The sequence below is a fragment of the Tachypleus tridentatus genome, chromosome 9 (assembly GCF_004210375.1).
Source record: "Tachypleus tridentatus isolate NWPU-2018 chromosome 9, ASM421037v1, whole genome shotgun sequence".
Taxonomy (NCBI): domain Eukaryota; kingdom Metazoa; phylum Arthropoda; class Merostomata; order Xiphosura; family Limulidae; genus Tachypleus; species Tachypleus tridentatus.
The window spans coordinates 86,938,735-87,227,092 of record NC_134833.1 but is presented as its reverse complement, the minus strand read 5'-3'; the positions used below and the strand labels follow the sequence as shown (position 1 = coordinate 87,227,092).

The 288,358-nt window shown below is 34.0% G+C and overlaps 5 protein-coding genes, 1 long non-coding RNA gene and 1 pseudogene across 23 annotated transcripts; 4 read left to right on the top strand and 3 right to left on the bottom strand.

Moving 5' to 3' along the window:
* Positions 1-8,894: 8,894 nt before the first annotated feature.
* On the bottom strand, positions 8,895-11,923 carry LOC143225688 (ocellar opsin pseudogene; annotated as a pseudogene). The gene has a single exon (XR_013013985.1). The product of XR_013013985.1 is annotated as an ocellar opsin pseudogene (transcript).
* A 4,687-nt stretch (positions 11,924-16,610) lies between these two features.
* On the top strand, positions 16,611-20,106 carry LOC143225691 (lateral eye opsin-like). Of its 3 annotated transcripts, none has more exons than XM_076455553.1 (3): positions 16,611-16,699; positions 18,524-18,720; positions 19,176-20,106. In XM_076455553.1, exons 2-3 carry the CDS (start codon positions 18,533-18,535, stop codon positions 19,606-19,608), a joined length of 621 nt encoding a protein of 206 aa, XP_076311668.1. In that variant the 5' UTR covers positions 16,611-16,699; positions 18,524-18,532; the 3' UTR covers positions 19,609-20,106. The 3 variants fall into 3 exon arrangements, with proteins under 3 accessions (XP_076311668.1, XP_076311666.1, XP_076311667.1); XM_076455551.1 differs by having other exon boundaries at positions 19,029-20,106; XM_076455552.1 differs by lacking the exon at positions 16,611-16,699 and having other exon boundaries at positions 18,263-18,720; positions 19,029-20,106.
* A 133-nt stretch (positions 20,107-20,239) lies between these two features.
* Positions 20,240-72,722, bottom strand: LOC143225690 (cAMP-dependent protein kinase catalytic subunit 3-like). 3 transcript variants are annotated; one of them, XM_076455549.1, is made up of 8 exons: positions 72,223-72,722; positions 41,341-41,509; positions 39,586-39,849; positions 38,431-38,550; positions 35,738-35,833; positions 35,482-35,539; positions 30,645-30,722; positions 20,240-20,964 (listed from the first exon to the last, which is right to left on the bottom strand). In XM_076455549.1, the coding sequence occupies exons 1-8, from the start codon at positions 72,293-72,295 to the stop codon at positions 20,938-20,940; spliced, it is 885 nt and encodes a 294-aa protein (XP_076311664.1). In that variant the 5' UTR covers positions 72,296-72,722; the 3' UTR covers positions 20,240-20,937. The 3 variants fall into 3 exon arrangements, with proteins under 3 accessions (XP_076311664.1, XP_076311665.1, XP_076311663.1); XM_076455548.1 differs by lacking the exon at positions 20,240-20,964 and adding an exon at positions 28,545-29,040; XM_076455550.1 differs by lacking the exon at positions 30,645-30,722.
* Positions 72,723-93,061: 20,339 nt separating this feature from the next.
* LOC143225687 (uncharacterized) lies at positions 93,062-145,984 on the top strand. The gene is made up of 3 exons (XR_013013984.1): positions 93,062-93,457; positions 133,081-133,200; positions 145,907-145,984. It is a non-coding gene; the product is annotated as an uncharacterized LOC143225687 (long non-coding RNA).
* Positions 145,985-158,178: 12,194 nt separating this feature from the next.
* On the top strand, positions 158,179-261,098 carry LOC143225684 (uncharacterized). 10 transcript variants are annotated; one of them, XR_013013982.1, is made up of 10 exons: positions 158,924-159,623; positions 198,629-198,693; positions 204,158-205,958; positions 220,275-220,547; positions 221,795-222,082; positions 228,507-228,618; positions 231,776-231,875; positions 232,397-232,578; positions 255,545-255,635; positions 260,988-261,098. XR_013013982.1 is itself a non-coding variant. In XM_076455536.1 (9 exons), exons 2-9 carry the CDS (start codon positions 159,576-159,578, stop codon positions 232,470-232,472), a joined length of 2,763 nt encoding a protein of 920 aa, XP_076311651.1. In that variant the 5' UTR covers positions 158,179-158,526; positions 159,482-159,575; the 3' UTR covers positions 232,473-235,919. The 10 variants fall into 10 exon arrangements, 8 of the variants coding, with proteins under 8 accessions (XP_076311651.1, XP_076311650.1, XP_076311657.1 ...); XR_013013983.1 differs by lacking the exon at positions 260,988-261,098 and adding an exon at positions 258,299-259,051; XM_076455536.1 differs by lacking the exons at positions 255,545-255,635; positions 260,988-261,098 and adding an exon at positions 158,179-158,526 and having other exon boundaries at positions 159,482-159,623; positions 232,397-235,919.
* Positions 237,742-267,168, bottom strand: LOC143225685 (retinal dehydrogenase 2-like). Of its 3 annotated transcripts, none has more exons than XM_076455544.1 (12): positions 266,440-267,168; positions 264,275-264,379; positions 263,300-263,440; positions 262,987-263,113; positions 262,184-262,245; positions 261,259-261,501; positions 260,581-260,683; positions 256,826-257,010; positions 256,281-256,603; positions 255,042-255,116; positions 243,774-243,813; positions 237,742-238,161 (listed from the first exon to the last, which is right to left on the bottom strand). In XM_076455544.1, exons 1-12 carry the CDS (start codon positions 266,443-266,445, stop codon positions 238,129-238,131), a joined length of 1,443 nt encoding a protein of 480 aa, XP_076311659.1. In that variant the 5' UTR covers positions 266,446-267,168; the 3' UTR covers positions 237,742-238,128. The 3 variants fall into 3 exon arrangements, with proteins under 3 accessions (XP_076311659.1, XP_076311658.1, XP_076311660.1); XM_076455543.1 differs by lacking the exon at positions 266,440-267,168 and adding an exon at positions 266,055-266,327; XM_076455545.1 differs by lacking the exon at positions 266,440-267,168 and adding an exon at positions 266,244-266,266.
* A 661-nt stretch (positions 267,169-267,829) lies between these two features.
* Positions 267,830-279,104, top strand: LOC143225686 (uncharacterized). 2 transcript variants are annotated; one of them, XM_076455547.1, is made up of 5 exons: positions 267,830-267,962; positions 276,661-276,749; positions 276,918-277,071; positions 277,186-277,285; positions 277,903-279,104. In XM_076455547.1, the coding sequence occupies exons 1-5, from the start codon at positions 267,880-267,882 to the stop codon at positions 277,909-277,911; spliced, it is 435 nt and encodes a 144-aa protein (XP_076311662.1). In that variant the 5' UTR covers positions 267,830-267,879; the 3' UTR covers positions 277,912-279,104. The 2 variants fall into 2 exon arrangements, with proteins under 2 accessions (XP_076311662.1, XP_076311661.1); XM_076455546.1 differs by lacking the exon at positions 267,830-267,962 and adding an exon at positions 272,968-273,217.
* Positions 279,105-288,358: the final 9,254 nt, after the last annotated feature.

The window sequence follows — 288,358 nt, the reverse complement described above, 5'->3', positions numbered from 1 at the left end:
GTAGAATTATTTTAACAGTATCATCCGTATGAAATAAGTTTAAATACATATATATATTTGTGAATGTTTTAGAATAATTACTTCTAAATATTAATCTGAAAAAAGACAAAAATCAAATGAAGCTTTCAAACTGAAAATTAAAAAACAAAACAAAAACACAAGACTCGCGATTATAGATTTATCCCAGATTCTGGGCACAGGACCAGTTATTACTGTAGCAAACACAAGCAAAAACTAAGTAATAGGAAATAATTGTGAACATTGTGTTCTATGAGACACCGCCATTTCGTATTTTTAATGAATTATTACGTAGAATTAGTATGTTTCTTCGCGTCAACGATAAATTATGCACACAGTGGGCTAAACGGTCAGATTAGAGACTGCTCTAAATCAGACATAATTATACATTATTTTGAACTGCGAATTATAGGAAACGTAATCAGTTGGTGACATCTAATAGCAGACTTAATTATCATCTTTCTGATGCATCTACAGCTAAAACTCTGGAGCGTATCTGGTAGTATCCTGTCAGGAATTTGAAATCCTCTGATATGTTAATTTTTAGGCCACGCTGGTGTAAAGAGTAACTTAATCCAAATAAACAACTTATTCAAGAGTTAAGGCTAGTAAATTATAATGGAAACAAATAAGTTTTCGGAGTTAAGTGACTAACCAAAGATTAATTAACATGCACCGGATCAAACAGAATTCCCCCCTACTAAGCATCATAACTCGGATTTCTTTGTTTGGAATCAAGCAGAAAGCAACACAATGGGCTATCTATACTATGTTCATCAAGGGTATCGAAACCAGGTTTCTAGTGGTGTGAGTCCGAAGACATACTGATGTGCCCTAGGACGACCTCAACGTCCTCAACTGGATAGATATTACCTCAACTTAGGTAATATCCTTTTTTTCGAAACTCAACGAGAAGAAAACTAAAAGCTATTGAACGAATTTCAAAATTAAATTTCTTCCTCAGTTCTAGTCGCTGCTGTAAAATTTTCAGTTTCTACTAAAACATTACACTCGATCACCACGTAGGCCTAGCATGTCCAGGTGGCTAGAGCACTCTACTAGTAATCTAAGAGTCGAAGGTTCGAATTCCTATCACATCAAACATGCTCGCCCTTTCAGCAGTAGGGACGTTATAATGTGAAAGTCAGTCTCACAATTCTTTGGTAAAAGAGTAGCCCAAGAGTTGGCAGTGGGAGGTGATGACTAGCCTTAGACTGCTAAATTGGAGATGGCTAGCGCAGATAGCCCTCGTGCAGCTTTGCACGAAATTCAAAAAACTAATAAACGATCAGTATGCAAAAATCTGTTGTTGATGTATTTAGTAGTTCCATTAATATGCCTTATTTTATATATTCTGCATATGAGAGCAGACAATTTTTATTATAAATATAAAATTGTGGCGCTGTGAGATATATGTATATACATACATATGTGGTAAGAATAGGTATTCTTGTGTTATGTGGTGGAGGGGAATGACAAACTGTAAGGTTTCTAGGGGAAGAAATTGTAAACTGCAAGATTTCAAAGAAGACATTTTGTTTAAGTTTTCATGATCTGTTTTTAACAATAAAGACGAATAAAAATTCGTTTATTATAATACTTTTTTAAAACCTCACAATGTAAATGAATGTGAATTCTCACAATTTTCTTTGCCAAGTTAATGAAAACTACAACACGTATATTTTTAAAAGGAACTGTTTATTAAAACATATGTTTTATTATGCAAATAAATTGAGTTTCCGTTTTTCTCCCTTACATATGTTAAACGTGGGCTTCGCTCAAGTAAAGGTATTTCTCCACAGTTTTAGATATTCAAGCCACTTTCTTAAACTGGATGGAAAACTACAAAAATGTAATTCTACTCAATACAAATTCATATCAAACTAAGTGATTTTTAAGTTTACTACCAATGTTTCTAACAGATGTAGAAAGTATATATTTCAACATTTGATTTGTTATTATTAAACACAAAGCTACACAATGTGCTATCTGTGCTCTGCTTACTACAGATACTGAAACTCGCTTCACAGAGCTATAATTCCATAGACATTCCTCTTTATTACTGGGGTGCATTCAGTTTTTGACTCACTATATATAAATCAATAAACTGAAAGAAATATAATTACTCCCCCAAATAATCCGAGGGTCGCGGGTTCGAATCCCCGTCGCAAGAAACACGTTCGCTCTTTCAGCCGTGGTGGCTTTACAACGTGACAGTCAATCCCACTATTCGTTGGTAAAAGAGTAGCCCAAGTGTTGGCGGTGGGTGGAGATGACTAGTTGCTTTCCATCTTGTCTTACACTGCAAAATTAGGAACGGCTAACACTGATAGCCCTCGTGTTGCTTTGCGCGAAATTCAAAAACAAACAAACAGGTACTCTAAGAATGTAGTGTCTGTCCTGTAGTGTATCCTAGCCAAATCACATAACAAATAATTCCTCACCATCAAAAGTCTAGGTCTATACTAGATATGCCTTTGAATCCTAATTTACTCACGAGTCTGTCTGTAAACTCACAATTTACTATCATTGTAGCAAAAGTGGTTGTACTCCACTTTGACCTGTAAGCTGTGGTAAAACTCAACTTTTGTACGACAGTTTGTGTAAAATCAGATAAAACTCATAGAGTTCACACGTATAGATACACAGGAAATCGCTATCTAAGAAAAATTGGTAGCACAGTTAAAGGGTGTAGAATCAAAACCCTTTTAACAATCTCCAAAGCATACTTTCGCCCCACAATAAAATGCAGCAACGTGGTATGTACTAACTCATCTCGTAAACAGTACAAGGCAATACAACAAGCCTCAAATCTCGCATTTGGAATCGTTTACTGACTCCCAATTTACACAACTATCATTTACCTAGAAAAAAACAAATAACTTTTCCACCCTCCAAAAAAGATTCACGTTCCTAGCAACCCGGTATTAAGACAAAGCACGTGACCACACTGTACTGACGTGTGATTTGTTTGTTTTTTGAATTTCGCACAAAGCTACTCGAGGGCTATAAGTGCTAGCCGTCCCTAATTTAGCAGTGTAAGTCTAGAGGGAAGGCAGCTAGTCATCACCACCCATCGCCAACTGTTGGGCTACTCTTTTACCAACGAATAGTGGGATTGACCGTAACATGGTAACGCCCCGACGGCTGAAAGGGCGAGAATGTTTGGTGCGACCGGGATTCGAACCCGCGACTCTCAGATTACGAGTCGAACGCCTTAACCCACCTGGCCATGCCGGGTCTGACGTGTGATTTCTGACGTCCTGAATGAAAGTTTAATTATAAATACCATGATCTTCTTTCAGCCACGAGCATTGGTAAGGTAGAATATTTGGTGTTCTACCAGTGAAAGCGGATTTTCTTAGGGTACTCCCTCCCCACCCCCCGAGCTAGTTTTCATTCCCATTTCGATCTGTTGATTCCAGCCTTGAAAAGGCCCGTCTCTTTTGTTCCTTTAATTCTTAAACATTTTAAAAAACAATAAATTTAAAGGACATAAATAAATATTCAGACATGCTTAAGGAACTATAACTGTAAATACACTTATATATTTGTACTAGTAAATAATTCCCACTTTCCTTCATGTATGAGACTAGTTAGACCTGATAGACTAGTTTAATAATGGTTATGCAAATCACATTAAATAAAAGAAAAAGGTTCTGGACTGTTAAGGTAGAAGTTGCAATGCAGAAAAGAAGTAGAAATTGAAAATATCGTGATAACAATTTGTTTATTTATTTAATTGTATCATGACAACATCAGCAGCGTAATCGCATAGCGAGATCTATGGAAGTCATACCACAATATTATACGACATTTGGTCATGTCTGATAAAAACAAGCAAACAAGTAACAATTGTTTAATTAGAAAATGAAGGAGAACAACCGTATAAGGTTACAAATGAAAAAACAAAGATCAAAATTGCAATCGATAGGCCAGTTGAATTCCCTTGTGCTAAAGTACTAGAAAAATAGTCACAAATTTTATCGTGGGAGCACATGATGAGCTAGAAAGTACAGAGAACAAATAAATATAAAGAAGAAAGTAGACATTTAGAGATATTCTCTAATTTAGTGAATTAGTGTAGTTTTTTCAAGCTCAAAACTTACAATGAGTTTTTTCCAATGCAGAAAATCGACCCGTGGTGTTTAACATTTTTAGTTTATAAAGTTACCTCTGACTCAGCAGGTTGGCGAGGCCTTTGTTTGTTCTTAACCATAAAACACATAAGAGACTATTTTTTTGTGTCCCCATAATATGTATCAAAACCCGATTTCTTGACTCTCCTCAGGCTTATAGCTGTTAGTAACTAGCAGATGAAAAGCATAATTTGGAAGTTTTCTCCAAGAAAAAAATGTAAGTTTTGTACGGTTTATGTGATGTTATCACGATTTCATCAATAACAAATGTGTACTAAGTTTTAGTAGAACAGAAAGATTGAGTTAAAATGATAATAAAAAATACTTCGAAAAACCAATGTAGAGCTGTTGTCATGTCCCGAAAGTTTATCTTGTAGAATAGATATATATCAGTATGATATAACAAAAGAGAGCGTAAAAACAGAAACCATTATGATCTTCAACGTGGCAGTACAGTGGCAAAAGCAAGGTATCCGAGATTATTACCTGTCAGTCTTAAACAAAGCTGGCATACAATATATCGGCAAGAATAAAAGATACGAACATAGCTTTGTGAAGAGTGTGAAAAAAAGGTCAATAAAGGTGTGATAAACCCATACAGTAGGTCTAAAAACTGCATGTATGCTTCAATGTTTTGACAATGACAACGTAAAGCAATAGAAAATTATAATTTTAACACTATATCCCAGTCTCCCGCTAGTACAGCGTTAAGTCTATAGATTTACAACGCTAAAATCAGGAGGTTCAATTTCCCTTGGTTTTGCCATGAGAAAAGCAGCACACCACATCCCACGTATGAAAGAAACGAAATATATTAAACTACAGACATTGACAAGAAGGAATGGAGTTCAGAATGATTAATATTGTTCTTGAATATGTGAACTTATTTGTTTTGAATTTCGCGTAAAGCTACTCGAGGGCTATCTGCGCTAGCCGTCCCTAATTTAGCAGTGTGATACTAGAGGGAAGGCAGCTAGTCATCACAACCCACCGCTAACTCTTAGGCTACTCTTTTACCAACCAATAGTGTGATTAACCATCACATTATAACACCCCCACGGCTGAAAGGGCGAGCATGTTTGGTACTGCCGGGATTCGAACCCGCGACCCTAGGATTAGGAGTCGAACGCCTTAACGCACTTGGCCACGCCGGGCCCAATATGTAAGCTAATTTTTCATAACTAGAGAAAGAAATAATTGAATCCTTAGAATCCAAGCATTAACAGTCAGGCAGTTATATTTTACAACTTAGGGGGAGCTAGGAAGAAGAGGAATGGAGAATATATCGTTTCAATAATTTGTTGAGATGTAATAAAAGTCAATATAAATTTTAAGATAAATTAGCCATTTTAGATTTAATTTAATAATTAATTCTTAAATTGTAGAACCCAAGGCGGTTGTTTAAAACTGTTGTGTACTTTGAAGTTACACAAATATCAACAGCCTGGTTGTTCTGATTACTCTGGCCTGAAACTTCCAGTTATAATTAATAGTTTAAGTTGTCCGTGATTGGAACTTCTCATTTCAAACTGTTAATACGACTGAATTATCATAAGTAAATATAAAATAATTATTAAATGTTTTAGGTTCAAATCATAATTTGTTATTATAGAATTCATAATTACAAGCGTATTTCGCTGATTTTCCTCACGCCATTTCCATGAAATAAACTAAGAATCAATATAAACAATAAGTTTTAAACGGAAATGACGGAATTGTCATTTTCTAAAGAAAATGTTGTTTAGAAGCTCCAATTCACCCCTCATAACTAATGTAATGAATTTGTTTGTTTAGAATTAAGCACAAAGCTGTCTGTGCTCTGCCCACCATGGATATCAAAAGCCAGATTTTTGGCGTGTGAGTTTATAGACATCTCGCTGCACCACTGGGAGACGTATGTAGTGGAATAAAAGTTGGTTTAATAGAACAATTCATTAAACCAAATAAAAACATAGAATTATTGTTGCTCCTTTCTGAATGAAAAGCAATTTGAATTCTGTCTACGATGGAGAATCGGACTCCGAATTTCAGTGTTGTAAGTCCGTAAATTTACCGCTAACACCTGAAAGAAATCCAAAAACCGAGAAACAATTCTATGAAATTCTATAATGTAAATTTTATCATAAATGATTTTTTAAAATAATCTCTCGTTCACAAATTAAAAAATATAACGTTTTATGTGTTTTTATCAGCAGATATGCTTTATTTAACGGAGAAAGATAAAGTACTTCAAATGTTTTTTTATTTATTTTCGTCATTTCTCCTATAATGTGTCATCCCAATGTACAGTGTTAGATATAAAGGTCACAGTCAATATCTTAGCGTTGTTGGAACGTTACTGTCGTCTGGCTTCTTCCTTCTTGGCTAGTCACTAAATAAGAATTACAGATGGTAGCAAATAGTCTTAGTAACTATGCTATAAATACAGATACAAATTCCTGTCTTGGAAATAGTAAATAGAATTGACTATTTGGCTAAAATGCTGTTTGTATAGAGAAAGTAAAATACGCTAAAGTGAATACGAAATCCTCCACTGTTCAGATATTAAATTTATAAGATTTCATAAGAATCAATAAATAATTACAACATATATTGTTTGTTTGTTTTATGAATTTCGCGCAAAACTACTCGAGGGCTATCTGCGCTAGCCGTCTCTAATTTAGCAGTGTAAGACTAGAGGGAAGGCAGCTAGTCATCACCACCCACCGCCAACTCTTAGGCTACTCTTTTACCAACGAATAGTGGGATTGACCGTTACATTATAACGCCTCTATGGCTGAAAGAGCGAGCATGTTTTGGTGTGACCGGAATTCGAACCCGCGACCCTCGGATTACGAGTCGCACGCCTTAACATGCTTGGCCATGCCGGGCCATAGTTTCAGGATCAAATAGATTATTACCATATGTGTACGAATGTGATATATATCTAGCGATTGAATGTTTGCACAAAAAATAGTAAAAAATATGTATCGACACGTACTCTGTATTACAATGTCACTGACTCGTTATAAATTCAGTTTTTATTTTCAAATACAAAATGGTTAGAATATTTATTTTAAACAGGAAAAACATTAACTACATCTCAATCTTACAAAAACTTCAAACACTCACGTGAATTTTGTGATTATAGAATAAACATACACAAAAATCTTGATATAATTATAACAAATATTACTAATTTCCTTGGAATTTTAATTATTACGTCGCATCTAGTATAAATAAGTTCATTCGCTTACGTTTTCCTTTCCGTCAAGATTCAGTCATGCTGAACCCTGTCGTAAATTATTTTAACTATCAACATTTGTTATATATGTTATAGTGCCAGTTGTTGAAACAATCGATTATCTTAGTTTATGTTTAGTTAAAGAGAATTTAAACTTTAAACTTGTCTATCTAAATTATGTACGACAAATAAAATTTTCCATTTCAGTTTTATGTGGTATGTAGAAAAGAAATTACTGCATATCTCGTCAAGCCTTGTAGTTTGAACTATGTCAAATGGCTTGTAAGTGTTAATATTTATTTTTACAAAGAAATATGAATAAAAATATTTAAGTAAATGAAATGTTACTCTGTTTTTGTTTGTTTTTGAATTTCACCATAACCTACCTGGCCATGCGGGTCCCGAATTTTGCTCCACAAGTGTTACGATGTTAGAGAAAATTTCCATATAGAATTTAATAATTTTTGAGTAAAATTAGACGTAAGAATAAAAACAGCACTGTATCATTATTTACATGTAGATTAATAATGTAGAAATATATTCTAATTGTAAAGTCAAAATGTACTACACTGCGATTAGCGGAACATGCGTTGTATATGTCGGGTCTGAAAATTTATGTATTTAATAACATGAAACGTTTTCGTTGTTTACACGATTATGTAGGATTAACTGATATAATTGTAAAATGTACTTTATGCAAATTAGATGAAATATTAACTCTAAATATTTTAGTATTATTGGAATAAAATTATAAAGTTGATGACGCAATCATTTGGTGAGACACGTTGATCTACAACACTCTGGTGATTCGCTCACGAACCACCTGCGCATTTATCATAAATAGCCCCTTCGTCCTAGAGTTTCATTTCTATCTTTTCATACCCTAGTAACACGTTATGTGGTGACTCATACTCGAAATATTTGTCCTCTAATGATACAACTTGGAACTATTTCATCACGTGATCTCCTGATCTCAAACCAGATCGCCTGATGGGTGTCACCCTTTGATCGCTGCTAACCTTTCACAAGCCTGATAAACGATATGTAACCCTTTTGCATTAAAAATTTCGTTTTAATTATATTCGAAAGTATAGCCCATAGGTACACGATAGGCTATCTGTGCTCTGCCTATTGAAGCTCGATTTTTAGCGTTATAAGTCTGCAGACATAACATTGCGCCACCAGGAGGCACTTTTTACAGATATTTCAGATTGATTATAAAAGCTCCAATCAACAAGGTTTATTTGAATACTGCATCTTCCTTTTCACGCTTTGAATTCAATATTTAACCGACAGGTTTGGTTTCACTGATCATGTATTATTTTTGTTTTGTTTTTTACAACAGGATCAAAAAGCAAATCAACTGTTTTATTTAGTGTATCTGTATAACTTTTATACACCGCTCAAAAGTTATACAGAGATCTCGACGTTATACATGTTCTCTGTTTTTTAATAAAAGTTTAGCATAACTGACACAAATGTTGGGATATATATATAATTAGACGTAATTATTTGTTAATATGTACATTTTCCAAATTTATTATGTCACATATTATACACTCAAAAATTCAGTTTTAATACATGATAAATAATATAGTTATAGTATCAGCACAATATAAATACATTTGTTTGGTTTGGTATGAATTTCGGGCAAATCTACACGAAAGCTATCTGAGCTAGGCGTCCCTAATTTAGTATTTACATAATTTATTATGTGACATATTATACACTAAAAACAAATCAGTTTTAATGCATGATAAATAATATATATCAGCACAATATAAATACATTTGGTTTGGTTTGAATTTTGCGCAAAGTTACACGAAAACTATCTGCGCTAGCCGTCCCTAATTTCGCAGTGTAAGACTAGAGGGAAGGTAGCTAGTCATCACCACCCAAAGCAAACTTTTGGGTCGCTCTTTTACTAACGAATAGTAGGATTGATCGTAACATTATAACGCCCCCACGGCTATAAAAACGAGAATATTTGGTGTGACGGGAATGCGAACCCGCGACCCTCAGATTACAAGTCGAGTGCCTTAACCACCTAGATATACCGGGCCTATATATATATATACATAGATATTAAAATATATACCTGCAATAGTTGAAACAATTTTAAAATAATGTCATGAACATTTTAATTATTATTGCAAACATACTTGTTGTTTTGAATTAAGCGCAAAGCTACACAATGGACTATCTGTGCTCTGCCCACCACGGGTATCAAAGCCAGGTTTTAATTGTTGTAAGTCCACAGACATACCGCTGAGCCACTGGGGAGCTATTATAAACAACAAACAAAAACATACAATGCTCAACCGTATGATAAACCAAGAGAACTATGTTGACAAAGTAACCAAGAGTCTAACATCAGTAAAACAAAGAAAATGACATTAACACCAGTTTGAATAGCAAAACTACTCAAACTAAAAGGATCAAACTAGACAACAAACAGATGTCATAATAGAACAAAGTAAAGAAACAGAAACGTTGTATTTGTTTTAGTACAACGTTCCACGATGGACCATCTGTGCATGGTCTACAGCGTGGTAATCGAAACCTGGATTTCAGTGTTGTATGTCCCCAAACTTACCACTAACCCATAGGCGGTCGAAGAGAAATAAACAAAAGAAAAAGAGAAAAATTAATACTTGTGATATGTACATATTATTTGAAATGTCGATATTTGGGTTTTCGAGCAACTTATATTGTATTTATGAAATGAAACATACTTTATAGAAAAAAATTCATACTCACATACATTTATAAATAAATTTTAAATCTACATATTTGTTTTAATCCTTTAAATAAAAATAAGTTATTCTTGTAATTTATGCACAATGTTACTTAAGAAGGTCAACCTTATTAGACTAATATTAACACCTTCATTATAAAAATTATGAACTTTTAAGACCAATATTAACACTTTTATTACAAAACATTTTGAACTTTTAAGTCGATAGAAATTTATATTAACTTCCCTGGCCGGCTTTTTCCCAGACAGGCACATTTTTTCTCTCTCATGTTTCTTCAGAAACAAAATTCTATTGTCTAAGATAAAGCGATCCGCATAGGCCTTTTCTCCAAAGTTTCATAACTGAATTGTTGTCCATAAAATACCAGGAAAGTAATGATAAACCTGGTAAAAGATACCGGAAGATTAATTCTTTAGTTTTTTTATTAATTTTGCTTACTTCGTTGATATATAGTGCACACTATTGATCTCTACTAAGCCTAACCCTCTATGATGAATTTGAACAGAGCTGTTCAGGGAGAAGATTCCGATAAAATTATTTTCTCAATCGTTGTTGAATCGTGTTGATTTTCCTGATGTCCATCTTTATCTGAAGACTTGCAAAACGTACAAGAGAAAAAGTCGTACAGTCTAGGTAGTCTTTCACGAAACGCTTCTTGGTATTTAGGGTGACTAATTGCATACACTATAGGGTTGTAACAGGAACCAGCTTTCGCAAAGACTGCTCCCCAGATGCTTATTAACGGAGTGACCAGTTTTCCATTTGTGAGAGATCCTAGAAAGGCTAAGGCAGCATATGGTGTCCAAGCAACAAACCACAGAACAACTGTCATAAGGGCCACTAAGGATATTTTAGCTTCTACTGATATTCCAGGTTGTTTTGGTTTGAGTCGGTCAACATTCATGCGACGAGCTTGCTTTCGAAGCAGATATTCGTGCTCTACAACTGTCTTCACAATGTAGAAATAAGTATAACTAAGGAACAACAAAGGTAATAAATACACACACGTGCCATAGGCAATCACATAAGACCGAGAACTCCAGTCGTGGCTCACCATGTCAATGGAACAACTTGTAAGATTCCCTTCTGGAACGTAAGAGTTCCAACCGAAGAAAGGAGCTGCCGTCCAGAGACCAACAAATATCCAAATTAAACAAATCCATAGAAATGCTTCTCTATACGTGAGTCTCTCCCCTGACAGTCCTTTCACGATAACTCGGTAACGATCTATTGCAATGGCCATCATGCTTATGATGGATATCGAACCAAACCCAGAGCCAAAGGCTCCATATACCCCACAGGCTAATGGTCCCAAAATCCAGCTCTGAGAAAAACAGCAAATACTCATCATTGGCATCATGGTAAACATCATCATGAAGTCTGAAAAAGCCAAATTAACAACAAGCAAATTGGACGGTGTTCGTAATGATTTCGTCGTAATAAATATGTAAATCACCACAGAATTTCCTGTTAAAGAAATCAGTCCTAGGACTATTATGCAAACGCCTAATGCAAAAAACCATTCTGGACTTAACACTGGAAACTGTGTCCAGTATTCTCTCATTAAAGGTTCCATATCATCCGGCAGTATGTCAGTGGTTGATACGTTGACTCCATAACGTCGCATCCATAGAAAATGCTCATTATCTGAGACCCACCAAAGAGTATGTCCAAAAGATTGTGAGGAGTTCCAGTCAGTCATTTCAAATATTCCTAAGATAAAGTTTGGGAAGAAATAAAATATATTGTTTCAGAAAAATAAGCAAAGTGAATAACTGGCATATTCCGAAAACACATCATTTGAACCATATATTAGTCGGTATGTCAGTTCAATACGCGCTTTAAGTTCACTGTAATAAACTAATTACTTTAGTAAGGGTGAACACGCGTTTATTGAGAACCCAAACTATATCTATTTCACTTCTAATTCACTTGTTTATATATTTACTTTTTCTCCTTATCTTAACACTCACACTCTTGTTTTTGACTGGTTTATAATCCTCCGAACATAAGAAATAAGAAAACTTTTCAACTCTTCATATGATTACTTTGACATTATTATACGTAATTAAATACTAACATTGAATTAAAGCTTGTCTTCGTGATACTACTAAAACAACGTGATTATTACCTTAACAATACTTAAGTGCTAAAAGTTTTCTAAAACTTTATAATCATTTAACTTCGAGACCTCAACTTTAAATATTTTACTAAAATGTTTTCTAAAAACTGATTTAAATTTCTTTGAGCTATTCCAAGAGCTCCTATCTATATGGCTGAATAAAATAAACACAGTACAATCAAGATCCTTCAGCTCTGAAATGAAACACTGGAAATAAATTCAGTTTATGTTTAATACTCTCTATGTTTGATTTTACTTTATTTTATGTTTAAGAGGTGAATACTCTCTATGTTTGATTTTACTTTATTTTTTATTTCATTCGAACAATGTATTCCCATTAATATTAAAATTTATTTTTCTTCTTTCATTCCAGCCTAAGGAGCTGACGAGTCATCATGCGTTGCGTCCTCTCTTTGGTTAAGAGACGTAAAGAAACTGTCAATAGATAGTGTATAATGGACGTGTAAATGTACCAATAAATACGCGAAGATAAGCATGTGGATGATATTATAATTTGGAAGTACCCCAAACGCTTTTATCAACACGCGATCTTCGATCATTTTTACGGTGTGAACGCCTTTTCTAAACTTAAATATGCTCATTATCAACTTAATCTGTCCTAGCCATTATTCCTATCCAAAATCGTGCGCTATTAATATTAGGCCTACTTCTTTACTTGTCATAAGATATAAGTATTGAACCTGTTACATTATTAAACATACACTCTTTATCTAGTTCATCAGGGATTTTCAAGAATTAGGAAAGCGAACAACAATCGTATTCCAGCCACACTATATTTCTTATAACCATTGCCGACAACGCGTTCTGCTCACTCTATAGCTCTTCAGGTCAGCTGGAATACCATAAACATGGTAATGGTTGGAACGCAATTTATATAAGCCATGTGTTTGCTTGTTTGTTTGAGACTTCGTGCAAAGTTACGCCAGGGCTATCTGCGCTAGCCTTCCCTAATTTAGCAGTGTAAGGCTAGAGAGAAGGCAGCTAGTCAGCACCACCATCCGCAGCTCTTGGGCTACTCTTTTAACAACAAATAGTAGGATTGATTATCACATTATAATCTCAGAAAGGGAGAGTAAGTTTAGTGTGACGAGTATTCGAATATGCGACCCTCAAATTGCATAAGGCACCTTATATACCAACAGTTGTTATGGCGTGTGTGCCCACCATCATTGTGTTTGTTATATATTGAAGAATTCTATCAATAGATATGACAACTACAGTGTGGTGGGAATAATATCTTTATACACGTTTTAATTCTTGAAAAACAATAAGAGACTAAATAAAATAATACAGTGTTAAATATATGATAGGCCTAATACTAATACAAAAAATAATAATATATTATCATTTCCAACAAGAAAACAACCACTAACCAATATTTTTATTTTTAGATTTGAGCTTGTTTTACAAACGCTTGAAAAACATTTGTATTTTTTTTTACTCAGAAATCTTGATTAGACTTGCATTTGCCGTACTCCGTTAATTTCTTTGCCAGAGTCGCAAACTAAAACTTTAAGAGTGATACTTATTTTTTCCAATTTCTTATGAGCTTCTAGTTAGCTCTGTTAATAGTTTATATATCAAATATTAAGAAAGAAAACCTTTTAACGAAACCTTGCATTACACAACTTACCTAAACCCTGGTCTTCTAATACATTTAGGTATTTAAAATTTTCGCAGTTTTATAGCTTTTATAGAATTCAGCGCCACCATTTATGTTATCATGAAACTAATAAGGCGCGAAATAAGCTGAGATTTTTTAAATCAGATTTACTCTGCCATACTAATGATCTCTTCACTTGGAAAGGCTTCTGGAGTCCTGAAGGGCACACTTATAGGTCACTGCTACTGTATAAAGGTTATCTAATATCAATTTCAGTTTCCGCTTGAATGCTTAAGGAATACCTAGCGGTTTAACTGTCACTACTGAAAGACGAAAATTAAAGTGTCATATGGCACCAAAGCTTAGATCCTCACAAGGTTTCTTTTGCTCATCTTTTATCTTTTCACTTTAATTGGATAATGCTTGTTCTTTAGATGTGTTAGAATTCATTAGCTTCTTTCAAACCAGAAGAAATGTTTGGATAAATTTTGAAAAAAGAATGTAACTTAAGCATAGGTTTGTTAATTCATCTTTTCATTAATTAATATAATGTAAAACTAGACGCTTTTTTATTATCTGCTTTTGTTTTTGATTTTGCCGTGGACATCAGTTTCGATTTAACATCGAATCCTTCTCTATGTCATTAGAAATATCTCTGTATCAAAAAGTAAAATACCTGGAATATCTAAGCCGCTAAGACATCTATGCAGTGAAAGTAGAAGTTCAATGTTAGATCTTCAATGTACTTTGCTAAACTTAATGGCGATTTTACCTAGAATATTTTAATCACTATTATTTTCAATATATAAATATATATTTCTACATTAAATGTTCTTATGAAACTCAAAATACTTAAATTAGGTGTATGATCCAGTAAAAACTGTTTGTTCCAGCTTAGTTATAAAAGTCTGATTAACGTATGGTAAATCTGGTTAGTAAATTTGTAGCTTTAATACAAAATAAACAGAGATATATCTGCGGGCTTACAACACTAGAAATTGGGTTTTGATACCCAAGGTGAGCAGAGCACAGATAGTCCACGGCGTAACTTTGTTTTTGATTTCAAAACAAATTCACCGTCAGACTAATTCTTACTATTAGATTCTAATAGGGTTAAATTCCGTAACGTTCTAGAACAGCACTATTGAAGGGGTTGATATGAAATCGTCATTAGAAGAATTTTTTCTACACTGAGGCTACACATTTTATACTCACGAAAATAAAAAAATCATCATTGATTATAGAAGGTTGTTGTCACAAAAAATGTTAATCTTTTATACCGAGTTTTACATACAAATTAGATTTACATTATGTAAAGAATATTCATAAAGAAAGATAAATGCTATTTTTTTTTTCCATACAGCAACACAAAAATGCTGTTGATAGCGAACCGGACAAAAGGAGAACCAGGTTTTATATTTAGATTTTTAAGATTCTACGTTTGGTCTGAAAATATTTAGTTTAAAGTAGCTACGTGACGAAAAACTTATGAGATAGATTAAACTTAGCTGGTGCTATAAGAGTGAAAAATGAGTCCTAGGAAATACTTTTGCAACTCTAGGTGTATTTAATACATATATATATATGTATGCATATGTATGCGTGTGTGAGCATTTTGTTCTATGTACTTTTGAAAGCATTCAAAGTCGATTTATTTTTCATTTCATTTCTGTTTTTTGAGGGTTTTTTAAGTCGCTAGATAAATTCCCCCCGTAGTTATAATTACAATACTGTTTAAAAGAATCATTTTGATTACTAACAACAACTGTTAATTTCTAGGCTCGTAACGAATTAAATTATAAACGTAGATGCCTTAAACTTTGAATTGATTGGAAGTAAGAATCATATAAACACATTACGTTTTACCAGATTGACCTGGCATTTACTTGAATTACTTCAGTTATATCTGATCGTAACGAATTGATTTGATTATCGTTAATTCTACAATTGTTTCTCAGGTCATTTACTTGAAAAAGGCCTCTGGTAGTTTCATGGTAAGTTTCTGAATCTATAACACTAAACTCTGAGGTTCAATTCCCCGCAGTGGACAGCGTTCATTTACTTCATTTATGTAATTTTACGCTAAAAACAAAAATAACAAGTAAAGTAAGTAAAATATACTACTTACTGAAATATTTTCATGTGTGGATTAATTAATTATACCATATAGATTGCCACGTGATTTTTAATTGCTATGTTCCTGAGTTAGATTAAGAAATATAACCTTTTTAAATGTTATTCTGTGATTCGTTTTAATATGTAACCATGCGGTGTACACCGTACAAAAACATCGTAACAAATGTTATGGTAGTGTTTAACAATGTACGTTTAGACACACTCAAATAGCTGCAGCTGTCGAAAATTTGAAAAAGATTTGCCATGTGTTTTGAACACCACATATTTCACTGAATCTACTTTTTTTTTTTTCTCTTTCAGAATATTTAGAGCACTGATTGGCTTATAACTTTTTGATTCAACTTCTGATTGGTCGTTATTATAATTCTTTGCACTAATTAACTGACGTGGTTTTATAATCTTGTTAGATAAATATAACTTCCTCCAAAGTCTTCAGAAAGCCATATTAATAAAATAGTTTCGTTTAATTTTGCTTTCTTTAGAAATACGTGACGTAATACATAAGACTATTTTCATTGGTTTTTAGAACGACACAGTAATATTTAAAAAGGATGAATCGAATTTTTTTCATTGACCACGAAAGAGTGCACCTCTGTAAGTAGCAAAGAAGGCACAAAATCTGCTTCGAGTGAAAGGTGTCTGCAAAGAAGCTAAACTTTGACAGCTTAACGTATAATTGTAAGTTTGTTTACAGTTATTCCTTTTCCAAACAACATGACCTGAAATGACTTATAAAAACTGATACCTTACTCATGTACATTTACGTAGTATGATGTAAAGACATTTCTAGGTTTCATTATCAGCCATGATGAAAGAGTTAGCAAAAAAGGATAACGTCTTTTACTTCTGAAAAATAGTCAACTGTAAGAAGGAGTTTGGGTTTCTGGATCTTTTGAAGTGTACTCCAGCTATTATTTATGACATTTTAGATACACAAAGCCTAAAACGTTGTCACATTAGCCAATTACTTAGCTTGCATCATTTTTAAAATCCCAAAATGAAAGCCAAATCAAGCACAAACATTTATAAAACATGTAATTAGAGGAGAATCTCGAGAAACAAAATATTCTATAATGTTTGTAACCAAATACGTTTCGCTGCCCGATTTTTTATAGATTAAAAATTTAATCATTTAACCATTTATCAATCTACAAACGTCGAATGATTTCGAATTGTGGTATTATAACTTTAATTAAAGTCTTATTTTTGATGTGTTTTTCCAGAAACTTCCTTCAAACATGTTAGAAATTATCCCATCCTCTTCTCCCTTATGGTGGCGTTTTTCTTACAATGCCAGTATGGTTAACATGGTTCCAAAAGAAATGCTACACATGGTGCATGCGCACTGGTATCGTTTTCCACCATTAAACCCTCTCTGGTTCCAAATTTTGGGTGTTGCTATGGTTCTTCTGGGAATACTTTGCATCTGCGGAAATGGTGTAGTCATTTACATCTTCTTAACAACCAAGTCGATGCGGACAGCGTCTAATATATTAATTGTTAACCTAGCTTTCTCTGACTTCATGATGATGGGAAAGATGTTTGTTTGTAAATAAACAAATATTTATTTACAATAAAAACGTAGAAAACAAATCGCAGTTTGGGGCTCATAACATCTGTTAAATCTTATTAAAAATAAAGCCATCCTTAGCCACTGAATTTGGAACTGATAAGATGAAAAAGTTGATGTTTTGGGTTTATTAAAAATAATTTTCAATTTTTATACACCTGGATCGTCAAGGTTAGACAGAGTTGACATTATTAATAGAGATATTATAGAAATGAAAAAGAACTGAGTCATGTCGACACTTCTAATTTAAGTAGTTTTGACGAAAACACTTTTTAATTTTCGTGAACTAAAGATTTGTTTAAATCATGCGACTGTTAATTTTTGGGTTTTTTTTCGTCAGATCACAATTTTTCAAATATAATTTCTGCGTACATTAAATTAGCTAACTCTGAGGACATTAATATCTGTATAATGTAGTATATCGTAATATCAAATTACGATAAACATTTTAAGAATAATAATCTCACCCGTTTATTAATCTTATTTTATATGTTGTATACTTGAATATTCAGCCAACAAATGCGTGCATTCATAACACACTGGCCCCCCAGTGGCTCAGTGGTATGTCTGCGAATTTACAACGCTAAAAAGCGGGTTTTAATACCCGTGATGAGCAGAGTACAGATAGCCCATTGTGTAGCTTTGTGCTTAATTCAAAACAGCAACATAACACCCTAATTAATTATTTAGACATATATTTATTAATCTCGTACATGAATATGATGTTTTGATTCAATTATATGTTTACATATGTAAAACCAATACGAGTCTTCATATTTTCAAATTATACTTAAGCCTAAAAATGTTTTAATACGCTGTTATTTGAAATATTTCACAGGTATAATTTTAGCAGCGCAAAACACTCGAATAATGTAAAATAGCTACAAGATTGTTTTGAGTCAAATAACACTCTGAAGTGTTTTTGTTTATAGATTTACGGAATGTTCAGTTTCTTATTTGGATGTGCCTCTATCTGGTCTATGGTCATGATCACCTATGATCGCTACCGCATCATCAGTAAAGGTTTCAGTGTTTCTACAATGACACACAATAAAGCGGCTTTGATGAGTATCTTTGTTTGGGCATGGTCTATAGGCTGGACTTTAGCGCCGTTGTTTGACTGGAATCGGTGTGTATATTTCTTCTTTTTTGAGGTGTAATAATACTATACGACTATACGTAAGCCTTCAACCATTATAATGTTCATAAGTCTAATTATTTTTAATCTGCCTATTTTGAAATGACTAAAAAAGTACAAAAAAGAGCAGTTTTCTTCCAAATCTGTTATAATTTCGTTGACAATAATTCTAAACTTCAGATCTGTTTCATAATTATACGTTGCTTTTAAAAAGTATTACATGCCTATTGATTTTTTTTAATATTATAATGATCTATTGTTAAATTATGGATAATTATCTTTAAACAACTACTTTCCAGTTATGTTCCAGAGGGTAACATGACCAGTTGCACTTTTGATTATCTCACCATGGATATATATTCACAGTCTCACATAGTCATTTACGCAACTGCTGTTTATTTTCTGCCTCTGTTTATTACAATCTACTGTTATTTCTTCGTTGTAAGAGCTGTTGCTGACCACGAAAGAAGTCTTCGAGAACAGGCTAAGAAAATGAATGCAACATCCTTGCGAGCCAACGCTGACCAACAAGATACACGTGCTGAGATTCGACTGGCTAAGATTGCGATGTTTAACGTAGGTCTCTGGTTCGTTGCATGGACACCATACCTCATTATTTCCTTTAATGGGATTTTCTCAGATGGAGCTAAACTAACACCACTAGCAACGATCTGGGGCTCAGTTTTTGCAAAAGCCAATTCCGTCTATAATCCCATCGTTTATGGAATCAGCCATCCAAAATATCGGGTAGTTCTGAAGGCGAAACTGCCTTGGCTTTTCTGTAACACTGACAATGACGAAAATTTCAGTACTGATAACAATGATACCTCTACTTTTATAACGGAGAAAGTTCAACTTCCCTTGAATATTTCTACTTAGAGTGCTCCCTAGTGAAATTTCTGGATTTGTGTAGTTTCCATTGATTGTAGTTATGTGATATTTATCATGCGAAACCTTAAATTAGGCGATAAAATTTAACAACGATGCAAAAGATACAGTGAAATAAAATACTCGATCATTGTGGACTTACACATCAGTTATTTGCAAAAGAAATGTTGAGTATACTGTGTGATCCTTTGTCAGAAAATTAAATTATATACGAGCAACTGAAATGGGTGAATAGCATGAGAAAGCGATTTTCCCAAAAAAATGCAAGAACGAATTTTTTTAGATGCGTGACAGAATATGTGGAGTATACGTGATTTTATTAAAATTAATCATTAACGTGTCCAAAAACCTGTTTTTAAAACTTTTTGTCATAGTCACCATCTCTGTTCTTGTCATACTTTAAAGATGAATGATTAATCTTTGATTTTTGTTAAACACAAAGTTACATGATGGACTATTTTTTCTGTGCCTCCACGGGTATCAAAACCCAACTTAGAGTGTCTTAAGTCCAGAGATTTACCGTTGAGCCATTGCCAATAAAAAATTCTATCAAGAAAGAGATGGTTACATAGAAAAAAATTGAAGCATGTCCTCCTTCACATCACCAGTCTATAGCATAAAGTGAAATCAATGTAACATAAGTTTAGTAAATATAACAAAATGGGTACAATACATTAACATTTATAACGTCTTTCCAAAATCCGGACAAAATAAAAATACGTAAAATAAATCAGAAGTAATATCTTTTGTTTTAAACTCTGAAAGCTGATTGTTATAAACGTGCTATTATCACACTTTGCTTTCCCTAATTTTGCCTACAAAACTTTATTTTCGTTATTCTTATCCCTATCAGAAATTGACTCATATCAATCTAAACATAACTCATTACTGTGTATTATGGTAATCGATAACACATACAATTAGAAATAGATTTGTTTCGTAATATTACTTTCTTGGTTTATCAGTTCTCTTTCTCTCAGATCTCCCGACATTCTTCTCTTTTGTTGAATTCCTGTCTGTTTTTTTCTTCTCAAAACCACGCTAGACAGAACACTTTCTTCCTGTTTTGCGTACATCAAATTGAAACTTTCCACAACAAAAGTGCGTCTTGTAATATCCAATCCTGCTGAACCTAGAGAAAAGGTCCGATTACATGAAGACTAACCAAAAGCAGGCCGCTTTCTCATCTCCCTCAGTTTCAAACGATATTTTTCTGAAGACATTCACCGATATTGATTGTATTCAATGTCAGTCGTGTTTCCTTCTAATCCATATTTTATATCAGACTCCGAAACTCCGGCGTATTATCACACTCTTCTTTCACAATTCATAGTCTTTTGTGGAGCGCTGATAAAAACAACAATAGTTTCATTGTCTTTACATGTACTATATCCTAGTTCACAACCTTTTGTTGAGCACTGATAATAATAACAATAACAATAGTTTCATTGTCTTTACATATACTACATCATAATTCACAATATTTTATATCCGTATACAATTAGTTGGGAAATACCATTCGTCTTCTCCAGTCCATCTTTACTACTCAGGATTGTTTTACCATAACATTAGTGGTTATGTTTATAGTGTGCTTAACCAACAAAGTCTGCCCTGGTACTTCAACACAAATACGCCTTCATAATCTCTTACAATCTCATGCACTTCCTGTTAGTTAGGAATTAATCCTTCAAATATTCTAACATGCTTTACCTATTCATAAGGATATAAGAGAGTTTCATGTTCACTTTCGTTACTATTACTACTAGCATCTAAACGTGTCATTCCACAAGTCTTAGGTGCGACTTTAATATACTATGGCATATTTACATGATACGTTGGTTCCAATACTTTTCCATCTTCTACACCTATCTTATAATATGTCACTTTGCCTACACGATTAATTACAGAGAAGAGGTCTGTCCTCCTCGCTATTATTCTATTTTCAGGTGCTATAGCCAATAGTGCAACTGACTGATTCACCTTAGGTTTTCGTTCTCTGGTATGGATCATTAATATCTCAACCATATAATACCTCTAAAAGTGGAAATCCTGTCGTAACTTGAGGGACTTCTCGATATTCAAATAGCACAAAAGGAAATATCATATTCCTCCAATCAAAAGAATTCTCTTGAACCATTACTCTTAGTATGGCCTTAATTGACCCATTATCTCTCTCCTACATCCCACCCATGGTCTTAATTGTCATATTATCTCTCTTACACATTCCATGGCCTTACTTGTCTCATTATCTCTCACACACATTCCATGGCCTTACTTGTCCCATTATATCTCTCACACACATTCCATGGTCATAATTTTTCCATTATCTCTCTCATATATTTCATGATCTTAAATGGTCAGTTATCTTTTTCACATATCCTTTGTCCTAAATTATCTCATTTTCTCTCTCACACATCCCATGGCCTTAATTGACCCACTATCTTTCTCACACATCCAATGACGTTAAAAGTCCCATTATGTCTCTCATACATCTCATTTGTTTAGGTTCTACTAGTGTGCTTCATTTTTACACTTGTCAACTTCCATAATTCTTCTATTATCTTCAGTCAAAAATTGCTACCTAAATCAGATAAGAATTTTTCATAAATCTGACCTATGAAATTAACATTAAACATGGTGAAACAGTAGCACTAGTGACAAAATAAACTTTTGTCAGAATATATAATTATTCCATTTCTCTGTTACTAAGAATTGTCCCATAATAGTGGCACTAACGGAACAAAAGGGTTTACTAATAATTGATAAACCAACCACCAATGGGTGTTTTACTTTCATGCCTCCGTAACCGGCTATCTGATATGCTGGACAGCTCTTAACATATTTCTCCAACTATACCAGCCCCCCAGTGGCTCAGCGGTATGTCTGCGAACTTACAATGCTAAAAACCGGGTTACGATACCCGTGGTGGGCAGAGCACAGATAGCCCATTGTGTAGCTTTGTGCTTAATTCAAAACAACAACAAACAACAACCAAATATACCCGTCTAGTAGTAGTTTTACTGATCCCTTCTTTTTTGTTTTATCTTGGAAAAGGATAAGTGAATCCATTTATTCATGTGAATTTCTATCACATATACATGAGTGTATTTGTATGAAGTTTGAATATCTTTACATATGTTGATAGAATCTATGCTGTTTATAGAATGATTTATCTTTTGTTATTGGCAGTTAATGTAATGCTCTGTCTTGGATTAACTTATTGTATACTGGTAAATTTATAGACAACGATTCTATCCACAAATAATTTTACGTTATGAATCGCTAACCATGCATTAACCAAAGTCATAATCTCTTTACATTCGAGTGTTACATTCCTGTTTTTACTGTAACCGACTGTTTTGCCCGAAAATGACTACGAAGATTTGGTTGAAGAATTAACAGGGTTTTTTCTTTACATCATGTACGTTTTTGTTTGTTTGTGCTTAAATACAAATATTCACACAGGACCATCTGTGCTATGTCCACCACTGCTATCGAAACTTGGGTGTAGCGTTATAAGTCCGAAGACTTACTGTTGTGTCATTGAAGGGTTTTACTTTGTGGGTGGGTGAATATTAATATGTTTGCCACAGGTTTTTGCTGTTAGTAGACTCTTCTATTAGTTTGTGCTGCATTTTAGATTAAATTTTAGAAGCAAGTTTGAAATATTTTTTGTAAGTTTTCTTTATTTTGGGTCCAATTTTAGGAAGGGTATATAATTTTATGTACTTATGGTTTAGTGAGTAATTTGTAACTTAGTATCTCTTTTCTGATTTTTTTATAAAATGTAAATTCACATTTCTGAAACTGGTGGAATTTTTCTCTAAATGTATTAACTGATTAAATTCAGGAGAGAGTTATTTCATTGGATAAGTTTGATATTTATAGTTTACTTTATAAATACTAATATTTCATCTTCTAAATGTTGCTTTCCTTTTCTTGGAAAAATGATAAAACCTAAAAATTCTAAAAGTAAATGTATTGGAGAATGTATTAAGAAGAATATTCCCATTAAATCATTCATTTTTTTAGTCTCGCTAAATATAATTAATTAGAAGTTCATAGAAACTGCTTTTGAATTTAACATTCTATAAGAAATGTAGCACTATCAAATAGTTGTGTTTTTTTACATTACAATTTTCGTGACACTTCACAAGTTACATTTTTGGAATTGAAGTTATTATTATTTTCTGTATCCTACGAAACGTTCCCCTGGTAGATCAGTGGTACGTTTATAGACTCACAGTGCTGGATTCCAGGATGCGATTATTTGCAAAGATAACACAGTGTAATTCTGTGTTAAAAAGAAAAACATAACAACAATAATTCTCCGGAAAGTTAAAAATTCGATTATGTGCCTAGATTTCAAATACTTTTTTGAATATATTTAAACCACAGCAAACTATTCCGTTTGAAACTCATTAAACTTAGTTAAAAACACTAAACAATGGGTAACAACAACAATACTGTAATGTTTTTATTATTAAATTTTCATTTGTTTATTAAAGCGTATATCCACAATTACTTCATTAACAAACATTTAGGCCTGGCATGGCCAAGCGTGTTAAGGCTTGCGACTCGTACTCTGAGGGTCGCGGGTTCGCATCCCCATTGCGTCAAACATGCTCGCCCTTTCAGCCGTGGGGGCGCTATAATGTTACGGTAAATCCCACTATTCATTGGTAAAAGAGTAGCCCAAGAGTTGGCGGTGCGTGGTGATGACTAGCTGCCTTCCCTCTAGTCTTACACTGCTAAATTAGGGACGGCTAGCACAGATAGTCCTCGAGTAGCTTTGTGCGAAATTCAAAAACAAACAAACATTTAATTGTCGTGCATAAATTCTGCATGTTAAATTTTAAAATAAAAGTATAAACATTCTTCAAAATTATTGTTTAAAATTCCAAGCGTGCATAAAATTTAATTTTTCCTCACTGTAGCAAATGTATAAATCTTTAATTTCCCCCATAGAGTACTCATCAATTCTTATTTTATCAATGTTTATTTCAACGTTACATTTCTTTTGGGCCCGGCATGGCCAAGCGTGTTAAGGCGTGCGACTCGTAATCTGAGGGTCGCGGGTTTGCATTCCCGTCGCGCCAAACATGCTCGCCCTCCCAACCGTGGGGGCGTTATAATGTGACGATCAATCCCACTATTCGTTGGTAAAAGAGTAGCCCAAGAGTTGGCGGTGGGTGGTGATGACTAGCTGCCTTCCCTCTAGTCTTACACTGCTAAATTAGGGACGGCTAGCACAGATAGCCCTCAAGTAGCTTTGTGCGAAATTAAAAAAAACAAATACATTTTTTTTAAAGACTAAACAGAGTTTCTTGTTAAGCCTTCCGTCTTTGCCTTTACAATCTCTATTCCTTTCTTAACTACAGTTCGAAATTAGCCTTAATTTCGGAACAATTTCGTTCCTTAGCCCTATAATATTTTTCAACAGGATCAAATTCTATGATGAATTTACTCGAATCTTCAAGTTTCGTTTTCACACATCCCGGATAAAAAAAACAACTCTGAACAACAAATCTCACTTAAAAAACAAATACGTGTTCTTCTCATCACTTTTAACGTCATGTTTCTGAATTAGCTTAAAGTGTTTTGACTACCAGACATCCATCATAGTTTAAAATATATTCTCCTATGTAACATTCATAAGTTCCTTTTGTAATTTACCTCATTATTTTATCCATGACATCAATCCTTCATTCTTATCAGGGAACTTAATGTTTCATTTTAATTCCTCGTTATTCACATGGGCAAAAAATATGTCGATATAAACTGTTCTGCCCTTCTGTCGTGTTTAATTTGCCAATAATTGTTATGTTAAGCAAGTCTGGTATTTGTCTTGGAAAAACTCTTATGTTTTAATATCGTTAGAGTTCTTGTTCTTTCCTATTTATAAAATTATTTTATAAATGAATTAGTCATATATCAACCGCCTTTACAGTAAGTATTGTCATTTTGTTCCATCCAATAACAACTATAGAATACTGAACAATGCTAACAATGAAAGAACATCTTATTTGATGAAAACTCGTTCATCACTAATCAACTACAGCTTACATTTAAAATATAGTCTTTCATCTATAATAGTTAACAAGTATATCTATAAGGTATTCAGTTATTTATGTTTTCTAGTTTATGGTAAACATACTATTGAAATTTTTGTTTGTGGTAGGTGATGAAGTCATCTTTGGTTAAAACCAAGCCTACTTCCTCTTCTTTATTTACACCTATTACAAAACTATTCCACCATTTGTTCGTAAAAGAGTAACCCAAGAGTTGGCGGTTGGTGGCGATGACTAGCTGCCTATACTCTAATCTAACACTGATAAATTAGGGATGGCTGGCGCAAATAGCAGTCGTGTAGCTTTGCGCGAAATTCAAAAACAAACGCTGTGAATCGTACGTGCTGCTATTCTCAATTATACTGGTATAATCTAACAATTATCTGTTTTCGCTTTTTTATAACTCATACCTCATTGCCAATTTTAGAAACACAAATTATCATTAGAGTTTTTATTAAAGAGTTGTTTTAAAACATTTTCATTTATGTTTCCACAGCGCGAACTGGCAGAAATAAGAAAGGCTATAAACGGTGGTTGAAAAACTTGCTAATCAATTGGTCCACTGTTTGGTCCACTGCTGAGAATGATATGGGATTTGATGTTGTAATTCTATAAAATGACATCAAAACCACGAAGACACACATACACATATTTATAAACGATAAAAGTTATTAAACATATTAGACGCATATGTAAACTCTATCAAATGAAAACACTTGTGGTTATTATATTGAATTCGATTAGAAAGACCAGAGAAAATTATTTCGATCATCATTTTCAGTTGGAGATGATGGATGATATGAATTTAATTTTAGTTTGAGGAATTAAGTTTATTTACTTAACAAAAAGAATTAAACATAAACAAACATCTGGATTTCGTTAGTTTCAGTCTTCTATATACAATCGAATATTAAAACTTTAACAGGTTTTCAGTCAGCTTTTTGACTTATAAATCATCTAATGTTAACAAACTAGAACACATATGCTACTTGCGCATATCCCGTCAAATATAACTGGCAAGTACAACCACCCCAACTCCACAGTATACCTTAACCTCACATTCATAGATAACTGAAACAAATAAATTTTGTGAAATCTGTGTTGTTTTATATATCCGCATTACTCGTGCAGTCGAACGTCGGTAAATTCCTTTGTCAGCCAATCAAAATCAACATTATTCATGAAATGAATTCGTGACGTATTCTTAGGATACTTATTGGTACAAATCAATAGATTAACTTCTAATACATAGGAAACCCAGTGAGTTTTGGTAATACGTATTTGGTTCCAACAATGGCTTTTAAGTCATGCCCTTAGCAACAAAAGTATAACCTAATATTGCTATTAGCTCAAGCAGTGAAGCAACTACGTAGGCGAGGAAATAACAAAATGAAAACTATAATATAAAGTAATGGTGAAAAACTTACCAAATTAAAAAATGTTATCAACCAAACAAGAAAACTACGTTTTGGACAACAGCCCTTCATCGAATTACCAGTGGCGATGAAACTATTAATATAATGGTCAGGTTGAAAAACAAAACCTAATATTGTTGTTAGTCTGTGTACTGAAAGTATAAAATAAAATATATAAACAACAAAACTGGAAAAAATATTCACAGATTTCTTAATTTAGAGCCTTGTTTTTATCAAAAGCGTTAGTGACGTAACAGAAAATAGTTAATTCAGAAACGATTTAAGTTTAAATTCAATCGATATTTTTACTTTTATGAAAATGTCTATGCCTTTAGCTCTAAGCTAGCTGATCCCACAATACGTCTTTACATTTATTATTCCAAAATTCATTGTACTTACACGGTTTCACGACGCCCCTCTCCTCACTGCTCCTTTTGCATTCCTATCACTAAAATCTTAATAGGTAGACAGTAACCAAACTATTCTATCTGCTTTATTTGTAAAAGTGCTAATATACCCATACCAGCCATCCTGATATACATTTTTACTTCAAGTGGGTTTCTCGTCATAACGAATCTTCAGAAATTATTTCACCCAATTACAAAGCTTTAAAAATCCAGTTTAAAAGTTTTCTACCCCACATTTTATTTTTAAAAATTAAGAAACTTAAAATATCACTCACAACGTTTAATCAATGATTTTTAGCTCATTTTATTTACTAAACACACACAACACACATGTAATAATAATACCACCTTAATTTTCCTTTACTAAACATTTATTTACCTAACCGGATTTGTAGCTTCATTGATTACTATTCAATATAAAAATGTGAAAATAATAACTTTAATCTTTAGAAGTACCCGCACTGTAATTCGAGTGTATCTAAAAAAATACATTGTCTTTAAACTGATAATATCACTATTTGGTTATTATACTGGGAAAATTTCTTCTAATCTTTACAAACATAATTATTTTTTCGAAACGCAAGTTATAAGTCTGTTATTTACATTAATGAGATAGGAAAATAATACTTTCAACTAAAAATTTTTTTATCAATGATCTAGGCTGTGCTTGCTTGCTTTGAATCTTGCGCAAAGCTATACAAGGGCTATCTACGCTAACAGTCCCTAATTTAGCAGTTCAAGACCAGAGAGATGGCAGCTAATCATCACCACCCACTGCCGGCTCTTGGATTATTCTTTCAATGAACAGTGTAACTGACTGTCACATTATAAGACCTCCACAGCTGAAATGGGAACATGTTTGAACCCACAATCCTCATATTGCGAATCAAACGCCCTAACCACCACTAGACAGTGTATCCATAATGAATAAACTGTGCTACAATGGGCAGCAGTTGGCTTGGAAACGGTTTCTCACACGACGTTTCGTAAGTCTTCTGAAGAAAGAAACTCTTTCCCGAATCAGTTACAACCTATAGTAATTAATTAATTTTATTTAATTTTTTGCGTTAAATAAATTATTAGCATTTGAGAAAATTTAAAGCTATATTATATTTAATACTATATTTTATGATCTTACATAAATTGTTCAATACTGACCATACACCATTCTTAGTTGACATCAATGTTTTTAAATATTTCGATCAATAGAAATCAAACTATAACCACAGCGCTGAGGAAAAAATAAATATTATAAGTGTATTACATCCAATGTGTTCTACTTACAACATGCATAAATGCATCACAAAATAACCAAAAACTACAATATTTCTCTTATGTTTTCATATTCTGATATGATCCACATAAAATATATAGCTACACGTTACACCTTAAACCTATCACCTAAAAGTCTTTGAACATTTCCATTTCCTTTTTACTAAGAGATGAAGAGATTTTGTGTTTGTCCTTTTCTGGATAGTTGTCAAAATTACTTGAGTCTCCTTCAGACTTCACCTCAGGGACAATGGGTGGCTGAAGAGGAGTTGGTGTAGAAACAGAAGATTAAACAAAAACAGCTGTTGTAAGATCGCCACTAACTGCTTAAACAGACATTAATCAATGCAATGGATATTGAAAATTTGCTCCTATGTGTATATATAGATTGATACATATATAGAAATCACTAATACCAACATTTAACTGTTGTCTTCTCAAACATTTCTATGTAGAAGCCACTGATCGATAATAATTACTTCACATCATACACTGAAAAATGAAAACCAGATCAAGGAACAGAAGGAAGGAAAAAAAAAACAAGAGCAAGGAGAAAGAAGAAGGCTTATATATACTGAGCTAAAAAGACGCATGCGTGGTGAGAAATATAATCTTAAAACCAGTTTAAACTAAATATTATTCCGCATGATTCTCAAAAGTTTTCTGTTTCAAAAGTAATTAAAACAAAATTAAGAGTAAAAAATATTTTTATTTCTTGTTTGTTCTCGTGATTCATGGCATGATCACGTTTAAGTGGCGTCACGACGGTACAAAATGTAACGTTAAGCGTCTCTTATGTAACGCCATTTAAGTGTCAACTGACTGACTGACAGACAACGCACTACTACAAAGTGAATCAAGTTGTTAAAACTGGTGAACTTTCCAGTCAACCCTCGGCTCCACTTTTTGGGGAAATTAATTATATTTAGTTCGGAAAGACGCATATGTGGTGGGAGATATAAGTTTAAAACCAGCTTACATTTAGATATTATTAAATATATTTCTCAACTGAAATGGAATTATAATAAAAATAACTTGCTGGTTCGTCAGCTCTTTTAAAGATGGAGTAGCACTAATTGAAGTAAAACTAAATAAATGATAATAAATTAAATAAATAACATTGTATTATTAGTCCTTACTCTAATTGTGATTTATTAATGATTCGTTAATTTTTTAGTTGAAAAAAATTACACTTCACGACCTTAATCTACTACTTCACACCGTAATTGTTGTTTGTGCAATTCGATAGTTTCATTAGCCTCTCAACCATGCACTGTGAGTTTGTCATTTCACAACTGGCCTGATAAGCTGTGATATTGAACGAAAGGCCTTATCGGTACCGGATGTAGCAAATATGGTATTATTGTACATTCTTTTTTAGTTTCACTAATAAGTTTTTATAATTATAAGACTTACGAAGTTGCTTTCAACGTTTTTTCTAGGAAAACAAAGAATAAGGAAGCAAAGTTAATTACACGAAATGAAAATTTGGAGTCATTTTCATGTTTCTGAATCATTACTAAACTGATGTTCAAATAACATTAAAATATTTAACGTTTAAACATTCTTGAAGTAAGACAATTTGATATTTCAACTTGATAGATATATTTAATTTGGTGTCATTTAGCGCACACAATAAAGCTTGCAAGACTGATCACTGAGTTTAAAAGATGAATATTCATCATAATACTACATATATATATGTGATACAAGCAAGTTGCAGGAATTGATATAATGATTAATCGATTTAATTGAATTATCAATGAAATATCCTTCTTATAACTCCAGTGTTTCTCTATCTATAAAATGATTGAAACTTCTAAAATCTCTATTTTGGGCTAATAAGTAAACATTTTTACTACCTTAACTCTTTTGTTTAAAACATCCTCCCAGCTTATTCCTTTGAACAATCGGTGTCTTTTGATGTCATCAGCCCCATTCTGAAATAAATTAACCATTAGTTCCACTTCTATACACCGCAAACATTTCCCCATTAAATGTCAGATACGAAAGACTTTAATTTTATAACAGTCATTTCAAACAGTAAGGTATAAATTATCTTCAGTGAACTCAATTTAGCAAGAAAACAGACACATGTTGTCTGTTGGGCATATAATACGTTTTAAAACAACAAAACCTCTTGATTTAATATGAACGTAAGTCCAGCATAGTATTATTTAGTTTATGAACCTTAGTGTTATACACATACTAATTATTTCCATTGCCGAAATTTCATCTCTTCACAGAAGTTTTGGTATAAAGGGTTTCGTGAAGTCAGCTTTGGCAGAAAAATACATCGTTTACGAAAGAAAATCGTGTATTTTTCTTCTAACATATAATTCAAACTCCACAGCGCGACAAACCTATAAATTAACACCACAATTGGTAAAGCCAGAGAAGTGATGTAATATTTCTATCATAACAATAGTAAAGAAAGTACGTCTTAAGGTTTATTCGTACTACAAGTTTTTTAAAAACGTTTAGATGCCCTTCTAGTTCACCTAGTTATTCTATCCAATGTTTTGTTCTTGTTTTGTTTTTCATAATTTCGCACAAAGCTACACAAAGGCTATCTACGTTAACTGTCCCTAATTTAGCAGTGACAGACTAGAGGGAAGGCAGCTAGTCAACACCACTCACTGCCAACGCTTGGACTATTCTTTTATCAATGAATAGTGGGATTGAACGTCGAGTTATAACGCCTAACTGTTGAAAGGGCAAACATGTTCAGTGATGAAGATAGAGCCGCGAGTACCCTAACCATCTGCATATGCCATGCCTGTATAGAATGAAGAGTCCTTAAAGTGCTCGAAGGCATGTAGTTTAATAAACCTGTGTGTGTACTTGTAAATCTCAGTTTATACTTAAGAAATTAGTCTCAAAATCTCTTTTTACATAAGAATTCTTACGCTTGAATTGATATAAAATGCAGTGCTAAAGATGCGTTCTGTTTCCGTATTTTTTCAGACCTCTTAAGACAGAATTATCGATCATTTTCAAGACTTCTTTAGCACTGTATTTTTAATATTAATTCAAGCGTAAGAATTTTTATGTAAAAAGAGATTTTGAGACTAAATTTTATGAAAAGCAGGTAGAAACGCATCAACAATGAAATTAAAATTGTAATAAATAGCACATGAAGTTAACAAAAAACAAATTAATCTAGTGCCATAAAAAGTATAGAATAAATAGGACTGTTCAATCACAATAGCGGTGAATACTGTATGGGTCAAATACAGCATCTCTACCCCGTAAAAGATGAAAACAAATGGGGCTAAGACTAGGTAATTAGACATAATCCAGTATTAATGGTATTGAATAACACATGGCATCAATTCGATAACTACAACAAGCTATCTAAAGTAAACAGTTTGTTTATACATGGTATTCGCACTGTAATATATCTGAAGAACATATGGAATAGAAATGGAAAAATAAGGAAAGTATTGTAGCGTTGAATATCGTATCAAATAAATAGCACCGAAAAATATATTATACCATGTTCTTATTACAATGTTACTGGATAATATAAGAAACAAACTAGTGTTGAAAAATGTAGAATTAACACAGCAGTTAGAACAGACTAGTGCTGAGGAAATTATGAAATCTGCAAAAACTGATCAATTTGGGGCTATCTTCAAAACATTATGTAAGCAGTAATAATAGATGCAAGACAGGTGAATCATTGTACTCTTATACAAACCTAATTACTAAGCTGTAGTCCTAGCTCACCTTTCTTATTTATAAAAACTGTATATTTCAACACCACTGTGTGACTGCTATTTTCCGTCTGAAAGTTTACAGATACATATATGTGTTCTTATGATTTGTTTATATTAAGTCCTCTAGTGGATCAGAGTTGATAACTTTAGAGACTCACAATACTAAAATCGGGAGTAGATACCTCGTGATGGACAAAACTTCAGGCAGTTTATTGTGTATCTTTTCGTTAAAACAAATACAGTACAAAAGCTTATCATGAACAACGATAATGGTTCATAATAGGTATCGCACAGGAATTTGCTCAAAGCTCTAATAGAACGTTCGGGCATAAACCACCTTACAAAGTAGACTTATTATTGAAACAACATTTAAGATATTCCTTTTCAATAGTTGAGACCATTAAAACATTGATAACAAGCAAAATAAATGATTTCACGATTTAAAATAAAATCACAGTTTGCCCATTTGTTCGAATTACTATTATTATTGTTTTACAAGCTCACAGCAAAATCGGCAGGGTATTTTGCACCAAATTCTAAACAAATATACTATATAAAATTCTGCGTATGTCCATTACCTATTTTAAAAGTTAAATATTCACTGAAATTTGGTTTAGTAGTTATAGCTAGGTAACAGATACGATATTGTTCTGAGCAGTTTCTTTTGTACTCGGCACGTGTTAAACATGTGTTCAGGAAACTTTAGGCATAAAGTCATCTGGATCAGTAAACAATGAGCTTAAAAGACGCCAAGCTGTATTAAAAGCAAGGTTTTGAATGTATTTGTTTTATTTGAAAATGCTTCTTTTCTACTTGTGAAATTCTCTATGAACTTAGTGAGGATTGTGTCTTACTTTAAACATATATGTGCCCATTATATAAATTGAGAATTTAAAATCTAAAAATAGAGACTGCAAAAAAGTAAGCAAACAAGAGAGACCAATTACTGACAATTTGCTCAAAATAAAATAAAAAAAAAACCTATCATGATTCAACTATAAAGTTATTATACACTGTAGTGTAGGAACCCACACGAATTTCGCAAAACTAATAGAGTGGTTTTAAATGTAAATGGACCTCCGTAATTTTGTCTTCCTGCAGTATTTTCGAAATCGTTCACTTTTCGCTATAAAAAAAATAGGGTGTTTTCTTAGTATGAGCATTAATTGGGAACTACAACTCGTACATTTTCTTGCCTGTCTTATGACATATTCCCGATTATAATGTTACTCGATTCTCCATTGTTCATCGTTACTTGAGTATGCTGTCTTTACAAGAATATCCGTGACAATATTTCAGTAAGATTTTAAGAGAGGAGAATCACCAGAGTAGATTTTCCTAATCAGACAATAGTGATGATTCTTTCTACTGTTTCTTATACTTAACTTAAATCATAGGTGCATATTCAGTATTTAATATCACTGCATATAGGACTATTACATATTACTATTGCTATTTTTAAGTAGTTGATATTAAGGTGGCTGTTGTAAGTGCTGTCGATAATTAGCGACATACGCTAAGTATGTCTATGGTGTATATTTTGCATGGAATATTTATATTGCCTTATTCTAACAAACACAAACTGTTGAAGACCTCTCAAGGTAAGCATGTTAGTGCGTCTCTCTACATTGCATTATTATGTGTTGTATTAACTTAGAAGAAACATTATTCCATTTTTATGAGACTGCTTTGTTACTGTTCGTCTTTTGTTATATTAGAATGCAACATTGTTGAGAAACAACCACTAAATCTGTGATGAAACAAGCTTTGTCTTCAAAATTGTCCATTGAGAACAGATTTACATTTTGTTTGTTGTAGTTGCATACAAGTAGATGTGTTATTTATTTTGAATAAGTACAATCTGGTGATTTGATAGGGGCAGGGAGAGAGCCAATGCAACTGTAAACTGTTGAAAAAATGTAACATTCAACTGAACGCATATGCACTTTTGTAGCTTACAATTTATTCTTCATAAATGGATATTAAAAATAGATGAGATTTGTAAAAATATTATATTTTCAAACTAATAACCGGAGACTCTAAGAAAAGAAAGACAAACAAGATTTGAAATAGTGTCTACTCTATTTTCTAAAGAACTATATTTTCACTTCAGTAAAACTGATAAACATGAAGTCAAAATAGGGAATTATAGCTTAAGAAAATAATGTTAATAGTCTCCAGTCATTAGTTTGAAAATATAATTTTTGCATTTTGACTCAACTTGTATCTCTACTTTTTTAACAATCTCTATTCTCTTTTTTTAAATTAACAATTTTTTACTAATCTTGAATTAATGTTCTGCATAGAAATTTCTCAAAAAATTTGTTATTTTGAATTTCGCGCAAAGCTACTCAAGGGCTATCTGCGCTAGCCGTCCCTAATTTAGTAGTGAAAGACTATAGGGAAGGCAGCTAGTTATCCCCAACTAACCGCCAACTCTTGGGCTACTCTTTTACCAACGAATAGTGGGATTGACCGTCACATTATAACGCTCCCCGGCTGAAATGGCGAGCATGTTTGGTGCGGCCGGGATTCGAACCCGTGACCCTGGGATTACGAGTCAAAGAAATTTCTTAAAGCAAAACTAGTTTTATGTGTTTCCTCCAGATAACATATATGTGTAAACGAAGTTATTACACCCCGAAATCTTTATTTAGTTCCAGCACTAGAATTTGTACGAATCAAAATCGCTCTCCCTGGACTATTGCTGAACTTTCATGTCTTGAATTACTAATAAAAGTAACTACCAACTCAAATTTCACACTCTAAAATAATGTTGAAAGTTACTTACATCTTTCATACCCTTGATAATTTTCAGATTTTAACAAAAAATTATCTCACACAACGTGGAATATTTTATAAAAACATAATAACACCACATCAACATAAAAATCCGCAGAAAATTAAATAACTAACAAAACATAAGAAAAATCTTCAATGATAAGTTTTGTATCTTTAAACCGTAATAGAACTTTACCTTCATGCATCCTAGACGCTTCGTGCGATCTGGAACAAGTAATTTCTTTATTAGGTCCCTGAAAGCAAGAAGTAGTTTAAAACTGGTAAATGAAACAGTGAAATAACTAATAAATCACATATCGTTTAATACCCTCTAATTCATGAATTTGTTGTTACGATAATCTGTAGTAAGTATGATATTATAGTTTTACAACCTAATCTATATAGTTACTACTAAAGGTTGCTATAACAATTTTGAAATCAACAGGCCTTACTTCGCCACTGGGTCTATGTACCGTGGCCATTCTATTTTTCCAGCTAGAATCTTTTCGTAGATAGCAACTGGGTTGTCATCGAAGAAAGGCGGATACCTGCAAAAAACAATTCGAATTAATGTTGTCTGTCTTTCAACTTTGGAATACAGCCTTCTTGGCTGAATAATCAAAACTTAAAGTGTTTCAGACAAAAAAAAAACAAAATACTAAGTTAGTAACATAATAATGATTTTACTGGAAAACAGTCTTTTTTTTTTCTCCTCCAGGATTCTTACTCGGCATTTACCTTCTCTTTTAATAAATTATTTGCTGCGTTTACTTTTTATGTCATTTTTAGATACCCAAGCATGTGTGCCATTGTTTATAACGCTGTCGTTTACTTGGGGATATGAACACATTTTCAAACCTGACGCCCCCAAAATACTGAGAGACGCTATTAATACACAATTCAATGACACATTCGGACTCAGTGCTTCTGAAAATATACTCCTATATTCTCATCATTCCTAAGCAACTTTTCGGGTGTGTTTTATCCCTTTTTGGAGCCTCTTAGTGGAGGCTTACTTCATATAGATAAGAACAGCCCCGAGAGACCCTGAGTTTTGCTACCTCTAATAATGTGGGAAGGATTAGCCAAGAAATAAATTCATAAACATTGAACTTGAATTAAAATAGAATGATTACACAATTTACAATGCTAATTGTACAATACCTTCAAATACAGAATACTTATTTATACAGCTATTTTCTTGAAATTATTGTAATTGTACGAATTTTGAGCAAGAGCGCATTTTGATATGTTCTGAAACAACTTTATTTCTAACTCTTAGTGGTATAAACCACTGTCCAGTCAAAATCTCAAAAGAGACGAATATATAGGCCTTATGCAGTTTACAAAAAAATTATATGAAGACTTAAGTTAATTGATTTATCATGATGGTATATTAGAAAGTTTGATTACGTAATAAGTTATGGTACTAAGTGATTTGGCCCAACATGGTCAGGTGGGTTAAGGTGTTCGATTCGTAATCCCAGGATCGCGGGTTCGAATCCCCGTCGTACCAAAAATGCTCGCCTTTACAGCCGTAAGGACAATATAATGTGACGATTAATCCCACTATTCGTTAGTAAAAGAGTAGCCCAAGAGTTGACGGTGGGTGGTGATGACTAGCAAATAGCCCTCGTGTAGCTTTGCGCGACATTCAACAAAACAAACAAACACTAAATGAGTTAGGTGAATTAATAGTGTAATTCTAATGGTAAAAAAGCAGAAGTTTTATTTGCTTATTAATTATGAAGGTAGTTTTTATTCATTATTACGGCTATAAAAATTGCATTAAAACTTATCTTCACTAATTTAATTCTGATTAACAATAAAGTATCAAAAATTGGTTTTAGTTAATTATGGTAACACATTACTATCATGATGATGGTTGAGTTTATTTCCGCAGTATCTGAGAAATCTTGAATACTATAATTAAAATTTTAGATAGTTGTAGAGCCCAGCATGGCCAGATTGGTAGGTAGCTTGACGCACACACGTGCTGGCCCTTTCAGCTGCAAAGCATTATAATATGAGGGTCAATCCCACTACTCATTGATAAAAGAGTATCCCAAGAGTTGGCAGTGATGACTAGCCAATATATAGACAAATGAATAAATAAATACTGCATGTGATGAAAAAAATATTCATTTAATATAATTTTTATCCTAATAAAGTTGCCCACACTACGATGTTGAAACAGTTTCATTGATCGATTGGAAGTAAGCACAATGCTACACAATGGGCTATTTGTGCTCCGCCCACCACGGGTATCGAAAAACCGGTTTCTAGTAGTATAAGTCCATAGACATTCAGCTGTGCCATTGGGAGATGTTAAAACATACGACTTGGTAATTTCCTGTTAAGATTCACTAGGGACGTACTAAAAACAATATATATTTGCTCCTTGTATCTGGTCCCCCAGTGGAACAGCGGTGCGTCTGAGGACATATACTTCTAGAAACCGGGTTTTCGATACCCACAGTGGAAAGAGCACAGATAGCCCATTGTGTAGGTTTATGCTTAATGACAAACAACGACATGTTTACCTATGTACGTCGAAAGATAAAGAGAACTACATTGAGTAGAGAAAGCTAGCAGTGATTGAAAAGACTGTTAATATATTATATATAATTATTAATATATATATTAATATATATTAACTTATAAATGAATCATTGCTGTATAACTTATTGTTTGTGAGAATATATTTTAGTTTTAGTAACTTTAGTTAAATTAATTGTAACTTCTGAAACTTGAGTTTCATTTAATTTTGGATGTGTTTATTGCTACGACATTTTTCTTTTAAACCAACAATAAATGGGTGTATATATTAAAAGATAAACCGAGAAGGCTTTTTGTCCTTTTAATCAAAACTGCATAATGTGATGATAAAGTTTACATTTCCTACTGATGTTGGGGGAAGGGTTAAAAGAAAAGGAATGGTAAAAGTTTATAAAAATAAATAAAACTAAAAAATAAAATGTGACTATGAAGGAAGAATTAGTGTGCCTAAGTCTCTTACTTTGTCATTGAGATCATTCCTAGTGAAATGTCAATAATTTCAAAAATATTAAAAACGAATACATAAGTGTTTAACAAATGTATATCAGTATTACTTTCTGACAACACAGATTGAATATCCACTTACCCAGCTAGCATTTCGTAGATTAATATTCCCAGAGCCCACCAGTCGACTGCTTTGTTGTAACCTTTATTCATTATGGTTTCCGGAGCTAAGTATTCAGGTGTTCCACATAAGGTCCATGTTCTATAACAATTAACCACAAATCAAGTATATTTAATAGTAATCTTGAACGAAATACATACAGTAAGCAAGACAGAAAGAATAAGTTACCGAATGTAACTTATGTATAAAACTAGCCCTGGAGTAATCAGAAAATAGTAGTGATATTGAACTCGAGAGGAAACAAAGTTGACAAAATATGATATATGTGTAGTATAAATCCTGAATAACATATGAAATTAAGTACATATTAAATCCAACCGTAGATGAAAAAAAAGTTACCAAAAATAGCTTATGTGTAGTTGTATGTATAAAACCTTGGATAAAGTCTCGGGTTTAACTTTTAGTCTTAAATATTATCTAATCAAATGAAAAATGGAGAGAATTGCTTATTACTTGTATGCCTTGATATTTCCTTCGAATTTAATAAATGAAGCAATGAAATATTTAAAAAAATTGTAATATTGTGAAATCATGTTCGAATGTTTGTTTATTTTCTATAAAGCACAAAGTTATACAATTGACTAGCTGTGATGTCTACATTACGGGTATCGAAACCCAGTTTTCAGCATTATAAACCTCCACAATTTCCGCTGCGCTACTGCGTGTAGCATACCAATGAAAATCTAAATTTGAAGTTATTTTACTTTACACTTTATACTTAAATTTATTGGTACAAATTTGAAAGCTCAAGGTCCTTATAAATATGAGAACAAAATTAACACCATTAGAACTGAAAATGAAATAATAAACTGTGTAGTTTCTCTCAGTAGTATATTCGTATAAACTATAAAGTGTCTAGTTTCACGATAATTGCTCCAAGTGCCCTTTAGCAGTCCTAGTTATATAATTAGCGTTGCATCTAATAAAACATACCATGAGTAAATTACTTTTTCGATAGCTGTTCTAAAACTTTAAAATATTTTTATAACTTTCATGAGTCCATTCACAAAATGTCAACATTGCACATTGAATTAATTCTTTTAAATTTTTACTTAATACAAAAAATATAAGGTCCACGCTACAAAATATTTATACATATTTTTACCGTATTTTTACCTGTCTGTTAATTTTTTAGCGAAACCAAAGTCTGTGATCTTGAGATTACCATCTCTATCTAATAGCAGATTCTCGGGTTTCAAGTCTCTGTATACGATTTGGTACTTGTGAAGATATTCCAGAGCTAAAACTATTTCTGCTGCATAAAATGTTCCCATTGTACTATTGAATCTGCCAGCATTTCGCAGGTAAGAGAACAACTCTCCACCACAGACATACTCAAAGAGCATGTAGAGGGAGCTATCGTCATGTGTTGACCAAATCCTTGAACAAAGAAAGAATTTCCTTTAATAATATTTGGAATATTTGGGAGCTAATAACGTTAGAAGTAAGGTTTCGATTACTATGGTGGACAGAATTTAAGTGGGTCATTGTATTTAATTAACAAACGTGTCAAAAGATTGAAATTAAAACTTCCGTTTTTAAGAATAGTCCTCTTATAATTGTGTGATCACCATAACTCAAGTACCACGTTTTTAAATCATATAACAACACTAAAATTAAAGAAGAAACTAAAAATTACCAATTCTTCTGAATGACGAGTAATGTTAATTCATGTGAAATAAATGAATGCTATTAAAATACACAATATGCTATTAAATATAAACAATGTACTATTAAATATACACAACATACTGTTAAAGATAAATAATATACTTTTAAAGATAAACAATATGCTATTGAAATAAATAATTTGATGTTAATAAAACTACTACAGCTAATTCTTGTGTGTAGTGAGTTAAATATAACTGACAGAAATAATTCTTCATACCGAAACAGTTACTGTTTAAGTAATTACTGATATAAGTTGCGTTTTAAACTTTAATAATTCCTCCCTTAAACCAACATATTACACACAACTACATCCTCTACGAGTTTGATCTCTTATCCAAATGGAAGGCGTAACCTTCTGCTGGCCAGTAAGTTCTTTCCAATGATTGGAATGAAATAACATTTGAAAGGAAACAAAAATATTAATATTTTTTCGTATTCAGCCATCTTGATGGGCCCTGGTTGATAGTGGATATAGCAGATATTTTGTAGTTGACATATTATTAGGTTTTTGTTTCCTTTAAGTTCTCATAATTTAGTGGGATTCATTAACAAGATAAAAACACTTATAATCTCACAAAGTACGTGAAATATAATCCGACACCACAATCATTGGTCAGAATTTATAAAAGCCAAATTATCATAAAAGTAATTTATGATCAATAAAATAAACTTTGAAAGTTTCCAAACCGTATTTAAACTTTACATACGGATGGCATAGTCTGTTGGTTAGAGCACTCTACTCACAATTCCATCACCGAACACGCTCGCCATTTTATCCTTGAGAGCGTAATAATGTTACGATCAATCTCCCTATTCTTTGCTAAAGGGCAGTCTAAGAATTGGTGGTGGATGATGTTGACTAGCTGCCTTCTTTATAGTCCACCATTTCAACATTTGAGATGACTAGCGCCCTTATCTCTCGAGTAGCTTTGCGTGACATTAAAACAATAAACAAACTTTGCCATGAACGTTTAAGACACATAAAATTCATTTTTAAATCTTAAAATATATCAACAACAGAAGAACGAAATGGTGTTTAATACGCGACGTATGCAATTAACGAGGAAACGTGTCTTTTGAAAACTTATGTTAAAAGTCAATTCAATATAACCATATAACATGTACGAAAAGTACTAGTGAGTTAAATATTATGTTTTATTATATTTAAAGACAATGCACAATACGTTAGATCTAACTTACATATCAATAATAAAAGGGTGTGTAACTTGTTGAAGTATAGTCTTTTCATTCTTGACGTGCTCCACTTGTTTTAAACGAATGACATCAGCTTTCTCTAGAATCTTCAAGGCATAGTAGCCACCAGTAACTTTATCTCGACACAAACATACTCTTCCAAATGTTCCTGTGCCTAAGATCAAATATTAAATAAACATATTTTGTTAAGCGAACGCTAATAAATTATGTTAAATAATTTCATGCTTGTCTCAACAATACTTTATTTATTTAGGTTATTTTTTAAAGTATTTATTCCAGGACTTATTAATAATTTGAATTTGATTGTGCAAAACTAGGTGGGCCTGTAACTCGTTAACAACAACGTTTTATAGATTAAATATGGCGTTAATCTTATTTTTTAATCATTTATGTAATGTGAAAAAAAGAAAGAATGTTTAGTTTCTAAATGTTTCGCACCTGAAGATTTTGTACATTCAAAAGACTGTGTTTCTGATGAGCTACAAACTGATATGATGTCGTCTCGCGTTGAATATCTATTTTAACAAATTCTGTATTCAACCTTGCTTTAATTTACCTATTTGGTTTGCTGGCATGAAACTGTAAAACCAGATAAAGTTCTCTATTATTGTTGGAATATTATTGTTGGAATATTATTGTAGGCTATGTTCTCAGTCCAGAAATTTATATTACTGTTTGACCGAGGAGGATTTAGTGTTATTTGATAAGCCTATTTTAATTACTAGAATCCTCTTTAAAGTTTAAGCAATGATTTGAGCATTGTAAGACGCAAGTTAAGCTTCAATAACTGATATTTGATTACTAAGTCTAATAGTAAGTTTGTAAGTATACATCGACTATGAAGTAATAATATATCTTTTGATTAGGTTTGTTACTTAGTTTAGTGTTGTGATTATTAATTTTATGTTTCGAGAAAGTAATAATAGATACGCCGTAAGTTTTACAGTACAAGGGAACTAACAATGAGGTAAAATTGTTGTATTAGCGCCTACTGTAAACTCAGGTTTCTCAGTAAATACTAATAGAAAGAACATAAAGAACTTGTTGTCAAAGAAATAAAATGCTTTTATTATTTTTAAGCAGACTAGACTTTGCAATCAATTTTTTAACTATATATTCCAAAATAACTCATTAAATAATGGAACAAAATAAACTTTTACAACAATACTTAAAATTGTATAAGTATCTTTATAAAAATATCTTCTGATAAAAAATAAGTATGTTTAAAAACTTCATTTAAAAATAAACCACTACTTACAAAAACTTTTTAGGTAACATCAGTTATAAATAGAATAATCCAACAGTTCAAACTGTCAGATGTTAAAATATCAGTAGTGATGTTACGATGTTAAAAATAATGTAATAGAAATCAAATTTGTATAAATAATTTAGTTCTATGTGTGAAATATTAGTATTGTTATCATGGTTAACATTTTACAGTGTGAACTTTATAAACACATTTGAGATTAATTAGTTCGAAATGTGTGAAAAATATTGAAGCACATATATATTAAACAAATAATTGTTTTTTATTATTTTCTAAAATAAGTAGTTTTATTTCTAGATAACCAATGAAAACATTTTATATTAATATATTAGCCAATTATAGATTTCACAACTTCTATTACTTTAACACTCGTTTTTAAGTTTAATCTATAGTTTTGTAATGGCGTTTGAATGGCTACAACACAAGATCCAGTTAAAAGCAACACAATCATTTTGATTTAATAAAACAAATAAATGTGTTGGTGAATGTTCATTCTATCTATTCAGATTTCTACAAACTAACTTCACAGCACAGTAACGTAAATAAATAAACACAGTTTTGAACTAAAATACGCCTTTTGTGATTTAAAAAACACAAATATAGAGTTTTGTATTGCTACGACAATCAAATATATTATAGTTCACAAAAGCCTGTGTCAGGGAACACAGCTTCTGTCGTGTTATTTTTAAACACATTATTAGGATTTTCAACATCGTTAGGATGTTGATTTACACTATAACGTTTTTTTATAGTGTGAATACTCAGTTATATAATATAAAATACTGAAAACTGGGACTAAATTATAAAAATATTTAATGTATTATGTCGAAAATTTTAAATGTAAAGAGCATTTAATGTATCTAATAATATTTCTTTATTATATATGTATTTAATTAATAAGTAATTTAATACTTAATAATATTTCTTTATTATATATGTATTTAATTAATAAGTAATTTAATACTTAATAATATTTCTTTATTATATATGTATTTAATTAATAAGTAATTTAATACTTAATAATATTTCTTTATTATACATGTATTTAATTAATACGTAATTTAATATTTAATAATATGTATTTATTATATATGTATTTCATTAATTAGTAATTTAATATTTAATAAAATTTAATTAAATGTTTAATGTATTATACAGAAAATTTTAAATGCCAAAAACAGATAATAAAAGCTTCAGCGCGTATATTCAGTATTATACTTTTAAAATAAACTTCGATTTTCTCTTCAAAAGAAAGTCCTCTAGTTTGTAAATGTAAACTTCACAGAATACGAAAAATTAAGTTTCCCTCTCTTAGAGCTTGGTCCATATGATAAAGATTTACGGTTAAGGCTTTCTTTTTTAACTTTTTTTGAGTAAAACCGTATTGGGCTATCTGCTGTGTCAATCGCGATGAATCAAACCCCGGATTCTAGCGTTGTAAGTCAGTAAATATACCTCCGTCCCATTGAGAATCGTTTGTTTGTTTTTGAATTTCGCGCAAAGCTACACGAGGTCTATCTGCTATCCCTAATTTAGCAGTGTAAGTCTAGAGGGAAGGCAGCTAGTCATCACCACCCACCGCCAACTCTTGGGCTACTCTTTTACCAACGAATAGTGGGATTGACCGTCACATTATAACGCCCCCACGCCTGGGAGAGCGAGCATGTTAGGCGCGACGCGGATGCGAACCCGCGACCCTCAGATTACGAGTCACACGCCTTAATGCGCTTCGCCATGCCGGGCCTCTGAGTAAAGAGCTCAATAGGCTGGCTGGGATACAACAAACACAATAACGAATTAATATATTATTTTTTTATGAAAGATTTAAAGCAGTTTAGATTAGTGGTGATTGATGGATTATATATCAAAACTAAACACAGCACAAGTCGGAACACTTTATTATACCAACAACAGTTATGATATGAACGTCTTTTCTAAGATGACGAAAGAATCGTCTTAGAGAAACCAACAAAATAAACTTAAGGGAAAAAATAAAGAACATAGTGTTAAGTGATATCAGGCCAAACGCTAATGTCTTATTTGTTTTTTTAATTTCGCACAAAGCTATTCGAAGGCTATCTGAGTTCGCCGTCCCTAATTTAGCAGTGAAAGACCAAAGGGAAGGCAGCTAGTTATCACCAACTAACCGCCAACTGTTAGGCTACTCTTTTATGAACAAATAGTGGGATTAACCGTGACATTATAACGTCCCCACGGTTGGGAGGACGAGTATGTTTGATGCGACCGGGATTCGAATTTGCGACCCTCAGATTACAAGTCAAACGCCTTAACACGCGTGGCCATCCCGGCCCGCACTTGTGTCTTAAGAGAAGTATAATTACAATAATCGTTATGGTGTGAATACAATTTTCAAGCCGACTATACATGATTGTAATTAATTTAATTATCATTAGAGATTAGTATTAGGCCTATTATATTTCCTAACACTACATTTTATAACTAGTCCCTTAGGGATTTTCAATAATTAGAAAAGTGTATTATAATAATATTACTACACTATATTTACCGAGTACCAGTTCTAATTGTTGTTGTAACAAATGGCTTATTCAAATACTGTTCCAATCAGTACTACGTTGCGTTCCACCCGGACTGATGAGCTCAGAAAACGACCGAAATATGTTGCCGGCCTTATATTGGTCGAAATATTTTGTTTCCACTGTACACGGCAAAAATATATAGTATTGTTTATTTATTGTTAAGTTCTGTACTTTCGATCATAATTCTTATAATTACGAAAGAAGAATTATTATATTGACTCTGAAGTCACTTGATCAACTCTGGGATAAAAAAACAACAACAACTAGCTTCCTGGTTTTTCTAAATGTTGAGTGAAAAGTAAATTACATTAAAATAAAAAAATAATTAATACTGATAATAAACAAGTTGGTGTTAAGTAACTGAATAATTTGAACTTAATAAAATGAATAATTCTTATATGTAAGGACTTAATTAAAATTTTGAAAAAAAAAATATGGCTCTCTATATTAATCTAATTCACAACTAAACAGTTATGATTTAAGTAATTTTTCATATAAATAGTATCGTATCCCATGTGGCCAAGATGAGCCCTGGTATTAGTGGAAAGTCCTTACATGACTGAAGTAAAGGTTTCTTTGTTTTTGAATTTCGCGCAAAGCAACGCGAGGGATATCTGTACTAACTGTTTCTAATTTAGCAGTGTAAGACTAAAGGGAAGGCAGCTAGTCATCACCACCCGTCGCCAACAATGGGGCTACTCTTTTATCAACGAATAGCGGGGTTGATCTAAACTTTATAACTCTCTCAACTAGTTCCCTGCTAAGATTTACCTAAATGAACTTGAAATTAACTTTATTATCGTGAACCATCTGTAAGATATCAACGAAGTTACAGACCAGAAAGAAGATTCGATATTGTATCGTAAGTGTGTAAAAGTTTTGTACATAGACCATTAACAGTAATAACCGTTATTGTAAACTGTGTTATTGTTTGTATATTAAAATATATTTATGTTACAAAAGAAAACAATATCTATCAATCTTTTTAGCAAGTATCGTAAATTTAATGTATATCGACATTTATTTGACTATAAATTCAAATATCCATACCAGCCCTCTTCAGAAAACATTTTTACTTCAAGTAGGTTTCTCGTCATCACGAATGATCAGTCTTAACTATTTCTGTATTTTATCTAACAAGAAAAAACTCACTGATGGCAATTTTGAATAAACTTATACAAACAGAAACAACAGCTGAGAAGAATAAGGTAAGTTTTTATAGTTGTTTCACATACAGAGTTGAACCTTTAATATTTTGATATTTCTTAGCACGAAGCTATACAATAATAGACTATCTGCGTTCTTTCCACAGTGTGGAATCGAATTTCGGATGCTACAGATGTTACTCTGTAAACTAACAGCTGACTTCCCCAGGATATCTTAGTAAAATACTCAAAATTTAAAAAGAAATCATACAATTTTAGGCTTACTGATTAATACATATATTTTTAGGTTTCACATTTTTTATTTTAAAACAAATTTATATGATACGACCGTAACTGCATATTATCAGAAAGAAAAACAAATCTTATTGTTGTTGATTCATTTCAAACTATTTGTATGTATTTTGTGTGTACTAAAGTCACTAACTTAACAAAACATTCTAAATAAACGAAGCCTTCTAGATGCTCAACAAAGTTTGACAAAATTGTTTTTTCATGTCTGGTTAACTCAGCTCTTAGTGGTCTCATCCCCTTAAAAAGAAGAGCTATTATACCGACAGATGTGATCACTTAACATTTAAAAATCTCGAACACTGTCTTGGTTTTAAAGTAAGAAGTGATTTTATTTTCTCACTCTAACATTGAATAGTTTATGCCAAAAATAACTTCATATATATATATATATACAGCATATAGCAACACCAATTTTTAGAACACCATTTAAACAAATAGCTTTTCTCACTTTAAGCCAACAGTCAGAAAACATCTGTTTTTACTAATCAACTTTAAATTTCAAAAGCACACCCCTGTGTTCTATCTTGTCATGTTTGATGAAAATATTTTTAAAAGTTTCACAAAAGCGTATTGTTTGACAAGTTGTGAAAACGTGCCAGCCGACAGATAATTAAAGTCAAAGAACCTAGAACCTATAGGATGGCAGCCTAAGTTACATTAAAGCCAAAGAATCCAGGACTTAAGGGATGGCAGTATAGGTTACATTAAAGCCTAAGAATGCAGGACCTATAAGTAAACAGTATAGATTACGTAAAATGAATATTTTCATCTATCGACGGTATAAGACATAACTAAATAACATCATGGTTATGTTTTTTTAATATAGTGTTATGATTATTAGTAAAATCTCGGTAGTGCGTATAAATACTATCTGTAAGAATTAATTCAGAAGCAATTCAACGCATTGAAATATTACTATCCTATTTTAGTAATTTTGAGATGTGCAAAGCTCTAAACAAAAGGCCTAGCGTGGCCTTGTATTTAAGGGGATCGACTCAAACTGAAGGTCGAGGGATCGAATCCCCGTCATTGAACATGGTCGCCCTTGAGGGTTTCTATCAGGGCAAGCAATCCTAGTGTTAAAATTCTTGGTTAATATGAAATATTCGAGCAGCCAACTCTAGAACAAGGTGGAATTAAGGTCGAATAAAGTAAGTAATCAATCCTGGTTAACGCAGACTCAAACGTATGGAGTACATATAGTCTCTGGTGAGTCAGAGGCAAGATTACAGACTTACAACGCTAAAATCAGATGCTCGACTTCCTTCGATGGAGTCCGATATGACCAGGTGGTTAGGGCGCTCGACTCCTAATCTGAAGGTGACGGGTTCGAATCTCCGTCACAACGAAAATGTTTGCCCTTTCAGCCGTGGGGACATTATCATGTTCGGTCACTCCTACTATTCATTAGTAAAAAAGAATAACTAAAACCAGGAAGATAGTTCAAAGAGAAGACCTCAAAATTTATAAATTTCTTTACCATCACAGTTAATAATTTGTAGGGTCATACAGTTGCCCAAGTAGGTATATGTCCTTGAAAATCAGTTTAATCGCATGGTTTAATCTGTAAGGATTCATCAAGAATAAAATGTTAGCATAACTTTATAAAATGCACAGACTTGTGTTTTCGTTATAGCAAAGCCACATCGGACTATCTGTTTAGTCTACCAAGGTGAATCGAGCCCCTGATCTTAGTGTTGTAAATTCGTTGACTTATCGCTGTTCCAGGGAAGGGAATATGCGAAAGTCAAAATGCTAATCAAACAATATTTGAAGATGACCAAACATACATAAAAATGTTTTTGTAAAATACTCGAAAGAAAATAGTCATTCCATACCGAAATTGTTAACAGATTATAATTAATATTTAGAAAATATGTTCCTAAAACGTTTATTTACATATTATTTTAAAAAGTAAAAGTAATCATTATTTCCCATCATATGAAGGGCAATCAACTTGTCCTATTATGATTGGTTTGTTTGTTTTGTTTTTTGAATTTCGCACAAAGCTACTCGAGGGCTATCTGTGCTAGCCGTCCCTAATTTAGCAGTGTAAGACTAGAGAGAAGGCAGCTAGTCATCACCACCCACCGCCAACTCTTGGGCTACTCTTTTACCAACGAATAGTGGGATTGACCGTAACATTATAGCGCCCCCACGGCTGAAAGGGCGAGCATGTTTGGCGCGATGGGGATGTGAACCCGCGACCTTCACATTACGAGTCGCACGCCTTAACGCGCTTGGCCATGCCGGGCCTAAGTAAACGTTGCGACAGCCGGGATATTATGATTGGTATTGTTGGTTTATTACCAACGTAATATCCTTGAACTGTGAATATGCATGGTGGATTTCTTTTAATGTTGAAAACAGATGTTCAAAGTGGTGTTAAATCAGTTTCAATGCAGAACTTAGGTATCGCTCTCAAAACATTAACAAAACGCTCCTGTTTTATAATGAAAGTTTCAAACTTTAGATATCAGTTTCGAGGACGAGCTAATTGTCATTTGAGTAGATACGTAATGATAACATTTTATGTTCGTTGTCAACACTTTAGTGAAATTATTAGAAACTGTTGCCATGTTCACCCTTCAACAAACGAAAACTATAGCATACAAAATGGAATACAGTAAGAACAATTTATTGAGTAACCCATTTTTTCATCTCATCCATTTCTGAAACAAGGAATTAAATTAGAACAGAAACAGACAATATATCCTCTGTTTAGCTTCCAATGTCGTTCACTGTGTGTCCATTAAAGAAGGGACATAACAAACGGTCAAACATGGAGCACAGATAGACACAAAAAATGTGACGGGTTGTATGTTTGTCAATGGCTGTTTGCTAATCTTGCAGAAATTTAAATCTATACCATCAATTTGAACTTGTCTCAACAGCACTTGAAAAATCAATTCTTTGAAACGAAAAGATAGCTCTTTAATGTAAACCAAGAAAATCACCAGATAGAATAATTTTGACACCATTTTTAAATACTTTAAATACTTGTTTATAAATTTAGTGAAAAAGTTTTAGTGCACATTTAAAGTTGTCAAATGTAAAAAATTTAAAAAAAACCACGTTGTGCTTTAACTGTAAGTTGAAAGAATTATACTCTGAAAACCAAGTTCCGATATCATGGTAGGCGAAGTACATGCGTGAAGTTTGTTCTTAATATAAAACAAACAAACTATTAGTGCTAGTGTTGAGAAGCGTGTGTATTCAATTCCTGTATGTATAGAACTAGACGGATGTAATTGTCGTATGCCAGCAGAAAACTGTAAGACTGATTAATCAACGATGGTTTATCAGTCCTAGTATATCTAACGATCCTGGATCAGTTGTCATTGTTGTGACACGGGTTCTGGTTTTGTTTTACATGTTGTTTATCAGTAATACTTATCTTTAACAAGATTGGACTAAGATGAAGACATAAACACAAATTAACGTTTGTTTGTTGTTGAGTACAAAGCTACAAAATAAGTTATCTACGCTGTACCCACCATGGGTACTGAAACCAAATTTTTGGAATCCTAAAGCCCCAGATTTGTAAATGAGTCAATGGAAAAACACACTACTTGACGAAAAGAAAGAGCGAAATTTGTGAAAACTGAAACTTTAAAAAAACGTGAACGAATGTGTAGCAAAATGCACATGAGAAAGGAAATATATTCAATGCTCAATTATCTACAACCAAATAAACACAGGTACCTCTTTTTACAGAATAATTATTTAGTTTTTCCTTCCATGATGTTAGAAGTAGAAGTTACTTTTTGCAATTTACACATGACTAAGTAACTATAGCTGTTTTATTGAGCACTTTAAACTTTAATAATGGATCATCATATATTTGTAATAAAAGTGTTTTTGTTTTTTCTTTGCTGTAGAAATTTCGCTCGAGCCTACACAAGAAGTAATAGACACAGAGCTGTTATTAATTAGGAGTTGATAAACAAGAGAAAATACAGCTAGTCAAGAGTATTCACTGCCAACTCTTATGAGGTAATTAAAGTAAAAGTACTTTAATTTTCTAAAAATAATTAATCAACTTGTGCAGATTTTTACAACGTTTAGGGCATGTAGCTTCAACAGCCAATCAGGGCCTGGTTCTTGTGTCTTTACGTAATCATTATTATACACTCTGCAAATATTTACTGTTAAATAACTGAGTAAATTTTTACATTGGAAAGGGAAGGAATGTATAATAATAAATGGACACGCCTATGTGTATGTGACCGCCATAAATCTAAGAAGAAATTACCTAGAAATCAGAAATTTTGCACCCATATTAAGTGAACCATGGGGGTTGGCACCTGGATATTATTTCTTGTCTAGATAGTGTGCGCATGCGCATCCGTTTATGAAAAAAAAACGTATAAACCTGAAATTTTGCACCGATGCTAAGTAAACTCTGACGATCTGGTTCAGGGTATTATTACTTATTTTATCCACGTGCGAAAAAGCCATATAGAAAATAAAGAGTTCCTTATATAACAACTTCCCATGTATAGAAAAGCCAGTGTCTTTTGGTAACAATGCGTTCCAAAAGTGGCTTTTATTACATCTTACTTAACAGCAAAAGTATTACCAAAGATTGTTGTTAAGAGGCCATGTGTTGAAAGTGTAAAGTGGAATGTATGAACCATAAAACTGAAAAAAATAAATATATATGTGGTTTTCTAATTTAGAAGCTCCGTTATTTAAAGAAGTTTTTTTATTATTTAAGTTTAAACTCGAGGACAAGTCAGAAGAGAAGGTTATCTTTACAAGCAGCCACATCCTGTAAAGGAGCGACAAAAGTACATAAGCTATACCTTTATGCTAAAATTGGTTCATAACACATACACTGATATAGTCATTTAAAATAAATGAACCTCATAATAACCCAAGCAAAGCCGGGTACTTTTGCCAGTTTTTAAATAAAAGTAATTTTGTTTGTTTTTGAATTTCGCGCATAGCTACACGAGGGCAATCTGCACTAGTCGTTCCTAATTTTGCAGAGTAAGACTAGAGAGAAGGTAGCAAGTCATCACCACCCACCGCCAACTCATAAGCTACTCTTTTACCAACGAATAGTGGGATTGACTGTAACGTTGTAAAGCCACCACGGCTGAAAGGGCGAACATGTTTGGTGTGACGGGAATTTGAACCCGCGACCCTCCCATTACCAGTCGAATGCCTTAGCCACCTGGCCATGCCGGGAAAGTAATCTTGTTTCAGAAACTAAAAGAAATGTGTTCTCATTAGTGAAACATCCGTTACCAAATCATGTCCTCATTTCTTAATAAGTTGTAATTTAAACTCCATTAATCGAAAAACAAAGTATTTCCTTATAATACCGAGAATTGTTTTGTACATAAACGAAGAAAAAATAGATTTAACTGATGTAAAAAAAAACTAGATGTTATAATTTTCATTATGTACATGCCAGTCTATGCTTGATTAGAACAACTGGCAGATAGTTTTACTCCAAAGTAACTGTAAGTTTAAAATAATAGTTTTGTTTTGATAATTGTTAACTTGTATGGTTAAAAAGCATTCTTATTTGTTGAGTACTGTAAACCCACGTTAATTACTGATTAAAGGGCAGACGTTTTTCCTTCCTAATCTTTAAATTCATGTTCATTACTAGTTAATGATTGGATGCTCTTTTGTAGTATTTAAATTCATGTTAACTGTTCTGGTTAATTGATTATAACGAGAATTGGAAAGCCAACTTCAGGTTCAAGATTTTCCTTGTCACAGTCAGTGTTTCGTTTGTACATGGAAAGTTGAAGGTCACAGTCATCACACCTTGATAACATATTCTCCATAATATTCTATTTATTTACTTAAGTGATATTTTTCGCTAATATCTCTGTTAATAGAAAAAAAACAAGGTGTATTTTCTGTTTGAATGTTAAATAACGGTGTATTAAAATTTATAAGTAGTACCTACCTCAGGAAATACCGATGAAAAACGAAAAAAGTTTTAGTTTTTGTTGTCAATAGCCTAATTCATATTTTTTTTTATTTTGTCATTTATTAGTGTCATCTAGACTTTTCATAGTGTTTTCATCCTCTTCAATGATGATTATTAACCCTTTTCTGAAATACTACAAGGATATTTTTATTACGCTTTCCCTATTATTAATATAATAAATGTTTGCATAAGTGGTCTTCCTTTAAATACCTATGTGTGTGCGCGTTAATATAATAATATAATCAAACGTACAAGATTTCAGCTATTTTTATATTTGTTTTGGTGGATATTTAAATTATAAAGTTAAAACACAATTATTTAATAGATGTAATAAGCACAAGATATGAATATTTAAATTTCACATAATAACTGTACCTTTAAGCTCTCACATGATTTTTAACATGTCCACCAGAAAGCTTATTTGATTTTGTTATTGTTTTGTTTGTTTTTTGAATTTCGCACAAAGCTACATGAGGGCTATCTATGCTAGCCGTCCCTAATTTAGCAGCGTAAGACTAGAGGGAAGGCAGCTAGTCATCACCACCCACCGCCAACTCTGGGGCTACTCTTTACCAACGAATAGTGGGATTGACCGTCACATTATAACGCCCCCACGGCTAGGAGGGTGAGCATGTTTGGCGCGACGGGGATGCGAACCCGCTACCCTCAGATTACGAGTCGCACGCCTTAACACGCTTGGCCATGCCAGGCCTGATTTTGTTATTAAAACACAAAGCTACGCAAACGGTTTTTTGTCCTCTGCCCACACTATAAATTCGCAGACAAACCACTATGCCACTAGAGGGCCCACTGGAAAGGTTAAAGAGCAAAAAAATGTGATAAAAAGATAACTTGGTTCACTAAATTATTAAATATGCAGTTAATTTAGTATTAGTACCACGAATTTTCTGTACAATTGTCGATACAAAAACGACTTTTATCTCATATCTCACCATTTCAAGCTCAAAATTAACTAAGTAACAGTCACAAGAATGCCTAATCAGCAAAGCAAAATAACATTTTCTAATAAACCCACACATATATATATATATAATAAACTTGTAACATAAACTTACAATTTTCGTAGTGTTATACGCTTTAAAGTAGGCAATTCGTTCAGTTATCTCAAAGTTTTTCACGTTTTATAAAGTTATTTATTTTAAAGGAAATACAAGTAGATGACATCTAAAATACTTAACACAAGTTCTTCCTCTCAACCAGTGATGAAATAGTGTTCTAAGGTGTAAGGGCTAGAAATAAGAAATTGTGATAATTATTTCTTAGACTATTGGATACACCGTTAAAACTTATGGAAGCTGCTGTATCTGAATATGTAAACCATGTGATGGTAGTGTATTTGAACCAGAATCTTTCTAAATTCGACGGGACTGGAAATTACAAGACCCATATGGTTATGAAACGTTGTTATCCGACAAATGTTAAATAAGTGTAATTTCAAAAGAAAGGGGCCTATTCGGTGTGCATTTGAGAAAGGAATACAAAACAAAATTTACAGAAAGGTTGTAAAACTATATGTCTTTTAGAACACACTTGACAAGATCTTTTCAAATATGATATCAAATCATAATTTTAACATTAGGTTTCGTAAATACTTGAACTTTTCATGGCTTTAGTTACACTTTCTCATAAAATGTTAGGCACATGACGTAGTTTCTTAAATCTTTTTATTCCAATTAGCCTACAGAGTAATCAACCAAGTTTCTCTGCAATAATGAACAATAAAAATAAAATTAAAAATAATACAAACCAGTTTCATAAGTTGATATTTAGTCGGCGTTCCCTTGGATCTCAGTTCTGCTTCACATCGACATGGCATGATTTCAATGCGTTTGCCCAAATATTCCTAAATGATTGGTTGTCTACTTTGAGTACTTCAAAACATTCTTTTTCCATGTTTTGCTTGAGATCCTTTGTCAATCGTTTTAACCCAGTCAATAAATTTTCAATCGGATTTATATCAGGTGATGAAAGTGGCCATTTCATAGCATCAGTTCTCCTATTTCTGAGATATCTTTTAGCTACTCCAAGACTGTGCTCATTTACAAATCTTGTACATGCAATGTTCTTCTAGGGCTCGGCATGACCAGATGGTTAAGGCTCTCGACTAGTAATATGAGGGTCGCGGGTTCGAATCTTCATCACACCAAACATACTCGCCCTATCAGCCAGGGAGGTCGTTATAATGTGACGATCAATCCCACTATTCGTTGGTAAAAGAATTTGCGGTGGGTGGTAATTGACTAGCTGCCTTTCCTCTAGTCTTACACTGCCAAATTAGGGAAGACTAGCGTAGATAGTTCCCGTGTAGCTTTGCTCGAAATTCAAAAACAAATAAACAAAACGTTCTTCTAATGGTAAACGTCCTTACTAACATCAGTTAGAACAATGTATTTAACATTACCAGAACTTTATTTACTCCTAAAAACTAATAAATGAAATAGAAATTTTTACTAGATGGCGTAGTAGTCAACCACAATAATACATACTTCATAAAAACTGTGCAATTGCGAACGTAAAGAATGATTGATTATTTAGAATTAAGCACAAAACTACACAAAGGGATTTCTGTGATCTGCCCACCACGCGTATCGAAACCCTGTTTCTAGCGGCGTGAGTCGACAGACCCCCCCTGCTATGCCAGTGGGGGACGTAAAGAATGATTCATACGTTTTTAATAGTGCACATATTTAGAATCACAACATATACGGTTGTATTTTGCTACAGTCTAGTTAATTCACCTTTTTTACGGAATTTCCAAATAAATATAATTGTGTATTACCTTAATTTCGATAAAAAAACTTTTATTTTAATTCCTCTTTATATAAACATTTTATTCATTTTGCTGATGGATGAAGTACTGGAGGTATCAGAAGAATGTATTCCACTCAACTTTAAGACCGTGAAACCTGAGAAATTTGCAAATGTGGATAAGAGAAGTTATACATACATTTAGATATATAGTAGAAAGTGGGATTTAGGTTGAAGCTAAATGTCTTGAAATCATAAATAATGGTATTGTCACATATGCCAAAGTAAGTACTTGGTGGGACGAATGGAACACTATTGAATGGAACACAGACAGACAGCTTCAAGTACCTACGAGTCCCATTTAACCATGAGGTAGATAAAGAGCATGCAATAAAAAATAATAAGCCAGTTCAGCAAAAAAGTAGACATGTTTTACCCGATGTTGAAGAACAAGTGCACACCATAGAGAGCTAAATTTACCACATATACCACTATGCCACCACCTCTACTGTTGTAGGGACATGGGCCATGGATCTTAATTGCTAAAATGAAAAATAAGGCCCAAACAGTCTAGATTAGAGTCCTCATCTAATTAGAGTGATCACAATCACAGATGGAATAAGAAATTATAATATTAGATCAGACTTGGGTGTGAAGAACATGCTGATGGTCACCGAGATGGTATGGCCACCTGAGGTGAATGGAGGAAAGTGCTAGTAAGATGGTTTCTGTAGAAGCCAAAAGAAAGGATATTACCAGGAAGCCCTAGAAAATGGTGGATATAGAACATAGAAGAGGTAATGGTGTGTAGAAAAATCATGCCTTGTGAGATAGGTCAACTGAGTGGCGATTATGTTCACTACAGTCTTTCCAAGTAACCTAACTTTATTATAATCATCAAAGGTAAGTTATTTTCATTACAATGATTAGAAATAACTCATCACCATAAAAAGTAAATAATATTCAAGATAACCTTTAGTTACTTAAATAACTGACCAAAAGAAGTCCTTTATTAACTGATTACACCTTAAGGAAATAATATCAAAATGTCATGGAATCCACTATGGGCGCCCTTATTAAATTAACTTCTTATGAAGTTCATTTTATAGCTATTTCGTGTTATTCTACTAAACTAAAAATATAATAAATGAAATTTTTCGGTTTTAGAAGCTCTGCACTTAAATAGTTTAACAAGTTTGAATTCACATATTAAATTTATGTTGAAAATTCTAGACTTAAGAAACTTTCGATATAATAACCAGTGGGTTATAAAATTAATAAACTCGTGTGATCTTTTAAGAGAGTTAGAAGTACTCCGTAAGAATGATGTTAAAGACACTACACTTTTCGGAACTACTTCTTCCATTATGAATAACGTAATTTTGTTGACCAGGACTTTGCACTATTGCCCCAAACCAGCAATTTCCATTGTACAAGCTTCTACGAACAACAGAGAAGTTGTAACTCTATCAATGCCGAGATTACAATCTGTGAAATGTTTGGAAATTTCTCATGAACCAAACATGTGTACAGAACCTCTACCTTAATGTTGTTCTTATTAAGTGTGATTAATTGTATATATATATATATTAAAAATTCAGCAACTGAAAGTGAATCTACAAAACAAATAATGTTTCTGGAACATTTTACAAATTAATTCAAAATGTTTAAAGTTACTTACTATACAATAATGTCTCTACAAAAGAAAAATTGTAAAATAATTGTATTATTTTTGAAAATTATGGATTTCAGAACAAGACCATGTTTCATACTTTCCTGTCAACATTGTATATATGATGAAATGGTTTTAACATTCGAGTAAGACAAACAAGTCGATCTGAATGATATCATTAGACATTAAATCATTCACGTTATTGTTTAAAAGACGGTTAAAATCAAGACGCCCCCAGTGGCACAGTGGTAGGCCTGTGGATTTATACTACGAGAAACCGGGTTTCGATCTCCTTGATGGGCAGAGCCTATTGTCTAGTTTTCTTCTTAATTGCAAACACACAAACAAACAAACAAAATAGAGACATAAAGCAAGACCAAATAATGATTTCGGAAATCCGACATATATGCTAATGTTGGTTCTGGCGCACTATTCATAATCTCGGGTTTGAATCCCCGTCGAACCAAACATGTTCGCTCTTTCAATCGTGTGACCGTTGTAAATTGACGGTCAATCCCACTATTCGTTGGTAAAAGAGTAGCCTAAGCGTTCGCGGTGGGTGGTGATAACTAGTTGTCTTCCCTCTAATCTTACACTGCTAATTGGAGAAGGCAAGCACAGATGGCCCTCGTGTAGCTTTGCGCGAAAATTCAAACATACAAACAAACACACTGATGAAGGTCTATAACAGAGATATTGGTACTGGTTTTAATGAATGATTAAACGGTTCAACTGCACAGGCTCAAAACGTTAATATTCTCCGACTCTGACATGGTTCATGAGTATATGATATTTCTGGAATCTGTAGATTACCATGAACGTATGATACTGTTGGGTTCTTTCCAGGGTAAGAAGAACAAAATATTCACAGTAGTTGAATAATATTACAAAATCTTAAGATAATAAAAGATGTTTGTTACTTATACATATATATGGTGTTGAGCATTAGAATGTATGACACGAGTTTTGTAGAAAGACTACAAGACGTGTATCATCTCCATGTTCTGACTAGCGCTAGAAGAATACGATATCCACAACGTCCCTACAGTAGACAAGATAATTTGATGTTCTCATGTACTGTGATGAACATTAGTAGAGTATGGTAAAAACAGGTCTGAAAAATACAAATTTTCATGTTACACCAATCTTGCAGTAATTTATTTTGTGTTATATATAGCTGTATTTTATTTAAACATTTTTCTGTGATTATTTTCACACACACACATATGGATGCCAGATAAATCCAAATTTATACAGTTAACCAAAGATAAACTTTACAAGTATTTCATGTCATTTCTTTTGATAAACAACAAACGCACTGTGCATGCTTGGTGAAAAGAAACATTCTATATTCAGTTAATGAGGCTGGTGTATACCAAAACAGCAACGTATCTGTTCACAATACGAAACTCATAAAATCAAGAGCACTAGGAAACTGCTGCCTTACACTTTGATGAAAACGCTTTTAAACCCTGTTATTTTTAACCACATCAAGTAGTTACATGAGAAGATAACTATTATTACACGAACAAGGGTTATAACATTTCCTGAGTGTCATATGTTACAAGCAACAGATAAGTTTTAATTCCTCTAGAAAGATGACAGCAATATATTGTTCCTACGTATTTTCAGATACTAAGTATCTATGTGAAATACATAGACAATTAATTATTGTTATCCAGAGAGGGCGTCCGTAATTTATTGGGACACTTCTACGAATAATACAAATATATTGCCTCTTTCAGAAGCAAGTTATATTTCTTTTTACTACTAAATAAACTTTATTTTATGTAGTGTAGATCGATTTGTTTTGTTTTGTTTTGCATTTCTCGCTAAACTATATGAGGGTTATCTACACTAGTCATCCGTAATTTAGCAGAGTTAGACTAAAGGGGAGGTAGACAGTCAACATCATCCACCATCAACTCTTGGGTTATTCTTTTACCAACAAATAGAGTAATTGGCCGTCACATTATTATACCCACTCGATGACGGAGATTCTAACCCGTGACCTACAGATTGTGAGTCGAGAGCCCTAATCACCAGTCCATGCCAGACCTGTAACATGGAATAACCGTGACCTACAGATTGTGAGTCGAGAGCCCTAATCACCAGTCCATGCCAGACCTGTAACATGGAATACCCGTGACCTACAGATTGTGAGTCTAGAGCCCTAATCACCAGTCCATGCCAGACCTGTAACATGGAATAGGTCATTCTGTTGTATTAACAGTTCTGGATCATTATTATTCTTCCATGGAAGGCACATGAGCGTTTATAGTGGGCCCGGCATGGCCACGTGGTTAAAGCACTCGACTCGTAATCCGAAGTTCGCGTGGTCGAAACCCCGTCACACCAAACATGTTTGCTCTTTCAGCCGTGGGTGCTTTATAATGTGATAGTCAACCTCACTATTCGTTGGTAAAAGATTAGTCCAAGAGTTGGTGGTAAGTGGTGATGAGTAACTGCTTTCCCTCTAGTCTTACACTGATAAATTAGGGACAGCTAGCGCAGATAGCCCTCGTGAAGCTTTGCGCGAAAGTAAAAGCAAAACAAATCCTTATTATTCAAGTTCAAATAGCGGAGATTTGTACGAATCACATAAAGCATACAGTATGTTTTTTTACTGGGAGAGGTGTAAAATTGAATTTGATATTGTATATTTACAAGTTAAAAAATAAATATTCTCATAGCTTCTAAGTGTGCTAGACTTCGTATTTCCTTATAGCACGTAAATGTTGACAGCAATATATATAAAATAACGTAAAAGCAATGGTTATAATTTGATAAAGCTTCCATTTTATTCTATTTTTTAATTTAACGTTTTACCGACATTTTTAACACTGATGTAAAAGTAGAAACATTATAAGGCCAAGATAGGCCTTCTGGTAATGCTTTTAAATGATTTCTATTGTTAGATATCTGTAATGAAGCAATTACTAAAACAAGCTGAGTATTAATTATGATACATAGTTCACGGCTCAATTCACATCGCCCAAATGACATTTGTAAATTCTTTTATAAGTTTTGAACTAACTACAGAAAAAAAAAAAAACAACTTATTAATGATCTTTAGCTTTCTGGTTTGGTTCGGTTTTTGTTAAACAAAGAGCAATACCAAGGACTATCTGTGTTCTGCATACCACTGGTATCGAAACCCGAATTTTAGCGGCTTTAGCCTGCAATCTCATCGCTATTCCACTGCGGGTGTGAACTTAGTTTTCTGGAGAACATAGTTTCAATCTAATTTATTACATTCATTCAAATAGGTTGTTTTGATGTCTATTTTTTAAGCTGCCCCAATAACCTAAAATAATTTGGATGTTTGTATAACATACGACCTGCTCTCCCAATTGACTATCTATTATTATCCAGCGGACTAACTAGTTATTTGTTTATAGGTTATTTTGTAAGTTTCTGTTTTCAAAACACTATAGCAAATTCGAGTCATCTATTTACAGATACGTGCATGAAAATCATAACAACCAAATACATAAATAACTGGATAGCTTCACTTGAACCTGTTAAACATAGTACATAAACATGATATTTTAAATACTGAACTTTTCTCTGAATATGATGAATTGGATAGAATTTACATGGGCAAGCGAACTGAACATCTGTACCTGAGTTCAGTGGATATCTAAGTGTTTTCGCACTTATAATGGACTAGCTCTTTTATTGCAAATGTTCCGAAGAGTAATGGCTTACGATAAACTTCGTCGCTTTACCACCAGAATGTACTGCAGTTTGACTTGAGCTAGCCGTCTCTAATTTAGCAGTGAAAGACTAGAGGGAAGGCAGCTAGTCATCACCACCTACCACCAACTTTTGGGCTATTCTTTTGTCAAAGAATAGTGGGGTTGACCGTACATTATAACACTTTCACAACTGAAAGGGCAGTATGTGTGGTGTGACGGGGATTCTAACCCGTGACCTTCAGATTGCGAGTCAAGAGCCATAACCACAGAGACCACAGAAAAGTAGTATATATTACGTCTATGCATCCTTTGTAGCTTAACAAAAGATTGCAGCCTGTGTACATTAAAATCTTGTTTTGTGCCAAACTTGTGTTTTAAAGATTGTAACTATACTGAGAGCAGAATGTACGTAAAAAAAAGAAATACAAAAAATGTGGCAGAATATTTATAAATAGATACAAAGAAGCATTTGACGTTTCCTAATTTATTTTAGTTAAATATACTTCGTAAGGCTTGAGTGTAAAACACAAATGTTCATTTATTTGATATTTCTATCAAACGGAGAGAATTCCCCTTTAACGAGAAAAATGAACAAATACAATTGGAAATATGTCTCCGAATACCTTGTATATATACATTGTGTATTTCCAGCCTGAATGGCACCTTATGAGATTCATGAACTAAATCCAGGTCAGATATCCAGGACTAAGGCTTGACCATCCATACTTTGGAACTGCTCACCAGATAGAGGGCAACCACTCTGCAGTACTAACCACCTAACTATTACTTTTAACAGAAGAGTGTTAGAAGAACCTAGTTATGAAGATCAACCATCTGTTTATCTCATTACAGTGCTAAAGTAAAGTAGTGATTCTGAGGTCATGAAATTCTAAAACGCTCAATTCTCTGAGTTTAATATGATGGTCTATCTTATTACAGTGCTATAGTTTTACACTGTATAGTAGTGGCACCAAGATCGTGAAATTCACACACGTGCAACCATGTGAGTTTCCTATGATGGCATCTTGAGTTTTTCAAATACATGAAATGAACTACATAACATAACTGGAGAAAAGTAAATACCCTCTCATCAAAAAAGAGAAGTTTAAAATCCTTGATGGTCTTGGAATTACTTTTTCCGTCGTAGATCAAGCTCAGTCTGATATCAAATTATTACGTATTTCCTCACGTCGTTAAAATTTCATTGTAATAAACTTCTAAAATGGACAGGGAGATCAGTCACAGCGTCTTGACAAACCTTCCACTAATTCTCCACTACATTGACGTCGGCTTCCAAGCCTAATTTTAAACAAACCGAAGGCACAAAAAGCCATGGAAACTGCACCTGAGAACTGGACAAGTGGTATTGTTGTGGTTCGAGATTCCCCGGTTATCGTCTTCATGAAAACAAACAATTGTTGAGCTCGAGGTGTAGCTGAAAGCTAGTTTGTTTGTCTTAGAACGAAGCCCAATGGCGATCTACTATGTCCACTGTGGGAAACTGAACTCTAGATTTTAGCATTGTAAGTCGTCAAACCTACCGCCAGGGTAATTGTCTAGGAAACCTGAACATTTCTCTAAACTTCTGAGGAGCTTCAGCTTCTCTCGAGCCACAGAAAATGTTCTACATCAAGATGTTCTATCTTTTAGTGGAGCTGTTCAGTGGTTAAAGAAGAAACGGTAAAACGTGCGATGGCTTTTAACGTTGTGTAAACAGAGGTCACGTGTGATTAAAGATACAGACTTATGTTAAGTGTCTGTAGTTTATTAATAGTTCTTCGTTAATTATGCCCCCCAGTGGCTCAACGGTATGTCTGCGAACTTACAACGCTAAAAACCGGATTTCGATACCCGTGGTAGGCAGAGCACAGATAACCCATTGTGTAGCTTTGTGCAACAACAACAAACAACAATAATCCTTAATTATTATTTTATATACATGCTTTATTTTACCCAATATCTTTGTGATTTCATAATTTAATATAAGATTGATTTTATCATATCTTATTTACACCTAATGGTCCTTTTAAGCTTTTATAAAGTCTTGTTTCTATTATTTCTACTAAGCATATAATATATGAATAGATTCACAGTTTAGTTTTCACAGATAATTTGATAAACATATTTATTTAATAAATTATCTCACTACACATTTTTAAGATATTTTTTACCAGTATTTGTGTTGTGTGTTTTGTAAGTTTGTTGCGTATTCTTATAAGCTGTTTTCTTTTTTTTATAATGTATGGAATAATTCTTATGATTTAGTTTATTTTTAATTATTATCTCGCATATCTTGTATGTTGTTGGTGAATGATATTTTTGTCTTACTTCTTTTAGTGATTTATCAACGTCTATTTCGAGATAAAGTGTTTATTTATGTTGTGCACAAAGCTGTTAGATGGGCTATATGTGCTTTGCCCACAGAGATGGTCCAAACCTAGTTATTAGCATTATAAACCTTTGGACTTACCGTTGTGCAACAGGGGCTTCTGGAAAGCAAGATAAACTTTTAAGTAAATATAAATATGATCTGTTTCGTCTTCTATTTGTTTAAGTAATCAAAGGTAAAACTTAATTTTGCATAAACCTTCAAAAGTATCTATGTTGTGATTCATGTCGTATGTTGACTGTCAGTTGATGAATGTTTCTTTGACTGTATTTTTTCTATGTATTGTGAAGTCATGTGATATTTAAATGTATGTAATTTAATGTTACTTTTTTCCCTATACAGTTGTAAATTGTGTGTTAGGATGAATGTAGATAATACTTTTAAGGTTGTTTTGTTAATTTTGGTTATTATTTATGACGGAATAAGGCTGTTTCTATTGGTTTTCTTTGTATACAAATCATGAATAACTGCTACAGTGAAAGATATATGGTTAAGACTATTTTTGGATTTAGAAGCGTTCTAACGATTGATTACTACAAAATCAATTAAAAGTTTAACTCTCTCTCTGTTTCATGGCTCTCATTTAGATTTTCTACAACTAATTGCTTCAGAGCATGGTATTAGCGGAAACATTGGAATAACATTAAACCACGTAAATATTTTAGTGTCAATTTCTTGTGGTCTTTTGTTGATTTCATAGGGATTTTAAATAGTTGTTTCTGAGATGGTTATCAAGTCTGACAACAAACAGGAAGAATATTGTCTGGGTTATAGTTAAATTACGCATATATAAAGATGACTCGTCTTATGCTAATCAGGTTTATGTTTTGTATACTTTTTAAACTTTCAAACATTCATAGTGTTTTTAGATTCGCGTTTCTGAGTCGAGCCCTATAACACTTTATTTAGGGATTTTATTGTTCATCTTGGTTTAATATGTTTTGTTCAGGTTTTCTTTATAATTTTGTAAATTCTTCTTTGTTATTGATTTATGATGACAAATATAGTTGTGTTTGTTTTTATTACGTATTGGTTCATCTATGATTGCATTTGTGTTGATTTTGCCATCATTGGTTATCAATATATCTTTACGTTTCTTTAATCTTTTCCGTGCAGAGATTTCATGTTTTATTAGGGTATTTTTTTAAGATTTAGTTGATTTTAAGGAATGGAATTTGTTCCTTTATAACTTCTTCTAAACGTATTTCAAAGGTAAAATGTGAAGGTTTTTCTAATATAGTTTGATTTATTTTATGTTATTTACATTTTATTAGAGGGTTTGATGTTAGTGTTTTAGTTTTTGTATTTGTTTTTTTAAACTTTCCAGCTAGATCTTCAAAACCTACTCTAAGTTCCAGGATTGACGTTTTGGTATTGAGGATATTATCTTGTACGTTTGTTGAAGTTAGACTTTGCGTGTATATATTTTGTTTGTTTTTGTTGATCTGCAAAGCATTGGTTTAATAGCATTTTTACTCTAAATCTATAGTCAGCCTTTCTAACTAGACAGCAAACATCATCGCAACTATAAAAACCACAGTATCCCTATACAAAACACTATATCTTTTTCAAAGAATCAAACATTAACAAACAAACGCAATCTAAAGGAAGCTATCTATGTTAATTGAGCGAAACAGCTCTACTCGAAATCAATACTCCAGAGTTCCAATATATATCTATATATAATTTGTTATAATGTTGTTTTTGTTTTTGAATTTCGTGCAAAGCTACTCAAAGGCTATCTGCGCTAGCCATCCTTCGTTCTTAATTTAGCAGTGTAAGACTAGAGGGAAGGCAGTTAATCATCACCACCCACAGCCAACTCTTGAGCTACTCTTTTACCAACAAATAGTGGAATGGACTGTCACAGTATAACGCCTCCACAGCTGAAAGGGCGAGCATGTTTGGCGCGACGGGGATTCGAACCCGCGACCCTCAGATTACGATTCAAACGCCTTAATCCACCTGGTCATGTCTGCCCTAGTTTGTTATAAACAAAAAACAAGCCGAAACAAAAATAAAAAACGCTGCATCAATTAGAGTGAAAATATAACTTTGAGAACTGGTTTATCGAAAACTATAAAACTCAGATATTTTTGCTTTAACTTACAGATATATAAATGATTTAATTAGTATAAATAATTTTGCAATAAATAATGTTATTAACACTATTTATTCAGTAGAATTAGAAAGTAAAAATACTTCAATATTTAATACAGAAGGGCATTATTTAGATTTATAAAATTAAAATAATTGGTAAAGATATTATTATGGATATTTTTGATAAAAAAAACATTTTGCGTTTTCAATATATGGTTTCTCTTTTTAATAGCAATATATGAAACCCTTCTGTAATAAGCATTATAGCTTCACAATTATTTAGATTTTGTAAAATTTGTAATAAATTATAACATTTTATTATTAATGTTCAAATAATGATATAAAAATTAATATTTAATGGTTTAATAAAGAAACTTTAAATACAATTATTAAAACATTCTGTGATAAATATTTTAAAAAATTTAATAAAAATTTCTGATAACTATTTTTCGTTGTGAATAAAATCATTAAAGAACTTAGTACTACTTTATGCGAATGAACACCTTAACACATATAAAGGCTTGTTTAGTGTATGAAAATTGGTAGTCACAGTAGACTTAATGGGTGGAAGTTGGGAGTATACTAGTTAGTTCAAATAACTGGTTGATACCATACACACTAGTATAATTCGTCTACTGGGCTACTAATTCATGCCTTATCACCATAATGGGAGCTGGAATGCTAACTTCAGGAGGTAACTTTATTTAACTTTCTTACTCCCAAATGATGGTACATTATTTTGTTTTTTAGGTATTTTTATTTTATTTTTCTTCTTTTTTGAAGAGCAGTCATATTCCCACATATGTCTGTAGGCAGTGAAGGGTGATATAGATGTGGGATGTTGTGGACTTGATCACCCACATCTCGTTCTCCTAATTTCTACTTTTATTATTTCAATTTCTTTATGTGAGACTGATAGACAGTGTATCTCCACCGCAATGAGGGCCCTACTTCCATAGTCACCTCCGAAGCCTAGGATACGTTTAATATTCCACATTATAACTTGTACCCTAGGGATCCATTTAATTAATGCAGCGACGAACTTACAACGCTAAAATCAAGGATTCGATTCCCCTCGGTGGGCTCAGCAGATAGTCCGATGTGGCTTTGCTATAAGAAAACACAATCAAACACACATAACAAACTAACATCAGTCAGAGGTTTGGATTTGCTGTTTTTAATGCAGTCCTTCCTTTTGATTTTTTTTATTTTACTTAACTCTTTAGTATTAATATCCTGTATATATATATATTTGTATCTGATGATAGCATAAGGTTGTCGGAACTTGTACATTTATAATAAACTTATCTTCGTTACCCATTCAAGTCTTCCTCAAACTTTTATTTTCGTTTGTTTGTTGGTAAACACAAAGCCACACATTGGGTTATCTGCGCTATACCCATGATGGATATTAAAAGTCAGGTTTTAATGTTATAAACCTTCAGACAACCATTGAACAAGTGAGGAGTCGGTCTTAGGACAATCGTCGTAGCTTTCTGATTAATGCCAATTAAAACCCTCTCTAACTTTTCCCTGGTATTTACTTATCAGCAAGTGGGACCTTGGTATATGGTCTATAGTCAGGTTCTTGTTTATGAAAGATTATAACGTGTGATATTGCAATATTATGCTTAAATATCAGATAGTAAGGTTTTCACTAATATGAGCTCAGATAAACAGCTTCAAAAAACTTTTTGTTAACATATTGAACAGAACAGCTTCGTCTGAATCAGATTTTTTGTTCATCTCCAATATCAGTTCTGTCTCCAGTAAACATCAATAAAGAATGTGATATGTTATTTCGTCACTGTAAATCTAACTTCCCTTAATCTTTTTTCCCTAAGTATTTTGTTTTTGTTTCTAATTATTTTTGGCATGTCTGCATCATCTTTGCAGTTCAAGTTTCAAGTATTTGGTTATTTTTAAAGTTTTTATTTTCCTTCCTGTTGAAAACTTGTTGTTATTTTATACCCTTATAACATTTTTGTGACGTTTACTTGTTAGACTTTACGAGTGGAAGATTGTTTGTTTGTTTGTTTGTTTGTTTAGAATTTTGCGTAAAGCTATACAAGGACTATCTGCGCTAGCCATCCCTAATCTAGCAGTGTAAGACTAGAGGAAAGGCAGCTTGTCATCACCACCTACCGCCAACTCTTGGGTTACTATTTTACCAACGAATAGTGGGATTGACCGTAACATTATAATGCTCTCACGTCTGAAAGGGCGATCATGTTTGGTGTGACGGGTATTCTAACCCGCAACTATCTGGCCATCCCGGGCCTGACTGGGAGATAAACTACTTCTTCTAATACGTTTAAAAGATTCACACATATTCATGTATGTATGTATAAATATTAGCATTATACGTAAAATACTCTTATATACCTTGACTTTTCATTAAAAGGCTAATAGACTGCCGATGAAATACAAGCAACAAAGAAGTTTTGAGTATTTGATTAATGAGATGTAAACAGCTTGAATAAAATTAATGCTAAAATCCAGAAATGAAGAAAACAACCTAAGATATAAATTTATATATGTGTTCATTCTGCCAAGTTATTGTTAAAATAAACTTAGAATGGAATAATTCCATTTCCCATGACAAAACTCCCCTATTGTCTATCGCTGTTTTTACTTCCAGTACATACATATATTTAAATAATGATAACATAGGGTGATGACATCTACGTTCACTACTCGAAAGAATATACGCGACAAAATTCTTATGGTCAAAGGAGTCACGAACTCATCACGGCGCATGTTAATGATTTGTATTTACCCTTCACATGTCTACTATGTATTCTTGACTGCATGATGATGTACACTTACTGCTACATGATTTCTTAGGTAACTTCCATATAACGTAACATGAGAAGTAAAAAAGTATTTATTTCCGATTTATTGTCTTCGCACTCTATTGACGTTTTCTGAGTAAGCATCTTTGCTTTATAGCTGTAAAAGCTATAAAAAACTTTATAACTATTTTTAAAATTAAATCTTTTTTTCTGCTTCTTCTTAGGTTTAATCAGATATGTCTCGCAATTTCACGATTTTTATTTTTCATATTAAACAATTTTGTATTGCAGTAAATAAGGTTTTGTTTCTGTTTTGTTTGTTTGTTGCATCTGAATATGGAAGTTCATTAGCGCATAACCAGCATGGATGAAGTAGAGATCTCTTGTTCTTTGAAAAATAAACCAATTAGCGGGAAATCTAAGGAGTCTTGAATACAAAAAAAAAAAAATAATAATATGTTGCGTGCTTGGCTAAGTTCGTTATTTTACCCTTTCCTTAGAACAAGGACTTTTAATATGTCATGCGCTGTTGAGTATACTTGAGCTTTAGAGCAAACGAGGGTATATATAATTCAACATTAAACAAAAACAAAGAACAAATGAGAACGTCTTTACATATTCGTTTTCATGTGGTTCTATACATTAAAGGTATACACCGTTCTTCACATACAGTATATGTACTGGCTTTATGTATCTGGTGCACTTTTGATACATACTTTACACAAGGACATTAAGTTACTAGAGTAAGTATCCTCTCGTATAAACTGTAACAAACTGATTGTTAATTTGATGTTACCGACTAGCAACGTGCTTTTCAAATTAATGTCAGAAAGAATGTTGTGCTAATACAGTTTACCAACATGTGTCTAACAGTAACACTATTTAGTAATATGATGAAACGTATTGTGGTAACATTAATACAGTTGACTAAATATAAAAAAAGATACAGAACTAACAGTGAGACGAATTTCAAACGTTACATCTTAGTAGCAATTGAAATGAGCAAATCATTATTACATATGCTTTTGTTTCTTTGGTTTGTCTTTTTTCAAACACGATTTCTTGGTAAAGCATTTACACTGGGATTTGGATGATGTTAGTAAGACTGATGTCGCTCATTTTTACATGTTAACAAAACCATAGAACGTTTTTACTTGTGTATCTCCTCAGAATAGGCTAACATTACACAATGTAAACTTTATAGACAACGTGACTGAGTAAAAAAAAAAAAAAAAAGAGTCCGAATCTTGATCCTTATTCTTCACTCATGTCGTTAATGCCAGGCTAAACTACAGATACTGATTGGTGTTAGGCTTAAATAAATCAAATAGGATTAAGGTAAACAGAAAGAAAGAAAAGTTGTTGTTTTTTTTTTGGAAACTTCATTAGGCATGTGTGAAAGAAAATTCCTACAAACCTTTTGTTCGATTATTTGTTTGTTTGTATCTAAGCGCAAACCTACACAGTTAACTGATGAGTTGTGAAAAGAGAAGGTTTTAAATATGTGACACACTCACACACACACATATATATACGTACATAAGTAAACACATCGCAAATATTTAATTATAATATGTTTTGTTTTTTAAATTAAACAAAAAGCTATACAACGGGCTACCTGTACTCTACCCACCACAGGTGTCGTAACCCGGATTCTAGCGTTGTAGTTCAGCAGATATATTGTTGGAAATGGAAAACAAACAAAAAACCGTGAAATTACTTAGTCTTTGTGTATGTGTCTGTTTTATATATGTGTTCGTGTGGTTTTCGTTATGTATGGATAGAAGATATTTGTATGTTGTGGCTATAATAACACTACAATATACGTGTTATATAACTCGTTGTGATTATGGTTATATTGACTGCAACATTTGAAAGTGTAATACATTGTGATAAAAGATATACCAGTTACTGTCATTCAATCAGTTAGGCAGCACTACACTAGATAATGACTTTAAAAGTACAGACAGTCATATCATTCTAACAATAGTGTGATAAGTGCAGTCGTAGCTCAAAGAACAGAAGTGATACAGGAGAAACGTGTAGAAATGATTATTTTTAGTTGGTAAAGGTTACTCCATACGACACACTGAAGCAGTTTTCAGTTCTCTAGTAGGAAATGTAAAAGAACTTTTGAGAAACTACGTAAAACTAGTCGTGTTCATACTATATGTCATATAATTAGGAAATCACAGCTGTTCTAAAGTAATGTCAAGTAGATCCAGGTATATTCTTTATTTGATATACGTCTGTTCAGTAAATATTTTAAAATGGCCTAACTGTAAGTAAAGGTGGAAATATTTCTTCCTGAACAGTATGATGCACATTAGCACGAAATAGCCTCAGTGGACGTTTAGCTCTTTAAGGTAACATCAGATTTCAAACAATAGGATGAGCAAAACTGGAGAAGGGGTGACTTCTATAGGTTAATTCAAATTTAAACTTTATGTTAGCAATCACTGATAGTTTGATCGATGGCAGAGAGGAGAAAAATAACACGGTCATGTGAGGTATGAACAGAAGTGGTGGCACTATGACAGGAACAATTTTCCCCCCACCTCTAATTCTCTGGCTCGTTCGGTTTATCCTAGCCAAGACCTTGGATTTATTGATCACTGCCACCAAGTGGCCCTGGCGAAGGTCCGTCAATCGTCTGAATTAATGATTCGTCAAAATCCTGTCGTCTTGTTTCTTTTTTTTACAACTCAGTCGACATCTTTAAAGTAACCACCTCCGTCACTGAAGGCATTTGCCTTCGATGGCCTCGACGCCCTCCAGACGTTTACTAAATCTTACCAAATCTCGCAATAGGTATTAACTGAACTTTCTACCGACTCCAAAAGAAGACATTTCTTGACTTTTTAAAAACGTATTCGTGAACAGGGCGAAGAGGGATAATATATATGCCTGAACACCCAAGTTGGGAAAGTGGAATACCTTTCCTCAAAACTAAATACCTACCACAGTTTTTGTTTTTTTAGGTACAAATAAATAATTATTCATCATGTCATTCTCTCCGGATTATTACATCTAATGCAGGTATTCATCTTCCTAAGAATACAATAAATGTTGAAAATGGTGGAACAAAATTTGGATGTGTAACCAGACTAATAGCACAGTAACAACCTTGGCTTGGTATGCACAAAGTATGATATAAATATTTTGTAGATTGTATGAGCTAATATGGAAACTGGGAAGATGAATCAGCAATAAACGATTTAACAGTATTTAACAGTTATACATCGATCAATTTATGATAAATACAAAACGTGGTGTACAGCTACATGTACAGCAAATACAAAATATTAATACATTGTACAACTTCTTCACTTTTATTTTGTATTTTCTGTAATGGTGTGTTGTATTAATGATAAATTGACCATTTAATTCTAGTTACCCTGTGTTTACAACTCCTCTCTTTCAGTAGCACAGTGGTAAGTCTACGGACTTATGATGCTAAAAAAAAACCTTCCTTCAATACCCCTGTTGGGTATACTTATTTCCATATTTTTTTTTTATATATTATATGAAATGTTCTAAGATTGATTTTAAAAATGACTATATAATTCAATGTCGTATAAGTTATATTTCTTGTTATTTTCTGTTTAGAATTACCACCCAACAGGCAGAGAAGATGTACCTAAGCTGTTAAAACCGCAAATCTTGGCTAAGTTTCAAAAGGATAGTATTTGTAAAAGTACTTAAAAGTCAGTGAGTTACTAATGGTGACAAACCTCAGATCAGAACTAATGTTTATCAAAAAACTGTGACCAGATCCACAGAGTAGAAAAATGTATAAAAAAAGAACATACATATATGTCTGAAGTATTAAGATTGCATTCGTTTGTCCATGTATGCAGACATATTTTAGAATAAAAAACTTTGTGTTTCTGTGTGTTAGGGATAGAGCAATTGTGTTAAAGATGCGTGTGAATTAAGAAATTCTGTGTTTGTGTGTGTGTCTGTTTGGACATGCGTTTAGGATATACTTAAATTATAGTTTCTGTGCAACCAATAGCTTAACACAATTTGTAAAAAGAAAGACTACTGCTCTGGTTATGTGAACTTAGAAACAGCATAATGCATAGTAACTAAGCTTACCATTGGATGTTTTAGTCACGTCTGGTTATTGAAAATATGTATATGATAAAACGTTTACTAGAATAGTACAAAATCAAGAATAACATGAAAAAGTTCCCAAACCTATTGTCTTCTTCACTTCAAAATCTTTGAAGCTGTAATCCCTGTCTCCATTGGTTTTCGTAATTACTTTCATTTTGAACGTCGCTGTTATCTGTGCTGTTTGTATCCCAAATAGATTGTCACATAAAATCACACTTTTGTTTTTCTTTACCAGTCACTTGTTTGAAAGGGTTTCAGCGGGCTCATCTCTAACAGTTATATCGTATTGAAATCTCATGAAACACAAGAAGGTTAATGTCTCATACAAACATGAGACAGAAAGCAGTAGAACCTCTGGCAGAACAAATGTTCTTTCATCAACTTTGAAACGTAAAAAATTTTCATGTATGATGTTATTCAATGCAAGTTGGAACGACAACTATATGCAGTTTTAATTTAGCTAGCGAGAAAGAACTTGGAAGAGGAGTTCTTACCCAACCGACATGTTACTAAAGAGTAACTAAGGTAATTACGGCAGTGGTCTTCGTGGACCAGTGTCTTCACGTATCGTAACAGATGCAATAGAGCCACTGTTAATACGCTTAATATTAATGGTGGCGCCATCTTGTGTCAGTCTCTACATTATATTCCTCCGTGGTATTTTACAAGAATGGCAGAACGCGAGTAGAAAACGTGCTAAGAAGCGTGGGTGCTCTAACTATAGCAACTTAACTAGCCTAATTTGCTGAAAGCCTGTCATGTATTTTTGGAGGTACAAACTGAGCCAAAGAAAAATAAATAGGTCGCAGCAAACCATCTTATACACGCTTGGCGGAAGCTCTTCTGTATTGAAAAGTTTTATAAACAAAAAACATTAACGTGCATTGCATTGTCCCATGTAACGTGTTATTACGGGTTCTGGAGCGCTATTCACAATTTTCTACAAAAGAAAATGCTTAATAAAGTTTGAATCTCTGTTTTCTGACCTTTTACATTTATAATCTTACAGTATTAGATATATCCATAGTTTTCTTACAGTTTCTCATATCTCTTATAGTTTTAACTGTATAGTCACTATAGTAAATGTTTATTCAACACCGTCCACAAGTCTATGGCGCATTTGCTTATGGTTTTAACCTTTATTCCTATATTTAGCTTCATTCTGTAAGCTTACAAAATGTTATTCGTTTCTATCTACTTTCAACGTAAACTCATATTATACCAGACTTAATTAATTCACTAAGTCCGTTTAATGTTTTTGTTTCACTAACTATAGCTTGATAATTGCTTTTCCTATTAAAAACTTTCCCAAGATACAGATTAGTTGATTAATTGCACTTGCGATAAATATTCTGGCTCAAACTTCTGACATATGCATGTATATGTATAACTCTATGTATATACATAAAAATGGGAGAAGTAATATTGCATAACAATTCATATCCGTATCTTTAGAAACATTAGAGAGGACTTGATGCTGATTTTTATCCAAACATCTTTGATAAATATAGGTAAACAATAAAATAACATAATGTAGTAATTTAAACAACTACTGTTAGAAAAAAATGCAACTGCTTCCTTGCAATTTGACAATGCTGATTCTAGACAACATGGTGAAAATTATTGACCGTTCCTAGTTTTCGAGTCACATTACATTTATTCTAAATATTCTTATATATCGTAAAATAACTTTTATTTAATAACTTTATTTATTGAAAACTGTATTTAAGAATGTTCAAAAACAACACATAATAGCAATACATTTTTGAGAAACAACGAGTGTACTACGATTACGTAGTAAAAACACATTGAGGCTACGTTCAAAACTTTCATCATAGTATTACATTTTATTTTTTTGTCATCAAATTTCTGCTTGATTTGTTGTGCCTTTTATGTATGTTCTAAGTTTCGCACTGTAAAAACCAAAAATATCCTACCATCATCGTAGGATTTCATCACCCTTAATATCACTGTTCCATTGTGGAAATATCTTGGTGGAAGCGTGCATCATGCTCATTGCACGCTGCACCTAGATCATTTAGACAGAAATCTAATTCTAACTGTAAGAAATGTATCTTTATTGACATCACATATCCCATTTCCATGTAGTTTTTCCCGAATTTTTGGCTGAACAAAGATACCTCCTGTGATTTTTGCTTTATTGATTTCTGGAAACTTATCAGACAGATATCTGACCCCGTCGCGCCAAACATGCTCGCTCTTTCAGCCGTGGGGGCGTTCTAATGTGACGGTCAATCCCACTATTCGTTGGTAAAAGAGTAGCCCAAGAGTTGGCGGTGGGTGGTGATGACTAGCTGCTTTCCCTCTAGTCTTACACTGCTAAATTAGGGACGGCTAGCACAGATCGCCCTCGAATAGCTTTGTGCAAATTTAAAACAAACAAACAGATATCTGAAACCATTAGCATCAGAAACTGTTTGAGTAATTTTGCACTTTCATACTTTACTTGAACTGGAAGTAGCCGCATTTCAAATAATTTTCTAAGAACATGTGAAAGAATTTGTGTTCACAGAACTAGAGTTTTGAAGAATTTGATTGTATCGCGGTATGATGTGAATAAAAAGATTAGACTTTGTTTTGACCATGCAAAAACAAAGCGAAGTGACCAACTGAGTGATTTAGGCAACTAAAAGAGAGTCAGCTCTACCCCTTTTATGCTCAGTCTAAAAACTTCTTCTGAATGAAGCAAAAGTGACGAAAATCGCTACAATTATATCGAGAACAAATAGCATATATATACAATATATTTAGAAAGTTAACACCATTAAAATTCAGTCAGTGTTTGAAATTATCAAAAAGGTATGCATTTTACACACTTAAACTGCCAAAGTAAACTTAATTTCACAGAATAAATCTAATATATTGTGTTGATTGCATGGTATGTCAAATAGTGTTCATAAAATATCGAGGTATTACAGTAACTCAAATTCTAGAACAGATTGACAAATTCTGACTGCGTTTTAGATACCAGCACCATCAAATTACCATAAATCACTGCCGTTTTCTCAAATACCAAATTTTCTGTTTTTCATAGATATAGAAAACATTTCCTTTTGAACAGAGTCTGCGACAGCCACACTTTGACGTTTGTAAGTGGTGTGGTGCCATCGAACAATGATTATTTAAAGAAAGGTTTATAACAGGCTTTCCGACGCAAAATATTTATACACTCTAAATCATAAAGATGTGTTTATACCTGGAACTTATCATTTCCAAGACTGAGATAGATCTTTTAATTAACGATACTGGAATATTGCTAAATTTGTAACACAGGACCATCCAGAAAGAGACTTGCGACAAGTATTCCAACCTTGGTAAGTAAAGAGGTCTTGAAAGAGGTACGAGCCCACAAACACAAAGGTCAGTAGGTAAAGTTGTCTATTTTATTTGAATTTCGCGCAAAGCTACTCGAGGGCTATCTGCGCTAGCCGTCCCTAATTTAGCAGTGTAAGACTAGAGGGAAGGCAGCTAATCATCACCACCCATCGCCAACTCTTGGGCTACTCTTTTACCAACGAATAGTGGGATTGACCGTAACATTATAACACCCCCACGGCTGAAAGGGCGAGCATGTTTGGCGCGACCGGGATGCGAACCCGCGACCCTCAGATTACGAGTCGCACGCCTTAACACGCTTGGCTATGCCGGGCCCGGTAAAGTTGTCAACGAGACCTAGGTAACAGTATGCAAACTAATAAAGAAGGATCGCCGTTTATAAAAGCCACACAAGTTACTTCCACCAAGGGCCCGGCATGGCCAAGCGTGTTAAGGCGTGCGACTCGTAATCTGAGGGTCGTGGGTTCGCATCCCTGTCGCGCCAAACATGCTCGCCCTTTCAGCCGTGGGTGTGATATAATGTAACGGTCAATCTCATTATTCGTTGGTAAAAGAGTAGCCCAAGAGTTGACGGTAGGTGGTGATGACTAGCTGCCTTCCCTCTTGTCTTACACTGGTAAATTAGGGACGGCTAGCACAGATAGCCCTCGAGTAGTTTTGTGCGAAATTCAAAAACAAACATACTTCCACCAAATATCCATTAAACTGTTGCATCCTTCAAGCAGCTGGAAAAGGCACAGGTATTTATATGATTTCCTAAGAAATCATACCGGTGAAGTCGCCGGACGCATCACCTGTGAATTTAAGGGTGGAAACATGCACGAGGAAACCATTCTAAAGTAGACAGATACTGAAAAGCACAGGGATGTGTTTGAGACATGACAGCCTTGCGACGTAGTCTTTACAGTAAAAACTATGCTACAGGGGTATTTTTAAGATGCACAGTCGTCAGACAGAACAAAACTAGACGTGACAACATGAATTTAAAGGATACAGCGATGCTCCCAAATAGTTTTAATACAACGTACTCAACCTATGTACACTATGAACTAATTTCACTATTATGATATGGGTTTATCTAAGGGTTTTGAAGGGTTTATCTATTTCAGTCACGAGTTAGTTTGATAGATATTAGTATATTGATAGATATTAGATAGATTGTATATTGATACCACTACTGTTTTATGAACTGATATTTTTGTTGTATTGTGGGCATAACATACTTTTGTAGTGTGTATTGTTTCAATGGCAGAGCAAGGGCTATTTAACTATAATACAATTAAATCCTTCTATATGGTAAACTACTGGTTGTTTTTTTTTTTATAACACAATCTGTCTGTACTGTACTAGTGTTGTATGATTACACTTACTTGCTAGGTTATGGGTTGGTTTTACCATTATATTTTATTGGTGTACATATAGATTAACTTCATTGGTATAGCGATGGTCGAGTTAACTGATAAACTTCTATATACCGTGAACCAATATATAAAGTAATAAGTAACTTCACTTGAATACACTAAAATATCTCCACTCGTGTGGCAAAAATCGAATCCTAACGAGCAAAGTAGAGAGCAAATTTTAACAAGACATCATTCTTAACCATGAAGTTTCATGAACGAACGTCTGGAGGATATTAACTTGAAGATATTTATACACATTAATTTCAATTCATTTCTTTCTAGCATAAGTAATATCAGTGATAAAATATGTTTACAAAGTCGTTGTACCTCGTTTTCACACTTTTTTGTAACTAGAATATAAACATAAGTATATAAACGCAAAATAGCTTAAAATTCCGCTAATAACAGTGACAATTTTAAAGTATAACATTAAATTCACAACGATGTTAAAAAACGCAGCGTGCTAGACACTATATTGCTAGTTATGCAAATATATTTAGAAGAGTGGCGCCATCTGTGGCAGTAGGTAACATTACGGACATACTTCATGTTTCCTAATAATTATGTATATGTATAATCTGGCAAATATGGTAAATCATATTAACTACTGGATCTCCATACTTTAATAAGTATATCCTCAACACAAGGTACAAAAAATATCTGACTACGTGTTTTGTGAAATATATACTCAAAGTTAAAAAAATTACTCATAAATATATTGTATTAAAATTACAAAAAGAGTCGCTCGTTCTGATTAAAAGTGATATTACTTTAACTTGAAATCGTTATATTTAGTAAAATAAAGCTTCGCAAAGTTTATAGATCAGCTAATAATGAAAGTGTTTGTTTAAATCTTAAAATTATTCCTTCACATATTTAGCGCTCCTACAATCAACCAAATCGTAGGCTTACATGTAATGTAGTGCATAAATAATTTAGAAAACTGTGTTTACGAACACAAAGAAATATAAATAGTAATTCTAGGGTTTAGCTATTTGATCTTTTATCAGATGTATTAATGAGTAAGTAATATGGTGTCGATAAAAGTGTGTATTTTGTGAGTAAGACAAGAATATCAAACACTCTGTATTAGAATTTATTTTCTGAAACTTTTATAGGTGAAAAAAACTTTCTTTCGAACAGAAAATCTGATTTTTTGGCACTTCTACCAATACTTATATTCTAGTCCCCAGTAGTACAGAGGATGCGTCTGCGGGCTCACACCGCTAGAAACTGGCTTTCAATACCCATGGTGGGCAGAACACAAATAGCCCACTATGTAGCCTTGTATTTACTTTCAAAAACAAAACATACTTTAACGAAATATTTGCGATGTATTTATTTATGTCTATATGTAAACAATGTTCAGAGTCACATATTTAAAACCTTCTATTTTCACAACTATCCAGTAAGCGCTTACTAGACATTCTGACGCTTCTACCTATTATCACATTCCGGATTTTAAAATCGTTTCATTCGGGACAAGCCTATGCTCTGAGGAGTAATTAAGAAAAATCCTAATAAGACATAATTTGTGTGTATTACAATGCAACAAGAAGACATTTTGAAGTTAGCTTAGAGGAAAGTTTAAAACAAATGGGCTTTTTTCTTGGGGAGGGTACATATCTTTTTTTTTCTAGTGTGGGAATAAAAAATATGATAATATTTTTCACACGTAAATATGTCACACAATTAAATAATCACTAGAATTATGCATGCTTGGACCTAAAACCACCCGTTAAGTTAGAGACAAGTGTAAACAATCTAAATTAAGATAACTATTTATTTACAGAAAGTATCTTCCGTTGTAAAACTTAAACTCGGTATATAGAGCACAGTATATATGGTTACAAGTTTCATCATGTTAACCTGGCATCATCATGTACAACAACAGAAATTATACCTGATAAAACATTGTAACCGTAGATATTATACTCTGTGTAGCAGACGATAATTAAGTTTCAAATCTAAGTGAAAGTATATCTGAATTCACAGTCATCAATCTTTCCTTCTTTGATCTTTCTTATATCTTCTCTGTATAAAACCACAGTGTACGCACAAGAATTAAGAAAATATGTTCTCAGGGTTGGTAATACAATTTGTAGTGTACAGTGAAGATGGCGTCATTAATATCAATCAAAAAGTGTTCGAAGAGTGTTATAAGCCTCGTTTCCTTCTCTGTAATGGAGCGAACCTAATGAGCACCACCTTTCTGGCGCCATAGAATTAGCTTGGGATACGTTAACGAACATACGAACCTCGCCTAGAGCAATTATATAGCCAACAACCATTAATTGAACTTTCGAATTTAAATGAAGCATGTCAAAGTAGGAAAATCCTATTTACCGCGTAACTTTACCGAGTATTCATGATTGTTTTGTTTTACTCGTGTCTATAATACGCTATAATGTATATGAAGATATTAACTTCAAAGCCTAATTATTTCAACCAAAAAACACATTCTTTAAATCAGTATTGTAATAAATCCTTTCACTTTCTTTATGTACAGAATTAACAGAAACAGTGTAAAACTACGTATTTTAATTCTATGATAGTTCTCTGGAACAGTCAGAGTAATAATCAGAAGTTTACATAGTCAAAATAAAATACTTTAAACTGTTAATAAACTTTTATACCTATATCCAAATGTCGTCACTAAATCATTACAAACAAAAATACAAATTATACCCACAGATAACTAGGGCATTATTTTAAGCTACACTTCACATGTAATTTGCTCTTTTTTTAAAACTTAACATGTGGCTGCATCTTCCTTTTATATCATACAAATAAAATAAAAATCACTCCTACTATACAATTTTACTCTATATAATACGGCCCGGCATGGCCAGGTGGGTTAAGGCGTTCGATTCGTAATCCCCGTCGCACCAAACATGCTCCCCCTTTCAGCCGTAGGGGCGTTATAAACATTTTCCAGTTGCTTGAAGGATGCAACAGTTGAATGGATATTTGGTGGAAGTATGTTTGTTTTTGAATTTCGCACAAAACTACTCGAGGGCTATCTGTGCTAGCCGTCCCTAATTTAGCAGTGTAAGACAAGAGGGAAGGCAGCTAGTCATCACCACCTACCGCCAACTCTTGGGCTACTCTTTTACCAACGAATAGTGGGATTGACTGTCACATTATAACGCCCCCACGGCTGAAAGTGCGAGCATGTTTGGCGCTACCGGGATTCGAACCCGCGAATTACGAGTAGAGCGCCTTAGCACACTTGGCCATCCCGGGCCCATATGAATATAAATAAAAATCATATTTTGATATTATATACATATATGACAGTAGACATTTATATTGTTTTTATATTAATTTGCCCCCCAGTGGCTCAGAGGAATGTCTGAGGACTTATAACGCTAAAATCCGGGTTTCGATACCCGTGGTGGGCAGAGCACAGATAGCCCATTGTTTAGCTTTGTGCTTAATTCAAAACAACAACTTATATTAATTTAAATGTAGGATGCCTCTCGATGGGTCACCGGTACGTTTACTAACTTATTGATGATGCTTAAATTCAAAGCTCTATTCTCCTCGGTGAACAATACATAAATAAGATTCGAGACATCCGTCGCATCATCCAGTTATTATTTGAATAATTACTGTATATACTCGTGTAATAGTGGAATGTTTGTACCCAGGTTTTCAGGCTATAATTTAGGGGTCAACTTTAAATGAGCAATACATTAGAAAGGTTGAAATGCATGCTTTGTAAGAGTCCACAAAATATGAAAGAAAACCAAATTCGATATAAAATACAATAAACAACAAAAGAGCAAATTTAATTTTTTATTTACAAAAATAAAAATGGAAACTGACATATTATCTCAATAATGACATAATTGTTTGTTTTTTGTTGTTGTTTTTTCGGGTAAACATATTACAAATCTGTCATGATTGATCCCTGGGACAGAGTACAGTATTTTAAGATTAGTATTGTGTTGAATTGACCATTCCTTTGCTTATTTAAATTGATAACCTCTGCACAAACGTTGAGTCCACCAGTATAATAATAACTAACTTCTACCATCTCTCATAAAATAAGTAGGATTAGAACTGATGGCTGTTGGTGCAAAACCGAAACCTATGTCGTTACTTTCAAACAGACGTCAATAGATGACGCTAACATCGTTGATAAAAACAATAGAGGGTATGTCTATCAAAAGAATATATTTGGCCTCTATATCTTAAATTCTCTCCTCAAGTTCACCTCTGTTGAAAAATCAATAAATTATTAATAAATAAACAGTTGGTCCGCTGTATAATATATAATAATGAATTCAACAAAATGTTATTGCATTATTCACATATGTAAATGTATTTAGGTTAATACAGTAAAACGAACTCAAACCCACACAAGTATTCTATTCTGTTTCAAGCTTCCTACAAAATATATAAGGATAATATATATGTAAACATACATATACAAATATGACTCAATGCTTAATACTATTGTAGATGCACCAAGACTAGTTTTGCATAGCTACATAATAAATACTATATACACTACATGGCCAAAAATATGTGGACACCCGACCATCACACCTCTAAGTGCTTGTTGAACATCTCATTCCAAACTCATGGGCATTAACATGGAGCTAGTCCTCCTATAACAGCCTCCATCTTCTGGAAAGGCTTTTCACTAGATTTTGAAACATGATTGCGGGGATTCGCTCCTATTCAGCTACAAGAGCATTAGTAAGATCAGGGCACTGATGGCGGGCAAGAAGGCCTGGCTCGCAGTCGGCGTTCCAATTCATCCCAAAGGTGTTCAATGGGGTTGAGATCAGGGCTCTGTGTAGGCCAGTCAAGTTCTTCCACACCAACCTCGTCAAACCATGTCTTTATAGACCTCGCTTTGTGCACTGGGGAATTCTCATGCTGAAACAAAAAAGGGTCTTCCACAAACTGTTGCCACAAATTTAGGAGCGCACAATTCTCTGGAACGTCATTATATGCTGTAGAATTAAGATTTCTCTTCACTAGAACTAAAACGCCTAGCCCAAACCATGAAAAACAGCCCCAGACCATTATTCCTCCTCCACAAAACTTTACAGTTGGCACTATGCATTCAGACAAGTGGCATTCTGACATCCGCCAAACCCATATATGTCCGTCAGACTGCTGGATAGTGAAGCAGATTTATCACTCCAGGGGACGCATTTCTAATGCTCCAGAGTCCAATGGCAGTGTGTTTTTTACAACTCCAGCCGACGCCTGGCATTGCACATGGTGATCTTAGGCTTGTGTGCGACTGCTCGGCCATGGAAACCCATTTTATTGTGCTCCTGACGAACAGTTATTGTACCTACGTTGCTTCCAGAGGTAGTTTGGAACTCAGTAGTGAGTGTTGCAACTGTGGACAGACGATTTTTTACCCGTTTCAGCACTCGAGGGTCCTGTTCTGTGAACTTGTGTGGCCTACCGCTTCGTGGCTGAGCTGTTGTTGCTCCTCGACGTTTTCACTTCACAATAAATAACAGCACTTACAGTCGATTGGAGCAGCTCTAGCAGGGTAGAAATTTGACGAACGAACTTGTTTGAAAAGTGGTATTCTATGAGAGTGCCACATTGAAAGTCACTAAGCTCTTCAGTACGACCCATTCTACTGCCAGTATTTGTTTATGGAGAATGCATGACTGTATGATCGAGTTTATACACCTGTTAGCGATTGGTGTGGCTGAAATAGCCGAACTCACTAATTAGAAAGAGAGTCCACAGACTTTTGACTATTTAGTGTATATCTACCCCCTAACGCTTAACTAATATACCCGAAGATAAGCAGTTAATTAATAACATCCATGACTAGTTCTGGGGCTACTTTTCTTTAACTAAACAGTGAGATTCGAAAGTAATTTCTTATTTGCAGCGACACACAATAGTTTGTTTTTCTTGTTGAAATCACACCTTTCTTTGTTTTGCCAATACGTTTCAGCACTAAAGATATACTGTCTTCAAAATACTAAAATGTGATTCTTTAGATATGCAGCTTTTTACCATAGATCATCTGCATTCATCAAAAAATATAATAGGTTTAAAATATACCAAACTGTTATGTTAGAGTAAAACCCTTGTGTGGTATACCATAATCCTTGATTACCTGTATCAATAATTATCCTCATTATAAATATTCGAGCTCTTCCTATCCCAGCTTATTCTAACTTTTTAAACCTCTGTACTATTTTTCTACTTAGCTTGTTACTACGTGTGGAATTTTTGAGAGATATACACTGTATAGAACATTTTCACATTCAACTACCGGTTGGAGGCCGTACCATATAAGTAAACCAGAAGTTGGTTAATTTTAGTACTTTTTTATTGTAATTATTTTAATGTCATATTGTTTTTCTGCTAAAGCAGCACATTTTTGTTATTGAATCCATATATGCTATTCTTTATTATTCAGTATTTATTAACTCTGACGTAAGATAACGTTAAATAAATTCATAGATTGCACTACATCCTTACCGCTCTCAAAAAAAAAAAAAAAAATTCAATACGATTTTTATAATATGATGTACAAACATTGTAGGAAAGGACCCACAAATGTGGTGTATATAATCATAAAGTGTTAGAGAGTGCTAACTCTATGGAGTAGTGCAAATGGGGGAAAAACGGCTATCACAACTGCAACGATACATTAACTCAGGTTTCTACGCTAACAACCTACATAAAATAAATATGGTTGATATAAAGATTCGGTCTGTAGTTACACCCACTTCCTACTTTGACCCGTGATCTTACAACTTTGGCTCGTAAGACTGTTTTTGTGGCTAATGACCATCAATTAAATAATGACGTAAAACAACGTGGAAGGGAATTAAAGGTCTAGCAATGAAATGCCCTTGACCTTATGATTTGTATGATATATTTAAGAATGCCTTTGAAAGTTCCAAGTTACAAAAAGCTTCGATAAAAGGTATAGAATATAAAACATATATAGACGATATCTTCATGGTATGATGATACAACAATAGAACCCTTAAGTAATTTTAATGTTTATGAGTTACATTTACTATGGAGTCCAATAATGTTCCCCTTAAAAATTATAACACTAAGTTAAATTCAGTATATTTCATGAAACATTTGCTGTAAAAATGCCACCACATTGAAACTATAGTCAATCTCTAAGTCAGAAATGCAGTATATCTTACGCATATGCTTCGCGTGATATTAATAAATGTTCTGATATCATACATGTAAATAACAACAAATATGGCCTAGATGGCCAGGTGGTTAGGGAGCTCGACTTGTAATTTGAGGGTCGTAGGTTCGAATCCTGCCACATCAAATATGCTCACTATTTCAGCCGTGGAAATGTTATAATGTGACGGTCAGTCCCACTATTCGTTGGTAAAAGAGTAGCTCAAGAGTTGGCAGTGGATGGTAATAACTAACTGTCTTCCCTTTAGTCTTAGATTTCGCAAGAGCAAAGAAAGACAAAAATTTGAACCCTGCACCTTGCTGATCATGAGGCTAAGAAGTAATTATTTACCAGCCAATATCCTCATTTTAGTTACAGCCTGAAAGTTTGTTCCAATTGAATCAATACTTTTTTATATTGATCCATCTAAACAGTTTCCGAAGGAACTTCGTTAAATGTTAAACTGTTTAGCATGTAGTATGTGGAACTATTCCTGCAATGAATTATCTGATACGGTTCCTACAGATGTATCCCATAGAGCAGAATATTATTCTACATTCTCCAGAAGTCATTCCCAGTGACTGGTCGGGTACAATAATTCAGTTGTACACAATTGTGTTTGTGACAGAGTTTGCTATGGACATACAAGGATACTTAGTGTTCTAGACTCTTCTTGTGATACAAATCGAAAACTGTTTTTGAAGGTTTCAAGAATTTTACTTTCATTCAAAGTTTCATGCAGTAAAAGATAAGGTTTTTTTTACTTACATTTTTTTTCAATTTCCTGCATTGCACATACGTCACCTCTAAATAGTTAATGCCTGCAACGTTGTTTTCACACAATATAATATATTGATTATTTTCCTGATATTGGGATAATAAGGTGCAAGTATACGTAAAAATAGCAGTTTAGAGCCACAAATATTTTAATCAAGGTGGCATTGTATATTGTGCCCTTGTAGTTGTGGCTCATGTATACCTCATTGTATACAGTCATCCATCTACTGGACATATTGCCTGCCTTATAATAAAATACATTTACCAATGTTAGTGAATATCGTACAGATATCCTCAATTACATCAGGCATAAAAATTTTGCACAGCTAAAAGAACATCAAAATAGTAGCCCCGTTTCCACAAACGTCCTTGTTGTATTAAGAAAATTTAATGTTCAAAACATTTTCATATTTGTCAAAAGTAGCACTGTAAAGTGTGTGGAAAAAACGTTGACATTAGAATATAGTAAGCTTCCTCCACACAAACATTTGTGTATTTCTGTGAGAGGCTACTTTAGATGCCTTGCACAATGATGCAAATTACATTCCTTAAATCGTATTTTTTTAATGAATTCACGCCGGTAAGTCTCTTGATTCTGCAATGAAAATTTTACCAAATGCTATGCTGCAAGGTGCTTAACTGTAAAAGTGCTCTCAGTCGTCTTTCTACTGACATAGCTACATACACGGTTGTGTTTGAAGGTAAAGTATTGTGCAAGTTATTATATTTCTTACATATTTAATTTACAACTAATATCGTGATACGACATTTGCCCAACTTGATTTTTTATACGCTTCTTTTTTCTTGTTTTTACTAACCTCACAATATTTGTAATAATCTGGCGATATATTATTCCTTCTGGTTGCACTGTTTGATTCATAATAATCGACTAGTGCCCTTAAATGATAAAGATCAGAGTTGGCATCATAAGCGAATCCTCAGTTGGACCTTGATGATAGGCTTGCTTCATCCTGTTACGTAAAGGTTCAAGATTAGCACCATATTTATCTTTAACATATGCTCTTTCGAAAATTGAATACTATAATAGCAAGTTGCCTTTAACTTTGCTTTTGTGTTAGTTTATGTTTGGTTCCTTCAATCTGAAAAGGATACGAATCTGAGCTACGCTTAACTATATTAACTGGATGTCAAGGAGATGAATTACAGCCTAGGGATTCACGTGTTGTATAAACTGAACTTGCAGAACTTAAACCAGCATTCTTTTCTGAGCCAGCTGGACATTCAGATGGCATGCTAAAGCTGATATATGTTGTATAATTGGTAGGTACATTAACATTACTAGACATTTGCCTACTACTTTTTTATAACAACATATCCACATGTACATGATGATTTTTAATAAGCATATTTCTTTCACAAGCAGGACAAACTCCATGAAGACCTGGGCTGGGATTATTCTCGACGTCCCCGCAACAAAAAACGTTACCATCAGTAAATCACTTATTGCTGTAATACTTCATGTACTTCGTAACATGGGTGGCATACAGTTGTAATCAGCAACCACATCATCATGTTTCAAAGTTTAAGGAAATACTGAATCTTACATTAGCATCCCACCATTGCTCAATAGAAATCATCATCCCACAATACATGATTTCAATACCTATATAGCTAACTATACACATATACATTTGTTATACGTGTATTCAGCAACTAAAAGCCATTTCTAATGTTAGCCCTCATCACACGCATCAAGTTAATGCCATATTTCAACAGTTGGTAACAATGAAAATGTGAACAATTCTGGCCAAATCATATCAACTAGCCAAAATCAGTTACAAACTTTTATATTAGTAGGTATATTTGAATAAACTGTGCAAAGTAAACACACCCCTTACATAGTGAATAATACTAGAAAACAAAGTTCTATGGTTATATAGCTAGCATAAGCTACAGGGCGCATGAGTATACAGGAGTACAGAAAATAAACTTATGTATTAAATGTACAAACAAATCTGTTGGCTTGGACAAAGAAGTAATGGTTGTCAACAAATAAAACTCGCTAGTGTTGCGTGTCTACGTCTGAATCCAATCTAAATTCTCCCCACTGGAACGAGCGAATTAAACTTTTACAAGGAGAGTGAAGGACACAATAAATAAAAACCAAGCACTTTACAAGAAAACTGGTCGTCCAAATTCCGAGAAAATTTGCCCAAAGATAAAACTAATGGTATTTTTACCCGTTTAAAAATATTTGAAATATATATTTTGTTTTAGCTAAAAGCCAATTCTGTAGGCCACAAAATTTGTTGTTTCTACTATTGATAACACAGTGAGCATGAAAGATGTATTGATATTTATTTCAAAGCTATCGGACCAAGATTTAAGTGATAGTTGAAGTTTAAACATTAAATGCGCGTACTCCGAAAACAGAATGGGTGTAGAAAACGAACAATATGGCTAGATTCAGCTAGGATGTAACTTGAGAATGATTCCAAGGATTCGTTTCATTTGTCGTGATCCCTTGTAATATCTTGATGGTTTACAGTCTCGAGTTTCTCAAGTGTAGCGATTACAGAGGGCCCGATTTTGTACACATTCACGTCGAATAAACAACATTCACTAGTGGTCGTATTTCATCTATAGCAGTGGTCCATTTCGTTACTTAATTTGGAAATGTTGTCTTCAGTACTCCACCTTTATTGTAAACGTTCTCTAATGTGGCATGGTTTCATATACGAATACCTTCTCTCTCTAGTACAGTGGTTCCCAACCTTTTTTATGCCCCGCACCACCTACAAATTTTAATATGTTCTCGCACCCCTCACAGTAATTATTTATTTGAGAATAAAGGTGAAGGTGGCCAAAACAAATTTTTTATAATTAGTTTTTAATGATATATAAATAAAAACGAAACATTTGGAAAAGAAATAAATATTACAACAAACTAAAAGTTGCATGAACCCTGCATGGCCTACAAAAAAATAAATTTTCATCCATGCATGAAATGAAGTTTCTTTGAATTTGAAATGTTCAAATGTTCATAAGCCAATTTAAATTTAATGACTCATTTGTTCCTGTTTATTTCTTACGAGTTTTCCAAAGCGTGTCACTTTTTTGCTGACAGCAATCCGCAAGTCAGTCTGTGCACCCAAGCGATTTCTAGATTTTGTCTTGATTGACAAAAGTGCACTAAATCCAAACTCGCATAAGTATGTCATCGCGAATGGGATGAGCACATTTAGTGCTTTTTCACAAAGTCTTGGAAACATGTCCATTGCCGAACACCAATATTGTTCCAAAGTTTTGCTTTCAAACTGCATTTTAAGAACTCGATGTGTGCGCAGTTTAATAAGATCTTCCTTCAGTTCTTCATCATCCGACATATTATCTAAATTGAAGGAGTATGGATTCATAATCCATTCTTCATAAGTTTCCAGTTCTTCTCCAAAATATCCATCAAATGACTTTGATAGTATTTCCAAATGATCCACAATTTCTTTACACACACATGGAATTAGGGACTCGTCCTCACCTACCATTTCTTCTAGTGATGGAAAATTTGAAAGATTCCCTCTTTTAACTCGTCGACACCAAAAAATGTAATTTTTCTTTGAAAGCATTTATCTTTTCGCAGCATTTCAATATGTTTATGTTTTTTCCCTTGAAGAGATACACTCAGGTCATTCATACGAGTGAAAATATCACTAAAATAGGCTAGCATTTGGTTGAATTCTTGTAATTCTATTTCTCCGGGCATATCATAGTCACGATCCTTCAGAAAAGTTTTGACTTCTTCTCAAAGTTCAAAGAAGTGCGTTGAAGCTCTCCCACGTGACAGCCAGCGGACTTCCGTGTGTAAAAGCAAAACTGAATGCTCACTTCCAAAATCTTCACAAAGCGACTTGAAGAGGCGGTGGTTCAGGGCACGACCCTTAATCCAGTTGATGGTCTTCACAGAAGTGTCAAGGACCTTTTTCAACTTTGGAGGCAATGTTTTTTATACCAAAGCATGTCGATGAAGAAAACAGTGAGGACCTTGCAAGTGTGGAATCTCTTGTTTCATCAGTGCAAAAAATCCTAATTTATTTCCTAGCATAGCAGGGGCACCGTCGGTACACACAGAACCAATAATTTGGATATCTAAATCATATTTCGCAAAGAGGTCCTTCACAAATTGGAAGACATCTTTCCCTTTTGTGGTTGTTTTCAGATCTTCACAGAACAGGAAATCTTCCATTATGGCACCATCATGGACGTACTTCACTAATGCGATGAGTTGACTGCAATTTGCAACATGCAACATCAGTTGTTTCGTCCAATTGGAGAGAGATTTTCAAAGGACTAGCCCTGATATCTGCGATAACTTGGTCCGAAATGTCCTAACTCAAATCACCAATTTGGTTTTGAATAACATTATTTGATAGCGGTACCAATTTAAGCTTGTTTGAAGCTTCTTTTCCCAGAACAATTGTTGCCATTTCTAATGCACACGGTTTTATCACCTCTTCTACAATTGTATGGGGCTTCTTTGATTTGGCTGCTTTATATGCCACGTGGTAGGAAGCCATCAGCAGTGATTTGTCAGCAGATATAAAACCTAATTTTGAAAGGGTTGCTCGAGAATCAAAGCAGGCCCTTCTACCTTTCAATGATTCAACATCATGGCCTGCAACAGTTGCTCCACCATGCCGGTTGTTGAAGTGTTCCTGCAGCTTAGATAGCTTCAAATTTGCGTTTGAAAGGACAGCGTCACAAAGCATGCACTGGAGTTTTTGCAGATCCTCAGTTATTCTGATGCAAGTGAAACCAAACTTCACACAATCATCATTCTATTTCCTTTTCTTTGACATAATGAAGTTTTGTTGCAGGAACACAGAATCAACAATGCACTGACTACCCTAGCATCACGCATGAGTTTATATACTCTGCGAAACTTTCCAGAACATTCTCAAATATACGTCACATGACGTCATCGATTAATTCTGGAAGTTTCTCGAGTCACGATCACGTGAATACATAACATAAATAAATAATAGACACTTTAAGACGACGATCACGAACGTAACCTAATTACTTGTGCCGAGTATTTAGGTCACGTTTACGTTTCATGTGTTGTTTTTTACAGTTGTACATTAAGATTTCGGTCTGCGCCGGTGACGGTAGAAACGAAAGTTTATCGTAAAAGATAAAAGCTACATCTGTAACAAGAAAAATAAGAAATAAAAATCGAACGTAATTTTTGAATATATAGAACAGTACCCTTAATATAAAAAAAACAAAAACTGAAATGTTATCTCGCACCCCCTGGAATCCTATCTCACACCCCTAGTTGGGAACCACTGCTCTAGTGTGACGTGTTAAATCCTTGTGTATTTTCAGTAGCGTGATATATTTCCCTATTTCAATGATTGTTTGGTATGACGAGTTTCATGCTTGTACAGGTTCCATAGTGTGACATTTTTCCGTGCTTTCTAGGTTATGTCGTATGTCATGTTTTCCATGCCTAACCTTAATACATAGTTTTAACTCTTTTAATATAAGGCCCGGCATAGCCAAGTGGGTTAAGGGGTCCGACTCGTAATCCGAGGGTCACGGGTTCGAATCCCGGTCGCATCAAACATGCTTGCCTTTTCAGCCGTGGGGGCGTTATAATGTGACAGTCAATCCCACTATTCATTGGTAAAAAAGTAGCTCAAAAGTTGGCGGTGGGTGGCGATAACTAGCTGCCTTCCCTCTTCTTTCACTACTAACTCAGGGACGGAATCGCAGATTGCCTTCGTGTAGCTTTGCGTGAAATTCACAAACAAACAAATTTGAACAATAATAGCATTCTAACATCAAACTCTAAACACTACTCATGTATCACATCAAACAAGCATAGAGTTGTTAGATGTGTGCATAAACACACTTCTTTACAAGACTACAACGGTGTGTAAACAGCTGAATAGCATCAACACAGTTCGTAGTCGGGTACATCTCGTTCATCTAGACTTGTACTTAAGAACAGAAAACATATATAAATATTGTTAAAATGTTCGAATAAAGAATATAGATTAACATGTTACCTCCTAAACAGGAGATAGACAAGAAATATTGCTTTTCTCTCTGGTCGTCTACTGTTGTTATTTTGTTTCTTCGAACTTCTAGTTACAAAAAGAAAATATCTTAACTTGATTTCATTCCAATTGAAGAAAATGGCACACTGAGATTGAATTGTCACAACCATGTAGAAAGCTGTGAGAAGAAAAACGTGTTGCTGGTTTTACTGTGTGATACAGTTATCGATTGATCAAGATACCAAATAAAACTGAAGGGTACTTTTATCCCTTGGATATAAAGGTCCGTGAACCACTCTAATTTCTTTTAACATGAAGTTGAAGAATAGATTTCTTAATAGACCCAAAAGTAAAATTACTCTGGTGCACCAACATGTAATGCCTTGTTTTCAGATGGCACAACAGTTCCCAAGATGGAATAAATATCTTTGAACAGACCTGTGTCCATTGTCTTGCATGTTGTTGTCCTTTTTATTTTTTCTTGACGTTTATGATGAACTTGAATGAAATTCTAGTGTTTAGCCACAGTTAATGTATCATTGTTCAGTCCGGGCAATATTTAGTGTGGGTTGTGGACAAAATAAATTAATTACATTCAGTCGATCTAACTGACGGAATAAAGTTCAAGATTCAATTATGGAGTCAAGTGTGGCCATGAGCTGCGGAAAGATTAAAGTCCTGTATAAAGGTTAGTCTTTATTTTTAGTTTAAAAACAACGTAATAAGTTTCAAGATTAGTATTGGTTTTCAAATAGTTAGTTTGGTTTGTTTTGTTTTGAATGACTCTGAGTTTTTCAAGTACACATTTTTAGCTCTTAGCTCCGTCACCTATTGGCCGATTTGAGATCTAATAACAGTTTTGGACTCAGGACCCTTTCGTTTGATGGATTTGACCAAGGCCAAGATCTCATAGGTTAATTTACTGTAATCCTGCCTAAAATAATTTCATTTGTGAAAGCTGTTGAGGATTCCTTCTGAGTTTATAACAGCTTTGAGTCTCGTCATAGTTCTATATATCATCGAATTTATTTGGCATCATATTTATGGTCTATCCTGCACCATTTTGTATACTTTAACGGCTACACGAGGGCTATCTGAGTTAGCCATCCCTAATCTAGCAGTGTAAGACTAGAGGGAAGGCAGCTAGTCATCATCACCCACCGCCAACTCTTCGGGTACTCTTTTACCAACGAATAGTGGATTAACCATCACATTATGACGCCACCACGGCTGGGAGGGTGAGCATGTTTGGTGCGACCGGGATTCGAACCCGCGACCCTCAGATTACGAGTCGAACGCCTTAATCCATCTGGCCATGCCAGGTGCAAATTGTTAGTAAATGAAAAGAAGACTCATCATCAGCTCAGTTAACAGAAGTGGTAGTCTAGTATTTAGTATGTCCAGCGGGAAAGTAAAGTGTGGTTTTTCGTTTAGAGAAATCGGCAAGTTGAAGCCTTAGTGTGTAGTGTATTTAGCGCAAGAGGAGGTCGAAGTGATGAAGTATTAACTCAGCTCAGCCAGAAGACAAAATGAAAAAGTGCACAGTGAATGTAGAATGATGAGAATGTATGTTTCTAGTAATGACTAAATTAAGAACGGCTAGTAGAGATAGCCCTCGTGTAGCGTTGCGCAAAATTATACATATATAAAAACTTATCAAAATATTTACATATAACTCAATACATTAAAACAGGAATTATATAATCATACTGGGTGTATGTAGATTTACCAGTCTATTATTTAGCGACATGTTTTCGTAGTTTAACAGGTTATTAATAAGATGGGTTATTGATCAACCGTTGGACAGCTGTTGGTTGACAAGCTAATTGTCTGTAGCTTCACCACGTGGTAGTTTGGGTTTATTATATATAAGTATATATTTGTTTTGTGCTAACTGTAATACTGTAACATATTTAGACATTGTATTATAATAATGTAGATACTGTATTACGATATTTTAGCAATTGCTTTATGATACTATAGTTTTTTTCCGAAGCTATTGGAACATCAAAGTAAGTAAAGTCTTGAATAGAAAAACAAGAGTGTGTTCCAAGCGGTTTCACTGAGTAAAATGTTATTTAAAAATTATGTTAGGGTACTATTCTTCAGAAGTAGTAAATGAAATAGAGCATATGTTAATTGTATCTAACTGCTTCTTATAAGAGACGCTATACCTCTTACGTGCACTATAGCCGAGAGCTCCTGTGTCAGACGTAGGTTCTAGCCATTTGAAGCAGGCTACCACTATTGATCCCTTACATACTGAAGCGAACAGCGTCGACGAATGGTTTTTCTCGTAGCTTCCAGTGACGGAACCTCACCCAGTAGCGTGCAATAAAGACGAACTGATGAAGAAATAGTGAACAGCCATAAATTACGGCTCGACGTAAAAAAGTAACGTCTTTCTGATATTCAGACGTAAATAAACCTCAGTGGGCATATTAATATAATCAAACCTTTATATTTTGAAAGAAAATAAACTCCTTATTTAACTTGTACTGATGAATGAAATATAATTAGTTTATTAATTAAAGTCCAACGCAACATCATAAGAGAGGGGAAAGTAATGTCATCAAATCAACGCTGTTCCCGCCTGCTAACAAGTAAGTACAATGTTTAGACTTCATCTTGGTTGCAGGTTAAATAACACTTGTTTTTTGTATACTGTCAGTAAGTGTTTTATTATTACTGGATGTGTGTGTGTGTGTGTGTGTGTTTTCTTATAGCAAAGCTACATCGGACTATCTGCTGAGCCCACCGAGGGGAATCGAACCCCTGATTTTAGCGTTGTAAATTCGTAGGCTTACTGCTGTACTAGCGGGGAGCATTTCTAGATGTACTAATAGTCACGTTTCTCTTTTCTTACAGATAGAACTTTATCTACTGATTAACACAATGTCTTTAGTCAATGATTGCAAAACTACAGAGCTCGTGGAGCACCAGCGCTCGCGGTTCCATCTGTCTATTTACGGTACATGTTCCAAGCAAGAGTCTTATTTTTCTCGTGCATCATAATCTAGCCAACTAAAAGTTCTTAAAATAACAATATTGATTGAAAATATTGATAAAGGCTTATTAAACCTGAATTACTATGGAAATATAAAAAGTTGTTGAAATACAAAACAAAAATATACGTGGTGCCATGTTGCCGGTTGCCATGGAGAGAGTATATGTAATTTTATCTTGATTAACGAGAATATCAAACAGAATTGTATTTATTTCATTTTCATCAGCAAATAAACGCATGAATTACGTTTACTGTTCAAAGATACGATTACCTGTGTACTTGTATTCTACATTCTAATATTTTCCGTTCAAATGACGTAACAGAGCACAAACACGGGAATATGTATAAGTGGATAAAAAACAGATTTTTTATTATATTCTGTCCTAGTCATTGTAAGCTTGAAATTTTATATAAAATAATAATATCGTATTCACAATAAAAATACCTAATGCTTTTCATAGGAAATCATTACATTTTAACATGTCTAAACAGGTGATACTTGTATTATTAATTGTCTTTTATCGGAAAACACGTTTTGTATTTCATTCTAAAATAATGCGTGCTTCTATACCAATCTTAACCCTACATCAAACAACAATTATTTCAGTGAGCGGTATTTAGATGCATATATTATATCAGTAACTATTTCAAAAGGCTTAGACAGAATGGGTTTTTTTTTGTGTTTTTTTCTAAAGGAGGTATTAGTAATTTAAAATTACTAATGTGAGATCTATGGACGCGTAAAATAACAGAAATATCAAATAAATAAAACCATCATGAATCCCAGAGAATCTTTAAAGCTGTTCTATTTGTTAAGCCGCTACGTGACACGGTGGTTGTCTGCGGATTTATTATGTTAAAATCCGGGTTTCATTAACCGGGGAGGGCAGAATACAGTCAGCCCTTTGTATAGCTTTGTGCATAGTAACAAAACAAACAAATCATTTTTAAACTTTCGATTTTACATCTTCAAGAGGAACATAAAATTTCTGAAATGAATTCTATCCCTCAAATTAAGAACGATGTATTCTAAGAAATAAACCATTATGCTCACGTCAGCATTATGCAAATACACAGTTTAATTATTAGAATACAACGCCCTTAATTTGAGGGATAGAATTCATTTCATAAGCCCTCCAGTGGCTCAGCGGTACGGCTGCGGACTTACAATGCTATAAAACCGGGTTTCGAAACTCGCGGTGTGCAGAGGACAGATAGCCCATTGTGTAGCTTTGTGTTTAATTCTAAACAACAACAATCATTTCATAAATTGTATATTCATCATGAAGGCATAAAGCCTAACGTTTGAATAAATAAAGCAACTTTTAAAACTATCTGGATTTCATTGTCATTATATCTATTCGTATTTATGTGTACTAACACAAAATCTATCTGTCAATGAGATTAAAACTTCTATCAAACAGTTAAAGTTTCAAATTAGCTAATTATTTTTTAAATATATTTTTCGACAGTTATAGATCTTTGATGTCACAGGTTTCACCAAACGGTTGAAAGTCGATAAACTAGATTAAAATATTATTTTTTTTACCAAAATGTAAAAATAGTATCTGCTAACAATGAATGTTTTATTATACACTCGTAAAGTCTTTAAAAAGGAAATTATAATATTTTTTAGTATAAAGATAAAAACCTCTCCGTAAACGAGATTGTAACTGTTATTAAACACATGTGATGCAAGCTGAATGAAATTCGTCAATTTCACAAACTTGAAGCTGTATAGCGAAGAACGAAATCAAACCTCTTCTACCACTGCACGGCATGACCAAGTGGTTGAAACATTCAGTTCGTAATTCGAGTGTCGTGGGTTCAAATCACCATCACACCAAACATGCTCACCATTTCAGCCTTGGGGCATTATAATGTGACGGTCAATCCCACTATTATTTGGTAAAAGAGTAGCCCAAGAGTTGGCAATGGGTAGTGATGACTAGCTGCCTTCCCTCTAGTCTTACACAGTAAAATTATGGACGGCTAGCGCAGATAGCCCTCGTGTAGCTTTGGGCGAAATTTAAAAAAAACTACAGATTTTTAACGTCGTACGTCCGTTAACTTACTGCTGTTCTACCGGGTTGACACCGAGTAGAAACAGTCAAGAACAAAAACGTGATATTCATAGATGCCCATACAGTATATAATACACTTACAAAACAGTCATGAACCAGGTTCCTTAAGAGTTAAACTTCAACATACTATAAACTAACAAAATAGTAATAAACAAAAGCGTTATACTTACACGTCACCATTGGTGTACAATTCTTGGATGTAATCTTAAGGTGTTGGCCAACGGTGTATAAAATTCTGTTTTTCATCATTCTTTGTAGCTTGTGTTGTTATAGGTTTTCTTGAAATAACGTGGTATTATCAGGGCCTGATGGCTAGGGTTACGAGAACGAAGTGTATATGCATATATATATATATAGTGCCTGTTTGATTTTGTTGTTGAGCGCAAAGTTACACAATGAATAACTAGTCCTCTTCCCATTACAGGTTTCGAAACCCAATATTTAGTGTTATGAGACCTGAGAGTTACCGCTGAGCCATCGGGGTTAATAGTTGCTTTTCTAGTGCAAATCTACACAATAGGTTATCTGCTGTCAGTCCATCACACATAACCGAATCCTGGATGTTGTGTTGAAATCTGTGTTGTAAATTTACTGCTGACCAGGGAAAAATCAAAATAGATAGCTTTGTTTACGAGGTAAAAAAAAACAAAAAAACATCAGTGTGTGAGGTCAGAATGCTTATTACTTAAGACCCCACTCACGAAAAACCGACCCCTTTAGGCGTCACGCAAAATTTTAAAATATTATGTCCTAGAAGGGGCTGATGGTAGAAATAAACTACTTGACTCTATTACTTGTAATTTCTTTTCGTATTTACAATCCACGAAGTATTAAAAACGATAGAACTGTATAAAATAGTAATGGTTTTAGAAGCTTCAGCGTTTCCATATTCTCCAGAATCAATATCATACACCTTGCTTTCTTCTAATTAAAGTTTGACCTCTTAAGGCACTTGACCTTTTCATTACTCTTCTTTCTCCACTTTCAGCATCATTTCTTCACTTCTAGTTAATATGATTTGCTTTATTCGTGCATAAATCCAAAGGCAGACACCATCTACAAATGACACAGGCGAAGTAGTCACTTTCTTTTTATGTTTATATTCCTGGAAAGGCAGTTTACAGATTTCACTTATGAGTATATGTTGTCAATCGGAAGAAAAAGCATTGTTTAGATTCTATTATTGGATTACTGTTACGCAGTCTGGCGCCTCCAATCCGTTTTCCTGCTCTGAAGTTTGTTTTTTTTTCTAAATTTGGGTCTGTTTTTCACGACCGGTATTCTTAAGTTTGTTTGTTTTATAATTTACCATAAATCTAGCTCTAAACAATCGTCCATAATTTTGTAGTGTTATACCAGATGGAAGATAATTATCTAGTCTATAGTACTCACCGTAAACTGTTGGGCTACTTTTATCTGACAAGATCAAAGCTATAACGAATGTCGAATACAAATATAATGAAACCTGATAAAAAGAAAACAAAGAACAGGTTCTAAAATTTAAATTGCTACAACTTTTTTATAGAATTTAGATTTTAGTTGCAATTTATCTTTTCATAATCACCATGGTGATTTTTTAAATTTGTTGTTGATTGTTCACAAATGCTATAGATATATTTTGTTACTTAATAGAAAGTTAAACTCAGTGGACAATGGCTTTGTAGAATAGCTTTGAATGTTACAAAGAAGTGATGTAATCGTTATCATCGTAACCACTAATGTATAGCAAAATGACGTTATCGTTATCATTGTAACCACTAATGTTTAGCAAGGTAACTTTAGATCACTAAATGTATTGTTATAAAATTGTAGAGGTAAAATAAGTAAAAACCGTACTTTATCAACTTAATATTTTATTACAAGTTATAGCTATTACCTAAAATAAACTCAAAATGAAAGAATAAAACTTTGTCATCGATCTACAGCATTTAGTCAACTTTTAGCCTTTCGTTTCTAATAGGGTAAACTGAATCTTTAATTGTATAACACAAACGCATCATCATATAAATATACCAGGAAATATTTGACACGAAGTTGTAAAAAGCAACATTTCATCACAGAAACATTTTATCTCTAAAATCTTTCAAAGTATTATTTGGTTACAGAACTTTAAAAGTGTTACTTTCAGTTCCATATATCTTACAGCTAACATTCCGTCACGTTATATTATCATAAGGAAAAAAACATCTTTACAAGACACTGTAACAGAAGTATATTTACTGAAGAACAAATTCTTGCTGTTTTATGTTTAACTTTAGTAATTCAGCGGTAAAACTTCATCACAAGTTCTTTCCAGCATAACATTTAGTCATGGAATTGTAGATGAGTAATAGTTATTCGAATAACTAAGCCAAAGCAATCTCCAGTCCAAACGTTGGAAAAAAATATTGAAGTACAATAGGATTAAAATTAATCACAGTTTTTTTGTTTTTAAGCGCAAAGCTAAACCATGGACTATCTGTGCTATGCCAGCTGTGGGTATCTTAACTATATCATCAGCATCATGAGCTCTGAGGCTCAATGCTAAGCAATAGCCATGGATTTGTAGTGTTAATGTTTGTATTCTCCATAATGTAATTGTATTACATCTAATCACAAATATCCGTCATTTAAAACATTTAGTTAGAAAATAGCAGTAGTCACGTTTGATCACAGAAATTTTCTTGAACAACTGTTACTCTGACTGTGATGGTTATGTATAGTTACAATTAACATTAACTAAAAATTAATCATTCAGAGTTACTTAATGACACGTTGCTGTACGAAATTTATTTTAGGTATTACACTGTACCAAAATACATTTGTGTATAGCCAAAACTATTAAACAATATTAAATTTTGCTGCAAGCCTATACGAAAATGGTCGATTAACCTTAAAACCCTGCTGATGTCTAAATTTAAAAATACGTATTGGTTAAAATGAATGTAGTTTTAGAATAACGTTCAAAAAAGGTTAATGTTTGTTTTTTCAATTTTCACGCACATTTACATGAGGGCTATCTGCGCTAGCCGTCCCTAATCTAGCAGTGTAAGACTACAGGGAAGGCAGCTTGTCAACTCTTCGACTACTCTTTTACCAACAAATAAAGGGATTGACCATAACATTATAACGCCCCCACAGCTGAAAGGGCGCAAATGTTTGATGTGACGGAGATTCGAACCTGCGACCCTCCATTACGAGTCGAGCGCCCTAACCACGTAGTCATGCCAGATGTATGTTTCACAATAAAACTTATTTCTAATATTACCAGTCAAAAATCAAAACTTACTGATACCTGTTTTAATATTTGATCAGATCAGTCACGTCTAGATTCTTTGATAATTAAGTGGTAATTATTAGTTTCTATTTCATTACGCGCACCCTAATTACACTGGATGCAGAAGCTCAAAACATACTTTCCTTGTCTGAGCCTAATTTAATCCAATACATTTATAGTTGATTTTGAATCTATTACATTCAGTACTATTTTATGTTGTTAACAGTGTATGCAAAATTCCTGTAAAAATGCTACAATTTACTGTCTATTTTAGCGCAAGACAGCATAAAAGTATGAGTGAAAAGGTTAGATTAGAAAGGAACAGCTGCAACTTTATAAGAAAGATTTTGTTATTAGATATAGAGCAAGTGAAAATCTTGATTAATGACATTGCAGACTGAACTGACAGTAATCACAAATACACAGTAAACGCGCAAAGAGCCTATACGAGAGCAATTTATGTTTGGTGAGCCTCAACTATACGTAAACAAGCAATGTTAGTCAAATCAAATACCACAGAACTGTTGAAACGCTTGAAAAGCGTATGTTTCTCCAATAACAAGTTGAAAATACACACATGTAAGAGTAATTATTTCCATAAATCTGTTTCAATTGTTACCATATTTAAAGCAAACATTGAAAACAGGTAAACAATGCAGATCTATATTTACATGTATATTTACAAAATAAAATGAATGATAGAAAAATATTATTATATTCCCTCCATAACTATAGAAAATAATATCTTGTTATGAACATGAACTTGCTGCCTGTCTATACATATGTACATACATATTATAAATATATGTATGTAATATAAAATACTTTCTGTTTCTTAATATTTATTCACAAACATCTTAAGTTTATTAATAAATTTGCATCTATAAGTTTCTCCTCAACAGTGGAGCTTGTTCACTCGTAAACAGAAGGTGGCGAATCTTGCTTTCACATTTTGTAACTGGAATAACAATGCCCTTTCGAAAAAAAAAGTTTTATTACCAAAATAGTCTTAGCACATTGTATCTCCAATGTGGTCAGGGCTACAGGACAAAAGTATATATAAGGTTGTTTATTTATTTATTTGCAGTGAGACTCAAAGCTACACAGTGGGCTATCTGTGTTGTACCCATCACGAGCATAGAAATACGCTTTTTTTGTTTTGTTTTTTTGGCGTTATAAGCCTTCACATTTAGCGCTGAGCTACTGGGAGAAAAGAAGGAGATCAAAGATTATATAATTATTTATGTTGGTTTTGATACGTATTCGACTGAATCCACTTTTATTGCTGAAACAGTAGGATTGGGTCCTAGGGCTGCTTTTACGGTGCGTGATTGTTTTCCAAACTAGCACCAATTCGGTATGTGTATTCTTAAGTTATAGCTTATCCCTGATGTAGGCCTTTATGCCAAACCGGTTGTCACATTCAAAATGTTCTCCATAAATAATTTTGTATTTATCTTTGGAAATAATTCAAGTGTGAGAATTAGTTAAACGTTCCACACGTGTATGAGAATTGAGTCTCTTGAGTCTTGCCATTCGATCAATATCAATAATAAGTCAATCAGACTTTACATTGTAGATGAAGTAGTTCTGGAAGCCGCCACTAGAGATTTGATAACCCATCTTACTGAGAACATAAATATAATTCGATTGTTAGAAAGAAACATTAACACAACATATGCTAATTTATTTTATTCGTAAGTTGGTTATAGAAAATATATTTTTCTCTTTTAGAACTGAGACACCAGGAAACAAATTTGAAATAGGAAATGGTCGAATTGCCAAACGTTTCTTCCATGTATCATGTTTGACTCACCAAATAAACTATCACATAAAGCATATTAGTGATAGGACTAGTTATCCCCCGGAGGGGACCTCCCAGGGAAAGTTCTCTTCTTTCAGTTTACCTCCTCTGGGATCTAAACATCCACCCACGTGTTTGCCGTGTGTGGCGACCCGTAAAGGGGAGGAGTGGATCCTGGTGGTTGAGGGGCCCAACCCTAATACACCACTTTGGTCTTAAATTCCTGTAGAAGGGCGACCTTGGAGTGGTCCCCCCAGGTTCATTTGGCTGGTCCACCAGTATTGGACGTTCTCGACGGGTATTGTAGACATTGTGTCTGATACTGGTGTTTGGGTATAGTGCGTTCCCTCATAGGGTTCCATGGTGGGTGGGGTCAGTAGGCACTGAAATATTCCTTTTTTATCATGGACCTCCCAAATAAAAATAAAATAGTGAAGACAAGACCATAGGTAAACGACAACATGTTGAAGATTCTGAACAGCATTCCTCAACTTTTTCAACACCTGTACCTCATTTTCTAATATCACATTCTTTATCAGACAAATCTTTAGGGTAAGTCTTTCTATGTTTTATTCAAAAGGGACTAGAGGGGTTGCTGGTACTCCAGAGTCACTTAAAAAGCTACGTTTGAGGGACATCTTGTAGAAACATCTTCTCCAAAACACAGTAAATTCCTCTTGCATTAGAAAGCCACTGGGGATATACTCACTGAGGTTACTCCCCATGCTACTTTGAATTCGTCACGAGGACCTATTGTTGAGAGGGATTTGAAAAATATCCTCGAGTCAAAGATCCTCATTGGTTTCTCCACCCAAGGAGTTTCTGCAGTAAGCCGTATCTCCACTCGTAAAGATGGAATTATGATGCCGACCAATGTCTTAATATTGACGTTTACATAACGACGTCCACGTTTCACCATGATGGCAGTTATTTAAATTGCAAAGTAGGGCCATAAATTCTGAACCTTCTCAGATGTTTCCAATGTCAATAGTACAGTCACTCAAAAATATCATGTGGTGGTTCCATGGCCTGTGATCGTTGCAGTGGCAAGTACCATGATTGCTACGAGTGTGAAATGGGTCCTCATTATGTTAATTGCAGTGGTTCTCATCCATCTTACTTTCCTTCATGCTCTAGGTGGGTGGAGAAGAAAGAGATACAGCGTTTGAAAATAGTTCACAACATTTCTTACCCTGACACTTGGATGTATGCTGCTACACTTCATTCCACTGCTACAGTGTAAGTGCAAACAGATTTCTCCATAACTCCAGCAGAGTAGTTTTCAAACCATGTGAAAAGTTTTTTGCCCTCTATGGTTAAAAAAGTTGATAAGTAAACGTCAACACCTATTTCTGTGCTCACCATTCTTTCCAGCAGCTCTCCGGATCCATTTCCTTTGGTTCCGGATTTAGGCGTTTCCTCGGGTCCATCTTTTCTTCAGCCCCGAGATGCAGAACGATTATTCGTTCCCGCCCTCATTCGCTGGAATCTTCTTTCAATGACAGAGACCCGCTCACTCGACCCAGAGCAGGAGCCATGGAGATCGATAGACCTCTTCCTATTACAGAGAATAAAGAGAAAAAGACGTGGTCGAAAACTAAAGTGCTCTCGGTTCAATTCTCCTTCACGTAAATAAAAATGGCTACACTGATACGTAGAATTGTAGAGGTTTTCATTCTAATTTAGATGATATCAAGGTGCTGATTGATTTCGATTATCCCGTGTGATTTTCCTTATAGGAAATGTTTATGGAACCTGCCGTTATAGTCACCTTTCGGCAGTTTTCTTTATACCACAATGACAGGTCGTCTGATAGACGAGTGTATGGAGGTGTAGCACTGCTGGCTGAACGCACGTGCCAACTCTATCTTTGCCATTCGATACCCCCTTGGAGGCCATTGCCATCCGTGTTTCCTTGGATCATATAATCACTGTTTGTTCTCTCAATCTGTCTCCTAGAGAGAGAAATGATCAATCGGACTTTGATGCTTTTATTGAATAGTTTCCATCTCCCATTTTAATTCTGGAGGTGCTAATATTGATGGGAGGGGTCACTCCATAAAGCGTATGCTTTCAGATCACAAACTTTTTCTCTTCAATACTGATGTTTATACTTATTTTCATACATCTAGTCAGTCTTTTGCTGCTGTTAATCTCTCTGTCTCCTCCCCTTCACTTTTCCTCACTTTTCTTGGTTGTTTGACAGTGATCCATGGGTAGCGATCATTTTTTTATTAATTTGAAAAAGACTGGCCGTGGCGCCACTCGACACCCATGCCCCAATGGAAGCTGGACCAGGCCAACTGGCCCTCTTCCACTGCTATCTTGGAACTTGATCTTGCTGTCTTCTGTAAGCCATCGACAGACGACTGTGTGGCAGCAGTAACCGACTGTATTGTCCAAGCAGCTTCTCAGTCTAAACCTAAAAGCTCGATACGTTTTCCACGGTATTTTCGACCGTGGTGGCATCCTGCTTGTCACATGGTACGGAATGCTCAGAAACGGGCCTGGGATACCTTTCGTAGATATCCCACACTTTAGAACTGCATCACTTTCCAGCGATCCCGTGCACATTCTTGGCACGTAAGGTGTCAAACCCAGAAAAATCTTGGATTAACTTCACAACTAGCATATCTTCAACGGCCAGTTCTAAAGTAATATGAGACAAGATTTGGAAGGTTATTTGGCAGTTTACTTCTGTACCCCTTTTATCTTGTTTTCCAATTTCCAGGAAGTTGCTGATGCCCAGAGCATTGCCAATACTCTCGGTGAAAGCTTCTGTTGGGTATCTAGCACTTATACTTCATCTCCCATCTTTTAGCCATCAAGACTCAGTCAGAGCGATTGCCTCGTTTCTTTTGGGCTGATCATCTCTATGACTATAATCACCTCTTTAGACTGGTGAAATTGAAGCTTGCTCTTCAGCATTCTGGCAGTATGTTGGTAGTATTTGGTGATATACACTTCGAGATGCTGCGCCATCTCTCTCCTGCTCTTGCTATTCTTCTGGTTGTTTTAACTGGATCTGACAGGAGAATGCTTTTCCTGATGCTTGGCACCAGGTTATTGTCCTACGTCTTTTTTTAATCTGGGAAGAATCCCAAAATTCCTTCAACCTATCGTTCAGTTGCTTTGATGAGCTGTCTCTGTAAGATCTTATAGAGAATGGTTAATGCTCGTCTTGTTTGGTTCCTCAATCAAACAACCTCCTCTCGCCCACCTAGTATGGGCTCTGACGACAGCACTCCACTGTGGATAACCTGATTCGACTTGGCTTTCTGCACTTCCCCAGTCTCATGAACCTCCTCAGTTAGCAACTGTCTTTATTGTATGCTTCAAAACTTCGATCCTTACCAGAGCATCCCACCTGGGGTTTGTTTTCCTTCTTCAGTGGGCTAGGCTATTTCAGAACAGATGCTCTGACATTGTTCCTTTTGGCTTTATATCCAGGTGCAGTTGGATGAATTGTATTCACTTATCAACCCATTCCACCATGACTTATTACCATCCCCAAGTATGAACTTTGAGTCATCTGAGGAAGTAGGATACTCCCGATTGGAAGTAGTGTCTTCTATTTGCCGAACGTCTTTTGAACTATCCTCTTATTCCCATTTATACAGATCGTTCGAAATCAGGTGACTCAGTAGTCTCTGCCATGGTTTATTGTTGTTTTATAGTTGCACACATAATCCCCTCTACAATTCTGTGTTAAATGCTGAACTGTACACCATTTCTCTTGCCCTGGATTACATATAAGCTAAGCAGTACCCGAATTTTTCTATTTATACCAATCTGCTTAGCACTCTACTGGCTCTGGAATCGCTTAATGTTAATTCTCATCCTGTTCTCTCCAATATTCGAAACGGACTGGCCCATTTCTCTTTAACATTGGAAAAAATTACAGAGTGACCTATGTTTCCTGTGTCGTTAATGAATGTTGCTGTCAGATAAAAAGAATTATTTTAATAAAGGATTTGTGTCTCGAGAAGAAATTGAGGATAAAGCAAATTAAAAATGTTCGTATGTTTTTGAGACTGGTATAATAAAAATATTTTTATCTTTAAAACTTTATTTCTGTCATAATAATGTAGTCAATGAGAAGAATCCAATCTTCTCAGAAACTCAAAAATATTAATTTCTGGTACAAGAAAAACACGTTTATTATCCTATCATCTCATATGATTTGGCATTTTCATTCATTTATATCAAACCTTTTCATCATATTTGGATTTATTTCTAATAAAACTATATATATCTTAGTGCTTATATCGATCTCTTTTATACGAGAAACATTCTTCCAAATTTAAACGAGTTATATTAGACGACAAGAAACTGCATGGCACATAAATAGTGTACAACATAAATGAAACTATCTTTCATAAGTACTGTTATTGAAGAAACTATAATAAAGTTAGATCTGAAATAAAAGATGCTATGATACGAAAACACCATCTACGTGATGAAAATTTAATGATGTTAGACAGAAACCCTTTCAACAGAAGAAAAAAATCTTAAATTGATCAATCTGATCACGTTCGTTGGTTCACTCAGTTACCAGGTGAACTTCCATTCTGATGACGTCCACTTAGGGACGAACATTTATTCTGACACTCAATATGAAATGTAGAAAACGTGGCTCGTAAGACGAAAAGATACTGATTCGCTTTTCCTGTGAATTACTCAGCAGTTTCGACGTTTATGGTTTCTTTATAAAACGTCAGCTTATATATATAGGATAGCAGGTTCGGGTTTCTCTTTTAACTTTTAAACAGTTGAATCACTTTTATCTACAAATTTATTTAATTAACAGATAGAATTAATCCAGTCATCTAGAGTAGAACAATTATGTTTAATCTCAATTGAGAAAATTGCTTATAGAATATTTCGCAGTTTCACCAAAGTTGAAGATTCCAATAGAACTCTGGTTTTAGGTATAATTTAGTTTACACATACCAAATAATTTGTGTCAACCTCAATAGTTAATTTATATTTGAACGATTTATTTCTGAAAATTTAACTTATATTTATCAACTTATGCTCAACCAGTTTCTCCGTCTCAGATCATTTATATCTGATCGATATATTCGCCTTTAATTAATATATATTTGGCCAATTTCTCCTTCTGAAGTTAATGTGTGTTTAGTTAATATTCCATTTGCTATTAACATATGTTTGGTTAATTTTTCTACTTGCAGTTAACTTTCTCTTTGCGTGTTTGACTAATTTCCCTGTCTATGATTTAATTGTTTTAAATCATTTCATAAGTATTGATATTTTATTGTTTAAGAATTTTTCTTGCTGTAGTTTACCTTTTAACAGATTTCACCATTTTAATTATGTTTAATCGATTTTTTATTAATTTGTAATTAACTGCTTAACCAATTCATTCAATAAAAATCGCTAACTTTCCAAACTAATAAATAACTTATTTTCACCTCTTTCTAAGTTTTGTACAGCTAAACCTGTGTTACCAATACTATTTGTAAATACAAATATATCATGAAATAGGAATTCAAAAAGAACTGAACCGGGAGTGATAGTAAAGTGCGAATTCTTTGTCAAAATATCTAAGGTTCGAGTCGAGGTTTAACGCTGGGGTTATGATAACAATGGTATTATCTTCTTTCCAGTTTTTCAATTGTGAGTGGTATATACTACTGACCACCATATATGAACTGTAGATGACTAATATGACCATGTCTCGACCTGATCGAATCTCTGACATAGTCGTTTAGCTTATGTATCGCATAAAATGACGTTCAGGTCAATAATACCGATACCAAGTTCCAAAACAAAAATTTTATTATTTATTAACTAATTTTTTTTAGAACAGGCAAACAAACTTTAAACTACACAATAGATTTTTACGTTCTGGCCATCGTGGGAAATCGAACCCCAGACTTAAGCGTTGTAAGTCTGTAAACTTTTCAATAATTCACTGTGGGAGTGGAAAAGGAAGATGGCAGTTGTTTTTTTATCTTTCCAAGATAGGCTTTAAGAAAATCTTACTGCTCATAGAAATGTCATGTTTCCTTATATTGTACTTGGTAAAGTCGATGGTCACGTTCATGCACAAATTAAATATCAGAGTTCTCACAACTATTAAATGATAGAAGACTATTGTTTATTAGCCAAAATGAAACACTGAGCCACTATGTATTCAACTGTTTGTTTGTTTGTTTGTTTGTTTGTTTGTTTGTTTGTTTTACCTTAGCCAAAGCTATCGTCGATTCTCCTCAGTCGTGGTTGTTCATTTTTTATCATTTTTATGATTTGATACTATTGCTGTTTTAAAGGTACTGTTATGAAAACATCGAAGGGTACTTATAGGCTAAGATACTATTAGAAATATTTGTATGTGTGCCGAAGCGTTAGATTTTAAAATATTTTTTCGTTTATTTTATGGAGTTGTTTTTGGGATTTCGAGTTAAACCTACCCCAGAGCTATCTGTGCTAGCAGTCTAGACTGTTGAATCGATAAACTAGAGAAAAGGTTTTTAGCTGTTTTTTTTAATTTTATATTTTTAATTTTTTCTTGTGTTTGAAATACCTTCAGCGTAAGAGGAAAGGCAGCTATGAACATTACCCAGAACCAACGTTTGGGCTCAGATATACTGCTTGTGTTAAAGTGCTTTATAGTCACTATAAGGAAAAACCGATACACTGAATAGGTGAAGTAAAGAAACGATGTCATCAGCCACTATTCAGTTCTTCACATTATGTATATAGCTGCACAACTTATACTTCGAATATTAAGTTTCTTCATTAACTCTTACCAACGATAGACTGGATTCACTGTCGCATTATATCGCGTGAATACTCAGTGAAGTGTTACTAATTCGCGATACTTGGATTGCAAGTCCCGTGCCCTAACCAATAGGCCATGCCAGGCCTATTTTAGAGTTTTATTGGTAATCATTTCAAGGTATAAAACCGTATAGTTTCACATCAACTAATAAAATCCACACCATTATTGGTTGAAAACTGTGATTCCAAACATAAATTCGGTTCTTCGTCATTCATGAATTTTATTAAAAAGTTACTGAAACGTTTCGGTTCCTGTTATTGAGATTCAGGTAAACATGTTTTTTAATGAACTAATTTTTGTTAAATGCATTTAATTATATTGTAGTATTTTCTCAAATCTATCGGTCACAAAACTTTATTTTTACACTATTCTAATGCTATGAAATAGTTTATTGTATGTCTGAATTATTAATAATTTACATTAAGAAGGAGATAAGTGTAATTTGTCGATATTTCCAGTTTTGAATCCGTTAATAAAATTGCTTAATAATGGGACATTTTTCGTGTTTTGTTATTTTGGATTCAGTCTTCGTTGTGAGTACATACAGATTTCACATAACACGTGATCAAGAAAATCATTAAGGTGATTTCGTTTAGTGTTACTTTTGTTCCATTGTTTATTCTTAAAGTAGGTGATGCCTGCTACTACCTTGGAAAAACATTGTTCAATATGACATCATATAAGAATGTCCACAGCAGTGTCTTTCGATAGTTTTATGTTTAATATATTTTCAAACCAAAGTAACTATGAGATAAAAAACAGTACTTGTTTTAGCTATTGTTCTACGTATAAGTAATTTTAGAAATGGTAATCGAAATATTCAGTTATCTACGCCCACTAATTTTATAACGGACACTTTGGATGTAATCATTTATCTATACGTATTTGAGCTGAAAGTTTGCACTGAAGATGGTTTAAAACTTGGTGAACTGATGTCAGGACTGACGCTGTAATATAAAAAAACAAATATCTTGAAATACATTTGTTTAAAATTCACTAAACTATCTTGTAAAGTTGAGTTTTTGATAGTAAACATTATTGTAATTTCTACATCAATTTACCTAATGTTAAGTGATGAATTTTACACGATGAATTACGTGTTTATCTGCTTACGAAATCCTAATGTAATCGATGTCACTTAAAGCTATTATGAACTTATAACTAAACATTTAATTATTCGGGTCTTTAGAATAAGGAAACCTCCTAATATACTGTTTTCCTAACAGCATAAATTATTTTTTGGCTCTTAATCGTTGTATTGACCTGTTTATTTATATATGTTCGAAGGTACGTTTCTGATAACAGTAACTGTTTATATATGAGTGACAGTAACAGTCTTAACCGTTTCCTGTGTTTACTCACACATAAAATATACAAGCCATAACGTGTTTATTTAGTTCTCTCTGTGATAGATCAATGACAAGCCTGGCGAGAAACTCAGGTAACAAATCAAAATTAAAATCAAGAATGCAGATAATTTAAAAGAAAAATTTCCCAAAGAAATAACAAAAATTAAATACAGGGGAGGAAAGTTCGTACACGACTGTAATTAAGATGGCGCTGGAAACACTGATAGTCCTATTTATCTCAAACTTCTCAAAATGTTCTCATTAATTCCCGGAAAGTGTTTGTAGTGTGGGCGTTTTTTGTTTTTTTCAAATAAAATCAGACAATATAACTATTGATTCAGAATAATATTAATCAAATAATTTACAAAGAATGGCATATAAATATGTAAACCAGTGTAAACCAGGGTAATTACAAAAATAACATATGAATTCCGATAGGGCTGGAAAGAATATACTAAATAAGCTGCTCTCGTCTGTTAATTAGCACCAGGTTTGCTTTAAGTATTTCCTACTTTCTCGAAAACCTTATGTCTGAGATAACACTAAATAATCAATACCATTGAGCGACTACTACTTCTAATTAGAAGTTTGCGCCATCCATTTGCCATTAAATCGCACATCATAACAACGTAATTATTTCGAAAATCATCAACTAAAAACATCAACCAGAATCTACAATTGCCCATTTCCTATCTGCCTCCAGCGAGAGTAAGTAAAAATATTAATATCGAATACATCATTCGTTTGTACGGCAATTCAAATATGTAGATATGCTTTTAAGCACCGAAAAAATTTGAAAGTCTGTATTTATTACTATATGTTATCTTTAATTATACTGTGATTATTTAGCATCAATAAAATTCTCCTACATAAATTACATAACTCATTTTCGTTCATTAAGCTTCCAGATATCTTAGGATCACATCATTAACCAGTCACAGAGAGCACCGAAACAACACAAGACAATAATATATAAATATTGACTAGCTGACTTCCCTCTATACCGTCAGGGTGAAATTAAGAAAAGCTAAGTTAGCCCTAGCTAAATTTTGGGCGTGTATTATCTAAATTCTAAAACAAACAGTCACCAGTGGTGTTTCGTCCCCTTAAATTTAATACCTCTCATGAAAGTTAAAAATCTGAATAACGACTCTTAAACTAAAAGTTATATAAATAAAATAATTACTTAGCAAGTTTAAATTTTCTGTTCCTAGTATGTCTCTTAAGTTTAGGCCTAAAAGTTTTATGAAAGGCATGAAATGATTAAGGTTTAAAACTTACTTGTTTAAATTAGGAAGGCTATAAATCCTAAATATCACTTACAAAAACACGGATTTTAAGAAACATATGCTATCTATAAGCTCAGACAAAGTCTAAAACACTCGAGAAAGCTCAACAAAGGATAGTTACGACATTCTTTCATGCATTTCTTTCAAAATATCCTACATTAATCCGTCAGTAACCAAAACGTTTTTTGTCTGGCTTGGAAAAGATTGTTGCCCGAAACGCCGCCAAGAAACTAAGAGATGCAATAAAATATTTTAAGCGTGCAAAGTTTATATTAAATTAATGCAATGCTTATATTATATCGCTGGGTTGTTGTTGGGTGTATTCTATGAGTTATTTTATTAAGTTGTATAGAATGTAAAGTGTATAATTTATTTGTTGTTATTCAGTTGCTTGTACAACTGTTAGTTGAAGAAACGGGTATCCCCAATATCTTTTGATGCTATTTTCACAGCTATCTTTCTCAAAGTTATACCTTTCTCAGTTGTATCTTCTGCAGAAACCGGGCTTCGATATCCGTGGTTGACAGAGTACAGCCCATTGTGTAACTTTCTGCTTAATTGTAAACAAACAAACAAATCTTCTGTAAAACTCTTATGCGATTGTGTCACGTTTAGGTATATAATATGCCCACAAATATAATTCAGTACAAAGCTAGGATAAATTCATTCAAAAATAAACATAAATACTGAAATATTTTTGAGTAAATCATTTTAACAAGAACGTATATTATGCTTAACTGAATGCCAGAAATAAGTATGACAGCAGGAACGACCATTTTATGGAGCCTAATATTCAATTAAAATTTTTCTTGACAGGCGTATGTGGCAGACAAAAGATAAGAGCTAAAATGCTATTTTTAACACCTTTTGGTTTAACACCTATAATTAACTAATTCATAGGGATGTGACAAAAATCTAATCTAAGTAAATATAGTATTTTATCATTTTTCTTATGTCTATAACCAGTAAAACGTCTATGAAAAGAGGAATTTTTTGTTTCTGTCAGTCGGGAAGACTTTATGAAAATGTGGCATGTTTGGTTGTAAACTAGTCAGCGAAAATTTTACAAAACTGTTGGAGAATTGTTTGTCTACTAATCAGTTAAACCTCTATGAAAGTGGTGTGGCATAATTATTTGTCTACTAGTCAGTGCAAGTATTGTAAAAGTGTGGCATGTTTGTTTGACTACTAGACAGTAGCTCCCCAGTGACACAGCAGTATGTCTGCGGACTTAAACGCTAGAAACTGGGTTTCGATACTTCTGGTGGGCAGAGGAACAAATAGCCTATGTTGTAACTTTGTGCTTAACTTCAAACAAACAAACTAGATAGTGAAAATTTTACGAAAGCGTGGCAAGTTTATTTGTCTGCTAGTCAAACCTTTATGAAAGTATGACATGTTTGTTTGTATAATGGTCATCGAAGCTTTCATGAAAATATGGCATATTTTTTTACTCGTCAGACAAAATTTTACGAAAATACGACTTGTTTGAATGTTTACTAGTCAGTGAAAATGTTGCGAAAGTGTGACAAGTTAGTTTGTATACTAGTCAGTAAAACGTTTATGGAACTGTAGCATGTTTGTTTGTCTACTAGTAAATTAAACCTTTATGAAAATGTGACTGTTTGTCTTGGATTCTCTGAAAGGTTTGTGAAAGTATGGCATGTTTGTTTGTCTACCAATCAGTGAAACTATTAAGAAGATTGAAATTCAATGAGGCGTGACCGTAATAATGATTTTTTTTTTTTTACTTTGATAACGCTATGTAACACAAATTTTGTTCCTGGATAGTATGTGTTATTTCGCAATTGCTTACGTTGTAAAAGTACAGAAAATGGCCATTATTTCCTTCAAACTTTGCTTTTTTGACCTGGATAATGACATTTAGAAATTAACTTATTTTCTATGTAAAAACAGGCAAATTTGCACATTTGCATTTACATAAAGTCTGAATAAAACAACATGTGAATCAAGATTTACATGTATTTGTACTAAAGTTATATAAAAATGAACAAAATGTTTAGAAGTGAGTAGTTTTTCGAGATTTGCGACTGCAGTGCAAGTCTCTTTCACGTATCAGCTTCCAAATATATTAGGTTGAGGAATAATTCGTGAGCGTTTTTAAATAATTTCATTCAAGCATTACATGCAAGACTATACAATACTTCAATGCTTGAACACATTACACCCAAAACATTTATTATGATACTTTATTTCATGTAATACCTAGGTATATAGTATGCATTGTTTTAAACAAAATTGCAAGAAATTAAATGCGAAAAGCAAATGGTGTCGAAAATGCTCGATTTTGTCCACTTCACAGTCCATTTAATGAGCTGAAAATGAAAGCAAAAATTAAAGACATATAAAAATCAAACACACCATATATTAGAGCAAAAAATTATCTACCAAATGACATGAAATATTTTGCGAAAGCGTTTCATTTATGAATATATTTGTTTAACTTGAAAAAACGCTCACGAATTATTCCTCAACCCAATAGTTTCCCATCATGTTTTCGTTATACGCTCCGAGGTCATAAAAGCAAAGTTTGAAGAGAAAAATAGGTGTTTTACATTTACTTTAAGCATAAGCAATTGGAAACTAACACTTTCTGCCCAGGAAGAAAAAAAATAAAAATTTTGTTACATAGTGTAATTAATAAGGCTTTCACAAACTATGAAATCCTGACAGTCCGATAGTCTTTGAAAAATCGTGAATTATTCTATAATGCATATTATTACGCTTGTTCTAAACAAATGTAAAATGTACTTAAAAAAACAACTGATAGCTGACCAGGATCGGGGTGTTTCTATCATACTGATGTTTTATAATAGTTACTCTCACCCACATTATATGTCTAGATCCGCAAGGTCCCACATCCATTTTGTTCAAATATCTTACAGTTCCCCAAGCTGTTCGAATTTAAATGACCAGTAATGTCTCTGTTCCACATGTACACACCACTGTAATATAAATACACATTTTTCTTCAACTATACTGAATCCAAAGTAATAACATGACTTTAAAGGATGGTAGTTTAGTTACATGTATAGCATTCAGTGGACCGAGCATGAAATTCACGTGTACGGATGCCAACTGAATTTGTAATTGATAACTCTATACGTTACCACAGCTGTCCAAGTTGACATAAACGCAGATTTTGTTAAATTGAATTTCAAAGCACTCTATGAAGCACAGTATATCGTATGAAGTAGATACGGTTGAGATAGTTTAAAGGTTTATTGGACTTTGCCCACACCACAAGAAAGACTTTATTTAGGAATCCTGAGGTTTATTATAAAAGACTGAAAGCTTCTCATCCATTATTCTACCCATGCTATTGTTTGTGTATTCTCCGAGATACAGTGTTAATGTTAGGCTACTTGTATTAGTTAATTGAGTTGAATTAATTTCGCATAATATCAATTTTACAAGGTCCGACATGGCCAGGTGATTAGGGCGCTCGACTCGTAATGTGAAGGTCACAGGTTCGAATCCCCCTTCCAATCAAACATACTCGCCTTTTTAGGCATGAGGGCATTATAATTGTATAGTCAATCTTACTATTCGTTCAGTAAAAGAGTAGCCCAAGGGTTGGCAGTGGGTGGTGACCATTAACTGCCTTCCCTCTAATCTTTCACTGATAACTTACCATCAGCTAGCGGAGAGAACAGCTGCTTCATGTAATGTTTCAACTTTTCATCCAAGTAAGTTGTGAGGTTATCACTTGTACAATGTTTAAATTTGTCAATTAGACATAACTTTCTTAATTTGTCGAAACTATTGCCAATATGCATATAATTACACAAAAATAAACATATTTTTCATATACAAATTCCATATAAGTTTGGCTGTCTTTTTTGCTATGATCTCGAAAGTTTTAGCGATAAACCTCCGATACTAACTCCTATGCTTTAAGGATAGCTGCTTTAACCTTATCATAATTTATGCAATCTTTTACAGAGAGAGCGCTAGAAGCTTCTTGTGCTTTATAAATTAAAACACTTTCTAATAATAATACCATTTTTTTAGTCGGTCATTTCATGGTTTGGACAACTTTCTCAAAATGTTGGAAATACTTATCAACTTCATTTTCATTAATTAGTGGTACTTTAATACATCGATTAAGTTCAACGTTGTCATGTTCCCTTGGTCAATCGGAACTGAGTCTAATTTCCATTTACTTCAGTCTAATTTCTTTCTCGGCTCCTGTACGAACTTGTTCGTTCTCAAGAAGTTTACTTTCTCCTTTCGCTTCGATACGAGCTTGTTCTTTCTTGACTTCAATACGAGCTTGTTCGGCCTCGAAAAGTTTATTTTCTCTCTCAGCTTCGATACGAGCTGATTCGAACTCGATTTGTTTGAGTTTCAGCTGGATTTTTAACTTATATTTATCACTCAACTCTGATTAGCTAGTGGAGGCACTAGAATTTTCTTCTAATGCTTCATCAGACAAAAAATATCATTGGTAAGTATTTTAATAATACACGTGTTTAGTTCATTTTGTCTTACTGAATTTTTAATCTCTAATTCTAAAGCTTTGGCAAGTTCGAGCATTTCATTTTGGTTATATCTTTCTAATTATTCAAGGGAGGATGGTTCAAGAAAATTTTGGTAATCAGACATGATCAGATCTTGTTGGCACTGATAAATATAAATTGATTATAAATTTAATTTGAATTTAGATTAAATTTTATCTCTGATTCAGCTCTCGGACACGAGCACCCAGTTTATTATGTTAACTATTATGATTTCTCTCGGAGGATTCTCCGATTTATTATGTTACGTACTACGCTTTCAAATAGCCTGAAAGTGAGTTAAATGATAATTTAAATTAAGAAGTTAATTAAACGTCTAGATGTCTCAAATGTATGATATTTGCCAACAAGGTACGTGGTACATTCAAACAGTCGGGTAATTAGCTTTACAATTTTGTCATTTTGTGTTATTTTTCTTTATTAATTCGTGCTTATAAGGCTGATGTTTTTTTTATATCTTTTCCATCTTGGCTCTCATAGCCTCGGGTCTGGTTCAGTGACCTATATCTTGAAAGTAGTGCGAAACACCTTGTTTTTGTCTGGTCAAAACAACCCAGTCCTTTCCGGAATGGCTCATTTTATTGGATCCACATCAAGATGCGGAGCTGGCTTATGTCGAATATACTAATTAAGAAAGTAAACGAAAATTTAATTAGCCATATAGAGAAAAGCATTTCAGAACTTCATTACAAATATATTCTACGAAACAGGTGAATACTATTGGATCAAATATTTACCATATTTATCTGTCGTGCAGGTTTTTTATTATATTTGTTTTCACTAATCGTGGTGTATTTTCCTATTTCGTGACAAATTAAACCTAATCAAATAATATATAGTCTAATTTGTTCAATTGAAAAGTAGAGTCTTTTATCCTGAATGGTATTTAAGATTCTGATATAGCTGTCTCTCGCTTTGAATTACTAGGTTAGCGAGAAATGGAATACTAAATTTTAGTATTATAAGTCCGTAAAAGGACAACTTAATGTTATTTAGTTTCACTTAGTTCATTCATTACGTTAAAACTACGTCCAACTTGTACTGACTTTGAATTTTTTTTAATGATTTTCATCTGCTCATGTATACGAGTGAGAAACGTTTGGATCTCTTTATTAGAGCGAAACGTTTTTCATCCTCTCACACCAATCTACCTCAAACACCTCTATTACATTCAGTTTAATATTCTTGTCACTAAACCCTTTGTATCAAGTCGAATCATGCCTGAATAACTAGTAATGTGGCCTGAGTAATGTGTAATGTGGCACAAAGCTACTCGAGGGCTATCTGTGATAGCCGTCCCTAATTTAGCAGTGTAAGACTAGAGGGAAGGCAGCTAGTCATCACCACCAACCGCCAACTCTTGGGCTACTCTTTTACCAACGAATAGTGGGATTGACCGTCACGTTATAACGCCCCCACGGATGAAAGGGTGAGCATGTTTGGCGCGACCGGGATGCGAACCCGCGACCCTCAGATTACGAGTCGCACGCCTTAACACGATTGGCCATGCCGGGCCCAAAACTTTTAGTAATACCATGAATTACTTCCAAAGGATTAGTTTTCTACACTTTCGAAACTACGAAATTACATGTCAAGGAAAGATTTATTTTTCATTTTTTTAATATGTGCTTCTGGGAAATAAGTTTACGTTGTTCGTGACAGGTGGTAAATATAGAAACTTTTATCATTCTGATTTATCTGTCAAGTCAGCCGTTATGCATATAATTATTTCTAATCGGATCTTAGGGAAATTGTTATTACTAAGCACAGATGAAACAAAAATTAAAACTTACTGATGTAGCGATCCAAAACTTTGTCACTAGGTGTGTTGTCTCTGTTTAAATCAAACTATTTCATTAGTATAATAGAATGAAAGTTTTAGAAACGAAATTATGAGTGTTTCATTGAATTCAAAATGTCTCACTCTAATTTAACTCCCAATGTACTTGGTTAAAACCTTTTTCCTTCAATTCACATTTCAATATTTGAATGAAAGTTTTAATTTCTAGTTTTAATGGTTGTTCTTATATAAAAGATAATAGAAGATTAATGCTGTCTCTTAAGATAAGAGACTGGGAAAGTTTTGAAACTTTTTTAAAAAATTCTTTCTTAATAAAAACTAACACTGAAATTTTTTATACACTATATGCTCCCTCCAGTGGCTCAGCGGGTAAGCTTATAACTCTAAAAACTGGTTTTCAGTAGCTGTGGTGGTCACAGCACAGATAGCCCATTGTTTAGTTTGCGCCCTACAACAAACATACAAAACATAAATATTCATTCGAAAATTCTTTTCACCAACATTCAAGAAACTAACTAAAAAACACACACTCCCAATTTATAAATATGTATGAAAACGTTTTAGAATTAGTTAAAATATTTATACTCAGTATGTATACGGCAGTAGATTCTACATCCTAATTCAGTTACCAATGGTGTACAAGCCTCGGGTTAGTTCAACTTTTTTGTTGTTTTGTCCAAAAGTATTTCAAAAGTTGATTGATGTATTAACCTCACACGAGAACGTACTACTGCATAGTTTTCTCTCGTTCAAGTAATAAATTATGAGGCTTTCGTTTCTTCTCCAGATTTTTGTTTTGCAGACGTGAACAAAATATGTATGTTTGTATATTTGGCCTTTAATTGTACAGTGTTTGATGTCAGTCAAATCTCGTGTGTTATATACTATCCCTCGTGTAACGTAATATGGCTTATAAGTAGTATTTTGCAATATGTAATAGCCTGTATTCTTCATTATGTAACACGTGATAAGTTGATTAATATGTAATACGTTGTATAACATTTTATACTTATTGCGGCCTGTGATATCTTATGAAGTATGCCGCACCTTATGTAATATGCTATACCTACTTTAATGAGTCATATCTGAAGTATTGTGTTATATATATAGTGTAGTGTGTCACATTTCGTTTAATATTTCATTTATTGTGTGTTAAATAATACAAAGTAAATTTTAACCACATCATTAGCGACTTCCCACTGTATTATATTCTTAATCTTAAAGTTGATAAATAGCAGCTAAAACTACTTAGAACGTGAAGCAGTTTCTACTGTTACACGTACCTACTATGGTAAGTACTTTATCATATACAAGGTACCACAGTTACATTAAACTTCCTGCTGTAACAGATTTACTAACATATATTTATTTTAATATCTATGTTTGTTTCAGTTAAATATGCATTTATATAGCTTATATTGTTGGCTGTGTATTGCGAGTCCCATATTTTCTAAATTTGTAGAAGATTTTCGAGTGTAAGATAAACAATGTATGATATATGTATGTAAAATACGACTATTGTTGCCTTAGCTGAAATACATAGAAAATCTCCTCTCAAGCTTATAAAAGGTAACTAACGCCACGCGGAGGAACAGTAAAATATTGTTAGTTTGCTACAGTTAGTATGCTTAAATACCTCGGAAGCTATAACTGTGATAAACGATTATTAATCGGAAAACTAAAGATATTTGACCATGAACGTTTATAGATTTCGAACATTAGAAACCGTTCAACTTTAGATGATTAACTTTGGACGTTAATATTTCTATGAGGACATTAAATATCTTCCTCGGTGAAACTTGTTTGATCATTCTGTATGCTAATTTGAATAATAATACATAAAGACTACAGTAGATGCGCAACACTCTTTATGAGAATATGTAACTAAAATAATGAAATATTCAGATATTTACAAAATCCAGTGTTAAAATTAGGATTTGATATCATATTGGACAAAATCACGTCAAATGTGTTATAAAAATATATAGTTTTACCTATTTTTCTCTTATCTAATAAAAGGCCCCCCATTGGCTCAGCGGTATGTCTGCGGACTTAATCTCTAAAACCCGGGTTTCGATATCTGTGGTGGGCAGAGCACAAATAGCCCATTGAGTAGACTTTGTGCTTAATACTTCACTCCCCGTAAAATGTACGAATAATTTGTTTGTTTATTTCTTGAATTTCGTGCAAAGTTATACGAGTGCTATCTGAGTTAGTTGTTCCTAATTTAGCAGCGTAAGACTAGAGGGTGTGTGTTTTTCGTATAGCAAAGCCACAAAGGGCTATCTGCTCAGCCCACCGAGGGGAATCGAACCCCTGATTTTAGCGTTGAAGATTAGAGGGAAAGCAAGTCGTCATCGCCACCCACTGCCAACTCTTAGACTAATATTTTACTGAGGGATAGTAAGATTGACTGTTACATTATAATGCCTCTTCACCTGATAGGGCGAGCACCTTTGGCTTGACTCAGATGACGAGTGAAGCGCCCCAACCACCTGACCATGTCGGATCATTACGTACGAATAGCAACTTTGTAGTTTCAGCCCTGTTAACCAACAGTTGGAAGATAGATGAGGGCAGGCAACATTGTCCGTTTGTTGTTTTCTATATTAGCATCTCAGTTGTACAGGGAACAAGTTTGTTTGATGAATATATGCGCAAAATCTGCTGTGATTATAAAGTGATAGATTAGAAAAACTACAGCACCAACCGTCAACTCTTTAGTTACTCTTTAATCAGTGACACTGAGACTGGCCACCTGATTATAACGACACACGGTTGAAAGGTTGAGAACGCTTACCGGCGTGTCTCAATCTTGCGACACACAGACTGCAAGCCGAGCATCCTAACCACCAACCCTTGTTAGACCCACTAGATGATATGAGCTTACCATAATCTCTGGATTTGATTAGCTGCTTAACCCCCCACACACACACACACATACCACACATTTGTAGTGTTGTTGAAAGTGTAAGGTTCTTTGTTCAAGAGAATCTATCTTCAGCTTATGACAAAACTGGTTGCATTAAAAACTGTAACTTAACGTTAAACTATATTCAACCATTCTTGATATGCGTTAAAATAGTTTTGTATTTCGCTCTTCTACCTTTACTAATTTCTGCGTTATTAACAATTCGCTTACATTCAACTTTGCTTTGTAAAACAAGTTTTCATTTGCTTCGAGATTTTAAAAATCCACTCAAACCTCCTGAGGTTAATATGCGTTGTAAATTGTCTTTTTATGAATTTCACTTAACAGATTACTTTTCCATAAAATCATCGATTTTCTCGGTTCGTAGGATTTTACCTGTTGAAGTAATTAGTCAGATGATATGAACGTTAAACATCCTTCACTGTTTCATTTTTCATATAATCTGAAATGTTTCCTAACATTCTATTCATATCTCTATCCCACATTAGTTTAAGTTTTAGGATTCTCTTGGATTTCTTCTTTTATCTATTTACCTTCATATTTCCATTATTCCTTTTTTCACTTTTCCCTACATTCTCTCATCATGCTCCACAGGATTTCATGCAGTGTTTGTCATTTCTAATTATTTCATTGTATATAAAATTCTGTTTTGCTATACGTTCCAAATTTCACGCACTATCAATTTAATTGTGTGACACACAATAATATTATTTTGATCAACTCTTCTGGAAAGAGTTCAATGTTATCAACTCAATGTAGGTTCAGTTGTGTGATGATGTGAAGAATGTCTAATTTCATAAAGCCGTCTCTATTATCTATTGACTATTCAGTATAATGAACTATTGTTAACTTCATGAATCCTCACTAAGCTTTAATATATCCAAATGAATTTAATATTCTTCTTGCAATTTAAATTTTTAAGTGAATAGTTACATGTTTTTAGTAGTATTTTAAAAAGTATTTCTTAACTTCAAACAAGTGTTTAGGTAAAAATGTTAAAAAAACGAGAGGTCTGAGCCTGTTGAAAGTAGGTTTAAAACCAGTTATTTATTTTAAGAATTTGCGTGTTTTTACGATGTATAATTTATGAAATGCTTCGATCGAAGCCTACCCCTGATCCCCATAGGATTACCATGTTCAGGAAGTGCGCACACTTCAGCCACACACCAGATCTGTATTTTGGAAGGTTCCGAAACTTAACGTATAATAACTCAAAATTCTAGTTTATCATAACTAGTGAATAACAACATTAAAGTAACTAACTAGGCTTGAAAACTAAAGAGTATACAAACACCATCTAATAACGAATATAGGCTATTATTACTGAAAATAGCGATATAACAGGTTTGTTTTCATTTTGCATTTACCTTCCATTTACATTTGCCGAAATGTAAATTATTGTACATTATTGTAATGTAGTATTCTTTGCGTTCAGTCATACGTTCTTAAAATGTGTGCTTGAAAATAATTTACAGTCCAAGAAATCTTGTAAGAAATTGCTATTTAAGAATAATGACTTAGTTACTTGTCTCGCACGTGCAGAATTCCTTTACTTAACCCTTAAGAGCCACTTGTGTTGAGTTTGAGGTAGAGTCTGTGCATTGTTTGATTTCATTCATTAAGCATAACCCCCCCCTCAAATGATCCATAGGTTGATAGTTAACTAGTTTAATTACGTACCTTTTGGAGTAGGTGATTTTAGATTAGTTTTTATTTGCACGCAGAGTTTACAAAATTGTATTAATCCATTAATTTTATAACATATTTTATCAACATATGGTTCATATAATTCAAACTACTAACAGTTTCTGTACTGGTTTCCTTTCTTCTTTTCTTGTTCTCACTACGCAAATCTCTCTTTGTTTGTTTTAATTTCGCGCCAAGCTACACAAGGGCTATCTGCGTTAGCCGTTCTAATTTAGCAGTGCAAGACTGGAGGGAAGGCAGATAGTCATCACCACCTACCCACAACTCTTGGGCTAGTCCTTTATCAAGGGATTGACCGTCACGTTACAACACCCATACAGCTGAATGGACGAACATGTTTGGTGCAACGGAGATCCGAACCTGCGACCCTCAGATTACGAGTCGAATGCCTTAACCACCTTGTCATACCAGGCTAGGAGCTCTCTTTGTTGGATATTAGTATCTCATTTAAAACAAAGTCCTTAAGTTCAGTAAATCCTTAGGTTCACTTCTTACAATCAAACACCATGATGTTGAAGCTATTTTAGAGGTGAAAATTATAGCCTTACGTCCCCCGCTAGTACAGCGGTATGTCTCTGGATTTACAACCCTAAAATCAGGGGTTCGATTCCCCGCGGTGGGCTGAGCATATAGTCCTTTGTTATACGAAAAACACACATAGACTTATATTTCTTCTGTAATTATTTTTTAAGAAGAATAATTCTTCTCTTATAAAATGTATAAGTTTGGGTATCGAAACCTGGTTTTATAAGCACGCAGACTTTTCACTAAGGCAATGGAGGGCTGGGAATGTAAGAAACAAAATTGATAGGTTAAAGAACATGTATCGAGGCAATAAATACAAAGAAAGGTATTGTTATTTTTGTTCAGTAAAGCAACTAATAAAAAGTGTTAATCTCTAGGACTTGTAAAATGTAAAAGCAAATCACTCGAAAATGTCCATAGTAAATTTTTGATAAATAAGAGATAAATAAGAGAAAATATATTGAAGAAATATTTATGTTCTTAATGTAAAAATACGTGGTAAATATAGATGTAATATTAAATTATTAAACTATATGGTAAAATAAGTATTGTATTTGAATTTAGTTTTATCAAACACGTTCAAGTAGACACACAAAATATCACACAGTTTAACGTCTCATCGTGTGATTTGTGCTTATTTAAAAAACCATCATTATTTTGATTATTGTAATGGCTTTGTCATTATCCATGAGTAAATAAGTGCACGAAAATCCACAAACTTCGGTTTTACAATGTTAGAATAGTCTAAACGTTACCTGTAAAAGAACAGCTACTTGTGAGTTGAACCTAAAGTTATTTTGTTTATTTCATATTTTTGTCTTCTTCAGTTCATTTCAATAAGGAAATAACAACAGTTTAATTGACTCTTTTTATTATAAAACCCGTGACGTTCTGCTGTTTAAATATGGTTTGGTTTGTTTTGAATTTCGCGCAAAGCTACACGAGAGCTATCTGCGCTAGCCATCCCTAATTTAGCAGTGTAAGGCTAGAGGGAAGGCAGCTAGTTATGACCACCCACCGCCAACCCTTTTTATACTCTTTTACCAACGAATAGTCAGATTGACCGTCACATTATATCGCCCTTACGGCTGAAAGGGCTAGCATGTTTGAAGTGACGGGGATTACGAGTCGAGATGCCTTAACCACCTGTCCATGACAAGCCTGTTTAATTATGAACAGTACAGTGGAAAGTTATTATAATCACATCTGACAGCTCTACAGTTCCTTTACACCGTCAGTGTTAAGTAAATGTCTGAAAGAATCGTTAACTTACAAGTGTTCTCAAACCGTGGGATAAGTTTCAATAGTGACGGTGTTGTGTCAGAGTGGTTGAATTCCTGTCACAGAGCGTAAATTCCAGCTAAAGATCAGTCAGAAGTTTTTAAACTTAAAGAACATGAATAGTGATGGTTATACAAATATATTTTAGCATTGTTTTAACGAATATATATTTATAACTTCTATGATCCCTTTTAAATAAGTTCGGGATCTAAAAAAAGAATTATTATTCTACACGAGAAAATATAAGAAGAAAACAAACCTCAATGAACAAACTGAGGAGAGGATATCGGCCTACTTGACATTACTATTTCGTTTAATATCTCTGATATCAATTTTCTTTTATCCAAATTTCTCTTGAGTTGAGGGAAATGTAGTGTATATACATACATATATATATTATTATATTTGTTATAATTGTTATAATTGTTATACACTATGTATGTATATACATACAGATATATGTAATTCAGTCCAGTAAAAATTTTGTACTTACTGATTTTTTCCTCATCACCTCATTTGACAAAAATCGGATTAGTCAAGCAGTGAAACTCCCAGGTCAGCTAACTATGCAGGATGTTATCGACGTTTCAAATCGTGATTATCGAACCTAGCTCAAACAATTTGCATGACTATAACGCATTACATCAACGGTTGGTCGCTTAATAGCTGAAATATACTTGTTTAATAGTAAATAAGTTTACGGATAAACATTAATTTTTCAAATATCAAACGTTTACGCTTAAAGAATGTGTCTTTTCTTTTCTCTGGCATGTAACAGAGTTCCTAACTTTTATTGCAACATCACAAACCACTAGCAATGCAAGGTTTTCCCGCCTGGCCACTATTGTTGGCTGAAAACTCGTATTCTTTTGTTCACGCAATAATTCATGAATTCTTAGATGTTCAGTGGTTACTTTACATGTGCAGTTTAAGATTTAAAGATTATTACGTTTTACGATTAACTTTATGAAAAAAAACACTGATCTAAATACTTGTTCTCATATTAACATACCTTTATCTCAAATGTTACTACACAGGTCTTAACACAGAGCTGTAAAGAAGGCGAAAACAAATATTTAAGTATACAATAAACAGGACCTTCAGATTAAAAACCTTTAAATTTGAAAACGAATGTTATTTTAAAAATAGTTTCGTGTTTTTGATTATCAAATATTTTTCTTAATAAACTCTCAGTAGTATTTAAACTTACAAATATATCATGAAGACCAACATATTTGCAACTTAATCATCAGGAAGTATCTTGGGAAATCTAAAAACATCGTCCTCAGAGCGGTTACTACATAGAACAAAGAGAAAATGGAATTATGATTCATATTGGTATACATTGATATGATATCAACTGTGTCTATCACGTAACTTGCTGAGTTGTATATTCAAAATATTTTAATATAATGTACTCAACTTTCTATAAAAGTTTCTTAAGAGTTGTTTTGTATTTTATGCCATTTTTTTCTATCAAATATGCTATTCAGTACGCTGTAACTGAACTGAAATAAGGAATATTCTACACAATTATCTCCTGAAATATATTGTTCTATTCCACATATCTTGCGTATCATTTCAAATACTTATAAACCATGTGAAATATAGCAGTAAAAACTGGAAGAATGAAACTTTTTCTGAACCCTATCTTGAAACAGTATAAACCTATAATATCACCTTTAAAATACAGAAAAAGTTATAAGTTAAATATTATCTGTGTTTTAAAAGAACACAAGGACGATACTCAATTCCGGTTTTCTCTTGAAAAAAACGTACAATAATGTTTACACATTCCCCCTGGACGAGTTACCAGTCCATCACAGTTCCGCGTTTAGGGTTGAGTACAAAACAGTTTAGATATTGAAGAAGTTTAGTGGTTCATATTTTTCCTTACAATCATGCATTGTAACTCTCTGCTGTTGCGGTTGATCCTATGCGACAATTTTCCATTTATACATATTACCTTGTACTTGCAACATCTATGTTCTGCTTCTGTTCTCACTATTATTGTTTTCCTTTCTATAAATTTAAGAATGCTCCCAGCTGCATGACGCTTCGATATTTAAAATGTTTCCAGTATCACATTGATATGCGTGTTCTACCCTATCACCTTTCTTTCTTTCCAAATGTACATACATATTGACATGATATCTCTTTTCTTCTTGGTTTTGATAATTGCTTTCTGCAGAATCTGACATGTGCTAAGAAAATACCATTAAAAGACAGCCATGCGTTATTTGAAGAAATTGTTGTTTGAAGTTTAAATAACACATTTTTAGGTACAAGTTTCATCTTAGTATTTCAAACTTTTTTTTTTTCAGCTTTTAGTGTGGTTAACATTTTCCCCAGATATACAATATTTGATTGTTTTGAATATCGACTGTTTATTATCTAAAATCAAACCAAAAGCGATGGAATGTATATTTATATATATATTGATTTCTAATTAACATTTCAGCTTCTTTTTAATTTTATTAAACTATTGAAACAAAAACATATTGCTGTTGGAGAAAATTATTTATGTTATAAACTATATTTATAAATAATCGATCTTCAAATATTTCCATAATTATTAGCTCTTAATAATATAACAGGAAGTTTGTTCTCTTTAAGATAGTTTTTACCTTCAGTTTCCTCACTGGCACAGCAGCATGACTCCTGACATACACTACCAGAAATCGAGTTTCCAAACACAGGTGGGGAGAGCATAAATGTCCCTTTGTGTCGCATTATGACAGAAAATTTTACCTTCAACTTTTGGAATGTGTAACACTTGTAAGAGTTGGTTATCTTAATATTTGACCCAACATAGCCAGGTAGATAAGGCACGCAACTTGTAATCGGCGAGTTGCGAGTTCGAATCCTCGTCACACCAAACATGCTCGCCCTTTCAGCCGTGGGGGCGTTATAATGTGAAGGTCAATCCCACTATTCGTTGGTAAAAGAGTAGCCCAAGAGTTGGCGGTGGGTGGTGATGACTAGCTGTCTTCCATCTAGTCTTACACTGTTAAATTAGGAATGGCTAGCACAGATAGCCCTCGAGTAGCTTTTGCGAAATTCAAAACAAACAAACAAACTCTAATATAGAAATTTCAGCATTCATACACTGCTGGCCAAAATCTTAAGGCCAATAAACATAAAGAAAAATGTGCATTTTGCGTTGTTAGACTCAACCACTTATTTAAGTAGAGCTTCGAAAGATGAAAATAAGAAAAGGGAAAATAAAAAAACTTTTTTAGCATTTAATAGGGAAAATGTGAACACTATGAAATTAGCCTAAATACTAACTGGTTAAAAGTTTAAGACCATACTGACACGAAGCTTTAATCGGTAAATACGTAACGAAATTTAGTTATTTGTGTTCAAGCATCAGCGTTGTCAATATCTCTCACTGACATCTCCTGTGTTACATTGGGTTAAAACATAGCATAGGCTAAAAAGTTGATAGAGTTTGAACGTGGCAGAATTGACGAGCTGCAAAAGCAAGATCTCTCTCAATGTGCCATCGCTGGTGAGATTGGGCGTAGTAAAACTGCTGTTGCAAATTTCTTAAAAGACCCGGGATACGGAACGAGAATTTCATGTAGTCGGCCCAAGAAAATTTCGCCGGAGTTGAGCAGGAGGATTCGACGGGTTGCCCGGCAAAACACCAGCCGATCGTCGAACCAGATTAAGGCCCTCACGGACGCAAAATGCAGCTCAAGAACATTAAGACGGCATCTACGAGAGAAAGGCTTTAAAAACCGTAAACGTCTTCAAAGGCCACGTCTCCATCCACACCACGAAACAGCTCGGTTAAACTCTGCTGAGAAGCACCAAACATGGGATGTAGAAAAGGTTTTGTTCTCTGATGAGAAAAAAAATTAACCTGGATGGTCTAGATGGCTTCCAACGTTACTGGCACGATAAGGATATCCCACTGGAGACATTTTCTGCGCAACACAGTGGAGTGCTTTCTGGGGTGATTTCTCCTTCCATGGAACAATGGAGCTTCAGGTTATACAAGGGCGTCAAACAGCAGCTGGCTACATTGGCATGTTGAAGAGAGCATTCTTATTGACTGAAGGCCCTCGCTTTTGTGTAAATGACTAGATCTTTCAGCAGGACAACGCTGCAATCCACAATGCCCGCAGGACAAACAACTGAACCCCATTGAAAATGTTTGGGGGTGGATGGCAAGGTAAGTCTATAGAAATGGACGTCAATTCCAAACAGTGCATAATCTTCGTGAAGCCCTCTTTACCACTTGGAGGCAAAAAGACCAACCTCGGGTAGATGGGCTTATCTCAACTCACCCGGTTTATACTTGAACAAACTTGTCAAGTTAAAGGTGTAACGATGGGGGTGGGGACTTAAGAATTTAAAGTAAAGGTTTTTAGTTCTGTTTAACATCACTAGTTATTACATTAATAAGTTGTAAGTTCTATAGAAATATAGGGTGGTTTTATTTCTATTATAAGAATATAATTTGTTTCAGTGTAGCTTTATTCTACGTTAAGGTTAAGTATAAATATTAAGGGTAGCTGCCTTCTCACAACAGGCTGCAAACAGCAAAAGACAACAAGAGTTCGGAAGTCGTGAGTTCAAGCACCCAACTCTCAACCCTTAAACAATTCTCCTTAGTTTTTGGCGAGTTTTACATCGTCATCGGAATCTTGTCTGATAGATGGAATATTCCTAACATGTTTGGGCATAAAAATTCAAAACTATTTTGAATTTTAGACTCATTTATAGCCTTTATCATCAGGATCCTTCTAATTTATGTAATGTCTTTAATTTCATTTGTTGTATTTTTGGGTTGGACTTGTTTTATTCATTTAAATATTTTGGGTTTGCTGTTTTTAAGCGAGTCCTTTCTTTTGATTTTATTTTGCTAGGCTATTTAAATATTAATTTTCTACACACACAAACATATATATACATATGAAACAGATTGATCACTTAAGTGAATTATGAATGCAGAGCTCATAAGTTTGTGTAATAAATCAAATATATGGTCTGCACATCACATTATGGAAAAGATCATCTCCAGGAGGTAGCGATACCTATAAAAGGACTTGAATATGTATGTTATATGTTTTAAGGCTTTGCCCTTGCATTTCATTCTGATGATTTCTTATAATGACCTTAAATAATCTGTTCCAAAACGTATCGATACTTGACATAAAGTAATTTTACTAAAGCCTTAGTCCAACAAATTACTCAAAAGGTTAGTTACTTAAGCAATCATAAAATGTTCTAATTTTATCAACTTATTCGACATGAATAAAGATTTATAGGTTCAAACATGAGATAACGATCATAAAAAGGCTTGAAATTAATAAAAGTTAACAGTAAATGTACAACTAGAAGATACCAAATGAATGAGAAAAAAATAGATACAGTTAGGATATCTATAATATTCTAGAATACAAATGAATATGAGGCTGAACCTACAGTCACCACAGATGACCATATTTCATAAGTTACTTCACCAGAGAAGGAGCTCCTGGCACCTATGAAGGAAGAATCTGTTATATACATCAAATAGGTCACCTTGAAAATAAGACAGTATACAAAAAAAGGATGAGAACCACGTGAAAACTTTTTCAAGATATTAAAAACACAAGAAAAAGACAGCTGACATTTCATTTTTTAATTATTCTTCTGGGATGGTAATCATATTGGGATCCGAAGCATGGAGATGTATATAATTAACGACAAAGATGTCAACTGAGCACCAGGAAGGACATACATCGCTATACACTCCTCTGTTTTTCCATGAACCAACATATCTGTAACAAATAAAAACACAAAAGTAGAGAGAAGAAAGAGACCATTAATAATTGATGTAGTAACAGAACAAACATCCCAAAGTCTCAGAATGTCTGCAAGTGGTGAACCAAATGTATGGTGTCCACTGGCTTACTTAACTACTGTTTTGTCAATTAGTCAGTTGGAGACTGTCATATAAACCAGGAGTATAGGGCAAACGCTGAATCTATGAGAAGTGTTAATAATTTGACAGTATTTTATTTGCATAAATTCTGTTGAGATTCTACACGGAGTCAATACAAAGATTATGTTATGTGACAGAATAGCTAAGCCCTTCGTGTTGAAAAGGTAACTAGTACGTTAGAACAGCTCATTGAGCACATCATTGTCTTCAAATTCCAAAATTTACCACCCAGGACGTTTTATTAAGTCCTGAATCAAAGTTATTGAGGAATAACCAGGAAAGGGTTTTATAAGAAATATATATCTCTAAGGTCATGCAATAGAACGTTGACAGGCGAACAGATTGTTATAATTGGTTCTCCATGCGGCCTAGCTCAATTCCCCCAAACACTAGAACTTTAGAAAACCAGAGCTTCCTCTGGATCCTGAAATGACTAATTATATTAATTTAAACTTTATTTTAGCTTTGTAATATACTGTTTTAGTAAACTGAGGCTTTTATTTTTCTGTTAAATGTTTTAATTCAGCAATGTTCATAAGCTTCTTTCATTATCTCATATATTCTCAACAAGTATAGTCATATTTCTAAGACTTAAGGCTTTCTTTCGTTAAAGAGTATTTAAAATCAAAGTAATTTTTCCCTTTGTACCTTAATACTAACGTTCAATATAAAATTGAAATTCTTACCTCCCTTCACGCACACACACATACATAAGTACAATTTGGCAGGTATGAAAAGTACAGGTCAAGTACATCAAGAGTCGCTGAACTTAACAAATTAGAATGTGAAAGTTCACATTTGAAAGTTGATTTTGTAATTATCCAAGGTCATGGGAACCACACAAACAGGGGATTTTGACCTTTTCCTTAATTAGAAAATTCACTTAACTCCCAACGTCAAATATATTATCCTCTGTGAATACTTATACTCGGTGACATGGTAGAGACAGTTATAAGGCAAGTTGGTGGTACCATAATATAAATAATAGAGCAGTCGAAGGCTAAGGATGATACGCATCGTAAAGAAAAGTTCACATGTTTCGAAAAAGTAAATACAAAATACGGAAACTTAGAAAACTGTTCTTTAATTTGACAGAAGATTTTGTTAGTGATACAGAAGGAAACAGAAAAATAATAATTAGAATGGCATTATCTTAAAACCTTTGATTGATAATTTGATAAGCCGTATTATTTGTAGAAACGATGATAATATTATTCATGGAATAATAGAAGAAATAGGCACCAAAATCACTGTTTCTAGTAGCATAGGTAATTTCAATAGCTTTAACATAGAATGAAACATTATCGTTGTGGGTAAAATAGAAAATATTTATAAAAGAAAGCAGATGATCAGTTTGAACTTTCACCAAAGAGAATGATATGTCTGCTCTCCAAACATTCATGTTTCCCGATATTCATTCCATGGAAAAAATGTCTATCATGGAAGGCTCTAGATACGTTTCAGCTTCTTATGGAATGTACAATACTTCTTTCAGAACCCAGTTCGTCACAACAGCAGTTCATAAACAAGGAGTTAGCAGGGAATAGTTTGCTGAACCCCAGGAGGCAATTCAAATGAAAACCTTTTCTTTTTCCGACATCTCAAGTTGGTCGTATCATTGAGAAGGGAGGGCAGGCAATTCCAGAAGTGAAACATATAGCTCAGGCAGAGATAGAAGTACCTGAATAGAGTCAAAGCATCCAAACTGAAACAAAACTTCCTTCCATATCATATATTGGTAAAAACTTCATAAACTTATAGCAGTACCACCTAAATCTCTTCATACCACCCAGACCAACTAACCATTTATTATAAACAAACCTTTTTCCATAATAAAGCTGCCACACTTTGATTGAAACTGATAAGGAGTGCTATGAAAGAAACTGAAACTCTGTTGAAGTGCTTTAAACAAAAGAGAGATGTTGTTAAGGATTTTGGGGAGTATATGTGTTTCGTCTGTAATATTATGTAAAGGGTTGATTTAGTTACAGACGTTCTTATATTATCTGAATCTTTATTTTTACAAGTAATTAATGTGTTTCTTTCTTTCTAGAGCAAAGTCACATTGGGCTATCTGCTTTGTCCATTGCATGGAATCGAACTACGAATTTTAGAATTTCAAGTCCATATAATTACTGCTGTCCCACCGGAGAACTAATTGATGTGACCTCCTTATTCTTTTTGTAATATCAATTTAAGAAATTAGGTTGACAACCTAAATTATAAATTCTGTATGCAATTGGACTGGCATGAGATGATGGTTAGGGCGCTAGACTCTTCTGCGTTACGAGTTCGAATCTCTTCACCAAACATACTCGCTCTTTCAGTTATGTGATGATAATCCCACTATTCCATTATTGTAGTCCACGAATTAGCGATGGGCGGTGTTGACTAACTCTCTTCCCTCTAGCCTCGCTCTTCTAAATCAGGAATGGCAAATAGCATTTGAGTAGCTACTCGCGAAAATTCAACACAGAAATAAACAAAATGTTGGAATTTGATTATAACTTACTTTATATTTTACCACAGACAATTTAGACTGTTTTCAGAATTTATAGTTTTAGCCTAAATAGAAGAGTTACTTTCGACTTTAGCGCTGCAAGATAAGAATCATTATATCTTTATATATATTTACAAATGTGTCAGGTTTAACTATGGAAAACCCATAAAGTTTTATTCTTATAAAATATGCCATACTAGTTATCTTGTTTCATAATTTATTATAAACGTATTGGATTAAACCTATTTTGTAAAAGTTTGTGCCATTACACGTGTAAAACATTTTTAACTAGCGAAGAAGATTTTCTCTTTTAAAAGTAACGCCCCCAGTGGTACAAGGGTTAAAAAATAAAGTAGGGAGAAGCTACTATCGTACAACCCTCCGAGTCAGCTCCCCGTTTTCTGGCTTTTCCGATGACTCCACCTCAGCTCGAAAGTTACCTTTCCAGCGACGAACCGCCAACCATCGAACTAATCCCACATTGTCAACACCTAACCTCATCTCTCGCTAAAGAGAAACAAAAGTTTCTGAACGCCCCTGGTTGTCTCTCAAGCCCCGAAGCAAGACTGGATTGGTACAGCGCCATGTTTATGGACGTATACCTCTAGAAACCGGGTTTGGATACCCGTGGTGGGCAGAGTATAGATATCCTATTGTGTAGCTTTGTTTTTAATTCCAGATAATCAAATATTTTAAAGTACGGGTATTTTGGTTATACGGTTGCGGAAGGCAAAATAACATTATCATTTAGTTTATCACTACTTATTTCCAGACACTAATTTCTATTCTGTATGTTACTGTAATAGCAATCGAGAATGGTAAACTGATTAGACTTACAAAGCTTTGACTTTAAAGGAATAGTTTTATGACTGATTACTTAGGAGGCAGAACTCGCGATTTTCGAAATAATTTGGTTTAAGTTTCCTTAAATAAACACATATTTCCAAAATCTTATTTTAATGCGCTATTCCTATTATTTGTGTCTGCTCTTTCTTAATTATTTCGCTAAGCAGTCTGTTAGATTTACAGAAGTTAGCTACGATTTGTTACTTCTTTCGCTGTGCAAGCAGTTAGGTTTACGAGGACTTTCAATCTCTCGGTTTGTAACAGAGAAGGTGAGACTGAAGGAGCATGCTCAGATAGTTTAAGGAAACACTTAGGTGAGGTATGAGTGTTTAAAAGGAGTTTTAAACAGAAGAGGAGTCTTCTTTTTCTACGACCGTATCTTAACCTTCAGTTTCAGATTTTTGATCTGATATAACACAGGTTCGTATAGTGTTTTTCTCTATTTTTCATAGATAGGTGAACAGACACGAGATGATAATTTTAACATTTTCCACCCATTTAATTCTTACTTATAACACATGTTTAATTAAGATTAATACGAATATATTGTTGTAGCAATGAAGATAAACTGGACAATATCGTACAGATACCTCTAACAACGTACAGTACACCATGAATGACCTTGCAGAGAGCAAAGTGGTACGAAAACCAAGTAGCTGTCTAATCCCTAACATGGTGAGTTTTTGATCAATTTTTGCAAGAAACATGCTTGTTTTTAATCTGGATCACAGGAAATAATGTTTGATTCTTATGTTATAGTCTGTAGTTGAGAATGATTACACTAAATAAACATAACGAAAATATTATATAATTTGTTAGCTTTGAAAAATAATGTTATTGTAAAGAGTGAAGTCATAAAACACAATAAAGGGCAAAAATACCCCCATATGTGAATATGTTAAACCATAAAAATACAAAAAACGAAATTAGTGACTATAATCATGTGTTTTATTGGGTATCGTATAATAATCATGAAAGTTGTTTAAAGTACTTTGATTCAATTTAATTTAGAATTCAGTCATATTCAGTTACAATAACAATGTAAGAGAGCATAATTTATATTTGAACTATTAGATTAGTCTAAAGACAAAACAGGAAGAGATGTATGGAAATATAACTGTGGAAATAAATTATTTTGAATTTCGGGCAAACCTACTCGACGGCTATCTGGTGTAAGACTAGAGGGAAGGAAAGCAGCTAGTCATCACCACCAACCGCCAACTCTTGGGCTACTCTTTTACCAACGAATAGTGGGATTGACCGTAATATTATAACGCCCCTACGGCTGAAAGGGGGAACCATGGTTGGTGTGACCGGGATTCGAACCTCTCGACCCTCAGATTACTAGTCGAATGCCTTAACACTTGGCCATGGCGGGCCATGTGGAAATAAATAATAGAATATTCCAAATAAAAAACATGCAATAATTAAAAACGTAAATACTGTAAATAAGTAGTGAACTGAATCGTAATGAGAAATGAAAATATAACAACACAAAATTAAAATAGGAAGCTAGTTCAATACTGATTATTATAATAAAGAATATCTTGTCGTTTACAATTGTCAAAATATAAAACATTCTACATATTTTGTCATTCTTTTTATTTGATCTTTTTTCTTGAAACGATATCCAACGAAGCATAATGAAAGTACTTACCTTAGGAATAATGTCAGAAAAAGTTAGTATACTTTATCCTAAAATTTAAAGACAAAATAACGTTATCCCTTTTCCCGTTATCTTATTACATTATCTAATCCACTTATACATAAGCTTAACACTGTGTGTGTGTGCTTTCTTATAGCAAAGCCTCATCAGTCTATCTGCTGACTTCACCGAGAAGAATCAAACCCCTGATTTTAGCGTTGTAAGTCCGTAAACGTACCGCTGTACCAGCGGGAGACAACTTAACACTAATTTTGAATAACTGAAACATTTATAAAATCTTTGCGTGTTTGTAGTTAACCGCAAAAGCTACAGAGTGGAATATCTGTGCTCTGCCCACCACGGGTATCGAAACCTGGTTTAGAGAGATATAAATCTAAAGATATACCGCTGTGCCACTAGGGTGAGGCTAACGCTTTGTTATCATTAATTATAGTCACCACATTACTAAAGAAATGTGTTCATCCAATCATTGAATTAAGAAAACTGTTATTATATAATATGTATACTTCGTTGATTTTACTCGTTTATTGTCATCAGAATAATTCAGTTTAATAAAATTATAAGATATACATTATATTTTGATTTTAAATACATATTTCAAGTTTAACACATAGATTCAATCACTTTTCATTGTTATTGGTTTGGAATACTCATCAGAACTGAAGTTTTCAGAGTGCAAAAATATATTCTAACTCATTTTAATCATCTCAGAAATCTGTGCTAAAGGCATATATTAGTAATAAAACAGGAAGTTAAAAGTTGCTAATTCGTTTAACATTTCTTGCTAGAAAATGTTTGTTATTAAACAGTCTTTTGATGCTTGATAGTTAAGAATATGCTTAAGTTTAAAAAGTGTTTTCTCCAGACTTATAGAATGTAATTTTTGAAATATTATTTTTTCACAGTTTCCGTAATTATTCCAAGAACTTTCTACTATTAGTGAAAAAAGAAATCATAGTGCACTAACAGGAGGATACTGTACTACATTATTTTAATATTCTGTATGAATATACTTCCTCGTTGACAGACACGTGCGCCACTAAATTTACACATTTTTGTCAGTTAACAAAGTGTTAATCATTTTGTTATTCATAGCTCAACAAAATTCGCATTTGTAGTTATTTTATTTTTAGCTTTTCTCTAATTTTGTTTCAAAACTTGAGACTACAAATTAAAACAGCATTCTGTGTTTTCATAATTTTGCTGAACGTGGTTTCGATACCTGTAATGAACAGAGCACATTTAGCCCATTATGTGGCTTTGTGCTTAAATGCAGCAATCGAATAAATTGTATTATATCAGGTTAGAAGAAAAATTCAAATTAAAAAGCGATTTCACTTTCTTAAGAAAAAACTATATTATCATTGACTAGAAGTCTGTAATATTCCCGAATATTCAGTTTGTGTCAAAGAACTTGTAAGATTATATTACAGTGTGATGTAATTTTCTTGGTGTTAATTCGGTAAATGCTTTGAAGTTAAAACTACGTATTGATATGACTAACCTCAAGCATCATATTTAGAAGATTTTTAAAAATGTAATTTACAGCAAACTACATTCTATTTTAGTATATATTTTAACTGGGTTACTGTCTACACCTAGATACGTTTTCTTTAACATATGTTATTTGTTGAGTTACATTATACTTGTAGTTACATTTAATCTTAGTATGCATTCTTTGCTGGGTTACTCTCTACACGTACACAGTAGCACAATGGTATATCTGTGGACTCACACCTCTATAAACCTGGTTTCGATACCCGTGGTGGTCAGATCACAGATAGCCCATTGTGCAGCTTTGTACTTAATTCCAGGCAACTAACTACACTTTACTATAGTTTTTTTTAGTATACATTTTTTGCTGGGTTACTCTCCACACTTTGCTCCGTTTTATTTTAACACACATTCTTTACTATATTAATTGCTATCCATGCTACATTTGTTTTGTTCTCAGTTTTATTCTGGAATACATCCTACTCCCTGTCACTTCCTTTTCTCGGACTATTTCTTTCTGGGTTATGACATTTGCGCGCTACATTATTGTAACTTGCGACCTCATTTGTCACTTTTCGAGGACAATTAATGAATCGTTTTGAAAGATAGTCTTCTCTGCTTCTTTAAAAGAAAAGCGAGTCAAGATTAGTTTCTGCGATACGTTAAAGTGAAAAAATGTAAAAATTTATTTTATAATGAAAAACATTGCACCAAATATTTTTAAGCGTATATTTCAGAATATTAATACTCTAGTAAATTCAGGCCTGTCAACACACACTATCAGCTCATTATAAAGCTTCACAGAAGTTAAATGTACCTTTACTGTAAATTAATCTTCAAATAAAAACCTTTAGCAAAGTTTCACAGATGTTAACTTAAAGGTGTAGTTATTGTTAACTGATCTATAAATAACAGTTTATTACAAAGTATCACAGACATTAAATGTGCGTTTATTGCCAGTTATTTTATAAATAACTACTTTTAGCAAAGCTCACCAAGTTAACATCTATTTATAGCTACTTTCTATTTTTAATACACATTCTTTGCTGGGTTACAATCTACTTCTTGACATATTTTTTAGTATACATTCTTTGGTAGGTTACAGTGTACTCCTTCTTAAATTCCCTTTTAGTATGCATTCTTTCTTGAATGACTGTTTACTTTTTGTTACATTTTCTTTAACATAAATTATTTGCTGGATTGCAATGCATAACATCACGTTTCGGAGCATCTGTAAGTCCATCTCGGCTGTTCCACACTCTGAACTAAATTAACTTTAAAACCAACAACAACCTAAAATCAATCCTCATGATTCATGTACCTACTAATATTGTTCTTAAACTCATTTAAATTTTCTTCCTCTACAACATCTGAAGACAACCCATTCCAAAGGCCAACCACCTTCTTAGAAAAATAAAACTCTCTGAAGATAACTCCCACCATGCCAAAACTTATATTTACATTCTATAGTCCCACTATTCTTAATTTTAAATATGAAAAAAGATAATGCAATAACACTTTGAATTACCTTTACAATCTTAAACACCTCAATCAGATTTCTCTAACTCTTCATCTTTCAAGAGAAAACAGTTTGAGAGATTTCAACCTCTCCTCATACGATTACACCTACCTACATCCCAGTCACCATTTTAATAACCCTTTGCTGAATCATTTCCAACAATTCAATATCTTTTCTAAGGTGAAGGGCTCAAGACTGAACACAGTATTCTGAATGTAACCTAATGAATTAACCTATACAATGTAATTATAATCTCTTTAGACTTGTATTCAATATTTCTGTAGATACAACCTAATACCCTATTCGCTCTACAACTAGCAAAAGCACACACTGATTAAATGACTTTAGAGATTGAATATTACACCAAGGTCACTTTCTTTCACAACGTTGTTAAGGTTATTCTCATTCAAATTATATTAACCCACATGCATCATCTTACATTTATTATATTTAAAACTCATGTGCTATATATTTGCCCAACTCGCTAAATGATTTAAATCATTTTGTGAATCAGAAGAATCCTCTTCATACCTAGCAACAACCAAGCCCTTATAATGATTTGCAAATTATAATAATTTATGTCATTTATGCCATTGACGTGAATCAAAAAGAGTAAAGGTCCTAAGACTGAGCCTTGAAGTACTTTACTTGTGACATTAATACAGTCTGACTGAACTCTATTTGTAGCAACCCTCTACTTTCTTCCATCCAGCCACTCTTCTATTCAATTTGCTAACTCATCTCCCATACCTATAGCGACAAATGTTTTGAAAGCATTTTATGTGGCACTTTGTCAACTGCTTTTTTGACAAAAGGTCAGCACGACAGACAGTTTAGTTTTGAAATGTTTTGTAGTTTCTAAAACAAAGAAACCTGGATCACATGCCCCTCATGTTTCATTTATAATAATATATTTGGATAAGTATATACGACAGATATTACATTGATATATATGACAGTATTTTATAAACAAAAGAGCTTTCTAAAATGGCATATTAGTATATCTCGAAGTTTTGTTTCCAAATATTTCAGTATGGCTGTTAAATATGTAATTTTACATAGGCTGTTAAACATATGATTTTACATACATTTATTAATACTTTTATATTGGGTTATGATAAAATATGAGTTTTCTATATAAAATAGAGGTTTGCCTGCGTGTACTTTGCTATTAGTGTCTTAGTTTCAGACAGTCTGACAGTTCTGGTGTTTTAAATGATAGCCTTGATAATATGCGTATGTGTGGTTAGTGACGTCAATATCTCCAATATATATATTTGATCACGTGTTATCACAAACACCTGTATATATCTAAGATATCAAATACAGGTTCGTTAGTCTTATGAAGTCAGAAACGACATGTAGTAATTTGTATGTGTATTTCATGATAAACAGCCTGAAGACTGTGGTATTTTAAATATTAATAATCAATAACTCGTTCATTTAGCTTATATATGATTTGTGAAATAGTGTTCCACGGAACATTGTCTGAAACAAGCTATGAAAAGTTTTAAAATATGTTCCATATTTTCGCAAGTTTTATGTACGTTTCCCAGTGATAATTGGTTGTATAGAAATTAAACAAACACAGTAAGTCAATCAGTTATCATTTTTATTACAGATAATAAATTTTAACAAAATGAAATCTAAGCATTAATGGTTTGTACTGTCAGAGTATATTGTTAAAATACTATGGTGATAATAATATGTGAAAGTCTGCTTTGTAAAACATGTATAAATTATTTTGTGAATATTAGTAAAAGTGTTATTACCTACAGAAATGCGTTGTTTGCATGGCAAATGTATATAAGTGTGTTTTGTTAAAGATTGCTTTTGACATTTTATTACATTACAGAACATCTTTAATCACTTGTTTAAGATACAATCCTTTTAATGACGAATTAATTATAAATGAATTAGTGTTAAGTGTCCTTTTAAGGATGAATTAGTTAACTAGTGAATCAGCATTCACTATCCTTCTTAGAATTTCTTAAATAATTAGTGTGATTAGTTTGTTAGTTAGTTAGTTATCACCATTAGATTCCATCAAGGAACATAGGGCCGCAATCGCTTGCGGATTCTTCAACAGGTATTTAGGTGAGTAGGTTGTTAGCCCACTGCACCGAGCCGTCCCTAATTTAGTAGTGTAAGACTAGAGGTAAGGCAGCTAGTCATCACCACCCACCGCCAACTCTTGGGCTACTCTTTTACCAACGAATAGTGGGATTGACCGTCACATATAACGCCCCACGGCTGGGAGGGCGAGCATGTTTGGCGCGACGCGAGCGCGAACCCGCGACCCTCGGATAACGAATCACACGCCTTACGCGCTTGGCCATGCCAGGCCAATTAGTGTGATTAGGGTGATTTAATTATAATTATTTTAATGAATCACAGTTAAACCTCATTTTTATGATGATTTAATTAATTAATTTAATGATTTATTTTTGTTGAGAAATGTATTGTATGAGTCATGGCTACCTATAATGGCGGCCTAAAAAAAACACTTTCTCCACTTTATGACATAATCATTTATTATGGCGGCCTAGCAACGTGTCACTAACTTCGAACTATGACCTCTCCATCTTTGACGACGCCACACGTACGCAAACACACACATACTTTTGTGTTACAATATAGCTTCAAACAGTGTGACACCCTCTAATGCCAAAAATTGAAACTACGACCTCGTAAACTTTGATGGCATCACCCTTCCCCTGACGCAGCTAATCAGCGCGAGGCTGCATCCTTCAGCCGCAATACTCCCTTTCTTACTGCTGATATACACTGATGGCCAAAATCTTAAGGCCAATGAACATAAAGAAAAAATATGCATTTTGCCTTGTTAGACTCAAACACTTATTTGAGTAGAGCTCTAAGGTTGAAAATAAGGAAAGAGAAAATAAAAATAAATTTTTTTTTAGCATTTAATAGAGAAAATGTGAACACTATGAAATTAGCCTAAATACTAGCTGGTCAAAAGTTTAATACCATACCAAAAAGAAGTCCTAAACAGGGTAGGAAATGCCCAATAAGAGGTCTCAGTAGTGAGTTGCACGGCCGTCATTGCGAATAACTTCAAACATTCGCTTTGGCATAGTCAATATAAGCGTTTGCAGAAGGCTGGCTGGAATGTTATTCCAAGTGGTGAAGATGGTTTCACGAAAATCATGCACTGTTTGGAATTGACGCCCATTTCTATAGATGTCCCTTGCCATCCACTCTCAAACATTTTCAATGGGGTTCAGTTCAGGCGAACACGCTGGATGGTCCAAAAGAATCACGTTATTCGCCATGAAAATGTCCTTTGTCCTGCGAGCAGTGTGGATTACAGCGTTGTCCTGCTGAAAGATCCTGTAATTTCAACACAAGCGAGGGCTTTCAGTCAATAAGAATTCTCTCTGCAACATACCAATGTAGCCAGCTGCTGTTTGACGTCCCTGTATAACCTAAAGCTCCATTGTTCCATGGAAGGAGTAAGCAGCCCAGATCATGAAGGAACCTCTTTCACTGCGTCGTGTAGAAAATGTCTCCGGTGGGATATCCTTATCGTGCCAGTAATGTTGGAAGCCATCTGGACCATCCAGGTTAAATTTTTTTCTCATTCTTCTACTTTTCTACGTCCCATGTTTGGTGCTTCTCAGCAAAGTTTAACCGAGTTGTTTCGTGGTGTAAAAGGAGACGTGGCCTTTGAAGACGTTTACGGTTTTTAAAGCCTTTCTCGTAGATGCCGTCTTATTGTTCTTGAGCTGCATTCTGTGTCCGTAAGGGCCTTAATCTGGTTCGACGATCGGCTGGTGTTTTGCCGGACAACCCGTCGAATCCTCCTGCTCAACGTCGGCGAAATTTTCTTGGGCCGACTATATGAAATTCTCGTTCCGTATCCCTTGGGGTCGTTTAAGATCTTTGCAACAGCAATTTTACTACGCCTAATCTCACCAGCGGTGGCACATTGAGAAAAACCTTGCTTTTGCAGCTCGACAATTCTGCCACGTTCAAACTCTGTCAACCTTTTAGCCTTTGCCATGTTTTTACTCAATGTAAACCAGAAGATGTCAGTGGGAGGTGTTGACAACGCTAATGCTTGAACACAAATGACTAAATTTCGTTACGTGTTTACCGATTAAAGCTTCGTTTCAGTATGGTATTAAATATTTGACCAGCTGATATTTAGGCTAGTTTCATAGTGTTCACATTTTCCCTATTAAGTGCTAAAAAAGTTTTTTATTTTCCCTTTTCTTATTTTCATCTTTCGAAGCTCTACTCAAATAAGTGGTTGAGTCCAACAACGCAAAATGCATATTTTTCTTTATGTTCCTTTGCCTTAAGATTTTGGCCACCAGTGTATACACATATGTATCAGCGTATGTGCAGTCTATGCTTTTATACACTAAGACCGACATATATATATAAATGTGTGTATAATCTTATTAAAAACATCGTACACTTATAATAAAGTTTTATTTATTACCTATTCAGCCATTCTAAACAGTTAGTATTTTATCAATATTTAATAAACTTTAAAAGGCTTATTTTCTTTCCCTTGCTATATCTGAACATTATAACTTCCCAACTTTTGATATGATTTAAAGGTGTATCTTTTGAATGATTGGTGTAACCTACTCGAGAAGATGCGTGTTCAACATTTTTAATAAAATAAAACTTATATTTCCAGAAATTTATTTGTTTAAAGATATATTTTCTAAATGCTTGGAAACTAAAATAATTTCTTCCCAAAATATTAATATTTCCAGTGTTTATTGTACTTGAAATGAAATAGTTTTAATGTAATTGCTCATAATTTGGTAAAAGTAGACATATAGTGATTCAACACCCTCATTTCCATTTCATTATTGGGACAAAATACTTCCTGACAGCTGTAAAACACTGTCAACACGTATGTCCAGTGGTTGCTATACCTAGGAACATATTTTCGAATGGTTGGTATCCTTAAGAAGAAATAGCCTACTAGCAATTGATGTATTTGACATGAATTATCTTCCTAAAAGTTGATATACTTGGCACAAAGGATCTTCCCAGCAGTTGTTATACTTCACGATATATCACACTTTTCAAATGGCTGGTATCATTCAGACAACGTATCTTCGCAACACACTTTTTTTTTGAGATAATATGGTTTCCTAACATTTTATGGAAATAAAGCTCCTTTTTTCTTCTCTTGATATGGTGTTGAGGCACTTCTATATGGTCAGTCAATACCACTTTTACCAAAAGTGTCCAGAGCTTAACATAATATTATGTTGAGGTCTATATAAAGCAAACATGATCTCAAGCTACAGAAAGTCGTTTGTGTACTTACATTATGAAACAAATAGAATGTGATAAAATAGTTACTTTGAATATTTTCTTATTCTTTTTACATTTCAATCTTTTCTAGTAGAATGCCTTGCGACCGTATTTGGTACCATTGTTTTCAGGCCAACGTTAAAGATTTTTTTAGAGATTCCAATACTTGTTAATGAATGTTTTGCTATTTCTTCCTAACTAACCATTAAAGACAGATCTGAGACTCTCAGTACTTACAGAATTGGTACTATTTCGTGCTCTGTAAAATTATTTTCTTCGAATCATGCCCGATCAGTTTTCATTTCTTCACAAACATATTTCAAACCATACCAATTATCTAACTCTCTCTGTGTGTATTAAACTGAAATAATTTAAAAATACTTAAACATAAGTGACACATTACATCTTTTTTTTAAATATGTTTACTAATTTAAAAAATAATTCAACATAAGTGGCACATTACGTCTTTTTAAATATGTTTACTAATTTAAAAAATAATTCAACATAAGTGACACATTACATCTTTTTTTAGATCCGTTTACTAATTTAAAAATACTTCAACATACGTGACACATTACATCTTTTTAAATATGTTTACTAATATAAAAATAATTTAACATAAGTGACACATTACGTCTTTTAAGATCTGTTAGCAACTTTAAAAATACTTCAACATAAACGACACATTATGTCTTTTTAGGTCTATTTGCTAGTTTAAAAATTCTTCAACATAAGCAACACGTTACATCTTTTTTAGATCTGTTTACTGATATAAAAATACTTAAGCATAAGTGACACATTACATCTTTTTTAGATCTGGTTACTACTTTAAAAATACTTAAACATAAGTGGCACAGTACATTTTTTTTAGATCTGTTTACTACTTTAAAAATACTTCAACATAAGTAATACGTTACTTCTTTTCTTTAGATCGGTTTACTAATTTAAAAATACTTCAGCATAAGTGACACATTACGTCTTTTTTATATCAGTTGCCTAATTTAAAAATACTTAAATGCAAGTGACACATTACATTTTTTTAGATCAGTTTACTAATTTAGTTTTTCACTGGCTGTTCGCCTCTAAACTTTCTCTTACTATTTGTTTTTATTCTGTGATTAAGTTACAGAGATGATTGTTAGAATAAAAAGCTAAAATACTATACGTTATGTTTTATTCTTTCATTGCATGAATCAAACATACCTTTCTAATACTAATTTGTTTTTATTTTTTTACGAAAAAAATGTTATTTCTTTCGTTGAAGAAAACTCTCGTAAAGTTGTAGTTCAGAACTTTTTATTTAATAATTTTATATGTTTATATAATTTCAACCCAATAATCAATTTTGTAAATTTAAACATAAATATTAATTTTTATTTCACAAATTTGAGAAGTGTAACGCATTTACTTTTATACATTTATTTGAATATCTATGTTTGTTTCTGTTTAATGCATTAATGTATGTTCTTAAATGTGTATTGCGCAAGTTCCGCCTGTTCTCCAAATTTGTAGAAGATTCTCGAGAGTAAGAATCAACAATACACGTTTTACGAAAGCACTAGCGTATCCTCGAATATTATCGGGCTAAGTGAACTTTCGAGACTTTAGCCTAAAATTTATAAATCGACGCGGCAAGACAATTTATAGAATATCGTTTGGTCGCTACAATCAGTATACTACAAGTCTTGGAAGATATAATTGTGACAAACGCTTATTAATCGGAAAACTACAGATATTTGTTGAGGAACGTTTATAAATATTTCAAACATCACGCACCGTTCAACTTCAGAGAATTAACTTCGGATGTTAGTATTTCTACAAAGATATCGCATACTTCAGCAAAAAATCTTACGTGTAAAGAATAGAGCAAGCTAGCATTCACGTCAAGTGAATTGTATCTGTGTGTAAATACGAAAGTTATTTGCTTCTCGTGGACTTGAACCGTCGATAAAATATTCAGTTCCAAAAAAGATATAAGACTAAATATTGTTTGTGAGTTTATAAAATTTTTGTGTATAAATAATAATTTGTAATAATCGTTATTATAAATTATATTGTCGTTTGCATATTAAAATATATTTGTGTTAAAAAAAGAAAATTATGCGTGTCAGTCTTCTTGGCAAGTATAATAAAGTTTATACATATTAACATTTAATTAACTTATAAATTGAAATTTTAATTTCCAGTTATTTAAAATCGTAATAAGTAGCATACGTAACATAATACGAGGTCTGTTCAAAAAATACGCGGACAGATGTCATGAAACAAAATGTACTGTATTTAGAAGTTACAGGTCTGGGACCCCTTTAAAGTACTCTCCTCCCCAACGCACACACTTATCCCAACGGTGTTTCCACTTGTTGAAACAGTCCTGGCACGCTTCTTCTGTAATGTCCTCCAGCTCCTTCGTCGCATTTGCCTTAATCTCGGGAATCGTCTCAAATCATCTTCCTTTCAAGGGTCTTTTGAGTTTGGGGAACAAGGAAAAATCGCAAGGAGCAAGGTCAGGTGAGTAGGGGGGGTGGAGAAGAACAGTGATCGAGTGTTTGGCCAAAAACGCACGAGTTCTGAGGGCTGAATTTCGCAGCAACGCGGTGCATCTTCAATTTTTCGGTCAAAATCTCGTAACAAGATCCAACTGATATCCCACACTCTTCAGCAAGCTCCCTGACAGTCAGACGTTGATTTGCCCGCACCAGGGTGTTGATTTTGTCGACGTGTGAGTCGTCAGTTGACGTGGAAGGACGTCCAGGACGCTCATCATCTTCAATGGACTGTCGACCATCCTTAAAACGTTCATGCCACTTGAAACATGCCGTACGCTTCATAGCAACATCACCGTAAGCCGTGTTAAGCATAGCAAAAGTTTCAGTCGCAGATGTTCCAAGTTTAACACAAAATTTCACAGCAAGTCGTTGCTCCTTCAGGTCATTCATTTTGAAATCCGCCAAGTGAAAAAATCGCACTTCACTTAAAACCGCGTAGCTAATACGCAAATAAAGATATCTGCAATCGGGAAATGGCGTCGTAATCAGCTGATCTGTGCGAACCTAGCGACATCAAGCGGATTCCCCTGGAACCAACTGGAGCCGCGCAATTCAAACAGTCCGCGTATTTTTTGAACAGCCCTCGTAAATCGGGAACTCGTCCGAGATAAATTATAATACGCAACAGAAAAGACTTCACGTAGGTGAGTATTGCGTTCTGTCCTTAGGTAATCCTTGTCATACAAACGTGTTCACTACAGGATCTGGAAACGGGTACTATATTTTAGCCTCTTCTAAAGAGAGTTCTACTGACGTAATAATATAAACCAACCAACTTTATTTGGTCATAAACTTGAAAACCATGACAAGTAGTCTCTCTTAGCGTGGCACATGTGTCTTTTTTTTCAGACATGAAACCAGTAAATAGGTAATAACACTCAAGTGACAGCCTCGACAACATGAAACGGAGATTCCCGTGAGATTGCGTTCTTGCTGAAATCATCCATTTCTGGCTTTCTTAAACCATGAATAGTTGGATTATTTCAAGTTAATCCCACGGATCTGTATGGCACGTGACAATTTCTCGAACTTATATTGGTCAGTTCTTGTAAGCCCTGACAGTAAAGTTGTTGTTTTTTATCAGATCTCGTGTATTTACTTATTATTCAAAATGCAAATTTCCTGGTTTGTTAAAATTCGAATAGTTTCTTGTATAACACGTAGAGACGAACGGGGAAACAAGTGGATATTGTAAGAAGCTACCCAATATTTGGCGTAATTTTTTTTTCACTTTTCAAAGATATTGAATCTCATGGATTCCTTAGAAGTTAAATGATGTATTCCTCGAAGTAAAGTAAATAGTAAAATATACTACAGTGGAGTTACTTTGGTATATAGTTACCAGAATACTACATCAAAGAGAAATGGTAAAATTTTGTCTAGAATGCTTTACGACAAGGTTTGAGTTTTTAGAAATTGCTGCCATAAATGACATATTCCGACAATTATTTCTCAAATACAAAAAAAATATTTATTTTACAATTTATTTCTCTTTATTAATACAGTGGCAAATTTATAGAGAGTGGGTGGCTAGCTACCCTCTTTTTGTATAAAAATCTGCCACTGTAACAGTAGCAACAGTATGATAAAAAAAATCACAGAATTGTTTGTTTCCTTTTGTGATTTTTTTAGCGCAAAGACATCTGATCCTAAATTAGAAACTGATATATTATAACTAAATTTTTACGTGATTAACATACATCTTGGCAAAATATTTTACTAAACTTCGAAATTGTGCAGGCAGTTAGAATTTTTGTTTAGAATTAAACACAGAGTTACACAATGTGCTCTGCCGACCACGGGCTTTTATACGTTCGCAGACATACCGCTGTGCCACTGGGAGATAAGCAGTCAGTAACTGCACGAATTATTCAAACTCTGAAACTGTTACTGCAGCTATAACTTAAATCTATAAAAATTGGTTATGTCAAACGTTTGTGTGGCAAATTCAAAACTTATAATTCATCGTAATAAAGATGCAATTATTCGTTATTTGACTCTGTCTATGTTCGTAAGAAATTTGCTATTTCATTTATGTTCCATACAACACCCACCGCAGTAATTTATTTTCGTCTTTTTTATATGTTCTACAACCCAAAGTCTGCATCCGATGTTACAGAAATGTGGCTTTCATGGTATTAAAACGGTCAGTTGCAAACTCTCTTTGTTAACTTGAAGATGCCCTAAGAAGGTCAAAACGTTGTTATGTACTTTTATTTTATTGAAAGTTTTAATATCCATACCAGCCCTCTTGAGAAAACGTCTGTGGCTTTGTTACATGTAAATATTATATTGTTTGTAGTACACAGTAACATGCCGTGTGCGTCTGTTTTATGTTCAACGTATATTCGATAATAAAATAAAGTTTAAGTTAATATTACGTAGTCAGAATTCATAAATGGAGAGATATAACCAATGAGTGTTTCCTTAGAAATCTTTTGAATGAAACAGTTGTTATTTTTAGTCCACTCAAAAAATGCTTTAAATTCTTTATTAAATTTCAAGTTTTTGCATCATAGTCTAAACTTCAATTAATATTGCTCAACTAAAAACCATGACATAGATTTTGTTTCTACAACCTTCGTGTCATTTTGTTGTTATAATCAAAGTGCACTTCTAAAGTTTATTTCTGCTGCTACTAATGTTATTCCTAATACAATAGGCCAACCAAAACCTCTGCGATACAAAAGCCTTTTTCACATACATCTTGAAGCAACTACTTGTTTCATTTATATATGCAAACACGGCTCGTTTTGGTTGAGAAAATATTTTACATAGAAGAGCGAACAACGTTTCGACCTTCTTCGGTCATCGTCAGGTTCACAAAGAAAGAAAGAGGGAACTGACCGGAAGCTGACCACATGTTTGGAAGGGGTTGTGTAACTGAGTGTCGGAATGTAGAGGGCGGTGTTAGAAGTTTGAATATATAATTTTATTTATTTTATTATATTAATATAAGTATAAAGGTGTTCCTTTATATTGGTTTATTTTGGGTTTAAGTTGTTGTATAAGTAAGGCTTCTTTAATTTTGCGTTTGTTTATGTTTGTTTCTTTATTTAGTATTTGAGTGTTTTCTATGGTTATGTTGTGTTTATTTGACTTGCAGTGTTCGAAAACGTGTGAAGGTGACTTTTTATGTTCTTTGAATCCGGTTTCCATTTTTCTACTTGTTTCTCCAATATAGAAGTCGTGGCAGTTATTACGTGTACCTAGGTGCTATTGCGTAGTTGAGTCCTTTGTTAAATAGATGTATCTCGTCTGTGTTTAATTGTCGGTCGGATCTGTTAATTATGAGGTTAGTCAACGTTGACATTCCAACCATAGAAATCAAAACATGTTTAAAAGATCTAGCCAGGAGACTTGTGATACTTTCTACAGAAATCAAAAACAAGAAAACAACAAAAAACAACCAACAGAAGGAAGACAACTTAGATAATTTTATTGACATCCAACAGCCAAACTTCCCAGGTAAAATTAAAAATTTATATTTTCCAGAAACACCTAAAAACAACATCTTAAACATCTTCTATGTAAAATATTTTCTCAACCCAAACGAGCCGTTTTTGCATATATATTTCTCTACAAGTGGGTTTTCTCTACATCACTGATTAACATCTTAAACGATTTTTTCAAAGAATTTTCTCACAAAACCATCAACATAATTTCACAAAACGGAAAACTAAAAAACAATCTTACAAAAAGAGACATTAATTCCATTAAAAACCTAAAACAAGCAAAAACATAAAAAATCTAAAAGCAGATAAAGGTAACGCTATAGTCATAATGAACACGAATGAATACATCCAAAAAAATAAAGAACATCCTATCAGACACGAACAAATTTAAACCAATACACACAAATCCAACAAAGACACACGAGACGCAACTGAACAAATTACTACTACAAATGAAAAAAGCCAACACAATTTCACAAACACTTTATTACGTAAAACCGACTCACGCACACCGCAAATATACGGCATCCCCAAACCTCATAAACCAGATTGTCCATTACGACCAATAATGTCCACATATGAATCGTTTAATTACAATCTTGGTAAATACATAGCATGGGCATTCTCCAAATATGTAACATCAGCCAGCTTATTCATCAAAGACTCTTTTAATTTCAAGTCTAATCTAAATCAACTTAATCATAAAGCCTTAATGGCCAGTTTCGATGTTATATCCCTTTTTTACAGAAGTTCCAACCACTGAAGCCTGCAAGATAGCCTTAGAACTCTATATCCGAGACCCTAACCCAACTATAGAAATTCCCAGTAACCAGTTAGCAACCCTCATAGAATTCACCACGATAAAGACAAACTTCATGTTCAACAACCAAAACTATATACAAACAAATGGCCTAAGCATGGGCAACCCAGTATCACCAGTTCTAGCCAATATTTTTTATGACACAAGTTGAAACACAAGCAATTAACACAGCATTACATCCATCACTATACTGGTACAGATATGTAGATGACACGGTTGCGGGATTCAAATCTACAGAACACATACTCAATTTTTTCAATCACATTAACTCTATACATCCCAACATTAACTTCACATGTGAACAGGAAGAAAGCAATCAAATATCATTTCTTAACCTCAAAATTACAAGAACTGACACACAATTCAAAACAGAAATCCACCGAAAAATCACCCATACTGGACTATACATTCCTTGGGACTCAGCACATGAAACAAAACAAAAACTCAACATACTAAGAAACCAAATAAACACAGCCATAAAACTATGCTCACCAGATAAAATTAACGATGAATTAGACAAAATAAAACAATACTTCATCAACATCAATAAGTTTCCTCCACAAACAGTAGAAAACATTATACGCACACACCTAAACAAACGGCAAAATCAACCAACTAAAGTAAATACAGCTCACGAATCAAAAAACCACGAAACCATATACTGCTGTATACCATATATTCCTGACATCAGCAAACAAATAACCAACATTTGGCAAAAATTAGTAACAAAAAATGACATTCCAGTTAATACCAAATTTATTCAAAAACCAGGCACAAAACTGAGGTCTATACTATGTAAAAACTACACTGACAAACACCACACCAACATTATTTATAAAATACAATGTGATAACTGCCACAACTTTTATATTGGAGAAACAAGTAGAAAATGGAAACCAGATTCAAAGAACATAAAAAGTCACCTTCACACGTTTTCGAACACTGCAAGTCAAATAAACACAACATAACCATAGAAAACACTCAAATACTAAATAAAGAAACAAACATAAACAAACGCAAAATTAAAGAAGCCTTACTTATACAACAACTTAAACCCAAAATAAACCAATATAAAGGAACGCCTTTATACTTATATTAATATAATAAAATAAATAAAATTATATATTCAAACATCTAATACCGCCCTCTACATTTCGACACACAGTTACACAACCCCTTTCAAACATGTGGTCAGCTTCCGGTCAGTTACCTCTTTCTTTGTGAACCTGACGATGACCGAAGAAGGTCGAAACGTTGTTCGCTCTTCTATGTAAAATATTTTCTCAACCCAAACGAGCCGTTTTTGAATTTTGAATTGTGTGTGTGTTTATTTCTTAACTTCAATTTCAAACTTGTAAAAATATTAAGTAGTGTCCTATCCCTTAACTTCACTTGCATAACTCCATGGATGCTAAACAAATTTTCATTTTATCCTTTAATTTTTAGTTCTGTAACCCTTAAGATAATATACAGCCTCATGTTTTACCTCTTGAAGAGTTAACCATTTAATATTTGCATACCGTTAAATTCTCTATAAGCCTAATATTTTTGTAATGTAGATTTCGAAACCTCTTCGCTGATTAAAACTGGAGAATATATCGTAATGTGTAGTTAAAAGTAATATGGTGGATAATGTTTTGTATTTTGTATAAATAATCACAGAATAAACAAAATTGTTGTTATCTATGAATTAGCTTGTCCTACGGCCACTGACGTTTGTGCCCTACTTTCTGCTGAAATAATCAAGGTTTCTGTTAGGTTTTATTTCTAAATAACTAAAATCAATGGAAATGAGAACTATAAGACGAAACTCCAACTGAACCCCCAGAAGTGAATTTCGTTTAATAATTTCGGATCAGCTAACATCACAGAGAAAAGAAAAAGATTTGAGGAAATAAATCATCTTGATCAAATTAGTTTAATCTCTAATATTTCCTTTTGTTCCATTTGTAAGTATGTCTTTCATATTTTAAATGAAATGTCCAGTTTTGTTTGACGTCTGACCTTCGTATTTATTAAATGCGACGTATGTATTTTGTTGTGCATATATGATGAATAATTTACTGCCTGAATGTTGAAATTAATTAAGTTCGTTATCCTGAATGTTTGGTACTAATATTAGAATGTCTCATATTTAATATTCCGTGTACTTTTTTATAACTTATTTTGGGTACGTTACTTCATTGGTATTACATTACTATTTAATTTCTGCAGAAAATTTCAATCGGAATTTACTATTGTTATTATCCACTTACGAGAACACTAATAAATTTTCAGTGTAAGACTAAAGGAAAGGCAGCTAGTCATCACCGCCAACTCTTGGGCTATTATTTTACCAACAAATAGTGTGTTGGCCAAAACATTATAACGCCCCCATGGCTGAAAGGGCGAGCTTGTTTTGTACGACGTTGATTCGAACCCGCGACCCTGAGATTACGAGTCGACTGCCTTAGACACTTGGCCATGCCACGCCCCATTATTAATAGCACGAGGTATCATGAGAGTGAAAATGAAAAAAAAAAATAATATAACCACAGCATTGTAAAATATATATAGACAATGATAACGTTTGAACAAGATTACTCGAGATAAAAATAACTTCTTTATTAATATATTGGTAAACTTTAAAACCCAAGGCAGGCTATAAATATGATGATAACTTTCTTAATTAGCCATATATGTGATATTTAATTATAACATTTTCTTTTTCTACCTATGTTTCTTCTCTTTTATTTGGGTGAACAGAAAATTATTGATAAAAAATGAAAGATAAAAAGAAATGAAAATATTCCTACTATTCAGTTTCACGAGCGCATAAGTATCAAAAACAAATTTTCTGATACATAAAATTTGGATACATTGTATTATTATTTCTCTATCAGATTTTTTTCATTTTCCTTCGAGTTTGTTTAAGATGAAAAACAAATAATTTTTTGTCCTGACTATACTTTGTAATACCATACACCGAACACAGCATTTTGTCTGTAATTTACCAAAATAATTCCACATAAGTGATACTACATTTGGCCTAGCGCGTTAAAGCGTGCGCTTCGTAATCTGAGGGTCGCGGAGTCGCGCCATACATGCTCGCCTTTTCAGCCGTTGGGGCGTTATAATGTGACGATCAATCCCACTTTCCGTTGGTAAAAGAGTAATAGCTCTCGAGTAGCTTTGTGCGAAATTCAAAAACAAACAAACGATACTACATTTATATCTTGCCGTATATTATTATTCCGATAATTCAATTATATGTTTAAAAGTTAGAATATAATTTCCAAGAAGGCAATATTCTATTAGCGGTGTACAACATTATTTCAAAATAGGTAGTGTTATGTTCAGAGCGTGCAGTATTGTTCCGAGCAGCCAGTGATACGTTTACAATTTACAATATATTTATCGAAAATACATTGCTCTGTTTATAGTTTACTATATTCTAATACCACTTTTAGCAGATAGTATTATTACCGAGAAGAGTTCAGTTTGTTTTTTAATTTCGCATAAAGCCGAGGGCTATCTGCGCTAGCCATCCCTAATTTAGCAGTGTAAGACTAGAAGGAGGGCAACAAGTCATCATCACCCACCGCCAACTCTTGGGCTACTCTTTTACCAGCGAATAGTGGGATTGAGCGTGACATTATAACGCCTCCACGCCTGAAAGGGCTAGCATGTCTGGTGCGCGGAAGATTCGAACCCGCGATCCTCAGATTACCAGTCGAGCGCCTTAACTACATGCCTATCCCGGGTCGGTTTGTTTTAAATTTCGCGCAAAGCTACACGAGGGCTATCTGCGTTAAGCGTCCATAATTTATTAGTGTAAGATAAAGGTAAGGCAACTAGTCATCACCACCTACCGCCAACTTTTGGGCTACTTCTTTACCAATGAATAGTGGGATTTACCGTCAAATTATCGGTGTCCCTCAGATTATAAGACAGCGCCCTAACAACCTGGCCATGCCGGGCCATCAATCTAAATTCTGAAATAACAGAAACTTTTAAGATAACCGAAAATAGCACACACTAAAACATATGACCCAGGAAACGTATCAGCAGAAATGCACTTAGTGGCAAACACAAGTATAAAAATAAATTTCATTACACTAAAATCCATTCTCGAAACAAGAAATGGAAATTAACAAGTTGTTGCGTGAAATTACCCTGGTGAGTAATTTGAAAACAGATTAACGAGAAACTGGCACGTTTCGCAGAATAATAATAGATAAATTAATTAAAATTAAAACTTGTATTATGATAATCAATAAACACATACACGTGGCTATTTTAAGAGTGTGTGAGTTTGTAGTAAACGTGAACAACACAATACTAATTAAAATACAGATCTTTGTTTAAAATAACAGAAAATCGCTTGAGGTATATTTATTTATTACGTGAACAACACAATACTAATTAAAATACAGATCTTTGTTTAAAATAACAGAAAATCGCTTGAGGTATATTTATTTATTACGCTACTGATGTTATTCTGGTGAGATGGATTTACTTCACAGTTTCAAGTTGCACGAAATTTTGAACAGTAGCAAGACATTCAATTTGTGAAACTTAATACGCCAATTAAAACAGCAGAAAGGTTCCAATATTACTCAGAACAGCTAGAAGTTCAACATAATTAAAGTCCCAAAAATATATGTTTTTCTTAAATAATTACTCTTAATGTTTCATTTCGTTAATATCGTTTTCTTTATTTCTCTTCTGTTCGCTTCTTCTTTCTATTTCGGCTTATTAAGAAATGTTTTATTATCTGAGAAACCAAACAGTTTTTAAATGATAAAGTATTGGAATAATAAAATAACACAGTCTGCATTGTGGGAAACTACTGAACAATAATATTTGTTCTTAAATAAAATATTTAACGTGCGACTAAATTAACAGAATACTGGTTTTTCTTAAATCATCGCTTTTTAACTAAAAAACAAAATTCTATGGATTATTTAAATACATCTTAATCAGCTCCAATGTTGAAACATGGAACAAAATTTCTGTTTTCAAAACTTAAAAAAGAAATTCTTTAGTAGTAACAATATTTTACATTAATGCTGCCATCTGTCGTTTATGTCTTGTATTAGAAGCAGATTTGAAGGAAAGAAGTCTTACAATGAAGAAAAAATTCATGGTTAGATTTAAATAGAGAACATAAAGAAAATTAAAAATTAATGCTTGTATCTGAACTTTCATTAAACATAATCTAGTATTTTTGCCATGTTAAAATATAATGTATAAAACTATTTTCGAATAAAAAAGAAACAATAATTTAATGGTCCTGGATATATAAAATAAACTTTGTTGACTTGAAAGATGTCCGTTTCATATAACTTTATCTTGTTGTTGTTTTTTAGTATATTTTTCACGTGCCATGTTATGTATGGTAATTAACATACCTTATAAAAAATACAACTTCGTTTACATATCAATTATGTAACTTCTTTAAATAAATGGTTCTTAAACAAAGTGTGTAAATATAGTTGAAGGCTTAGTGTGAATTATTGGTTTATTTCTGTGTTAAATGTAGAACTGCGCTTGATACTAATATTATTATGGCTGCTTTAGATTTATTACAAAGTTGAACAAACTTTGTAGATTTTCTATGTAATTCTTTGTGTAAGTGTTATATTAACAGAATTACATACTTGTAAGTTATATTTCCGACTATGTTAAATATATAGGTTGACAGTTATTCACCCGTCACCTTTAATAGGTGTAGAAAATTTCAATAATATATTATATTTTCTTTAAAATGTTATTATTCGTAGAGAGATTGCGTATAATGTAGTTTTGTGCAAGAAGATAAAGAAATAGTTATATAAAACTATAATTGAAATGTTACTAATGTAAAATGGAACTAGCTATATGACTTGTATAGATTTATCGCCAAATTAACTGAGTTAGTAAATGTAAATTTGGTTTATAAAATTGGGTTTTAGTCTCACAGTGGATTATGTTACTACTACTAACTAATGAATTACTATTGGGTTTTAGTCTCACAGTGGATTATGTTACTACTACTAACTAATGAATTACTATTGGGTTTTAGTCTCACAGTGGATTATGTTACTACTACTAACTAATGAATTACTATTGGGTTTTAGTCTCACAGTGGATTATGTTACTACTACTAACTAATGAATTACTAGTCTCACAGTGGATTATGTTACTACTACTAACTAATGAATTACTAGTCTCACAGTGGATTATGTTACTACTACTAACTAATGAATTACTAGTCTCACAGTGGATTATGTTACTACTACTAACTAATGAATTACTAGTCTCACAGTGCATTATGTTACTACTACTAACTAATGAATTACTAGTCTCACAGTGGATTATGTTACTACTACTAACTAATGAATTACTAGTCTCACAGTGCATTATGTTACTACTACTAACTAATGAATTACTAGTCTCACAGTGCATTATGTTACTACTACTAACTAATGAATTACTAGTCTCACAGTGGATTATGTTACTACTACTAACTAATGAATTACTAGTCTCACAGTGGATTATGTTACTACTACTAACTAATGAATTACTATTGGGTTTTAGTCTCACAGTGGATTATGTTACTACTACTAACTAATGAATTACTATTGGGTTTTAGTCTCACAGTGGATTATGTTACTACTACTAACTAATGAATTACTAGTCTCACAGTGGATTATGTTACTACTACTAACTAATGAATTACTAGTCTCACAGTGGATTATGTTACTACTACTAACTAATGAATTACTAGTCTCACAGTGGATTATGTTACTACTACTAACTAATGAATTACTAGTCTCACAGTGCATTATGTTACTACTACTAACTAATGAATTACTAGTCTCACAGTGGATTATGTTACTACTACTAACTAATGAATTACTAGTCTCACAGTGCATTATGTTACTACTACTAACTAATGAATTACTAGTCTCACAGTGCATTATGTTACTACTACTAACTAATGAATTACTAGTCTCACAGTGGATTATGTTACTACTACTAACTAATGAATTACTAGTCTCACAGTGGATTATGTTACTACTACTAACTAATGAATTACTAGTCTCACAGTGGATTATGTTACTACTACTAACTAATGAATTACTAGTCTCACAGTGGATTATGTTACTACTACTAACTAATGAATTACTAGTCTCACAGTGCATTATGTTACTACTACTAACTAATGAATTACTAGTCTCACAGTGGATTATGTTACTACTACTAACTAATGAATTACTAGTCTCACAGTGGATTATGTTACTACTACTAACTAATGAATTACTAGTCTCACAGTGCATTATGTTACTACTACTAACTAATGAATTACTAGTCTCACAGTGGATTATGTTACTACTACTAACTAATGAATTACTAGTCTCACAGTGGATTATGTTACTACTACTAACTAATGAATTACTAGTCTCACAGTGGATTATGTTACTACTACTAACTAATGAATTACTAGTCTCACAGTGGATTATGTTACTACTACTAACTAATGAATTACTAGTCTCACAGTGGATTATGTTACTACTACTAACTAATGAATTACTAGTCTCACAGTGGATTATGTTACTACTACTAACTAATGAATTACTAGTCTCACAGTGGATTATGTTACTACTACTAACTAATGAATTACTAGTCTCACAGTGGATTATGTTACTACTACTAACTAATGAATTACTAGTCTCACAGTGGATTATGTTACTACTACTAACTAATGAATTACTAGTCTCACAGTGGATTATGTTACTACTACTAACTAATGAATTACTAGTCTCACAGTGGATTATGTTACTACTACTAACTAATGAATTACTAGTCTCACAGTGGATTATGTTACTACTACTAACTAATGAATTACTAGTCTCACAGTGGATTATGTTACTACTACTAACTAATGAATTACTAGTCTCACAGTGGATTATGTTACTACTACTAACTAATGAATTACTAGTCTCACAGTGGATTATGTTACTACTACTAACTAATGAATTACTAGTCTCACAGTGGATTATGTTACTACTACTAACTAATGAATTACTAGTCTCACAGTGGATTATGTTACTACTACTAACTAATGAATTATGTCTCACACATTATGTTACTACTACTAACTAATGAATTACTAGTCTCACAGTGGATTATGTTACTACTACTAACTAATGAATTACTAGTCTCACAGTGGATTATGTTACTACTACTAACTAATGAATTACTAGTCTCACAGTGGATTATGTTACTACTACTAACTAATGAATTACTAGTCTCACAGTGGATTATGTTACTACTACTAACTAATGAATTACTAGTCTCACAGTGGATTATGTTACTACTACTAACTAATGAATTACTAGTCTCACAGTGGATTATGTTACTACTACTAACTAATGAATTACTAGTCTCACAGTGGATTATGTTACTACTACTAACTAATGAATTACTATTTTCCATCAATAAATATAATTACATCGCACACCTGCCAGATGCTATATCACCTCACGTTGTTTACGTCTGATTGCAAGAATGATACTTTAATTAACTATCAAGTAAAATTCGCCAACAGTATAGATTTTCTTCTACAGATGACAGGGCCAATAGAATGTTCTTAGACACGTGTGAGATAAAATCATGACCCATCATATTTAATTATATACAACGTAAATAGTGTCAGCTGTAAACAGTAAACTCAGAAGACTTTGTAGTTAGAAATGGCGATAATTATTCTAGAACTGTTAGTACTTGATAATTTTAGCTCGAAAGTCACCTTATGTAATACATGAGATAAACAGCCAGATTAGTGATTCACCAAAAGTTCGCACATAGTCACCCACACGTCACAAATACTGATGAGATGGATGAAAACTACTCAGTAGCGCCTGCCTCCTACGCACCCACACTTGACTGAATAAAGGAATAAGCTATCTCAGCTACAGCGCCACCACAGCTGAAAGTGTGAAACGTGTTCATAAATATCGCAGCGCAAACTTTAGACCTCCAGGCACACAGCCAAGCATGCTAACCACTAGGCTAGACCCGATTCGGAATTACCATTTAAATGTGCGCGACTGTGTAATAATTATTGTAAAATAAATAATATAAAAGAATGAGAGTTGGACGACAAGAGTGGCTCCGAGAAGTCTCGACAGCAGACATGGTTGAACGTTCCAGTTATATTGTATTACGTACGTGAGTATATGCGTATGTCTGTGTATGAGAGATACGGAGTGCAAATATGAGTTTCAATAAACAAATATCGTGCGAATATATGAGATTCGGCTTTTGTATATTAAATAATTAAAATGTAAAAAGCTCTCTCGTGCAGTGTAGATATGAGGATAAGCGACGTGTAATTCAAAGAAATTCATTTGTTCTTATTTATTTTGAGAGTTTGTGCTACAAATATTAATTTCATAATACACATAGAACGGTTGTCGAAATTAAAATGCAGTTGCTTAAAATCAAAAATAAATAAGAATTATTTATCCTGTAGTTGAAATTTGACACACCCAATACGTATCATTTCTCACTTTACACATACTTTAGGAATATATTAGTCTTCCATTTGGTCTCACTCGCTAAATCTTTGCACCATGAATGACAGTAAAATACTGCTTACTGATGATCAGACAACGATCTTTCACCGCAAAAACAAACCGCGGTCGATGCAGCAGATAGCTCGACTTGGCTTTGTACTAAATCAAACAAACCATAAACACATGTATCTTCTGTATTTACTTCTGATTGCAAGAATACTACTTTAATTAAACTAGCAAGTAAAACAGATAGTTTAAAATAGACAGCCAGATCAATCTGGATTTGTATTTACTAAAACTTTGCTGTCCAACTGAATTTTGGTTATTATTTTATTCGTTTTTTTTTTTTAGTACACTATGATATTAATCAAAAGCAAGTTAACTCTATGGATAAAAAGTGAAAAGATAGTTAATTGTAAAGAAACCAACCCTGTAAGACAAACCGGCAACAAGTATCAGATCATCCCCCAAGTAATGTTGTTTGTAACACTAAGATTTAAAAGCAGAAAAAAGAACTCAAGTAAGGACATCAATCAATTATGTATTTCTATCACTTTTAATAACAGTCTAACTCATCCTTAGAAGTAAAGTATTTTTCATTCAGATGATAATCTGAAGGAGTGAGATTAGGAGAATAAGATGGATGGGGAAGTTTCTCCCAGTCAAGCTCTTCAATTTTTCTGAAAGTGATCCTAGCGATGTGGGGACGTGGTGGAAAACAACTCCTTTCCAATTCACCAAAACAGGTTTCTTTTTTTTTCTTTTTCTTTTTTATTGCAGTGTTTAGTGCTAACAGTATCTCTCATCAGCGATTGTCTGGTTTCGTTGTAACAACTCTTGTATTACACCACCTTTATCTCACCAAACACTAAACAAAACCTTCTTAGGGTGCATTTGCTGTGGTGTAACCAGTTCTCCTGCACTAACCCACTGTTGGTGGCTCTTAACATTTTGATAAAGTAACCATTTCTCATCTCCAATCACTAGGCGATCCCAAAAGGAAGCTCAAAGTTCACGAGAGTGAAGAAATGTGCAAATGTTTACTCATTCTCTCAGATTATCAGCTCACAACTCATGGGGTGCCCATTTTCCCAACTTTGAAACTCTACCTAGTTGTTGCAATTGTCGATGGACAGTGGAAAGAGATGAACTGAATTTCTGGGTTAATTATTCAAGAATTACAGCACAATTCTCCTCAAGTGTTGCTAGAAGCAGGTCATTATCAAACTCACAGGGTGGCTAGTGTGAGCTGCATCGGTGAAACTGTAGTCACCAGTTATAAACTTATTGAACCATCTTTAACACTTCTTCACATTCAGAATGTCATTGCCATACACCTCTTGAATGCTTCGCGTAGCTTCAGTAGAACTTTTCCCTTTTCTGAACTCGTTAAACATTATATGCCTTACGTGCTCCTCTGATACCTTCATGATAACTGGAGCTTCTAAAGTAAATAAAAAACTAGTAAAGAAACAAACTGGTTTACACTTAATGCTATCAAGTTACCCCATACAATTAATATGACTTGGAGAATGACTTCATTTAGCCAAGAAATATGCATATAAACTTATTCTATCCCCCCCAAAAAAAACATTATTTATTAGATTGTTTGTTTGTTTTGAATTTTCGCACGAAGCTACTCGAGGGCTATCTGTGCTAGCCGTCCCTAATTTTGCAGTGTAAGACTAGAGGGAAGGCAGCTAGTCATCACCACCCACCGCCAACGCTTGGGCTACTCTTTTACCAAGAGAAAAGTGGGATTGACCGTCACATTATAACGCCCCCACGGTTGGGAGGGCGGGCATGTTTAGCGCGACTCGGATGCGAACCCGCGACTCTCAGATTACGAGCGCATGCCTTAACGCGCTCGGCCATGCCGGGCCTATTTATTAGACGGTCTAATACTTATTGTCATAAATCAATACATAAGAAAACCAAAACCTGCAACGATTAACGTGCATTGAATAGATAGTTCGGTGCCTTTGTTGATAAGGTTATTGTTGCCCGTAATAACACTAATATTAGTAATAACTAATACCGCACGAGAATAGGTCACCATAAGAGACATAGAGATTGTTTCTCTCGTTTAACAACAGTGTTAATACAGGTGCAGCAAGGTGTGAAGGAGGTGTGTTTGTTGCTTAATTTAACTTAATTGGGTTAAAGCACACCGCTATGTCTGCGGGTTTACAACACTAGCATTCGGGTTTTCATACCCGTGGTAGGCAGAGCACAGACAGCCCATGATGTTACTTTGTGGTTAACTTCAAACAGATATTTGAATGTATTCCCCAAATCAAGACTATAATGTTAGTATTTGAGACATGCATTTATTTTTAAAAGAAATAATTTTGAGTCCGGCATGGCCAGCTGGTTAAGACACTGGACTCGTAATCTGAGAGTCGCAGGCTCGAATCTCCATCACCAAACATGTTCGCCCTTTCAGCAATAGGGATGTTATAAAGTGACAGTCAGTCTCACTATTCGTTGGTAAAAGAGTAGCTCAAGAGTTGGCTGTGGGTGGTGATGACTAGCTGCCTTCCCTCCGCCCCTCGTTAGTACAGCGGTATGTCTTCGGATTTACAACGCTAAAAGTAGGGGTTCGATTCCCCTCGGTGGGCTCAGCAGATAGCCCTATGTGGCTTTGCTATAAGAAAACACACACACGCCTTCCCTCTAGTCTTACATTGCTAAATTAGGGACGGCTAGCGCAGGTAGTTCTCGAGTAACTTTGCGCGAAATTCAAAACAAAAACCAAATCATTAATTTTAACATATCATAAACCAGACGAGCAGTTAATTGTAAGGTTTTCGAACACCTTCAATGAACTAAGACCACCAAATCATTAGTGCCTTTAACGAGATACCCACGAACTCCAGTTCCTCGCGCTTACTGAATACATCAAATACACACTACAGTTGTTTGATTTAAAGTAAGGAAAAGCGACGTTTGAACTCGTGTATGAGGTTCATTCAACATATCTCTAGTCAATCAAAATACAACAACTTAATCGACCTAAACACAGACCCGAATATAATAGTAATAACAATAACAATGCTTATTAAGATTAGACATCCAGGCTTCTTTTCATCGCTTCCAATCGATTTGTAACAACAAAAAATACGTTATGCTATAAAACAGATAACTTCATCGTAACGCGATGGAGAACTCACGTTAATCATTGCAGGTTTTGTTTTCGTTATATGTTTATTCGTGATATTATCAATTTATACGCTTTTATTGTTATTATTGGAATTTATAGGGTTAGCGTATCGTTAATGTTAAAGTGCTTCGGATTCAAGAAAATTTGAAAATATTAAGAGAGTGAAGCTTATGCTGATTGTTGAGAGTGATTCAGTCGTTGTTTCGGAATGTAACTGTGTAAAAGCGGGCGTAGCCTTACGTATGCATAAAAGAGTAAGATGTTTCATGATGACTTCAGATTTTTACGAGTTCATTACGTCTAACAACAGTATGTCTGAGATCTTGGCCTTGATCATTGTTTGCCAGTATTAGGGGGATTGCCTTTATGCCCCCTTCTGATAAAGGGGCCAACCCTTAGTAACGCAGCTGTACTATGACTCTGTACTTCCTGTAGAATTCTGTCTTCAATCGGACAGCTGCAATGCAGCTAACGAGCTGAGAGCACGTGAGGTCTCCAAGCTATGTATTAAACACGCGTTGACTCTCGTCCTGTGAGTCACTACTGAGGTAACTTTTTTTCCCCGATTCCATTACCAAAGGGTATCATCAATTTTTTGTGTGTGGCGTCAGGCAGGTTTGAGATATTAAATCTGTCTAGAAAAATATTTTATATAATAGAAAATAAACTGCTTCGGTGAAGATAGATATAGATATATAGTAGCTTTTCTATGTCTAATTTGCCGAAACTCTCAGCATTATATCAAATTCAATGCGGAAACAAAACTTGGTTACCAAAACTTAGAATTGGGATCTGATACGAAAACAATATGTTTGTACAGTAATTCTATGCTGGCGTGTGAGGAAGGACTTGCTAAAGAAAGTACCCAATTTTCAAAATGGTATCACGTTTTATATCCCAGTGGCACAGCGGAATGTCTGCGGACTTACAACGCTAGAATCCGGGTTTCGATATCCATGGTGGGCAGAGAACAGATAGCCCATTGTATAGCTTTGTGCTTAATTACAAACAAACAAACATGCTGACGAAGAAACATTAATAATGAGACCTAGCGCCATTTAATAGTTAACTCCCTGGGTGCATCATAGGAGTAACAGTCAAATCAGTTCAAATCCCACTATTAGGTCTGCTAAGATTAGCCCAACAGTTGGCGGTGGGAAATGTTGACTAAATGCCTTCCTTGTAGTGTATACCTTCAAAATTACAGACGGCTAGATAGCGTAGAGCGTCCTCGTGTAACTTTATATGAATTTCAACAAATAAACAAACCATGTGAAAAGCCTACATTTATCAGCTGTTACTTATCGGCAGCTACGTATTAGTTTAAAGCTATATGGGATACTGACTTTGTAGATTTTATGTGTTTGAATAGAAGTCAGAAATTTGCATGAAATGCTTTTAATTGTGAATTTATAATCTGATATATATATATATGTTAGATGAGGGGGGGGTGATTTTTGCAACCACTTATGTGGACTGTTCAATTTGCAAATTGGTAATCTCTGATTACGTGAACCTGAAAGCTGTAAACATGCAGTCACAGAGTAATCTTGTTGCCACGATACTTACATGTATACTTAGGCCTACTGATTGATACTTACGAACTATCGCTTAGATCGAAGAGCTTAGATACACGCCTATATAAAAGATGTATATTTCGGCTACTGAAAAAGCCTACATCTAGACCTAATTATGTAATTCGATTGGTAAGAACACGAGAATCACAAGAACAAACACACAATTTTTAGGCCTGTGATGCAATAAAACAATTCTACAGACCAAACTGTATGGGGGATGATTGTATGCACCATACCCCCCACCTAAAATGAAGGGGGGATGTATACCCTCCATCTCCCCCCCCAAGATCTACGCCCATGAGTCTGTACTGTATTTTTGAGATAGCTGTGCATTTATTCATTGACTTGTGCTCAAAAATTATTAAAAATGAAATTCAAATAAAATAAACAGTTTAGATCCGACGATAATGATTTAATTAAGCCTTTACTTTAGCCAACCGCTAGAACAGCGGTATGTCTATGGATTTACAACGCTAAAATCAGGGGTTCGATTCCCTTCGTTGGGCTCAGCAAATAGCCCTCTGGGCCCGGCATGGCCAGGTGGGTTAAGGCGTGCGACTCGTAATCTGAGGGTCGCGGGTTTGCATCCCCATCGCACCAAACATGCTCGCCTTTTCAGCCGTGGGAGCGTTATAATGTAACGGTCAATCTCACTATTCGTTGGCAAGAGTAGCCCAAGAGTTGGCGGTGGGTGATGATGACTAGCTGCCTTCCCTCTAGTCTTACACTGCTAAATTAGGGACGGCTAGCGCAGATAGCCCTCGAGTAGCTTTGCACGAAATTCTAAAACAACAAAACAAGCCTTCACTTTCATCTACCAATGTTTGTTACTAGTTATACTCATAGCTGTTACCAGAGTTCTAAATGAAATATACTTGGCCTAACAGTTATTTTAAGAAAGCTGACAAAATTGGTCCGTATGTTGTTTTCTTTTTCGCAATCTACCAGTTTCGCGCAGGACAATCTGACTCAAACCGTTTTTCTACGCGCCTGTGCGACGAGACTCTTTGCATGTACCGTTACGGTTAGTGTATTACGTCACGTCTGAGAATACAGATCAAAAGGAACGCATCGTACATCGGCACACAATATACCTCTCGTGTGTAAACGTAGCTTGTTAGCGTGATACGTTTAATTCACTACAGAATTATAACCTTACTGGTCCAGAAAACTAACGGTGATTTTTTTTTTCTTTTCTGTGATTTAACTAAATACTTTGCGCAACTTTAGAATGCATTGTAGCACTGCCTCCAAGCTCGTAACATGTGGCAGTCGCCGCCATAAAATGTACAGACAAGAACTATTTGTTTAGTGGGGACCAAACATCACGATGACGTCGAATTTTAACTATCTACACAGTTGGCCAACACCAAGAGAAGAATTTGATACAAATGAGCTACATGTTGGAACATTATCTCGAAGAATAATAGTTTTCATTTCACAAAGAATCTTGTAGTTTTGGAAATGATCAAACTTTTTTTCTATAGGAAGAAGGTTCTGTTCTAATGGACAAATCCTTTACAAAAAAAAAGAAAAAATATAAGGAAGGTTTTCCGCTCCACGAAACGAGATAAGACTCAAAACAAACCGTTTTATCTATCACAAAAATTAGATTTGAAATACGTTATAACACAATATTAGTTAAAGTACGATGTTATTTGTGAGGTTCACTTTGAAATAAAAAGTCAGAAAGCTTTCTAGAACAGTAATACACAACGTTAACGTGTACGTCTTCCTGTATCAAATCAACAGAATACACCCAAGAGGGCGAAAATAATTTGGGGCAAAATGGAGCACGTGCTGCAAGGTGAGTATAATGGAGTCCAATTTTCAATAGTATAAATGTTAAGTATAGTTTAAATATATCCATTTGAGCACTTTAAGTTGTTTCTGAATAATTAGTAATAAGAGCATGATTGTTCTTACAGTTAATAGCCTCAAAATGCAGAGTTTTGGTCTGTATTCTTAAAGTAGCACACACGCACACACAATAAAAATAATGGAAGTACTTCCAGCTCAAGCAAAGTGTAGCACAGAATGTGACGGAATGATGATGTAATCAGATTTATTTATGCAAAATACATAAACAAGGTAATATTTTGAAAACTTAACACTAGATGAAAATATTTAATGTTTAATAAAATTTCGGTAGTGGACTTTAATTGATCGATGAAAGTGCTGAGATCAAAACAACGTGAACCTGGCAGAAGTTTCAGGTTTTTACCTGAAATCTCCTGAACGTTCATTACATTGTTGTTGTGTTATCTGTACAGTGTTAAAAGTAAGGTTGAATCCCTTCAAACAGAATAGTCTTCATATTGTCACTTATTTTCTTTCAAATGGAATATAAATCTGTAATACTAAACGTCTCCAAGCATTAAGTCCATTAAGTTTCTTGTGACAAAAGTAAACATTTCATGGATTGCTATAATGTTCCAGCTGATCTGTTGAATTCTGCGTAAAGCTACACAATGGCTATTTGCTCCAGCCGTCCTTAATTTAGAAGTGAAATTCTACTTGGAAAGCAGCTGGTCATCACTACCAACCTCCAACTCTTTCGGTACTCTTTTACAAACGATAATGGGAGTAACCCTTAGAGTATGACGCCCTACGGCTGAAAGAACGAACATGTTTGACGAAACGGGGATTTGAACCCGTGATCTTCAGATTGCGAGTCAAGCACCCTAACCACGTGGCCATGCCGGGCTATATTATGTCCAATATAGGAGCTATGGATGTTTACATATTTGCACATTGATTTTATTCATGACATATCACTATCACTAAAGCTCATTATATCGGAAAACTTACCAATTCTAAGTATCAAAATTCGTCACAATTTAGCCTATCGTGGGGTTACTTGATTCACCCCGAAAACAGAAATACCGCTTGCTGGTTCGCTGCGTCTTTTATATGATAGTAGAGTTAAGTTAAATGGATAATATAAATAAATAGTTGATGTTAAAAATGAAACGAATTTACTTTAACAATTACACTGCACTTACACCTTAAACAGCGACTGTCTTTAACTGATGCTGCTACCTACAACATTCCCACTGTTTAAGGGTTAATCTACTTACCTTGTTAGAGTAGTAGTTCATACAAATAATGATATTCCTGCTACCTACAACATTCCCACTGTTTAAGGGTTAATCTACTTACCTTGTTACAGTAGTAGTTCATACAAATGATGATATTGCTGCTACCTACAACATTCCCACTGTTTAAGAGTTAATCTACTTACCTTGTTACACTAGTAGTTCATTCAAATGATGATATTGCTGCTACCTACAACATTCCCACTGTTTAAGAGTTAATCTACTTACCTTGTTACACTAGTAGTTCATTCAAATGATGATATTGCTGCTACCTACAACATTCCCACTGTTTAAGGGTTAATCTACATACCCTGTTACAGTAGTAGTTCATATAAATAGAACTTAGACCGTTACTGTATCTGTCGCATCCCAGCCGGCTTGATGATTCCTAGTATTGGACAAAATGCCTCTTCGTCACTAAATATAGCAGTTATAGTGTTGTTGACATATTATATATATGATATTTTTGTTGTATTTATATGTTCTTACAATTGCTCATGTATGTTTATATCAATGACCCTATGGTTCTTCACCTGTACTTGGAAAAAGAATACTATTTCGTCATCACCCATTACTCAAACATTCATTATATGAAACGCCAGAGTTCATTATACTTAGACCGTCATCATTAATAGCACTAAATTCATCATATGAAATGCCATAAATCCTCACACGTCGTCTATAATAATAAAAACAGGGTATATTATACAAAACACGTTAATTGATACCCTCACAGCCTTTAGTTTTCCATTAAAAGTACTTGTCGTTGCAGAATATGTAATGCCAGGTAGTGTTAGACTTCTACAGGTGCAACGTTGTCCAACACAGAGATAAAAGATCAAACCTTAAACCGTCCAAAACTACTGTTCAAGGCAGAAGACAATGCAGACATGAGTGTGAGAAATGACATTTTCTGACAAATAAAACAGTATATGAGCGATGTACAACATCGTTTTTTTCCTCGAGTCTAACACTGATGCCAAGGTTCAATATAACTAAGGTTCTTTCCCTTTGTGCACATAACTTTGCTTTCTCTGTATGTATAGGTCACTTTACCTTGTATGAAATCGTAACACTCGACTCTCAAACTGAGACTCGGGATACACACAAATTATATCGTTCAACCCACTTTATATGTGTCGCGAGAAGGAGATAAGAGACAAGAAAACCTTAGGGTTTTCTACATGATGCACGTTTGGCTTGAAAGCTCTGAGAAACGCAAGGCACGTGGCTGAAATTTATTAATAATTGTCTTAGTTAACCTTATTCCCTTCCATCGGGGCTGGGCGTGGTCATTGATTGATGTGTTTGACCGTGAATCCGTGGTTTGCATCCCGTTCCAAAGTGCGTAACTGTTGGTGTGTTATAGACCACAAACCCCACTATTCAATTAGATCAGCATTCCCTCTAGTCTATCGATCCACAGTTAGGGACAGTAACCAGAGATAGTCCTTGTACGAAATTCTGAAAAAATAATCAAAATCCCTTCCGTGTAGATCTGCGAGACAACCATTGTACATACAGAATATTTCAGTTTAAAACTCCCCTTGCACAATTTCAGCTGGAATATTACGTATTATAATAAATATCGTTACGCAACGTTATCTATGCCTGAGAGTTTTTCAAAAGAACTAGTTGCCATGCTCGCTGAATGTGATTTTAAAATGTTAAATCATTTGGTGGAGGTTATTGACTGGCCTTAAGATAAATCTTTGAGATCTCCTGGTTTAACATACATTCCATGGTTTCTGCCCAACAACAATTCTAAAATATCGGTTTATGAGACATATTAATGTAATGGGGTACTCTTTTACCAACGAATAGAAGATTGACTGTCACATTATAACGCCTCCACGGCTGAAATGGCGAGCATGTTTAGTACGGTGGGGACACGAACCCGCGACTCTCGAATTACGAGTCGAGTGCTAACACTGAATTATTGAAAATTCACAAAATATAGTTTGTTAAAACAACCTTTTAAATTCTTAATTGACGAAAATCCACAAAATACAACTTATTTAATCAGAAACGACTTGGAGAACCACACAGTACTTCTGTGACCTGTGTAGCTTGTTTTATATTGATCATAATGTGGTAACGAAGGAAAGTCTGGCATCTATGTTGTAGAAAACAAATTAAGTACGAGCTATTTCAAAAAATTAATAGCAGATTAAGAAAGAGAAGCGGTTAATATAATGTACATAATAACATACTTACAGCTGAGGGTGCCCGTTAAAAAGGCAAACATTGTATAATGTTACAAGTAATGTAGGGGCTAGAGGGGCTCAGCCCCAGGGCCCATGGTATTAATGGGGGCTCATTGATAATTTTATTCTACATAAAATTATATGAGATGTAGGGCCCACAAGAATTATTTTCCCCTGTGCCTACTTAACCTTAAATCCGCCACTGAATGTGAGGTGATACAAGTTTGAAAACAGCTTGAATAAGTAATGAGAAAAAAAACCAAAAAAGTTATTATAAATGTAAAACATTTCCACAAGATTAAGCCCTCAAGCTTATCCGCGGTAAGTATGTGGACTTACGTCGCTAAAAACCGGGTTTCGATACTCGTCATTGGCATAGCACAGATAGCCTATTGTTTAGCTTTGTACTTAACAACAACCGAGACCAAATCAAAGATTATGTCACAACGAAATGACATAATCTTGTTTAGGCACTGTACGTTTATAATAAAGTTTACTTCATTATCCATTCGAACCCTGCTGGTACAGCGGTAAGTCTACCGATTTACAATGCTAAAATCAGCGGGATCGATTCCCCTCGCTGGACTCAGCAGATAGCCCAATGTGGCTTTGCTATAAGAAAAACACACACAAACTTCTGTTTTCGTATAAATTGGATTCTCGTCATCAAATTTTACGTATGTTAATCTTCCTTTGTTTTAGGCTTGGCATGGCCGGTGGGTTAAGGCGTTTGACTCGTAATCCGAGGGTCGCGGCTCCGAATCCCCGTCGCACCAAACATGCTCGCCCTTTCAGCCATGGGGATGTTATAACGTGACGGTCAATCCCACTATTCGTTGGTAAAAGAGTAGCCCAAGAGTTGGCGGTGGGTGGTGATAGCTAGCTGCCTTCTCTCTAGTCTTACACTGTTAAATTAGGGACGGCTAGCGCAGATAGCCCTCGTGTAACTTTGTGCGAAATTCTAAACAAACAATCCTTCGTTGTTTTGATTTTTATTATTATTAAATCTCTAATGACCTTATCAGATGTCAATATCATTGTGGAAGGTAATAATTAACTTAGTTAACTGTGCCTTTAAATTCAAAGCCAAAAGTAAATTTAAAAAGTTGAGGAGTGCCCCTGTTTCAGGGTTGTTGTTTTTTAATCCGTCTCCTTGGGTAAAAGCCCTAAAACAAAATAATCTACGTATACCGTCGAACTGTTTCCAGTTATTGTACCGAAAATTACGGTGGTCGAGTCAGTCATCTCTGGGTATTGGATGATAACACACACACATACACAAATTGTTCATCTTTGTGGTGACACTAGAGAATAATATTACAAAATACACGTTTCTGATCTTTTAGAAGAAACAGGCCGTATTGAAAGTAAAATGTACTCATATACATTCTCTCCTTATCTCTGGGAGCCAGACGTAGCCTGCGTGTCAGACTGTAGATCCGAGGGTTTAATATGTGCTCCCCCTTGCGGAAAAGTACGATCTGAACTTTTGTGTGCAGATTACAAATATTTGCATACACTATCTTATAGTTTACCCTAGAGGTATACCCCACCCCTTCGGTTTCCTATTCCCATTCTTCTTTTCCTTCGATACCTTACAATACATGAGTGAATGCCGGGGAAATATTTCTTCTTTATTTAGTTTGTTTAGTAGCTCAGCTACTGTAGAAACCTAAGCCCTAAACCATGATAATGCTGTAACCTCTACAGCAAGTCTCTTTATACAGATTAAAATAATAATAATAATAGAAAACAACTAAAACTAGTTCAGTTATTGGTAGGTGTCAGTGAAACGTTGGCTACCGGGGAAGGTCTAAGAGAACTAGACATGCAAAGGTAGAGAAACAGATAACAGTGTGAAAAGTGTAAGAGAGGTGTATAAACTGACGTCACTTTAAAGAATCATTTCGGTAACAAAACACTACAGTAATTCTATGGGTTGGAAAATTAACTGTGTTTTTCTGTTACATTTTTTTGTTGTTGTTTTTTTCTAAATGCGCATTCAGATGGAACTCCAAGTGAGTTAATGTATTTCAATCTAGACATGTAGCATAAAAGCAAAGATAGATTAGGGCTTCTTAGTAGAAAAGAAAATGCGTCAGGTAAAAAGTGCCTTATTGACGTACATATACGTATTTTGTGCTTACATTCCACTGCCTCAACTTAGCTCGTTTTATGAACCCTAACGTACTAGACCTAATCCTTGGGGTTGGAGATATGAGAGGAGTTACGTTTCTTATGTTTGTTTTAGCACGTATAATCCAGAAGGATAGTGACATGTGCTACAAACTTCTACCCATGTGCGTCTTAGCAGTTATCCAGTGTCACTTAACAGACGGTAATGAGCTGCAGCACCCAAGTATACACATTTTACACAATGTTGTTTTTAGTGTCTGTTGTAAGAATTATGTCGAAGGTATAATTAAGTGTGAAACGTAGTTCGTTCTTTTGTTTGATAGGTATAAATCGATAAAAATTTCGCACACATATACGCAATCTCAACAAGGTTGTAATAGTAAAATAGATTAATAAATCTAAATATTTAAGGACAGTCTCATTAACAAATCTAAAAAAATTAAAAAACAGTCTGATTAATAAATCTGAAAAATTAAAAAACAGTTTTTAATCTGGTGTGTGTACGTGAGTTTTGAAGTAACATCTGGTTTTGCTAATCATAAAAATTTAAATTGAAGTTATGCACATATGGTTTGACATACACACGTTCTATGATCGTAATAGTATATCATTTGTAGTCACGAGAGCCGTGCAGAATAAACCCAACAGCTATCAATATACTTTCACCAACCAAACGTCAGACGTCCTAGAGGTGAAGATGCGTGACGTGGTTGCCTAGTAACGGTGCCGTGCATGCCTGGAACGCACCTGCACGTGAAAGGGGCAGGCAAGATACTGTGTAACCATTACACCCGGCGACTAAACCACCAAGAGAGGAAGAGCGATGGTTATTTTAGTTTATGTTAAAGCCTATTCATCGTCATTAAACGTTACGGTTTTAAAATTTTCGAAGATACCGTGCGGTTTTCTCCCTCTTTGTTGTAAACGAGTCAACAGACGCATTGTTTCGATGTCTATTTGTCTCTGTTAGTTCGTATTATAGGAAACGTTACTGCTCTAATAGTCGATCGCTACTTACCGAAGATCGAAATTTTGTTTGAAGAGATCGCCACGAAATATCAGATATAAGAATGGATAAAGGTAATGTTGTCCTTTTGTCACTATAAACCAACAAAATTAATTATATAACCAATTTCTTAGTTATTTTTTATCTTAAATATAATTTCTTACTTTTATGTCAATATCGCTCACAGTTTACGCCCTGTAACACTTATAAGGAATGGGTTAAATTACTGAAGTATTTTAAATATATCAAACAATTCATATTTCCAAAAACTGAACAATATAATTTTTTATTTATTTAAATGCAGACGTGTAAATCACTAATTGTGGTAGTTTTAACCTCTGACACGTAAAGAACATTTATAGAAGGTGTTGCAGACTTTTGACGGCCTACTGCTTTTAAAACTCGTGCATTGTTGGTGCACTCACAGTTCTCCTCAACTACATAGCTTTAGGCTTGTCTTCCAAAGATAACGATCTGCAGCAGTTTAAAAAATAACAATACTGACCTATTCATTAGGCCTGGCATGACCAGGTGATTAAGACATTTGACTCGTAATTCGTGGGTCTCGGATTTGAATCTCCGTCACACCAAACATGCTCGCCCTTTCAGCCGTGGGGGCGTTATAATGTTACGGTCAATCCCACTATTCGTTGGTAAAAGAGTAGTCCAAGAGCTATCTTCCCTTTAGTCTTACACTGCTAGATTAGAGACGGCTAGCGCAGATAGCCCTCGTGTAGCTTTGCGCGAAATTCAAAACAAACAAACCAGACGTCTTAAATACAAGGTTTTGTATGAACTGGTGGTTAGTGCACTCAACTCCTCATCTGCAGGTTGCAGGTTCGAATCTTATCACCAAACACATTCATCTATTTCGCCTGTGTGCGTGCGTGGGGGTGCGTTATAATGTTATGGACAATCCGACTATTCCTTGTTAAGAGAATAACTTGAGAGTTGGCGATGGGTATTTTGACTAACAGTCTTTCGTCTAATCTACCACTTCAAAATTAGGGACAGCTATGACTACACCATTGTGCAAATTAATTGAAACAAGACGGAAAATTACGATTTTTTCAATTTTTTGCGTTTTATTTCTGAGAATCCAAAAATTAATACATGATATGACCGCCTTTATTTTTCAGAAGATCATTAATCGGCTTTGGCATCGAGTCCACGAGTTGACTGCAATCTTTACTAATTTTTGGATCACGGTACCACACCTCAATTATGGCCTCAATTAGCTTATCTTTCGTAGTATTCGTAGTACAGTCTTTTTCCCGAAGTCTTTCTTTACAAATCGCCCAAAGATTTTCAATAGGATTTAAGTCCGGAGAGTTTCCTGGCCAGTTCAGCACCTTTATTCGCGTTGTAGTCATAATATTTTTCACAAGTTTCGATGTGTGGCACGGAGCCAGATCTTGCTGAAAAATGCCAGATCCATCTGGAAATCTATTTCTCAATTCTGTAATGACTCTCCTCTGCAAAACTTCGATGTACTGTGGTCCTCGCATCATACCTTCTACGATATGTAAGCCTCCGACGTCATAGTAGCTGAAAAAGCCCCAAAACATCTTTTTCAAGGGATGTTTTACGAACTGATTGATATGAGATTCTCGAAGTTTCTCACCTGGAGATCTGCGAACATGCAGACTTCTTTGAGCCTGCACGAAGAAATTAGTCTCGTCACTGAATAACACCTTCCTCCATTGTTCTTGTATTTCAGACCCCATTGATACCGTTTTTTCTTCATTGAGTTGGTAAGAAGTTGTTTTTTGACTGATCTCCTTGCCCTTCTAACGCAATTTCGAATGAGGTAATATTCCTCAAAATTTCGTCATATATCCCAAAAATAGATCGACCGTACTGCAAAACACAGCTAATGACGCCGTCTGTGTGAAAATATGACTATTAAAGGGAATCAGCGGGTACAGCGAGCCTACACCGGCCGCCTTGCTGAAAATATTGTAAAATGACCATTTGTTTCAATTAATGTGCACAAGGGTGTAGATAGTCCTCGAATACGTTTGAGAGAAATTAGACCAAAGAAATAAGGTTCACTGTAATAACAAAATTTCATCTTGAGTCTTAAAACACATATTATTTTAATGTCAAAATTAGAGCTAAGAACTCTTACAGCTTTACGTGCTGTATATGGCTGTATTTAATCATATTTTTAGCGTTACGGGATAATAAAATATTAATAATGATTTATGTCTTAGTTATAACATTGTACATTAGTGATCGGATCTCCACGGCAATGATTTTTTGTTTTTGCTTTCTACAAATAAACTGTATAAGTACAAAAACAAGATTAATTTAATAACTTACTTTGAAAGCACAATTTTGAACAACAAGAGGTAAAACTACTCCATTCATAGACTCTTCAAAATACCAAAAACAATTGTCGCCAAAAGAGTTTCCGTGTTGCGTCGTTTGGCATCGATTTTATTTTAAATCCAGTTTTATTCGCGACTAATTTCTCCTCAAATTTAATTGCTTCTAGTGATCGATTAGTGTTAATTTTGTGGTATCATTGTTTATCATTCGGTATTAATTACTTTTCCATTAATTAACGATTATATATATATTATTGCATGTAAAGACCAAACTAAATATGTTTACACTGTGTGCACATCTATATGTGCTCGTGACTAGGTAACATATAAACAGGAATAATATGGTAATTTATCCATATAAATGTAATTTATGGTAGCTGTTCTTCACTGGAAGATCAAATAAACTATTGTAACTGTTTTACGCTGGAAACACAAGTCGGTTAAATTATATTAGTAGCTAATATTCCTTTAAATAACAGGTCAGTTAAGCTAGGGAAGGTAATTTTCATTTAAACCATATGTCGATTCAACTAAAATAGCTACTCGTCAGTGCAACCACATGTTGGTTAAACTATGGTAGCTATTCTTCACTGAAAACTAGTTCAGATTGGAACCACACGTCAGTTAAGCTATGGTAACAAATCGTCCTTGCAACTACTAGTTAACTAAACTATGATAACTATTCTTCACTTCAACCACAAGTCATTTAAATTATGGTAGCCAATCTTCACTGAAAGATAAATCAGTTTGGAACCACATGTAATTAAAAAACTATTCTTTACTGAAACCACGTGTTAGTTAAATTATTGTAGCTATTATTCATTGATATCACTGGTCAGTTGAAAAACTATAGTAACTGTTCTTCTCTGAAACCACAGATAAATCAAAGTGTGTTAGCTATTGTTCATTATAAGTTTGAATCAGTTAAGCTTTTTTAACTATTTCTTCACAAACTATCCAAAAGCGCTTAAGTAACATTACGTATAGTGCAAAATTTATGTGACAGGAACCTTTAGCAAAATCGCAATATTGTTTTAGCATCAAGGTAAATTTGATGAAAACTATATTAAACACTATGGTGAGTCATACACAGACAGGTCTGTAAATATACAGACAGACTGGTTGATTAAAACAATGAAACTATGAAAGCCAACATTCGCAAGCAAATACAGTATGTCCCCTTCTCCCTATCTACCTTATTCACTAGGATTATCAGGGTACAATACATTTCAAAAGAGAATGGTATTTAAGGAAGAAGAAGGGACATAAACCACAACGTAACACTTGAACTAGATAGAAGTTTAACACAGTATCAGTTTGTAACTATTATGTGCGAAGGATGTATTGGGCATACTAAACTTTAGAACTAATTCATAGGACAGTTTTGAGTAAATAAATTCATTCACAGCAACAAAATCTTCACAGATAATTTTTGGGCATGTGATACCACACCTTTGACTCGATTTATGCAACTTCACACCTTGTGAGAGTATTAACACTATTAATAATAATCACTTGTAATATTCATATATACAGACAATGTCTCTGGAGTCAGAGTTTCCTCCTATATGCATTGTGAGTTGTATTTATCTCTGACACCTGTAAAATCAAAAGAAGGACACAAGTTACATGACTACTTTCGTCGTATGATAACTTTGTCTAAAATTTCATCTAGGTTAGTTTGTAAGCCAAAAACCCTAATACTGTGAAATGTTTTTATTGTTGATCCCTTTAAAATCGCAAGAAGGAAACCAATTCCAAATCTGTCTATTTAACTCTGTGAAGACTTTCACAAAGTGTACATCTGAAAGGTATCATCTAAGGTAATCTTAATACAAAATAGGCCTAAAGCACTAACTTCGCACACACCCAGAAAAAAAACAAACTATGACTTTCAAAGTCCCAGCACAGGCACACGTCTCACATATGTCTGCTTCAGTCTGTGTGAGTTGCCTTAAGATATCTTCATACAAAGTCTTATCTGGATTGGTCAATATATAAAGGAATAGCAGACAAAACTCCAAATGTTCCTCTTTTTTTTACCCCTTTTACCCCTTTTACATCAAAGAAAAGTCATACACCCCAAATCTGTCTACGTTTAGCCTTCGAAAGTTGTCTCAAGGAGTATAAGTACCAAGTACCGTTCATATTGATGGAGATATCAGGAAACTGCTAACTAGAGTATACGTTTTGTAATGTTTGACATTTGACCTCATAAAGTCAGAAGGAGGATCTAAATCAAACAAATAAAAATAGATTATGGGTGTATTGGATCAATGTATAAGCTCTCCAGGTTTCGAGACGATCGTTTTACAAATAAAGAAATGGCACAGAATTGTAATTATTAGAAAAAGGAAAAGAAAAATGATTCTACAGAAAATAGAATATGTCTCCCTCTGAATAAGAGAGACGTAAAAAAGAGCATTCTTAACACTGTAAAATATTATATGTTGGATAAGAATCTGTATTGAAACATAAATCTAATACTTAAATTTGGTACACGTTGGAAAAACTTGAATTGAAGTAATGTGTAAAGAATTACATGTGAGAACCCTACGTTTTGAAGTATAACCCTGATACCGTGAAAAGCATTATACATTTTGTGTCAAAACATGGCTCTAATAATGTAAAAGCTGTATAAACTGAGAAAGCCTTAATTAAAACACAAATTATAATATTTCGAATGTAAAACATGAGTTTCATCATCCCTGTCATCTAAGATTGTACATTTTCTTGTGATTATAAGTTTGGTATGATCAATAGAATTACGTGTTAAGTTCTTCCAATAAAAGGAAATTTGCTAGGGCCATCATTACTTCCTGTAAAGTACCCATAAGCTGGAGATCAATAATGTAATCAGAGCCACATTTAAGGTTATCCATCCCCCTAGAAGAAGTTTAGGAGGATCATCAGAGTTAGGGTCTCTTTAAGATTAATAACACTTTTGACAAAGTTATCTAATAAGCATAAATTTTACAATGAGATCCGAAGTATTCGTTACATAAACTTGAACTCTGTAATGTTATAATTTAATAACTTAAAACATTTTTCTAAGCTTGAGTACGATAAAATCGTCAATTTTATGCAGAAAACTATTCCATAGACATGAGCTTTGAATTGTTTAGTGCCAAGTGTCAAACGTACAGCTGAAGTACACAATGTTTTCTGATTTAAGCAAGCTTCAGTCTGTGTAATTACTGACTTAATCCTTGCTAAACCTTAAAGCATAAAGTTTATACAGAGTTTAATGCAAATAAACGTCTACTTTGCTTTACGTTATCCTTTCACGTTACGTCTGTAAGACCTAATGTTTATATCCAATGAATCAAAAGAAGGATCACTCACAATATTCGTTACAGGAACAAAGAAAGAAAAACGTGTCACGTTTCCTTACAAAGAAATAGAAAATAAAACTCATCTTTTGCTGCAAAAAATCCCATCATGTTACATTACAGGAAACCCAGAGAAGGAACATTCACTATGAATTGTTACAAGAAAAGATTTGGACACAACATTTCTTGTTAAGAACAAACACCATGTTACGCTATAATAATAAGGTTTTAATTTAACATCCTTGTGCCTGAAATTACGGTATCTGTTATATCAACTTAGAAAATAAAATGTTTTATGGTTACAGCACCTTCATCTGCCTTAATTTAATCTTGTGCTACATATCCTTAGTGGAAATGTTTAAACGTAGAGCATTGTTCCTCTCAGATATTGCTACATATATTAATCATACCTTGAAGTTTTCCTGAACGTTGTTTTGCTCAAGTGATATATGACAATATAAAAATTCGTATTCCTGGATTTTATCTGATAAATTTGAGATTATATAAAAACCCTATAATCCTATTTGCTCCTGTAGAAAAAAAACGTCCACCTTTCGAAAGCGCTCAGGTTATAGGGGGTTTTTCCTCTTGAACCTACCTGTTTTCCTGACATGATGAATCAGATAGATTTGTTTAGTAACGTAAGTTGTATGATATACTTTGTTTCATATGCACAATGAAATGTATCATAACTTGACATTGAATAAAGATCGAAAAACTAATTATATTTACGTCATAATAATAATTTTACCTACTTTAAATTTAGAATCTGTGGAAATTAGCTCTCTAGAATTTTACCAAACACTCTATATTAACGACATAGAGATTTATCATCAGTTGGCTGCTACTTTATCAAACACCTTATATTCGCGACAAAGAGATTTCTCAACAGTTGACTGCAAGTTTACCAAATACCCTTTATTCACGACATATAGCTTGATCAACAATTGGCTTTATCAAACATCCTGTGTATGCATGACAAAAGAATGATCATTAGTTAGTTGCGACTTTCCAAACGCTTTATATTCACAACGAAAAGTGTTGGATATACAATACTTTTATTTTAAAGTTATTATCTAATTCATTAGTGGTCTGATATTTAATTATTATTTTATTTTCATAATAAAAGTATTAAATTTTATTCATTTTAGTCCGATATTTAATTATTATGTTACTTTCAAAATAAAAGTATTAAATTTTATTCATTTTAGTCTGATATTTAATTATTATTTTATTTTCATAATAAGAGTATTAAATTTTATTAATTTTAGTCTGATAGTTAATTATTATTTTATTTTCATAATAAAAGTATTAAATTTTATTCATTTTAGTCTGATATTTAATTATTATTTTATTTTCATAAGAAGACTGTTAAATTGTATTAATTTTATTCTGATATTTAATTATTATTTTATTTTTATAATAAGACTATTAAATTTTATTAATTTAAAAGCGATAATTATGAAAACTTTCGTTACCTAACTCTGTGAGACTCGTACGATGTGAATGTAGTTTAATCGTTGTAAAAGACAAAAAGACACAATTGTTTGCAGCTTTGGATACAACTGTGATTATTAATAGTGTAACAAGGTTTTGTATTCGTTTGACTTTTTTTTAATATATTATTTTAAAACAAGTGGATTGTGGGTTGTTCGTTTATTGTTCAAATTTATCATCAATAAATCACATACACCGTGAAGAACCCCTGCCCACGCATACCTAAAAATCTGACAAAGATCAAATATTGGATGCAGATGTACGAAGGTAAAACTCCAGCTGTGAAAGTTACATGCTTGTTTAGTTGCATAGTCAGGCTGTCTATCTACTTAGAACCAGGTTAATGATTTCCTACAAAGTGACCTTGTCTTTGGTTGTTATATTCCGTATGTTTGAAATGATAACTGAATTAACGATTTCAGATGCATCCATAATATCCTTCACAGAACACCTCTTGAGTTCGTTACATGTAAAAAAGAGTGTCTACAGATAGGTGCCTGCGATCCATTGTCAATGTATAAAGATTAATGTTTAGGCTTAAGGTCCCTTTCTTCAGCATCCGATAATGTCCTATGTGATGGCCTTAATTATAGTCTATTACTCTTCAACGAACCTTCGCTTCAGGATACTGGGGTCAATATTATCACATTCCTCTTTATATGCGTTCCAAAGCTCATCCATCATGCGTGGGGGATAATTTCCGACAGTCCTATGAAGCAATCCAAAAATACTGAAGTCTATTGGAAATGTATGCAAATGCTATAGCATTATTAGTACACTGAAATGGATGACAACTGCCTGTTGTAAAATCAAAACAAAAAACACAAGTGCAAAGAACAACGTTTCGAAAGTCTTCCGAAGACTCTGTCTAAACAATTTATCAAAGAATGTTATAGCACGAGTTTATTTTGTAATTGCAACTTGTGCGAGAACTGGCAAGTTGATTTAAACAAATAGCTGAATTATTTCTTGATCAAACCATTCCTTATTGGCATGTCATTCGTACAAAAACGGTATTTGGTCATTTGTTCGTGCTGTAGTGGTATCAGTACGTTAGCCTGATAGCATATAGAGTCATCATTTCACAAGATACTTCGATTGTTTAACTTATGCTTTTTACCTTTGTCATTCAACCATCATAAAGTCCTCGGAGGTCTTTCCCAATATGCGAGAATAAATTGCTTGTATTTTTGAAGGCAGTTACCTAAACGTGATTCACTTAATCTGACGACATACTTTCGTTTGTGTCGTACCAAATACCGCTTGTTATCTCGTTTACATTTCCATGAAAGTTCCCTACTTTAATTGCAATCGACTGCTATGTTTTTGACAGCCTAGTTAACATTCCTCACTGTCTGTTTATTATTCTGTGCTATCCGCTATTCGTTGCTTTATCCATAGTGTTGGACATCAAATATACCCCTTACATATTTTTTAAAACTGTATAATAGCAGAACTTCGCCTCGGTAAGCATTCTAATGTAACACACACCCAGAATATATAACTTTTGATCATCGTATGTACTTACAAATCATCATACTTCATTGAGGTGATTAGATATAAAAATATTACCATAGATGATGTATGATTGAGCGTGATCCAGTGATCAATATGCCGGACTATGGATCTACAGGTCCATAATTTGCCCTTATTATCTAATTGTGCTCTGCAAAATGGGATCGTAAGTGCGTTATAAAAGTAAAGGTCAAATCCTATTATTTCGATGCTCTTAACTAGCTGCCCTACCTTTAACCTATCAATTCAGAATTAGGAACTCTTAGAACAGATACTCCTTCAGTATCTTTAGTCGAAATTTATAAAATAACTAAACTAAGCATCCCCAGATGAAGAACAACTCTCTGTGTAAACTTGTACTCAATCCCTGGTCCTCTTCTTCTGAAATAGTTTTTTGTTTTACTAAGATTTAGTTAAAACGTCTGTCAATGAAATGAGGTGACAGATTTGCAACTGTGAGTAATATGTAACAATAAACTACAGCTCTACCAAACACAGAAAACACATTTGAACATGCGATAGTCACATCTTATAATACGTACAGTCAAATAAACGATTTCAATATTTTCACAGTGTGCTCATATCTTAAAATTATTCCATTGGCGTGATCCATAGTTTAACTGTTACCATTTACAGTACTTTTTTGCGACACTTGTCAGTTTTGAGATAAACTATGTTATTTAAATGTTTTATTAATAAGTTGTTGATTCTAACTCGCTTTTACACCTCTGTCATTTTGTCGCGTATTATATTGCTTTTGATTGTATATTCGAAATATTTTAACAGTTGTCGTCAATGGGGTAATAGGGCGGTTACTGACGAAATATTTGTAAGAACGAAACAAATCACATCTTTGATGTAATAGTGTCCTATATATTTTCGTAAAGAAACCTAATTAAAAACAAGTACTGTGGAGTGTTCTTTCACATAACAAGGCGTCTATGGAAGATATAGACGAAGAGTTCCATGGAACGTTGCTCTTATTTGTAAAAGTCTCTCATAATGTGGATCATCGATATACGTGTCTCAGTTTATCTTGTTTCTTGAGCACATGAAGCTAGTTTTATATTTTATGTGTTTTTATTGTTGGTGTTTCTTCGCGAAATATATTTATTTCACGACATCTCTTGGTATATCTTATTAGATATTAATTATACTTAGCACATTGGAGTTTCTCTAAATTCGAGGTCTTTAGATAACAAGTTTACTTTTCTTGTGGTATTTCTAAGCAGTTAACTGTGCTCACTAATAGGTGTCAAAAACTGGTTCAGTTGTTTATTATATGTCAACAGTACCGTGTTCATCAGTATATGTTAGCAACTGGTTCAGCTGTTTATTACCAGAAATGTTAGCAACTTTTTATGTAATTTTACGTTAAGTGTTTAAACAGTTTTATTTATATTTTCATGAAGTTTTAACTACTGGTGTTGTTCTTTTTATCAAAGTTAACTGTTTGTAAGATACAATATTTAGTTTATACAAAGTAAACATAAATCACTTTTATTTATGATACGTACATATTTGTGCGCATGCTCTTCTCCTGCTAAATTATCGTGCTTGTTTCCTTCTGAGTTATACAGAATAGAAGTTTTCCTGGGTTTATCGTGTTTGTTTCTGCTGAATTATAGACTGGGAGTATCCCTGGATTTAACGATAGCCTTTGAATCACAGATGTGTTTTAATAGAATTTTAGCTAATGAACAGCATTTAGAGAGACAAAGAGTTAACATAATATAAAACCTACATCTAAGTGCAATTGCAATGTATATGTATAAATTATTACTTATATGAACGTTTTACGTTTTTGTTGTAGAATTCTCTGTTGTTTCGTATATTTTCATACGAGTAGTATCTGAACCCAAGAGAGGCAGACTTAGGGTTCATATTCAGATTTCATTATTTGCTGTTTTGGTGATCGTTTCCATATAGTTGGATAACAGTATTGTCTGCTGGTGACTGGTGAAGGTTTCTAAAAGAACTGCTAAAACTGAGGGCTGGACAAACACACAAACAAATGAAAGTCATATTGAAGTATTCAGATCCACTGTTGGAGAAATTGCTGTTTTTTACTTTAAGCAATTTCAATATGATTACGTAGGGTCAACTATATTGTACAGCGATCGTTGTTAGGAATAAACAATATAATTTTTTTAAGAAAGCAGCTAGAGTACTTACTATTGATTAAGTGGTAAAAGTCGACTTCAAACGTCCTACTTACGACTGAACATGCATGATTCAGCAACGCAATTAACTCGCTTAGTTCGAGATTAACAGCGTCACCAGAGAGCATCGTAGTATTTACAACTACGTCTGTGTTTCTTGTCTGTTTCGCTGATCAACAGGTTCGTGTCCAGAAGACAAAAGGTTAACAGTATGCTCAGTGTAACGCGGCAGTTTTGTAATGGTGTGGCAGAGCCATTAGATAGATTGAACGTATACAAATATTTACGTTTTATTGCTGGATGATTTATTAACGCTGTGTTGGAAACCTTAAAGATTGCATTTGAATGTCTGAAAAATGGAAGATCCCCCATAATCTCCTCCTTAGGTTGATGAAATGTATGCATTTCAAATGCAAAGACCGTATTGATTGAATCAGACAACTTTCCATTTCATAAGCCATGCATGGCCAGGTGGTTAAGGCACTTGACTCGTGATCCGAGGGGCGCAGGTTCGAATCCCCGTTACACCAAACATGCTCGCTCTTTTAACTATGGAGACGTTATAATGCGACGGTCAATCCCACTATTCGTTTGTAAAAGAGTAGCCCAAGAGTTGGCGGTGGGTGGTGATGATTAGCTGCCTTCCCTCTAGTCTTACACTGCTAAATTAGGGACGGCTATCGCAGTTACCCCTTGTGTAGCTTTGCTCGAAATTCAAAACAAACAAACCCTCTATTCTTATACTGCAAAATTAAGGACGGCTAGCGCAGACAGCCCTCGTGTAGCTTTGCGCGAAATTCAAAACAAACCAATCCATTTCACAACATTTGTTTTCTGAAGATTGCAGCTAAATGAGGTATTATTGGTGAGACTGTTTCACTGAGTGTGGTCAGTAAAAAATAGAACTGGTAATCGATGAGTTCTCATTCCTGTTCACTTGTTAATTGTATTTAAAAACACAATTTAACTGTAAGGCAGAATAATTTATACACATAGCTAAAATAAAATCAAAAAACAAACGTTCACATTCAAACCTCAGAGTGCTTGAATAGAGGCATTATTTAATAAAATATCTTTAATCTTAAAACGTACTCTTAAACCTAGTATTGTTTTTACTTGACGATAACTATGTGTGTATGCGCATGCTAACTTATCTCTCTTAAAGCAACAAGAAAAACTTGTTTATATGTGTTACATAAGATGATGGTCAGATGTCCGTTTCAATGGGTTCTTAACATTTACGTCTCTTTATTTGTCAAACTGTTTTGTTTTTCCAAGACTCCGGATTATTAGTAAAAAAATATTTCTATTTGATAATATACATTGTATATTTGTTTTTTTGTTATTAAGCACAAAGCTACTCAGTGGGCTATCTGTATTCTCCCCACAGCAGTCATCGAAACTCGGTTTTTTTAGTAGTATAAGTCCGCAGCCATACCACTGTGCCAGTGGGTGGCAATATCCATTGTACAGAAATATAAATAAGTGGGTTTTGTGGTTTGTTTGATAATATAAGTCGAACATAAACTTACTTTTATCACACTTACGTTAAGTGCTCGTTGTGTTTACAGTATCACTTTATTAAGATTCAGCCATGCATCTCACTATTACACAGATTTATAGCGCATCGAAGAGAGCGAAAAGTAGGGAACCTATCACACAGCGTTTCGTGCCGCTTCTATTCAATTTATCATTTTTGTTGCAAGATATTGTATCATTTATAGTATTTGCTGACGTGAGAGTTTGTCTGCTGACGGTTGTTAGCACCGATTCTTACGATTAGCGCGTGATAAGTTTTTATTGTACAAAACAGTAAATGTTTGCAAATATTCCGTACTCCGCACAATGTGTAGATGTTCTTCACTGACAAGTCGTTATTCTACGTCGATCACAAAATATGTTCCCTAAGCCTATATGTTATTGTCACGTTTAATATCAACTTATGAAGATGCCATATTTGTTTGTGATAAGATTTATTTCAGCTTGTATATATACATATATTTCTACAGGAATAGATAGTTTTCATTTTCCAACATTAATACACTGCTTTCGCATAATAACTAGAACATAGTAGTAAAAGAAAGTAAAATAATCCACACCAAAAGATAGGAATAAATTAGCTTTTTATAGTTTGTTAAAGTATAATACAAGGTTTAATCAAAGTTCAACCAGCTAAAACCTGAAGTAATTGGTGTCCCTCCTACTGTATAAATTAAAATGTAGTTGATGAAGGCCAAGAAAGTTCAGTTTTTCTCTAGCTGAGAGAACCTGTTAACGAAAGGTCCACCAAACCACCTCACATATTACACAACATAATAGTCAGGGTCTACATTACACAACATAATAGTCAGGGTCTACATTACACAACATAATAGTCAGGGTCTACGTTTTTGTTTCATACGTTGCCTCTCCTCTCCGTTAGGTTTAAATTAAACATAGGGTTTAGAAATGATTTGACGTCATGCACGAGCTTTAATTATTGGTTTTGCTAAAATATGAGTTGTTCAAATTTCAGGAAAAGAGATAAGGATCAATGAATGATTTCCACAAATTTGTTAGGAACAAATCTCAGCTCACCAGTCTGTGAAGAATGGATGTAAAATTAAGACATGTTCGTACGTTTTGCCACTTAGAACACATTGGTACTACTAGTTATACAATATGATGACATCACAGAAGTGAGGCTCATGTCTTATAAAACTAGGTACCAACAGTAACAGATATACCATTGTGAAAGTTGTTCGCTCGCTAGTTTATTTTCTGTTCTTACTTCTCTTTTTCAGCACTAATAAAAATATCTTTACCAAGCTTCTTGGACGAGTGAAGTTGTTTAACAACTAGTCGTAATCACGAAATTTGTACATCAACCAACATCCCTAAACTACGTAAGGTTTTCATTTTTAACAGAAGGTAAGGGCGTTGATAAATATCGATATTAGCCTGTCGTCGATGGTACTTTAATTACAAACAACACATACTAGTTTACAAATCAAAACAATGGGTAGAATTATTCTCTACTTTACAATTAAAAGTACAGCTGAAAATAAGCATTTGAACAAAGATACGCGTTCATGTTCCTTGTTTTGTTCAATTATAGTTATATCGTAAACATTAGAGACTAGTGTGAATTGTCCTGGTGGCTCAGGTGTAAACCTAAGAGCTGCTAATTCCTAACAAATAATTGTAAAGTATTAATATGCAAAAACTGTAACATATCAGTTTAATGCACCTAATTATTGTAGAACTTTAATATGATTTTCCTAAGTCACTTTGAAATAACAGTTTAATGTAATATTAACGAATTTTCCTATAATGGTTTAACGTCTATTTATCTAGTCACTAATGGCTTAATATTGGTTGCCATGTTATTACTAATAATGATATATGCCCATTACTATGTACAGTACAATACTAGGCTAATGTTAGTTACAATGTTACTATATTTACAATAATCATCTAAAGTTAACATATTGCTCTACAAGAATGGTATAGTATAAAGTTTCTGCGTCTCCTCACAATAATGGTCAGATGTCTGTTTTTCTGGTCACCGTACATAATGGTTTAATATTATTGTCGTTTTTGAGTGATTGTTATATAATAGTAATATAGTCTCATTTTCCTCAGTTAATCTATAATAATGCCTCCATAGTTATATTCTTTTTTCATACACATTGAACTTCAAATATTTAAATAATATTTCCTGGTGTGTCCCAACTGTCGAATTACTTATTACTGTAGCATCAGTAATTACAATATTAAGATATATGGACCATTACGGTTTCTGTAATTTCTCATGTTTCTGTTACTGTTATATAATATTCATAACGTTAGACTATTTTGAAGCGCTTTCAGCTCTTCTTTTTTTGCAATATTCTCATCCAAACTTAAGATTTTTTATTTTAAAATGATATTTGTCATTTTTACTAGGAACGTTTTGTGCATTATAAAACATGTTCAAAATATTTCATAAAGCATGTGTACTTTATTCATGTGTTTTATTTTACTTATTTGAATTTTAATGTAACGGACCTAACGTTACAGAAATTAACTTACATTTGAAAACAACGATTAAGTTCAGCATGTCTGTTTTGAATATGGTATTTTAGAGTTCTTAGGAGATTAACCATACTAGTGTTACTTGCAATTGCACATTGAAACAGGTTTGGTGCGCAAAGATCGAAGTAGATTTGAAACTATACGTTCAACTTGGATAACTGTAATTCCAGCTTTTACTCCAGTTTATATTAACTAAACTGTTACCGTTATCAGATGTGTGAGCCTTTGGCATCATCAAATATCTGTTTATGATCTTGTTAACGTTGATTATTTTGGGTCGGAAAGCTCATTTTCGTAACTGGAGCGTCTTCATTTAACAAATGAAAGCGTTGACTCTTGTTGGTTTCGAAGCTAGTTGCTGTCGTGAGCCCTCTAATAATGTTATGTTATTTTATGCAATAAAGAATCAATACCATTTTCTCAAAGAATATTTTTATTTGGGTCCTACATGATATAATGAGTTACAATATATATTATATCTTTGATATGGAAAATATTTTCACTTATATATCGGTTATATTGTCGAACTATATGAACATGGTTGGAAACAATGTTAAATCACTTCAGATGATACTCGGTCTTTGAAAGAAGTAAAAAACCCAATCCCAGCAACGAGAACATTTCTCACTCCATTACACCATCTTCAGCAATGTATTAGGGATAACTATTTTATGTCTTTATACGTATTTATACTTCACATTCAGCACAAATTAAGGTCGAAACACGACTCATAAAACCACATTACACACTTACAATTACTCATTGTTTTTTAGTCTGGAGTTTGCGCTCTAAACACCACAAAAGTCATATGTTCCTCTTTTTCTGATGTTGAATACTTTCTGATTGGTTGTCTTTTATACTGTAACAATTTGTGGAATGTTCTTGATGTGGTGCGGTTATAGCTGTTGCATTCCAACTACAGTGGAAGGGTTTAGGTGATTTAGACATTATCTGACATCTGCTACACTTTACATGTATGTTCAATCGTTGTTTCTCCCTTTTTGTCATCAGTGGTTGGTGACTACAGTTTTTCCATTGTGACACCAGTGTTCTATTTGCATTGCTTCTTTAATAGCAACATTTCTGCTTAGTGTTACCTTGTATCACACCCCTTTGAAATTCTGGGAGGTACTTGCTCTTCCCTATCATAATGTAAATTAATAGTAATATAATTACACCTACGTAGTAATAAGCTCCAAAAAGTTATCTAACGCATTTTAATGATTGCTCTATTTCGTATATGCAAATAAGTGAAGTATTATGAAAACGTTAGTATGAAGCCTTAATAAAGTTGATACTTAATGCATCTCAAAAACAAAGTAAGGTACGGCCAACGAGGTCAACTTTTTTTACGAATAAGCAAAATCAAATATAAACTTATTACAAAAGGAAATTAAACATGTAACTATATAAATAACACTCTTGTGTTTGCCTGTCCGTCCCACCAAACATGCTTGCCATTTCAGTCGTAGGGACGTTATAATGTTACGATCAATCCCACTATTCGCTGGTAAAAGAGTAGCTCAAGAGTTGGCGGTGGATGGTGATGACTAGCTGCCTTCCCTCTAGTCTTACACTGCAAAATTAGGGACGGCTAAAGCATATAGCCCCCGTGTAGCTTTGCACAAAATTCAAAACAAACCAAACCATTATCTGTTCGTAACTTTTCTTGCAAGTGTTTCGATTGAACGCTACAAATCTCATATTGTTGAAAAGGCCTTTGTCCGAGACGTCTGAACTGCATATTGGCTTTTCTGTTCAGAATCACCTTACCTGTTATTTGCATAGTCAAACTTTTCAGTGGAACGAGTAATAGTATACGATAGCATAATGTTGTTATTATCACGTGACGATTAGCTTCGTTTTTCATCTTCAGTTTTTGGTTTTTTTCACTTTTGAAAGCATTTCATACAAGCAACACTTAATCCACATTCAATTTCTTATATATATATTGAAGAATATTACACCAAATACAATTTATATGAGCATTCTCGGCTTATTTAGGTCTAAAATACGTATGCACATTACTAAATACTTACCATTTTGTGAACACCCATTCAGAAGTTTCTGCATAAGTAAGTTTGTCTTCATTGCAACTTTGCAATTATTGTATTTTATCATGATACTTTAACTTGGGTTTGTTTCATTGACTGCTTAAACACCTTTCAGCTACTTTTGCTTTATTACGGGATTTATTTTTTTATTTTTTAGTTTCTTTGTTTGAAACGTACAACGTGTCATAATGAACGCTCATAAGTTTTTTATACGCTAATTACTATTATAAATACCATTACTGCTTTGTTGTTTACTTTACGTATAGTTTTATTAAATAAAGGTGCACCTAAGCAAGCTGGTTTGGCTAAACGTGTAAATTATTTACAAACACACCAGGATTTATCGATCGGATACAAAATGACTACAAGAAAGCTAGATTAATTAGTTTACGTGAAAAAGTTAGAATAAGGAAAATACAAGCAAAGGGCATGTAAACTTCGACAGTAAGTGTTTGTGGCTCGCAACCAGTTAAATACAAATAACTACTCGCATTTAATATGCATCATATAATTCAACATAATCAGTTTTTACTTGTATTTACAAGCTAATAGCGAATAGAGGACCATTTAATACGTTTTTGACTGAATTATTTACAGCGGATTTTCGCTACTACACCATATATATATATATATATATCTAAGAAAGTCCGTATAATCGAGAAAGTTTAACCGCAGCGCTCCAAGCGGTAAGGTTTGGTAGAAAACTGACTTGCTGTTGTGACTTGCTCCTTAAGCAAGCTGCTCTCTCGAAATATTTATGTCAAACGTTTTCAAGTACTCCTGTAAACACCTTTATGTCTAATACGGTTGATGTATATATGAAAAAAGGTAACAAAGTGAAGGACATCAATCTTAGCTTTATTTTCAAACACTGTCCTGATGTCACTGGTGTTTTATGTTTGTTAGGAGTGTAAAAAGTAGATATTCTAGAGCGGAAATATTTCTCGAGTATATTACCATCCTATGTAATTTCTACACGAAGGTCATAAAATAGCACCTTCGAAATATTTCTGTTTGCTGTTTTTTTTCTAATTCTGGATACTTTATCTGGTATTTAAAGAAACAACGTACTTTGATTTGTTTTGAATTTCGAGCAAAGCTGCACGAGGGCTATCTGCGCTAGCCATCCCTAATTTAACAGTGTAAGACTAGAGGGAAGGCAGCTAGTCATCACCACCCACTGCCAATTTTTAGGCTACTTTATTGCCAACGAATAGTGGGATTGATCCTCACAGCTGAAAGGGCAAGCGTGTTTGGTGAGACGAGGATTCAAACCTGCGACACTCGGATTACGAGTCGAGTGCCTTAACATCTTAACCACGGTCAATCCCACTATTCATTGGTAAAAGAATAGTACAAGAGTTGGCGGTGGGTGGTGATGACAATTTTTTCTTAAGGATAGAGCGTTTTCCGTAATTGTATTTCCTCGGAAAAAGTGTTGTTTATTAATGTTTGTTTAGTATTTGTAGCTGAGTAATATTTCACGCAGGATGTATATATTGGAGTAATGCTTTCTCGAAGAGTGTGATGTAAAACGTCTTTTTTATTAACCGTTGAGTTTGACTCACGTACCACCATTTATATTATTTTAATCTGTACTTCTGTGAAGTCTTTCAGTTATTTTAATGAAATATACACGTGACAAATATAACGAGTTCTAACGGTGTCCAGACATGCCAATTATTTTAAATGTTAACTGTTTTGTCTAGTATCCATAGCAACTCATGTAAGTCAGTTCTATAGCTGACCGGCATTTAGAAACGTCGCATTAATGTAAAGAGGACTATCTATCCTCTTCCGTACGTAGATGTTTCTCATTAATACGAGATAGACTTTCTAAGTCACGTAGCAAACAAAATTTCATAATTTATCTTTTTTACTTGTATACTGAATATTCCTACTATGATTTTATTTGATTATTTGCTTGCTGTCATTATGCCATAGTTTCTGCCAGAAAAAAAAAAACTTCTAAATTTCTACAATAATGATTTCAATTAATAATAAATAGTCATCTTTACGAGTAGCAAGCAAATTACAAAAACAGTTACTACCACCATCCAGCCCCATTTCATCAGGTGAGTGCTCTTATTGCTACCGGTGCTAATTACTAGGTGGTTAAAATCTTCTTTTTTTTTACAGAAAGACTTACATAACAAAAATAGTTTACAATAATAGACTTAAAAATAAAGAATTGGGATGAAAAAAGAAGAACAAAAGGGAATCATCAATGACTGTAGCTGTAATTAAATCTCAAATCGGTCAAGAGATGAAGCTATGAGTTGAAAGTTCGTACTTAAAGAAACTTCAGTGTCAATCTATGAGCAGTTATGGCTGCGGTTAGAAACTATGAAAACATGAAGTATCGACTAATATGAATAATTCAGCTTCTGTTTGAGTAGATTTACTCACAATATAAGAAATACAAAGATCTGTTGTAATACACAGCTCAGATACATACATATGTATATAAACCCGTCCCGTCTGTGCATTTACTTATATAAGTTTTCGTGAAACTTTTGTTAACTGCTTTACTTCAGCCCTTTTGTAGCCTAGGGTGGCATACCTAGCGGTCAGCATGTTAATACTATGAATATGAAAGTTCCCACTTCGCAACCCGTTGCCGCAATAATACAATTTCTTTGGTTTCTTGGGTGCTATATGGTCAGGCAAGAGTTGGCGGTGGGTAATGTTAATTGGTTGCTTTATATCTAACATATTAACTCAGAATTAGAGGCGGTTTTGCACAGATAGCTCTTTCTATGACTTTGCATGTGAATTCTGAATCAAACAAAAAAATTCTCGTTACAAAAGTTTTCAATATGCACGTACATATTTTCACGGATCTCTTTTAATTACGAACATAAACAACAGTTACTATCAAAATGGTTTTCGTTTGTTTCAAGAAAATACTCAGACATGTTTGATCTTTGATATTTTTTGTACATTTGAAAATTAAAAGCAAATACATTATACGTATATTTTTAAAATAAATAGGTGCAGCACCAAAAATTTATAATATGTATACGTCAAAAACTACTTTTTAGTAGTATATATAGTAAATATATGGTGTATTGGGCTAAGGATTCTTCTATACTAGGTGTCTGTCACTTTTTGGCGATAAACAAACAGCACGCGCTCAACTTGTTTTTAAGGTAATAAATATGTATATATATTTGAAACAAGTTAAACGTATATACAAAAATTATTTGCACTATGAGGATCATCGTTGTAACATAAATACTATACACTTCCCTTCGTCTTGTCAAAAGTCCACATTGGTCAATTCAATTATTTTGAATTCATTTAACAAGCCAAGCTATTTTTCTGTATTTTTATCGCAATAGTATCCATGTATAATTAATTACGCTGTCACGTGAGTTACCGCAGTTGTATCCTGAACTTCCAATAATCGTCAAAGTCCACCCAGACGGGTTCATTTAATTTAGAACAACCTCTGACATTACAAATTATTCTCCTTATCTCTTTCCAACTGTTTTAGTCTAATTCTAACAAGTCAACCGTTAGGCCACATACACCCACAACGGTTAACTTTACGTTTTCTAGTTCTTTCTGTGACCGAACTTCTCTTTACGGGACTTTACTTATACTCTTTGTTTCCGCTCGTCTGCTCGCAGCTATTTATACGTCAATCACTTAGGCCCTCTTGAAATCGCTATAGCTTCGACATCAATAGATTGTAAATAGAACGTTCGATAGTATCGACATTAAAGAATTGCAAATATAAAATAAATGAATTAATAATACTATCTTCACTAAACAGTATTTTATATCTGACAGTATATGAGCCAGGTTTTGTAACAAACGTAAACGAAATACAGATATGAAATAGAAAAATGTAAGTCTGTATGATATAATAAAGAAAGCTCAAAACGGTTCCATAACTCTTGCTGTTCGCACATACACATCATTATAAAGATATAAAAGAGTTGATGTTATCATTAACTTCACACCTGCAACTGAATTTGAAGTCTGTACAGACTATTAATATACACTTTATTAGGTTTTGGTATAACTAGATAACTGTCTTGTTTGTTTTGGAGCAAAGTAGCTTTGAACTATCTGTGTGTTTACCATTAAGTCCGTAAGCTCCTACTGGAGGAAACATAAGTGTCAAAGGTGTTTTAAAAACACAATAACTTAAATAAAAAAGTAATAAAACAACATAGTCAAAATATTTGGGTTATGTAGAAAATAAGTAGAAAAACGATGAACAATAGTTTAGAGTGTTATGTAAAAGAAGTGAAGTGTATAAACAGGAGTAGTAGGTTGTAATTAAACACGAGAAATGGCATGGAAAACAAGAGCACGTTATACTTAAGAAAAGAGAAAACTGACATATGTAACAAAACAATAAATAATAAGCAACAACACAAACACTATTTCGTAATATTTATAGGAAAAGACCCGGCATGGCCAGATGGTTAAGGTACTCGACTCGTAATTTGAGGGTCGTGGGTTCAAATCCCCGTCACATCAAAGATGCTCTTCCTTTCAGTCGTGGGGCGTTACAATGTTTCAGCCAATTCCACTATTTGTTGGTAACCCAACAGTGACAGTGGGTGGTGCCTTCCGTCTACTCTAGTCTTACACTGCTAAGTTAGGGACGGCTAGCGCAGATATCTCTCGTGTAACTTTGCGCGGAACTCACAACAAGCCAAATTTATAGGAAAAGTGAAAAAAAGTTTAAACAAGTAATACAAATTTCATAACGAAGAATGATAAACCGAAACATTTAAAAAAACAAACATTATCTAAAACAAGAGACGAAGACAGTTTATTATTGTATACATAATATGGGCACTACACGTCTTGTAACCTTTAACCTCTTTCGATTGATTCTCCTCAGCAATGGTCTCGCGGTGGCTCAATGGTAATTCTGAGGGCTTGATAACTCTAAAAATCGTGTTTCAATACCTAATGGGCAGAGCACAGATCGCCTATTTTATAGATTTGTGTTTAATAACTGCCTAAGAAACCGTAATCAATGAGAAAAACAAAGGTAAAAAATAAAAGCTATAGGTTATAATGAAAGCAAGAAAAACATTTCGTAATTTATATGGGAAAACAATGAAACAATACAAACAAAAGAAATGGGCAGTAAACGATTTAAACAAAGTTACAAATTTGATGTGTTTTTCACTTTGTATACATATGCAAAAAACTTTTTTCAAGATTATTAAAACGAAAAGAAACAGATACATTTACCCTTTTTAATGTCCACCTAGTGGCAGAATGTCTGTGGATTTCTACTGCTAGAAATCGGGTTTCGATAGCCGTGGTGAACAGAACATAGATAGTTCATTGTATAGCTTTATACTTAATTCTAAACAACCAAACTTTTTGTAATGTGTTAAGGTAAAAAAGACAACACAATACTGCAATGATTTCAACTTGAGTGTATTCTGGCGTTTTTTGAGTATACTACAAAGTAAAAGGTAAAAAGGAAAAAACCCGTTACAACAGTGGAGAACAACCCGAAGTATAGTGGACGGACTTTTTCATTTTTATTATACAAAAAATCCTAGTCAATTTATAAAAGTCAAGCGAGCAAACCGATAACATGTCGTGCACACACTTCCTCTGTAAAACACAGAATGCACCCAATTCTCAGTGTATCAGCTAGCTCAATGAAACTATTAGTTTTTATGTTGTATACTGAAAGACACTGTATGACTGCGACATTTCTCTTGGTGGAGAAAAGAGTACATAAACTTTATAGAACAAGATTTCCATGCTAGTTTATTGATAAATAATTTCACAATGTTTTATTTCTGTGTCAGACCACTGGTAAATAAATCTACATTATATAATTTCCGTATTAGATAACTAGTAAATGTATATACAATGTGTTGTTTATCTGTTAGATTACTGGTAAATAAATCTACAGTATATAATTTCCGTATTAGATAACTAGTAAATGTATATACAATGTGTTGTTTATCTGTTAGATTACTGGTAAATAAATCTACAATGCAGTATTTCCATGTTAGAGCACTTAAAAAACAAGTGTAAAATTTATTTTTATTTTAATGTCAGACGAATCACATGATGTATTACTTTTATTCTATCAGTGGCAAATAAATTATTTGTTTTAATCGGCAAAAAACCCACAGTGTATTATTTCAATGTTAAACCATTAGAAACCAAATATGAAATATTGTATTTTAATGTTAGATCAGTGGTATACAAACCTCATAATGTGCTTTTTCAAACAAACCTAAAACTGTTATTTGGGTGTTAAGTCAAAGGAAATCAAACCAAAATGTGTTATTTCCTTATATAGCCAACGCAAAAAATCTACGTTTTCTTTTCTAAATTTTTTTAGGCGGAGCATTTATAAGTAAATGAATGGGTGGCAAGCGCCAAAAGAAGCAAAAATACGAGCGGAAAGGACAACGCTTCGAAAGTCTTTCGTCTTCAGGTCAATGTATGTAGGCTAAAGACGGAAGACTTTCGTAACGTCGTCGTTTGCACTGTGTTTTTTCTGCGACAGGAAGCTGGCGCCTGTTCCAGTTTACTCATCAAATTTTTTTTTTGTTGTTGTTTTAGTAAAAGTAAAAGCTTTATTAAATGACGTGTTGATTTATTTAATAATAGTGAAGTTTCAGGTATTTCAAAACTTATAAGTTAATTATACGCACTGCACGTCTGAAAACCTAGGTATTTTTATTAGATTGATGTGCGAGAGCAAATTTATCAGAACGTTCATCTTAATGGGAAAACTCATTTATTATTTTTAAACACCTCGCTGAGTTGTGAAAGAGCTCCCTCTGAACTCGCGCCACCTGTTGAGTACAATAAAAACTCAAATATGAATTATTCAATATTTATTTTTAGGTTCGTGAAATAACAGCCACAAGATTTGTACTATCTTAAACGCGGCTATACAAAACATTTCTATATAATTTTACAAATACTAAAACTATCAAAGTAAAACAATTTACTTTTTTGTTGTTATATGGTAAATGTTTCAACAGACACCATGAAGAGCATGTAGCTTTTTTATAAATATAAAACTAATTGCATATCTTATTTTCATATTCATTTTTATATAGAAAAAACACATAAACATAAACAACATAGGTCTGTTTGTTTCCAATATTTCGCCGGTCATTCTTGTAATCTGAGGATCGCGGGTTCGAATCCTCGTCACACCAAACATGCTCACCCTTTCAGCCGTGGGTGCTTTATAAAGTTACAGTTAACTTCACTATTTGTTGGTAAAAGAGTAGCCCAAGAATTGATTGTAGGCGGTGATGACTAGCTGCTTTCCCTCTAGTCTTACACTGCTAAATTAGAGACGGCTAATGCAGATAGCCCTCGTGTAGCTTTGCGCAAAATACTAAACAAAGAGGCAAATATTTCGCCGGATTTTGGCGTTCAGTTAGAAGCGATTAAAATATTTGTATATAAAACTTCCAGATGGTCAGCAGAAAAGGAAAGGTAAAGGTTAAAAATCAAGGAAATGTGCTTAACAAATGATGATAAGTGTATAACTACAAATTCCATGGTCATATGACGCTAGTTTATTATTTTTAAAAAAAGATCGCGCCATCTGTATACTTTTTGTTTTTTAACCCTTCATCCTTATATAAGATCAAATTGTTTTTGCTTTTTTTCGTATTTCAACAATAGAATACGTTTGTTTGTGTTGTATTTCGCGCAAAGCTACACGAGGGCTATCTGCGCTAGCCGTTCCTAGTTTTGCACTGTAAGAATAGAGAAAAGGCATCTAACCATCACCACCCACCGCCAGCTCTTGGACTATATTTTTACCAACAAATAATGGAATTGACCTTCACATTATAACGCCCACATGGCTAAAAGGGCGCGCATATTTGTTCTGACAACGATTCAAACCCGCGACCTTCAGATTACGAGTCGAGTGCCTTAACCACCTGGCCGTGCAGGGTCTAATAGAATAGATACATATATAGAACACTTTGTTTGTTTGTTTGTTTTGGAATTTCACACAAAGCTTAGGGCTATCTTCGCTAGCCGTCCCTAATTTAGCAGTGTAAGACTAGAGGGAAGGCAGCTAGTCATCACCACCAACCGCCAACTCTTGGGCTACTCTTTTACCAACGAAAAGTGGGATTGACCGTCACATTATAACGCCCCCACGGCTGGGAGGGCGAGCATGTTTGGCGCGACTCGGGCGCGAACCTGCGACTCTCAGATTACGAAGCGCACGCCTTAACGCGTTAGGCCATGCCAGGCCCGTATAGAACACAGTAACTGTTTTGCACACTCCTGAAAATGACATGAAACCACATTGAAACATGTAATGTGACTTTTACAACCATTAATTGGTTAAAATAATTATTTAAATTGTGCTCTATGAAACGTTGTTTGTTTGTGAATTTTAATATTTTATCTTTTCTATCTATTTAAGTTATTTGTGTAACAAAATAACGCATTTTTGGTAAAAGTAAATTATCAGAAACTTTGATCTTTCTGGGACTTTCTTTGCTGTTAGTTCCATCTTCATAAGACGCTCATTACTGGTTCGGCTGCTTATAACGCTAAAACAAGGTTTAGATACTCGTGAGAGCACAACACATCGTGTAGTTTTGTGTTTAATAACAACCAAAAAAATTAAAACTGTGTGGTACATGCGATTTAATGAGAGAAGCAGCTTTGATTCTATTTTTTTGGGGGGGGGCAAAGGTCTGTTATGGAACTAACAATAATTAACACCTGGCTGATTCATAAATATTTAATTGTTTATTGTTCGCGGGTTCAAATCCCCGTCACACCAAACATGCTCGCCCTTCCAGCCGTGGAGGCGTTATAATGTAACAGTCAATCCTACTATTCGTTGGTAAAAGAGTAGCCCAAGAGTTGGCGGTGGGTGGTGATGGCTAGCTACCTTCCCTCTAGTCTTACACTACTAAATTAGGGACGGCTAGCGCAGATAGCCCTCGAGTAGTTTTGCACGAAATTCAAAACAAACCAAACCGTCACAGCAACTGGTGGTTATCAACTGTTCTAATGAACACCTTGTAGCGTAGAATCGGTTTAGATATAATAACGATAATAACTTAGAAACATGTTCAACATTTCAGCACTAGATAATTTAGAAATGATTCATCCACTGTTTGTTTAATGTATGTTCATTGCATCGCATAAAACGTCACATGAAAGTGTTACCTTTACACATTTCTTTTCACGACAATTCCCAGTTTCTCTGACTTATTTTTTGACACTGGCTTTTACACTATTTATCCTGTTTTACGATTGTTTATATCTATTGGCTATTTTGGCATATCATAGCGTAAAATAATGTATATATTGTTTATGTATTATCGAGAAATATTTAGTGTAAACATAAAAAAAATGTAAACGAAAATGAAATTATTCTCGACTGATCAAGAAAGAATTCATTTCAGCGTTATGATAGTTAGATCACACATCTAGGTTCAAACTCAGTAAAACCATTTTGTGTTAGTTTGATTAATCTGGTACAATGAAATCAGAATATAACTTAGAAAAATTCTCTCTTTATTTTAACTAACTGTTCTATGCCTTTATAGTGTGTGTATGTATGTATGTGTAAGTGGCGGTCTTACACAAATGTATATTTTATTCTAGGAAGAAGCAATGAAAGTGACATACAAGAATCGTACCAAGGAAGACAAGTATCTCTATACACATAGGTAAGATCGTATGAACATAACTTTTCAGAACAGTCTATGCTATAGCCTCCCCACGTAGTTTATCAGGCTTTTGTAACCTGCGTAAAAATTCTAAAAGAACATGACTCAAAACACAATATTTAGTCGTTAGTGGATTGTAAGGTAATTGGCATAGCCTTTATTTTTTTTTACAACCAAAGTTTTAGCCAAAATATAGTATCTTTAATTTCTGTTCGATATGCTATTTAACATAGTTCTATTAACTTTGGGTATGCTGGTGTGTTTTTTTAAGAATAGAAGTTTTCGTTGTTGTTTCTGAAGCAAGTGAAAATTTAAAAATTTATCTTGAGTGAGAACACTTTTGTATAGTGAACTATTACAGTTTGCTGCTTTTACATCAAAAATAGGGACTTTTTAAGGAACATTTAATTTTTATTAATAACATTAACTAAGTTTCCTTTAATATCACTTACTGAGCATAATCAGAGGTGTAGTTCACTTAAATCATAATAAGTGCATAGAGAGTAATGGTAAGTGTATAAACGAAACTCATTTCCTGAAATGTAACAGCTCATCACGGAAATTACACAGTACTTCCGGTACGAAAGGCAGTTGATTATTGGGTGTATTTTGACAACTGTGACATCACTGACGTCTCTGCAAGTAGTTTAATTTCTTTCATTTTGATGTAGTCACTTTTCCTCATAATTCTGAGTGAAGTACGAGAAACTTTTGAATAATTATAAAAACAATCTTCGGATAATTTCAGATTGAAAATATCAGATTTTTTGTAGTCTGTTTTATGGCATCGTTATCGTATCTTTGTTGCTGAAACGTGTAACACAATTACGAATTTATATTTTATCTCATTGTTTGTGTTTCGTAACTTGAACATTTATCATTTGTACAGATGTAATAGTTTAGAAAATTAAAATTTGTAAAATAAAAGTTTTCGATACCGAAAACTAAACATCAATACAAAGAAAGGAAATAATCTCTGGGCTGTTCTTTCGAAATTAGAACGAATCCACTGTGAAATCAAAATACCACATTGCACATGAGAAGTTGTGTCATCTGTTTATGAACTTGAGTGAATGCTATGTGCCTGAATTGCCTCCTCTAGCCTCTCTCCTCCATTCCGATGGACCAGCTTGTGAACTTATAACGCCAAAAATCAGGGTTTAATACTTGTGCTGGACAGAGCACACATAGCTCACTGTATGGATTTGTGCTTAATAACAAAGAAACACACAAAAAAATCCTAAATGGATCCTGAAGTAGATGGATAATGATAATCCGTGACTTGTAATTAATGCAATCTAATTAAGTAGAGCAGAACTAATAACTAACTTATATGTTAATGAAATCTATTCAATATGACAAACTGATGAGGACTAAATAATGAGTTCAACCATTAGACAAGAAAATTAAACCTGTAAATATTAAATGTTTTGAATCATCATTTGGGTTCTCTAGATATTTGCGATATTTTCCGGATATAATCCGTGTAACGAAAGTATAGGGAATCTGAGAACTCAATTATCAAAGTTGAAAGGTCAGTGTTAAGGAAAACTACTTTTTTGGAGTCGTTATTATCCTGTTAGTTTCTTACCTTGAAGCGTCAATTAAATAAAGCGTACTCTCTAACACCTTCCACAACTGATTTACGACACCAACGTGTACTTTCATTGCATTATGTAAAAACATTTCGTGTTTAAGTATATCAAGGAAACAAGGCTGGTATTTGACCAAAGTTGATCAATTTTCTTTGAAGCTCACAGCTTTAAATAAACAAATGTAGGTTAAAATAATTTCATTATTTTTCTTCAACGTATCAAACATTTCTACAAAAATCTTGTTTTGTATGAAATCTTTTTATATTTCCAGGTGGTTAGGGAGCTGGACTCGTAATCTGAGGATCACATGTTTGAATTCCCATCATACTAAACATGCTCGCCCTTTCATCCGTTGGCGCATTATTATGTTACAGTCAATTTCACTATTCATTGGAAAAGGAGTAGTTCAAGAGTTGGCGGTGGGTGGTAATGACAAGATGCCTTCCCTCTAGTCTTACACTGCTAAATTAGGGACAGCTAACGCAGATAGCCTTCGTGTAGCTTTGCGCGAAATTAAACAAATAAGCAAACAAAACGTAGTACGTTTATTTGCGAATACTAAAACTGTAGTAGGTTAGATGAATTACCAAACATATAGACTTTGTAGCACTTCAAAAGATTTTGAATATAAAAATGCTAATAATGTCACATTCCAGCCGATACAATATATTTTTAATAGTTTAAACAATTACAGTATACATGACTATGTACATTATTATTTGTTATCTTTAGAGTTTTATCTTTAATTTGTTATCGTACAAAACATGTTTGATAACATTGTGGATAAGTATATATACACGTTAACTTAATGGTTTTGTACTGGAATAAAAACCACACGATTCATGTAACTGTTATTTTATTCATTCCTCCAAGTTCGAATTTTTAAAGCCTTCAGTATAATCAATAGAATATTTTCAGTTGTTGTTAGAAATTAACGCAAATTAGCTCTCATAAATAGACAAGTAATGACAGTTAATATCACATTGTATGAAAAATCTGTAAACACTAATGCAAAAGCAAATACCGTATATGTGAAATGTGATACTACGACAGACGACATGCTCAATACTGACCATTTGAAAGTTCAATACCTAAACTGGCTCACCGCCTCCTTAAAGATAGTTATTCATACGGCAGGATTATTAGACGATGTTGAACCAAAGGACACAACATTTTGTAGAAGGAATCATTTAACATTCTTCAAGAAAGCGGAAAATTTTGCATAGAAGAGCCATTAGGATTGCAACAAACTTCCTTAAGCCACTCCTTAAATGCGTCTGGACTAATGTCCTTATCTACAAGGTAAAGGCGATCGTTACGAAAGGCAATCATCAGACTCAAAAACACAGTAATTGCGGTAAAGATGGACACATCTTCTGATAGCATTAGAATATAGTAAACAAGGATTTGAAGTTGTCGAAAGGTCAGAAGCCAAAAATTCACAAGCTTCCAAACATTCCCAGAAATCATTTAAGAAATGGACAGAGCAACTGGAATCACACCAATCATTTCGACCACATTTCTTTAAAAGTTCCTATACAATTTTAACTAACTATTGTGCCATTGATCTGCTTAAACGTTATGTTATCTTAGAAGCCTACATCCACGTATAATGGAGAGTCTGCGAAAAGTGTTGTTGAGATGTGTGATTTGGAATTGTTGCGAAAATTGCGATGTTGGGTAATAAAGTGTGATCAGGAACACCAGACTAAGTACATTGAGGAAATATTTCCAAGAGTAGAATAGGACTCTGAAATCATTCGTATAAATTGGATTAACCTCACTATTAGGCGTTTCCACAGCGAGCGTCGTACCTTTATCTGTCTTTCAAGTGAAATCTAAGGATTGTAATATACTGGCTAGGTAAACTATTATAATATCTGTACTAAAATAGTTTTAATCTATTCTTTTATTCCCCCTACAAGATTGTTTCTTCAGAATTTATATTAACAAGCAGTTTTATAAGACCTCAGGCTATTCTGACGAATGTCCGAGATTTTATGTAATCCATAATTATTTATGAAAATAATAACAATTGCCTTGATTTAAATCAACTGTACTACATCTATCATAACCAGTGCCGACGAAGCCGTTCGCGCAATACCAGAGCTCATTAGATCGGCTAGTATACGGTAGACGCATAAATGGTCAAAATTCTATTTCTAATCATCAGTTTCATGAAGAACAGCTGTAATCATGTGAATTAGGTTATGTAAGTAAAGTGTAATTATTATCAACTTTATTCAAGTGATTTTCAAGCCAGAATTCAGGTAAGAATTACAACACAGTTTTATTTATTTTATATTTAACACCAGTTATTTAGTTTTATAGCCTGAGGAATTCTTCATGGGTCAGCGAAACAAGATACCCCTATGTAAGCTTTATAGCATCTGAACCTTCTACTTTACATTACGTCCACACTGATTCACATTTTACAATTTTAATGGTTCCCACGTAAAATATTAAACACAAAGAATGTATAGACAGAGTGCAAGTACCTGTGGAAGTTTTGTAAGTAATTGGTAATTTAATAAGCAAATTCTATTTGACCTAAATTGTTATTTCCATTTAGTTAAATAAGACTGTTTCTGTTAAATATTATCTAATAAAAAGCATCTTAGTTGTAAAAGGTGAGCGGCCAAAATAGGACTGAGTGTACGATTTTAAGGAATGAAATCAAAATTGGTGGCCAAACGTTGATAGATAGCGTTGATAAGAATCTTACATCAAATATCTATTTATTAGTTAGCGAGGCCACGTTTTTGTTCAACGTGGGGCATAATGGTAGGTAAAACAAGATACGCGATCTAGCTAACTAATTTATCAATATATGCTGTAAATTTCCTACCAATGCTTTAAGTGTAGTACCAGTATGGCCACCAATTTTGATTTCATTATTTTAATTCGCATACGTAGTTTTTTTATGGCTGCACCTTTTTCTACATCTAAGGTGTTTATTATTAGACATCACGATTTTTTGTTAATAAACATTGTTAAGCTTCCACAATATGGTAACGCTATGGAATTTAGATTAACAGTTTTTAGTAATATCACTTAGGCTAATATCACGTGACACCCAACGCTTTTCAATTCGGATAATTTCATAAAATTTAGTGATTTTATCCTGAAAGGTTGGCAGTGATTAATCAATAATAATCGTTCATTTGTATGATTCTTTTAAAAAATTGAGCTAGAAACTTCTGCTCTAAACCAGCCGTCTTTAATCCGAACGAGAAAAAAACACTAAAAATGGTCCATTTTTACCTTTAGGTGAAGCTGTATTAAAATTTAGACCAATAGCTTATATGACTTTTTTTTTGTATAGACGTGTTTTTGGTTGTTGAATAACCTTGTACATATGGGTTATATTTACACCAAACGAGACTTCTAAATATAGGTTGAAAAACCTATCAGAGTACCAAATTTTAACAAAAAAAATTCGTAAAAGTACGTTTTATATCACATAAAGCTTCCGTACTTTTGGTACGAAGAAAAAATAGAAAGAAACTCAATCAAAATCGGAAATGTTACATTTCATTTATTTTTTAATGGATTGTCTTGAAATTGTGCCTGTGGATTAAAAGTCAAATGGAGCACATTTGCTGAAAATATGTGTTAGTTTGGATTACCAAAGTCCGAGATACAGAAGGTGGAATGTCGCTAAGCTACTACTCCTGTTAATAACACACAGGCTGTTTTGGCCATAAGACACACTACCGCGTGTCTTGATTAGAACACTTTCTTCTTAACTCCGCAGTACTTATTAAGTATTTTACTTTGTCGTCGGTGATAAATTATGTTTATCATTGTAGTCCTGTGAATATTGTTTTGCTTTACTGAATATTATCATTATTTCTTTTGTATTTAAGGATCCATCATAACTCACGCGGCTTTCAAGACACGGAAAAGTCACATCACTTTGTGAATTTCAATAGTAATCGACCAAATGACTACAAACAAAGTCATGCTTCACACTTAAAAGACGGAAATGACTATAATGACTATGCAGTGTCTTTGTGCGACCGCAAAATTACCCTTAAGGATGGTATAACGAAATCCGATTTAATATTAAACGATAGTAGCAGTAGCCCATTTCTCATAAACCGGACTTTGAAAAGCTACGTCCATGATATTGACGACGAAACTGATATAAGTGATGACTGTAACAACAACAATAAGAGTAACATCAATTATAATTGTGGTCAGGATGATGACTTAGAACATAAGGACGCTTTGTTTTCTGATATACCGAGTTCAACCAAGGATTTTGTGCTTGAGCATTCAGAAATCAACAACAATAACGCTTATTTTCAGACGTACTTCCAAAGGGAACTAATAAAACTGGACGAAAGACCCTTCAAAAAAATATCGGTAAATCAGTTACACAATGATCCCGTAATTCAAGAATGGGGAATTGTCTGCACTCAGGCGGGCCAACAAAGCTGTAAGTACACTAATATTAGAAATCATATTTCAGAACATTTTTTATTTTTTAAAACTGAGTCATCTGATTCAGTAAGTTCAAAAGATTTGGATGTATCTCCTGTGAATGAAACTAGTTCGAGTTCTGCTTTGGACGTAAATATGACAATGGAAATGTTAAACAATTTTTCCATGCCCACAAGTCAGCACAATAGTAATCAGTGCCTGGTCAACAAAGACGAGAAAACAAAGAACGCAAACATTCATCAATTAGAGTCAGCCTCTACTTGCTTAGAAGAGGATAAGATTTTAAATTTAGCTCCAAATCCTCCAAGAAATATGACTGATGAGTATCAGGAAGAGCTTAAAAACAAACATAAAGTTGAAGTTATCTTTTCCGTGGGAGAAGTAGAAAAATGTGAATTGGACTCTGCTGAGAAAGAAATTAGAAAAAAGGAGTGTAATACCGACTTGCGTTCACAAGAAAACTCCAGTGTTGATGAGAACATGAAGATTGTAAAACCATCGGCTCCTATTGTTGACTACTTGATTGAACCATTGTTAAAAGGGTCACCAATTATTTGTGAAAACGTATCCGGTTTTGTTTCTAAAAGCTGTATTAGCGATGCTAAAATAGAAAATAAAAACTGGTCTTGGTCTTCTGGAGAAAATAGTGAACACTTACTAAAAATAATTGATACACTACCAGTCAGTTTGGCAACAAAAAACGAAGAACAAAACACATCAATAGAAACAGCTATATGTTCTCGAAATAACTGTGATAAACAAGTGCCTCCTAAAGTATCAGGAACCAACAGCAAAAGTGCCGATTCTATAAAACATTTCCAAATGAAACGTCCTATAGAGAGTGCAGATACGTCGTCATTTCGACATGAATCGACACGAAAAGAACGATCTTCTCTGTGGAATTATAATGGTAAAAAATCTTTGTTTTCTGATGATAGTCTAAATAATACGAGCATCACAAACAGTGCTGTATACAAGAGCATGGCAGAAAAAGTTACACTAACGCCCCCTTGTGTTTCCTTCCCGACAACGCGATCCAATTCCTTACCAGGAAAGGATACCAGTATATATTCATATCCTATAAAAAAGGATAATTCATCACCCGAAGTTTTAGGAGACTTTGATGTTTACAACATCGAAACAACAATGCCGAAAATCGACTGGATTGCTATGGAAGAACATTTAACTCGAGCCGCCAAGGAAGCTGATTGGTATTTACGGGTATGTAACTGTTTATTTGTTTTGTCGTGTTTGGAAGTCTAATTTGTGAGTTGGTAAAATTTTCATAGTCTCTTGAATATTTCCTTCTTCATTTCCAATTTTTATTTCACTTTGCAGTCAACCTTTGCAATAAAATTAGATCCAGATAAATAAAATTAAGATAAACGACCACTGTAAAGTGGACACATTTTTTATTTATATATGGAAGGTGTTAGGTATTATAATTTATCTTGGACGAGTGTCTGGTTTATTATATTATGTATTACGATTTAAAATAACCGAAAATTTGAATTTCAATTCAGAAGATAATTAAATGTCAATATGTATTAAAGTTATGAAACTTGCCAATGAGATTAATACACACAATATTCTTTCTTAACACAAATATACTCTAATGTAAAAAAAATACAATTTACAGTTATGGTCCCCTACAACGTCCCCTACAATCCCCTACCCGTTTATACTCTCGTCCCTGAGACATGTGTCCGGAAACGGTCACTTATAAACTCTCTCTTTCTTAACCTGAAGATGGCCTAGGAAGGTCGAAACGTTGTTCTCTCCTTATCAATAAAAGTGTTAATATTCATACCAGCCGTTCTGAGATACATTTTTATTTCAAGTGGGTTTCTCGTGATCAAGAGTTATTACAAATAATTATTTATATATGAAAATTTTACAAACTCACAAACAGTATTCATTCTTCTATCTGGTCTGGAACTGAGTATTTTATCAACGGTTCAGGCCCACAAGGAGCAAATTAATTTTATGTTGATACACAGATATGCTTCACTTGACGGGAAGGTGAGCTAGCTTTATTCTTTACACGTGAGATTTTCTGCTGAAGTATGCGATATCTTCGTAGAAATACTAACATCCGAAATTAATTCTCAGAAGTTAAAAAGTTTGTAATGCATGAATTCTATAAACGTTCCTGGTCAAATTCTGTAGTTGTTCGATTAATAAGGGTTAATCACAACTATAGGTTCCGAAGCTTATAGTGTAGGGACGGTAGCTGACCAACAATATTTTATCAGTGTCTCTCCGAGTCTTGTGATAACTACCTTTTATACTCATTAGGCGAGTTCTCGAAAGTTCACTTAGCCCAACAATATTCGAAGATACACTAGCACTTTTGCAAAACATATATTGTTGATTCTTACTCTCGAGAGTCTTCTACAAATTTAGAGAACAGGCGGAACTTGCCCAATATGCATTTAACAATATACATTACATGCATTAACCTGAAACAAACGTTGATATTAAAATAAATATATAAGAGTAAACCCTGTACAGAGGTAAGTACTTATCCAAACACGTTTTAAATGGAGAACAATTATTACTTTATGAGATTTTTCATGATAAGCTTGCTAAACAACTTAATTTATTTTACTTGAAAATTATGACAACGTGGTTATGTCTTTCAAGAATTATATGTTTATAGATTATATCATTTCCCTGTAAACGTTGCTTCATATGGATGTGTGAGTTGAAAGTATTGTTTGAAATTTAAACCGTTTGTCCATCTGTGTGCCTGTGTATTTTTGTTATATTAATCTCTTCCAAAATATCTTGAATGAGCCGTTGATTTGTTATCAGTGTATTCGTTGTGTGCCAGATGATATTAATATGAAAATAGCAGTTGTCCGCATGATTCTGTTAAGAAGAAATAAGAGTTTTTAGTAACGATTAACTACTAGTTATAGTTTTTAGATTGTCATACAACCCATGTGACAAGCAAGTTGGATTAACCTACTTTAGAGAAAGAAATTACGTAGTTAAGCAGACAATTTTATGATAAGCCGTTTTTGTTTTGAAGTAAATTTCACAAATAATTGTTTAATTCGTTCGTTATTTATTTCAATTTCCCGAATGTCTACTATACACGTAATATACACGTTAAAAATAAACTTTAAATTAATTGTCCAATGTAATGCAGTTTTCTTTTATTTCCCTTTGTGATACATAACGTACTGCGTGAAGTGTGGCTTTTGTGAATGTGTTAAAACAATGACGTCATTTTTTATCTTGCGCCCTTGTCTAAGTCTCATTTCGTTACTATTCATTACCTCTGAGTGCTGTTGTACAGGAATGATTTGAGTTGAAGGGGTTGTCGTTACCACGTATTTCACTAGTCAATAACGAAGATCGTTATCACAACAAAGGAAACAACCGATAAAAAACAACCAATACGCTTTGGCTTCAGTTCAGTACTATGTTGTATATGTTATACCAAATTTGTATAATTTTACAAATAAAAATCGTGAGCTCTACCTCAAGTCACAAACAACTGGAAAGTATTTGAATTGTTGTTGTTGTTGCTGCTTGCGGTACGTGAGTTTTTATTCACCGCGCCCTTTAATAATTTGGTTTTAACTTGAAGTATTAATAGTGTGTAAAGAGATGTACGTTAGCGGTTTTGTATTTTAACGATACAATAAACTAGTTGTGGAATTGAACCCTGCGCTATATATATATATATATATATATATATATATACATGGTATCACATTGTGCTATGGATATCAGGTGTTGTAAACTCCAAGTGTGTGATGTTTATTTCGATTTGGATAATCACCCTGTTAAAGTTCACTCGTATGATTAATAATTATACGTTACTTTCTATGAGGTGTTAGGCTCGTCCTTGGCCTATGAACTTGTCTAACAGAGAATTGCTTATAAAACTTCTGTACTGTTTGTTGTTCATCGTGACAGATAAGCAATAGTTTCTGAGTACCAGTGTTCAGGAGGCTGCTGACATGGTATAGGTTTTGTGAAGACTTAGTAGTGAAAATTCTCAAGTCTCCTGTATACCTTTTAAAAGTAGTGAGTGATTTGTTTATTACGAGGACGTCAAGTTTTGAAATTAATGCACGGTGAAGCAAAACCACGAGGCACTTTATTATTCAAGCTATTAAAATAGTTTAATTAATTTATTACTTACTTTAACTGCGAGAATCAGTAGATTAGAATACATAGAATGAAAAAGGAAAAGAAATTTCGATATTCAGTTGACAATAACTATATTTCTTCAATCTACCAAATTTGTTACGACCCGGACAACGAGGTAAGTAACTCTAGTTTTATTTCTTGAAAGTATTACACTTCATATTTTACTCAGTAAAGTATTTACTATTAGTCACTCTTTTTAATTATTTCTATAAATTTAAGATTAGGTATTTAACTATTTATAGGCATCACCACATACGTAACATCAGTTTCAGCGCTTTTATTTATGTCACGGCAAGTGCACTTCAATTAGATTTTATTTCTTGTGACAACTTACACAACGGAATCTAAGGTAGCCATTAAATGTAAACTTTTCAGTTTTATTTTATCTCACAATTGCTCCCCTTTAAGACAGCGGTAAGTTTCGTAAATCACAACGCCAAAATACGGGGCTCGATTCCTTGCGATGAACTTAAACCAATGTGGTTTTGCTCTAAAACAAAACGAACAAACTTTATAATTATATATGTGTGTGTGTGAAAGTGTACATATATGTTAGCTGCGATATTTAACGTATACATAAAATATCAGATCCGTGCATAATGATCTGAAATGTTGATCCTTTTTTAAAGAAGTGATGGACTAAGTAAATCAGAAATAGTTTCAGATATAAAATTAATGGATCTGTTTAATAGAATCCTCCCCCCTTTTTTTGTTTAATAGAGAAAAACAACAAATGTTACACCAGTGTGAACTTTAGACCGGATATTTATCTTCATGAGGCCTGCTGTCTGCTCGGTAAATTTCCATTATTTTTACTATATCGGAAATTTATTAACTGAAATTTTATTATCAATCTCGTCACACAGTAATTTCCATTTAATGTAAATTGTTTAATAGAAATAATATTTTAGTATCCAAGAACTTGTAAAATTGAAACAATGCTCCTTAATAATTTTAAAGCCTATTAACCAACAGTCTTGAACAAAAATTGTAAGTCTAATAACGACTTGAAGAATTTTCAAGATAGACGATCGTTTTGAGGAAACTGTAAAGTGAATAACTATACCAAAGAAGTTATAAAGTACGTGGCTCTCTAAAATAAGTTATGAACGTGTGATAATCCAAAATTTGCATTTGCTAGGCCAAGGGTCAAACCTGGGACCTCTCGCCCTCTAAACTGGTGTCCTATCAACTAAGCACTTTTCTTTTTAACGATCTAACTACAAGATTATAACTATCATGAAAATTTTGTAAGATTGAAAGTAATACTTGAAATGTTGTTTTAACCCAGATACTTTCTGAAAAAAAAAAAAAAATCTTATAGCTATTTTTAACACTGTTAGAGTTGAAATACAGAATAAATTTGGAATTACTCATAGATTTAAAAAATTGTAGAATGACCATCCCGAAGATATTGTTAGGCTGACAGATGTATGATTAAGTAGTAAAGTAAGTGACCATCCTGAAAATGGTGTAAGGCGAATTAATCCTCAAGGAGTCGTATCTCATATTAATACTGAAGTAGATGTTTGATGATAAGACAACTGTCCTGAAATGGAATTTGTGAGGCAGAGATATTCCGAATGAATTGTAAGTCAGATTAGTTATGTAAAAATCACAATTTTAAAGTGGATAACCGTCCGGAAAAGGTTTTAAGGCAGATAACCACTCTAAATATATAATTACCCTGAATAAATTGTAAGTTGGACAGCCATCTTGAAGAAGTTGTAAGCTCGATAATCGCTCTGAAAAAAGGTTAAAATCGTAAGTTGGATAGCTATTCTAAAGGGATTGTAAAACTGATAACCAATCTGAAAAAAGTTTGTTGAAGATGTAAGTTGAATAGCCATCTTGAAGAGGTTGCAAAGTGGATAATTGGCCTGGAGAAAATACAAGGTTGATAATTCCAGAAGGCACGGGTTTAATTACTACTTAAGAAAATGTTTAAATGCTCGCAAATATTGCCTAATTCATAATATTTTTAAATAAGTCATTGCACTCGTAAACAAGTTTTACCGCAAGTTATTGAATGACAATGTGCAATCTAGACTTAAACTAGTTATGTTCGAATTATTAAGTAATTTATTTTGAAGACTGTTACATCAATCATAAACACAATATATTTGTAAAATGTTTTGAGGAAAATGTAACAGTTTTCATTTCTTTAAGACTGACTTACAGGGGTGAGCAAAACTAAAACTTGTATATATCTATAAATGTGTGGGTGTGTTTTAATAGCATGATTATTTCCTGTATTCCACTAGTCATTTCACAGCACAACCACATGGTATGCAAAATTTTGCACGTTAGCAGCAGACTCTGAGTAATTACGTGATCTTGTGCACTTTTGTACATGATTCAGAGCAACTTATTACTGCAACATAAACACAAGTTTTCGCAATTGTGAATGGTTGTCTTAATACAGTTTTTCTAACCCTGTAAGTGAAATTACTTTTAACTTTTATGTATTTGACTGTTTCATAATATAACGCTTACTTTAAGTATCTGTCACAGGCTTATTTTATTATTTCCTAGAAAACTGTCCTTTCAGTAGTTTAACTTGTACATCCTGTCTCGCAAGGTTTCAACTGTTATGTTAAAAGAAACGTTTTGGGCCTTTTAATTACCCTCTGTTTGAGAGAAAGGGGTGAAATTATTCCACTCTGTGTGTCTGTCTGTGCCTCTCATATGTCGAAAACTAATTGACTGATGCGCAGGAAATTTTTACACAAGGTGAAAAACAATATGGGACGTTCCTCCCAAAAGTTGGTCCAGATTCAATTATGGACCCAATTTCTGGATCACTTTAAAACATATTTTATAATGGAAAGAGAGGGCATTTTCGCAGATTAGGGTTAATAACTTTGTAAATTGTTATTGAATTTGTACGAAATTTCCCGGGCACATCAAGGTTGAGGCTCCTCATCATGCTACAAAAGATGATTCGCATCGTTGATTATTCTGAATTTGAGAAGGATTTCCTGACTTTTCGAAGGTGAAATTTGATATTACACAATATAAAATTAAGCAACCCTGAACAGAAGCGGCGGAGAGATGATGTGTAATCTTTCTTATTGTTCTTGTTCAATCACGTTCAATCATGCACTGTGTTTCTTTTTATTATTTCAGGGTTTATTAGCCCCTGCCCCCGCTAGTACAGCGGTAAGCCTACGGATTTACAACGCTAAAATCAGGTATTCGATTCCCGTCGGTGGGCTCAGCAGAGAGCCCGATGTAGCTTTGTTATAAGAAAAACATACACTCATCCCCTATTTTTTTCGGTATTTTCGTCCCCTCCCAAACTCGCCCTGATTGGTTCTTTGGTTAATAGCGCGGTTAAAAATAAAATAAAACAAAAGCAAATTTCACCATTGAAAACTCAGAAAATCCTTCTCGGGCTAAACATTATCAACAATCCGAATCATTTTTTAAAATGTAGTAAGGTGTTTCAACCCTAATGTGTCCATGAAATTTTGGTGCATATCCAATCACACTTCACAGAGTTATTAGCCCAAAACCGCGTAAATGCTTTATCTCCCCACTATACAAAACGGTTCAAAGTGATCAAGAATCCTGATATACGTTTGGATCAAATCTGGGGAGGACTGTCCCATATTGATTTCCCATCATGTGCAACAGTTTCATACACATCGGTCTATTAGTTTTCTTGGTACGCGCACGGAAACACAGACAGACAGACACATAGACCCGATTACAATCCGTAGACTTACCGCTGTACTAGCGGGGAGCAAGGAGGATTTGAACCAGCGGCTCTCAAATTGCAAATCGAGCCTTCTTACGACCTGGCTCTATGCCGGGCCAAGAACGAAAAAACCGTCCTATTCAAATCAATAAAAAACTAAAAGAATAATGAATTACGTTTGTGGCCCGGCATGGCAAGGTGATTAAGGCACTCGACTCGTAACCTGAGGGTCGCGGGTTCAAATCCCTGTCACACCAAACATACTCGCCCTTTCAGCCGTGGGATCATTATAATGGGATGGCTAATCTCGCTATTCGTTGGTAAAAGAGTAGTCAAAGAGTTGGCGGTAGGTGGTGATGACTAGCTGCCTTCCCTCTAGCCTTACAATGCAAAATTAAGGACGGCTAGGGCAGATAGCCCTCGTGTAACTTTGTGCGAAATTCAAACCAATCTTAATATATTTAAGACTTATCTTAATTAATTTTTTTTCGTAAATACTGCTAGTGTATATTTTAACGAAATGGGTTTTAAACTTTACTTGCAACAACATTCGAGTGACTGCAACATATTATAATTTAACGGATTTTCACAACACAATAAGAACAAGTCAGTGAAAACCAAATGGGGCCCAGCATGGCCAAGTGATTAAGGCGCTCGACTCGTAATCCGATGGTTGCGGGTTTGAATCTCTGTCACACCAAGCATGCTCGCCCTTTCAGCCGTGGGGGCGTTATAAGTTACGGTCAATTCCACTATTTGTTAGTAAAAGAGTAGACCAAGAGTTGGCGGCGGGTAGTGATGACTAGCTGCCTTCCCTCTAATCTTACACTGCAAAATTAGAGGTGGCTAGCGCAGATAGCCTTCGTATAGCTTTGCGCGAAATTCAAAACAAACAAACAAACAAACCAAATTACATTTGTCTACGTAGTTAATCAAATATAATATTGGTTTTAAACTCCAGTCTATGTACTCCCGGAGGTGCACGAGTTTTAAAAATATGATTTGTAGAATTAAAGTATTTTTTCGTGAAATTAAATTTATATAATGAAAACAGCTCTTCATTTACAGGCAAGGTGATTAAGGCACTCGACTCGTAACCTGAGGGTCGCGGGTTCAAATCCCTGTCACACCAAACATACTCGCCCTTTCAGCCGTGGGATCATTATAATGGGATGGCTAATCTCGCTATTCGTTGGTAAAAGAGTAGTCAAAGAGTTGGCGGTAGGTGGTGATGACTAGCTGCCTTCCCTCTAGCCTTACAATGCAAAATTAAGGACGGCTAGGGCAGATAGCCCTCGTGTAACTTTGTGCGAAATTCAAACCAATCTTAATATATTTAAGACTTATCTTAATTAATTTTTTTTCGTAAATACTGCTAGTGTATATTTTAACGAAATGGGTTTTAAACTTTACTTGCAACAACATTCGAGTGACTGCAACATATTATAATTTAACGGATTTTCACAACACAATAAGAACAAGTCAGTGAAAACCAAATGGGGCCCAGCATGGCCAAGTGATTAAGGCGCTCGACTCGTAATCCGATGGTTGCGGGTTTGAATCTCTGTCACACCAAGCATGCTCGCCCTTTCAGCCGTGGGGGCGTTATAAGTTACGGTCAATTACACTATTTGTTAGTAAAAGAGTAGACCAAGAGTTGGCGGCGGGTAGTGATGACTAGCTGCCTTCCCTCTAATCTTACACTGCAAAATTAGAGGTGGCTAGCGCAGATAGCCTTCGTATAGCTTTGCGCGAAATTCAAAACAAACAAACAAACCAAATTACATTTGTCTACGTAGTTAATCAAATATAATATTGGTTTTAAACTCCAGTCTATGTACTCCCGGAGGTGCACGAGTTTTAAAAATATGATTTGTAGAATTAAAGTATTTTTTCGTGAAATTAAATTTATATAATGAAAACAGCTCTTCATTTACACAGATTTGTTTTTCTTTTCTTTTTTTTAAATCGGTATGTTTAGGGGTCTGCGATTATTTTTTTTTTTTTTTTCAAATTAAAAGTGGTCTTTGGATCACTTACTCGTCGAACTTAATACCTTACCTCGCACACGCACAGTGGTGCAGCGGTATATCTGTGAACTTCCAACAAGTTTCGATACGTGTAGTGGGCAGAGCTCAGAAAGTCCATTGTGTAGCTTTGTGCTTAATTACAAACAACAGCTTACTAACTTCGCTAAAATTACAGTTATTTGTTTACCTGTTTCTTTTGTGTTTTCGTTGATTTTATGTTATTATTCAATGTTTTAACTTGCATTTCGAACATAGCGAATCTTAACACGTTATTTTAACGTGTTACATCAGCCATTATTTCTGTAGTGCATGGACAACATATATACATACAACTCTTATCTTCATTACTACTGTTTGTTGTTAATTCCATACTACACGTACTAACGTGATGAAAATAAATACTTCATGTCCGGTCTGATTCTTGTAACTGCAAACTAAGTACGGAAACAAAATGTATCGGTTTGGATACTGTAGCTCTAAATCATCGGCCTTGTATTTTATTTTGTTTTCAATAACATCGTGGCAGTTTTGTATATAATAAAACACTTATTTTATGTATTAGTATAATAGGTCCCATCACCGAACATGCCGTTGGAGTGTTATATGTACAGCTAATACTACTAATAGCTGGTTTGGTTTGGTTTGAATTTCGCGTAAAGCTACTCGAGGGCTATCTACGCTAGCCATCTCTAATTTAGCAGTGTAAGACTAGAGTGAAGGCAGCTAGTTATCACCATCTACCGCCAACTTTTGGGCTACTCTTTTACCAACTAATAGTGGGATTGACCGTCACATTATATCGCCCCACGGATGAAAGGGCGAGCATGTTTGATACGACGGGGATTCGAACCCGCGACCCGGGGCCTATTAGTTGGTAAAAGAGTAGCCTAATAATTGGCGATGCACGTTCACTAGCTGCCTATGTTCTAGTAATCACTTCAAAATTAGGGACAGGTAGCACAGCTAGCCCTTGTGTGGTTTTATGCAAAATTCAGAAAACAAATAAACAATAGTACAATAAGGGGAAAATTTATAATCCAGAATTAAAATATTTTTAGTTGTGCTTCTACTGCTATACTTATAGTTTTATAACTTGTGCTGAATTTACTTTTATATGTTATACACAGTAAATCGTAATTTATCTAAAATACTAAATCAAATGCTTTTCTTTGTTCTCAAAAACTAATTTTTTTACATTTTTATTTCACCATGTAGAGATAAAGCAGGCTAATACTACTCCTTTGTCTTTTATTATTATTTATATAATAGGTTATATTTAAAAACAATTAATAATATCTAATTTTGCTAAAATACAAAACGTCCTTTAGCTGATAACCATCAAGAACATCTGAAACAACCTTTCGATTTAGATCAAGAATAGCATCAAATTAACTACTGTTGTTATTCATGTTAATGTGTTCAAAGAGTGTTTCATTCGTGTTCAGACCTGAAAGTTTACTACAATCCACACCAGCTAAGAAAGGTCAATTAGTGAGCCAAATATAGAATCACAGTTTAAAATACTTCTCACATTTCTAGAATTATTTCAATTTTTATGGTTGTTAATTGTAATAATGTTGATTAATACTGAGAGAATTGAAAGACATTAGGTTAGTGCAATAATCCAACAATCAAGTGACTGTTTTTGGGAACATTCAAGATAGTTTCATTTTTGTGTTTTCCAATAAAATTCAATGCACCCCCATAACCGTTAGTTCCTTATGTCTGCTTGCTAACATAAGCAAAAAGTTCGTTTGGTTTTTGGGAAAATAACACTCAACTGTCATAACAAGGCGACGGACTGTCCTAGTGTTGTGCATAGAAAGGTAAAATTTTGGTGTTCAATATATATATTATCCCCATAGGTTTAGTAAAATATTAAATGGCAAACGCTACTGAAAATGTATAGGATTACTGACAAAAATAAAATCCATGTCCAAGTAAAATTATTTAAAATATATATTTTGCATGTTATAAGTTGAGTATAAGTACATGTACAGATTGACATCCTCTAATTTCGACTAGTATCTAGAGAAGAGAGTACACTACTTATAAACACGAGTAATAAGTGATTGAAAATTCAGTGATGTGTTAAGTTGCTCACTGTGAATGATTGAGTACGAGAATGAAGCTATTGAGTAAAATATTAGGCTTCTGTCATTTGAAATATTGTTGTTGTCTCATATTTACCAAAAAGGGATAATAGAGCCTTTTCATTTAAATACATATATATTAGTTTGTTATAACTTAAAAAAACAAGTTCACTAGTTGTAAGAAACATATAATTAGTCAGAGGTTTCGATTTGTTGTTTTTAACGCAGTCCTTCCTTACGATTTTGCTTATTTAACTTCATTAAAATGTATTTATTTTCACCAATATATATATATACACTTTGATGAAACCAATGTCCAACCTTCCACTTGTGTTGTTATGTAAGTTCCACAACAACGTTTATTATCTACGAAGCAGATTTACTAGCTATCGCTTCGTAGTGACAGTTTCCCTAAAGTAAATAAATCCTCGAACAATGTGAAATATAGTATAACAAGCACAATGACGTTGAGCGTGACCATATTCTTTGCAGTTACTTGGTTGCTGCTGCTAGCTACCCAATAAAAAGCAAAAGTGATTATAAAATGCTTAATAACATACGCTTATACAAATTTATGGAGCGTACTAAACACTGTATCATGAGTAATAGTCGAGCAGAAAATCACACAATTTAGGAAAAGGGTAGAATGACATGTAATGTATTATGTGGGATGCAGTATTTGTAGCATTAAAGATATGCCACAAACTGATATATTTAATAATGTGTCTTACACATTCCCTACAATAGAGACTTAAAGGGCTTGGCATGGCCAAGCGCGTAAGGCGTGCGACTCATAATCGAGGGTCGCGAGTTCGCGGTCGCGCTAAACATGCTCGCCCTCCCAGCCGTGGGGGTGTATAATGTGACGGTCAATCCCACTATTCGTTGGTAAAAGAGTAGCCCAAAAGTTGGCGGTGAGTGGTGATGACTAGCTGCCTTCCCTCTAGTCTTACACTGCTAAATTAGGGACGGCTAGCACAGATAGCCCTCGAGTAGCTTTGTGCGAAATTCAAAAACAAACAAACAAGAGACTTAAAGACAGAACGGTCTATGTTAAACCTGACCACGTAAACTAATCATTAAGCTACTCTGTATTTATTATGATATTGAGAAAACTTTCGTTAATTTTAATGAAGGCCCGGCATGGCCAGGTGGTTAAGGCACTCGACTCGTAATCCGAGGGTTCGAATCCCCGTCACACCAAACATGCTCGTCCTTTCAGCTGTGGGGGCATTACAATGTGACGGTCAATCCTAATATTCATTGGTAAAAGAGTAGCCCAAGAGTTGGCGGTGGGTGGTGATGATTAACTATTTTCACTCTAGTCTTACACTGCTGAATTAGGGACGACTAGCTCAGATAGCCCTCGTGTAGCTTTGCGCAAAATTCGAAAATAAACAAATGTTAATGAATTAGGCCTAGAGTAGATCCAGGATTTAAGTTGAAAATATTTTTATGAATGTAGGCCTACAACGTGGCCTGTAGTAAATATTATTCGATACACAAATTAATATATTATTATTATTACGACTACTTGAACTAGACTTCGCATATTCGGTGCTGAACTGGCCAGGAAACTCTCCGGACTTAAATCCTATTGAAAATCTTTGGGCGATTTGTAAAGAAAGACTTCGGGGAAACCATTATTGAGGTGTGGTACCGCGATCCAAAAATTAGTAAAGATTGCAGTCAACTCGTGGACTCGATGCCAAAGCCGATTAATGATCTTCTGAAAAATAAAGGCGGTCATATCATGTATTAATTTGTGAGTAATTTTTGGATTCTCAGAAATAAAACGCAAAAAATTGAAAAAATCGTAAGTTTTCGTCTTGTTTCAATTAATTTGCACAACGCACAACAGTGTCAGAAAACGAGTTCAATTCCTCATGGTGGACACAGCAGATAACCCAATGTGACTGTGCTTATAAACAAATAACTTGCAACAGTGTACTGTAAGAATATAATTTAAGGTTAATTGTCAAATTTTAAAGCACAATTAGTGTTGTATGGATGAAAAAGATTTAGGTATTCTGGCTTATCAATCTTTAAGCCATCTAAGCAGTGTTCTATTGCTATGGTATGGAAAATAGGACTTTAAGTTGTATGTTCAGAAATAGTGAATATAACTCTAAATAGGTAACAAATTCAATGTATAAATCACTGGCTAATCTTTATTATTTGGATACTGTGTTCAGTCTGTTGCTCCTTGTCTCAAGAAAGACATTGAATTGTTGGAAATGGTTCAGAAGAAGGCTACTAAGATTATACTTGGAATGGAAAGATGTTATTGGAGAAAAAAAAAGAAGCGTTAAAGGGGGTCTTGATTTAGTGGTTTAAAACTTTTAATAAAATTGATGATATTGAAGCACCATATATTTGATGGTGGGAAAAATGAACACAAATTTTAACAGAGTAGAAGTCAATTTTACCTTTCTAACAGAACAATTGTCCGTTAGAATGAGTTACCATCAGATATGGTAGATGTAATTAACTTAAAAATTGTATAAGGAAAGGCTTAATAAATAATTGAATGATAACGGCCAGATTGAGTTGTTTTCTTCTCTCTCTCCAATCATTAATTTAAATGGATGAGGCAGTCTTAATGGACCAACAGGCCGCCGATTGTCTTTTTGACTTATGTCTATACAAACTCACATCATATTGTTTATATAAATACAACTGTGTGAATATATTTTTTAGTTTATTTAAATCTGTAATTAGTAAACTAATGTTATTATTGTTTCTAATATGTGTGTTTTATATTATGTAAAATTAATGGCGCATTAATTTTGTGTAGGCTTGAGTGTGTGTTTTTTTTATAGCAAAGCCACAAAGGGCTATCTGCTCAGCCCACCGAGGGGAATCGAACCCCTGATTTTAGCGTTGTAAATCCAGAGACATACCGCTGTACTAGCGGGGGGGCGTGTAGGCTTGTTAAATGTAACATTCTTTTAACAGGTGTTTTATATCAGTAAACAATATTGTAAACATAGGTCACTCTGGTTTTTTTTAGTTATCTGGTAACTGAGTTGGTAAAATCCTTGTATTAACTATGCTTTATATTACGTCATTCGAACACCCAACTTATTACTGCAATTAATTTATCCTAAGATTATTTTATTATATATAGATTCATGTAAAAAATTAATGACACAATGCTGGATCTATTATATAAAACTGCTAAACTTTATCAGCTGTACTAGTGAATGTTTTGAACAGCAATTATTCCTAATGAATACCTGGGCTGATTGAAGTGGCCCCACAGTAGCACAGCAGTATATCTGCAGATTCACACCGCTGAAAACCCGTTTCGATACCCGTGATGGGCAAAGCACAGATAGCCCATTGTGTAGCTTTCTGGTTAATTCCAAAATAATTGATTTAAGTAAAATATATAAAAATTATTTGGATGCAATTTTTTATTTATAATGATAGAAAAGAATGTCTTCAGGTATGGTACCTAAAAATATTTTAGCCATCAGTATTTATATAAACATAATGGAGAGCTTGTCGTCATTCAATAAACTATTCCTGTTTTCAGCGACGAAATGATCGAGAAGAAATACGTAGGAAACTGGCTATGGAGTCTGATGGTGAAGATTACTACTGTGGAGAAAGAGTCACCAGGAAACCTAGTCTTTCTACTAGGTTGCAGAGTGGGATGAATCTACAGATTTGCTTCATGAACGAAAGAGCAAGTGATCAAGAAATTCAAGGAAGCGACCATGATTTGGAAATTTATTTTCAAAAAGAAAATATATCGTCAGCAGTTGAAAACAGAAGTAAACTGATTATTGCTTCAGACAAAACAAAGGTGTGTACTTTACTAATACTTAACATATTTTTGTATATGTTTTTATTTGGGAAAATGTATAATTTTTCGTTTGCAACAAACTGTTGTAGACTCATTAACATTTGGTTTATGACTGCATTCTAATCTTTATAATTAAGAACATAAGACTTGTATATTTAATTGGCTATGTTCATCACCAGGTTGACCTTTAGTTTTATTCTCAGTATCTAACTTGCTTGGATTGTAATTAATATTAATATCAAGTAAACAGTATTTAACACATATGTATAATATCGGTACATTTTATATTTTTCTTTGTAGTTTTATCATTTTACTTATGAAATTTCAATATTCTAATTGCTTATTTATTCCTCTGTAAGTCTTAAAACAGGTGAAAGATGAACAATGCTTCTAATATTAGGCGAGTTACTTAAACGTTTAATTTATTATTATTGTGTTAGCAGCCTTGACTTTTGGAAAGGGTTAAGGAATATCATATCTACCACTTCTGTCTGTTTTTCTTACAAATTAATAATTACATTATCCAGCTCAGAAGAGGTATATCACTTGAAATAGGGTAACTTGAAAATTATTTTATGAAAACAGGAAACATTTACATCATGATAGAATAAAACTGTAGTTGAAAAAGGTGGCACTTTTTTGTATACAGTGTAAAGGACGTAATTTACTAACGATTCAACTGATCGTCAGTTCTAGTAATGGGTTACTTACCGCATGTTACCTTCAACTAACATATTATTTCTGATTTAAAAAAAAAGTAAAATTAGAATTTGTTAGCTTGTGTTCATGTGTCATTTTTATTGTTTGGTTTGTCATTGTGATTTCTTTTGTTTGGTTATATTTGTTTTATTTAGATGTTTTACTTGCTTAAAAGTTAGTTTAGTAGCTAAAATTTATCAAATGTTGGCTTTAAAAAACGAGTACTAATGTAATCAGTTATGCCTATTTCGAACATTCTTTTTTTAACAGAGATATGTTTTTCACCTCATTTCGTTAAAAGATAAAAAATATAAAGTTTCAGCACAGACATGATGTTACTAAACAAATCGTAGAATAAATTTGATTTAACACTTTACACTGCAGTTGTAAGTTGTACCACTACGTTTTTATTAAAGTAAGAACGTGTAAGCAAACTGAAAGAAATCATAAACTAAGTAGTTTATTTACTTTGAAATGGATAATTTTCTGTCAAACAAACATGAAATGTTCTCTGAAGTTTTTACAATTAAAACTTGTATATTAAACAGGCAGTATCAAACACAACTTTAACAGAATCAACAAATAGCAGTCAGTCCTCAGTGAGTAAGAGACAAAGACCATCTGTTTTCTTTAATCGACCCAAAAGTTGGAGCTTACAGTCAACTCAGGCAAACAGCAGAAGAAAAGAAAAAGAGGAGGAACAAGAGGACTTCGTGACAAGACAAGCTCGGCTTCAGGCAGAAGCAAGAATAGCATTAGCTCAGGCTAAAGAAATGGCACGCATGCAGATGGAAGTTGAAAGGCAACGAAAGAAAAAATCTCCTATTGCAGATATAGTATGTCTTATTTAATTTAGTGTTTCTTAATCCTGCAGTGTGCAGTTCACTGATGGTAATTACAAGGTATTTGTTTTTTTCTATTTATAAAACCACCTCTACATTGATTCAGAAAAGTTACATTCAAGTTGTACCAGTCAAAACACGTACTTCTGTGCAAACAGCGCTAATAACGCTTTCTGTTATATCATGCATTACAATGAAGCGCTGTTTGTTAAGTTCGATGACGAAACACCACAATGTTCAGAGTTTATTCACAATTACTTGCCTAAGCTAAGTAGATGCACATATATCCACCTATTTATTACAGACCTTATATCACGAATCGTCCAAAATAGATATCTATAAATGCTTTGAGTTGCTTACGATTGGCAGAGTTAAAACCATATAATATACAATGGGCATAAAGAACAAAATAAATCACCAATTACCGCACATTATATAATTTTATTATTCCTTTAGTTCGCACATTAACATGTTAGCCGATGTAAGACATAAAACAAGGCAAAGGATATTTGTTAACTTAATCTCTTCATTTTGTAGAATTGAAATATACTTTACTGTGTTAAATTTACGTCTATATAGACAACTTCTAAGCTAGTGGTTCTTAACCTGGGTTCAATCGAACCCCAGGAGTTCGGTGAGTCAGTCTTAGGGGTTCGGCGGAGGTTTGTACACGCACACACTGTGTGTGTCTCCGTTCCGTTCCTCTCACTCGTATGATTCGTGACGTCATGCTCCACTTGGCCATCATTGGTTGCGGCTGATCACGTCACATCACTTGGCCTCAATATCTGTGCTGCAGGGAACTTCGTGTGCTTAGCAGTCGATTTGTGGCTGTAGTAATCGTGTGTCATTTGTGATTTTTTTCCTAAACTTTCAATCCCTTCATACTAACTATGTCGAGCAAAAACAGAAAGTGATCGGACGAATACGTACAACATGGATTCACATGTATAACGGAACATGATGGGAGTCAACGTCCTCAATGCATGATTTGCAATGCCAAGTTGAGCAATTCCAATCTAGCAACGGCAAAACTAAGAGAACATTCCATAAAGCTGCATGGAGATGGGAAATACAAGAACACAACGCTTGCTGAATTCAAGGTAAAGAGAGCCAGGTTCGATGAAAAGGCTACTTTGCCTGTTCTCGGCTTTGTACCCATCGACAAACCGATCCTCACAGCATTGTACAAAGTTGCGTACTTGATTGCAAAGCAGGGCAAACCACACACCATTGGTGAAGCACTCGTAAAACCAGCTGCATTGAAGATGGCGAATATCATGCTGGGAAAAGCTGCTGAAAATAAGTTATCCCAAATTCCTCTTTCAAATGACACCATCAGCAGCAGAATAGATGACATGAGCGATGACATCTTGGCTCAAGTAGTTGCAGATCTGATTTCAAGTCCAGCAAAATTCGGCCTTCAACTCGACGATACCACCGACTTTTATAATCTGTGCCAGCTTGTTGTATTCGTGCGCTATGTGAAGAACGACGAAATAAAAGAAGATTTTTCATTTTGTAAGCCTCTTACAACAACAACAACAACAACTAAGGCAGCCGACGTGAAGAAACTTGTGGATGACTTCTTTGGCCCGGCATGGCCAAGCGCGTAAGGCGTGCGACTTGTAATCCGAGGGTCGCGGGTTCGCGCCCGCGTCGCGCTAAACATGCTCGCCCTCCCAGCCGTGGGGGCGTATAATGTGACGGTCAATCCCACTTTTCGTTGGTAAAAGAGTAGCCCAAGAGTTGGCGGTGGGTGGTGATGACTAGCTGCCTTCCCTCTAGTCTTACACTGCTAAATTAGGGACGGCTAGCACAGATAGCCCTCGAGTAGCTTTGTGCGAAATTCCAAAAAAACAAAACAAAACAAAGACTTCTTCAGAGACAGCAATCTTTCGTGGGATATGGTTTCTGCAGTTTGTTCGGACGGAGCTCCAGTCATGCTAGGACGAAACTCTGGTATTGGTGCGCTGGTGAAAGCCGATGCACCACACATCATTGTAACGCACTGTGTTCTGCACAGGCATGCGTTGGCAACAAAAACCTTGCCTTCAAAACTGGCAGAAGTATTAAAAATTGTAGTGGAATGTGCGAAATAGTGCCCTGAAGTACCACATCTTCAAAGAGCTGTGTAATGAAATGGGCTCTGAATTCGAGGTACTTCTGTACCATTCTGATGTTCGGTGGTTATCCTGGGGAAAGGTGATGAATCATGTTTTTGCCATGCGTGTGGAATTAGTCCTGTTTTTGCGAGAGAACCAACATTGTCGTGCAGATTGCTTCGAATAAATCTGAGTTCATTCTCATTTTGGCGTACATGGCCGATATCTTCAATGCTCTCAATCAGCAGATGCAGGGCAGTGGAGTCAACATCATCAAAGCGGAATAAAACCCAAAGGCTTTTCAAAAAAAGCTACCGTTATGGAAACGACGGACAGAGAATGATAACTTCGCAAACTTTCCCCTGCTGGACGACTGTGTAAGTAAGATGTGCCTGAAATCGGAGACATTTCTGTACCCGGGGAACTGAAGCAAGCAATTGCCATGTACGTAAATGAGCTCGCAAAGTCTCTCGACGGATACTTACCCACCAGAGAGTCATATCCAGCATGGGTGAGACAGCTGTTCACGTTTAGTGTTGCGACAGCAGATGTCAATGATGAATACCTCGACGAAATCATTGAACTTCAGCAGAGCCAGGTTCAAGAGCAACTTTTCAGAACAACAACGCTCTCAACGTTTTGGTGTCACCAAATCGTAGCGTACCCTCTTACTGCTAAGAAAGCCCTTGAGATACTCATACCGTTTGTTACAACGTATCTATGCGAGCAATCCTTTTCAAAGATGGTAGACATAAAAACGAAGAAAAGGAACAGACTTTGTTGCGAAAATAATATGAGAGTGGCACTTTCCAAGGTGAAGCCGCGCATTTCTGAAGGCAACAGCAAAAGTCACATTGATTTGCAGTAAATATTCATTGAGTTATGTTTTTGTTTTTGTGTGAAAATCATGTTTTGGTTGGTTTTGTTCTTTAAACATAGTGATATTGTGTGCACCTGATGCATGGTTCATGTTGTGCACTGATAAAATATCTACTTATGTTTTTTTGAATTTGAAAAAATCATATTTTATTTTTCCAATTACGAAGGGTTCAGTGAATGCAAGTACGAAACTTCCGGGGTTCAGTACCTCCAACAAGGTTAAGAACCACTGCTCTAAGCATTATCTGATATCTATTATGAGTGAATTAATATATAACTGTTTCCTTTCAGTTTCTGTTTTAGATTGACGACTAGAATATAATTAATATGTTGCGTGTAAATACACGCTGCTAGACTGATCAAATATATTAAGTCTATACAGAAGGGAAGTCTTCAAAAGTGACAGTGAGTTAAGAGTTTTCAAACTATGTTTTTTTAACTGCTGTTCATTTTCTGCATATAAGCGACTGGTATAATGAAGAAGTTGTTTTTATTATTTGTGACTCATTGGCACCCTGATGTCTGAAAAAAATTACACAAACAACTGCGTACAAGTTCAACGTAAACCAAGTGAGTGGCTTTGGTCAAACTGTAGAGAATGTTCTAAAATATTTATTTACTGCAGACACTACATTAATGAAGCTTAATTCTCAAAAATAAGGCTCTTTGTGAAGAATGACAACTTGGCATTATAAAATAGTGTAAAATAGGTGCAAATGTTTCAACTTTTTTTAAAATTATATTGTTTGTTTATGAATATTGTCATTGTAATCATATTGAGTTGAGTCAATAGAGATTTTATATTGTCTCAAACAAACATTTCTTGTGGATTAAAATGCACATTTTTTCTAATATATGTTAGTTATGATTCTTCTTAAAGCAACAGTGTTCATGATTTCTGTTTGTGGACAAACCAAAGATTTAATGGGCAACATATTTGTTTTTTAACTTTGCACAAAGCTACTCAAGGACTATCTGCACTAGCCATCCCTTATTCAGCAATGTAAGACTAGAGGAAGGCAGCTAGTTATTACCACCCACTGCCAACTCGTGAGCTACTCTTTTACCAACAAATAGTGGGATTGACTGTCACACTATAATGCTTTCATGGCTGAAAGGGCAAGCATGATTGGTGTGACAGGGATTCAGACCCACGACCCTCAGATTACGAGTCGAATGCCTTAACCCACCTGGCTCTGCTGGGTCTTGGACAACATGAAAAGTGTACAAAAAATATTAGCAAAATCACTATTTCTGTCAATAAGGTCATTTCCATTACTCCATAGTTACTATACGATTTATCATAATTAGTTAGACATGTACAAAATCAAGTTGAGAAATTAGAGCTTGATTCTTAGGTTATAGATTAAACATTTAAAGCCAACAGAATGTAGTCTGTTGGTGAAAGTAGAAGGTGATAAAGTATATGGGCATTATTATGACTGAAGAATACCATTAATGATAGTCCTGCCTTGGAAGTTTTGCTGTCCTTTGTTCACATTAATAATTTTGTTCCCTCTTCTCACAGTAAATTACTTAAATCAGTTGATGATACTGATGTAAGATACTTGGTTAGAGAGATAGTGTTGAAAATTTTTAAAATTCAGATAGACTTGGATGACAACAGTGGGAAAGAACAGAAAAATGTGTTTCATTGTCAAAAGTGTAATTAGTTTCCTTGTGGTATGTCTTTCAATAAGAAAGTTGTGTTGGAGAAATATAGGTGTTTCAGACAATTAAAAAGTTTTATATTTTACCTTTCAGTAAATCTTGCAGCTGTGGTGAAAATAACAACAAAACAAAACAGATTGTTATGATCCATATATATTATTTTTGGTTTAGAGAATAAGGTTTTTTTTGTCTAAGACTGATGAGAACTGTTTTAGAATATCTTATTCTCTAATTCTTGAAGGATATTGATTTATGGTTTGGTTATAATTCAAAAAAAATGTTTATTGTAATAATAATATTTTCTGATATAAAATTAAAGATCTTATAATTTTTAAACTATCAAGAAATTTAGTCCAGTGGTTGATAGTTAAAAACTATGCTTCCTACAAGATTCTTGGTGAATATAGATTCCTGCTGATACTCAGGGAGAACGAGTCAATAGAGTGGAATGTACATTATGCAAATGTTATGATGCACAATCTTGCCAGCCTTGGCTAGAATTAAAATGTTACCTTCAAAGACTTGCTTAAAAGCCATTTAAGCATCTACAACATTCTCTCTTGAAAACAAATATAAAGTTTGTTCTGTCACCTTATTCTTTCTTCTCAGTAAAGTAGTCTAGGACGTGTTGCTTGCAGTGCTTTTGTAAAGCAAAGATTGCAAACAGTTTTAGTAAATGTAATGCACTTTTACAAATTTGAAGTAGAATATACCATTTTCAGCATGTAAAATAAGTTGTGTGCTACTGTGTGGATTGTCTTGGCTTTGTCTGTTTTGAGAATGGTGACACTTTTAAAGTCCAGCCAAGCATGACTGATGGTATTTGGCTTCAAGTCCAATCAAGTCACTGCCTAGGATCTTAGCCACCAAATCAATGTCTTACATGTGTATTCTTCACATTAGTTTTTCTAAACTTATGTAGATGTCCATTATATTTTAGATATAAAATAGAAATGGCTCTGTTAAAGGCTTGGCTCTCAGCCTAAAAGTTCCAGAATTTCTTCTTTCTACACCGTTTCCATCCCTCTTTTTCCTTGTAGTTCCAACTTATTGAATTGAATATGACAACTTTTACATCAATTTTTAATTTTTTTTAAATAAAATAACTAAAACTTTTTTTTCCTAATTTTAATTTCACTGTCAAGGTATCAATTTTTATAAAACTTTTATTTTGTACAAGTTCTACGTGACTCAGATTTTATGTTCTGATTGTAAAAATTAAAGGAGCACTTCAAACTTTTACGTCTTTTGAAAAACAAATCACTTAAAGGCTAAAATATAGAATTAATTTCATCATTACAGCCCTTAAATACGAGAAAAACAACATCAACGTTTCTTCAGATTATGTAAACTCACAAGTGTTTAAAATTCTATACTCTACAATATTTTACATATGGTGGTTAAACTTATATGAACTTGCATATCTGTACATTTACACTCCAAGAAATATACAATTACAATAATAATGGTTACTTATATGACTAGATCTTATGCTCGGCTATAACAAGTTTATTATTTATACTTGATTTTAATAGCATAAGTTGTTTTACTTTTATACTAATCTGAGCAGCTTTATTTGTTCTTCTATTTAACTATGAAATTAACTTTTTTACTTTGTTCTTGGATGTATTCTTGGTAGTAAAATTCATTGTTTTTGTTTGTTTGTTTTTGGATGTATTCTTGATAGTAAAAATCATTGTTTTTGTTTACTTTGTTTTTGGATGTATTCTTGGTAGTAATAATCTTTGTTTTTGTTTTTCTAGGTTGGCTTTATTCTTCCTGATGGACGTCATCGTCTTAGTCGTCAGATTCTTACAGACATGAATGTAGCACAGCTACAAGTAATTGTCAATGATTTACACACACAAATAGAAAGTATGTATGTTTCACTTGTTTTGAAGAATAGTTCAGGTAGTGTTGCATTATGAAACCTATGAAATTGTTTTTAATAATACAAAAAAATATAGTCTAATCTTATGAACAAGTTTAGTTGGTTAAATTTTATAAAATGTGAGCCACTTGAAAAGTGGCAATTTGCAATTAAATTGTTAAAAGTGCAATGAGAGCATTTTTTGTATTTATATAAGAAATGTATCAGGTGGTAAGGTCACTTGACTTGTTTTGCCTGTATGGTGTGTGAAGAAATTTCTCAGTTGAAACTTATTTGTATTTGGTATAACACTTCTAATAGAAATAGACAAATTCATATTTTCTCTATTTATTTAAGACAATTATGCTATAAGATTCCACTGTGTGTGTGGATATATTTGTGGAAATTGTAAAATGATGACAACAGTATAATTACAGATCTTATAATTGAGGGTTCTGAAATAAATAGATGACAACTTAGCTTATTTATTGGCAAGCATAATAGCATCACTTAGATATGTTTTACCACAAAAAAATCATTGTCTGGATCAGATCCAAGAGAGACCTTGATAATGAAGTAATAAACTGGTACTTTATGTATCATTTATATGGGGACATCAAACGTGTATTATGCTTGATACCCAACAATATATTTTGTGCTGTGAGAAGTTACATAAATGATTTCAGTTTCTCAAATATTTTGTCATACATCTCAGAGGAAACATTCTGCCTATCTTTTTACCAGCTTGTGTATGTCTTCACTTTGCATTGTGCCACTTTTATGTTTCTTGCCCACATTTGATATTTGTTGACACTTAGATTTATTCTGTAGAATATAGTATATACATATAACATTCACAATAATTAATTCAGACTTTTTTTTTTACCATCCTCTTCCCCTGCCCACATTTTGGTCCCAAACATTGAATTGATTTTTTCTCAGATCTCACCCATGGCTACGTTAAATTGATTTTGTATAAAGTCCACCTAGAAGATTGCCAAAGTAGATGTTGTGCCAACTCTGTGATATTTTAGAAGATGAAACAGAAATAGAGTTCTGAGTTTTGTAAGAAGCATTAAACCAGAATGTTACTATATGGAGGTATATGATTTATAGTGAAATCAGATCTATGGAATTCTACTTATATGTCATTCCTACTGAGAAATAGCAGTAAAGTTAGGTGAAAACACACCAAACTTAAGTATTTATTAAAATGAATGAAGAAAGTGTTTGTAAAAGTGGTAGAGGATACATATAAAAAATGTTTACATTTAAAAACTGAAGAAAACTCTAAACAAATACTTATACATTCTTTCTGAATTCTGTTAGTTTGCTCAAACAAAAGTTCACAAAGACACAAAAATGGAAAAAGATAGCATATAGTATTTCTTGACAAGCTCTAAGTTCAACACAAGTAACTTACTGAACCTTCTGCACCATACCATTTTGTATAATTTCACTGGCCAGGATAGATGAGACAAAAGTAGAGACTTGAAATTATAATTTGGTCCTTAGAGTTTCTCCAATAAATAGTTATTGATTGGATAAAAAATAAAATCATCCAAAACTCCATACTAAAATTGACTACTATTTAAATCTTTCTAAACATGTGTGGTTCAAAGCTGCTTGGATTCGAGATTTCTATCACTCAGCACTAGCTTATTTGACAAACCAGTATATAACAGTTTCCTGAACTTGTGAAGGAAAAAGAAATGCTGAAACGTAGTGTTGTATCTATAGAACCAGTAGTAGTTTAATTGCAATTGTATATATATAAATATGCTTTGTTAGAAACAATTTTTTGTCGTTTGTAATACAAGCAGAAATGCCACCCTACAGGCAGCAGTTTGTGCTAGCAATTACTAACCAGTAGTTTTCATACCTAGCTGTGAAAAAGAAAACTGAACTTCTTCTAAACAACTATTTTTTTCTGGAAAGTACTGCATAGGAAAAATGTTCACGTTGCAATTTTTAATTTTACGTGACTCATTTGCATCAAAATTATTCATAAATATTACTGATATGAACTGTAATGTTTTTATCTCTTGTTAAGAAACCTTTATTGAAAAATAATAGTTTGTTTAAAAAAAATCGTTTTTTTAGTATTACATTCAAAATTTACATGAATAAAGATATAATCAAACCCTCATGAACAGTTTCTAGCAAAAGTGTCATCTGTTATAAGGAAATGGTTGTTGAACATACCATAATTATTTTTCTAATTGTCTGAATCTTGAATACCCAAAGTGTAAAATTTGTAATGGATTGTTGTTTAAGATGTTCCTCAACAGATGGCGAAACATTTCAAAAGCTTCAATTATCGCTTCTGGTATTAAGATAGTTTTTCAGCACAACAGATGGCACCACTCTATTATTTCAGTCACGCAGTTAGATACATAAATAGCTATTTCATTGCTTATAGTAACATAACATGTGCCTTTTAATTGCATGAGAGGTTTTCTGTTTTGAAGAATACGATGAGTTGTTAAGATAAGCACTGGTGTAACTGCATGAAGGGAATTATTTTATTCGTTTTGTTAAGCGGCAACACTTTTTCCATTATTCTCATTATTCATGCATGGTACATAAACCTGTTCTATACCAGTAGCCTTAATAATGTATAACTTGTTTTCAATTCAATATCCAGTGATAAATTTGTTTCCATATTAAAATGTTATGACAAGTCCCTTCACCTGAAAACAAGTTGTATATTTTGTCACTAGGTTACTAATTAATAGATCACAATAACTGCTTCATACCTGTATGTGCAGAAACCACAGTAAAAACACAAATAACTAATAGGTGCGTTGTTACATACGTAGTTTCACATAAACACCCTTTTACATTGTAATAAAAAACTTTCAATTCTACATTGACAATTGCAGATACCAGTTTTGATACATGGCTACCTTTGAGGGTACAGATGTGATTTTTGTTATTTTACTTGTAGTTATATGCACAATATTAAGTCTGTTATTTGTTGTTAAGCACAAAACTACACAAAGGGCTATCTGTGCTCTGTACACAACAAGTTCTGAAATCTGATTTCTAGTAGATATAAGTCATCAAACATACCTCTGTGCCAGTAGCGACCAATGTTGAGATATATAACAAAATTCCTTTTTTTAATACTGATTGTAACACTTTTATAATTTCTTGTAGATTTAAATGAAGAACTTGTACAGTTACTCTTAGAAAGAGATGACCTCAATATGCAGCAGGACTCCATGTTGGTAGACATAGAAGACCTCACAAGATATCTGTAAGTGTACATTTGCTATCTTCCTAGCTGTCATCTTTGCCTGTAGTTCTAGTTTGCATTTGTTTTGCATCACTTTCTCATTAAAAATAATAATAATAAAGCTACAGAATATTTAAGAATTGAAATAGCATAGTTATTTTACAAACGTTTTAAGAATTCAATATAAAACAGTTTTAAGACTTATTGTTGGAAAGCTATGGAAAGTTGCTAACAGTGAATGCATGCAAAATGATTTATGGTGTAATTTGAGAAAAAATTGTAAAACTTTATTCCAGAATTTTTTGTTGTAACTCTTTAACTTATAATATAGGCATTTGTAACAAATTGAAAGATATATCAATAATTGTTAATTTGTTCTTTATAAGAGATTGTTGAAAACATTTTAATGAAACAAGACTGATTTATGTCTCAGTAGTTGTTTATTTAATGCTCTAACACTAAAATCCATGTTGTACTGAATAATATAGATGTTACAGTTTTTGTGGTTAAAAAAGAATTCACCAGCTTTTTTTTTTTTACAGTAGTGCAAAGAATGATGCATTACGTAATCGAGGAAGTACAGAACAAGTTGACTCGGTCAAAACAACTACCAAGTAAATAACACAAATAAAAGTGACTCATCTCTCTTTCACATCCCTTCAGATGTTGTACACACATTTGCACCCTAAACTTTCGTGTTGGGTGAAATAAAATGTAATGAACTGTAAGTATGGACTCATTAGAATAGAATGGATGGAATGTAACTTGAAAAGTTTATAAACTGTGTGTGTGTATATTTATGTTTTATCTATATCTACCAGTTTTTATATAAGAATGCTTTTTGTGTCATTATATGAGATGTATTGCAAGTAATAATGCATTTGAGTTACAAAATATACAGTATATAGGTTTGTCTTTATAAGTGCAGTTTTTTCCTGTTTTAGTCCAATACAGAAGTCAATAATGAAAGGAATCGTACAATTTAAGTACAGCAAGGACACAAGTGAGATTGTAAAGAAAAATGTTAACATCATTCAGTAAATGTATTTATAAAAAATAGATAATCAAGTGATGTTATAAAGCAATGCTGAGCCATGGCTTCAAATTGTTGATGAACATTGAGTTAGGTATAAACAAAAAGTGTTGTTGGCTTTTTCTTTATATAAGATGATTACGCCACAGTTGTATTAAGTCAACTCTTTTGTGAATTTACTTGTAAACTAATTCAATGATTTATAAGCTTAAAGAACTAAGTTCATTGAGAAAAGTACTGACATCTGTTAAAGAAGTGACCAATACAAGTGGCATGAGCTTAAAGATTAATGATTCAGTGAATATTAAAATTATTAGAAGAGGTACTTTCTTAAAAGCATCACAGGGACTAATAAACTAACTAATGTAATAGTGACTAAATAGAGTAAAATTATGAGAAACTACTTCTACCCATCACATATATTACTTTTACAAAACAATAGATGGAAGAATCTTCTGATAACTAGCATCATTATGATGAACTAAATAGTCACCAGATAAATTATTTCTCACAGCAACAGGCAGAATCACCAGGTAATTAGCATCATTAATCATAGTTATAAGGTTAATAAATATACCACTCCCTTAAGAAAGTGATGCTCAGTTTTCAATAAATAAAATTGTTGTAAAATATTGTGTCCAGAGTACTGAAAAGGGTTCAGATAAATGAGTTAATGTTCTCATGATAATTAGGAGTACTCAAAAATGTTGCATATGAAAAATATAAATGAATAATTTGATTTCTATGTTGAATATTTTTAGTCATTAATGCAGAATATGAGAATGACCTGATGATAGAAATCTGAAGAAATACCTGAAACAGAATGTTACCTTAATAAGAAAATAAGATGAAGTTAATCACCTTACATAGGATATAAACTAATGGCTTGAAATAGGTCAGTAGTGTTCTTGTGGTTTAATGAACAAGATATGACTGTGCCAACTATAGTTAAAAAACATTAAATCCTCCAATGTATTTTCTATTCAATGCTCACAACTTCATAAAATGTCATAGAACATTTCAACTTGCTAATTTAAATATTTATTGTTGTCACAAAATTACTCTTCATTTATTTGTAATACAAAGTTTGACCTGAAGAGGTTTAGTATGCATTTCACATGGAATATTGTAAACTATAGAAAAACCTTATCCTTGTAAGCTGTTAAAAGTTTTAATACTTTTAAATCATGGCTAAGAAAACAGCAATGTTAAACAATTGCTCCTCTAGTGTGCTAGTCTAAAAATAACTAGCTTTACATATTGTATTTTTCTCTTTGAAGCTATGCTTTGTTGTAGAATACTTAAAAGGTAATTCACTGCTGTATGTTATTGTGAATAACTAGATAGGAAATAGCAACATGACTATGCAAATTGCTTATTGAAAACCTTGATATATGCCATAATTATGCAACTTGCAATAACTTTTCATCATAAAAAAAGCTGTATGCAGTTTTTCCCTTTTCTAATTTTAAAATAAATTTCTAACTACAATAAACTAAGAAAGCTTTCTGAATTACTAGATGAAAAAGTAAAAACAATTTTTATAATGTTATAATTTTGCGTTTCAATCCCCATAACATAGTCTCATAGCTTATTGTGTAGTTTTGTATTAAAGCACTTTTTACACACACTTCAACAATAATTTTGTTTTGAAGTGGGTTTCTTTTTAGCCATTGCATGACAGCTCCTAGAATTGCTCCAAGTTTTTTTCTTCAAGTATAAACCTTTAACTCCTAGCTCCATCTTTTGACTAATTTGAAATTAATTACAGCTGTGACTATTGATGGTTCCCTCTTGTATTAGTAACAAAGGCAACAAAAATCATTAACAGTTCAGGGTCACTTTCTCACCACAGTGGCATATCTATTTTTAAACTCTGGTGATGTTTTGAGTGATACACTTCTATAATTTTCTGTAACCTAAATGACAGAACCATCTGTTTGTACAAGCACTAATTTTCAGATGGTTTGCATAGCATTAAATTATAGTGTGATAGCAAAGTAGTTTGGTTTTTTGAACCATTATCACATTAGTCATAGTGGTTTGTTTGTTTTTCAGAATTTCAGTTCAAGAAGGGTAAACATGACATTTTGAGGAATATGTAAATACTTATTGATTGTGAAACAAACATGAAAAATAAGAACAGATATTTTGGTGTACATGTTCATACTTTATATATACTAGACAGAAAAACAAAAATTATTATACCCCCTGCAGCATAGCAACTGGATGCATTCTTTTCTGCACTCAAAAGTAGTTTGCTCTGGCCTGCTGCATAACTTCTAAAGTTGTATAAGTGACAGTCGTGCAATGTTTCATTTAAACTGATTTACTCAATAACTAATACATGTGTAGTTTTTGTTTCAGTTCAAAGTGATGAATTTTTGGGAACCTGTACATTTTGTTATTACTATTTTATCTGTTAATGAAAGCTAATGTGTATTTGTTAAGAACTTCTAATGATTTGTGTGGGGAAGGGGGGGATACCAGAGAATTTAAAAATATAAATAACATTGTACATAAAATTGTTTTCCAATGTAATGCACAGTTTATCATTTTCCTAATATTCCAAATTTATAGATGTATTTATGTAAATCAAAGAATTATTAGAAATTAGCTGTTATGTATGTATGATCTACAGAATATCTTACCTAACCTCAAGATATACGAGTTTATGTTCCTAGATTCATTGTTGTTGTTTTTTCCAACTTATATATACAATTGAAATCCATGGCATAGAATGCAGTTTCACTAGATGTTTATGTATAGAATACTGCATAAATTAACCAAAGTATTTAAGTTATATTTCCATGACTTAGAAATTATAAAAACAAAATGAGAGAAATGACACCAACATTAGTCTTATTTTAAACTATACAAATAATCTTGCTGTATTTCTGTAGGGCAGCTGTGTTTGAAAGGTTTGAATGTCATTGTTAACAATAGCAGTAACAAGGTTTTTGTTAATAAGTAATTTCAAAATGTTTAATATTTCACAATAAAAACCCATGTCTGGTATTAAAGACTTGAAATTTTATGTCTATTGTTGTAACTAACTCTTGCTGAAAATTATTACATATGCTAGTTACACAAGTCTCATTGCAAGATCCTTGTAGTGTTAACCACTGTTGTGACTTGCTCTTGCCAAAAATAACTGTCATGCTTAATCAGTACATTTGGTGCTGTTTCAAAAGATGCAGTTCTCTTAATGTTTGTGAGTAGGTACATTATTTTAAATAGGTAGCTATTTAATATTAGTTAATAAAATGCCAGTATTAGTGTTGCATTCAAAAATGTTTTTGAACCCTTTTCCTGTTTCAGGTTGTTTTAATGTTTTTGTTTTGTTTTTTATTAATATACTTATGACTATAATAGGTAGAGCGAAGCATATCCTGCTAGTATTATTGAATTCATGAAAAAACATCTACTGTATTTATCTTAGATTTATAATCTCTTTTGAGTGAAAGTAAATTAACCTATTATCCTTCACATGATGCTCATAGGAATCTATTCTTACATTTGTAAGTATCAGCTTATATCCAATAAAACAAGCTGTGTATCAACACATAATACTCAGGCACCTTAGCATTTTCTCACAAATCACAGAAAGAGATTAACATAATGTTATAGAATTATAGGCAAGACATTTAGTAAATGTGTTCTAAAGTTTTTTAAAAAACAGTAACAAAAGTCTGAACTTCAAACAAATTGAAAAATATTACTTAGTTTCTCTTCCAGATTTAAAATTTGCATTTTGAAATACAATAAATGAAAACAAATTAAAAAATTCCTCTTTAGCTCAGGTAGAAAAGCTTATTTTATATAAAAATGTTTAAAGCTGCTCAAATATACTGCATAATAATGATTGTCATAACTTGTTTGTGAATTATTTTTCTTACCTGTTGAACATAACAATTTACCTCAAAACTACCATAAGGCTGTACTATACATTTTGTTAAAATCATAGAAAAACAATTTCCTGTACTGCAGGGTTTTAACTTATTTTTAACAATATTATTTGGTACCCTTTTTTTTCTAACAGATATTCTGTAAATTGTTTGTGACGAAGTTGAAAAGATTTATCCTGTAGATTAGTGTTTTATGTGAATATTGATTAAGCCTAACCTTAAAAACTGTAGAGAGCATATTGTACTTTATATACACTATTATAGCTACACAAATTCTAGCAAAATATCTATAAAGGGCAGTTAATGAGTGTCACCATTATGGCACTGAACAAATGTTCATGAAATTAAGAGTTGCAAATATTCCTTTGCTATCATGGGGATCTACATATTATTTCATAGTGTTGTAACAAGAAAAGTAACTCAATAAGTGTAAAGAAATGAGCAAAACAACTTGGGTGAAATGACTAATGAATTACAAAGAGAACCCAGCAGTAATTGATTGGATCATTCACATTATTAATGGTATTTTGAGACTTCTAGAATACTAAATCCTGTAACCAACAGTCATGAAACTAAAAGTTCAATGTTCGAAAGAGAAAAATTCATGAATTAGAAAAGAGCAATATGATACGAGAAGATGGTTTATTCTTTCTCTAGTAAATAGATTGATGATTTTAGTTTTTACAGTCACATTCTTTCATTCTTTGTTCAACTGAAAATTACATAATGCAATGTTTTAGTTATTAGGAAGTTATACACATCAGTATGTCAGTGGAAATACCAATACAACTATCTTTTTTAATTACAGCACTATTTACATTGTAAACCAAGTACCTTCAGTTATTGTAAATCTTAATTAAAACTCTAGAAAATACATTATTTTTGTTCATTGCTAAAATCAACTTCTGTTTCCAATGTGAGTAATGACTTACCACATAGCTAACAGTGGGCAAAAAACACTTTTATTAGTTAAACATATGGTACACAGGCAAAAATATTTCCTGTGATGTACAATTTCAGGTTTCAGTTTTCTGAATAATAAACATTAATAATAAGCTTCTCCAATAAGTTCTAACATTACAAAGTTGAAAAATAAATGCATGAAGAAAAACTGTGGTTAATGATAAATTCAAAAATAGACAAAAAAGGATGTTAAGAGTAGGATCCTAGAAAATAGTTAACTTTTTTTTTTACTAAAACAATTATAATAATAATGGATAAAAATTCTAAACATGAATAACTGAATTGTTTAACATTTTACTGAATATTACTTATTGTAGCAAACATCTGGTCCAATATTCATCTTGAAACTTTCTTCTGTGATAATCACCAATTAGGAATTCTTCTTGGGGATTTTAATTGTTATCTGGAATAAATTCAGATTTAAGTTACATTTAATTATGGTATTTGAGTTGATCATGCAAGTGAAATTATAAAAAATAAAAGTTTAGAAGAACAAACTTTTCATGAACATTTTGATTAAGTAATTAGAACTGGCTGAAATCCCCTTGATGTGGATTCCTGTACGTGGTAAGGGGATCTCCCAGAAAAGGTTCTGTACTTTCAGTTTACCTCCTCTGGGATCTAAACATCCACCTACATGATTGCCATATTTGGAGGAAAGGATCCTGGTGGTTGAGGAGTCCAACTCCAACACTCCACTTTGGCTTTGAATTCCTGTAGATGGGCAGTCTTAGGGTGCCCATCCCCCCCATAAGATGTCCTCAACAGGTGTTGTGGACATTATGTCTGATACTGATGTTCGGGTATAGAGCTCATGAAACCCTGGCTATCACTGCAGTGAACTTGTATACCACTGTAGTGTGTCCCCTCATAGGGCTCCATGGTGGGTAGGTTCAGTGGGCACCGAAATATTTTTTTCCCCTTATGGATACCCCTAAAAAAAAACCAGCATGACAGCATAGAGAAAACTCCGACTACTGCCAAACTACCGTGCATTGATAACTCTGTATGGTCAAACTTACAACTTGAATCTGTCTCAGTATTTTTAATTATACATTCTTTAACTGAAAAACCATTTGGGAAAATGTCTCCATTTTTTCATTCAGAAGAGCTTGCTGGCTCACCTAAAAAATCGGTAAAAATTTAAAAGACATTTTAGTGGAAACAACTTCATCACAACATTCCAAACTCCTGTTGAAGTCGAAGGCCATTGGGGATATACCCATTGAGGTTACTCTTTATTCTACTTTGAATTCTTCCAGAGGAGTTAAAGTTGAGAGAGATTTAAAGACCATTCCAGAGTCGGAGATCCTCGCAGGTTTCCCCAGCCAAGGTGTTACAGCTGAGCACCGAATTTTTACTCGTAGAGACGGGATTATGGAGCCGACGATTGTTTTAACACTAACATTTACATCACGTCCTCCTACCACAATCATGGCAGGATATCTGAATTGTAAGGTACAGCCTTATATTCCTAACCCTATTAAATGTTTTCATTTTCAACGATTTGGTCAGTCGAAAACATCTTGCCGTGGTTCCTTGACATGTGCTGTTAAAGACCATGATGCTTTTGAATGCCAACTAGAACCGTACTGTGTTAACTGTTATGGTCCACATCCTTCCTGTTTTATTTCTTGCCATAAATGGGTGGAAGAGAAAGAAGTACAATGTCTCGAGACAGTTCACAATATTACTTCTCTAGAGGCTCGGAAATTACTATTTCCCATTCTGTCTCAGACTTATGCTGCTGTAATCCATTCCACTACTACAGAAGGAGTATAGACAGAACTTTCAGTGCCTCCTACAGAATCCTTAACAGTGCATCTTAATCTAGTACCCTCAAAAATCAACAAAGTTAATGAATCAGTTTCTATTTCTATCTCTGTCCCTACCACATCTTACAGTCATTGCCCAAATTCACCTATTGTTTCCATGGGGTCTTCCTCTCTTTGCACCCCAAAAATTAAACAACCCATTCATTCATGCCCTCAAATTACTAGAACATGCGTCTACAAACTCCAGAGCAGGATCATTAGAGAGTGACCGACCCACATCCAATAAAGAAAAAAAGTACAGTTGCAAGCAGAAGGTTTCTGTGCCATATTCTCCTAATCGAATATGCTAATCGAATGGAACTGTCAAGATTTTCAATAAAATGTGAATTACATCAAGGATTTGACTGACTTTCATCATCCCAAATGTCTTTCTTTACAGGAAAGATTTTTAAAACCTACCAATACAGTCACACTTCGACAATACTCCTTATACAAAAATGACAGGTCATGTGTAGGACAAGAACATGGGAGAGTAGCACTGCTGGTTGATCAACATATGCCCAACTGGTCCTTGTCATTGAATACACCCTTTGAGGCTGTAACCATCCGTATCTCCTTGGGTCGTACCATCACTGTTTGTTCTCTGTACCTTACCCCTGGAAAAATTATCATCCCTAAGACCTTGCTGCCCTTATGGAGCAACTGCCAACCCCCTTCTTAACTTTGGGGGATCTTAATGGGCATTATCCCCTCTGGTTCTTACACTTATTTTCATGCACCCAGTCAGTCATTTACTGCTATAGATTTTTCTATCTGCTCCCCTTTGCTTTCCACTTGTTTTTCTTGGGAGATTGACATCAATCCACAGGGTAGTGATCATTTTCCTATCATATTAAGAAAGATGGGCCGTGATCAGTACTACCTGACCCTGTGTCTCATTGGAAGTTGGACCAGGTCAACTAGCCCTCTTTCACTGTTCTCTCAGAACTTGTTCCTGCCATCTTATGTAAATCATTGATAGATGATTGTGTAGCAGCAGTAACTAATTGTATTGTCTAAGCAGCTACTCAGTGGCTGCCCAAACCCTCAACATCTTTCCCACAGCATCTCCACACTTCATGGCATTCTGCTTATTCTATAACACGAAAATCTCAGAAACATGTTTGGGATTACTTTCATAGATATCCCATGCTTATAAACCACATTGCATTTCAGCAACTCTGTGCACAGACTCTGCAAGTTAGACATCAAAGCCAGAAAGAATCTTGGATTAAAGATACCTCGAGCATTTCTTCAACCACCAGCTCAAAATTCATATGGGACAAGATCCAGAAGGTGAGTGGATGGTATACTTCTGCCCCCCATTCTCTATCTTAATATTTAATGGCTATGAAGTTGCTGATGCTCAGAGCATTGCCAATACTTTTGGTGAATGTTTCTCTCATGCATTTAGTTTTCAAACACATCCCCTTCCTTCTTAACTATTAAAACACAAGTTGAACATCTACCTCTTTCTTTTTCGACTGATCATCCCTATGACAACAATCACCCTCTTACGCTGGTGGAACTCAAACTTGCACTTCAGTCTGACAATATATCAGTTGGACCTGATGATATACATGGTGAGATGCCATGCCACCTTTCTCCTGCCTCTCTTACTATTATCCTGGCTGTCTTTGACTGGATATGGCAGGAGAATGTCTTTCCTGATGCTTGGTGCCAAGCTATTGTACTCCCTATTCTTAAACCTGGGAAGGATCCAAAGATTCCTTCAAATTACCAACCCATTGCTTTCACGAGTTGTCTCAACAACACCTTAAAGAGGATGATTAATGCTAGTCTTGTTTGGTTCCTTGAACATCTCTCACCTACTCAGTGTGGGTTCTGAAGACAATGCTCCATGACAGACCACTTAATTTGCCTTGAAACATCAGTTACAGAAGCCTTTTTGAAGCGACATCTTGTTTCTTTGTTTGTTTTTTTACTTAGAGAAAGCTTATGATACAACATGGAGATATGGCATCTTGCGAGACTTTCACGTTTATGGATTGGATGAAAATTTGCCACTTTTTATTAAATATTTTTTAATGAACTGCTGATTCCAGGTCCATGTGGGCTCAACACTATCCTGTTTCTTCCCACAAGAACTTGGGGTTCCTCAGGGCTGTGTTTTGAGTGTTACACTTTTCATTATAAAGATTAATACCATCAGTGAACAGCTACCCCTATAGTTGCAAATGGTCTTTTCGTTGATGACTTTTACATCTCATGTCAATCATCAAACATGAGGTTTATTGAGCAGCAGCTACAAACTGCAATCAATTATACTTAAGTGGACCACAGCAAATGGTTTAACTTTCTCTCCCTATAACTGTTTGTGTACATTTCTGCTGCCAACAGGGTATTCATTTACATCCAGAACTTCTTATTGATGATGCTGTACTTCCTGTTGTCCCTCAGGCAAGGTTCATAGGTCTTATATTTTACTGTAAATTAAACTTTATTTCCCATATCAAGCAACTTTGTGTCAAATGTGCAAGAGCACTGAACATCCTCAGTGTCTTCTCTTCCACCTCTTGGGGAGTAGACCGATACTCCATGTTTAAAATTTATTGTGCCCTTATCTGATCCAAACTTGAATATGGGTCTATGGTTTATGGTTCTGCCAGAACCTTAGCACTGAAAATGCTGGATCCTATCCACCATCAGGGGCTTCAGCTTTGCACTGGGGTCTTTCATACTTCTCCAGTCCAAAGTTTGTATGTGGAGTCCCATGAACCCCCTCTGTATATTTGCTGTTTGCAACTGTCTCATGTATGCCACCAAACTTTGCTCTTTACCACAGCATCCTACTTGGGGTTGTGTTTTCCATCCTCAGTGGGCCACACTTTTTTATAATAGAAAATCTGCCATTGTTCCTTTTAGCCTTCATATTCAGGCACCATCAGAAAAATTGGATACATCTTTGAATAGAATAGTAGTATCAACAGTTCGGCCTCTTCCACCATGGCTAATTACTATCCCCAACTGTGACCCATCTTTGAGTCATCTGAGGAAGGCTGGTACTCCCGATTAGAAATATCACTATTTGCTGAACATCTTTTAAATGATCCATTCATTCCCATATATACAGATGGTTCAAAATCAGGTGTCTTTGTAGGTTCTGCCGTGGTTTGTTACAGTTTGGTTGTAGCACACAGAATCCCCTCTACAGTTTGTGTGTTCAATGCCGAATTGTATGCCATTTCTCTTGTCCTGAATCATATTGAAATTATGAAATATACAAATTGTACGATATATACTGATTCACTTAGCTGTCTCTTGGCCCTGACATTTCATGTCACTTGTCATCTTATTATTAATATCCAAAACAAACTGGCCCATCTCTATCATCTATCTCTATCCAGTTTTTTTGGATACCAGGTCATGTTTGTATTCAAGGGAATGACCTAGCTGACAGAGTAGCAAAGTTCATCTGCTCTGGCTCTATCACCACCATCCCTGTTCCATACATGGACTATGATACGATTATCAAAACCCAAATATACACCAGTTGGAAGTCGACCTGGAGTGAGTAATGAAATAAGCTTTTTCAAATCAAGCCTTCTTTAGCTCTTTGGCCATCTTGTTTCTGTAAAGATCGAAGGGAGGAAGTTGTTTTGGCTAGGCTACGCATTGGTCACAGTTTTTCAACTCACTACTCTCTTTTATCTGGTACTGATGCACCAATGTGTGGTCTGTGTGGCACTCAGGTCACAATCATATTTTATTATCATGCTGTTGTTACATCCAAAAACAATGATGCCATTTTAAACATATTTTTAAGTAGGTTTGCCCTTGACATTAGCCAGCATCATAGGTGATACTGGCTGCCTCACTCGTGTTTTTACATTTTTAAGAGCCATTGGTCTTTTTAACTTAAGGTTTTTATTGGACTATACACTGCTTTAGCACAATTTCTTTTACACATTTTAATTTTATTTTGACCTGAACCCAGGACTGGAAAGGCCAACTTCAGGTGACTGACAATAAGTTTGAACTTAATGCTTCAGTCTTCCTGGCAGTTCTTAACTTTACATATTTTAAGTATTTTTACCTTCATTTCCATATACCATTATAGTATACTACATTTTGTTTGGCACAGATAGCCAAGTAGCTTTGTGCCAATAATCATGAAATACCTACCTACCTGGCTAGAATATTTTTAAAATTATTTTTATTAAAAATTAAGTTTCATTACCGTCTTGACCTCCAAGTATTCTTTTAGTCCATCTTCTCCCCTGTTAAGTAAAGTTATGAGATGTATTAAAGCCTACAAAACTTAATTGTAGATGTAACTTAAATGATTGATGTTAATAATGCATTGACCTATTTTTAAACATTAAACAAGTTCAAGAAAGTGGAAGAAAAATTGTAATCGCTACTAACTAAATTCCAAAGACATACATTATGCTGCTTTCCAATAACACCTGGCTACCTACCCTCTAGTAATAGTAATTTTACAAGATGCACAAAAGAAATACAATCCACAGTTCAATACATGCTACATTACAATCTTTCAATAGACAGAATTTTATACTCAACAACAGTACTTCTCAGCTACTGGTCCATTACAACCATCTTTCCAGTTAAGTGGATTTCATGAAAAAAAACCTGATAAAATATTACTATGCAAGTCGATGTTTTTTTTATTGTATTTGCATTTTAGTGGTATAACATAGCTTATGGAGGTAGGGAGCTGGTTTCTAGTATCAAAAACTTAAAAACTGAACAATAAAATTTTGTTGTTGAATTTGCTGTAAAATTTTCAGTCAGCCTCAGTATAATTTTCAATATTATGAGTGATCTCATTTTATAATTTTCTGTATTTATTATCCAGAACACAATTTAGTATTCATGACTAAACTTTAATAACATACTTTAAGCCCATCATACAATCAAACTTCGATAAGAATGCGAGGTTAGTTGAGTGACATTGTAAATATGAACTACGATTCAAGAAGACAATATACTTGAAACTATAAGTGTACAACATACACATTTTATTTAAAATACATGTTATAGAAACATAATGGGAAGTTTTCTATAAACTGCTCATAACTTATTCTCTTGTAGGGCATCTTTAGGTCACCATGGTTTGTGTTGCAGGTGATTTTTTTTGGTAGCATGGACCTGTTGGCAAACTTGTCATTACTGTGGCTATAGTTTGAGGTATGTAGATGTGCAGTGGTTTTATAGTCAAGTCATAAATGTGACTAACTGGTTTGGGAAGAGCAAATATCACTTTATACCAGTTTGTAGCCATTTCTCTTGATTAAGAGTTAATGTGGTACATACTAAGGTACAGAAATTCTTCAGATTCTTATTTTCCAGTTATCAGCCATGTCTAAAATTTGATGTCCATACTAATTGATGAATGTTAAAGTTTTTCTAACCTCAAAATGCATTTTCAATAGATACTTACCTCCATTCATTTTGTGCTGCCCTCTAAATGCATAATTTTTATTTGCCACTAGCATTGATGCTCTCACCTATCCTCATGTGGTATAGTTGAGCTGTAGCATGCAACAACCATCCAGGAGTGCAACATTTCCTAGTGAAGCTGATTAGCTCTATACTACAGAGCACTCTCATCTCAAAGAGATGAGAAAACATTTATGCTTCAGAGACGGAAAAATGAATAGCTAGAATCCTACATATAAAAAGGTGGAGTGACCAGATGCAGTACACAACCAACTCATGGTACCTTGGAACCCAACATCTGGATAACAGTAGGAAAGGAGAATGTAAAGATGGTGGGTCACCTTAAGTTCATTCTATATGGTATCAGGAATTTTCCCTCCATTCCTTGGTAGAGAAGGTCTCTTCCAACTGCACATGTGAGGACTTAAATTGGTTGGGCCTATGCCAATCCAACACAAGACTACCCAGGAATCAATATTCAGGTTGCAAGTGAATGGAAGAATGGTAGTCAGAGGAGGTGAACTGTACATAGTGGATTTATGTAGTCAAAAATGCAGAAGCATCTGGTATTTGTCTTCTGCTCAGTGGTAGAAGAAAAGTACTTAACATTCACCTACTTTTGATCGAATGGAATTAGTTACATTTAAGAGGAACCCTCCATGGTCTATCACTCAGCAGCTAGGAACTGATAAATGGCAAAGAATTCACAATGCAGTGGGAAGTTTGGAGGATTGCAGCACCCTAGAACAGTGAAATGGGTGACCATGAAAATCCTATTTAAAAAGCAGGCTACTTCTGATTTATTCAACAACTACCAAAGGGATTGGCGGTGAACCTGACACATCTTTACTCGTAGTAAGTCTATGCATTGATACAGTCTGATGTAGGCATTATTTATTAAAGCAAGATACCACAAAAAAACTTCTAGTGGCCTTGTGGAAAACCCACCTCTTCAGTGAGCATTATAAACCTGCAAGTCTTTATGGTGCAGATCGAAAGTTCAGTGGACATGCACTGCTCACCCTAGAGTGGGAACCAAGAAGGTAAGAGCCACTGTAAAGTTAAGTGATTGATAAAAAAGTGAACCTATATGGACAGCCAAATAACATATGTAACATGCTACAAAAGTGTGAAGTATATTCTACATGCCACCCTGCATGGTTTCCTCCAAAGGACAACAGGAGCGAGCAGCCAGGAAAACAATGAAAATGAAAAGATAACATAACTGGTAAGAGGAATCTTGGAAGATGTGAAAAGGATCCTTAGACAATGATGCATACTCCAAATGAATGAATAAGTTAATATAGCCATCCAGTAAGGGTTCCAGAGAGAGAGAGAGAGAGAGAGATTCCCAGTATAGGAGTTACATGGGATAAAAAGTTGAAAATGAAGGCCACAAAAATATGCTGTATGGATGACATAACAATAAAGAGCCAAAACAGGAGAAAGAAAATGGTTGAGATCATAATGGGAACACAGATGAGAAATAAAGTATGAATGTGCTCATCTTCATACACTGCTAACATTTTTTGGAAAAAAAAAATTGTTCAGATTAATTAGAACATTATAAATGATAAAGAATGAAAGAAGCATTACAAGCAGAAACATCTAAACTACAACATGCACAGGCAAAGAGGAGTCAAAAGTAAGTCTTTAAGGTGAAATGGTACAAACAGCAAGTGGCCAAAGACTTAAAGGGTAAGGACGTAAATGACAATACTGATGTTCCAATCTAGTAGGGCAATTGAAAGGGAAGGAGGAAAAAAAAAAAAAAAAGGAGGAAAATATGAAGAAAGTGAAAAGTATTGAATAAAGTTGCTCTATGTCCAGCAATAGTAGAAACAGATAAATCACTTTCAAAGAGGGAAGGAAAAAATTATAGGGGGGGGGACAGTTTGCTGATAAGGTGAGAAGCCATGGCACAGAATGCATCTGTGCTGGTAAATCAACAAGGAAGGAGATAGAAAGCTACTAGTGTCGATAGTGCAGAATGCTATGCAATGGACCAGACAAAACTCACATGTGAAGATAGAGTGTAGCTACAGGGATGAAAGAATGAGTGAGGAGGTTATTAAAGAAAGGGTTAGAGAAGAGGAGAAAGATGAACTTCTTTCAGTCATCTCCTGTACAAGAGTGGAAACAATTGTTCTGGCAACCAGCAAGGAATTATTTGAATATAAAAAAAATGCAAGGAAGAACATGGATATGAGAACAAGCATACAGGTAGAGATTAGACCAATTCCAACTGAACACAGTCAAAGCAAAGGATGTGGAGCCAAAGATCAGGTAAATGATTTGGTATTGACCCAAATGACAAAGGCATTTAGATTGATTGATTTAGTGTTTTATGGCACAAAGCATCGAGGCTATCTGCGCCAGACCTTCGGTAAAAATGTAAAAAATAAATAAAAAAAATAAATGTAGTAATAGACATAAATGGAAATGAAGGTAAAACAAAAAAGTATAAAACCAATGTTGACACCTAGTCTACAATGTTAAGATAGAAGGCAGAGTATAAGAAGTTGTAAGGTATTTACTCTAGCAAAAAAGGTATTGATCATAACCCACCAGGAAGACTAACAGGTAAGTTCAAGAACCACCGTCAGTCACCTGAAGTTGGTCTTTCCAGTCCTGGTTCTGGGTTATGTGTCATAGCAACCAGTATCAAAATGTAAAAGAATAGAAGTTTTAAAAGATACATAGCAAAATTGTAACAATGAGTAGCCAAATGTCCAGTAAAAAGATAAAGTCAAGTAAATGGAGTAAAATTTGTAAAAGTAAATGAAGGTAAAAACAAAACAGCAATTAAAACAGAAAATGGTGTAAAAACCAATGGTGACATCCAGTCAACAAAGTTGTAATGAACTACCTGTAGCAGAATGGTAATGATCATAACCTGCCAGTCACCTGAAGTTGGTCTTTCCAGTCCTGGTTCCTGGTTATGAGTCAATATGGCCAGTACTAAAAAGTTAAGTAGTAAAAGTGTGAAATGATATGCAGCAAAAGTATAATAACAACTCGCCAGGACGACTAACGAGTAGTTCAAACAGTAGCGTTAGTCACCTGAAGTTGGCCTTTCCAGTCCTGGTGTCGAGTTATTTTATGTTCTGGCCATTGTCCAATGTCAAATTGAATGAGAGAGATTAAAACTGTAAAAAAGGAACCACAATTAAAAAGGTGTAATCAATAAATATGCAACACTTAAATGAGATTAAAAAGATTATCAAGGTGGACAGAGTCACCATCACCAATAACTCTGTCCAATGTTACAGACTGACCCTTGGAAAAAATATGTTTAAAATATTGCCGTCGTTGAGAATTGTAACGATGGCAAGAAAGTAAAACGTGGCTGATAGTGATTTGAGTGTTACACAAACTACACATTGGTGCATCAGTTCCAGATAAAAGAAAATGATGAGTTAAAAAACTGTGACCAATGCGTAGCCTAGTGAGAACAACTTCCTCCTTCTGAACTTTACGGAAGCTAGATGGCCAAAGTCCAATTTTGGGTTTGATTTGAAAAAGTTTGTTGTCACGTTGCTCACTCCAAGTGGACTGCCAGCTGGCACGGAGCTGAGCCTTGAAGACAACACCATAGTCCATGTACGGAATAGGCATAGGAGTGATGGTGCTGAAGCAGACATATTTAGCTGCCATGTCTGCAAGCTCGTTCCTGCAAATACCAACATGGCTTGGTATCCAGAAAAACTGGATTGAAGTAGCTGCTAATGAGAAATGGGCCAGTCAGTTTCGAATATCAGCGAGAATAGGATGTGAGCTAACATGTAGCGTTCCAAGGCAAGTATAGAACTAAGCAAATCAGTATAAATAGTGCAATTGGAGTACTGCTCAGCTGCAATATGATCCAGGGCAAGAGATATGGCATACAGTTCAGCAGTGAACACAGAAGCTGTAGAAGGGATTCTGAGCGCAACTACTGACCCATAGCAAACCATAGCAGAGCCCACCGAATTACCTGATTTGGAACCATCTGTATAAATGGGAACTGAATGATTGTTTGAAAGATATTAATTGAATAAAAGACGGTACTTCCAATCTGGAGTATCTGCCTTTTTTAGGTGACTGAAAGAAAGGTCACATTTGGGGACTGTAATAAGCCATGGTGGGATGGGCCGACCTGTGGAATCTGCAATGTTATCCAAGGACAGACCCAGTTCATCCAATTGCCCGGATCACGAGGCCAAACGGAGCAATGACAGATCGTCTGTTCTGAAAAGTACTGCCCACCGAGGAAGGAAAACACATTTCCAGGTGGGATGCTTTGGTAAGGAATGAAGTTTCGAAGTATATTGTAAAGATAGTTGCAAACGGTGAAGGTGTAGAGAAGGTTCATGAGATTCAATGTATATACTTTGAACTGGAGAGGTACAGTAAGCCCCAGTGCAGAGTCGAAGTCCTTGGTGATGAATGGGGTCCAGCATCTTTAAGGACAAGGGTCTGGCAGAGCCATAGACCATTGATCCATAATCAAGTTTCGATCTAATAAGAGCACGATATACCTTTAACAGTGAACAGCGATCTGCCCCCCAACTGGTAGAAGAGAGAACACGGAGGATGTTCAGTGCTCTTGTGCATTTGACCCGAAGCTGCTTTAAGTGTGGTATAAAGGTCAGTTTACGATCAAAGATATGCCCCAAGAACTTGATCTCCGGGACCACTGGCAGCGAAACTTCACCGATATGAAGTTCAGGATCAGAATGAATACCCCGTCGACGGCAAAAGTGCATGCATACAGTTTTGGAGAGAGAGAGAAATTAAAGCCGTTCGCCAGAGTCCACTTCTGTACACAATTGAGGGTGGTTTGTAGTTGCCACTCAATATATCTCATGTTTGACGACTGACATGAGATGTGAAAGTCGTCGACATACAGCCCATTCGCAACAGTGAGAGGGAGTTGTTCAGTGATGGGATTTATCTTTATACTGAAGAGTGTAACACTCAATACACAGCCTTGAGGGACTCCAAGTTCCTGTACAAAAGAACGGGAAAGTGTCGAACCCACACGAACTTGGAATCTCCTGTCCATTAAAAAATTTTTAATAAACATGGGTAGATGGCCACGTAACCCATATGTATGGAGGTCTCAAAGCGCCATACCTCCACGCGTTGTGTCGTAAGCCTTCTCTATGTCAAAGAATATTGATACAAGATGTTGGCGGTTGAGAAAGGCTTCTCTGATAGATGTTTCAAGATGAATTAGGTGGTCTGTGGTGGAGTGCTGTCGACGGAACCCACACTGGGTGGGCGAGAGGAGGTTGTTTGATTCAAGGAACCAAACAAGACGAGCATTAACCATCCTTTCTAATGTCTTACAGAGACAGCTCGTCAAAGCAATTGGACGGTAGTTTGAAGGAATCTTGGGATCTTTCCTGGCTTAGAGAAAGGTAAAATAATAGCCTGGTGCCAGGCATCAGGAAAACATTCTCCTGCCAGATCTGGTTGAAAACAATCAGAAGGACATCAAGAGAAGCAGGAAATAGATGGTGCAGCATGTCATAATGAATATCATCAGGTCCAACAGGCGTACTGGCAGACCGATGAAGGGCCATTTTAGTTCCACCAGGGTAAAGGGACAATTATAGTCAAAGAAACAGTCAGTTCGAAAGGAAAGAGGTGATCGCTCTGCCCAGTCTTGATGGCCAGGAAGGTGGAGGAACAAGCAGAAGTGCTAGATACCTGGCAAAAGCTTTCACCTAGAGTGTTAGCGATGTTCCGAACATCAGTCACCTCCTGACCATCAGAGAGTAAGATCAAGAGGGGGATAGAATTGTAGTGCCCATTAACCTTTCGAATCCTGTCCCATATGATCTTGGAACTGGTGGGAGAAGATATGCTGGTTGTGAACTTAATCCAAGATTCCTTCTGGCTTTGATGTCTTACCCACCTAGCATGTGCACAGGCCCGTTGGAAAGCAACCCGGTTTGAAAGTGTGGGATATCTACGAAAAGTATCCCATGCCCGCTTTTGAGCCTTCCGTGCTAAGTGGCAAGCAGGATTCCACCACGGACGAGGATATCGTGGAAAACGTGTCGAGGTTTTAGGAATACACTGGGCAGCTGCATGTGTAATACAGTCAGTTACCACTGCTACACAGTCGTCTATTGATGGCTGATTTACAATGGCAGGATCAAGTTCTGCGAGAGCAGTGAAAGTGAACCAGTCTGCCTGATCAAGCTTCCACCGGGGCACACGGGTAGGGTGGCATCAACCACGGCCAGTCTCTCTCAAAAGGATCGGAAAATGATCACTGCCTAGTGGATTACTGTCAATCCTCCATGAAAAATGGGAGAATAATGAAGGGGAGCAAACAGAGATCAATAGTGGTAAAGGACTGACTAGGTGCATGAAAGTAAGTGGAAGAACCAGTATTGAAAAGAGAAAGATTGTGATCAGAGAGCATCTGCTCTACAGATCGGCCCCTCCCATCAATAATAGCACTTCCCCAGAGGGGATGATGTCCATTAAAATCCCCTAGGATTAGAAATGGAGATGGCAATTGTTCAACGAAAGCATCAAGATCTGACTGATCATATGTTTCTCCAGGGGACAGGTACAGAGAACAAACAGTGATGGTATGACCCAAGGAAACACGGATGGTTAAGCCTCCAAGGGTGTGTTGAGTGACAAAGACAGGGTGGGCACGTGTTGATCAACCAACAGTGCCACCCCTCCATGTACTCGACCATCAAACAACCTGTCACTGTACAGAGAAAACTGCCAAATGGAGACAGTATCAGCAGTTTTGAGAGATGTTTCTTGTAAAGAAAGACAAACAGGACGGTAGGAAGCAATCAGCGTTTTGATATCATCCAGATTAGAACGTAAACCTCGACAGTTCCATTGTATCAAGGTGGCCATTTTTAAGAACGGGAAGGTGAAGTGGCTGGAGAACCCTTCGGTTTACGACCACGTCTTTTTTCTTTACTGTCTTTAGTCGGAGGAGGTCTATCAACCTCCATGGATCCTGCTCTGGGTCGGGTGGGCAGGTTTTTGTTATTGGAAGGGGAATCCAGTGACTGAGGACGTGAACAAATAATTGTTTTGTCTCTTGTGGTGGGAGAAAAAGATGTATCAGAAGAAATGCCTGTATTTGAAACTGAAGGACGTGGATCTTGAGGTTTGTTGGAAGGTATGGGAGGAACAGAGATGGGTGTGGAAGTCCATTCATCAATCTTTTTAACCACAGAGGTCAAAAGGCTTTAAATTTGTTTTGAAAACGATTCTCTTGGAGGCACAGAGAGATCTGTCTGCACTTCCACTGTAGTTGTGGAATGAAGTGCAGCAGCAATTTCCGAGCCTCAGGATAACTAATGTTATGTGTCATTTTCAAACACTGCACCTCTTTTTTCTCCAACCATTTTGGGCAAGAATGAAAGTAAGAGGGGTGAGAACCATTGCAGTTTACGCAATGTGGGTTCATGTCACAGTCATAGGCATCGTGGCCCTTGCCTCCACAACGAGCACATGTCAGGGAACCACGACAAGATGTCCTTGAGTGGCTGAATCTCTGACATTGGAAACATCGAAGAGGGTTTGGTATGTATGGCCGAACCCTGCAAATGAGATAACTTGCCTTGATGGTGGCAGGTGCATGTGGTGAAGTAAATGTTAAAACGAGGGTATTTGTTGGCAGTGTAACTCCATCTTTTGCAGTGGAGATCGCCTCACTGCAGAAACTCCTTGAGTGGAGAGACCAGCGAGAATCTCTGACTCGGGAACGTTCTTCAAATCCCTTTCAACAATAACTCCTCGTGAAGAATTCAAGGTAGCATGGGGTGTAACCTCAATAGGTATATCCCCAATTGCCATTGAATTCAAGAGGAGTTCACTGTGTTGGGATGTGGATGTTTCAACCAATATGTCACCAGATCGAAGTTTCTTTACTGACTTTGGAGAGCCAGTAAGTCCCCCTAGTCCCTTTTGAATAAAAAAAGGAGACATTTGCACTAAAGGTTTTTCCGGAAGAGAATGTAATATAAGAAAATGAGGTACATGTGTTACTGATGTTGAAGATTGCTGTTCTGAGTATTCAAGTCGTGGTCGTTTACCCATTGACTGTTTTTTTACAATTTTATTTAAATTTTTAGAGGATCCATAGGAAAAGGAAAAAAATTTCGGTACCCACTGACTCCACCCACCATGGAGCCCTACAAGGGGACGCACTACAAAGTCACGCAAGGACAATGCAGCAACGCCAGGGTTTTGTGAGCACTATACCCAAACACCAGCATCAGGCACAATGTCCACAACACCCGTTGAGAACTTCCAACACTGGTACATGGTTGAATCTAGCCCAAGTGGACCAGCCGATTGACCCAAGGGGGGCCACCCAAAAGCCGCCCATCTACAGGAATTCGAGGCCAAAATGGTGTGTTAGGGTTGGACCCCTCAACCACCAGGATCCTCTCCTCCCCTTCACGGGTTGCCACGCACGGCAAACACGTGGGTGGATGTTTAGATCCCAGAGAAGGTAACCAGATAGAACAGAACCTTCCCTGGGAGGTCCCCTCACCACGTACAGGAATCCACACCGAGGGGAAGGCATTTAGAAGGGGAATACCCAGCTAGGAGCATAATCACCAAAACACTTGAAGTAGAATCTTGCTTGTTCAAGAGATGATCTGCCACAATAATCCAAGCATCCAGTATGTGACAAAGAAGAAGATGGACTTGCCAAGATTGGGCCCAGAAAAGGAGATTCAGTATCCCAAAACAAAGAGAACAAAACCAGGTACCACCTTAACAACTGATGTAAGAGACAAGTATTGAATTGTCAGAAAAAGAATCATGATCAGGTGCCCACATGCTAAAGGCAGGAAATGATCCTCTAGCTAAGAAACAGCCAGAAGCTCCAACAGGTTGAATTGTTTAGTAAATATGGCATCAGTACAATGACTGGCTATTTCCTGAAAGTCCAAATTCACCCCTCATCATTTGAGAAAAGTGCTTGTAATGAGATGCAGCTTGGGACCATAACCAGTGGTAGATATAGTGAAATTATAGTCTTTGGTCATGAATATGATAGGTAAAGACTCCAAATACATGGCAAAGGATGTACAGAGCCATTATGAGATTGAACAGAACAAAAAACTGAAATTTTAATAAATACAAAAACACGAGTTATTGATTGAACATTTAGCATGACTGCACTCGTGAATTCCAAATCAAGAAATACAGTGCTTTATAGTATAAAGGGAGTCAGCTGTGTTAGTAGGATTTCTCACACTCCTATTGGAGAAAATTTGTCAGACACTCATTTCCATGCTATTGTGCAACTGTACAAGACGTAAAAAGCACATGAGGTTAGGTGAGAAAACTGTGCATAAAGAGGGCAGAATAAATCCAGGAAAGATATCATGTTAGTAAAGGAAAGTATTCTATAAGAGATAGTGTTGTATAGTAGTTTGACTAAGGCAAGTTCTTCTATATAAGTAGTCTAAGTTTTTCCTAAGCACAAAATCACAGTTAGGTCAAAAACTTTAGTCTCTTCAGTTCATCTCGGTAGGTTATTCCAACAAATGGTACTAGGTGTTTTTCCTGTGAAGTATGCTTAAATGTTTAAGTTGTGACAAAATTATTTCCAGTTTGTAGTTTATTTTCTGATGTGGTGTGGTATTAGTTTTATCTTTTTCATAATACAAAGTTTTGGTGATATTTGAAGTAGCATGTGCAGAGTAACTATTTTATTTAAAAATATTATACATAAAAACTTAACAGTTCATCTTTGTTTAGATATTTCTTACGTTTATAACAATTAAAAATTAATGAATAAGGAGAGTAGAGCCTGATGTAAAGATATCTTAGTGTGGATAATTTGTTACAGTAGTGAGGTATACATGTCATTAAATGGTGTGCAAGGGTGGTAGGTTTACATTATTTTTAAATTTAGGGAATTGAGATTTTGAAAAAGGTGTCCACAGCATCTGCTGTTCATGTGAATAGAATAAAAGGTGTTTTCTCACATTATGTTAAGTAATGTAATTTAATGTGGTATCATAAAACTAGCTTGAAAGCAGTCACTTACAGTTCTCGTCCTTGTCCAGACATCTTAAATCCACCAAATGGAGTCTGAACCATTGTTGCATCATAACAGTTGACCCTGTAATTCAAGAAAATCAATAAAATAGATCTGGTAAATTTAATTACATGATGTATGTATATTAATTATATTTATAATCTTTGTTCATTCCTATAAATAACCATTAAATATTCAGTTATAACTAAATACAAAGTAATATGAATTACATTTTATAATTTCTCATAAATAGTGCTTCACTTGAATAAATAAGTTGCACAGAGAAAGCTAGTTACTGTTTCATACCATAGTGAATTACAATGAACAGTTTCTTGATAACGTGGTATTAAAGTGATTTTAATACTGATGATATACCAGATGAACTTAATAATGTAAAGATGTGTGTGTGTGTGTGTGTGTGTGTGTGTTAGAGAGAGAGAAAGAGAGTACATACACACATACTTATAAACTGATAAGTTAGACTATTGTCACTAAACTTGAAATATCCTTAGAGCCGTCTGAGGAAAGTGATATGGAAGATTTGGAATTTGACTCTCCCATGTCAACTCCAGGATTCTTATGTCTACTTCATACATTGAATAGGTATGTCAGCTACTTATAATTTAGACAAACAGCATGAAAAATGATCCAACACTATGTTTGGCAATGATTTTTATTTTTCTTACAACTGTAATACAAAACAGCCAACTGATCTTAAAAACAAAGGTAAAACACTTGTTGCTTTTTAAACATACAAAAAGGTTGTACAGTATTGAGAGAAATTCCAAAGATCATTGACAATTTCAATTATGTACAGGAACATTATAAGCTGCTCCAAATATTACACATACTTATTAACTGCCCCTGTTATTAAGGTACACTACTAACAAACCAATTTCCAACTCTGTAAATGAATTATACTCATGTTTAGTAAAACTGTACATCTAACAAAGTTTACAAAACATGACCTAGATGCAAGAAATATGCAAGTGTATGTTTAGTGCCAAATTTCTAAACAAGGCTTATAACTAAGGTGTTCCTTTAAGGGCCATAGAAGAGCAAATTTATGTAGCAGAGTGTTTAAAATATTAATTTATAAAAAATATTTCATACATATGGAACAAAACTAAAATAATTTTGGGAAAAAAAAAACATCAGTATAAAAATTAAATTTTCACCCAATTTAATGTATATGCAAGTCAAATATAGTTACATTTTAAATTTGAATACTATTTTATAGCTACTTACCACACAGAGCCTGCCTGCACAGCCTGAGCAAACATTAAGGCTTTGTCAATATTTTCTGTTATAATTCCAGAGCTAAGTCCATAATGAGTATTGTTTGCTCTTTCTATTACTTCTTCCATGGTCTTAAACTTGAGAATTTGTTGGACTGGACCAAAGATTTCCTCTTTAGCTATACGCATGTGATCTTCAACATCTGAGAAGACAGTGGGTTCAATAAAATATCCCTTGGAACCAAATCGGTTTCCACCACACTGGACTGTAGCACCTTCCTTCTTTCCCGACTCAATCAGGTTTATAATCTTATCAAATTGTTCTTTATCCACCTTCAACACAAATTACAATGTAGTAATAAACAGATATAGAAATATTGTCTGAAAACAAACTATATTGTCATAATATACACAAAACTTACCATACTCATAACAGTGTCAGCCAATTTGAGATTGTTTTGTACTATAACATAACAGAATAAAGACTATAAAATCATTTAACAAGGTCCAATAAGTTCGTATACTATAACATAGACAAGATTCTTGATAATTTACCTGTGGTCCCTGCTCTGTCTTTTCATCATAGGGATCACCTACAGTTCTTTTAGAAGCTCTTTCTTTACTCTTCTTGACAAATTCATCATATATATTTGCTTGAACAAATGTTCGTGTTCCAGCACAGCAGCACTGACCCACGTTGGCAAATACAGCTTGATGAGCAATTTCAACTGCCTTATCCACTTTGGGTAGATATACACGAGAAAACAAAACAACAAATTAATACATTTAAGGTCTTTCAGACAACATAGTATCTGTAAATTACATTTTATCCACTGTTGTTTAGAAACACATGCAAGGCAACTCATTTTCCTTTAGTATTACCATTTGGGAACTATTCTAGAAAGACAGGCTTGAAACTAAAATAAATTATAATGACAAAGTAGATGGAGCAAACAAGGAAACAGCATCTTAATAAACAAATCTTGCTTTTGATGATAATGCTATCAAGGCAAATGATAGCATTACTCTGTGTAGGGATGGCTAGGACTGCTCATCAAAATGATGACCTAATGAGATGTTTAAATTATCAGAACTTCACAGTACTATACTGGGTTTTCTTTGTAACAATATCTATCTAATGACAAGGAACATCTGTAAGTAGTATAGCAAAAAGTTTGAATTTGTTCTGTCTTATTTACTTACTACTTGAAAATTCAAACCAAAAACAGTGATAAACTAATTTCACGTTATAAGCATTAAGTAATTTTTAAATATCATAATTTTAGTGTAAACAGTGTTATCATTACCCATTAAAGATAGCTTTGTTCCAGAAATTGTGTTCTTTTAAAACAAAGCAGAAAAAAGTAGTTATGTTTCAACTACAGTAATATTTACAAACTATACTCAACATATTATGAGCAATTTGGACTCAAATATAAACAAAGTGGAAAAGTAAAAATAAGGTGGGGTATAGATGTAGGCAAGATCCATCAGAAAACCTATGTGAAGTAAACAGACTTACAAGATAGAAAATTACCATTTCTAGTAAGCACTCAAGACCACAGCAAACAAATCTCCAAACAAACTTGTACTGATACAACAAAACTACCTTTGTTCTCCTACAAAAACTTCCTTGATATAGTAGCATGTTTAACATGAAGATGAGACTTTTGGTTAATACATTAACTGTTTCTATTCTTGAGAATATATAGTAAACGAATTTGTAGCTACTATTCAAAATCTGAAATACATGCCTGAAAGATGGAGCAATGCATTAAATACAATGACAAATAATTTAACAAAATATTCAAATTAATAACACAGACATCCCTATTACCCTATTCATCACAACAGGTCAATAATATATAGATGCAAAAGTTGAGTCAAAACGTAATATTAAACTTGAAAATAAATAGTGGTTGTGGACATATACATATGTCCTAAATGTCTAGCTTTCCAAGTTAAAAGTTCAAATTTATTTTCTTTGTCTGTTACTAAGCTCTTAGCTCCTCTACTCTTATCTTCCAGCTGAAACTACCAAGTTTCTGCAAAGCCACTTGTTTACTGAATGAGACCTAGGTTCAAGTCCTTTGAAAAAGCAGTACCTGTTGTGCTCGTTATACCTGAATGCCTGAACAGCATACCTTAAATACTTAAATTCATTGAGTGTCTATATCCTTCTCAGAGTTTCAACCTTTCTTTAACTAACTGGTGTATGCCATGCTGAATAAAGTAAGGGTATATTTTAACTACAACTTGTTAGACCTAGTGTGAAACTATTACTCCCATGTTTATAGCCAGCAACTGTTTTTTTGGCATTTTTTTTCTCCAATGGTAGTTTATCCAGGTGTTTCTATGAAATTTTGGAATGTTCTATAGCAAAAATCCCTTTAGATCCCTATGTTGCAAGAGAGTTGCAAATTACAAACAGCCTTTCCACCTTATGATAACAATTCAGAGTAAAAAAAAAGACTTTTTTTAAATATGATGACCATATTCTCCAACCACACTCATGAAAAGTTTTTTAATCTGTTATCAGTTATGCTGGCTTCATCCTGATGAACCAAAATCTTAAACTTATTCTATTTGTATTAAACTCTCTGCAATAGTTTTTTCACAAAACTTTCATCCCATTTCCTACAGCTCCTCATTCAAATTGTTACTCCTTAGGCAAGATGTTAAATGGGACAAGTTAAAGAGAAGATTGAACAAGGTATTTAGATCAAAGTCATCGTGGAGATATACTAAAAGAATCAATCATTTTACTACACAATACTGAAGTAACAGAAAAAGACAGTTTAATATTTACAAATGTTTAGAGAATGTATTTCAGACAAAAATGTAGCTCAATAAAAGATTGGAAACAGAACATTACTATACATCTTGAACAAAAGATAGTTACAAGACATTTACTATACAAAACACTTATGTGCTGTTGTTGAATACTATTAGAATACATCATTAAAACACTGCAGTTGTAAAATTGTTTTCTTGGATGATACTAACCAACAAAATTTTGTTGGTACTAGAAAAAATGCTACTATTTCTGTGTAATTTGATTATGGTAATTCTAAAACTCATGTTAGAAATTTCAGATAACCTCTAGTTTCAGTTATTATGCATTTATTCAAAATATTTATAAGTACGTTGCCTTTATGGAGACAAATCATAAATCAAATCATTTAGCTCATCTTGTGTGATCAGATGAGACAGTTATATTGAGGTGCCACAGGAACATAATTACTAGATTTAAGATGATTCATTGTCTTCTTCATAGGAAGACTGTTTTCAAATTTGCTGGTAAATATGGCACTGAATGATCATTCTCATGAGATACTGGTTTTATTGCAGATTCAATATCTGGATATTTAATGTATTGTCTAATTTGGTTTGAATATCCAGAAACATTAGTCATATACAGTAAGTCAATTAGATGATATTTGGGCTTACATCATATAGTGAGAACTTCAAAGGGCACATTTGCTCTCTTCTTAGAGAAACAGTACAACACATGTAGCATCCAATGTTTTTCTTGGTCACAAAATTTATGCTCAAAGTATTTGTAGTAAGCTCCCTTTACTTTAACTAGTAGGTTTTCCACAAATGTAGCATAAACTGTTGAGTGATTTTTGCTTGAACTGCAGACATCCAGCATTTAAAATAATTTTCTAACAAATATGGAAGACAATGTTTACAGAACTAGAGTTTAAAAGACTGAAATAAATAAATTTTACAGAATTTGGCTATTATGAGGCAGAAGATCAGACTGTTTGGACTGGATGCTGAGTGAGGCAAAGTAACTAACTGAATGACTGAAAGGCAATTAAGAGAGGCATTTAACTCCATTCCTTTTATGGTCAGTCAATGGACTTATCAAATGTTCTATCAAATTGAGTACATGAAGGTTTCATAATTCCCACACAAAGTGTGGAAATAAAATGGTTCAATTTGCTACAATTACATTATAAACAAAATAGCATACATCAACAATATGTTTGGAATTTTACGCTAATACAATGCAGTGTTGGTTTGAAGTTATCAAAAAAAGGTATGTCTTTCACCTGTTAAATTGTCCAAACAAACTTATTTTCACTGCATAAATCTATTCGGACAAGTTGATTGCGCAACATTTCACACTGCTGACAGTGTGAGTTATTGTGATAATACAATAACTCAACATTTAGGGGGTGTACAAATTCTATCTACATTTTGTAAATCAGCACCATCAAATTACCCTGAATAACTAGAGTTCTCAAGCAGCAAATTTTCAGTTGTTAAAAAAGAAAAATTTCATGAATCAAGATATTTACCATCAGCATCATCAAACACAACTAATGGACTTTTTCCTCCCATCTCCAAGGTTAAACGTTTAGTGTTGCTTCTCCCAGCAGCTTGTTGTATAAGTTTTCCTACCTATGGCAATGAGTAACAACAGGTTTAATCTAAATATATTAAAACAGAATTTTCTTAATACAGACAAAAATATAAAACTAAAAGAATCATTATCACTTTAATGGTTCATTTTAAGCAAGTGTACAGTAGATTTCTCTAGAATTCACAAAACATTTACTGACAAACTAAAAAATGCAATTATTTCACTTTGGAGGTACTTCTAGTAGTCAAATTTAAAACAAAGTTTTCCCACAAAATTGAAAGGTATGTTATCACTATTGATGTCATTCAATAACTGAACACCAATCTCAACTTCTTTTTCTAGGCGGTTCCTTCGTAACCCATTTTACTTTCATGGCAACTCTTTACTAAATGCATGGTTGCTGCCACATTATTTATCAAGGTAAGGATGTTTTTATGGAACTGAACAAAACAAATGGCAACATGAATTTTAATGCTTGTAACATTATCTAATATTGCTAATAAAAAGGATCAAGTTTGGTTAAAGAATGATTATTTACAAGAACTTCATTCAAACTACTTTTACTAGTGTAATTCCAACTTACTAACATGTAAAAAAATATTTAACATGTTACCTCAGTAGAACCAGTGAAAGCCACTTTGTCGATATCAGTGTGTTCTGCTATAGCAGCCCCAGCAGTTGGGCCATACCCTGGAATGATATTAATCACACCTGGAGGAAATCCAGCTTCCTTGAGAAGACTTGCACAGTAAAGGGCAGTAAGTGGAGTCTGCTCAGCTGGCTTAAGGATGACAGTGTTACCAGTTGCCAGAGCAGGGCCTAACTTCCATGATAACATGAGCATTGGATAGTTCCACTACAAAAATATAGTATTACAAATCAAACATTTCTCTAATAAAGTTTTAAACTATGAAAATCTGACCTTTAAAATAAAAATGATATTTAGTTTATTTGGAAAAAACAGTGTTTGAATTTTTTAAATAGATTCTTTTTAAAAAGTATATCTTGAAAAGTGACCTTTGAAATTACAAAACTGGTAAAAGAAATTAATAAGGGAGAAGAAAACAAACAGAAGATAAAAATACATTTTTATGTGCTTTTTCCAGATAGATTCGTATTATTAAGTAGCATACTTATACAACCACAATATAATAAAACTACATTTAAACCTGACATGATCATTAATGTTGCCCTCCATGTGCAAGTTAATATTTAAAAAGCATAAATAGTTATCTTATGAATTGTCCATCTATCAAATTTTAAACACTTCATATTAAATAATTTTTTTTGTCTTACGAGTAGTGTAAATGTATATATATAATTTTTTTGATCACAGAATATCTTATTTCTGATTTTACTGGCATGAATCTAAAATTTGAATCACTTTCACCACAATACAACTGATATTATCATACACAAAAGTAGAATCAGTTAGAATTATACCAGTTTCATATTCCTAAGTGTAATTTATAATTATATATATATTTCTAGATTTATAAAAAACATTCTAATGATTTTTAAAAAAGTAAATGTCTTACTGGAATAATCTGACCACAAACACCTACAGGTTCCATTCTTGTGAAAGAAAAGAAATCTCCATCTAGCATTAATAATAAAATTAAACATGTTAAAATTCACTTGCAAAATTTTATGTTTATTAAACTACAGATTAAATTCTTAACAGGTTGATTAAAAAAAACAACTTTAGAAAAAGTTTACAGAGAACTATTACTGTTTTTGTGGTACTGGCACAGCTTAACCAGCCAGAATGAATTTTCTTTTTATATACAGCATGAATATGTGTATATAATGTGGGTACATTATTTCACATTGAAAATGATTTTGTTATAGATTATAGATGCCTGAACTAACAAATGTTACTTATTGTTTTTCAGCCATTTTCATTGTGATGGAAAAACATTTTTTACAAAACAATATATTGAAAGTTTTGTTTGTTTTTTATAATTTCTTTATCTTTTACAGGACAATTACTTCTAATTATACATATAAGGATGTCAAAAATATTCACACCAGTCTTAAGAAAATGAAAGGCTGGAAAAAATATGTATACAACAGTAAACAGAATTTTGGGAGCTCTAGTGTTATGTTAATACTTATATTTCAGTATGTTACAAAATACTGTTAATACTGCAACATTTTTTAAATTTACAACCATTTTACTCTTGTCTATAAATTAATTCTACTATAATGTATATACTAAATCAAAATAGTTGTCATTAACAACAACCACAGAAATGACTTAGATTATTTTGGGTAAACTTGCAAGTAAAGTGCAAACATCTATAGTATGGAATTAAAAGTAGAATTATGCTAAATATACCTATTGGAATAGTTTTTCCATGAATTTTGTCACACCACCCAGCATAGTACCTAATAGTTGATACTGCTCCTTCCATGTCAAACAAAGATTCATTATAAGGTTTTCCATTATTTAGAGTTTCCAAGCTCTAGATATTGAAAAATACAAAAAAACACTTCTTGAGTAATTTAAACACAATACTTAAAATATAATTATAACAAATATTTAAATCTTTTATTCTTGACAAATTATTTTATAAAAAATAAAACAAAACATTTTTTAAATCCTTTAAAAAAATTTAATTAGTTTTATATTAAAATAAGTTTGTACTCACAGATAAGTATTCTATATCTCTCTGTATTAAGTCTGCAAATTTATTTATGAGCTGTCCCCTAGCTGATGCATCCATTGTTCTCCAAGGTGAGCCTAATTTAAAGGCTTCCCTTGCTGCTCTTACAGCTTTGTCCACATCTGCCTATAAATGATGCATGACAAAGTGTAGATCATTATTTAATATTTTAACAGTGTTGTTAATAGGTGTACAAACTAAGTTTCTTGGTAATCAAAATATTTTTTTGTTTAATCATAAACACATTTTAGCATGCACATGAAGTTTCGAAAATTCCATTAATTATGTTCAATTTTACTTGTGTTAAAACAGTGTGATCTGGTACTGAAATGTTATGATATTAATCTTGTTGTAACACAAGAGTACTTTTACCTTCATTAAATAGTTCAGCTTAGATACATTCACGTACAAATTTATTTTACACATCATTAAAAAAAATAATAAATACACGACACTGAAAAATAATTAGATACTGCTAACACAGAGCTAGTAGCTACATACTTATTTCCCTTACACTAAAATAAAAGATGGGTAGACAGTTTTATTAAACAAAAAAGGTACTAATTCACCCAGCCATTACAGACATTTAGTAAAATTGCAAGCTTTAACAGTTTTTAAAATTTAACACTTCTTTAAAATGTTGGTAAGTTTTTGTACATTTTAATAATAAGCTCCATTTTTAACTAAAAAATGTGTTTAGATGTACAGTGTCTAATAAATGTTCATTTGTGATCCAATCACCATGCATGCAGTTATTACAATAATTAATAGTAAATTACTAATTACTTATAACTGAAACATTAGTGTTTAAGTGATGAAAATAAATCCTCATCTATTACTAAAACAACTATGACAGCTGATAGTATCACTTAACCATTTAAGCTTGTTCACCAATATAGTTAACATGTCGATACATTTGTGAAGTTGAGCAAGAGAGATTTAAAAGATTTTCCTTCAAACCTTGTCACCTTCTTGGACATCACATAGCTTTTGACCAGTTGCTGGATTATAAGTTTGGAACATTTTCCCACAAACTGAATTGCACCATTCATTATTGATGAAAATCTGGAACACAAAATAATTATTTAACAACAAATAACTATACACATCACAAAACAGATATGAAATTTTGCATATGTTACATATTACTATTTGAAATAACCAGAAATTGCAATTTTAATTCAATTGTTAAGTATATGTTAATACGTATTAAATTTATGATATCTGCTAACAAGCTTAAGATTATTGCTAAGAATAAATTTTGTAAAAATGACTTGTGCTCTCAAAGCACAAAAACTTCTTACCCTCTCAAGTTCATATTATTGAAACTAGCCTTTCTAGACTATCAAAGTCCAACATTTATAAACACACAAATCAAGTCTTATCTAGTTATTTTACTATTTCCAGAAAAAAGTCAAAATCTTTAAACATATCTTCAGCTCAATATTTCTAATTTAAATATTCTAGTAGTCTATTTCATCATTCTTAACATGTATACATATTTGTTATAGCACTCAAAATTAAGCATACCCATAGTCTGGTACAAATTACAATGATTTACCTTCTTATTGTTAAACATTAATTTAGCTCAAAACTAGCAATTGTTACTTTTTTTCCCCCAACAAATCACACCTAATTTTTTTTCAAACCACAAATGCTCTGGTAACATAAGCACTCTCTACATTTCCATGTTCCAACTCAATGTTTTATATTACTGAAACTTTCTACATTCTGTCTCATGTTCATGTCTTTAAATATAAGAAACAATGAACACTTTCCAGAAATACTTCAGTCTAAAAAAAACTACATATCAGAATATATAATTACTGAAAAATTACCTACAAAAGGCAGACATAACTTACAATTATTTTCTGTAGCTTAAAATAAGTCCACACGTAACTACAACAGCTTAAAACTAAATGATGTTGTAATTTTTAATGTTCTATGGCACCACAAAACAGTCTTTTAATATGTTAGGTTTACAAACTGCTGTGAACCTAAATGTTCAAACTAAGTTTTTTCTTTCATTTTTAAGAAGAAATCATAGGTTCAATTACTTATATATCTGCAACTTAATAAATCCTAAGAGAACTTCATGTATACTCATTATTTAATTAAATTTTAGCTTTATAGGGAAAAAAATAAAAGGGATAAAAGTCTAATTACAGAATGGAACAGGGACAATTCTATAACGAGTATCAAGAGCCTTTTGCGATTTACTTTTATTTACTCAGCACCATACATTTATTTCTAATAAAATGATACTTCAACATTTATTTCCTAGAATAAAGATATTTTGTTTTTACATCAATAAATGACGACCAGCGATATTAAACATTATTTTAATACAAACAAGTTTTAATAGTCTAAGTAAAAAGCAGTTATACTACGAGCTAATTCAATATAAAGAATAAACAGAAGTTTAATTTAAAATATCCGTATGTTGCTGAACAAAACTGTACTTGTAGTCTAAGTAATTCTATACGCTCTTAAACTATATATTTAAAGTAGAAGAAATAAAGTTTAGAAAGCTTTAAGTAAATTTAACATTATAAAATTTCCCTTTTTGAATCAAAGAAATAAAAAGGTGTGCTTATTTTTTTAATGTAGTTCATATTAAGAGATAAGCTTTTAGATATGTGAATATGATTTTCTCATAGCAGTAGTATTTCTTCACAACTCTTCTTTTTTTTAAGTTCTTTGTTAAGAAGAGAGCTCTAGAGACTAAAATTACTACTACCTTGGTATACTTAATTTCAGGATTTCTATTTCTACTATCAGGCTCCATTAATTAATTATTCACTGATTTTCAAGAGGAACTAAAGTTAAATTTACACTTCAAAGTCAAACAGCGATTAAATTTACTGTATCCAAGTCGCACTGAACTGCACTACAATTACAAAAAAAAGAAATAATCAATGACTTAAACAGTTTAACCACTCTGCAATCTCAGTATTGGCTGAACTTTTTCACATGCACAGCACATAAGCCCCTTCATAAACTCTTAAATCCTTGTAAAGTAAACACCATTTGCTGTGATTGGTTCGTGAAGGGCAAAAACAAATATCATGGTTCGAATGGAAAAACAAAAATAAGGGTCAAAATATATCACTTCTTCCACCTACTTTCATTTGGGTCGTAATGAAACTTGGCTTTTGAATGCTGTATCATGCCTAATTTTTTAAATAAATTTTCGAGCTTAAGCTAGCACGAACACTAGACAAACGAATTTAATTCCAAACTCTGAAATAGCGGGTCAAAACATAAAGAACAATTTTTTTTTTGTAATTTTACAAAAACTTTGAGCAAATGGTTCGGTTGCCCTCCTTTGCATTTGATCTTAGTTGTTAATGTGTTCAGAAATTAAATAACGTCCCTTCGTTCTGCTTGTGTTTTGTTTATTTTATTATTTTGATTTATTTTAGCGCAAAGCCACATTGAGCTAACTACTGCATCCGCCGTGGGAAATCTAGTCTTGGATTTTAGCGTTGTTAGCTCGTGGTACATTAGAAATAAAATTAGAGCAGAAATTAAACAGCTAAAAAAAAAAAAAAATGGGACAACTTCTGCTACCAACTAAGCGAACAAACCGACCCTAGTAAGTACAGGTAAACATCGATATAAAACGCATCGATAAAGCGCGATAATCAGTTGGGCGCGATGGGGTCTTAGGCCCCAAATTTTTTGGGGTTTCTACAGAGGCCGCCGCTTAATATTATCACTGCTTAATGTAATCAGCCGGTTAATGTGATCAAAATCAAAACCAAATCCACTTCAATCTTTTGTATGGTTTTCACGCCGCATATTGTGATCAAACCCCGGCCTGCATGTAATAATTCCTGGCGCTGTCAACTGCAGTAAAGTACATAATCTGCCAGTCATAGGATAGCTCTCAGTGCGTAGGCAAGAAGTATCAAAACTTTATTTTCATTAAAACCACAAGTCATCCTTGATCGACCGATGGATGACGAAGGATGAGTCATATACACTCATACACCAGTGACAGTGGCATGAAGTGCTGCAAACGATAGCGTCAATGTTGAAACCATATAAATTTCTAAGAAACAGCTCGCTCCCCAGAAGCTTTCAGACGAAATAGTTTCTTGGAAATCTGTGACGTCAGCTATTCCCTTTTATTCTAATATCGCCGAATAACTGAAAGGTCTTGTCTGAAAGAACCACAACCAGAACCAATAGAAGAAAAAGATGACATTTTCCATGGATTTACAGCAGAAGAAGTAGCAGAGGCAGAAAGGAAGTTTGTAGACTACCAGGATGGACTCCCCTTGACAACCCTTGTGAAGCAGTGGGCCGAGATTGACGAAGTAGCACCAGTTACCCAGCCACCCCTCACAGATGAAGAGATCCAGAAAGCAATAGAGAACCCAGCGGCAGCACCCACAGATTTTACCACTCCAGATGAAGAAGAAGAAGATGACCCCATTCCAGAAGAACTCAGGAATTGCATCACCTCAACTCAGGCAGTACAGTACACAGAACAACTTCTATATTGGGCAGAACACCACAATCTAGGAATTTGCAAGATACTACAGATCCAGGACCTAATGAGAACTGCGAAGAGGATGCGGAACCAAGGAGGAAGACAACAGACACTTTTGGAGGCTTTTGAAAGAAAGAAGACTACTGAGTAACTATAAATTTGTGCATTTCAACTTGTTTTATGTGCTTACTATATTTTATTATTAAATTTTTGAAAAATCCGTTTTGTTTCAGTACTGAATTCGTATTTTAAACTTTGCCATGACATTTTTTTATCTGGTAATTATTTGACTTCAGTTTGTACTTAGATTTTAATAATTAGTAAATAAATTATCAAAATTAATTACTATATGTATTAACTTTTAAAATTGAACTAATTTTAATCAGCGTCTAATCGTAAAAACGATCACATGATTGCTCTTACGGAACTACTTTTAGAATATCAGCCCCCATCAAAGTATTTGTTTGTTTGTTTGGAAATTTCGCACAAAGCTACTCGAGGGCTATCTGTACTAGCCGTCCCTAATTTAGCAGTGTAAGACTAGAGGGAAGGCAGATAGTCATCACCACCCACCGCCAACTCTTGGGCTACTCTTTACCAACGAATAGTGGGATTGACCGTCACATTATACACCCCCACGGCTGGGAGGGCGAGCATGTTTAGCGCGACGCGAGCGCGAACCCGCGACCCTCGGATTACGAGTCGCACGCCTTACGCGCTAGGCCATGCCGGGCCCTCCATCAAAGTAATGAATTCGATAAATTTCTTTAGAATTCTGCTTTTTACATTTAATTTCAGTCTTAAAATTGAGTTTAATAAATAAAAATAAATAAAAGAAATGCTATATCATTGGTGTAAGTAGTTTTGTTTGTTTTTCTTTAGTTCACTACAAAACGCGTAAATTTTGCATTATCGCTCACCCCGAGGGTCAAAAAAAAAAAATCAAATCGGTATAAGGCGCAATCAGATACAACGCGGTCGAATTTTTTGGACCCCAACTAGCGCCTTATATCGATGTCTGACTGTAATCAATACCAGATAGACTTCGACATAGTACAATAAATATTTTGATAAAAATTGGCGAAAAAATGAATTATTATGCGAACTAGACAGATATTGCATATATGATGAAGAGAGAACTAAACACCTCTCCCCGTTACATTTATACATCAGATCTTTAAGATAAAATCAAATTTCAAATATTAATAATGATAATAAAATAGTGCTAAAATAAAATAGGCCACCTACGTTCTAGACTTATTAAAAAAATAATAATAAATTAAAAAATGAAAGAACAATATAAATGTACATTGCCCTGAAAAGGACTAGATTTAAAGTTATGACATTACTTCAGTCATTCTGTATATACTCTAAATATATTAATCAGGCCATTCCAACTAAGTAACGGAAGGAGGAAGAGGTCTAGTATACCTGACCCTCCTGGGTATACAAATATATATACCCAAACACCCAGAGAGAGAGAGAGAGCTCGTGGTATAAGAAGTATAGAGAAAGTACAATGCGAAATAAATTAGCGAAGAACCAATAGACTTATAGTTTTTAAAAAATTCTGCGTGCGGAAATGAGAATATTCCGACAAAATTCCACTTTTCCTGGGCCATCACACCAAACATACTCGTCCTTTCAGCCAACTGTCAATCCCATTATTCGTTGGTAAAACAATAGCCCAAGAGTTGGTGGTGAGTGGTAATGACTATCTTCCTTCCCTCTAGTCTTACACTGCTAAATTAGGGACGGCTAGCGCGGTTAGCCTACGAATAGCTTTGCGTGAAATTCAGAACAAGCCAAACCTGACTATCCTGAGTTTTCCGCCCATAATTCTATTGTGGGATGAATAACAATATGACAAGAAACTGAAGAATATTCAGTTAGCTTTGTTTTTGCTGTTTTCTGGCATTTTTATTTTAATAAATTATTTAATATTAGCTTTCGATTAGAACAAGCTACTTACATAGATCAAAAATAGAACCAGCCCTCTTAGGAAATATATTTAATTAAAAATGATGTTCTTAAGTTATATCTTATTAATTCTAAGAATTCACGAATTTAAGCATAGGATAATATGTTATAATATTTCAACTACACTACATCTGCCACATCCTCTGCTGAAGAGGTCTTACGTCTAATATCAGGACTCACCAGGGGCGGTTGAGATACGGCAAGCATAAAAGTAGTCTATAAGCTGTATATATATCATCAGTTTTCGTGAACAACAAACTTTATGGAAGGAACAAGATTAAGTAGTGAATTCTAATTACTATAATGCTTATTATAGTCACTTAAAATTCAAACTTCGGATGGATAACATAAAAAGCCAGAAAGGATTGTTTGTTTTGAAATTCTCTCAAAGCTACTCGAGGGCTATCTGCGCTAGCCGTCCCTAATCTAGCAATGTAAGACTAGAGAGAAGGCAGCTAGTCATCACAACCCATCGCCAATTCTTGGGCTACTCTTTTACCAACGAGTAGTGAGATTGACCGTCACACTATCGCTTGGATAGGAGGATAGTACAATGTAGATTGTCTGACAATCAATTAAACGCTTTAAAATAATATTCTACAACTACACACAATAACAAGTAGTATTTTGCACACATAAAACATACAAAGAACAAGTTAGATGGTTTGCTGTGTGCTACAATTTATAATTCATACAAATATACAAATGTTTCAAATAATAACCAGTATACACACTGTAAAGATACAAAAAGTTACTAACAGCGTAATTAAAAACTAACATTTTATAAAACAACGATTCTAATTTACACAGTTATAATGAGAATGCATCCTCGTGTTTCATGCACTCAGAATGTTTTCATGTATCTTTACTGCGTCACCACGACATCTAATAGAGATGACAGGCAGTAAGACGAATGGCTCGGGTTTCTCAACCATTTCGAGACTTCATACATAAACATGAATTTATGAATATACAAAACATTCTGAGGATGACGTAGTAAAATATGTCAAAACATGTACAGCGTATGAGACTGTTTGTGGTTTCATCAAGTTTGTTTGGTTGGTTTTTTTTGTTTTTTGTTTTATTCTGCACAGTCAGTTATTTGCTTTGGCCTGGCATGGCCAAGCGCGTAAGGCGTGCGACTCGTAATCCGAGGGTCGCGGGTTCGCGCCCGCGTCGGGCTAAACATGCTCGCCCTCCCAGCCGTGGGGGTGTATAAAGTGACGGTCAATCCCACTATTCGTTGGTAAAAGAGTAGCCCCAGAGTTGGCGGTGGGTGGTGATGACTATCTGCCTTCCCTCTACTCTAGTCTTACACTGATAAATTAGGGACGGCTAGCACAGATAGCCCTCGAGTAGCTTTGTGCGAAATTCCAAAACAAAATTTTATCAGTTATTTGCTTTTTATTGTAATTTTGATTCTAGAAGTAAACTCATTTTTAGAACTGCGTAAAAATAATCGTTGTTTTATAAAACGTGAGTTTTTTTTAACACTGAACGTTACACAAGTGCCAATGAAGAATTTGTCAAAGTGTAGCCTCGTATCATTGGCAGTCAGCCAAGTACATAGAAAAAGTCAAAATTTAAAACAATAGGAAGTATATAGATAAATATCACCACATTTGTGGAAATAACTGGTCCTCAATTTGGTTTTAAGGTTTCGATGTCTATTGTGATGCCAAGATCAAATGAAAATAACGTTTAATGTCACACATAGCCAGTAGTATCACCAAGTTAACACGCTGGTCTGCTCGTATCTCGATTGCCCAACATTTATACTTCACCGCTTTCCGTTTGGGTATCGTTATGATTTGAGTCTATTATAAAAATAATTAAATCTTTGGTATCTAACGCTGATAAAAGTGTGTTTCTCTTATAGCAAAGCCACATCTGCTGAGCCCACGGAGGGGAATCGAACCCCTGGTTATATCGCTGTACAAGGGGAGGGCAATATCGCCGAAAGAAAAAGTGGAAATATCACTGACTTCTGATATTTTTTACGATACGTTAAACACAGCATGTAGTTATATGTAGTTATATTAGGTAAATGTTTACATTTCACACGCGAGTCTGACAATGTTTTTTTTTTTTCCATTAAATTGGTAAATAAAATTCTTGAAAAAAGAAATGTCTGAGCGAAGTCGACTATACCGATAGTTCTGATTGAATAGCATAAACTAGATAAGGCGAAACTTCAGATCACAACGACTTAGAGAGTCAGGAGTTCGTGAATTACTATGAATTTCTGATCAAAGTAAGCTACCTCTGTAAATTATAGCTAACACTCTAAATAAAAGTTGTTCATTACGACTACCAGGGCATAGTCACGTCTATTTTCTGCTTTAGAGATATCGTGATCGCTGTCTAAAATGTATCAATAAGCAAGATGACTATCATTTTGTAGTCGTGGATATAAAATTGACTATTAAGTAGTAACGATGATCTATTACTAGTCAGTTTGACTGACCCTTAGTCAATTTAAGCAATTAGTCACCTTCACTACTTCATAGCAGCACTGCTATGCTAGTCTTAAGGACTAATTTGTGGTCAGGAAGACCAACACCACATGCAGCATTAACTCATGAATTGACACTCTTGATGTTTCTTATATCATTTAGGTGCAGTTCAAACAAATGACTGTATTCGTGCATTTTGTTCCATAAATACAACAATTGAAACATAACCAGGGCTAAACTTTGCAATAATTTATTTATTTACTTTTATTTATGGGGGGAATAAATTTATTTCACACAAAATAAATCTTATTTATCGACCACTACTATTTCTTCAATGTTTTATTTGACAGTTGTCTTTTTATATTGTTGTGTGTTTGTGTTGGAATATTCGAATATGAAATCCAATAGTAAATATATATTTTTAATACAATACACAACGATCTAAATTATGACTGAAATAAGCTTTCGCCACGTGGGTAACACTCGCGCTGACACTACACGTCCAGGAAATGCATCCGATTTGTCTAGTGGTGCCCAGCGAAAATCGAGTACAAATGGAAAGCAGCTACATTAGGCGCGAGCGAGACTATCTCTTTTCCAAAGGGGTGTACCAGGTCGAGTTTATCTGAAGGCGGGGGCTCCTTGTGCAAGGAGGGCTGTAGGTGTTATTTGTAGAGAGGTTGATCATTCTTCAAGGTGGTGGAGGGGATTTAGGGGCTCACATACAACTATACATACACAGGGGGGAGTGAAGACGGCACGGTCCACTCCTTAGCGGCAGCCGAAGGTAGGGATGACACTATGAACCCAAAGGCGGCGGGGGAGTGGGGAGAAATCACACAGCAATATTTTGTCGCACACTGGAGAATTACATATGACGTTTATAGAATTTATAATGACCGAAACTTGTACTGACATTGCACAATTGCCATGCAACCGCACAGATGACGGAAAGAAGAAATACAGGTTAATATTAATCGTTTATGTCTTATTTTCCTATACTATGTTTCAATAAAACAATATAAAAATACGAATGTTTAACTTTCTAAATTAGCTGAAGTGAATCCATCCGTATGCTTTCGTACAACTCGTTATGTGTAAACAAGGATGGTTGCCCGTTACATTGTGTAGGTCTGTGCTATTGTAGTCTAGTAGTAGTAGAGTAGGAATATTTATATTTAGGTAATGCGTATGCGTCTGCAGAGATTTTCTTGTGTTCACTCTACAGTCCACAATCCCTTTCGGATTTCTATCCAATTTGGTGAATATGTTAGTTAGTTAATGAATGTTTTTGGCCACCCCTGGGAGGGGTTGTGGCAAGAATTTGCATTCTGAAGTACGTTTTTATTCGCTAGATTGAGGGGAAGTCCGAGGATACACCGTCGGTTCGCGGGCGACCGACATTTGCTAGTTGTTATTGTTGAAATTTTCATTAAATTTAGCTAAATAAATGATACATTTTACGTTCCAGAATGGAAACCCGTGACATTTGGATGCATGTCTTGCATGATATTTATTAATAGACACTGTGAAGTTTGGTAAACTTTGGAGTTAAACATGGCAGAACAGTCAGATGTTTTCAATATTTTCCCTTGCATTAAATGTAATTATAAGGTTAGGCATTTTAACAAGCTTCTTTCACATTTTTCTTTGGTTCATGAGCATGAGCCTGGATTTGTTGTCCCATGTGGGGTTAATGGATGTGAAAGACCATTCAAAAGCATCAGATGTTTGAAAAGACATAAAATAAAAAGCGTGGATGGTTTGCTACTACCAGTATGCATGATAATGAAGCTGGTGGTGAATGTGCCGAGAACTTTATGAAACAGAGGTATAAAAACCTGACAGTGATGAGGCAGTTGATGGTAATAAGGAGATGGTTGTCACAGACAAGAGAAGAACCTTAGCTAAAACAATTCTGCAGCTGCATGAAAATGAAAAAATCACTTACAAAACTACAAGTATTTTTTTTAAATTTGTCCTGTCCTATTATGGCTGCCAAAGATAAACATTTATTCCAAACCATAAAAAGAACATTGATCAGTGAGGGGGTTCTTATAAATAGTATAGTTGCAGTGATGGAAGCTTGCAAGAAAGAAAGTATTGACTTTCATTCCATGATTAAAATTTCACTGACCACAATAGTTTCCAGTCTTACATTGAAGATAATATGACATTTGTAAAACCTGTTGAGTATGACCTGGGAATTGCTGGTGATGGGAAACATGACACAATGCACTATATTTCTTTATTAGATACTCTGAAGTGTTTGCTTAAACATGATGATATCTTTAGCCAGGTTGTTTATCCTCGCCAGTCAGCTGATGATTGTCTTAGAGATGTCGTTGATGATGAACATTTCTAAAACCATCCATTCCGACAAGAAACTCCCCTTGTCCTTCAAATCATTCTCTATTTTGATGAGTTTACAGCTGTGAACCAGGCTGGAATACGAGCTTCTGCTTACAAATATGCTGCTTTCTTCTATCAGTTAGGCAATATTGAACCTGCTTTGAGATCTCAGCTTCATTGTATATTCTTAGCAATCTTGTTGAAGAGCCAAAATGTAAAAAAAAAAAAAAAAAACATGGGCTAAATACAGTGATGAGACTTTGATTGAAGAAATATCTGTTCTTGAAAACATTGGTATTAACTTTGTCAAACCAGAGGGAACATTCAAATTCACAGGTGCACCTCTTGCTATTGGAGGATTTCTTGAATCATTTTCTGCTCTCAGATCTTGTAGATTCTGCATGGTAACTCGGGATGAGTTAAGAAAGTTGACTGATATTTCAAAATGTCCAGAGAGATCTATTGCATCCTATAATTACCAAGTTACAATGGTCGAAACTGAACCGACTTTGTCAAGTACATATGGGGTTAAAAAAAGATCGCCCCTGAACGTTCTGCAGCAATTTCATGTGGCAAATGCTCTACCACCTGTTATATTACAAAACCTTTTTGAATCTGGCTTGATGTTAGAAATTTTAGTTTTACTCATAGATCAGTATGTCTTGTCTGGATACTTCAGCCTTCAGTACCTTGCAGGCAGAGTGAAGGAGTTCCACTACAAAGGAACTGCTAAAATCAATAGGCCTGAGATTGCTATTTTGAGAGTGTCTGTACACATTAAGCAAAAAGCTGTGCAAGTTTGGTGTCTCTTAAGGTTATCTCCATTACTGGTGGGTGATGCAGTGCCAGAATGCAACAACAGATGGGAAGTTCTGTTGACTCTGCTGGATATGGCAGAATTGATAATGTGTCCATCAATGTCATATGCAATGAATTCTTAAATAATGTGATACAACAGTTCCATTCTCTTTATGAAAAAGACTTTTCCAAACAGAACTCTCAAGCCAAAGGGACATTTTACTTTGTATTACCCAGAGATGACCCGCAGATATGGTCCACTGAGGAATGTGTGGACCATGAGATTTGAGGCCAAACATAGTTTTTTGTTGATGTTGCAAGACGTACCATAAACAGGAGGAATCTCGCCAAACCAATGGCAATGAGACACCAGTATAAACTCTGCTCACATTTGGAAAGCGGATTTCTTGGAATAGATGCTTTTGACCTGACTAATCCTGTCAGATTGCCTGTGAATTCACTCGGTGAAGAGCGAAACCTTGTTAGTGCATTTGTTGGGGAAGGCGATGTTGTCACTAAAATATCAGGTTGTACAGTCAACTGCCTCTCGCATACAATACAGGGACAATGGTTGTCAGTAGCTATGAATTCGACAGTCTTCAATTTTCTTCAGTGATCTGTTGCTTTGTTCTTTGGGGAAAACCTTTTTGTATTGTCAAAGATACCAAATTGTTGATTATCACAAGCATCTTCATGCTTACATTGTAGCTATGAACTCCTGAGCATTCCAGATCTTTATGATCATTATCCATTGCCTTGTCATGTGAACAAAGGTGAAAATATGATCATCCTACATCACTACATTCGTGGCGACTGAATGATGACAACTTTTAAACAGAACTCGGTAATCAGTGGAATATTTAACCTGTTTTATATAACTTGGTGTGTACCTTGCAGTGACAAATTTCATCAAAAGATTTGACATATTTTATGTAAATTTGTTTCTGCCTTTGTGACACATTTCATCACAATTTTCAAACAGAGAGAACTTGTGTCATATTAATATGTATCATGCATATTTGCACCAACATCACCATCTATTGAGGTCAGACTACTTATATTTGCTTTCACCTTTTAAAGGCTACTATTTGTTAGAAAAAGTCAAATTACTTATTAGCTGATTTATACCAGTCCTGCTGATGTTAAATTTACGGAAATTTAATATATCTTTTAGTGTTTTGTAGTTGTTCTTGAATGACAACTTTTGTTAATTTCTTTTATTACAAATATAGACCCATTAAAAATTTATTTTTGACTAGAATCCACCGAACCCTGAAGTGCTTTCAAGCAAGCAGAGTGCACCTTCACCCGGTCCCAGTACTGAACAAATTCAGTCCATATCATCATGGTAGGATATGTCCTAATGAATGTCAAACAGATCTTTCAATCTGTTGGAGAAATAGTTTCATCTTTTACTTGAGACAATTAGGCCTTAGTTAGTATTTCATTGAAATAAGTCAATCCCAATTTGTAACTGTTTTGAACTATTTGATATTTTCTTTGGTCATCATCTTAGCATTCAAGTCTTGGCCAGTACCCTTTAAGCTGAAAAATTTGTTAAGTCTGCCTAGATCTACTGCTTTGCTGTTGTCGCAAGCGAAGTCTGTTGAGAAAGAAGGTCGCTTCCATTTACTGGATGCAGTCTACACTGAGGTTTCCAACTATACCTTGTAAGTGCTGTGCAGTGAATATCATGTGTACCATTTCTGATTACAAGCGTGTAATTATATATCTTCAGATGTCTTCATCTGTACTTGATAGCCTGCCTAACCTCTATTTTCCAGATATCCAACTTCAAGGCAGTATGACCAAGTAGTGGATGAAATATATAAGCGCTACCCTCAGCTGTCAGATGCCCCAAATCTAACACCCCAAGGTGTTCGTGTAAGTACTATCCACATGTGCATTATGTTATGTTTGTTGTGAAATATAGTTTCATCACAAATATATTCTTTTATCTATACATTTGACTTTATGAGCCCAAAAGCCAATGAGCTCAATAAAATTCGTCCTAAAGTGCATAACAGGAATGACCATATCACCACATGTAAGGGTGTAAATGTATTCTGTACGAAATATGTTCATTAGTTACAAAATAAATTAAATGGCATTTTTTGTGTTGCATATTAGTGAAGAAACAAGTGAAAATTTTGTGGGAAGTTGTATTTTTTAAAATACACAAAAGTACATATATCTACCAACAAGGGGCTGTGGAAAATATTATTTTAATACTTTGAAATATTTGTTTTGTTTGTATACGATGTAACATGACTCAACTAATAAAACTCAACTAATTTGACGCTAAAGAGAATACATTGTCAAGATAAACTCGTACAACTGATTTATTAACCAGTATGTGTGTGACTTTCAGTTTCTCAGATTAAATGTGAAAAATGCCAAAAGTGGTTTAAAAGAAATATTGTTTAAAATAATTATAGTTATACCAGGGCTGTTTTGTTATTCATTCTCAATAGAACTAATTCTGTCAATTCTAATTGCAGGAGCTGTGAAGGATGAGGCTTCGTCAGAAATTCCAGAATAATAGAAAGTGGAAGGATTCATCATTGCCTATAGTCCAAGAAAGAAAGAAAACGACGAAAACTGCAACTGATAAAACCCAATCTCCAAACCACATCTCAGAACAGAAGCTAAATGGATTAAAGCAATACTTATATGAAAAGCCAGTTGGGGAGGATGAAACTTCCACTGAAAAACACATGGAATAAATGAAAACTCGTCTCCATTGCAGAAAAAAGGGTGATCTTTGTAAAGTGGACTTACTTATGGGCAAAACTCTGCATGATCATAGGAAACTGGTTATTGACAACACTCCTGTCAATGAACTTATAGAGCATTATCCTTTCCTTGTGGCATCACCAGCACAGCTATTGAATGAATTTAAGCGGCTAGGAAATGATGCAGAAAAAGGAGTGTTCAACTTTCCTTCTCAATATAAAGACTCAATAAATTCTCACCTGCAGGACAGAAACATATCACTAGAAAATAATCCATTGCTAGCATTTCGTATAAAACAGTCCTCACACATGCCTGATGTTACATCTAGTATTGCCATTCTTGGTATCCCTTTTCTTCTAAAAGAAAGTAAAATTATCATGGTGGGTACTTAAGTTAGGGAACCTGATGAGAGTGGTATATACATTCAATGTGGTTCAATTTCTCAGTTTTATGATCAGGAATTCAAACTATATGTTGATGACTTTGATATTTGTGCCACTGAAGATTTTGTGGAAGCATTCACTACGTATGCAGGGAGTTTTATATCTTCAACTTTGCATTTCCATCAAAACTCAAGAAAACTTTCAACTTTGTTGAAAGAGTTGTTCTGAAGCTCTATGATGAGTCCAGGAAAATTATCAAATCTGAAAAAGATGCAGACAGATGTGTTATTCAGTTGCTTGATCTCTCGAATGTCAAAAAACATAACAGTGGGAAATATGTCAAAACTTCCAAAGGTAAAGGAAGAGGAAAGTGTTCAAAGCCATAAGGTTATATTAGATCTGGTAATAGTAACTTGTCATGTGTGTTTGATCCAGGGTGAATTTGCAAAAACCAAGTGTATTCTGTATTGTTATAAATTCAGTTATTTATTTTCAAATTGTTGCTGCATTTTGAATTTTATTTTGGTACACGTATACTGATGTAAACTTGTGTTCAGTTTGGAATAAAAATGGTGCTGCTAAAATGCATTTTATATTTTTCAGGATGGTGGCAGGTTACTGGGACTTAGGTTGAATCATCAGATGGCAGCGGGGTTGACTGCTCAGTGATGGTTCTGCTGATCACAACTGACTGAAGATGGTCTCTTTGCCTAACAGTGACATTACAGAGGTGGTCATGACTGGGTCAACATGACTTATCTTCCATGGTCGTTGGATAGTCGTAATGACAACAGTCCATTATTAATGGAAGGTCATAATGACAACCGCTCCTTGGACGAATAGGGTCACACTGACTATATCATGACTACTCTGTAGTGGTTTGCAGGCAATGAGACTATTTTCAGGTAGTCAGCACTGGTCAGAATGAATACCTCACGAAAGTCATAAAGCCTATCATAGAGCAGTCAAATTTATTACCTGCCAGGTATCCCAGGTATTAGGTAGTCATCGATTTTTAGCCACTACTTGGAGAGTCTTTTTTGGCACCGCTTGACAACCTGATTTACTATTCAAAAGTCGTCGCCTTGACTAGTTCTTATTTTGAGTGGGTGAAAACTTATAAGTGCTTCAAGCTGAGCAAGCTGTTAAAAGAAGTACACAAGTGCATCAACAAGGAATTAATTTGCTCTCCGTGAACGTCGATAAAAGATACAGTTCTAGAGTAGATAGAAGACCCAGTATAGTCTGTAAGTTTGTAAAACTTTTGTACACTGCTGGCCAAAATCTTAAGGCCAATGAACATAAAGAAAAAATATCCATTTTGCGTCGTTAAAGTCAACCACTTATTTGAGTAGAGCTTCGAAAAATGAAAATAAGAAAACGGAAAATAAAAATAAAAAACCTTTTAGCATTTAATAGGGAAAATGTGGACACTACGAAATTAGCCTAAATACTAGGTCAATAATGGATGAAATGAAGTATGGGTTATGTATAACATAGTCAGTGTTTTTCTTTCTCCTTTATTTTAATCATGTAAACATCAAATACTCACCAAAATATTTCATACATCCATGTTTCTATCCAAGTGGGTAGTGAAAACAAGTAATAAAAACATTTTCTAAATAACAAACGATATAGAGGTGGCAGTGCCAAAAAGAATGCAAGCAAGAATACAATTATGACACAGCTATACACAGCACAATCCTGAAGTATTCTCAATATTACAACTTGTTTGACCATTTTGTTAGCTAATTGAGACAAGAAGGTGTAATAAACTACATAAGGTGCGCAACTCTTTTCATCACAATATGTAATTAAAATCATGAAAAGCGCAAATATTTATGAAATCCAGTGTTCAAATTAGGATTTAAACATATCTCGTCAAGTGCGTTCTAAAAACATATAGTTTTACATAATTTTCTGTTGTTTAATAAAAGATATAACAAATTAACAGCATTTTCAGGTGGAGGCACTTTTTGCCCTGTATATATATATATATATTTTTACTCCTTCACTTCATATATCATATAGGAATTGGCTCCCCAAAGACACTGCCCAGGAATACATAGAGTGGATTTAGATTTAAACTTATATTAGTGTTAAAGTAGTTGTAAAACTATCTTGACTGAAACAAGAAGAAGAAAGACGAACAATTTGGTTGGTTGATCACTTTCTGGTTTGGAATCTTTAGCGATGGTTTCTCGCCTTGATTTTAAACACATCAAAGTAAGTGGCAATAATCTCTTAAGGTAATACTCTCTGTCTTTGTTGATTGTTTTAGTATGAATATTTGTATTATACCCATTGGTTATCCTGATCATCCCTACATACAGAGTCTACTTACTGGAATATAACTAAATTGCTTTTTCCATAGTTGCTAATCGTTCTGGGCAATTCATGTTTGGCTTCATTTGTGCATTCTAGTGGGAAAGATTATTGTGTATGTATAATGTAATACAACAAGAACAAGTGAACAGTAATCTTTATTAGTGAGTCAGGTAATACCTTGAAGAACAACTGCATTCCTGTTATTGCGTGCGTGTAATGATCAAAAATGACATACATAACACACGAAAATGAAATAGATGACACTAATAATTTTGCTATTCAATGCTGTAATCTCTCAGTTTAGGAAATGTACTAGTTAAAATTCAACTTCTACACCCAGGATAGCTACAGTCTATCATCTTGTTCACACATCATATGCTAATTTTTTTTTCGTTTTTATGACTATTATTTCACATTTTCTTAATTCAAACTCGGTTAGATTTTTGTTTGGAATTAAGAATAAAGCTACGCAGTGGGCTATCTCTGCTATGCACACCACGGATATCAAAACCCGGTTTCAAGCGGTGTGAGTCTGCGGACATACAACTGTACCACTGGGGAACAACTCGGTTAGATTCGTAGAATTCATCTAACTCCAAAAATTCATCTTCTTTTTTTCTCAAGTTGTTTACAAATATTACTCATTTTGAATGGGAAATCAGTATGTCTAAGAGAACCAAAAGTGGTAAAGAGGGAAAAGTTAAGGTTGAAAAATCCATGTCAAATTAGCTCCTTACAGCCCAGAAATTCAGGTAAAAAAAAAGTTAAAACTAATTTGATCACAGTGTAACATTTTTTATGAATACTCGTCAATACGGATCTAGTGTACGTATCATTTCTTGACAGTAGGAATGACTAATATTCTCAACTTTCTATTGCAAAAATGCATTATATCCATCATTTGTAAGTATTCAGTCTACTAACAAGTTCTTAGGGATAATAACTATGTTAGCCCAGCCCCAACTCTGTTGATCTCTGACAGTCGTCTTACTTGTCAGTGAATATTACTTCTATCAGACATTATGCTGATAGTGTTCATCTGTTCTTTTTTTTTCAATATTACCTGATTACTAAAGTAGTTTGGTCTTACGGTAGAGATAGGGATTTTGGAATGACAACCAAGTTATAAGGGGAACAGCCAATCACTTATCGTGGATAATAGGTGATATGGTACTGTTGACTGATAGTTTTCTCTTTGGTCAACAGTTCAAAATTAGAGACGATGAGAGACATCTATAGTAGTTTTGCCATAAATATAAGTATATATACGTAGAACTCCAGTTACAATAGTGGAAAAGAGCAACAACTGGATTCTCTTTATTAGCTACTAAAATTCAGTATATTACTTTAGAAGCAGTGATCATTGCCGCACACAATCTTGAAGGTTCAGTAACTTGTTTGCTCGCGACACCAATTACCTTTCTGGAACAAGTTCAACAAAATCCAAATAAAAAGGTAAAATCATGCATGGTTTCATAAATAAATCCAGAATTACATTCTCTTAATCCAGATATTCTCAAACTTTGGTCCTCGAAATATTATTTCCAAACCTCCCAGACACGTATGTTTAGCGAAAGTTTTACTTGTTTCAATAAATAAACGTCATTTGTATTTAAAACGTTTTTATAGAACAATACAATTACAATACAACTATAGTACCTAAGGGCAGCTATTATTTTATATTTCTATCAAATCATTAGATGACAGTCCACAATTAGAATGTTTAAATTCTTGGAGGGACTCAAGCTGAAATGTTTGTAAAACTTTGAAATAACCAACATAAAAAAGTATAGCGTCACAGACAGAGGTAGTTAATACAGTATTAGTACATAAAGACCGATTTATTAAAAACATTACTGAAATTAAACGTTCATTGATATCTGCAAATGTTGGAAGTAGTTCAGTTATATTACATTTACTAATAAAACATATTTTTATATCAAATTACAACAAAACAACAAACACGTAAGATTTTCTTTCACTATAAATAAAACACGAACCATGATTTACTAAATAAAGATAAATCCACAAAATCTGTTTACATTTAATTTTCCACGAGTGAAAAACATCCCTCACCAACAACGAGGAAAAAGGAAAACAACGTAGATTATTCCTGCAGCCTATAATATTTTGCTATTGAGTAAAAAACGCACGCCTATAATTATTTTAAATTATTCCCAAACCTAACATATCCTGTTTATTTTGAATTTCGCACGAAGTTACTAAAGGGTTCTCTGGGTTAGCCATCCATAATTTTAAAGTGACAAAAGAGAAGATAGCTAATCAACTTCAGCTACCTTTTGGCTCTTTACCAACGAATAGTGAGATTTATGTCGCTTTATAACGTCCCCGAAGCTAAAAAGGCGGGCGTGTTTGGTTCAACCCATGCTTCCCAGATTACAAGTTGAGTGTTCTAGCCACTAGGTCATGCCACGTCAGCATTTTTAGATCAGCACTGAGTAACCCACAAAATACACCACGTTTCTAGGTCATTGTAATTCAAGTTGATGACTGTGGTCTTCAGCTAACATGTACATATTTCAATATTCAAACCAAATGTTTCGTTTGTTCCAAAACTTCCTCTTGCATATTTCATGTTCTCATACATATATAATATAAGATACATAAGTTCTAGCATTATATTACTATAAACACAATATTAATCATCATGATAGAATTAAGTCATTTTGATCACAAATCCACATATTTGTACTGTAATACAACTCGATACAAGTTGCAATCATGTCTAAATGCAATGTGATCATATGCGCTAGGTATGTGAAGATGTTTGTGCTTTGTTACATACAATTCTGATATCAACAATGCATACATTATACAACATATATGAATACACACTTAAAAGTACTGATAATTCTTTTTTTGAATTTGTAATTCTACCTATATTCAATGTTTTGCTATTTTAGTACAGACATAGAAGTACCAAAGTATCTAAATTCTGGAACTCAAACTAGGGCAAGCTATATTGGCATAATATACACACTTGATGAACGTATGTGCAAAGTCCATGTGCTAGTGGTGAAAAAACCACCTCACTTTAAATTCTGATCCAAGAAGTACATCTTCAACACACGTTCATCGAACAAGGACGTCAATGGACCAATCATTATCGTTGCTAAGTAGACTGGAATCATTCACTTGTAACTTGTATCTAGCTAAGATCACTGTACACAATTTGAATGAACTGAGATATCAACTATTCCATCTAAAGATAAACCGTACTCCGGATCATTTATATGCAAAAACGGCTCGTTTGGGCTGAGAAAACACTTTTACATAGAAGAGCGTGGCCTAGCGGGTAAGGCGTGCGACTCGTAATCCGAGGGTCGCGGGTTCGCGCCCGCGTCGCGCTAAACATGCTCGCCCTCCCAGCCGTGGGGGTGTATAATGTGACGGTCAATCCCACTATTCGTTGGTAAAAGAGTAGCCCAAGAGTTGGCGGTGGGTGGTGATGACTAGCTGCCTTCCCTCTAGTCTTACACTGCTAAATTAGGGACGGCTAGCACAGATAGCCCTTGAGTAGCTTTGTGCGAAATTCCAAAACAAAACAAAACAAAACAAACATAGAAGAGCGAACAACGTTTCGACCTTCTTCGGTCATCGTCAGGTTCACAAAGAAAGAGGTAACTGACCGGAAGCTGACCACATGTTTGAAAGGGGTTGTGTAACTGTGTGTCGAAATGTAGAGGGCGGTATTAGATGTTTGAATATATAATTTTATTTATTTTATTATATTAATATAAGTATAAAGGCGTTCCTTTATATTGGTTTATTTTGGGTTTAAGTTGTTGTATAAGTAAGGCTTCTTTAATTTTGCGTTTGTTTATGTTTGTTTCTTTATTTAGTATTTGAGTGTTTTCTATGGTTATGTTGTGTTTATTTGACTTGCAGTGTTCGAAAACGTGTGAAGGTGACTTTTTATGTTCTTTGAATCTGGTTTCCATTTTTCTACTTGTTTCTCCAATATAGAAGTCGTGACAGTTATCACATTGTATTTTATAAATAATGTTGGTGTGGTGTTTGTCAGTGTAGTTTTTACATAGTATAGACCTCAGTTTTGTGCCTGGTTTTTGAATAAATTTGGTATTAACTGGAATGTCATATTTTGTTACTAATTTTTGCCAAATGTTGGTTATTTGTTTGCTGATGTCAGGAATATATGGTATAAAGCAGTATATGGTTTCGTGGTTTTTTGATTCGTGAGCTGTATTTACTTTAGTTGGTTGATTTTGCTTTTTGTCTAGGTGTGTGCGTATAATGTTTTCTACGGTTTGTGGAGGAAACTTATTGATGTTGATGAAGTATTGTTTTATTTTGTCTAATTCATCGTTAATTTTATCTGGTGAGCATAGTTTTATGGCTGTGTTTATTTGGTTTCTTAGTATGTTGAGTTTTTGTTTTGTTTCATGTGCTGAGTCCCAAGGAATGTATAGTCCAGTATGGGTGATTTTTCGGTGGATTTCTGTTTTGAATTGTGTGTCAGTTCTTGTAATTTTGAGGTTAAAAAATTATATTTGATTGCTTTCTTCCTGTTCACATGTGAAGTTAATGTTGGGATGTATAGAGTTAATGTGATTGAAAAAATTGAGTATGTGTTCTGTAGATTTGAATCCCGCAACCGTGTCATCTACATATCTGTACCAGTATAGTGGTGGATGTAATGCTGTGTTAATTGCTTGTGTTTCAACTTGTGTCATAAAAATATTGGCTAGAACTGGTGATACTGGGTTGCCCATGCTTAGGCCATTTGTTTGTATATATTTTTGGTTGTTGAACATGAAGTTTGTCTTTATCGTGGTGAATTCTATGAGGGTTGCTAACTGGTTACTGGGAATTTCTATAGTTGGGTTAGGGTCTCGGATATAGAGTTCTAAGGCTATCTTGCAGGCTTCAGTGGTTGGAACTTCTGTAAAGAGGGATATAACATCGAAACTGGCCATTAAGGCTTTATGATTAAGTTGATTTAGATTAGACTTGAAATTAAAAGAGTCTTTGATGAATGAGCTGGCTGATGTTACATATTTGGAGAATGCCCATGCTATGTATTTACCAAGATTGTAATTAAACGATTCATATGTGGACATTATTGGTCGTAATGGACAATCTAGTTTATGAGGTTTGGGGATGCCGTATATTTGCGGTGTGCGTGAGTCGGTTTTACGTAATAAAGTGTTTGTGAAATTGTGTTGGCTTTTTTCATTTGTAGTAGTAATTTGTTCAGTTGCGTCTCGTGTGTCTTTGTTGGATTTGTGTGTATTGGTTTAAATTTGTTCGTGTCTGATAGGAAGTTCTTCATTTTTTGGATGTATTCATTCGTGTTCATTATGACTATAGCGTTACCTTTATCTGCTTTTAGAATTGTTATGTTTTTGTCTTGTTTTAGGTTTTTAATGGAATTAATGTCTCTTTTTGTAAGATTGTTTTTTAGTTTTCCGTTTTGTGAAATTATGTTGATGGTTTTGTGAGAAAATTCTTTGAAAAAATCGTTTAAGATGTTAATCAGTGATGTAGAGAAAACCCACTTGTAGAGAAATATATATGCAAAAACGGCTCGTTTGGGTTGAGAAAATATTTTACATAGAAGATGTTTAAGATGTTGTTTTTAGGTGTTTCTGGAAAATATAAATTTTTAATTTTACCTGGGAAGTTTGGCTGTTGGATGTCAATAAAATTATCTAAGTTGTCTTCCTTCTGTTGGTTGTTTTTTGTTGTTTTCTTGTTTTTGTTTTCTGTAGAAAGTATCACAAGTCTCCTGGCTAGATCTTTTAAACATGTTTTGATTTCTATGGTTGGAATGTCAACGTTGACTAACCTCATAATTAACAGATCCGACCGACAATTAAACACAGACGAGATACATCTATTTAACAAAGGACTCAACTTCGCAATAGCACCTAGGTACACGTAATAACTGCCACGACTTCTATATTGGAGAAACAAGTAGAAAAATGGAAACCGGATTCAAAGAACATAAAAAGTCACCTTCACACGTTTTCGAACACTGCAAGTCAAATAAACACAACATAACCATAGAAAACACTCAAATACTAAATAAAGAAACAAACATAAACAAACGCAAAATTAAAGAAGCCTTACTTATACAACAACTTAAACCCAAAATAAACCAATATAAAGGAACGCCTTTATACTTATATTAATATAATAAAATAAATAAAATTATATATTCAAACATCTAACACCGCCCTCTACATTCCGACACTCAGTTACACAACCCCTTCCAAACATGTGGTCAACTTCCGGTCAGTTCCCTCTTTCTTTCTTTGTGAACCTGACGATGACCGAAGAAGGTCGAAACGTTGTTCCCTCTTCTATGTAAAATATTTTCTCAACCAAAACGAGCCGTTTTTGCATATATAAATGAAACAAGTAGTTGCTTCAAGATGTATGTGAAAAAGGCTTTTGTATCGCAGAGGTTTTGGTTGGCCTATTGTATTAGGAATAACATTAGTAGCAGCAGAAATAAACTTTAGAAGTGCACTTTGATTATAACAACAAAATGACACGAAGGTTGTAGAAACAAAATCTATGTCATGGTTTTTAGTTGAGCAATATTAATTGAAGTTTAGACTATGATGCAAAAACTTGAAATTTAATAAAGAATTTAAAGCATTTTTTGAGTGGACTAAAAATAACAACTGTTTCATTCAAAAGATTTCTAAGGAAACACTCATTGGTTATATCTCTCCATTTCTGAATTCTGACTACGTAATATTAACTAAAACTTTATTTTATTATCGAATATACGTTGAACATAAAACAGACGCACACGGCATGTTACTGTGTACTACAAACAACATAATATTTACATGTAACAAAGCCACAGACGTTTTCTCAAGAGGGCTGGTATGGATAATAAAACTTTCAATAAAATAAAAGTACAGAACAACGTTTTGACCTTCTTAGGGCATCTTCAAGTTTACAAAGAGAGTTTGCAACTGACCGTTTTAATACCATGAAAGCCACATTTCTGTAACATCGGATGCAGACTTTGGGTTGTAGAACATATAAAAAAGACGAAAATAAATTACTGCGGTGGGTGTTGTATGGAACATAAATGATATGAAGTGGTTGCCACTCTTAACTGACTGGTCAAATGTTCATCAGTCAGCTGACTTCTACATTTGGTTTTGATGAGCTTCATTTTGGAGAAAAATTGCTCACAGCAGTAGGTGCTACCAAAAAGGGAGGCAATTCTTTGTGCATGACGGGACAAATTGGGAAACTTTTCACGTACACAGAGTTTGTAAAAGTCTAGCAAACTGTTTTCAGAGAATTTCCTTTTAGTGTCCATGTCAGCCTGCGGTTCAATGAGTTCCATTTGGCAATCATCAGGACTGTCTTCCACTGCCAAATCAAAAGGTTGAGCGAACAATTTCAATCTAATTTCAGTTTGTCTGAAATCTGGAAATCTGTTTGCAAACTCATCACGCAGCTTTTGTACACTGGTTCCATATTTGGTGCAATCCAGATT

Excerpts from the sequence above, each read along its gene's own strand:
- LOC143225690 (XM_076455548.1), bottom strand. The coding sequence starts at position 72,295 with ATGAAAGTAATTACGAAAACCAATGGAGACAGGGATTACAGCTTCAAA. Across the intron at positions 35,540-35,737 it reads TACATAGACCCAGTGGCGAA|GGACCTAATAAAGAAATTAC; the intron begins GTAAGGCCTGTT and ends TCTTGCTTTCAG. Across the intron at positions 29,041-30,644 it reads TTTTAAACAAAAGAGTTAAG|CCACCCATTGTCCCTGAGGT; the intron begins GTAGTAAAAATG and ends ACTCCTCTTCAG.
- LOC143225684 (XM_076455536.1), top strand. The coding sequence starts at position 159,576 with ATGTGGGGACGTGGTGGAAAACAACTCCTTTCCAATTCACCAAAACAG. Across the intron at positions 159,624-198,628 it reads TTTCCAATTCACCAAAACAG|GAAGAAGCAATGAAAGTGAC; the intron begins GTTTCTTTTTTT and ends ATTTTATTCTAG. Across the intron at positions 222,083-228,506 it reads AATCTCCTATTGCAGATATA|GTTGGCTTTATTCTTCCTGA; the intron begins GTATGTCTTATT and ends TTGTTTTTCTAG.
- LOC143225686 (XM_076455546.1), top strand. The coding sequence starts at position 273,126 with ATGACGTTTATAGAATTTATAATGACCGAAACTTGTACTGACATTGCA. Across the intron at positions 273,218-276,660 it reads GACGGAAAGAAGAAATACAG|AATCCACCGAACCCTGAAGT; the intron begins GTTAATATTAAT and ends ATTTTTGACTAG. Across the intron at positions 276,750-276,917 it reads ATTCAGTCCATATCATCATG|CATTCAAGTCTTGGCCAGTA; the intron begins GTAGGATATGTC and ends TCATCATCTTAG.
- LOC143225691 (XM_076455551.1), top strand. The coding sequence starts at position 18,533 with ATGTTCAGTTTCTTATTTGGATGTGCCTCTATCTGGTCTATGGTCATG. Across the intron at positions 18,721-19,028 it reads CCGTTGTTTGACTGGAATCG|TTATGTTCCAGAGGGTAACA; the intron begins GTGTGTATATTT and ends ACTACTTTCCAG.
- LOC143225685 (XM_076455543.1), bottom strand. The coding sequence starts at position 266,102 with ATGGAGCCTGATAGTAGAAATAGAAATCCTGAAATTAAGTATACCAAG. Across the intron at positions 263,441-264,274 it reads ATGTCCAAGAAGGTGACAAG|GCAGATGTGGACAAAGCTGT; the intron begins GTTTGAAGGAAA and ends CATCATTTATAG. Across the intron at positions 263,114-263,299 it reads GAGATATAGAATACTTATCT|AGCTTGGAAACTCTAAATAA; the intron begins GTGAGTACAAAC and ends TTCAATATCTAG.